Source organism: Pithys albifrons, chromosome 1, assembly GCF_047495875.1.
Source record: "Pithys albifrons albifrons isolate INPA30051 chromosome 1, PitAlb_v1, whole genome shotgun sequence".
NCBI lineage: Eukaryota > Metazoa > Chordata > Aves > Passeriformes > Thamnophilidae > Pithys > Pithys albifrons.
This window is the reverse complement of record NC_092458.1, coordinates 17,655,848-17,944,205: the sequence shown is the minus strand read 5'-3', so window position 1 is coordinate 17,944,205 and position 288,358 is coordinate 17,655,848. Positions and strand designations below refer to the sequence as shown.

Below are 288,358 nucleotides of genomic sequence, written 5' to 3'. Positions count from 1 at the left end.
TGTTAGTCATTCCTTCTTCAAAGTGTTTTTTTTCAGATCTGGGGAGTCAAAGCAAATCTCAGCTGTCTTGAAAAACTACAGCTTTTTCATTTTTAAACAGTTACATTCTCCTCCTTGAAACATTGAAATTTTTTATGAACATGACCTCTGCAAATCAGAAATAGAAAATGGACAATGTTTTAAGCAAATGAATTAGATTACATGAGATCCTTGAAGGAACGAATGCCACATTTTCTGTTTTGCAGAAACAGAAGCTCTTGGTCAACACACTATAAGCAACTAATTTATGATCGTGTTCACCTACCCTTATCTTAGATCTTGAGCAAACTAAAGACCCCTCTGAGCCTTATGACATTATTAAATTTTCTTCATTTTATACTTGAAGGAGGCTCTTCAGACACTGATATTACTGCAAACAGCCTGAGATGAGACAAACAATGATGTGTATCAAAAAAAACCTCAAAACCCCAAACCACCAAAGCACACCATAAAAACCACAAAAACAGCATAGCAAAACCCTTCTCTACACTTAAAGATAAGAAAAAAAGACAAATAAATCCCAACACACTGGTTTTTACATGAGAAACTGGATGACATCATGGCTATGGGATAATCATAAAGCTGAAAGTTGTGGATCTTCATATAAAGTGTTTCATCTTTCTGCAAGTATTTCCAATATATTATTTTGTTCCACCAGTAATATATAAACAAGCTAACTCATAATGCCTTCATGCTTAAATCATTCTCAGAAAATCCCTTTAGCCAATGAATAACAAATGCAAAGGTTGGAAGTAAGGTCTCTTCTGTTATACTGAATCCAAAGACATGCAGTATATCAGATCATGATTACGGAAAGAATAAATTTAAAACAAATTAAAACATTTCACACTGAAAAAAACCTTTCATTATCCTATAATAGTTACATTATCCTATAATAGTTACATAATCCTAAATAGAAATAAATAGTGCAGCAGTATTACACATTTGTAGGGAGGAATATTTTCATCCTTTGGGTGCATATTCTAAATATCTGTGGAAATTCAGCAACTAGTCAATGGCAAACAAGTCTCTGTGACTATCCTGTAGCACAGAAGAAATGTGTGTGTGCATATGCCAAGAACAAGACCACTCTGTGAACTGCCATAGACACTCCAGAGTTGCTACTGTTCCAAAGCACCCCTTGGAGCACTTTCTAACCAGAACAGCACAAAGGAGAGCCAAGCTCTTTCTCTTTCTTTCCAAAGGATGAAATACAAAATTGTTGAATGAAATTTAATGTAATAAAACACTATTTATTCACCAAACAATTAGTTCCAAATGTTTTCCGCATTCATGAATCTTCAAAACTCCTGTAACAGAGCCTGACTCAAACTCCCTCATATGTGTAGGCCATTGAGATTAATTTTTTAAAAAATAATTTTTGTTCTTCCCTGAAGAAGTAGCCCAAAATTTATCAGGGAAACACAGACTTGAAGTTGAAAGAAAGGAAAAACAAATATACTTGTTCTATCTTCAGCACAATGCAGGCCACGGAATTTCATCATCAGAGTCTTTATTGCTGAGGCCAAGCAGAGGTATGTGAGATACCCAGTTTTGATCTAAAGACTTACAATCCACTAACCCCCATAAATATTTCAGTACCAGGTAACTGTCACAATGAAAAAAAAATACAGTCTGTGTTTAGTTTATTTCTAGTTTAAATCTATTTAAGATGAACTTCCAGCTGCCTGAACCATGTAAGCTTTCTCCTGTTCCCTCCATCTTATATAGGCACCATATACCTGCAGTGTAAAGATCTAGACCAGTAATTCAGAAGGACAATAATTGACTACATGAATGTCAAGAGGAAGTCGATATGGGTTGGGTTATCTTGACACTACTATAAAAAAATTATCATCATTCCCTCTTTCTATTACTGCAGTGTCAAGAGGAGCCAAACAATGTTGGAGCAGTAAGTTGCAAGTTGCTGTAATAGCACACAGCAAAACACAGTTGCCAATGCCCAGTTTAAAGATGTTAAACAAGGCAGATAATATTATCCTCATTTTACAGAGTGAGAACTGAATTACAAAGATCTGCTGAAAGCCTCAGGAGCAATCTAAGTGTTCCAGGACTTCCCAAGCCTCTTAAATATTATCCTGGTTTTTTTTACACAAGTTCTTCTCAAGTTACTCTCTATTTTCTTCAACCTATCACTCTAAAATTTGTTTGCAATTCATTCTGGGTCTTCATTACAATCTGAGTAGTTTTCTGTGAAAATACTCTGTCTAAAATTCCAAATTATTTTGAAGAAGACTCTTCTACATAATGTACCTCTTAGCTGTTTCTGGGGTGACACACAGAGATTGTAGAAGCTCTGCAGCTAGACCTAATTCCAAACACTGTACTTATGAAAAAAAAGTTACTAATTTGGCTTTACAAATCACTCTTCTGTGCTACTTGTCACATCTTAACTACTAGTCTATCCTGAACATTCCATTTGCAAAATGACATTCAAACATAAATTAATTAATTCTAAATTGACTCCCTGATGTAAAGACATAGTTATTCTAGTTTCTTTGTTGATGGAGGAAACTGTGACAGAAGTTAGGATCTTCAATGCCTAGCATGTCAGAGCAGTATGAGTTATGTGGCATGATTAGTGCTAGATACAAAGAGGTTTACAATATGATGTTTCATTCACAGAGACTTTCTGAATAACACACTAACAGCGTTAGGACCATATATAACAGAAAAAGCTGTTGTTTTCAGTTTTTTCTTTTAAACAAGATAGAACTGAAAAGAATCCCCAAAATAACCAAAATGTAATAGGATACACACTGTATATATGTACAAAATATGTCTTGTAAAAAGGTGCATGCTATATTTATCTTAAAAAATCTTGTAGGTCTCATAAAGCCAAACTATATTTGCAAATAATAATCTATTCTTATTTATATATATATATTTATTGAATTTATTAAATTTATTAATGTGTATCTGTCTTACACATTAATAAACAAAAAGACTTCAGGCCATGCTCATATTAAACTACAAACATGCCATCAGTAAATGAAAATCAATTTAAATCAATTTAGCTAGGATAAAAAGTCCCCTTCCCCTGCTGCAGCTCATCTGGTGTGCTAACAGCTCCCAGTGATGAAACAGGTGCTTGTAAATTAATTAGCCTACTGAAACACACCTTAAAATGAATTTCCCAGAACACCCTGGCAGTGAGCCATCCTGGTCCCACGAGCTGATCAGTGTTCTGTAAATATTGAGATTTGATAAAGTAAACGCTACTCTGGCAGCAGATGGCTTGGAATGCTCTGTTGACATTGCCTGCGATTACTTGGATATGAAGACTTTGCTTCCCATAGACCTCCTTTGGGAGCCACTGGAGGACTTGATCCCCTCTCCAGCTATTTGCCTTCTAATTGAAAATCCTTATTCCCAGATGGAGCATAATGCTACTGCTTCAGGCGTCTAGCTCTGCACTGCTTGACTGTTGATACATGGGTAATTGCTTTCAGTAATGCAGGTTAAATGTGACATTTAGTGCTTAATAAAAATCATCAAGGCCAAAGCCGTTTATCATTCTTACACTTGGGCTGTCAGTTCTAAAGGAATTTTCAATTCATTTGAATTCTTGCTGAAGAGGCAAGCAGCTCCTCCCTGAGAGAGGGGGAGAGGCTGAGACCAAACTTGGGCATTTTCTGCTTTATTTCTAGGACTTGTTTGCTAACAAAACCCCTTTAAAATTAACCTATCAAACATGGCAACTATCTGCTTTTGTACTTAGTGTGTTGGTGAATAATATATAATCAGTAACTGTGCACACAAAGCACATAAACCAGATGCACTACACTGCACCTTCTGAGGGTGGCTGGAAGCTGAAAGTTATTCCTCTTGTAGCATAATAAAGAAATGAACCTAAGAGGAAATGGACTGTGCTGAAACAAGTAATTTCAAACTCTAAGCATTAAAAAATAAGGACGGCAAAACCTTTCATGTTATGGTAGGCATGGTAGCTCCACTTTGCTGAGAGTATTCAGGGTACTTGCTGCAGTGCTTTATCTCTTTTTTTCCTTTTTTCTTTTTTTTTTAATATGAACATTCCTATTGAGGAAAAAATAGTAATATTATCATTATGGTCTAGAGATTTGATAGGAGAGTAATCCTGCAGTCCACAAAGCTTAAAAAAGAATAGATTGAAACTGAGGGTGGGCTGAAATCTGCTGACTGAACAGTAACGGTGCAGTTACATCCCTGCTTTCCAGTCTCACCATCAGAGTTTTACAGACACGGGGAGTGTATAAAAGTCTCTTGAGTTTTAACATAATGACATATGTAGGCAGATCAGCATTTAGATTGTTCCTTCTCCCAAAAGTTCCTTCCTTTAATTTAGGGATGGAGTCTTGCTTCTTCTAAAATAAGTAGCTGGCTGACCGGCAAATTCCTTCTCCATATTCTTTGGAGGCATTTTTAAGACATTTCTTGTTAGACTTTGGGACAGTTCAGCGGGAGATAGAGGCACTCAACCAATTTGAGAGGACAGAGACATAGGAAAGATTTGAAGGAGATAGTCAGTCAGAATGGCATGCCCAGCTGCATTGTTCAGCTACCATGAACTTTCGTTAATACCTTGCAGAACCTCTTTATTCACATTACAAAATCAATTTTAACAGTAGCAGCAAGAAAACACAGTAAATTAATCCATATTTTGGTGGTATGGAACTTTATCTCTGCATTTCATGTAATTTGGAGCGTGTCTTGAAACAGTTTCTGTGTATCTGCTATAATACACTATCACTTTAAAGACTACAGCAACTCTAGGAGTAATGGTGATTTGGGTGACTGAAAGCCAGCACAGTTTAAAAAAGTGACAATAAAATAGTAATAATTAAAATTAATACCAATGAAGGAAGTTTTTCTCCAGATGGTGTTACTGATGGTATTAATTTCAAGCTCATAACCTGACCCTGAGTGAGCATTTTTCATAAGTTCCAGCTCCTTTTTTTGGGAGAAGCTTTTATTTTCCCTCTCAATTCATTTTGTAAAGCTCAGGCTCCCTTTGCTATGTCTTCATTACAATCACTAATTCTTTTAGTTTCCAGAATTCATTGTCCCTCGTATTTTGTTCATCATGTTAGATTGTTTGCCTTATCACAGAAAATATAAGAATTTTGAGCTCATCTCTGCCTTGGAACAAACCATGTGACACTGAACTTCTGCTGTTTTGAGCAACTAGATTTGAGTACCTATGAGAAAGCCCATGCAGGAGCCTGACAAGTCAGAGCAGAGAACTCATTTCACCTACATATGCCATCTACAAAAACTTACAAATTCTGGTAGACATCTGAGGATGTGAATAACCCCTTCTCCACCTACCTTTTTTATCTTTTTTCAGAAGTAACTGGAAGGATGCTCATTTGTTTTTAAGGTACATAATCTGTTGCCAGACCCTTTTATTTGTAGAAGGATTCTAGTGTAGGATTCTCCATAAGATACTGCTAAAAATATGTACAGTGCCTCTGGTCTGCCTTCTCCTGTTCTCCAGGAGTACCTACCCACTTGGCCCCATCATATACATACCTAAATCTAGAGCTGCCCATTCTAAACCAACACAGAAAAATACTTGCTATAGAAGTATTCAGGGAAAGCATAGAAATAAGTATTTTCCATTCTCATAAAAAAGGCAAAGAATCTCTGTCATGTTGCCCATACAGAGGTCCAGGACAGATCTCAGATTTAGAGAGGTACCAAATGGATCTCTTAGCACTCCTACTGCTACTTACAACACTTTCTAAATCATAAGGATTGTATTTAGCAGAAGCTTGTTTGCTGTAGACATTTTGCTCTTTTTCCTCTGTGCTGGAGTACCATATATTAGGAACTCCTCTAGGGAAAATAACTTCTAAAAAGTATCGTGGATCCTAAGTAACTTAATGGATAATAAAATGTCTTGCGCTTCTGGGACTGCTCTTTAAGGAGCAACCTGATGTTTTAGGTAAAATAAGTGTTGCAGTCTAGGGACCTCACCCCACATTTCTGTAGGATTAACTATAGGTATAGCATTTTTTTCCCTGTAAGAGCACACATATCTGGGAGTCATTAACAAGCTCCCCCAGGACAAGTGGTCTTTTCTGTTGCCATCATCCCTACATCCCACTCCCTCAACTCCCACCACCAAAAGATTGGGAATTACTAAGTAAATAACAGTAAAAGGAAAGTTAGGCTGGGGGAGGAAGGGATTGAGAGCAGCCCTGCGAACCAGGGCTTCGGGGTGCTGGTGGATGAAAAGCTGGACATGAGCCAGCAATGTGCGCTCGCAGCCCGGAAAGCCTGAGCTGCATCAAAAGCAGCAGAGCCAGCAGGTCAGGAGGAGGGAGGTGATTCTGCCCATCTACTTCACTCTCATGACACCCCATCTGGAGTATTGCATTCAGTCTGGGGTCTCAAGCAGAAGAAAGGCATGGACCTGTTGGAACAGGTCCAGAGGAAAGCCACAAAGATGATCAGAGGGCTGAGCACCTCTTCTATGAAGACAGGCTGAGAGAATTGGGTTTGTTCAGCTGGTGAAGAGAAAGCTCCAGTGAGACCTTATAGCCGCTTTCCAGTCCTTAAAGGAGGCCTATAAGAAAGATGGGGACAAAATTTTTAGAAGAACCTTGTATGTGTAGCAAAAGGAAAACGGGTCATGTTTTTAAATAAAAGGGTAGATTTAGACTAAAAATAGGGATGAAATTTATTTCAAAGATGGTGGTGAAACACCAGAACAGGTTTCTCAGAGAGGTGGTAGAAGCCCCATCCCTGGAAACATAAAGGCCAGGTTGAATGCATTTCTAAGCAACCTGATCTAGTTGAATATGTCCCTGTTCATTGCAGGGGAGTTGGAGTAGGCCTTTGAAGATCTCTTCCAAACCAAACTATCCTATGACTTTATGATTCTGTAAATGCCTCTTCACCACATAGGCAGTTGTGCTAGAGTACAGACTCAGTTAAATGTAGCAATGCCAAAAATTTTGTATGAACAAAGTACTTTTTTCCTCTCATGTAATGCATGAAATTTACAATTAACTAGTTCTAGTGCATATGTTCTATTGCATTCAAGCTCATTTTGGACTTGAGTAGGCTGTTCATCTGCAGTATTCTGCCTTGGCACAGGATATTATAAATTCCTTCTGCATTGAATGTCAGAGTGTTTTTATGGGAACTTCAACTATCCACAGAAGCAATGGAAAAAAATTGTTGTTATTATGGTTTTTAATTAAATAATTCCTATTCATACTATGTTTAAAAATATGGATGTATTTAAAATGCTGTGCAGAATTATTATGACTAGGAAGGCATCTATTGCTTTAAATAACTGCTCAGATTCTGAATTCTCATTTTAATTATGACCCACTATCCCCAGCCAAGGATATAACAGATTACATCTTAAATGTAGTTTAGGCTGAAGTTTCCAATATTGAAATAAGCCAAATCTAGGCTGTAAGAAGAACAAGATGCATGAGGTTTATGCACTGATCTCACATATCTCCATTAATAATTTATTAACAGATCAGTTTTAAAAGGGTTTGGGAATGGATACTTACCTCTACCCTACAAAAAAAAAACCCAACAACAACAACAAAAAAAAAAACAAACAAAAAACCACCACCTCCTTTTGGAAGGATGAGAGAAAATGATAGAGAAAATTTAAGTGTTGCCTCAGAACTGAAGAATGCTGACAGGCTCAAAGAAGTTTATACCAAAATAAAGGGCACAGGAAGAACATTTGTAATGTAATGCACATGTAAAGGCAAGTCCTTCCTGCCTCTAAAAAGTCTTCAGAAAATCAAAATTATATTTTAAAGAGGAATCTCATCAACATGGTGAAACTAAATAAAACTGTGCAGCCTTGTGAAAAAACCCAAAAGGTTATTAATCAAAAACTGACACTATACCAGGAGTTTAAAGACAGGACAAGGAGGCATCTCTGTCCAGCTAAGGAGATAAGTAGCTCAGGGCAGACTGGAAATATTAAAAATAATATACAAAAGGTTTCATTTTGGCATTCATCAATGCCTGTAAAAGTACCCACCTTTTCTTTGAGCCCTGACTATGTGGAGAGTCTTACAGTGTACTTAGATTCACCAAGAACAGTCTAATACCCAGCCTAACCATAAAACTTTGGTACATTTTGTTAACCAATTTCAAATGTATGTTGATTTATACATCTCATCTCTGATTCTGATCATCAGACACTAGTAAGCACACTGCAATACTAAGTACTGCTATCACAATACTGAGAACATTACTGATGTTCCAGACTTGATCAGATTAAAATGATCATGAACTACCAGAGGTCTTCCCTCAGGCAAAGCAGACCCTCAGGGAGAGCTATTCTTAGTGTGAGTTAATGCATTCAGTTGATTAAGTCTTTATGTTTTGAAATAAGGAAGACATTTGCAAAGCAAATAGTTCTTTCCTGGTGTGAAGTCATCCTGAGGAAGCCATGGGACAACAGGTGCCCAGAGTTAATGATTAGATGAGGGCTAAGAGAAGGAACACCTGAAACTGAAGCAGTTGAGAGCTGTGTTAGCCTATTTGTTCCAGCTTCTAGAAATGTGAACACTAGGATATGGTCCTCTCAGCTAATCTCCTGTATCAAGCTGCAAAGTTTCACTCTGAAGTTTCTGAGTTTGAGCTGTATTTGGTCTTCTAAAATCAATACTTTTACAGGTATATCATCTTTCTTTTGATTTTTGGTATGTGTTTGGTTTGTTGCTTTGTTTTGGGGTTTTGCTGGGTTTTTTTAACCTTATGCTCTTCTCTATCCTCATTCTGCTTGCTTTTGTTTACTGCCTGTTCTCTTCCTCACCTTACTTCATTTTTCCCAATTTTCTTGATGATCTTCAATTTTATGTGCCACATATACATAGAATAAATCATAGAATGGCTTGGGTTGGAAGGGATCTCAAAAACCATCTAGTTCCAATTTCCCCACCCTGGGCAGGGATGTCACCCACTAAGCAGGTTGCCCAAAGTCCCATCCAACCTGGCACTGAACACTTCCAGGGATGGAGCATCCACAGGTTCTCTGGGCAACATGTACCAGTGCGTCCCCACCATTACAGTAAATAATTTATTTATAACATCTAATCTAAATATCTCTTAGTTTAAAACCATGACCCCTTGTCTATCCCTATCTGCCCATGTAAAAGGTTGCTCTTTCTCTTAAAAGCCCCCTTTAGGTACTTGAAGGACACCATAAGGTCTTCCTGCAGCCTTCCCTTCTCCAGGCTGAACAATCCCAGCTGTCTCAGGAGAGGTGCTTCAGCCTTTTGATCATCTTTGTGACCCTCCTCTGGAGCTCCTCCAAAAGGTCCACATCTTTCTTATGCTGGGGACCTCAGAACTGGATGCAGTACTACAAGTGAAGTCTCATGAGAACAGAGCAGAGAGGCAGAATCACCCTCTTGACCTTCTGGCCACTCTACTTTTTGTTCAGCCCAGGATATGGTTCTAGGGTGTGAGTGCATGCTGCTGGCTCCTATCCAGCCTCTCATCCATGAGCGCCTCTAAGTCTTTCTCCACAGGGCTGCCCTCTGAGTTTATTGCCCAGTCTGTCCTCATGTCTGGTATTGCCTCAACCCAGGTGCAGAACCATGCACTTGGACTTGTTGAACCTCATGAGGTTCTTGTAGGTCCACTTCTCAAGTTTGTCCAGGTCCCTCTGGAGGGTAACCCATCCTTCTGTTTTGTCAACTGCACTGCTCAGCTTTAAGTCATCTGCAAATTTGGTGAGGATGCTCTCAATCTCACTGTCTTTGTCAATGATGAAGATACTAAAGAGCGCTGGTTCCAAGACAGAGCCTGACCTCCCCCTGGACATAGGGCCATTGACCACAACTTTCTGGCTGCCAGGTAATTCCTTATTCACTGAATAGTCCACTCTCCACATCCAGGTCTCTCCAATTTGGTTATAAGGATGTGTATGAGACCGTGCTGAATGCCTTGCAGGTCTAAGTAGATTACATTGGTTGGTCTGCCCTTATCAACTGTTGCAGGCACACTAATCTGTAGTTCCCTGGGTTTTTCTTTCTACCCTTTTTAAAAATATGAGTGTTTCTCCCTAGCATCTCCAGCAGTCAGTCTTTTTGCTGTTGGCTTTGGTGGAAAACAAGCAAAAGCCTTCCTCTGGTCTTTGCTCCCCAGTCCTTGCAATAGTGGCAGTGCCATAGCTGTAAATGTCAGCTTGTGATAGCTCCCGGGGTTCCCATTTGTCTCCAGACAAGTCTGTGTCCTGGTCTCTTGTGGGCAACCTCTGCTGCTCCAAACTGCCTTGGACCAGGAAAAACCTGAACCAAATCCTCTGCATTAACATTCCAGAAAAAGCACTTGCTTGTTCACTCTCCTTATGTGGTCTATAAGGTGACTACTATCAGATGATTCAGAGGCACCAATTTCTTACTAAAAACCACCCCTTCAAAAGTCACTGTGGAAAGCAGAAACCCAGCACAGCATTGTTTGTAATCAAGGAAAGCTGAACAATCTTGGATTTTTACCCAGGGTTTTCTGATTGATATCTTCAAAGACAAGGAAATGTCATGCATGTGGAAATTTCTGGAAGCTTCAGCTATCCCAAATATAGCTGACTTTTTAGAAATATAAATTTTTTAAATTGATTAATAATTATTTTTTGGCAAAACCCTGTCACAACCACCCAATCTAGAAGTGATATTTTGCTGCAAGCAATACACAGGTCTCTCTTACAGGTAATAAGTTAAATTATTAAGTAATTATTAAATATAAGTTAAATTTAAAACTAAGAAAAATATATGTGTTTGCTTCTCTGAAGTGCTGTGTGAGTTTCATAGAGCTATCTTAAATGTTTTTATATTGCCATACATATGATGATGTTTTAAATAAGTCCATAGTAGCTCATAACAATGCTTTCAATTGGTTTCTGTAATTTCTGTAGAATTAAAGTAAGTAATTTCATTACATGTTTCTCTTTCTCAAAGGTGCATATCTTTTAGAACACTTCAATGTTTCAATTTGTGAGAGTGAGGAATTTTATTCCTTTATGTCCTGTATTTGGACCAAGAAGGATTTTTGCAAAGTTTGAGTATTTCTCTTTTAACAGAGTTTGAGTAATCATAGCTGAGTCACTATAGAGTCCAGGTCTGTGCTGCCCCTCAAGCTACAGAATCAGTATATGTAGAGAATTTGCTTTCCAATCAGTTAAAAACTACCTTTCTTTTGGATGTGAAAACTAAAATACAGTGTATCTTTACAATTTCAAATTTTCAAAGTATTTAAGTCTTCTGTAAAGATGACTGATTTAGGAATATCTGGATACATTAATTTAGAAGTTATGTCTTTCTCAAAAATTACACTTATCATGATCTTTCACTGTCTTTAGAATGTCTTACCATGTAAAAGAATTATGCATGTGTTCATTTGCACTTCCCTTCAGTAGATTTTCAAGTATTATGGTATTCTGACATCATATGTATGATATTTAATTATTTGGAAACATTCTGTGGAAAAAATCAGAACCCTAATTTATCACACTCAGATAAGCATAGGCTTTCACTTATAATGTCATTCTCCAAAATAACTGTGTTGAAGGATTTCAGAAGAGTTTCCTTCTGTTTTTAAACAGAGTTGATCTACCAGTGGAAATGTCTCTGTATTGCTCTCTCCAAATGTTCCTTCTGCATTCTGCAGAACTGAAACTCAAGTGAAAATCTTTTTTAATCCCTGTGTGAAATGAGTGTTTTCTGCAGCAAAATTGCTAAGGAGTATGATGACTAATGAAATGTGAATCTGTTTTTGCTCTGGTCTAAAAAAAGAGTCATATTACCAAGGAAAAAATACTTCTAGGGCTGACAATATAAATAAACAATCCAGGAATTTCAGTGTTATTGTGTGTATAGGACCCTCAAAGAACATTTCATATATTTTTTGTGAGACTATAAGTAGGTAAAGATTTACAGGCAAAACTCTGATGACAAACATAATTTTAGGTAAGTCACAGAAAGCTGAGGACTTAATTTAGCACAGTTTGCTAAAGCACTGTTAACATCAGTCCAGACATCTGGGCAGTAAATGTGTTGATGATGGCCTATGAACAACACTTTTCCCCATGGCCCACCTAGACACCAAGTGGTTGCCACAAAATTCACAGGCCCCAGGACATAAGAAAATCCTGTTTGCACCAAGTAACTAGCGTCATGATACCAAATTTTTCACCATCCTTGGGCTTATTAGAATGCGAAACCACTCTAACTAAAGGACTCTGAGAACCATGTTCAAACTACAGACTCCTTGATAGTCAATGCTTCAAAATTCTTAATTTATCTCCCAAAACAATCTGAGAAGGCTTTGGGTTGGGCACAAAGTGCTGTGTTTTACTTGATCCAAGGGTGAGGAATCATGTACAGAAATACACACAGTTTAATAACATAAACATAAGGTTCTCTGGTAACTGAAGTGTTAGGTGACCCAGGAGATGTCTATGACGAAAATTAAGTGGACCACATGCTATGACAAAGCTCCCTTTTATGAGTTTAACTTTTCCTCCTCTTTTTCAGTCTCCCTTAGGAATAATTCCTAGAATGTACTATCCCCTGGCCCATGCCAGGGAGTATACTACAACTGATGGTAGGACAGAAAGCCAGTCAGTGGCTTGGCTTTGTTCCATTTCTAAACACAGCACCATCATTTAAATATCTCTCTCCCACCATACCTGGTCCTAACAAATATCATGGCATCTCTGGCATGATGGCTTTTGTACTAAAGGCAAAGTCTCACAAGGAAACAACTGCAACCAAATGCTTTGTAATTCAAACCTTCACACATAGAATTGACAAGCTTTAGTTATCCTGTTCCTAACTGCTGCACTGTATCCCTGTGTCATAGCTACAGAGAGAAGTTGGGATTTCTGTATATAACCTAGTAGCCAGAGGTGTTTCAAATATCTGTGTAGGGATTGGTGTCCAAGAAGAGGTTAACAGGTGCATTGCCACTTTAGCATTAAATGTCTGCAGTGGAGGAATCTGAAGGTTCAGGGTCAACATTAGACTAATGACACACATGGGGTAGGTAGTGTAACAGCAGGGCACGATGGATTTGTAATGAGCTAATTTTATTCAAAGAAAGTGAAATGAAAACAAGATTCCTGTTTCATCACAGTAAATCCCACATTATGGTGAAGCATGCAGCCTAACACAGATAATTAGCCTTTGGTTATTTCTCATCTGTTATCTTTAGAACAGACAGATTAATCAATTCAGTAGGTTCTTCTGAAGCCTGTAATGCAATTCACCATTTTTGCTGAAATGTTGTACCATGGATGATCCCACCTGCATAAAAATCACAATGGGTTAAAAAGTTTCCAGTCAGGTTAAATGTAAAATAACTAAGAGCATCTAATATTTAAGTGAAAGTTTTAGAATCCAAATAGTTCTAGCTGCAATATTCAAGTATTTCTAGCAAATCTCATGAGAAGTCATCAATTTAAAAATTAGCTGCCCTGAATTATTGCAAACTAATTTAAATACCCTTCACTCAAAAAAAATTTCACCTTTTAATGAGAAAGGTAGTGCCAGGGCCACTGTCAGAAATACCTAGTTTTACTAAATGTATATCTTTGGTGTTCACAGTTTCATCCCAGAGAAAAATGTTTCCTGATGTGTGTTACCCCATGTAGATGAGAAAAAAAAATCAGTTTTCCTTTAAGGAATAAAACATACATAAAGCTACAACATAAATAAGGCTGAGTTACTGTTACTGGAACCATAACTTTGAATATCCTCACTATTGTACATTTAAATTCTCTACCATAATATTGCATTAACTTTTTTCCTTTTTGCATTACATTTATATCTAATGTGATTCCATTTTCCACTCTTTACAGATGCAGATTAATGTTCCTGATGCAAAAACTGTTTTTGGTAAATCATATCAAAATGTTTCATAGAACTCACTGAGAAGTGTTGATATGTGGAAATTGGTCTTTTAAAAAATTCTTCCTAAACCCCAAATTGCATATTTTGAGAACACCCTCCCCCCCCCACCAGCACCACCTTTATACCATCACTTCCCATATATCTGGAACATAAAAGGGAATGCCGCATTTGTGACATTTCAAAAAGAAAGTTCCTATTACCACTAGCCTAATGGTTATTATAAATACACTGTAGAGCATGTTACAGTAAACTAAACAAACAAATGTTAGTAATAAAAGTTAACATCTTGCCAGATTTATCAGGCTTGCATTGATAATGAATCTTCCCAGCAAACTGTAAAGATCCTGATATGTGAAAAGGCTGAGTAGCTTTGAAGCTTATTCATAAGAAAGTAATTTCAGATTATAATTCGTGACCAATGACCTATGATCCAACAATTGACTGTAAACTTATTATGGTATTGAAAGTATGCATTTAAAACATGTCTTGCAGTATAACTTCCACTGGAAACAGTCCCTCCTTTGTTAGATAAACCCTCTGGAAATTTTCTCTTCTTTCTCTAGTAATTTCTTGTCATTTTGACTTCTTCCAGTTCAGAACAAGATAATGACAAGTTAATTCCAGCTAAGAGTCAAAATTTTTAGGTACTACATAGATTATTTTTATAATGAATATAATTGTAGTTGTTTAGATTAATGTACTTAGGGACAAATAGAGTAGGTTCCAGAGAGAGTATTGTAAGAGGGCCCATTAAAATCACAGTGGAGCATAGATCAATAGTACTTAAGAGACTGGTTGCTTTCAAACAATTCATATGAGAGAGGTTAAATTATATCAATAAATTATTTTATTTCAATGGACAGTACTAGTAAAAGTTGAGGTAACAGAACTGAATCAGCTACTGCTCAATTCATACCAAAATACTTTCCCTTTAGAAAAAAATCTTACAAAGTTATGCTGCAGTGGAAATGAGGGACAGCAGCAAAAAGCAGAGTGTTTTGTTGCTTGATGTAATCCAACAGGAACAGCTCCACACTTCCCTTTTGGTGGCATTGAATTTCCTACTGACTTCCTATGGAATTGACTGGGGCTGTGGGGTCTGGCCTGCTCATCCAAAACCTGTTTGTGGCAGGTCTTCCCAGTGATTAAGAAGTCTAATGACATGCAAAATAATATTAATCAAACCAAACCAAACCAAAAACCTTGTGGTAGAGAAGGCTTTACTTGAAACCATATATAAGGAGATGTGGGTGTGTAAACATATGTACATGTATATACATGTAAGGATACATATCTTTATACAAGCACAAGTCTGTGTTTCTACCCTGAGGACCCACATGCAGGCAAAACAACACACATGAAATTGCAGGCATTATTAAGGAAAGTATATGTAGGGAAGATATTAGTATATTACAGACTTCTGTAATTTGAAATTGATCACAAGTCATTCTTAGAAGATCCATTTATGTGTCTTGCTAGCTTAGAATTATATTTATAATCTATCAAGCACTTAATCAAAATGTTACACAGCTTTGACAGAGAACTTTCCTATACTCTACAGGATATGACTGTAAAATGTCTTCCTTTCTTTGACTGCATGATTGAAAATCAAGCTTTGAAATTTTATTTTAATAACATTATTAGAGGTCTGTGTATTTCATTTCATTGTCAAAGTCTAATAGAATAATAAACCTTGATATTTCATCAGCCTTAAGTGTTTTCTTTTTTCTCTCTCTCTCTTTTTCCCCCACATAATGGTTTTAGGATTTTTGTTACTTAGTGGATTTAAATTGTTCTCTTGGCATCTTTATTATTGATTCAGGTATCCTTAACCTCTTTGAACACGTAGAGGCATCCTTTCATACTTGTATAAGGTGGACATTTTCACTAAAGCTTCATCTAATTTATACAGATTCTCAAAAAAAAACCCCAAAACTTAATCACTTTCTGCAATTTCTTTGAGTTCTTCTGCTTTGATTATTTTGGCTATATTTTGGAAGACATTAATAAAAGAATGAGTGTCATAGATGGGGATAAATAATAAATGTTACAGTAGTATTTCTCTGAAGATGATCTCCAATTACAAGTAATTCTGAGGTAAAAAATTGCAAACAAACCACCTTTTCTATCTAGTCCTTATTTTCTTTTTGTATCTCCAATTCAAATGCTCCATTGAGTTTTGTTTTGTATGTGTAACTGGTAATAGTGATCAGGAAAAAACCCCAAAGTTTTTCATTGACAGCTTAAGATATTTTTAAATTGGTTTAATTTCCTACCACTAAATCATTTTGTGTTGGTTTGGGGGTCTTCTCTTTTTTTTGCATGTAATAGTTGAAATCAATATTTCAGTATTGCATATTAGCATTTGGCAATTTTCATCTGAAAAGTCAAAGTGTCTTGTCCCTGAGTTCTATACCTGAGTTTTGCCCTAGAGAGCCATCTTTTTTTTTAGCTGTTTTTTGGGGATTTTCCCCCCTGATATTATTCTGAAAAAGGGGGAGGAATAAGGAACTATTTTATGGCATGTGAATCTTTGTACTTGGTTGCCTATTTGAAACTGAAACCAAGGTGAATGATGGGAAATGCAAGTGAGAACAGGTATATTTTAGCATTTTGACACAGAGCAGATCTTTAAAGAGTGCATTTACACTTCTCCTAGGAAGACTTCCAAATCAGAGCCTGCTTCCTCCGTGAACTGGAAGAGCAGGAGGTTCAAAAGGACTTTAGCACAATCTTAGGCTGTAAATATTGTGTAATTGCATCAACTGTGCTTTAAGCTTTCAGTTCTCACCAATTCCTGATTTGTCTGCCTTTTTTGTGTCCTTTCACACGGCAAGGTGAAATATCTGTTCGCCATTTGTACCCTGCAGCCTGACCTCTGATCTAGATTGCTCACTCGGAATTCAGTTCTGAATGACTAGTGTTCTGTCAGGCAAAATCTACATAATCTGCTGTCAAAGACTGTCAAACAAATGGTTGACTTCATACACCCCATTTCAGTAAAATGATCAAAATAACAGAAAGGAAAAAAAAATAAAAATCCTTCCTTGGACTGAAAAATATGGCAAAAAGATTAAGAAAATACTGTGGAAATGAAAGAAAACCTTTGTAAAGGTAAAAAATAAATTATTCCTGTGAGGATGTAAATAGCTACAAAATGCTGACTGCATATTCCTAATTTTACATCAATTGTGGGGAGAATTTTTCCTGTTTCAGAATTGAATTCTGTAAATTTATTTATGCATGTATATTTAAGAAAGCTCTCAGATCCAGAGTATAGAGCAATTAAGTTTGGGAAGATGTACTAAAGAGGAAGGAACTATATGTGATCCAGCAATTGCATGGGAATAATAATTTAAAGTTCAAAGGTCTTTGTTTAGAAATGTCATAAAACCAGTCGATTGGATATAAGCCACCATGAAAAAATAAGTTTGTATATTAGTTTCCCTCAGGGGAAAAAGGGCATTTAATACATCCTATTTTAAATGTAATTACATTTTCAGTGCTGTGGGTATTTTATAGCATAACTTGTATCTTAGTAAATCATTTTCTTTTGTTCTTATAATAAAGTTCTTTGGGATGCTAAATGACGAAGCTGCAGTCATCCTCCATTTAATTCATGTGCCTTAAAAATTACATATTTTATTTGCTAAGAGCTTCATGTGCTTTTCATACCTGAGGATGTTTTCTTTTTCCTGGCTTTACATGTATAACAATTTCACTTGATTCTGTCTATGTGGGTTTGGGGTTTTTTTTAATTATTAAACCTTCAGAGACACTTTATGCTTGCCCTGAGAAGCAGTAATTCACTCTGCTAAAGGTAATGTGCTATTTTGCCTCACTCTAATAAACATCAATGTTTTTACAACTGCAACAGTTCTCCACCAGTATTAGCATATTTTGGCTGAGGTATTGTTTTACTGTGACCTGTATAATAAGTGTCACATTAGCAACACAACAAATCAAACGTTTGTTAATTTCCCTCGCTTTCCCACACAGCTGCTAGTGTTATCGTGTCACCAGATTTTAATTAATATGATAAGTAACACTTGCAAGACAACAGGCTGATTTTTCCCCCCGTGTGTATGTGTGCCTCTGTGTGCACACGTGTAGACCAGAAAAGTGGCAAATAAGAGACTTTTGTGGTAATTGCCTTGTTCGCATTTAAAGCAACTCAGTATTAAAAGATAATTCTCCTCCAGCTTGTCCTAAGAATCCAGTGCATGGGTCTGAAAATATATTACAAATGTACTTGATTTCCCCATTCTACTGTTTAATTTTTTGTATTTTTAAGCTCTCACTGCCTGAGATATACATGACAGGCTATTTGAGTCTGCCTCATTTCTTTTGCCCCTATATAAGTAATAACAAATATGTGCCTGACTTACAAAACCCCCAGCAATTGGGTTTTTTTCAGGTATTGCATCCTACTAACTGAATTGCTCTAATACAAGTCAAAAGTGCCATCTATTTGTAACAACCAGAAATGCACCAGAGGCTACTGCTGGATGGTTGTGTGGGATAACCACATGCCTCCCTTGCATGCTGCTTCCCAGCCCACTCTGGGGTAACCAAAAAGCCAAAGAACCAATAAAGACTTTGAGGGCATTGGCGTGGGTGGTTTAAACACATTATTGTTTGGAACCTGTTAATCACACTATGATCAGTGTCTAGAAGGAAATTCCCCACTTCTGCAGAAGCACCTAACCACTTTTTCAGAATCTGCCCTGGGAAGCATAGGAAAGAAGTGGCTTCAAACTGAACTGGGGAGTTTGTCACATTTTCTGGAGGGCAAATATCTGAGCAGTAATTCATTAGAACACATTTTTAATTCAGTAGCAACATTAGAGATAGATGTATATGCATAAACCCATATTTTTATCTTATTACTGTGTAATTACATAATACACAAATGCATTCTTATTAAAGATATGGTACAGCTAAAACTGCCTGTAGCAAGTTATCATTTCTAGTACAATTTCATTAGATGTAGGATAGTGTCCTGAAGATTTCACCTCGACCACTGCCAAGGCCTCTCAGTAAGTGGAAGGATTCTTTTAAACATATATGAAAAATAGGGCCACCCCTTGAAGAATTTTTCACATCAGTTGTGTTCTCTTTTCTAAGGGCAATATCGAGCTTCCTACAACCTTCAAGTGGGAAGGTTGAAGAATATAACATATATCAAAATGAAAGGAGAAAACCCAAAGCAGCAGGGATCTGAAAGCAGAAAAGTGAGATGGGAATGGGTCTTGCAGAGAAAATTCCCCTGCTGATATCAAAGGAAATAAAAGTGCACACACAGAAAAAGACACAGAACTGCCTTTTATAAGGCCCTGTTATAAACTACTGCTGATATTAGGCTGCTGAATTTTAATTCCCTCCTCCACTAAAATGCCCTTTTTCTTTTAACCTACTTCTCATTATAGCTTGCAAACCGACAAACTCCCCAGAAGGAGACTGCCAGGACAAAAAAAAAATGCCCTTATAAAGTCCCAGAATCTCTGCCCCATGCAGATCCCAAGTTGAATCACATGTGTGTACCAGAGAAAAGGAATGGTACTTGGACTTTTTATTAGAGAAAAAACAAATGTTATTGAACATTTCAGAAAATACGAAATAGGCAAAGGGAATGCATGGACCATGATTAAATATATGTAGATATTATAGGACATAAACTAGTTATATAGGACTTAAACTAGTCCTAAGGAAAAGGCATATCAGAGCTGCACAATTCCCACAGGAACACTGAAATATATATTCAACCAAGCCTGGTAGACTTAGTCTGTTCCAAATTAAGTTAATGTGATATTCCCATTCATAGCAGGAATAGGATTGCAGTAGAGTGCACAAATAGTAGCATGTCCCCCAGAGTAATGCATTTTGCTGGAGGTCTGGGCAGCACCTTGGTTAAATAGTGTTGTCTGTAAGACAAATGTAACACCAGAGGACAAATGGATATGTAATAATAATAGCCCTGTCTTAGATGTTTCAGCAGAATCAATACGAGTTTTTATTCTGTGCTTAAAGAGCTGTGAAAAGGCTTTTCCAACATGGTCTTGGGTACTAATATGTAATCCCTCTGCAGAAGAGATCAGTAAATTGATGTTTCTGTACCTATAAACTAAAACATGCATACTAAAATATGTACAAAAGAAAAAACAAAACAAAAAAAAAGAAAAAAAGCATCTGCATGGTTGAAATTTCTGAGGCTAAAACCAGTTTACATAGTTTCAAGTTTGTATTTGGGGAAAATTGTCTAACATCTTGCAAAACGATTAAAAGGAATAGTGCCCAGTCTACTGTTTAACCAGAATTACTCCTGTGACCAAAGGAACTAAAATGTATCTGTTCAAACTTTGCAACCCCTGAGCCATACCTGTAACATACTGAAAGCCAACTGTCAACATAATTTCCATAACTATTTACATAAATCTAAATACAAATCATACAACTAAACAGACATAATACTGTCATTGTTTGCATTTTTATGCCCTTTGACTGACAAACAGCAATTGCTTCTCTTTTGAGTTCTTTAGCAATTAAAAAAATCCCCAACAACAAGAACAAGCCCAGAATGGTCTAATAGTTGCCCTATCTATGGATTTGTGAAGATACAGAGAGTTTGAGGTAGATGCACTCCCAAGTCTAATGAGGGTGCCAGCAATCCCAACAGCCTCCACTCATCCACTCATGTGTCCAAGAAATTTATGTCTTGGCCATCAGTGCAAGTACTCTGAGACAAGTTAATAATGAGAAAGTCTTTTCTGCCCCAACTTACAGCTAAATAAATATTGATGGCTCTTTCAAGAATTCCTGGAGAAAAAAAAACTTAGAAACCTTGACTAAAGGACTTCCCAGGCACAAAACTCTTCCAAGCATACCAATCTTAGGGACAATTGTGTCTTTATATAGGTATCAGGTAGGTGACAGTATCTTGGCTTGAGACAAAAGTTAACAACCATCAGGGATGGGGAGCTAGCTCAACCTGCTTGGTAAACCCTTGCTTCCCTAAATAGCTACACCAGGGTTAGAATCAAAGATCACGAGTACCTCTTTAAACTCTATGGCATTCAAGAGTTACTGAAAAACAAGAGCTTCCAAACAGTATCATCAGTCTTCCAAACTTGGGTGTAACTGCAATACAACAGAGCTAAAATTTTTCCCCTGGATGTTCTACATATGGACACAAGTAGGGACACGCCCACCCCAAGGAAAACTTTAACACTTATGTTTGTGTCTAAATTGAAGTGTTTAAACTGGATTTTTATGTACAGATTTGCCATTCATCTGATAAATGTCTACAAAGAAAGACATCTATGGTTTGCATGAGCTCAGTTTTGCTCAAATAAAAACTCTCATTCAGGCAAAAATGTCAGCTTTAAAATTATGTTTCCTGAAAATGTTAATTCATACCCTCCCTCTAATTCATACATTTGCGTCAGTTGTCAGCACTGAGTTGGTAAAAATCTCTGCAAAATTATCAAGCAGATCTTTTTCCAGATTCTGTCTGTGCTTTGCAGTCAAGACAGCCTTGCAGGAGGCATTTGTAAGTGTTCAACAAAAGAAATTACCAATTCATGCACTAGTTCAGTGAGCTCTTCCCTGACGTCTATAACCTGTTCTAAGTAACTAAAATAAATAGAAGATAATATTATGAGTAATGTGGAATGGATTTTGTTTGGTAAGTTAAGGTGTTTCTGAATTTATCACAAAATTTTGGGAAATATGATTAAATTAAGAACATTTTTTCTGACTGAAAAAATATACACTGTTGAAAATAGACTGTTTCTCTTTAAGAAGGTGACTGGTCTATTCTAAAGACAATCTAAACACTGCATTACATGACATTCAAGAGGACCGAGGAATCATGTGAGACAGTAAATGGTGCAGTAAAATTGTGTTCTCCTGGGCTTTTTTTTGTTAAATTCCTACAAAATTGTACTTGTAATGCAACAATTGCTTCGTCATGAATAGGGCTCTTTGTCATTTGTTAGCAGACCCATCTCTGCTGTTGCAAAAATCAAAAGAGAATTGATTTTGATGAACTGGCATGCAGCTTTAGGTAACACAACCACCAAATGAACAAAAAGCCAGCTTCACCACCAATAGGCAGATCAATACTGTACCTATGTCAGGTATATGTGGTTATAACAAAAGAAGTAAGAAAAAAAATTCAAAACTACATTCCTCTTAAAATCCAAGACCTTCATTTTGTCTTATGTTCATCTGGAAGTTTGCTGGTCTTCTCACTGGGTAATTTTTACGTCTTCAGAAAGGAGGACTCTGACCTACAATGATGCATATAGATGCATGTGTATGTCTAGTCAAGAAATCATGAAGGCATAGTCCTCACATTTAACCTGCATATTTCAATCTTCTATAAACAACACACATGAGTAAGCAGAGAATACCATTTCTCAATTTAAACTGGCACGTGCTCATTAATAGGTAATAATGGTAATACTACTACTAATAAAAAAAACTATTATTTGTTACATTCAAGTCAGTGCAAGAAAGCAAGTGGGAAAAATAAAAGATCATCCTATCGTATGCAATTCCTGTTGTTTCTGCTAATTTTAGTGATTGCATTTAGACTGGGCATTTAATTAATACTACTATCCCTTCATCTTTTTTTTCTGCAGAGATGAAGTTCAGGAACCAATTGGCTATTTGGCTTACTCCTAAATCATCTTCCAGGCTTACCTCTCATTTGAAATGGAAGTGACAACCTTAAGTGTCAAGGGGAGGTAGATTGTATGGCAAACACTAGTTATGATGTACTGACACATGTCACATTGTAGAGCATAATTTTTGGTTATATCACAGTGATAACTATATTCTGTATCAGACACAAACCATTTTAAACATTCCTAGGAAAATGTCCCTGGTATCAGGCTAAAGGGAAAAAAGTGCTTTCAGAGTAGTATGTAAAAACAAACAGATAATTAGATGTGCTGAAAATAAACCATATATTCATTATGACACCATTAAGAGAGAGATCTCTTCCAGATGTTGTTGTCAGAGGAAAGGCAATCCTACAGTCTTTACTCACATGAAACATCTTCACTTACATTAAAGGGAGGAATCAATTGAACAAAGACTTCTGGATTGGGTTGGGAAGATTCACCATAGACCATTCATTTGTCTGCTGCACTGTCTTCCAGGAAAAAAGACAAAAAATTTAACACACTTCCCACCACTTTGTGCCCTTTGTAGATCTTAAATCATCTTTTAGGGATATTTAGGGGTAGGCATATCTCGGGGGCTGGGGTTGTTTAGCCTGGAGAAAAGGAGGCTCAGGGGTGACCTTACCGCTTCCTACATCTCCCTGAAAGGAGGAAGCAAGACAGGGGTTGCCTCTTCTCCCAGGGAACTAGTGACAGGATGAGAGGACATAGCCTCAAGCTGGGCCCGGAGAGGTTCAGGTTGGACATTGGGAAGAATTGTTTCACAGAAAGGATTGTTATGCATTGGAATGGACTGGCCAGGGAGGTGGTGTAATCACCATCCCGTGAGGTGTTCAAGAAACAACCAGATGTGGCACTCAGTGCCATGATCTAGTTGACAAAGTGGTGGTTGATCAAAGGTTGGACCCAATGATCTCAGAGGTCCCTTCCACCCTAAACAATTCTGTGATTCTGTAATATGTCTACTCAAAGTGCACATAAAAACTTTAATAAAATCATGTAGCAAGATAATACTTTCCATGTTTCATTAAGAAGATATTCCTAATTTTTATTCCACAAACACAAAAATAGACTTATTGATCCAATTTACTTTCTTTACTTTTCTATAAATTAGTTATCTATTTGTTCTTAGATAAGTTCATTTATGTCTTGTGAATGTTAATTATATATGTTTATTAGCATGCTGCTGTGAAAACCTTGATATATTGGGGTATAAGATCTTGATACCATGCATGAGAATGAGTAGCAGTTAATTTTATTCATAATTTGTAAGTAAAGCTCTCAAACATAGCACAAAAGCTCTAATACTTAAGTATTATTTCTGGTTTATAACTTAACAGGGGAAAGGATGACCTTGTTAAAGGTCTCTTCCGTTATAGTTATATCTGTTCTTACTTCTTGGGAATGCTTCACATATTTTTGTACGCAAACTAACATAATCTCATGTAAATCATATAATCTAATCATGTATTTATCTGAAAGACCAGAATTACTCTGAAGCATTTGTTTTATTCTTTCTGAGCTATGTGAAATGCCTTTAAATAATTACCTTGTTATGGAATACTTGCCAAAGAGACTGGACCCCAATTCATTTTCTTTTCATACCCAGCACTGAACTTCTTTTATGCTTCTATTAAAAATACTCTTGGGTAAATTTGATACAAAAAGGTGTGATTAAGTAACATTATAATGGTGACAGAAACAGAGAAATCAACCATTAAAGCTCCCATTAATGTATGCACCTGCTTCACAAAGGTGTTTTATTTTATATATTGATGGAATATGTGTAACAAAGCAGAATATCTTTCCCTTTAATTTTTTAACCTATGGTTGTTTGAGACATTTACACAGCTGAATGGGTCGTGTCCCTGCCACAAATCAGTTGAAGATTAAAAGTCATAAAAGTTGTATTCAGACCTGATTTTGCTCTGAACAGGTCTGCCTATAAAAAGACATTAAATGTCTGTGATGATTTTTGTGAGCCCTAAATGCTACACAGTACTTCAGATGTGGGGGAACCTCACACAAGGACATATTGAATTTCATAATATGAGTTACATGACCCCATGTCAAATCTCTCGGATCCTGCCATTTGCTGAGCAGCTAGAATTATAAATAAATTGACTTATAAATAAATAAATTAACTAGAATATTAAATGCAGCTGCAGGAAACTTTCTCAGCAGATGTCAAACTCGATGACGAATAATGCCTAAGAAGTGGCAGTCTTCAGGACCATCTTAGAGTAAGGGCGGGTAGAGATACTTCAACTATAACTTCTGTCAAAAATGTCTCATGTAAAGGAGAACAAGCGCTTCAGTGCACTCCTATACAACTCTGGAAGATAGGGGTTGATGCAGCAGCAGGACTCTTATAAATGAGTGGTACATAATATTCATATAAAGGATGTGAGAAACAGTAAAGCAAAACAAATTAAAAAAAACCTGCCCTGGACCTAGACCAGGTGAAATAAAAGAGCAATATCTCATATCTCAGGTGATTAAATTCTGAAAATAGGCAGTAGGGTTATTGAAAGGATAAGTCAATTAAATACGATAAAATTTTGATCACTGATAAACCTGTGTAAACTTACCTAAGAAACCTTCCAATCAAACCTTTACTGGATATCAGGCTTTTGAAAGAGAAATTTTATTATAGACTGAGGATATGACTGAAATATATGTGAATGCACTGAAACACTTGTTCTCCTTTACATGAGACATTTTTGATAGAAGTTATAGTTGAAGTATCTCTATCCGTCAAATTAAAGCCTAGTTGTTCTTTATGCCATGAAGAGAAATGACAAAATTTCTCATACATGCCTTATATAGGTCCATTATTAATATTCTTTCATTATTAAGTTTACAGTATTATGGGGATTACCTGAGATCAGATAAGAATGTTCTTCCTTGGCACTTTGATTTTTAAGTGTTGAATTTTCTGAACAAAACAAAATGCATAGTTGTGGGTTAAATTATAAAAGTTACCTGGATTTTAGTAGCATCATCTGCAAGTCATCTTTAGTGTGCACCACACACTTTATACTGCAACATACATATTTTGTAAACATAGGTAGGCAAGAATGTTTGAGCTGCACTTTTGGGTTGATTTCTTTTTGTCAGAGAAACTAAATTAAAACAAATGTGAGGACACAAAAGAGGTGGACCAAAAAACTAGATTTTTTTTTCTTACAAGAGTAATGCCAAAATACTGAAAATTTGCATCATTCTTATCTTTCAGGCTCAAAGTGTCTGTTTTGAAAGATGACATAAACCATGACCTAGTACTTGGGTCACTGCCTTTAATGTGCTCATGTTCCTTTTGAAGTCCTACACCTAGGAACAGGCAGGAGGGGCATATCACCCCTAGAACAGGACATGACATGACATCCAGCAGCAGTCTGCATTGTTGTACATAAGGGAATCAAGAAGTGTGGCATAGAAAGCAATGAGAACTATACTAAAACAGGAACTTGAAACCAATTCCCAAATATCGAAATGATATTCCTTCTCTGAGTTCAATGGGCAATCACTTGTTGCCCCCTTTTCACTCAGTAAAAAAGGGGGGATGGGGGGAGGAGGTGTTTGCTTGTCCTGATGTAGAATAAGGATATTTTTTAACTATTAGGGAACAAAAAGACAATATACTTGCAGAGAGGAAGTAATGAAAGTACATACAAGAGATTAATATTTTGAAGTAATTACACTTTGACTACCAGTAAATTTTCCTTAGTTTCAACAGAGTAATTTGATTGTGCTCTAATCATCTAGTAGAGAGCTACAGGATTGCAGAAGCACCCACCAGTTAATTTTCCTGTTTGCTCAGTCAAAACTGTTTTCTCAGAGAATTGTAATTTCATTCCATTCTGAATACTCCAGGAGATCAGACAGCACTCAAGTCTGAAACTCCCTTTTAAATAAATGTAAAGGATGAAAGCATATTTGCATGCCAAGGTACAGAAATAGTATATTTAACTCAACTTTTCACATTGCAAGCCATGTGGCAGAAATCATATTTTTATTCAAAAGTAGACAAAAGAGCTTATTAAAAGCAGTATAACCAAGGTAACGGAAGCCTTTGGTTCAAATATTACTCAAGATTATTGCAAAAATTATTTAAGAATTTCTAATTGAGATATTATGAATACAGTAGTCTGGGATAAGACTTAATATACTACTTCTTAAAAACTCTCAAACCCACAACTTTGGTGCCAAAGACTAGGTTTGATAAAACACAATTTAAGCCCTCACATCACAGCATGTTAATTTTGAACATGAGACCCTAGTCTTTGCAGAGAACACTGACTGGGCTACATGAGCAAGAAGACAACCCACAGGTCAAGGGAGGTGATCTGTCGCTTCTACTCAGCACAGGTAAGACCACAGCTGGAGCACTGTGTCCAGTTCGGGGCTCTTCAGTAGAAGAGTGGCATTGACATAACTAAAGCAATTCCAGCACAGAGACACCAAGGTAGTCTGTTGTCTGGAGAACATGGTGTACAAGGAGAGACGAAAGGAGTCAGCTTGCCTGACTTTAAGATGACAAAGATAAGGGAAGGCCTTATTGCTATCTATAACTCTCTAATGGGAGGCTGTAGAACCAATGGAGCCAGACTCTTCTCAGAGATGCACAGTGATAAATTAAGAGGGAATAGTTACAAGTTGAAATATGGGACTTTCTGGTTTTCTGTAGATTAGGAAATCTTTTTCTTTTTTTTTTTTTTTTTTTTTTTTTTTTACTATTAGTATTATGAGGGTGATCAAACACTGAAACAGGAATCCAGTAAGGTTATGGAAATTATTCCAGGTATCCAAAACTTTACTTGTCACTACCAGCCCCTCATACTCTGCTTTAAGTGGGTCTCTTTCAAGCTGAATTACTCTATAGTTCAGCAACAGAAAGCACAGCAGTAAGGGACAAGAGTGCAAGGTTGTGCTTCTGCCCCCAAAATATGTGTGTGTCAAAGAGGTGGCCTGATACAATAGACATCAAAGTCATAAACTTCTCACAAAAAACCCCATGATGTTTACTCTTGGTACGCAACACACAAACCATGAAGTTCTTATTATAATAGAATATACTTGTAGAACCACTGGTAAAATTTAACTGTTTGTTTGTTTATTTATTTATTTATTTATTTATTATCTTAATTCCTAGGTGAAAGGAGACAAAGGATTCTCTTAGCTACCTGAGCCTAGCAATATGAAAATCTGCCCAAACAGACTTCTGGCAATTGTCTGTTGTCAGCAGAGGGTAAAGGCCATGAAACCTAAGATGGCCAGGCAATACATGTTATTGGAAGTAAGTAGGTAAAAGATAAATTAAAAAAGGGAAAGGAAAACAAAGAGACAAGAAAGAAGCAACAAGATGACTAGAGTATAATAAAAAAAGCCATGGAAAGAGGAGGTAAATCTGGTTTTCACAAGTGAACTCTGTGCCTAAGAGTAAGATTAGTTCCAAAGGCCGGAGGGAACAGGCAAAGCTGCACACCCCACAGCACTGGGATGTTTGTGCTGTGAAGTGGAGATTCTCCTGTCCTTAGGAACAAAGCAACAAGAGCTGCACTCTGCTGCACTCCAGCATACCTTTCTTGCCATCAGTGTCCTATGGTTTCCTTTCAAGTCATCAGCATAGTCCTGAGAGTTACAAAGGATTATGACTCCTGCAGAATATAAGTGCAAATATTTTAAGACCATCTTCAAATATCACAAAAATATTTTGCCCTCCTATCATTGTGCCATACATATTTTTCTACTTAGGAAGTGCACACTAGATTTTTTTCTTGTCTTTCTCACTATAGTCACCCAGATACTAAATTTTTCTCCCTGCTGGGTGGAACAATGAGGATTTTTTTACCATTATTTCAGATGTTTTTCACAAGCTTGATTCAAAAAAGGATAATTCCCCACTATATTTTCAGTCTGATTATCAGATGATGATGGACAATAGATTGATAAGAGTCACTCAAGAAGATGCAAGCTCTTGTATGTAACAGCCACTGCAATTATCAGACACTACTAAACTATTATTGATCCTGTTCACATTGGGTGATAACTGTGCATTTTCCACTTATTTAAAGTGCTGTTAGCCAGAAATTCCCATCAATAAATGCAGTAGACGAATTTCTTCTAACCCGGTTCAATAAACAATAACACATATAGAAGGTCTATAGTTCCTTAATCTCAGTGAAACAACTAACTGAGGCATAAATATACCATCCAGTTGTTGCTAAATGGTTGATTACAATAAAAGAGTAACCTTCACAAGGCCATTTAATATGTACTCCAAGCATCACTGACAGAACAACTGCAACTCTACAGAAAAAAAAAGGCCTGTTGCCATCAATAATATCAAGAAGAAAAAAACCCCTGAATGGATTAAAAAAAAAAAAGTGGATTTCTCCCTATAAAACCATGAGGCAGATCTCATTGTCTTAGTTGCAAAAGCAAAGTTTCTTATATATAATTTCATTATTTCAAAGATATGTAAAGCTTTGCTTAATATTAGACTGGTACCTTTTGACAGAACTACAATCACAGGAAAAGTGGCCCTTATCAGTGAAATTCATATTACTTTCATTTTGTTCTCTTTAATACTGGGGACATACAGGATGTGATCTGATATTGAGTGCATTATATTTCTCAAGCAGGGCCAGTAGGAACATAGCAGTGGACTACATGTAAAACGGGCTATTAAAGATATTAACTAGTAATTGCTTAGAGTAATCTCTCCAAATAATCAGTAATTAAAAAAATAAAATGGCTGACCATTGTGATTTAAGATCAGATTAAAATTGACTAAAAAAGTCAATTGGAATAGTTTTAATTATTTATGGTGCTGTATTTTCCTTCATCAGAAATGTTTTATATTTTACAGTGAACAAAACAGATAATTTGTAGCAATAATGGCAGTTCATTTATCAGTTGAACAAGTAATGCACAGGATTTCAGGTCAAAAAGTATCCTTTCTTGATTCAAATAAACTATTAACAAGCCAGGTTCCTTTCAGTCCTCTACCATCACACCAGCAAAGCCCATCAGCAACATGTACAGAGTCTGAATGAACAGATTTGGTGAAAGACTCAGCTACCTTCTCAGCAACATTTAGAGACAAACTTTTTAAAGATCAGCTTATGTCCAAGGGGTGGGAAACAGTGTACAGATTATGTGTTTGCCAGACTACAGCTGATGATGCATACCAGCATGCGATTCAGCTTGGTCTTGATGGGATCCTGAAACATGGGAGTTAGTCTTGAAAGGCTGACTACAGGTCTTCAAAGAGTCCAGCTTCTGCTACTCTTGATCCATGGAAAGGTTCACAGCACTTTCAGCATCAGTGGGGGCTGCCTTGCTAATAACCAAAACAGATGGTTGGACCACTTCACTCCAGAAGATACAATTTTGACCTGTTTCAGATGCTGTTCAGGGAATACACCCAGCACTGTGTTAAACCTGTGCCATACTCTTTTCTAACCAGAACAGCAAGACAGAGAGCAGGAAACATCCACTAATTAAAAAACAAACAACCAAAAAACTAACAAAAACCCCCAAACCAAACAGGTAAAACCTGAATCAAACAAAACAAAGTCCTTTTGAAAGTGTTAAAGTGTTGCAGTTGTTGTGAGGTAGGCTAGAAGAATAAATAGTCTGCTTTTTCTTTCTCTGATGCAATATACTGTTTAATTTTTAAAAAAATAAACAACCTGAAGACTCATACATGTGTAGCACAGCGACAAAAAGTACTCAGTTATTATGTAAGAACACCATATGAAAAAAACACAAACAGCAACTCAATGAGCACACGCCCCTCAGCAGCACATACCACCAGTCTCTGGAAACTACAGAGAAGGTCATTAAAAATTGCAAACCATTCTCAAAGGAGACCTTACCTCTGAAGATATACTCCCAACACAAATTTTCCTAGCCTGCATGTATCCTGCTTATTTTTTTACACTACAAAAAGTCCAAAAAGCACTGTATGGATCTAAAGTCTCCTGTCTGAGGCATAAGTGGGAAACTTGCCAACACTTCTGTGCAACATCAGAATAGATAAACAAGACAATCTAAATCTTTGAATACCAACATAGCACATAGAATACTTCCTACAGAGTGCTCACAGAAACTGAGTAGGCATAATTTAATAAATGTTACAACCTAGAGTAAGCTCACACATTACACAGAAGAAAATAAGTGTATATACTTGATTTCAACCCTTTTTATTCCTGACTTAATCCCAACACATTATAAGAGATCATCTGAAAAGTTTATATTCCAAAGATAAAATCACAGCTACACTTGGGGGCAGAACTAGGAATAGCAATTGGTTTGTTGATTCATGTTTAAATGCACTGCATAAGCCATCAGGAAATAGTCCTGCAGAAGTCCTTCACAATGCAGAAATGACTGTACTCCCTGCTATCTCTCTCCAAATCCTATTATCCCTATGCTTCAAAAAGACACTAGTTCTGAATTATTGGGACCCTAACATTACTTTCTTTACTTTATTTTCTTGTTCATTTTGTTGGAGTATCACATCTAACAGGAAAGCTTGTGCACTCACATTCCACAAATACTTGTGGAATGAGTAAATGAAAAAAAAATGACATGAATCTAACTTATTCTGATGGGAGAATTTATCTGTTAATTCATGAAGACTCAAGCTCCTGAGTAAACTGTTCTCCCAAAATGAACAAAAAATTGTTTTTACACTGAGACAACCTGGATCTGAAGAATAGCTGCCTTCCTGCCTCCCACTGCATGGCTTCAAGCAGTAGAGCAGTTTACAAGTATGTTACTATCAGAGCTTGAGTTCTCCAGCAGCAGGAGGAGGACATCATGCAAAACTTGGAGACATGTTAATAATAAATGTATGTATGGCAAGGCTTTGTGAACGAAGCTTTGGGATGGGCTCTCCCCACATGGGTGTGCCCTTCAAGCCTGCAGAGTGGATTTTTAGGTGAGGCACAGCGTGAGCAGAACTGGCCCCACCCTTTCACTCCTCAGGTTCATCTGCCACAGCCGAGCGAGCTTGGACAGTGACAGTGAAGTCCTCGGGACTAGAACCTACAGCTCCCAGTATTCCCAGGAGGTCTCCCATCCAAGTACTAACCAGGGCTGACCCTGCTGAGCTTCCAAGATCTGACGGGATTGGATGTCAGGGAGGCATTAATAAATACAGGCTTGAAAGCTAATGCTATAAATACACACTTTGTTACAAAAGAAGACTATTTATACTGATGTAGTTTTAAGAAATATAACAACTGCAGCATCAGTGAATGTTTGTTACAGCACTATGAGCTGCACATGGTGAAGAACCAGAGAACAGAATTATAAGCCTAAAATGATTGAAGGTGCTTCTAATTAAATCTAAGCATACCAAGTTATTTGGGACCTTGACTCTTTCATTTCAGCATTGTGTATTTCTGCCACTGATGGGCAAAGCAGGACACTTTTCACTATTCACTAACAGCTGGAACTGAGTCATTCTTATATAAAACTGAAAACCACTTTTCAGACATAAACAAATGTTGCTATTTCCATTTTACATGTTAGAAGGCTAAAAAGCTGAGTTCTGAAGTGATTTTTCTCAATTTTAAACTAGACCTCTTAGGGAAGAGGTTTCAAAGTCTTATGCGTGAGCTCCATTATTTTGAGTCCAGAGGTGTCACACTGACATCAAATCAAACCATGCAGTACTAAATCAGGCTCTAGAACTTCAAATCTGTAAAATTCACCAACACAGCCTACAACAAGCATCCAAATAGCATAAACCAGATTTTTAAAAAAATTATAATAATGCAAACCCTAGGTTTTCTCTCCACCACATACACTTCTTGGGTTTCAAGCCTCCAAAATCCAGTTTGGTTTTTTTTTCAAAAGTCTCGATCAACCATGATAATTTTTCTTTTTCTTTCTTTCCTAGTAAATACTATTTCTTATTCTGTATTCATCTCTCTGCCTTACTTTAATACAGGCTCATATTTTCCAATATTTATTTCCTGAAGCCAGTGCTTTAGCTACAACACCACATGTCATGGGACCACCAAAATGCTCCTGAGGGCAGCAGTGCCAGAGCTGATGCTGCCCCACAGCCCTCAGTGCAGGAGAATTTGCTCCATTTCAGGCTTCTAGGGAGATCCATCATTGTCTCACTCAACTGCTAAATGTCTCTCTCAACTGCTTTCTGCTGTCAGCTGGAAAGAAAATAGGTATCTAAATATCTATTTCTACAATGCCTTGGACCTAGATAATTTTGTGTCCCTCCCAATCCAAAACATTATATGAGTCTATAAGCACTAAAATGTAATAGGACAAGACAAAAAAATATACTTATCAACAATAATGAATTCTCTTTTATAATTTCAAAGACTTAGTCCCCCTTTTTTGTGGGCTGTTTTGTTTGTTTTGGTGGTAGTGGTGATGGAGGTGGTGGGTTTTTTGCTGTTTTTCCCTTTCTCCCCTGCTCCTCGTTCTTCTTGGTAATAATTTTTTTAAAGAATAAGAAGAAGGAAATGAAAAAACAATAATGAGAGGAATACCCAATTTAATAGTAAGGATAATAAGCATTTTCATGTGTTAATCTGATCCAGTTAGGTCTCCTTGCACAAGCACTCAATCAAAGTAGAACAGTGGACAAAATGTTTCAAACGCTGACCCAGTTCAGCCACTCCAGTTTATCTTCCAAATCCTTTTGGAGGCTCACTTGGCTGGATAGCCTCTGAGATGTACACTGAAAATAAACTTCTTAAGGGGATCTCAGAATGGCAGCAACTGTAAAATTGTGGAGTTCAGAACTTCATCTGTTGAAGTTCATTGCAGATGCAGCACACACATCTCACTGCAGAGCTGCAAGAGTAAAGAAGTGATAGAATTTTACCAAAAGCACCTCATAAAAGTAATGGGCACAACTGAACAAAGTTGAGCTTGTAAACAGAATTGCAGTGTCCTTAACTTTAATTAAAAACACTGTTTCTGATGTAGCAGCAGGGCAAAAAATGTGAGATGAACTACTGAGTGAACAAAGAGAGTCTTGACATTCACTTCTTAATACAGGTGCAGGAGCATCAGCAAGAAGCTACAGTACGGTATCACACAATCATGTGCCTCATTCATTAGTACCACATCATTGACTACACCATGAAAGAAATGACAAATTAGCAATTTCACAGGACTAACATAATACTATCATTTGTATCACAAAGTCAGCAAAATCTAACCTCCAATAATTCAGCTCACCATTCTAAGCCAGGGCTGGCTATCAATACGGTTTTATGTGGCTTGTACTAATCACTAAAGTCAGATAATATGCAAGGTTAATGGTTGCAGACAGTCTGGGGAAATATCCAAGATCTGATAAGGAAACCCCACATTATTGCAGTTCTATGTGTGGATATCCCAATCAAGAATAGGCAAAGGAAGGAAATCAATGCTTAAGGCAGTTATAATACATCTCTCAGTGTAACATATAAATTGGCCCTTCATTGCCCATTCACATTTCAGTTAATAAATAGTTCAGATATAGGACACATGGATAGTGAAGAAGTGTAACCATTGTATGTTTGTCTCCCGTACTTTAGATTTATGCTGCCTTAGTACAACAGACTCTATCCAGTGTTTTTCAATTATTTCACTAGTCTTTTAAAGAAATAAGAAGTGATGTTTAATCCTGATTGGTACTTTGTTATACAGCCCACCAACTGAAAGGAATGTGATGCATTTTTCCTCATTTAAACAAAAAGATAATCAACCAGGATATTTTCATCACCACTGCTTACAGTCAACAACATATATTGCATCTCCATTGCTAATAACAAAAATTCCTTTTTATATAGCAGACTGGACATAGATTTTCTTTTATATTTAGAACTGAGATATACAAGAATACTCTATAGTCATTTGCAGAATAATAAAACTGACTTCAGTATGTTTGTGCGCATTTTTTCATGTAGCATTGCTAATAATATATAAATTCACATCATTTAAATCCATAGCTGTCCAATGTTCCTAAAATGCCAAACCCCACACTTTACCCTCTGCAAACCAAAACCAGTGTATTTAATTCATAACAGTACCTCTAAATGCAAATGTAAAATTGGCAGCTTTGATGTTGCAGCCTTAAATATAGCTTATCTCACCAGTGACAGTGAGAAACAGGCACTCTCTTAGGACTGTGAGTTATGACAGTCTTTCCAATGAGTGAAAAATCATCCCTGTACAGCTGTCACTGATGCGATTTTCCTTTTCTTTTTCTTGTGGCATATGAGTGCATCAGAATATGTGGAGCCACCATACTGGTGGCAAAGATGGAGATGGTTTTAATACAATGAAGTGTGCCCTGTTGTTCTGTACAGTTTTCTGTGCCATATTAAAAAAATATTGGGTACAGTAACTAGCTGGTATTAAACTAATATACTGTTTGAAGAAGGGATTGGAAAATTATTAGCACACAAAGCCAAGGATTAAGAGGTGTCTCCTGTGCTCACATCATGCAGAGCAAGACTTTGTTTTGCACATGTGTGTAGGTGTACCTTTAACATAAGAAATACACAGTGTTGTTCTTTAGGATGGCATCATAGTACCAAGGAGCTTCAGTGACAACTGAGCACACTGTTCTGGGCACCTTCTTTCCAGAAAAATTGCAGTCAGATGAAAAGCATTTGCAATTTACACACTGGTGCTGAGAATATAGCAGATCAGTAAGAAGTACTTCTAAATTCTTAGAAGTGAGGCTCTTTTCTTCCTGCTATTGTGAAATAGAGGCTCCTTTGTCTTTTAAAATATTCTTGGAAGTTTCAGTCATAACAATGTTAGATTAACACTGGATGATAAATACTAGCGAACAAGTGAGATGCCCAACATGTCATACATGCTTTAATTTACCTGCTTCTGTCTAACTATGTGGCATTACATGCCTATAATCCTTTTTCAGTCTTTGTATAGGCAACAGATATTGCAGGAGGACTGATGGCCAAAGGATGCAAACAGGAAGAGACAGTGCAGTCACTTCTTCCACAAGAGAAGAGTGCAAGACCCAGACTCAGTGGGCTGCACCCAGACTGAAAGGATAAGGCTGCAAAGATCTGTGTGAGCAAACTTCCTGTTGCTTTACCTATTTGCTATGCATCTTTAAATGAGCTGAATATGAGTTTATTTAATAAAACATTTTGGACCACCTTTAACCACAGATCTGCAGATCAGCCTCTCCTTCCCCACTCCAAAAATAGTTCTCTGGCAGATGCTTGGTCCCTCATGTTCACGTGGCAGGTCACAATCCAGTGATCAAGCCTCAGAAGCTTCTTTAATCAGGAAGAGGCAATCAAACTTCTCATTCCAGGTCTGCACTCTAAGGGAGACAAAAAATTCATCTCATATGCAGCCCATTTTGCAAGTGTGATACTGTTCTGTGGCTGCTCATAACCCATTTGTAATAACTGTGAAAGAACAGCCTGAACAGCTTTTGCTTCCTCCTGCTTTTACTTTCTAGCAAATGCATTTCCATAACACCAATTGCAAAGTCACCATAGCAAAGTCTTTCTTAGTCCCAGTTTTGATGTCTCCTCTCTCACAACTGCTCTTCCCCTGCTCTAACCAGCCATCATGTCCCACGCTTTGCCTTTGTTCAGTACATTTCTAAGTGAAACCCAGTGATGCCCTCAGCTTCTCTCTTACCTCGACCTAGTGCTTGTCAGGAATCCCACAGGCCCATCTACTATATCCACTATTTCGTATTTGAGGGCAAGAAGGAGAAATCTGTTCACTCTAACAGGCAATTGCCCTAAATGTATTATTTTTTTCCAAGCAATTATTACTATGTGCTTTTTATAATTTTTATGGTTGTGCTGACTACAGTGTGAATGATGACCAAGCAACCTCAGTGATCTTTTTTCAAGTTTTTCCTCAAAATGCTCATCCAAAAATAGACGGACTACCAATGGCCTATGAGTACAGATGTGTATTATGTCCAAAATACTGTTCTTGCTTTTATGCATTCTCCATGTACTCTCCATGCATAAAACACTTCTTGTGCTTCACCTAGGAGGAAAATGTTGCAGAATTTAAAATTTATTTGTTCTAAGTTATTCTAGGGTCTTGTGTAATGGCTCATTTCAAAACTGATGAGCTGGCTTGGATGTCTGGGGATTTCCATTTTAAAATACCTCATTAACTGGAGAAGAGTTCCTTGAGTTATAACTTTCTAAGAGTTCTACCTAAAGGATCAGGACAGATGAAAAATTTTTACTTAATTTCAGTAACAGAAGAGTTATACCAGGATCAAATCTAACCATTGCCAAATTTGAACAATGTGGTCTTTCTCTGGAACCTACCCATCTACTGCTATCTCTTGCATCTTCATGGCCTGGCAGAGGCAAAACTACTTCTTTCAGGAGCAGAAACTCTGCAGCAATATGCAGTAGCTCTCTGGTAAAAAAAGCTACCCTGAGAATCACTCGGTTATTAAAGGAAGGAAGTCGAAATTGAATCCTAGACCTGGGATCATACTGAAAAAGCAGCCAGCTTTCAAGGGGCAGAGAATAATTATGCAGTTAATCTTAAAAATACAAGAGAGAATTGACCATCAATTTGAATTTTTCTTCTCTCACTCAGAAAGAGGCTGCTGCAGTCCCAGATTAACACTATCTGAAGAGTAACAAATACGCAGAGCATCAGCAGTAAGGCGTGGAGACCTCAAACAAGATGAATTTGCCATCATTGTGCAAAAGATCTGTATGGGAAATGTGAGACTGCAAGGCACGAGGCAGCTGAGGTAGTGACTAGAAATATGAGCCAAACCCAGGTGACAAAATATTTTACCATTGTTTTGAGTTCCCATTAAGTATTTATCTGCACAAAATATGGAGCTTTCATGTAATTCTCAGCCATAGCTTGGTCCCAGGTGACAGTGGAGAGGGATTTCTTGTTGACCACAACACAAGATTCAACCTCAGCAAGACCCAAAATTGAAGTCTGAAGTACAAAACAAAGACCCCAAACAGCATGCAGAAAGACTATGCTTGCAGGAGTCTCCAAAGGGTAGATAATTTATCTGAATACTAATAAGAGGACCCCCCTCTCTGGTGTCAATATCTTTCAGTGATATTTATGTTTTAGCAAGGACATTTGAGGACTAAAACAAGTTCTGATTTTTTAATATAATACAGTGGTAAGTTTCACAGTGCAGCAGCACTAGAATTTTTCTGCAAATGAGCAAGCCCTCACTGTGCGAAGTACTAACACCTTTTTTAAGGACAAATGAATAATAGCTCTCTTCAAAATCCTGAAAACAAATGTTTTGCATTGTTTCTCTCACTGTAAAGAGAAAAGGATGCAAGGGTTGAAAGAACAATTAAAAGATAAGAACAGAAAATTGTCCAGCATGTTCATTGCAACAGCTAATTGCAGCAGTTTTACAGCAGCCTTTTCAATTGTACTACGTACAGTACTTCTTTTTCAACTCATATTCATGCAACAACACTTGATTGTTTTTTTTGTGGTCTGAGATACTGAATTAGGTATTTATTTGGTTCTGTTCCATCTTTATTTCATTCATACTTATAGCTCATAAATCACACTTTCACAAAGTGTGCATTTGCAACAAGAATATCATTTGATCACTAAAACTTCCACTTCATTCCCACTCTATTTAAAAATATATATAATAGCTGAGTTGCCTTTTAACACCCTTTTGGTTCATTTGCTTTGCTATGCAAGTGGTTAGATTGCAAGAACAATTTTTTAAATCCTACTTGAATAATGCATTTCTGAAGATGTCTTGCTGAATCTGAAGAGAGGCTCAAACATCAATTCTGAGATGTAAGTTACCCCATTCACTGCAAGGATTGATAACTGTGACTAAAGAGAAAGCCATATCTGTCACTGTTGTTAATTACATCAGCACTAATCAAGGCATAAAACCAGAAGAATTGTCAGAACTCGTGCACAATTCTCAGTGACACAAGAAGATAACCATGTAGGAACAATTAAAGTTCAGAGGAACAAGCTTTGGAGACCACAACACTGAGAATTATGGTGAGTTACCTGAGAAAATAACATCTCATACTAGAGCTTGACACGAATAAGATATATTTGGAGAGACAGTAAATCTGAGACTGGGAAGGGAAATCTACCATGAGAGTTCATGACAAAATATTGATGTGAACAGAACCAATGTTTCATGACATGGTCTTCTCTGGACCAAAGTACTTGCACATGGGATATGTTGGAAAGAATATGCCTCTGTTTAAAAAAGAGCTTGTACGTGGCAACTCTATATTCTCTTTCTCATTTTCCTGTCATATCTATTTTGTGTTAATTAGATTAGAAAAGTTACTGATGTGAATACAATAAAAATAGCATCTAGAAATGATTTGCTGCTTAGACATATGGTAACAACTTTCAAACTAAAGAAGGTGTTGAGCTTATTTAACTTGGTAGTTATATTGTCAGAGCTGTTTCTGATGGGAAAGAGAAATTAAATTAAATCAAATGAAATGTGCCCAACCATGAGCTTCTCCCAACAGAATTTTTCTTTCTCTCTTTTTATTTCTACCCCTTTTCTTCTTTCCTTCCCATGATCTTCTTCAATTATTAGAGTACATTTCTTCTATTTTTCTCTAATCAGCAGCTTTATACAAAGGGCAAGATGAGCAAAGATACTGACCTTGGATTGGTCAGTAGACATGACAGGAGCCAAAGATTGGTCAGAGTCCTGCAGCACAAGTCCTACATTCGTAATGTTTACTATATGCTCTAAGGAACTCTTCTGTGTTATTATCCTCATGGATGAAAGGCGTATGAGAAAGCATTGGGAGTAAACCTGGGTGTTTCCAAGTTTCAGCTTTCAATACAAGGCTTAGGACAGTTTGAGTTCTGAATAGGCATCCTGAAAATACAGTGTAAACATAAAAATGTGGTGCATAAATGTGTGGCACATTCCAGGTCTGAGTGAGTCATTTTATTAAGGAAAACTCAATTATATAATGTTAACGACTGAAGCACTGCAGACCATGCGCTGAATGAGTGGAGGAAACTGCCTAGTCAACAACTAAAGTCTCAGGCTGGAAGGGTCTTTGGCAGAAGCTTCTAAAATTTACTTCTTATACTGGTGGCTGGATAATGGTTAACCTTTCTTTTGACCTTTTTTTTTGAAAGTCTATCATCAGTACCTCCTCCACCCCAAAGTTTCTATGGAAGCAATGGGGACCAAACATAGCTGATTGTGAACTTGGAAAAATTGTGTAAAAAGGTTTTGATTGTTAGTATTAAGAGTGAAAATTATAGCTGTCTACTCCTGGAAACTGAATGCTTTGACACAGAGGAGTAGCTGAGTGAATATACAACCTCAGCTGTACCTTCCCTATTCAGGGCTGTATCATCTTTCCAGAACCTTTTGCCATAAAGTATAGAGCTTCTTGTTGGAAGGGAATATCTTGCATGAAGTTACATAGCACATGGAGTTTGCAGTTCAACCTGATAACTAACGTGAGTAAATACTACCTGTTCCTGAAAATATTATTCTTGGTGCCTTATGTGTGGTCTGTCCACCTCAAATAGCACTCCTAAAAGAGGAATTCAATTAGTAGTAAGCTTACCTATTACTTATCAGCTGACCATGTAAATAGCCTGCAAAATAGTAAAAAGGCAGGTAGTAATCCAATCGGATAATAGCTTGGGGAAAAAAAATATGCTATTAGCCCTGCTGGGCTCCACACAGCAAACAGCCCTTTCCACTCATAAAACCATGAATAGATCTGCTGCACAGCAAGAAATCAGCCGGGTAGGCAGCATGTGTCAAGGCAGAGAGGGAGTGAACCTGCTTTTGTGAGACAAAAGGCTACACTCTGTCAGATAAACAATATTAAGGCAGCATGATCAAAAAAATATTTAAAAATAAATGTAATAAGGAAATTCTGAGGGGAAGCAAATGTTCAAACAACCTGAATGGAATCTCACTGAAAAATAAAATAACATATTCCTCATGCCAAAACATTGAATTTGCTATGGTGGAGTCACACTTGTTGTTCTTTCTCCTGCTGTTTCAAGGCAGCCAATTTAGAAAACAAGGGACAGAAATGCAATCCTTGCCAGTTCACCCTATGTTGGTACTGGAAGCTGAGAAGGAGGGTGTGGGTAACCACTGCTGAGATTCACCTATCCCTAGCTCTGCAAAAGTGCCAAGGAAGAGAACAGAGCTTCCAAACAACTAAAACCTGTCAGTTATTTTGCTGATTTGAGCACCTTTCAAGTATGAAACAACAGGCTAAGGATTTAGAAAGAAAAATCTATTATTACAACCAGCATGATATTCCCTGTGCCTAGCCCCTGTTTTCCTGTTCACTGTGGAGAGTCTCATCATGAATATTTGGATCTGGAGCCAAAGCTGGCTGAACAAAAAACTTTTCCTGTGGCCTTCAGCATGTCATTCAACCCACTTTTTCTCCCATGCCCACCTCTAAAACAGAGACAGCACAACTTACTCCCTGGCTACTCCACAGCCACATTAATAGCTGAGTGGCAGTTTAGGATCCTCAGGCAGTCTGGCACAGATGTCACAGCAAGGATGATCTGAAAGCGATGGGTTGTCTGCATTTCTTGGTGTCACGAGAACTGGTGTAGGGAGACCAAAACTGCAGGCAGCAGCTCACCACACAATTAGAAAATCAATAATTGATTTCCAGTAACCCAGAATATTTACTAGTGCTAAAATCCCACTATTATGCAAGAAACTGTTTGACACATTGCACTGAACATTAAGGTATAGGACAGATTGTTTTCCTGACAGTTTCATTTTAATTATCTACATCTTAAATTTACAGTTTTTCAAAGCTTACATATGTACTTACTGTAGCAAATCTAAAATATTTGATTTTTTTCTCCTTGGCTGTGGAAGATGTTTGTATTTAAATCTACTAATTTCTAGCATCACTGAAAAATATGCACCTAGTTTTTCTGCTTATGCACAGCTTGTAGCAGTTCAGTAATAAAAGATTACTTTAAACACCTGAAAGAGGATTTTCTGAGGTGCCGAGTGTTCAAACATCCAAATGCTCAAGAGCAGCTGCAGAAGTTCAAAGCTACGGAAAACCTACCTCCTTACCCAAGGTAAAATGAGTGACTTAATGAAGGAAGGAGAAGGGAATATGGAGTCCTTAGTTTACACTTCCAGGGCAGATAATGTTCTTGTAGGCTAAACAAAGGCTGCAAAACAGGGGCTGATGAAAGAATAAGCAAGAGCAGACACCAGGAAAAAAACCTGGAAGGAAAAATGCCTCCTGTATGTCTTCTCTGTCAGGCACTGTAGCACATCTCTCTCCATACACACACGTCACTTAATAATCATGCTGACTGTGTCACCAAAGCATCTCAGGTACAGATGAGAAAGAGGGAGAGATTTTGCAATGTAGCAGAGGTTCAGGAAAGCAGCAAAGCCTTTTGACATTTCAGAAGACATTCAGGAACAAACCTGCTCACCAGACCCTGCATTTGCTACCAGGAATAAGTTCTTTGTTGCAGGAAGAAGGCGTAAGGACACTGCTTTTAGCAGTGCTGTTTCCACTCCTTCTAAAGTTTTCCTGTAGACATCTTATGATTTGTTTCAAGACAGCACAATACAGGCCACTGTATTGGTCTTTTCTATCAAATTAAATATTTATGCAAACATGTCTAATGAAGAGCAGGATTATGCTGACAGATGAATCAAAAGACAGAGCAAAGTATAGGATGAGTACATTCTGTGAATATCAAACTTGAATGAAAAATTAAGAATGATAAGTAAAACAGGAATGAATTTATCATCCTATTTTAGTCTCTGACACTCTCTACTCCACTTGTTTGCCTTGTTTTTAAAAGACAACCATAATTTAATGGAGAACTACAGTAGACACATCATTTCAAGATTTCCAAAGACAATCCTGCAAAACATTCCCAAATTTTGAAAGTTTTAATTAAAAAAAACAGTTGCAAAAAAAAGATGGCTTAAGCCTACTGATTTTTTTTACATAAGGTACTTAACTAAATATACTCAAGCAGGTCCTCAAGCTGGTGCCAGCCAGATGCAAACTACTCTGGCCCTGCTTTTGTTTGGCTAGCCCTTTCATTAAATTTAGTAGTTTAATTCCTGCTTCTTTAGACTGTAGTAGGTAAGCTTACGGACCTGAGGTTCACCTATTTCTTAAAGTGTCCTTTTCCACATCAGTCATATTTTTTTGGAACATTTTTCCTTCTCTCCTTGAAAATTTCCAGGCAAGAGAACTCGCCCAAGCAAGGCTTTATACAGAGATGCAATTACCTTCATTTGATAGCTTTCAACCATCAGGTTAATCTGAATTAATGTTTGTTACAGATAACAATATGTAACACTATGACATTGAGGGATGTACTTCTGTCCAATTACTTCACAATCATGTCTTCTCTGCTCTGTGCCCCAAAATATCATTACTCCTTTTCCTGAAGAGAACACCAGGAGAGCATTATCTTATCAATAATGATTAGCTCAGTGTTACTGACAGAAGTGTTAATTGATAGTGACACTCCCGAAAAGCTGATGTACGGGGTGAATATTCACCATATTTAGGTGTTTGCAGTCATTTAAGGCCCAGGTACTAAATGAGGAAGAAAATTTTCCTAGCTGCCTACATTCCAGTTTCTCTTCCACCAGTTATCCATTATATAGATGCAAAGCAGACCATTAACAAAAGAAGTAAGCAAAAAAAAAAGGTCCAGTCATTCATTAAAGGAGCAAACATCTGTTAAACTACTGATCCAAAAGGTAAAACACTTTTAATTTTGTGACATTCAATAAAAGAAGCTAAAATAGGTGAACGTCCTTTCAAAATGGGATTATAATATGCACATGTTCATCAATCAGTGAGGTGGCAGCACACATCAGTGTAACACTAGGTAGGTATGCACACTTCTCAACATGCAATCATACAGAGCTTTCAGTACCTAATTACCGGGCTTGAAGCTCTCAGACCTGGTTAACAAATTTCACCACTGCCTGGCCAAGGCTCTCTGTCTTGGACAAAAGCAGTTTTTTCAGCCCTGTCCTGCAGACAACTCAGTCTCTCATTTAGTTGAGAATTGTTGCCACTATCCCCCAGACATTGCCATGCATTCACCAGGACTTAACTGCTTGTATTTGAGAGTGCCGCAACTTTCCCAGTGACAGCCATCCCACACCGCCAGCCCGAGTCCTGACAGTGAAGGGTCCCAACAAGAGAGTGACTAGCTCTCCCTTCCTCACAGTGAAGGCAGCACCAGCTTGTGCAAGGAGGGACACATAACAAGCACAACAGCCATTTTGCATAAAATGAGCCATACCTGTGGCATCTGAGAAAATATTTTTGTCTGTATTGCAAGACTGGTTTATAAAGGCAGAATTGAATTATTAATGGTTCATGGTAAAACAGCACTGAAGTTCTAAGAAGTCAGAAAATATAAAATAAGGAAAAATAAGAGCTAATTTAGTAATTATTTTACACATTAAATCCAATGTATATATTAAAAATGCAAGGAACTGAAACAATAATCTGTTTCACTTAATTTAGAAACAAACATGAGATTTTGCCATAGGGAGCTTCATTGCAGACAGGTAGTGTAGGAAAAAAGACCCATTTCAAGTTAAACTGGTATTTACTGGTTTTAGAAGATATAAGACAGCAGAATGTACCAAGTCCCAAAACAATAAAAGGGGAAGGTTCCCCTTGTCTGATTTGTTCAGTGGGTAGGTTGGGCTGTTGGATCAAATCAAATAAAGCAAGTCTCTTGCATTGGCTCCACTATTAACCTAAATGTTCTGTAATTACAGTTTGCTGGGTGAGTGCTTTTCACAACAAACACATTTTACAATGTCAAAACAGGCCTTGAATCAACTGCAATGCCATCCAGAGACCAAAACCCCTTCTTGACAGGCTGCATTATGCCTGTGTACAGCTTCAGCAGTGGGAACCAGGCATTCTCTGCATAGGAGCCCCAGCCCCAGTGCCAGCAGTGAGAGCTGTGAACAAGAGGTGAAACCCACTCAGGCAGCAGCATCCATTCTGGCAACTCTGAGAGATATAAAAGGCATCCTGGCAATACCACCAGACTGCGACTGTGCATTCCTTTCTTCTAATCCTTCTTAAGGTTTGTCTATATTGCTCTCCCCTCAAAGGCTCTAGTTCTGAAAGGGGAATATGGATGTATAGCCCTCACCAGTAACATCCATGGGACTTAATATAGAGTAACTGATTTACTGTAAACTCATCTTTTGCATACCACATACAGTCTTTCCTGGGTAAATAAGTATTTTAAACATCACTGTTATTACTCCATAGAGGCATTTATTCTGGACACAATACCGTAAGCAGGAAATCAGTGCTCTGAGACTTACCGGTTAGAGTATTATACTTGTCAAAAGCAAAAATGACAGTCATTCAGATGTGGTATTCTGTGTATGTTTATCTTCACCTCCAAGTACCTGAAAAAGACACTATTTGGAGGTCTAGGACTCAGAAACCCTTTTGGAACACTTCCAGTTCTACAGAATTACAAAACGAAATTGAAAGGTTCAAAGTGTCTTCTGGTCTAACATTCCAGCTCAAGCAGGATTATCTCAGAGGACATTGCACAGGATTGCATGCAGGCGGTTCTTGAATATCTCCTGTGAGGAGACTCCATAAACTCTCTGGTCAGCCTGTTTCAGTGCAAAGTCACTCACACAGTAAAGATGTGATTCTCATTTTAGAAATGCCCATGAATAGAAGCAAGAAAGTTTTGTATGTTTTATAAAATTAGCCTTTATGATTACCTTGATTACATGATATGGCATTTTAGTATTAATGTTTACCAGTAAGAAAAAAAAAGGGTGAGAATTGTGGGAGTCAGAGATAGTGTCATTAAATACTGCAGTCAATGTCTTTTATGACAGACACCCAGCTACAAATGTGAAGCCAGAGTCCAAGGATGAACCTTTATAATAACGCAATCTTATACCAAGGTATCTACATGCCTCCACAGCTGACTGAAGGTTTCTGAGTTCCTCAAGTACTTTCCATTCTGAGAAATACTCTGCCTTAAAAGTAGTTCTGGTTATATTTAGTGAGAACTGATCTTACTTTTTAAAAAGTTATGATCACCAAAATGTAAGGTACACTCTCAGAATGTAAGTTACTTGGGAAACTGATGTAAATGACAAAAAACGTCCAAAGGGATGTAATTTTTTGCTGTTATCAAGTTTGTACCCTTGAGTATTAGTGTCATGACTTTTGGAGGACTCCAGGCAAAGAGAATTAAAAACACTTGTAACATTGTGTTAAGGAAATGTTCATATATATATGTGTATATAAATGAAAGAAGAGATATGTGTAAGATGTTATAAAAATCACAAAGCAGGCCATAAGAATAAATCAGTCCCGTTTTCAGAGACCCTGAAGTAAAAAGGGAGAGAAGAGCATTTATATCCTGGAGCCATCTCTTCTGTCCTTCAGGGGAAACGTACAAGCACAGCTCTCCACTCCATGCCCTGTTTACACCACACACTTTCACAGGGCAGCAAAAGTGAACTGACCTCATGTGACAACCATGTCAACTGTCTGGTTTAGTTTACTAAAAAAACACACATGCACTTACCACTCTTCAAAAGCTGGTGTTAATGGATAGAGAACTTCACACGCAAATTCCTCTTTGCTTATGCAGTTATGTAGGTTTTTGGCTAAGTTTCTGGAGAGGTTGTTTTGTTTTGAGGGGAATGGTTTTTTATCACGGTTGGGTTGCAGTTTTTTCTTTTTTTTTTTTTTTACCTCCAGAAGCTTGATTACAAATTCAAATTCAGACGTCATAGATTTAATCAGCATTTCATAATACCCCAACTTTGTGAGTTAGCTTGGCTGGCCATTTTTCCAGTCCCTATTATCTGTATCTGTTTAATGGCCCAGATGTCAGAACAATAGAACATGTTAAATATTGACACTGGGGAAGCATAAAGAAAATTAATATTGCTTTTGTTTATTTTTATATACTAGTAAATACTTGTTTTGGTGAGTGTTACCCTAAATACTCTGTACTGTTACGAAAGATTTTTCTAAAATTAACTGTTATTTGCAGGTTAAACCAAATTCAGATGTATCAGGAATTAGATATTTTACATTTTAACAGTTGGATTTCCTTATTAATGCCATTGATTATGGCTATTCTTGTGTCAGCTGCATTGTGTGACAGATATTTGCTCAGCTGAACAGTGTGTATCACTCCTGTTTGCAGTGATCTTACCTCCACTAGTCTGTTTTTATTTACAGATACTTATGTCATCACTTGCCTGTCTCTAATCCCATTGCTAACATCCCAGAAATCATGATACAGCATGCCTAAGTATAGCAGCTGCTGCAGTTCAACATACAGCCCAGTAACTTTGCAAGCAACTTGTCAGTGTCCTTAGAGCATATTTCATTGAACAGCTTATTTAGGGGGAAACCCTAAATTTTCACTATCTCATGCTGCCATTTAAAATCTGAAAATATATTTGAAACCTGAAAATATATTTGAAACTAAGCTGCCTCATTCAAGAGTGTGATGGAGAAAGAATATATCCTGAATAAAGTTTAAGTTATTTCAAGGTTTTTGAATATGTCCACAGTGCAGGAGACATGAGGCTATATTTTACCCTATAAAACATACCCTGTTTCTGTGGGACAAGCCACAGAGCTTTTTAGCATAATTTTCTCATAGGAGCATTATTAGATGTAGTAAATGTTTATTTAATGCTCTTAGAGCTGCAGAAGACAGAAGATGTAGGTGGCCAATGATGCCCATTGTGAAAGTGGCTGATGATATACATTCTATGAGATCTCTCCAGAAAGATAGATAACACGAAAGTAGCTCTTGGCTCATTATGGTTCACTTCAACTTATCATAAGAAGATACTTTTTACAGTGGTGTCATTGAATAGTAGAACTTTGGGGACAACTACAACCACCATTTCTGAGGTTAAAGTCTCCTTAACCACAGAATAAATCCAGCTTGACCCAGAAGGGCTGAATGAACCTGCTAGGCAGTTGTGTTTTTTGCAGAGCATGGGCATGCTCCACTCCAGGGATACTGCTGGAGAAGTAAGGGTAGCATGGAGAGAGGATGAGATGCTTTGAAGACCATCATTGCTTCAAGTCTGTGCTGCAATAAGTGCATTTCCAGTTCAGGACTGTAAAGTAACAGTTTTAGTTTCAGGCTTCACTATTGACCTGACTTTGCTTTGCTAACCTGAGATGAAATTATAAATCCAGCCCAACTACACAGCTAATCTGTGCTGAGTTAACCACTTGGAGGCAGCCACTCCCAGGAGGCTTAGAAGGACTGAGAATGTTCAAGGGTTCATGGCGACAGTCTCATTGATTCCCTGCTGCCCCTGGAGAGTGGGCTTAGGTGAGTCTGAAGGACTCCCAGCACCATAGAGGAGTAACCAAAAGTCTTGCAACCCTTGTCTGTTGGAGCTCTGCACCACAGAAAGAACTACTAACAGCAAAAACCTAAGGTCTTCAGGGGTTTTTCACATCAGCTCTTCTAAATAACTTTGCTCAAATCAACCTATGCTGTCAACCATTCCAGTTCCAATGAATAAGGCATCTTTTTCTGCCACAGAAACCCTTTTAACCAGTTATCTCTGCAACAGAATGCATAGTAAGCTCTGCATCTCAACCTCGTCTAGCCTTGAACATCTTTCCCATCTCTGAGGTCATCACTGAACAGGTTCCTGATTGTGCAACAGAAAGGAAACAAAAGGTTTGGCTATCAGACCAGTTTCTAACTCAGTGATGGGATTTGGCACATTTTGCAAGGATTGCAAACCACAGAGCACTGCTGTATGACAGTGAATATCGCCTAATTTATTTATATCTTATTTCAAACAAAGACAAGTAAACATCCACTGTACACCAGAGCACAGTGGAACTAAAGGTACAATAGATGCAGGAGTGTGTAATAAATACTTCATTAAGCATAAAAAAAAGAAGTTAAAATAATGTTCAAACAGCATATTTAAGCATTCAGAGGTGAGAAAATACATTCTGTAGTGTTGTTCATACAGTCAGCAGTGCTGTCCAGAAATTCACCAGCTCCAACTAAAACTCCATAGGTTTCCCCAAATACTTCTTCACCCAGGACACATAGGTGCTGAAGGAGAATGCTCAGATGTCCTCCAGCACAAGTGATGCTGCGCATGCAGGCACTCCAATGTTTGTGCACACCAAGGTCAGCATGGACCTCCTGTCAGCAGACTGTGATGGAGGCAGCTGCAGAAAGGGCAGTACACGGTTGTCCTGCATCTAGGTCCAAAGGAAGGTTACAGCTGAGGTTCCTAAAATAGAATCAGACAGTCTGTCCATGTGACTGAACATGAAGACTTCAAGAATCTATTGATTTTTTTCCTTTGTTTCTTTCCCACTTTTTAAAGTTAACTTTTTATATCAAAGAAATCATGTTAAGAAAAAAATATAACAGTGAACACCATTTTTTGAGGAGAAAGGAGGAGCCAGTTGGAGTGATATTCAGTTTGGGATGCTGGTTCACATGAGCTAAACAACACTAGAACTGTGAAAAATTCATCCACTGCAATTTTTCCTGCTTTCCATGTGACGGAGATGGTCATCATTCCAGCTGGAATTATTTAAACAGAAGTCATATCCTAATGCATCAAGAATTAATCATTTATCTAATTATATGTATTTATCTCTGTTCCCATCCAGTTTTGCATATTGAACAAGATACACAACAAACATAATCTATTTTTTCCTCTCATTGACACTTTAAAATATCAGTCCTTAATAGGAATTCACAGGGAAAAAAAGCGTATTATAGCAACTAAAAATGTTGAGTATAGTGCTGTTCTTTGCTATTATAAAATTTAAAAGAATATACTACTTCTTATTTGCATTCTATATCACATTGCTTCAACTTGATTTTTCTTAGAGAAAAAGTTGACTCAAAAAGCAGTGGGGCAAGGGGAGCTGGAATTAAACACAAATCCCCTCTCTCTGCTAAAGTAAAATGGTCTGTTCTAACATGAGCTCTGTGCCAAAGTTCAGATCAGAAGAATCCAAAATTAGACAGGTAAAAGTAAGACTCCTATCTAGAATTCCATCCTAACCCTGACATGGAAAACAAAAAAATGTTAGAAATTGGTGATAAAAGCAAGGGATCAGGTGGGATGAAAGGCTGGCTGAGAAAAAGGCACTAAAGAAGAAAAAGCTATAAATTGGAGGTTCAGGATACTGAATTCGATTCCAGATGAATAAGAAATAAGCAATTACAGGAATTCAGGAGATGAACAACATTGATTTAGCCACAGGACTTTGTGTCTTTAATGTCCATGACAACCTACTTTCAGAACAAAAGCAAGGAAAGCAAAAGAACATCTTTTAGGGATGCATTTTGATGCTCAGGGCCAAAGAGAAGGGCAGTGGAGGATGGAGCGGTTTGACAAAGGACCTGTGCTTAGAGGTTCCTGAGGGATGAAGTGCCTTGGGGTCAGGACCTTTGAGGCTTTCAGTTCCTTTCACTTTCCGTCGCTGTGTCTCACTCGCTGGAGCAGGGTCTTTGGCTGAGCGCAGCGTAGTCAGGCTCATGGTAACTAAAACTATTGGTATCTTCGCAAAATCTGCCATTTCTGTACTCGTTTCCTCAGTAAAGCCGACAGGTGCGGATTCGCATAAAGAAACTCGCTGGAGCCAGCGGGCACACGCTCCCCCCGCTCTGCCCCTGCGCGCCGCATCCCGCCGGCACCGAGGACGGTCCGAACCGAGGGCGGGGAGGCTTCAAAATTCACCAGAACTTCCTTATGCCCATCCCGATCTGGGATGAGCTGCAGAGCTGGTCTAGAAACGCGTCTCCCTCCGCGCTTTCCAGCCGCGCCGCCCGCCCCGCGGCTCGCTCCAACCGCCCGTCCCGGCAGGATGCTCTTCCAGAGGGACGCGGGCGACATCTGGTGGCGGCGGGAGGAACGGCCCTGCCAGCAGCTACCGGCAGGAGAGGGCTCGGGATAGCCGTGGACACTCGGGGACAGGGCAGGAGGTGGTGCCGGGATTTAACCCCAGCCGGAGCTAAGCGCCGAGCAGCCGCTCGCTCAGCCCCCTTGAGCCCTCCGCAGTGAATGGAGGGGGGAAAGTACTGAGCATCCCTTTAACCAGTTCGAGTCACCTGTGCTGGCCATGCTTCCTCACGGCTTCTTTTGGCACCTGCTCACTGGCAAACCGTGAGACTCTGAATGACAGGGTAAGCACTACTTGGCAGCAACAACCAGTGTGCCATCAACATTATGTTCATATTGAATCCAAAACTCTGCACTGTACCAGCTGCTGAGAAAAAAATTATTCACAGTATGCCAGCCAAAACCATGACAGATGATGAGATGAAAAAATATCCTTAGCCTAAATAGTAGTAGATGGCTCCAGTCAAGTTCAGCATCATAGGGAACTCTGAAAGTCAGATAGTAAGAACAATCTTACTGTCATAGTGGTTGGAACTAGATGATCTTTAAGGTCCCTGCATCCCAAATCATTATATGATTCAATAACTATCTCTTTGCAGTATTTGTGTTGTCCTTGCAATGCAGCCACAGCAAAACAGAGGACTGAACACAGGCCTGAGCTTGAAACTAGCAGGCTGTGTCTCATCAGGCCGAATGTTAAGATAAAGAAAACTATTCAATGTAGAAAGAACAGGTCTGAAAAGCACTCAGGATCTTAGTGGAAATGTAAATTGCACACAAACTAGTTGTTTAAGTATATTTCAAACATACCAAGCTTTTGAAAGTTTTTTAAGACTTTAACTTTTACTTAAGCATCATCCAGCTTCCAGAATGAAGCAAAAGAGTATGCCATTTGTAGGAGTCCTGAAGAAATGGCCAACAGTCAACTTCTCAGTCTGATTTTTCAGCTACCTTTTCACAGTTTGAAAGCTATGTCTTATTGATTCTGATGCTTCAAAGACATTCCCAGACAAAATGGTGAGTTTGACCTGTTCAAACCAATGAAATTCATAGGATTCCTGTGCCAGGCTCTAGATTACATCTAGTTTGCACAGGGAAGTTGTGGATGCCCCATCCCTGGCAGTGTTCAAGGCTAAGCTGGATGAGGCTCTGAGCAACCTGGACTAGTGTAAAGTGTCCCTGCTCACGTCAGGGGAATTGGAACTAGATGACCTTTAAGGTCCCTTCCAACCCACACCATTCTATGATTCTATGCTATCAGTAAATATTTTGCCTCCAAAATTGATAGGCACTAGAGATCACTGAGATGACATATGCATACACCTCTCAAATATAAACTACGTCCAGGGAATCCTTCCTTGTCCTGATTAATAAGGTGACCCACCTGACTTTCCATGGTCATCTTGAGGAAAATGGAAATTTTAGGTACACAAGTTTCTCAGTTCTAGTTCTGCCTCCTGTTAGGAGTCCTGCCAAAATCCCCATGACACAGCAATAAGGAGCCTTTCTACCCTAGCATTCTTAAAGAAACTTTCAGAAGAGCTCTAGTTAATAATCAGTCATATCCACACATTTCTTAGATTTGAATATCATAAACATTCAATTAAACCTCTAGCCACCTGGATGCTCTAGCTGAACTTGATGTCCACAAAACAGTTGAAAATCAATGGCATTTTGAGGTTACCCTTCCTGTCACATTCAGTGCTTCCTCTCAAAACTAGAACCATCACATGCAAATATAGAGAAGTAGAATTACTATATAACCAGAGTTTGAATTTGGCTTGAGAAATGCCCTGAGAAATGGACTATAACATGGTTAAGATCAAGGACAAATTCTTTGTCTGAATGATGTAAATGTCTCCTAGGCTGGAAAAAAAATTGGGCCCTTTGCTTCTCTGAACTATTGGAGAGGGTATTCTTGTTCAGGGTAGCTTAGAACTTACTGAAAATAGGTATTCTTAGAAAATTCTTTCCTTGTTTAAATTTCCTACATATATCAATGTACCAAATGTGCATTGCTTTTCAGGAATTGTAGACACTGCAAAGAAAGGGAAGTACATCTGGGAACTTGGGAATGACAGAATTGATGTGTTTCCACTTTTCAAAGAAGGCAATGAGTCAGCCTCAGGTAATCACTGCAGCCTTGACTCCAGCGTGCTGGGAATAATCCACAGTTAGAAATCAAGGAGTACTGCATAATTTCTCTGTAGTGGTAGGTGCATTGCTAAGAGCGGGGGGAAGGAGAGAACATGACAAGGACTCTCTTGCATCTCAGTGAGTCTTGACTGTTGGAGTGGCCTATTGACACTGCTGGCAGCTGATACACATTGAAGTACTTTGTGAGCCACTCTGTCTTGCCTGACAGAGACTTCAGCTCTCCACAGCACTGGTAAGGTAGCAGCAAGAGCATGATGGCTAATTTTGGTCACAGCACTTCAAGAAAGATGTGAGCCAAATGGAGAGAGTTCAGAGAGGTAATAAGAGGGAAGAGAAGTATAAAACACATAACCTGAGGTAACAACTTTCTCTAGAAAAGAGAAAACAGAAAAGACAGTCCATGAACTGCCTTTAAAAATGTAAGCAAATAAAGAACATGAAGTCTGGGAAAAGAAAAGCAGTAAGAGAAGTAAACTGCACCAAGAATACAGTACATTTTTCTCAGGGTACTCTGCAATTGAAGCTTCTGGTTTTAGTTAGACATGAATCATTGCATTATTTGAACATAATCTCAATATTTTATCCCTGATTATCCAACATGCATTTTTCTCTACTGCTTTGGAAAAGTAATACATGCAGTCAAAATACAAATTAAAAAATCAGCGTTTAGTAGTGTAAGGGCAACTGTAGCTTCTGTATACTTCAGTTTACAGCATTCTTATCTACTTCATACAGTTGTTGTGAGATCTACTCGAGCACCTGATAAACTTTTAAAAGTGTAAGTGTGAATAGCATAATTTTAATAATAGATAATGATATTGTGTTTATTTATTAATAGCATATAGCAATACATGTTTAATAGTGCTTTTCATATATTATTAACAGAACTGATAAAAAATGATAAAATGAGGCCCCAACCTGTGACCCTGTTTTCATCAGAAACTTTTCAGTCCGGCATTTTTTCATCATCTATAATTACACAAAGCTGACAAAAAGGTTGTTGGGATGTATTCTAATAGCTAAGAAAAGAAACAGGGTCAACAGAGTGTTAGCATGCAGGCATCTCAATGGACCAACATCAATAACCCATTTTTCCAAAAGAGAAATGTAGTCAATAAAACATAAAAGAAAAGCATTTGAAAAATTTAAAAGCTCTTTCAAATAGAGAAAGTCCATATTGTGACAGCAACTGGCCACTCCAGGATGTACATTATCAAAGCATGAAAGCACTGCTGAGGTGACTGAAGTCACTCTGCCTTTAGTCTTGTGTCTCCCAGTACACCCAAGACACACATTAATAGCTTAATGTGTTATTGCTTAATTAAATGATTGAAAACCTTGTATGTGAAACACAATCTGTTAAGTGGTAGGTTTTGGCATGCCTTACCCTGAAAACACATTAAAAGCTTTTGCCATATGAAAAGGAAAGAGATGAGGGCACAAACATTTGGCTCTACACCACACAAAATGAATCCAATAAGAAGTGCCAAAATTTAATGATAGTGACAGTGAGTGCACAAAATTATGAACTTGCTTTCAATCTCTTTTAGAAGGAAACGAAGAAACAAATAAGAAAAAAGCCTGGAATCTTATGGAAACTAGGTGACTAATGCCATCTAAACCGCTTGAATGCAGTGCCTGTGATGTCTTGTAGTAATACATACCAACACAGAGGTAAAACCCAAACTTTACACCATGTATTTCAAGGTCCATATTTTCACTAATAAAATCATTGATGTTTGTGGTTTGATTATACCTGCTACACAAAGCATTAATAATACTCTACAGCTATACCTTAGTGCAATTTTCTTCATCTTTAGGGGTGGATCAGCACCATCTAGAGAAAGGTAAAGCTAAGAAAACTCTATTAGCTCCCCTTTTAATTCCAGAGAACCTAAACTCAGTCCACACCCCAGAGGATTACTGACTAAGAGGTACTGCTTAAGACTGGGCTTAATCACAAACAAAGAGGACTAAATGGCCCAGTTTGTCTTCTGGTTCTCCTAACTTCCATAATTGTATTATAGTGATAAAACTGAAATGGGGTCATTTAAAGCAGAGGACAGCCTTTACTACTGTCAATTGTACAGAAAGCCACTCACTTGCTGTCTTTGCTCCCTTAGGAACTTCAGAAAATTACATGCAGTGCCAAAAGAGAAGTCAGAGGGACCTATGAATCTGATCCAAGTCTATCAAAAGTCACAGAAGCAGCAGAATCCCAACCAGTGGCAAATACTGGTCTCTGAAGCAAAGCTGCAAAAAGGCAGTGCCCAAGGTAAGAGTACACATTTAGACCAGACACTTAAACCATATGCAGATTCGGTTTTAAGTATTTTTTCTAAAGACAAGAACTTGGAGATGATAGCAAATTTAGACAGACAGCATAAAAGAAAAAACACCTGAGGTCTCTGATCTCCACAAGGTTGGCCCTGTATGGGTGTAAGTCCCAACAGGCAGGAGGCAGAGCAGCAGGATACCAGTCAACAGACCACTAAGAAAAGTGCATTTCTGCCAGCATGAAGCTAAGCTGCACAGCCAAAAATTACTTCCTGGTCTACTCTGCTCTTAAAGACAAGAACAGTAGGCATTTTTGCCTGTCTGGATATAGCAAACTCCTGGTTCGGCTGTAAGAGCAGGATGCCTCAGTTCAATTCCTCACTTGGGCATATTGTGTCACACCTCAAGAAAAGCTCCTGGCTGGAGATAGGGCTGGAACAGGAGATCCTTCTGTTTATCTGTGATGGATTTGATCCATGGCTTCCTCAGTAACTAGGCGTAACTAAGGAAGAGGGCATTACAAAGTATTCCACACGTGTTTTTGACGTGACAGAGGAGGAGGGGAGATAGGAAAGAATTAGTCTTCCTTCTTCCAGCGAGGCTTGAGGGGGAGCAGGAGGAGCCTGAACGGTCCCTTATTTCTGTTGGTTTTCCTAGCTCGGGATGTGGTGAGATTGTATCATTGCCTGTTCTCCTTTCTGGAAGTTTTAATCGTTATTGTCTGTTTCATTTGGTTTGGTTTGGGTTTGTTTCCCCTTATTTCTTGTTAACCATTCCCTCTCCCCTTTTTTCCCTTTTTCCCCCTGGGGTGGGGCCCCACATAGTGTGTTCAAAGTGTATATGTGGTTTCAAATGTTAGAAAATATAATTTCTTTTTAATTCAGTTCAATTTCCTTTGAGTTCTTTTCTTTTCAGTTTTTTTCTTTGCTGGGAAGACTGTGGGAGGAGGGAGGAGGCAGTTCAGGGTTGGTGAAAAAAACTAGGCCAACCTGAGACATTATCTAAGCCCACATTACCAACAAATCTAATGTTGTGGTTGATTTGTATTTTGCTTTTATTTTATAAGACAACACGTGACAGCAGATGGGTTGTTGCTCAATAAGAAGAGAGGCATTTCAAATTTCTAAGTCCCAGATTCAAACATGATGAAAATCATATAAACACAGAACCATAGAATGGGCTGGGTTAGAAGAGACCTTAAAGATCATCAAGTTCCAACCCCCTGCCATGGACAGGGACACCTTCTACTAGACCCAGTTATTCAAAGCTACATCCAATCTGGCCTTGAACACTTCCAGGAATTGGGTATCCCCAACAGTGTCTTAAACATCAGATTTGGGGTGTTTGATGTGAAGAAACATTTATATGTAAGGCTCTCTAGCTGTAGATTGTTCTTTAAAGTTCTGGGTTTAATGTATAAAAAGTCACTTTCTAAAAGTTTCAGTTATGACTGCTATGAACTACAGCCTAAAGTTTCACTCAGAGTAGTGAGGGTCAGGAAGATGTGCTGTGTTATACTCCTGAAAAGCATGTTATCATCTGAACACGACAGGAATGCCCTAACATGACTCATCTTCACTGATTATGATCATCAGTAAAAGCTGCTAAATTTGGAAAGTGTGAGTCATTTTGGAAGCTATTTATATGTAAAGAATTGATTGTCAGTCTTTGTATTCTCCTTGAGTTTAAAATACTGAAACAATGGTCTGCTGTCTTAATGAGCTGCTGAGTTTACAGGAAAGGTAAAATATATGCTCTTACCTGAGAAGGTCACATTTTCAAGACAGAAAGTATGGATGAAAGAAATTTAAAGAAAGTAGTGGGGTTTTTCCATTTCTCCCATCCCTTTCTGCAGAATCATATATCCCCAAAGCACTTATGATTTTTGTCTGGTTTATTTTCAAAACTCTAGAGTGCATCACCTTCTCCCAGAGCAGTCATATTGTGCCAGTATGTGCTTGTATTTACTATAAGAAAATATTGGGGGTGGTCTAATTTGAATTTTGGTTCAGTTTTAATTCCCTATTTCTTATCGTATCAGTACAGCACATAGTAAATAGTATCTCCTGGTTTTGCAACTTTGTCATCTATGTGAAGGCCAGATCCCCTTTCAGTTTGTTGTAGATTACATAATTTCAAATTCTTCAATATGTAGTCATAAAGCTTTATTCCATCCTTGCCAGGCTCATGCTTTTTCACTGAACGTGATGCCTCCTTAGTACAATACTAAGCTTTGCAGCAAAGACTTCCTCATACCAAGTAGAGCAAATGCACTATTTCACAGCTTACAAGTAATTCCTGTCACTTTCCTTAGATCTCTATGCCATGATGTAGCAGAACTGGTATTGTCTTCTAGTCCTTTTTTAACCTGTTTCTCATTCTTACCTAGCCTGTTGTTTCCAAATGTGGGGTTTTACCATTTTTTATCCCTGCCTCCCTCTGGTATCCTGTATTTGGTGAGACCAAGGTTTATCCTGGTTCATCCTGGTGGTTTCTTTGTTTTTGTCCCAGAGCACCCTGGCCACAAACACTACAGTATCATTTCTATAAATGTTGAAATACTGAGTAATGCCAGACCAAGGAGAAATTGTGAATCTAAAGTTTGCCAATTGGGCAGTAGCTGGACAATTAAAAGGTCTATATGCTTTCCCATAGACATTAATAAATAGAGAGCCTTTCACTTGGGTCATCCAAGGTCACAAGTGTGATTCGTTAACCCACAAGTTTCAACAATTTCCCTATTTACAATTTGATATTTTTTCAGATAACCAGATTTCGTCATTCTTGTAAGCAGCATCAGTCCTTCTGCCTATGGATAGGTTACTTTGTCACTGATCCACCCAAACAGTGGACTGTTTTTCAGTACTTGTAAAAATACTATCTCCTTAGCTGACCTCCAGCAGGAAACAAAACAGAGGTCTGTTTCTGTAAAAGAGCTCCAAGAGACTGCATCACACACGAGCCTCCCATTGACTTAGCACCATTTAGCTTTGTCCCTGGCATATTATTTAAAATAGATGGCTGGGCAATAAGCCCTTTAGAACTTCAAGTCAGCTATAATAAACTTAGACTAGTGACACAAAACAGATTGAGTTTGATTGCTGTAATGCATGCTGCTGGCAAAATTTTGTTTGGGGAAATCAGAACAAGGTCATTGATATTATTATGTTCTCTTCCTTCATGCCCCTGCTGTTGAAGAGATGTATGATGAGATAATAATCAGATTATGTATCCTGCTGACACTTTTGATTATGATAGTTCCACAGAAAGGTCATCAAATTTTGGCTTCTAGTTGGCAATCACCTTTGGAAAGGCAGCAAATTTCAGAGGCACAAGCTGCCCCTTTCTGGTAATGCAGTGACCCAGCAACAGTAGCATACATCTTTGGGGCCAGAAGCCTTGATATTGTAATTCTGTCCTAGCAGGACCTTTCCAGTGCCTGCAGCTTGCAGAGAGTTCACAAATCAGCAACTTCCCCAGGGTCTAACACACATCCTGGGACCCAGGACATGAGTATATAGCCAGCTGGGTTACGTAGCACGAGTCCTGCCACTGGCTTCAGGAGGTACGTGGTGTTATAGTTTGAAACCAAGACACGTGGTAAAAAGCTGCTGCTGCCTTTTATTGCAGCTCCTCTGAGCTACTGTGGCTGCAGCAGCACAACTCTGCCGCCTCTCTCAGCTTCAGCCATTCAGCCCCGGGGTCACAGTTAACTGTTCCCAGTAAATGCACGAGGCACAAGACACACAGTGACAAACCCCAGTGGTTCAGGATGCAGCTAGTGTGACGAGTGAGTACAGCCACAGCTGGAAAAGACGCCTCGTGTTTGGGTACCGTTTAGTTCTGAGCAACATCTTCAACATCTCATCACTAGATGGCGGCGACCTTCACAAATTTCCAATCAATGAGTGCTTTATTCTCAAAAGTGCTTGCCAAACCTTCACTTTCTCTCTTTCAAAACCACTATCACCTCTTTCTCTTCTATATTACACAGTTTTCTGCAGAATACCTTTGCAAACAACAAAGTAGGTCTCTTTTTCAATACAGGTATTCTGGAAAATAAAGGTATGCTTTACTAAAACTGCTTTATGCCTTTGAAATCAACCCTATCTGACTGAACAGAGAACAAACATCCTGTTCTGAGTTTACACCCCATTTCTGGTTTGTATTCAAGTTTGTATGGAGAGAGTGCTTGTAGACTTCATATAGATCCCTTATGGGCATTTTACCTGTGTTCTTTTCATGGGACTATTCCATCACGGAAAATTCTGTGAAGTCATCCCTTTCCTTTCACACTACCATTTATTTTTCCAGAGGTTTGCAAAAGTCATCTCACTCAATATGTAGGGGAAAAAAGGAACACAAAACACAAAGAAAGCACACTTTGATAATAGGTCTCCCACATCTCCTCAGAAGTCCTCTGGCCCTGTCTAGCATACCTGCCAAGTGCCACACTTTACATGTAATATTCACTCCCTTAGCATAGCCTCACATTCCCTCCTGCCCTCTTTTGCAACCCACAGGCAGTACTGACGTTCATCTCCAGCACTTAAAGCCTGCATTGCCACTGACATTTCACTGATCTGTCAGTCAGAAGTATGCCACACATGGGAACCCGGGGCTGAGAAAGGCAGCAGTATTGCAGAAGCCCAAATTTAAAATGTTGGAATATGTATCCATCCCTCTTGCAGGCTTGTAGCACCAGTCCTCCATCCCACCTGACCTAGTATAGAAAAGGCACATGCTTTTCATGGAGAAGCTGTCATAAGCCTCATGAACTGGGTAACAACCACTCAGTATTTTGTCTTTTTCCACCACTATGCTAAAGCTGGGGCACACTGGCACAGAACAATTCTCCACAAGCAACAAAGGGACTGAGCAGACCCTCAGATTTGACCTCAGTACTGAGATCACATCAAATCTGGAGACAATTAAAAGTTTAGTACTGGGTGTCACTTTAATGGCATCAGCCAGTGTGCAAAGGTACTTTGCTCTGGCTGTTCTGAAGATCAGAGCAGAAAGAAAACCTGACTAGAAAAAACTCCATCTAAATCTGCATGTCAGTTAGGAGCAGATCTCAGAGTGCTGAGCACAAGGCACTGTGAAAACATATATATCAGAAATATATGGTAATATCAAAATGTAAGACTAACAAACTCAAAGAAATCATGATGTTTGTTAAAATAAGTATCTGTTCTGTGGATTTTTTGGCATTAGTTATGCAAAATACACATAAGACTAAATATTTAAAAAGTAATTATTTTCACTACATATATACAGTCTTAAAACACCACAGATTCTTCATGTTTAATCAAAGATAGTAAAAAATGTAACCAATTCAAGTTCACTATTAAGTTGATCTTTATTACCACCAATAAAACCAACTTACTGTCATATTTTGTATTTTAAGAACAGACTTCTTTATTGGTGTTTATGACAAAGGGTCTATTGATTAGCTGAAGATTGAGACTTCTGAGACCTTTCCTCAAAGATTGTCACCTAAGAATCCTCTTCAACTTCAATGTCTTCATAAGATCAATTATAAGCAGTAAGAATGATCATTGCAGCTCAGGGGAGAAGCCCAGCCATGGATGGCTGATGAGCTAACATGGGCATAGCCCAGAAACACGTGCAGGAAAGAGCACAATAAAACAAGGCAAGTAAGAAGTGATCCTTCTTTCCATCCGCTGATGTGGTCAACCAATGGGTCATGGACACAGCTCATATTCGGTGAGAGGGAAAGCTTACCAATGCCTTCCTAACATTTCAGTTTCTGGAAGTTTACAATGTAGTGTAATGGTATGATATTTCATATCTCAAATCATGCAGCCTTTCTCTCTCTTGCCTTCAGTATAAGCAACCTAGCCTGGGAACACAATCACCTTGTTTGTTGGTGGAAAAAAGATCCTTCTGAGAACCCCCTTTTCATCATTTATCGACTACAGAGACTCTTCAGATAGGTAGCCTGAATTTGGAAAAACTTGTTTAACTCCATTCTAGTAGTGCACTTTGCCTTCAATCTCTGAAAAAAAACCCATGCCAAATGTATGTGCTTCCTTGGACTGTAAAGAAAAACCTAATGAATTTCAAGGGAAAATATTTACTTACACTGAGCAGGTTAAAAAAATGGGAATGTTGTCTGCAAATTTCTGTAAAATATTACTTTACTCTTCCCAGAATTGCAGCAACATAGAAGATATATTTATTAGAAACGAGCCAAAGTGAATAGATTTGAGTTTATCAGTAGTATTTCAGTTGTTCAAACTATCATTCAGTTAAGACTAAACCATATCAGATAGTTTCAGATCCTTGGAAATCCAAGGTTTTGTCCTCACATCTATGAACCAACTCCAACTGCAGAGTCACTTTGTCCCCAAATCAAAATGCTACAAGCAGTGATTATCAGAATCTGCAAGGCAATTGTCCTGCAGCTTGCTCAAGCACCTATCCAGCAATTCAGACTACAGACACACTTTCATAACTGAGAAAATCTATGATTAATATTTTAAAGCAGTTTTCCACCCTAACAACTTAATATTGCAGCAATATTTTTATCTGTTTAAACAAAAATTTCAGCATCTACATTTTACACTCTTCAGAGGGAATAGTTTAACACAAGACTTCAGCCTATATTCATACAGAATACTTCATTAAAGATGTACAGTAGAAAGTGGGATGAGAAGCCATCACCTAATCTGCTGCAGAAGACATGGTTTAAGCCACACAGCTGTTTGATCATTCAGTAAGTTGTAGATCAGACCAGAGTCCTCGTGAACCACCAACATACGTTTGGAAATATGAGTCATTAATAATTGACTTACAAGACTAAAAACCCACAATGGATCTTGATGGCTGTACCTAAACCCTAGTAAAATCTGCCCCTTGGAGGGTTGTCATCCTTCTTAGTCATGTAAAGTTCTGCTCCCAAACACAAGCAGGAAGAAGCACAGCCATGCTAAATATGCATTTCAACAGAGCTAACATCTAAGCATAACCTGATTACTTTTAAAATCCACATTGTAACATTAATCTTATGATATTATCAAGCACATATACTAAAATTGGAATGACACATGGAAGATTAGCATGTTTTCTTCCTGAAAGGACGTTGTAGCAAGGTGGAAGTTGGCCTCTTCTCCCAGGCAACTAGCAATAGGATGAGAGGACATCAGCTCAAACAGTGCCATGGGTGGTTCAAATTGGACAGCAGGAGAAATTTCTTCACAGAAGGGGTTGCTAAACATTGGAACAGACAGCCCAGGGAGGTGGTGGAATCAGCATCCCTGGAGGTGTTCAAGAAAGGACCTGATGTGGCACTCAGTGCTATGGTCTAGTCACCAAGGTGGTGATGAGCCAAAGATTGGACCCAATGATCTTAGAGGTCTTTTCCGACCTAATGATTCTGTAATTCTGTGGAATGGTTACATATGCAAAAGATAAACTACTATCTTTTTAAATCAGAGTATAGGCTTCAAAATTTCTCTTATTTCCCACACAGTTAAATTAGGAAAGCACCATCCCAAAGAAGATACTGGCATAATCCAGTTAGAAGTACTGCATAGCACAGCCCACAGGTTTACTAAGGTCCTATTGTAACACCAGCCTCAGCCAAGAAAGACAAGGGTCCAATTCCTAGTGCTGCCTCATAAATCATACATCAATGCCATGCCCACAGTGGTAAAACTGTTGACTCAAAGTCTGAGTCAAATACACAGTAATTCTCAGGCTTTTAAGAAAAGGAAGCTCTCCAGACAAATCAGCAACAAAATGCAACATGGAAGATGGAAAGCTCTTCTGCAAAAGCTAACTCCCATTGCTTTTCAAATCAGCTGGTGACCACCAAGTGACCCTCTGGTGAAACAGACTTAACCAGTTCAAATCCCCCTTTTCTTCACACATACAATGTCCCAGAAATTCCCTGGAAAAATGAAGGAAACCAAATGTAAAACTCCAAACAGTCAGTAAGCTTTTGGTAAAAGTTTCTTTCATGAGTTTCTTTCACGGCTCTTTATTTTCCCTGGGTTAATCCCAATATCTCAGATTCCAATTACTTAAATATACTTAAAACTAATTTTTTCTGAGCTTAAGCTACCGTATCACCAATATATTTGTCAGCTCTATTTCATAAGAAATTTACATTTGCTTTCAGCAATATAGTTTCACAAGTGAACATCAGTACTTTCAAGATTGAAGACTGGGAGCTGTTGAAAAAAATTCTACTTAAACTAAAGTAACTAAAAAAGCAAAACACTGAGAAACAAACAGGTTACTTAAATGAATCGTCTTTCCATGTTTTTTATAGAAAACTAAAATATTAATCTTTGTATGGATTATTCACCATCTAGTGAAAGTAGCTGTGGGTTTTAGCCTCCCATCTGTAACTGCAACTTAATAGTACATTACAACCTGTCATGATTTATGACTCTGGTCTTGAGAAGGAAAATCCATGATGTATCAGATACTATCCCTTAATTGGGAACTCAGCCTATGGGAAAAAATGAAAGTAGGATATCCAGCAGCTACAATTCTGTGAGGCATAGTAGAGAATTTTTCAACACAAATTTTCCAGCTTCCAATTGTAAGTCTTCTTATGGAAAATAGCCTCTTGCTACCTTCACTGCTGCCAAGAAATCACTGGACATAAACTTTTATTTTGCTTTGGCTAAACTGTTTTGCTGCTACTGCAAATTCAAGATGGTTATTTTCGTCTGTTGTCATCATAATAAATACTTGGAGTCACCAAGAAAAGCCAGTTTGAATCACGAAGTTAAAATAAAACCAGATAATCTGTTCTTACTGTTTCAAATCCTGGTCTGAAATCTTTAAGTCCCTCTATATAGTTATTTGCTTTGTCCAAATAGATGTTGACACCCCCTTCCTTGTAACTGACAATGACTTAGTCCAAAATTTTAACAGGTGCATGGCATGAATGGGAAAATCCTATTACTTTAACAGAAAATCAGACCTGTGCTGAAAAGCTGCTTTTGGCAGTAATAAACTGAGATGTCGGTTCATTTCTTCAGCAAAATAAAGTAGAAAATATGGGGGGGGGGGGGGGGGGGGGGAAGAGCAGGGGAGGAAGGAAATTGGAAAAAATCCATGGCAAGTTCATGGTTTCATGGTTTAAAATAAATAAATAAATAAAATAAAAGAGGGGCAGTCTCCAGCATGTCCAAATTTTGATTTATCTGAAAACTGTTAAATTCTTTCTTTCATATATATATATATGTATATGCAGAGAGAAAGCTTCTAGAAACACAGTGGCAAATGCTACACTATGTTCCCCATTATCTCTTCCGGTTACTCGTTTAATATTCAACCTTAAAACAAAGACAGCAAAGGAGTTTGAAGGCTATATAGTCAATTCCACCTATTCTTTTTTACATCTGGGTTTTTTGAAGTTTTACCTGTGCATATAGCTTTGACCATATACTTTTTTCTTGCTTTTGAAATGTCATGCTGGTCAAATGCACCAGAAATTAAAACTACACAAATTCGCCTCAGATAAAATTTTAATTGTGTCACATTCAAGCACTTAAAACTTCTGCAAGTATGTATTTATAAAACTGCTAATAGAATAATATAACTGTTATAGGTGCTCCTGTCACTCCCTGAATGCCTGCAGTGTCATATCAAGATATATCTAACCTCTAGAAATACCTGTATTGAAGTATTGGAAAAGCAAATGAAGGCTAAGTAGTAACTAAGCACACACATGATACAGGGCACTGAGCTCCTTCAGATTGTTAGGCTATGTGGGAAAACAGAAGAAGAGTCAGAAGATCATTCCACAATGCATCTCTGCCATGTTTTTTTTCAGAAACATACCCCAAATTCCTTAAAATATAATCAGTCACACCCAAGCATTTCTAGAGACAAGTAGTTTAACAGAAAAGTAATATGTTTTAGTATGTTTGAAAGCACATTTTAACCTATCTTCATCTTTTACTATTTCTGTAGTACTGGATTGCATCACTTTCATACACATGCCCATGAATTTTTGCAAACTTCTAGCACAAAAGACATGGACATCATCTTCCCCATTCCAACAAAATTGAAACCTAGGAGACTTTTTCTATATAGCTTCTGGGAATTTGGCACTAAGAATTCTAACAAGATCTCATTGGGTGGTGGGGAAGAACAGATCTCCTAGGCCTAACCATAGGATCTCCCTTCTGTGGGTGTTACAGTACACAGCCTGAATTTGAGTCCATTCCAGCATGAAGCAGGATAACTGCTGTTGCAGCAGTAGTTGTCTAGCATGAAGTTCCTGGGAAGGGTAAAGGATATCCTATTTCCTCTCTTGTCACTGTATGGCATAGCTTCACATGTACTCTAGCTCTTTTAATCACACTTAAGTTTTCACAGATCTGCCATTCAATGTATTGCGTACAGCTCCCCGAATTTGCTACTCAGATCATGGCTGTATTTCCCATTTCTCCTTCCTTGTTACTACTCTGCATAAGTCCACGTTCAGGTGTACAAAAATACTGCAACATCAAGGAAACAGGGTAAATAAAAAAACAATTAACCAGGACAAATAAAAAAACCCAATGAACTGCCGATGAAAATAAGAACAAACCTGAACCCAGCTGATATTGAGAACTACTCTGTGCTTTCCAAACTATAAAAAAATCTGATCCTAATTAGTTAAGGAGTAAAACAACCAAAAATAATTATGCTATCTTATATTAAGATATTAAAGTGGAATACCAGAGACTATTTATGCAGTTTTAGAACAGTTGTAACTACTCCAAATGCACTGACATATCATAAAATAAGTATTTTGTTCATTCATAACATAATCCATACAAGACTTCAAAATAAAAACAAATCTATTCATTAAAAACACACATAAGAGAGATTTCAGCCTAACCAATCCTTCTTGTTGCACCACTAACTTTATTAGACAATTTGAAAAACAGAGGGGCAATCCAGTCTACTTTACAGGAGGATTCCTTTGACTCCACAGCCCAGCACGAAATGGGGAAAAAAACCCCAAACCAACCAAACAACAGTATTATGTTTGATACTAGGATAATACCATTGCAATAGTTACTACTCAGACTGTTAATTCCAAGAAGTGATCTCTAACATGTCCTTGGTTCTTATCATGAAAAAAAACCCCTAGATCATTTAAAGTTCTAGATTCGGATCCTGAGGTTTTCCCATATAGGATAGCCTCTGGGACTCCGAGCAGTCATAGAACCAATCTGTGAGTATCATGACTAACTGTTTATCTTATAGTCATGAGAATCTCAGACACAGAAACTAAGGGAATGCAAACAAGCTGTATTCTCATTCTCGCAATTACTTTCCCCATCCTAATGCTCTCAGAGTGCCTGATCTACCTCCATCAATTGCCAATTATTTTCCCATTGTCTACCAATTCCATATCTAAAAATGTAGCTACTATCCATTTTCTGAGCATTTCATGGATGACCTCCTTTCACTAACAGGGATCAGTTAATCTCATTCCCATTATACCAACTCTACTGAGAGCAATGAGGAATGCTGGGAGCTTGCTCTTCTTGTTCTTCTCAGCACCTGCTGCAGTTTAAGTACATTCTCCCTTTCTGTTCCTCACCTTCAGCAGCTCAATGTAAGAAATAATCTGCCACTTGTAAAATGGATTGGAGAGAAGAAGGTGTTTCATGTAAATGTCAGGGAAAAGTATTCAGAACTAATTGCTTGAAGTGATTGGAAAAGCTGATGGAATTAAATTGCAGTAGAGATTTTTTTCTGTGGTACAACAGCGAGAACCTTGAGTGCCCAGCCTTAGTACAATATTTTACATATCAAATAGGTACTAAATTGCTAGCACTAAAACATTATGCAGTCCAGCCAAGTACATAATAGGCTGTATGACAATTATATGATCTGTCCAGGTAAGCACAGGGTAAAACTTTGATTTTCAGAGAGACTCATTATCTTTCTAATACATGAAATGAGAAAATAACCTGGGCAAAATAAAGGCTGCTCCTTCCACTTTCTAAAGTCCTCCTTAACATAAAATATTGAAAAATGTAGGGTATGCAACTTCCTCTAAACACCCCACTATGCATGTTATATGCTAGATGTCAACTTTCTATAGCACTAGAAAGTTGTCACATTATTCAGATTTTCCTGAGTGGCACAAAATGTCACCATTGTGCCTGCAATCTCATGCTGAGTGTAACCAAACAAATAGCTTTGGACTCCCATTGTTTAGTCTGATCAGAGTTGACACTTTCAGTAAGGAAAACAAAAAAGCTATATAACATTTCTGACACTTCATTGATCAATATATTTGTTTGCTGCTGTGCAGCAGACCAATTGTCTTGGTGTCTCTCTGTCGGTCTCAATACATTTCTGATGTCTCTAGCTAGTTATATCTCATTTTGTTTCTTTCCTGTTTCTGATATTATCTGCATTTGCTTACGCTATCCTTTTATACCCTCCTTTAAAAATGAGATCCAGTCTGCCTGAACTGTTTGTTCCCTTCTGTATATCAGGGCAGAGTTTTCATTGTCTGAGTTTTTAAATGAATCTCCATCTTTTTGTTTCTCTATCTCTGCCCATCACGACTGTTATTTTTTTATTCTTTTGTGTATAGCTATTAAGTTTTATTTGTGTTTTCTAGCAATTCTGACTCAGCCACCATGTTCTAACTGCTTCACTTTTACTCCAGCTTCCTCTGAGTCACAACTTTTTTCAGCTTACTTGTTTTGCATTGTACTAAAAAATATTTGGAGGAAATTTGTTTCTTCTTTGAGCTAATCTTTTAATCATCTAAGTAAATTTAACTTCTTAGGATTTAGTTTTTTTCTTACCCTATACCTAGCTCATGAGAAAATCAGAGCTGTCCATTTGCTTTACATGTAGGAAGTAATTTTTTCCCTCTAGGTTGCATCTTAGGTCACAAGATGGGATGAACAATGCTTCAAAAGCTATTTTCCCAGCCATAGCAACTTAGATATTTCTAAATGCCAAGTGTATCACTTATCATTGCTAGACAAAATACCACACAGACTGTCAGTTCTTTAAGGGCTTACCTGGTTTCTTCAAGTTTGCTGTGAAGGGGCTGTAAATGTGTACCCTTGTGGGGTGCAAGGTCAGAGGGTCCAAGTATGGCATTTTGTATGAATCATGCTACTCAGATAGGCTTCTGTCTTCTGTTTGTGATCTTTGGAGGGACCTATGTCTGCTGGACAATACCAAGAACAGCCAGGGAGAAAATCTAATGTCATCCAACAAAGACCTGCCCTTGTACCACACCTTGAGTAACTAAGTGCAATTAGATGTTTCTGGATCATACTGTCATTATCTGGTAAGGACGTGCCTCTCAGGGAACTCGGACATTCAAAGACTTCTTCAGATGTGTACCAGATACAGCATTGGGTGATTCACTGCTGGATTCATTCATCTACTTATCCTTTCCTCAGAGTGAACATGCAGCTGGAATTGTGAACTTCCCATGTCAAGCTGAGCTAACAACTTCTGAATCTGTCTGTCCAGCTCTGCCATTGCTTAGCAACCACTTTGTCATCAAGAATAGCAAAAGCTGGGAGTACACAGATAATGCCACTACTACTAGAAATTATATCCACCAATAAAGTCACTTAATGTTTCTTAACTGGTCCTCTACCAAGAATTCATATTGCCATTATTATTTCTGCTCCAGCACAGAGGCACACGTTTTAGTCCCAGGTTCTTTCCAACGCAAACTGCTGAAGTTGATTTAAATGCTGCCAATAGCATAAAGAGCATTAGTCCATGTCAAACATGTTTATTATATGACAGCTTCTTTTCCATTCAAGATGTCCCATATGGTTTTTAGTTCTGAAAGTGACTTCTTTCAATGTAAAATAATTATTAAAAGAAATTACACACACCCCCCCCTACACACAGAGACAATATATATCTTGTTTCTCCTAACAGACTTTTGGTTTTGTGAAATTTAATTGATACATCTCTCTGCTGTTTGAGATTTATTCCTGGAGTTTCCTATTCACAATATTCCAGTGTCATTATGGGGCACAGTCATAGAAATGAAGGTATGTTACGGCATAGTATAAGGAACAGTTTAACTGGGAATTTCCTCCTCTGAAATGCCATACTTTTAAACAAAGCCAGAAGAAGGACTCTGTGCAGAAACTACAAAATCTAATAGCAACATAAAACCGTATGGCTCAAGTTCTGAAGAGCAATCTTGAAAGGGATGGATTTTTGGTGGGGAAAGTAAGGAACATCTTATTTGGGACTCATATATTTCAAATATTACTTATGGTCACAAAATCTCAGTTGGTAGTTTCATACTTTGAAGATTTTCCAGCTGCTTATTTGCACTGATTTACATTTTTTTCCCTCAGTTCATTTTAATACATGCTAACCAAAAAAAAAAATCCTGTATGAGTCAGGAAATATAATCTCAATGAAAGTCTAAAAAAAAGTCATCCAAAAAAATCCCAGAGAGTGAAAGAGTGAGGATTTTGAAACACTGCTGCAGCTATCTCTACATCTATCTCTCTTGTCAAGAAAACTAGTAAAGAATGAGGGTCTTAAATGCAAAATTGTATTTTTTCCCCTGTAGCTTTTTATTTGATCAGTGAGATAAGCATCTACAATCTGTAATGGAGTTGTGAATGAAAGCGTCAAGCCTGTTAAAACAGATGGCTGATTTGCACCTGGGCAGTTTGCTATAAGGAAACAAATTTTAAAACAGATACACCTTAGATGTTTCACAGCACATGACTTTACTCAGCTCCTGTAAGAATATTGTCTTAAAGTTTTCTAGCAGAGTAAATAAAGTATTTTTCATTTTGAGCAGAAACAAAAATTCACACAAGGTTCTGTTGTATAGAAATGAGAAATTTTTGCATACCTCACAAGTTTGAAAGGAAAAAAAATTTCTGCCTTAGAAAAATTTGTACATAGTACATAGCCTGCCTAAAGTAACAGCATAATTTTAATATGAAAATACAGGAATGAATACCATGAAAAAGTAGTGATGTGAAATTTCATGGTGACCTAGAAGTAGAGATGGGAGCAGACAGACATCCCAGGCCTTTTCTCACAATGCGGTTCATGAGAAAAGCAGGCAGCAACATCACTAAATTATAAATATCTCAATAATACCATCACAACATAAATGAGGCTTTGATTACAGACTGACTTTAAGAATCTCTGTAAATGTTACATGTGGCTCAAGATATTTTTTTCAGGTGAATCCTGAGGCACTTTCCACAAACTGGTGAAATAACCGTAGTGCACAATAATGTTTAATGACCTGTTTCACAGTATTCATAGAAAGCAATACTAATTAAACTTGGCTGCATTCTTATTCCTTAATGCTAGACTTGCAACATTTTACAATGATGGGAAATATTTAACTCTTCTGTAACTCAAAGATTTTCATGTTTCCTGTATGTATTAAGCAACAGCCAAACATAATTCTGAAAACAAAGCAAATAATCAATGAAAAATTCTTCCCAAAATTCTGTGCAAGATATTTTGCACTTGAATTTCAAGCAAGTAGGTATTGAAGTATTAATGAAGTCACCTGGTTTCATTTATGCCTACCAGCCTCTGCAATGTTTCAAAGACCACTCTGTAACTTACCCTATGGTTTAGCATCTATTTGATCCCACTTTATTTGCAAATGAAGAAAAGCACTCAGCAAAGAGCATATGCAAAAAGGAGCCCAAGTGCATAAAGCTGGAGTTAAATGGGTCTATGGATATGCTCACCTCAGACCTAATTCCTTATTTTGTGAACACCTGGTCCCTAGAGGTGGCTCATTTCTTGAACAGGATGTTTCACAGCTGCCTAAAACTCCACCTCCAGAAAATCACCTGTGTAAGGGGCAGTTCTTGCACATCATCAGCCCCCATGACAAACCTGTCCACCTTTTGTATAATGGTTTTCTGGTCCAAAGCACTCAACCCTGGGGTCAGCACCTGCCTGTCACTTACTCCAGCCTCCTGAAAGTGCCATGATGGCAGGTGGGCTGCTGTCAGAGGGGCTGGCTGGAAGCTGCTCCACAGATAAAAAAGCACTAACAATACATCGGTGTGGAGAAGGAAAGACTGAGAACTAGCACAATTTGCAGCCAACTGGCAAGGACACCATGTGACAGGTCAGTGAAGGGAGGCCCAGGTTAATTTGTGAAAGGCCAATGGCAGAAACCTGGTGCTGAGGGGTACACTGGCAGTGCTGGGGAAGGTTCAAACCTTCCCATAGAGAGGGAGGGTTTGAATTAGGGTACAAAGATAGATGTAGCGCTCTGCTTTGCTTTCCATGGTGCAAACTGCATGGACACAAGAGATCTACCACTAAAAAGCCATGTAGCTGCATGAAGGATGATTTCCTGTTCTTGGGATACTCAATTCGGAAAGCACTGCAACTGCAGGGTGTTACTGTGCCTAGGCATCCAGAAATAAGAACTCTGAAGGTGATACCCTTAGCTCCTTCTACAGCTGGAGAGACAGAGACATCTTCAGAAAACATTTCTTTTCATCTCAAAACTAATAGGTGAGGTGAACTGCTTTCTTACCATGCCTGTTTCTCCACAACAGCTGAAAGAAGTTCTGAGCAACTAGCTCAGAGATAGACTTCTAAAGTGGGGTGAGGTAAACACATAATTATCTACAAAAGCAACCTTGCCTATAATTGCCAATAATCTATCATTAAAAACCATAACTATTTCCCACCTTTTGTGTTCTATAAAAAGAAATGCAGTGTATTAATTCTAAAGTGCAAAAGGCAACTAGTCAACATTTAAATCAGCAGGTCTTTCCCAAAACAGGTATTTAGTTTAGCCAGTGATGTTCATGCATTTCTCTTATGCTGCTTCTCCTGCAAAACGATTTCAGTAAAAGAGGAAAGCATTAATCTGTGCCGTACAACACCATCAGAAACCACCGACCTCACCCCTTTTCCCATGCAACTCAAAAGTCAAAGGAGAAGGAACAAAAAGCTCCCACCAAAGCTGCAGCAAAAAACATTTTCTCATGGTGTTGCTATGGCCTTTTATAGTTCCCCATAGCGACTGACACTGCCTGTGAGAGCTGTGCAGAGAAGCAAGAGGAACACTTCTAGTCCTGCGTCACCTCAGTGTCAGTGCTCTGCTAATGTGTTTTCCCTTTCAAGTAACTATCAAATAGAGAGTACAGTGCACTTGAACCCATTTCCCCTTCCAAATACAAGGTAACAAAAGGAAACCTATCCTGACTCATTTTCTGTACACACAAAATAAAAGGAAAAGATCATCTGTACCCAGAACAGTCTTCATAGAAAGGGGCAGTGGTGTCAAAGGCCTCAGTGTGCCTCCAAATACTTATTAGTGCTGCAATATCAAAATGCATGTTTCACATGCAAGTGAAAACAATTTTATTCTGTGATGTGATTAAGAGATTGATCAGATACAAACCTTTTTGCTGGTACTCCACTGAAAGACAAAATTTGACTCTAAGGTCAAATGGGGTAATTTCAGGCAATGCCTTTAGGATGAATCTTTTTCTCTCAAACAAATCAGTAGTAAATTACAGACTGTTATACTGAAAAAGTATCGCTTTGGGGTTTTTTTACACAGAAAGGCAGTTCAGATAAATACTGGAGTGTCCATTTCAGGTTTCAATGGTTTTGCATGATCTCCCATGTACATTTTTTACTAGCATAAACCAAAGCAACGTGAGAAATTTACACCCTATTATAGTTGATTAGTTAAATTTTATTTTGTGGTGCTGCCTTCCTGGTTAACATTAAACCACTTCTCCTGAAAAAAAGATTAAAGCCTCAAACTATTTAATGTACTTTAGTGATTCTGAACAAATAATTGATTCATTCTTGAGTTCATATAATCACAATTGAAGTTTATTTTGGATTCAAAAAAGGAATAGACCCATAAAGATTTCATTACTCAAAATATTTTTGACCACAAAGCACAATCAGCTGAAAGGTGAAGCAACACAAATAGAGACACCATATTTTCTGATCAGTAAGATTGCCTGGGGAAGAAAGACTATAAATGCATTTACTTTTGGGAGGATTATGAACCATGTACAGAAGACGCTCTGTCAGAAAGTTGTCCTACTACTAAAATATCATTAAATGGTATTATTTTGTAGTATTACAGTATTACATTGTTTTTTCATTATAAATTAGATACATGTATTTGTATAGAAGTATATGGTGCCCTATTTTAGATAATATACTCCAAAATAAAGTTTCATTTCCATAAAATCTGCTAGAAAATTTATTTCTTTGACATGAAAGACCAGATTAAAGACTATAGATAAGTTGAAGAAAAGTTAAGATATTTTAATTGCTAACACAGAGAACAAACAATTCCTTTGTTTATGTAATGTTCTCTAGATTTGTGGAATCAGAGCAGGAATAACATCTCCCAACAACACTTCTTCATTCAGAGTATACACAACAGCTTGAGCCGGAAACATCACCACATGCCATCTCACACTGCCCATGCTGTGAACATCAGCAATAACAGCTTTCAGTGAAGACTGCAGTATTGTCCAATCAAATATCCAAATTGTTGCCAGTGATGCTTGCTTTTTCTCATGTACAGTAACAGAGAGCTACCACACAAAACCAAATGATGACATAAATGACAGCCTTCTGGCATCCTGAAGTTAATTTTAATGAAATGATTCATTTGTCATAGTGCTTCTAAAGTTGTAAGAGGTAGCTGGGCAAGAGTGACAAGGAAAAATGTTTTTGCAAAACATGTTTTGCCTATTTTCCCATCCAAAAGAATGACCAATATGACAAGGAGAATTGTTATGAGGATGACTTGAGAAATGTCTTTTATTTGTGGGTCTGTCAGATCACTTCTCAGTCCCCAAAGAGATACCCTGGGAGACGTAAGGTTCATGTCCTAAGAGAGTGGGCTGGCAGCAAGCAAGAAACCCTAGAAAAATCTCATCCAGCCTCTGTCTCTCCCTCTCCTACAATGAAGTACTCTCCCCTCTTGCAACTTCATGAACATTTTGAGAGGGCAGATGAGGAACTCATAGAGACTGCACAAAGGCTGGGTTTGGAGGAGGTGCAGTCATGGAATAGATTATGGGACTGTTTAGGTTTGAAAAGACTCTAACATCACCAAGTCCAACTGTAAATCCTACATTGCCATGTTTACCACCAAATCATGTCACTAAGTGTCACATTCACATGCTTTTTGAACACTTTCAGGGATAGTGATTTCACCGCTATCCTGTTTCAATGTCTGACTACCCTTTCAATGAAGAAATTTTTCCTAACATCTAATCTAAACCTCCGTGTGCTGTACAGATACTTGTGTTCTTCCTGCTGGTCTGCTTTCTATGTAATTGGACACTGAGCAGATGACTCCCTAATATACTGCATCACTGTCATGGTAAGGGTGCTGACACCTTTGCAGGGATGTAAGGAATAACCCATAATCCCTGCACTCATCAGGAATGACCAGTGATGACAGGTAACCCTAATTTACAAACCTACCACTCCTTCTGGATGCACAACACATTTGCCAAGTCCTACAGAGCACTGATATTATTTATTGCAAACTATTCAGCCTTTGCTAAGTTGAGAGGTCCAAATAACAGTCACAGCTGAATGAGTTTGTTACACTTACTGAACCCAAATCAAAGCCATGTGCTCTTGTTCTCTCTCCAATATCCATGATAAAACAAAGGACTGTTCATTATGAAACATAAGCTCTACTTTAGCAAATTACTTCTCTCTCGTAAGCGCTGTTACTTTCATAAACACACCATTATAGGTTAGCAACAGCCAAAAAATGCTTGTACATCATTACAATAGAACTTACTTTCTTACTGTTTATTTTAAGAGTGGTATTTAAATGCGGATCATGTGTGAATTCTGTTATAACTGGATAAACAAAATTTGAATGACTGAAGTTCCTTTCAACCTGCAGGCTTGTCAAGAAATAGGCTGCCATAAATATACCTGGGAAATAATAAAAAACCCTTCCCCAGTCAATGTGCATTCAGCAGAAATATTGCATTCATGTGTTTTCATTTTTATTAATTTTAGTATGGAAATCAGAGCTTCATTACAGTGCAGCAAGAAACACATGATAATATAAAATTTCAAAGCACACAAATAAAATTATGCCTTACCAGCTTTCATTTCCCTACAGCCCTCTGCAAATAATACAAACAGAAGTTGTGTTTCAGGATCGGTGTGGCATAACCAATTTTGCTCAGGCAGACAGCCAAAAAGCCACAAGTTCTAATCCCTACCCTCAGGCTCTCAATTTAGTAAGGCACTTATGTCCCTATGTAACTTTGAGAAAAAGCGGCGTTGTTGCACTCAATGAGTCTGTTTCACCATTCATGTGTTTTCCAAGTACTCAGCTGAGGTGCTAAGATCCTTTCTGTCATTTTTTTTCTCAGATATAACGGGAGGAATGCTTAACTATGTCACAGTGTTACTCTGAGGTTCCTCACCTGTATTTCTGATTAATTGATGCAGCCCTAATACCATGGAACAGCAATATTTTATGGTCTTTAATACTTTTTTTTAAAGCATAAATTCCATTTTACTGAGATACTTCCTCCTCGTTTTAAACAACGCTGAGCACTTCTCTCTCTATTACTACAAGTGTACAAGTGAATTCCCCTTGCGAACCACCAATCCTTGGTTCACTCACCTCCTATAGTCCATCTACTGCTTTGTACACACCATTGCTGTCCTCTTCCTGATGTTTTGAGGGGTTGCCTATCAATGAAGATAAAGCATCATTTTAATTTTGGACCAAGTCTGCCTTTGCTGTGTTTCTACTGTTTTGCATCTTACCTTCAAGTAAGTCTCTACCTCCTTCTTTGTACTAGCTCTTGTCCTGGTTCAAGGAATTTCCTCCTTTTCATCTCTTGACATCAGTCACCTCAGCCCTCTTTAAATCTATTCACATCCCAGCCACTAGGACCAATTTCAAATTCATCATCCAGTTGCTGTCATCTACTCCTCCAACTCCCTTGCTGGCTCTCACTCTCAGGCCAGTACTACATGGAGTACCCCAGCAGACCTCTTACTTTTGCCTTACCCCTGCCAGCAATGCCAGAGTCAACACAACTTTCTTGCTTCTTACAGAAATATTTCCCCACTTTGCCAAGCTGTCCTAATTGTTCTTGATTGGCTTTTAATCTCTTACTACCTCTGACATCCTCTTAAATACCAGCCTCTCCTTTCTAACATCAACAAGGCAAAATAGGAGCTAAAAATATTGCTTTTCTGTAAAATTCATTGTTATTCTACATTCCCATTCACTTCAATTTAATTTTCCTGTTACTTCATGTCTTTCCCTTATGTGCAGTTCACTTGTTTTTTGAGGTCACATCTGTCTTCTTGCTTACTGATGACTATAGCAACATTCACAACCTATTCCCAAACAGCCATTACCCTTCCTAAAGGTCTATGAAAAGTCAACCACAATTTATTGAGTCCAAATCACATGCTCATCCCTTCTGTTCTTTTCCAAAGGGCATCTTCCATTGGGCACTCCCAGGAAGCCCACAGCTACCCATGCTGGGCTTTGAGGACTTGCTACTGTCCCACGATCTCATGGTTCCGTATTTTACACACACTGAGGAGCACCACCATGTTATTCCACAGTGTCTTTTGGACATTCTCTTGTGCCCATGCCACTGTGTGTGTTTCATTTTGATATAACAGAAAGCCTTTCAAAAACCTTCAGATCTATAACAAGATGTAAAAACCTGTAATGTTTGAGAAGCAAGGCTGGAACTGATTTAAAGCCATCATAATTGTGGCAACAGAAGAGTCCTGCTGGATTTTTTCCAAAAGCTTCTTTGTTCTGTATATTTTTAGAGCTCAGAGCAATGCAAACCTGTTTTCCAAATATTGCTGTTTATCATATGACTGTAAATTATGCTGCATATTCCAGTTTTGCACCATACGTGCCAAATGACTGTTGATGGAATCCCGACCTCTTTCCCATAAAAATACTGGACTTTTTTCACTGCTTCCCAGCAGCACAGTCTTAGCACACATCTACTTGAAGGTCCTTTTCATCCAGACATCTGGCCTCATTATGGCAGCTAGACTGCTATGTTCTGCTGAATCCAAAGCTGGCTTTGGTGACCCTCTTTTTGAGATAGTCTTACCTTTAATTACTAGTACCTAGACTTAATTTAAGAAATTAAGGTAGACCGCCTATAGCCTCTACATCCTACGATGCTGACAGCACTAGGTCTTGGAGGAACTTAGTGGGAACTAAGGGGCCTACTGAGCATTCTGCTGAGCACTCTGCTGCACTGTGATTTGTATCCATGTAACTCTATGAATTTCTTGGAAATCTCCCTAGTATAAAATGAGCACAGGAAAGCAAAAATCAAAATCATTGGCTTCTCTATCACACCAAGGAGTCTGAGATAACACAGAAGATGCAGCTGCTACACATTGACATGGCTGGCATTCATGTCCTACTGTGTATAAACAGGGAAAGATAACCAACTTCCTAATTTTAGCGCACTTTCCAGTACAAGCTCACTACATTCACTTCATTGTAGTACTTCTACCTGACACTAATAAGCATTCATACACAGGCTTGTGTGGCTGTATGCACCTGGAGCAGCAGTAAAGCATAAGAGCTTTTAAAGTATTACTTTTTGAACATATTTCAGCCATTGGCAGGTAGTGGACCAGTGCTTCAGGATAGCTACTTTTTCTAGAAATAAGAAAATATTGACATCCTGGGCTGCCTTATGGAAAATGTTGTCAGCAAGTAATGGAAGGTGATCCTTCCCCTCTCACACTGGTGAGACACATCTGGTGTGCTGGGTCCAGTGCTGGGGCCCCTGCAGAAAGAAGGACAGAGACTTACTTGAGTGAGTACAGAAAAGAGCCACAAAGATGGTGAAGGGCTTGAATCATCTGTTCTCTGAGGAGAGGCTGTGCACAGCACCATACCAGACATTTCCTCAGATACAAAGTCACAGCGTTTTCTTATATCAGACTAACCTTAGCACTGCATTGCCAAAAAAACTCCTCTCAGAAAAACACCCACAAATGAGAAAGACACTGGACCCCACTAACAGTCTAAACGATCTTTGCAACCTCACTTTTCCACTTTGAAGTTGGGCATGGATCAGAAGTGAGCCATAAATGTTTAAGTCTTACAATGTCAAGTTGCCTTTCTACTGGTTTTCACCTTCCACCATGTTGGACATTACTCCTAGTTTCCTGGGCTCTTCTAGCCTATCTCAACAATAAAGCTCTTGGCCTCATGCTCATACAGATCAGTCCAACACTCTCCCACATGTGGACTTTTACATAGCTACATATTTAGATACTGTTCTGGCTTTCTCACATTTGCATCCCCATTGTACCAACCACCTACCATTTACCTGAGTGAGTTGATAACCAAACTGCCTTTCAGAGAGTCCTCAACAGCAAACGTTTAACTCAAACGTTACTGAAGTGCACAAAGAGGGACTCATTGTGTCAAGCCATCAAAGCTTATAGAATTCTTCAAACAAGGATGACATCTCAGCATAACCCTCGATCTTTAGTTCTATCTTTGATGCCTCAGAAAGAGCACCACTTGCATGTTGTTTTTTCCTGGTTTTCCACACATTCCACCGCTGTGCAATCAATAACCTCCAAGACTGGATTCTAGTCAACCGCTCTCTCCCTGACAAGTCTATCGAGAAAGCAGAGAATAAAGAAAAAATAAAAAGCAAGGTCGCAGGTGTGTCTAAAAGGCTAAGCTTGAAAACTTAACAGTGCAGAGAACTTTTCACACATTCTGAAAGAAGAGGGCAGACAACACAATAGAGCCTTATTTCAACATAAAAACAGGTGAAACATTCTTCCAACACTATAAAGAGCTGTGAAAAGCTAAAAAGAGCAGTACTTAATGGAGATTAACCACAGTGGAACAGCTTTACAATAATATGTTCTCCATCAAATCTCCTTCTTCCTCATTACACAGGAGTTTCAAGATTCTTCTCTTACTAAAACCATCCTATGACCCCTAAACCAGTTATCTAATCACTGATATAGTACCTGCTTTAGTGCAAACAGTTGGAGACAGCTGAGGAACCTGCAGACCTCTGTCTTCTTACACATGTCATCACCTGACTGAACAGCCTCGGCAGTACGGTGGTAATGGCTTTACCAAATTGTTAAGTAAATGTCAATAAAACTTTAACTCATAGTGTTGCAGAAAAATTCTGCACTGGATACACAAGTTGCTATTCATCAACTTTCAAACTTGATCTATTAAACACAAAATGAAATACACAAGAATATGGTCATAACTGATGAAATGAGAAGTCTTGAATATTATTATTATTTTTCATTACATTAATTTAAAATCTGTCACTGAAACATTTATGATAATTTGCATTCATCAGTTTTAGTTCCAATTTTCAAGATTTCAATTTGTTGAGATAATACTGCCCAGTATCCATTTCCAGAACATGTTCACATTGCATTTTCAAATATTCGTGAAAATATCTGCTAAAACACTCAGGCATGAGAAATGAAATGTCATGTTCATTTTTATTTTGAAACTATAGCTCCTGAATCAAATGGAGGAGTCTATAAAGATAGACCAAAGAAACTAAGACAGTTTCATGTATTTATCTTTTTTTATATACTGTCATCTTTCAGATAGTGTGGATATTACCTTTTTCCAATAATAACAACAGAGTTGGGGCACTGATACTTTCCAAAGCAGTGTCTTTGCAACTAATGTATTGCAATTCCTAATTATTTTAATAAATTTGCTATCATAAATTGAAGCATTTATTAAACTATCATTGTTGGATCACATGGCTTATGTTGTTTAATCTTACACTGACTTGATGCCTATAAGAAGATTTCAGGAATATTCCTACTTTCACTTGTAATACACCTCCGTTCACAAGCTACAGGTATTTATTTCTAATTGCTGCCAGGTTTCATCATGTATATTTCATCAAGTAATGCTTGAAAAGGTAACCCCATCAGACTAATATACATGAAAACATGATGATACTACTTAGCTTTCAAGGAAAGCAATAGATGGTTAAACCTTGTTAAAGTACCCTCAGAATAAAGGTAATGGAAGTCATTTGCCCAAATCTACTTTTCTTCTGAGCAGAAGGTCACCAGAACATCCAGTCTCAATCAAGAGCAAGCAAGGAGATACATATATTTATGACCTTTAGCTGTTTGCAGCAGATAGTTTTGATTACAGAAAGATACAGGTTCACTGAAGAAAACATTTTTATTGACAAATGCACAGTAATCAATTAAGACAGATGAGCAGGTTTTTCTCCTCAATGAAGCAAAAAGAAGTTATGGCATAACATGAAACATGTCCAAAGATGTGATACTTTAGTTAGGACACTTCATTTAGACAAGGATACTTCAGTAAAGACGAATCACAAAACTGATACCTGAAAAACAATTTTAAAGATTTTTAGGTAGGCATCTTAGTTAAATTTCTTAACTCTCAACATCTACATCATGTTAGTCGCAGAGTAAAGAACCTCAGATGCTTCACAAACCCTGTGTTATCACAGTATCCCAAGGTCAGTAGATGAAGTGGCTACCAGCAACCACTAATGAGCAAGAAGGTTCTCTGACAGGCAAAAAGATATTGGAGATCATGCCTGTATCTTGATCATACCACTTATGTGTGTACAGGTGCTGGAACCCAGCAATACCCACATACTCATTCACATTCCCTCCTATGCTACTGAATTTCAAATGAGCACATTTTTCCTAGCATTATCAGCAAGCTGCCCCCTGGACACCAAGTTCATCCTCATCTATATTTAATTCTTCATGATGCTTAAGGAATAACATGGATCTGTTACTAAAAAGTAAAAATAACTATATGGGGAAAACATAACTTTCCCATTGTTTTTATGGGCCTTGTGTTGTGTCTGCTTGACAGCTCAACAGAAATCCAAAGATGATTCTGATGCTTAGATGGATCTTTTTTGTAAAATATGCTTAAAGAAAGAACTGAAGGCTAAGGATTTGCAGATGTTCCCCAACTGATCAATTTCTGATAGACATCACATGACAAAATTTCTGCAGATAGCCCATTCAGTTGCTTTGTTCACTCAAAGCTGATTTAAAGAACATGTTCCTTATCTGAACTCACTCCTTTGTGCCAGCTGTTCTAGTAGATGCATCTGCTGAAACATGCCTAGAGTTTACTTACAGTACTAAATTGCACTTCAGCCTTAATGGTGTTTTACTATGAACCCCAAGTAGGAACTCTTAACCTGTGACTGCATTGAAGCAAGTGCCTTTGTGTCAGGTCAGCAAGCTAAACATCCTGCACCTGGTAGCTCACAGACTCGTGGCTCTGTACAAGTCAGGAACCAGCTATTGCAGAGCTCCCATACTTCATGAGAGTATGAGTCAGTAGCTTGGAAAAGCTCTCTTCTTGCTATCAATGAACAGCTGAAGACACTCCAGAAACTCATGGCCAGAACTACATCAAAGAAACTCGCGTGTGACTGCAAAGCCCCAAATCACATCTTCTTTCTAGCAGGTTAAAGATCAAAGAATCACAAATTAGGCTGAGTTGGAAGGAACCCACAAGGATCATCAAGTCCAACCCTTAGCCCTGCACAGTCACACCAAGTGCCTGAGAGTATCGTCCAAACACTTCCTGAACTCTAGCAGGCTTGGTGCTATGACTACTTCCTTGGGGAGTGTGTTCCAAATGAGACAGCATGAGCTCAGACTGGTACTAGATTGTCAACAGCCCAAGGGCCTAGAAAGACCTAACGGGATTTAAAGGAGGGGAACACAGAGCAGAGGTTTGTCTCTTTCTTTGCCAAAAGCAGAGAGTGTAGAAGATCAAGAGAAGCTAATCTCTGTGGAGCTTATAGAATCCCAAAACTTTCTTGCCAGCAAATAGAATAAAGCCAGCAACAGAAGAAAGAACAAGGGAAAAGGGGGAGATTGTCCTTTCTGACCAAGTTCGGTATACGTGCTGGTTCTCCAGAGTGAAATTTAGGCAGGAAAACAGAGATACTCAGTGCCTGCCCCTCTTCTTCCTCAATATTAAAATGAAGTAAGCCCTGACAGCACTTTCTTCTCTTCCTTTAAAGATCCAGCACAGATTGAAGCAAGGAAGGCCATGTGGGACCAGGGTGCCAACACAAAGGGGAGCCCATATAGAGTGCTGCACATCCATATATGCATCATCCTCCTAGCGAATGCTGATTTCCATGCAGCCAGACAGAGTCCTGTACCCAGCCCTAGAATAAAAGATAATGAAATGTCACTGCCACACAAGGCAAACATCCATGTGATGCATTATCAGAAAGAACTGGCAAGTCTTCATCGCTGCTTTTGACAATAAGCTTCAGTGGAGCATAAGACATTCACCTCTCATCTACTGAGAGAAGGATTATTGTATAAAGCTAGTAGATATTTCACTCTCTTGCAGAATGAAAATCATGGGAAACATAATGTCCCCTGGTCATTCAGAACAGAAATGTAGTTTTCAGATAACAGAATCACTACAGCACGTGACTGCTGCTAGAGCTTAGTTACTGAACAAATATCTTTCTATCTTTAGGTTTCTATGTCATATCCAGTCTGGAATGAGAGCAGCTGTAAATTATTGCCACCTATGATTGTGCCATGGGCTATCTCTTATGAACAGTTAGTCTCAAAGCATTTCTGTTAGTCAATATTAGCCAGGAAAAGAGTCACTGGTAACTTTCTCAAGCTGTAAAAGCAAAAGAGCTCAAAGGCTTTAGGTTCACACATATTTTTAGAAAAAAAAAGATACAATTGGATCCATCCCTCCAAACAACAACCTAGTGTTCTCTTCAGAGACAAATTCAGTAATGGAAGGATTTCATAATATGTCAGTTTTGTGCAGCAATAGCCACCCTCTCCCAGTTACATGGAAAATGAATATAGTTAATCGATCACAGAGTTGATACATCCCCTCCTGTGTTATAAAGCCCAAACAGTTTTCCATGCTCTATTCAATTGTATTTTGAAATTTTCTTATCCCAGTGCTGGATCCAAGCCATAGACTCTGCGGATAAGATGTCACTGACTACCTGCTCAAGCCTGCACTACTTATCACATCTTGTTCATATGATGAATAATGTAACAAAGAGTACTTTGCCACAGCACCTCTCACCAGCTGGAGAAAGCCTTTAAAAACACACAGCACATCCATAGAGTGATATGCAATACCCATGAAAAGATATGTTCTCCAAAAATGTGACAGGAAGTTTGCAAAAGTTCACAGAGTGTATAGCTTTGCCAATCTCCACAGTGGATTCTGGATGGAACTGTCAACAGCCTTTCATCACCATGTGTCTTTTGGTTCAGGTTCTCTGTGCACAGCTACACCCCTACTTTCATATTAGGCCATTATTTTGAATCACAGATTCTTGCAACTTAAAGACTATTAGCTTCTTTGAACAGGACTTTTCTCGTTTTGCTGTGCTGCCGTGCAAGGCAGCCTTTACACACACAAAAGTTTGATTCTCGGAATAATGTGAATTCAGTGTTCCAGATAGTGAGTTCCCTTACTGCATTAAAAACTTTGGGTTTATCTTTAAAAATAACTAAAAGTTCATTTTTCTGAGCTCTGCATTCGATGTTGAGAACCATACTGAAAGAGGATCAATGTCTTCTTTCCTCTACTCGCCCAAGTCTCACTACAAATAATTAACTGGACAGAATTACTCTAAGATGATGTACTGCTGTTTTTCTGGAGTGGGTTGATAGCAAAAAGTTGACTCCAAACCAATTTTTCAGGAGGATGAAAAGTCAGACATGTACAAAGTTGGATGTTTTATCTACTTAGTACCACAAAAGTGCCGGTCTGTTCTAGATTAGTTTGGTGTTGAGATATTAAAGAAGTATCTTAAGAAAAATGTGCTCTCATAGTCAATAGAAGACAAAAATTGGTCTCCAAGAATTGAACCCTAAATGGCAAGGCTCTCACTAGAGTAGAGATCTGTATCAACTGGACCTTTTTCTATATCCATTCAAGCCAGGACTTACATACCCAAACTTCAAGACTAACAAGGATGTTGGTCATCAGTGTCTCTGATGCACATCTCAAATTTGAGTAACTCAAGTCCCACATTCTTATTTTGTTAGACTAACTAGAGCATCACATGATCGTAAGTGCTGAAATGCTTTATTAATTAACAGGCAGTAGTCTCATTCAAATTACTATTCTGGTTTGAAGACCTGTTCAAACTATTCAATTCACTTTAAAAACTCATCACAGTAAGTATTCTTACAAACTTACAATTATTTTAATGATTTCAGTAATGTCATCTTGTGAAATCAGTTTTTAATCAGTAGTCAGTTATTCATCTTTTATATTTGCAACTCACCCTAATGAAGCCACTGTAGAGTCCAATAGCATTTTATCATGTAACATTTATTGGCATGTTTGTATTGATTTTGTTAAAAATTTTTAGTTAAAGCAATGTAACGACACATTTCCAATATGGTTCAAAAGCAACATTTTCACAATTCCAATATGGTTAAAAATTTCTATGAAAGACCTTGATGAAAGATTAAGACCAGCTCCAGAAAAACACTGGAGCTGAGCTCTCAAACAGATAAATCAAGTGATGTTTTACTAGTTGCTATGAGATATGAAGTATTTGATGTACTTCATAAATGCTTTGCAGCTGGATGTTCCATTTCCTAGGGAGACTGAAATGACACTTTTATAACTCTCAGTAAGTTTTGTATCTGTGCTGATTGGTAAAAGGATAAGCTGTGCTCTTTCCTCAGTGTAAGCAGTGTAAGAAAAAAGGATGTATAAGTGTCTGAGGATGGCTGTTTAATACTTCAGATGTGCTACAAGCCTAGACCATGAAAATGAGTACCCATAACAATTAGTGATTACCCTTAAATTTTTCTTTTGCTATGGTACTACAGAGTGGATGCACCAATTACTTCTTGCTCCGATTATTCTGAGATGACTGTTATTTCTTTGGCTTCAGTGTGGCAGTAGGAACATAATTTTTATAGACTACCTTAATGGTAGGAAACATGGATGGCTTAAGGAGCAAACCAGAAAATCTATTCAACTTCTATGCTTTTACATTTGACAATTAAATAGTAATGTGAAAAACTTTTGCAAAGCATTTTACTCTCAATGCACACCTAATTTCCTAGTGTTTTCCACCATTTCCACATATGATTTCCAATTAGTTACAGACATTTGTAAGTGATGGAATGCTCCAGGGAAATCAGGACTGGTGCTTTGAGCAACAATACGCTAAAATTAAGAGAAGATTAAACTGTTTTGCAAAGAGGTCAGAAAACAAGTGAGAAAAAAATTCCATGGATGGATAAAGAAAAATAAAAAAATACTATCACAAAGGCACAAGTAAATTTAGCAAAAAAATTGACTCTTTCATGCTTTGTGGCAGCCTTCTCCAGATTCCTAATTGTCAATTTCTATTTCCATATGTATGACTACATTCAATATACCCAATAAGTTTGGTTTGAAAATTTGCAACATGTATTTTCTCTGGTGGGTGGCATCATAGATGATGCTAGAAACATGAGAGATCATTTGATCCAAAATTTACTTCCTTAAACATCTGATTCTTCACGGCTGTGCAGAGTGACTTAAAACTCCCTACAGTTGCAGTCAGTGCTTTTTTATATTTACACCACTAGTGTTGTGGGGTTGCCCGTGGTCCCAGGAACTCATCATGCTCAGCCACAACTTCCTCCTCTCTCAGTTTTATGATCTAAGCTGGAGGACACCCTGGCCTTTGAACTGCAACACAGCTGCCATGCCAGCCTCCATTTTTTTCACCTGCTTTCTGAATTTGCCAGAGAAATTGCAATGTACTAGACAGTGGAGAGTTAGGATCCTTGTTTGCCATTTGCAACAGCAAATTAAGAGGAATTTTGCTTCAGTTCACTGTTTAGTTGATTTTCCTCTGCTTATTTCCAGCCTGCTTTGAACAACTGTAGGCTGCTAAATTGGAATCCATACTTTCTTTCAACTCCTGAAGTCCCTTAAGTAACCCACCTGCCAGCAAAATATTTTACATTTATTGACTTATCTGTACTGTACCTGAGAGCCTAAAGCAGCAAGATGCTGCTTCAACCATCTTTCAGAAGAGTTTGCCTTTCACTGTACAATAACGTTATCTTCAGGCCATCATGCACACTGAGAAATGTTGAGGGGCCAGCTCACCTCATAAAACAGAAAATTCCTATTTCAAAGCAGAACACTGGTATTCAAATAGCTACATCAAGAAGGCATCACACATATTAGAGATCTGCTCTTTTTTTCTGGCCACATTTCAGAATGAGGAAATAAGAGTGTGTTTACAACAAGTGACAATGCAAAGCTGGAGCACTGGAAGGCAAAGCCTTGTTTACAGAGCTCTTTCCTGGATGTCTTAATAAAAATACTTGAAGCTTTTCATTTTATATGCATCACGTGGATTCAAGTACACTGATAAGGCAGAGTGCATTGAAAGCTGAAAACACAATAAAATTTGAAGCTTGCTAACCTTAACTTGAAAATAAAAAGTCACCTGTCAAACAAGATCTCAGTTTTCAAGGACTGAAGAAGAGAGACATGAAAGTATTGAAACTTTCTGCTGCTCTGAACTTTTATGTCTACAATTCACATAAAGTACAGTATTTTACTAAAAACTTCAAATTTTAAGCAAACATAACATTCAGAAGACTTAAAGCAGGTAGGTCTGTGAAACAACACTCTACAGATACTCATTCACAATATATGTGACCTTCATTATTGTTGATAAAAATACTGTAATTTCCTTCTTAAGTATTATTTTACACAATTTTAAGCCTATCAAATAAGTCTGGTGTCAGAGCTATTCTAACACCAGAATTCTACTATGACTAAATTATCCAGGTATGCCTTTACTGAAGAGTCTTTTTTTAAAAAAAACACCACATGCAAATCCAGCCAAGCTGACCACAAACTACTTGAAAAACAAGCCTGAAAAATTTATATATTTTTAGTACAGAGAAAGCAAACATGTAAAAATACATTTATAATGTAATTCACCTAGTTTACTTTCTTATCTTAAAGGTCAGGGGCTTTTTTCCAGTGCATTGGTTAGGTAAAGTATGCCAAACCTGAATATATAAATTTATATTTTAATGCAGGATTTTATAGCCTTAAATTACCTTATTTCTACAATGAAGGAATTTATGCCCCAGCATCAGCAGACACTTAAAATTTCAAGGCAAATGTACAGAGCATCATCCAGCCAACTTTGCCAACAGGGGACAGTTTTATGTATTGTATGTATGCATGTAATTTATGGCTGCATAGACTGCAAATGTGTTCCTTTGTAAACTTAGAAATACTAATTACAATTGAAAATATCTACTTTTCTGAGTTACAGAAGTAATAAAGTTAACACTGATAAACATATTTACTTACAGTCTAAAATAGCAAGAAATTAGTTGAAGGTCTTACAGTGTTTCAGTTAGGCAACTATTCATAATTCATAGCACTGCTAAAGAACAGAATAATACTTAGACATGAGATGCGTTAGCAGTTCTCTCATGGAAGGCTTGTACTTTCTTTAGTATACAACTGTCCCACTCTGGAGCTATCAGTATGGGGAAAACCTAATGTTAGTGAAATTTAAAGACTGTGTTTGTTTTCATGGATATTTATGCACATACCAGAGCTTCATTAGAGCATGTATTCTTAAATGAAGCATCCTTTCTGCATGAATCCCAGAACAAAGCATGCATTTCCATGACAAAGGTGAATCCAGCATCAGAAACATTAGGAAACATACTCCACTTCAAACACACTCACTAAACCTTCTTTAAATATAGAAAGGGAGGCAAAACTCTTTCTAATGCTGGAGACAATGTGGATTCTTTGGCAAACTTGTTACACCTATTTGGTTTAGGACAACAGCACTGTCCAACCACAACCAAAATGTTTCCTCCTGCAGGACTCTGATAATGCAATGCACCAGAACTCTTGCTAAGTGTGTAATTTAAAAGCTAATATCACCACCACATCTGTCAGTTCACTGGTCTCCCCATGAAACAAATGCCAAAAACACATTGCTAGATAGTTTATTTTTCACCAAAACAAAAAGGTTGTTTCTATTGAATAGACTCTCTGTTCTCACATTAGCAAATACCAACAGATGCTCTATTATATGCTAACAAACATTTCATTCAAATGCACTTGAAAATTTAGTTATATTATCATTCTTTTAAACACAAGCAATAGTATTTATCTCAATTCAACTTTGGATTCAGTATAGAGCAGTTGTGAAGAAAACTGGAACTGAGTGCATGCTACATTGTGTCTAACCAGCACATACAATTTTGATTTTAGACATTTTGCTTTAAACAGAGTTAACCCAATGAGCAACAATATAAATACTTGTAATGTGCAAAAATATTTCTCCAATTAAGCAGTAAAACACATACCATTCTTAGAACACTTTGAGAAATAAAACACTATTTCTGAGAGCCAAACACAGAGGTATGTTAAGTGAATAATAAAAACACACTTGTGTGTACTAATTGGATAATGACATATATTGCTTTGACTGTCAGTTACTACTGTGCCTTTAAAAGTTCCTTTTGTTAAGCGTGTAATTTCACTCTTCAAAATGAATAAAAACCTCTGCAACAACCTCAAGACAGCCTTGCATACAGTACAGATCTAACACCAATGTTACTTTGAAAATATTTCCCATTATAAGACTTTGTATTTTACATTCTCATTTACTTTCTATCTGCCTAGAGTATGCTGTGGTTTGGGTATTTTTTAAACTTTTCTGAAGCCTTGGGTAAGTTTACAAGGCGAACAATGCACCTGGTATTAATCCATTCCTTATTTCAGTTAAAAAGAGTGAGGTTTGCAGAGTCTGGATTGCAACCCCTTTCACTATAAAAAAGCCCTTTGCAAAGCTGCTTCTGACTTACCACCAAGACACGGTAAGTCCTCTAGTGCTCCCTGTCACTGAAATCCACAAGCAATGGCACAGTTCTGACTGGCTATGGTGTCTCACACTTCCTCTCCCTGGGCACTCTAATGCGTGGGTTTAGTATTACTTCTGTAACCGAGGCAGGAAAACTAGTCAAAATTCAAGTAAATCCTTAAGCAATCTCTCACCTCAGCATTGGTGAAGCTGATCAAGTCTGCATCTTACACGTAAACAGACTCCAAATCAGCAATTCTGCATGTCTGTGTCTGCATGCAAATTTTTCATATCGTCACTCAGAACTCAACACTATCAAAGCCATCAACAATTTAAAAGCATAAACTGATGGAGAAGAGAGGGAGGGAGGTAATTTCAGGTACTCAGACTGAAGTTTACCCTCCAATCCCCCTGAGCTGAGGCAAAGGAAAGAGTCACTACAGACAGGACATGCTCCAAGAGTTTTCTGCCAGCCTCTTGCCTTTGCTCATACAACCTATCTGGGGAACAACCCCCACATGTACCAAGACCTTCAGCATCGAGCCACCAAACACAGATGTGACAATGAGGTATACCAGCACAACAAGAACCAGTGACAGATCAAACCTCCAAAGTCTCACCTGGGTAGTTAGAAAAAAAAACACTGAACACCAAGGCAACATTTCCAAGAACACCTCACAGTGCACTTGGAAACCTTCACTGTTTGCCCCTCATGTCCTCCTCCAGCGCCTGCTTGGCTCCAGAGTGATTGAGCCCATGCCATCCTCCCAGGGGCTGGGAGCCTGTTTCCCCACCGGCGCTTGGAAAATCCCGAGCCAAGTTCACCCACCGCACCCTCGGCAGCCCCGTTGCACGCCTTTAACCTTACCCTGAGGAGAGGGCAGGCAGCCTACCTCCCTGCGCTCCGCAGTCCGGTTGTGTGCAGGGCGCAGAGTGATGGAGAGCAGGGAACTCTTCAGTGATAATCAGTGCTGAGAGGCTGCTCCTGTGAATAGTGTACATCCTGTAGCAGCAGGCTCTGTTTCTAGCAGCTGGCAGCAGCTTTCGCAGGAGCTGTGATGAGCACAGCTTGAGATCTTCCACAATTAACCAAATATTGTATAGCGGCAACAAATCAACAACTAAAACCCGGCTTGCAAATAAAAGCAAAGTACAATTTCAGATGGGAGCTGAAAGCTTAAGTCACCGAATGCTACATCTCTTCTTCAAGATTATTCCAGCAAGCTCCTTCTGCTATTTTTACTGTACCATAATGCACTAGGTCTGGCTTTTACCCTATTGAAAGAACATGAATATATTATTATCCACACAAAAGAGCAGGTTATTGTTTATGAATTACCAGCCTTCCCAGCAACAAAGGCTATTTTCATAAGAAAACTCAATTTCATTTTAGCTCCAATTTGATTACCAGCTGAAGAAAAGCAGCCCTGCGCCTAAACCTCAAAGGATTTTTATTCATACCATTGAATGGGCTTTATTGCTTCCTTTTCAAAACTGATGTAGAAAGCTTTTAGAGTAAAACATTGACAAAAAATTATTGCGCTGCTATTTTGTGCAATAACAGAGCTGAAGAGGGGCAATGATTTCTCAGTCATCCTTCACTGTACTTCAGAACAGTAAAGGCTGGAATTAATGACAGACCATAGAGAGGAGCTAAGCCAAGGTCTCACAATGCATGTCAAATCTAAATGATCACTATACATTGAAAAGACCCAAAAAAGCCTGCAGCTGATTGATTCATGGCTTTCACAAGAAAGACAGGCTTGAAGAGTTTATTGCACCACAATTTACTCTGAATTATCATAAAAATGAATGTAGAGGCTGAATGTCACCCCAGCACACTCCAAAAACACACATCCAGGGACAAAGTTCACCCAGGAATTATAGCAGTGCTGTTCATGCTTCTATAGTTAAGGGTCTGTCACTTTTCTCATATTATAGGGGGGTTTAGCTCAGCTGTAAAGCTGTGCTCCAGAATAAAACTTGGCACAAAGGTCTCATTTTGAGGGAATATAATTTTTTTAAACAAATGTAAAAAAAAAATCAACCAATACCCAACAAAACCCTTTCTGACTGTTTTTAAGTTAAACATTTCTAAAAGCTGCTGCTAATTTTTGAGGCTTTTTAACAATTGTATAACCCAATATTCAGTTTAGAATTTGAGTGCGTTTTTTCCTCAAGAAATAAAAATTAAGCTGTCAGACCATAAAGGGCACAAATTGGTTTTGCTGTATCAGACAAAAAGATTTTTAAATTACTGATTTTTAAAAATGGTTTGTAGAATATGTATGATAGAAAAGTGGAATTGAACTGTTAGTACATGGACTTTGCCAAAGACACCTGGATGCTGCACTGTGAAAACAGCCTGTGAACCACCATGATTTGAATTGGCTCAGTCACTAAATTAAGAAGTCTCCACAAATATTCACATACAGGAGATTGAAATTACTCAAATGCAGCAAATTGAGGGCTACTAATTCCAAGACAATTTCTCTCTCTTTACATAGCTACAGTAAAAGTGCATTAATTTTCATCTTTCAGTGGTTTGACACCAACTTTGGAAAAGCTAAAGCAGAAAATAAACTCTGGTTGCTACCCTAAGTCCCATTTGGAGCTCTTTGACTAACGCAGAAGGTTTGAAATCTGAAATAGTTTCACAGTCTTAGGTCATGCTATATTTCTGCCTTTTACTTCACTGTGCATGTTCTAGCACTACCTGTCCTGACACTCACATTTCAGGCATTACTCTTAATGTTATCTAGATTTCAGGGAAGAAAAAGGCTGTCCTTGTGTTTTGGTCATTCATAACTGTAGCAGAGCCCAAACCTGGAGTTGCAGAATAATCTGAACTTCCTTTCCAGTTCTCTTTCAGAAGGGGCACAGTACACATGGAAAAGCTGAAAGGGTTCAGTGCTAACTAAAGGCGGGTTCTACTCCTGAGGTTCATATCTAGGTCCTAAACCATTAAACATTGTGAATGTTTTATGCTTGTGTGGATATGCCTGACTAGAGAGAGGATGGCTACAACCACTTACAATCTGAGAAATAGTATTTTATTAGGGAAGTGTGCTGTAACTGTTGGCAAATATTTGTCCAGTTCAGCAATTCCAGTTCCCATTCACAAGGTTTGTTGTAAGAGCACCTGATACAATAGCACTGCCTGGGGACACAATTTTTAACCAAAAATTCTGATATTCTTAGCACCACTGCTGAGTGAAAAAAATACAGAAGATCAGAAAAGTACTGAATATCTGAAGAGATCTCAGACTGTTGCGTATTTAAATGTGTGCATGTGTGCACATGCAGACTATGAAAACAATCTCCATATATGTCCACACACAAAATCTAGCTGGTTTTGCAGCACTCTCACAAATTGTGGGTATCTATTACATGCAGTCACATGCACGTGCACATTTTTGTTTACAGCAGATGCTTTCTGAAAATATTTTTTGTCTCACTTCTCACTTTTTTTTTAAACACAGAGGATCTGACAGACTGGGGAAGTTTTACAAAAAGACAGTATTTTACTATATTGCCTCTCCTGGAAAGGCTGAGCTAACAGTGGGTTCAGACCCTCCTGATAATTAATTGCTGCGCCTTGCCCCTTTTCCCACTCATTAACACTTACTGTCTTCATTTGGGGCAGGCAGCACTCAGGGAAGGTGTGAAAAGTCCTACACACAAGGCACCATGCAAACAAGCAGCAAACAGCATGCTGGCACCTGTTATAAAGCTCATACTGCAGAAACGTGGCCGTGACTGACACAGGGCTAAACCGGTGGACAGCTTACATGTGCAAGAGAGAGACTGAAGGTGGAAACCTAGAATAGTTTTCAATCCCCCAATGTGCACAAGAGCCTGATGTGGAGCAGGGAGATGTCTTTGAATGTCATGAATGTGTTTAAAGCGCTCTGCCAGGACAACAGTATCTAGGGAAATAGCTCCAGGATTTGTCCACACTATTTCATTAGAACACTGCACAAGGAAAACAAGGGAAGCTGCCAAGTCCCCAGTAGTTAAGTAGAAGAGATTATTCAAAGCAAATGGACTTGCCTCTACCAGGTCCTCATCATTAATCTTTCCACAAGAATGATTATACAGAGCTATCCCTTCCATGCCTTCATCCATTGACTAAATATGCTCAGGGTACCCTTAGGTACACCGAAGAGCAATACCAACAGAGGGCTTCCAGAAGACACTACCCTGCCCCAGGTGTCCTCCATTTCAGTCTTCCCAGAAGCCTTTTCCATAGACCCTTTCAGTGTTTCATAAAATCATAGAATGGTTTGGGTTGGAAGGGACCTTAAAGATCATCTTGTTCCAACCACCGCAAGGACAGGGACACCTTCCACTAGACCAGTGTGCTCCTCATCAGGTCTAAACTTCACTAGTAGCCTTAAACCCTTTCTTATCACATCTTTCCCTGCAAGTAAAGATTGTGCTTTGACTCTCTCTGCTGATTCTGACACTCCTCTTTCCTTCACCTCTACTCACTTAAAGTGACTGCAGTTAGATTAGAGTGTGTTGACTCAGGAAAGAGAGGGAATAAAGTGCAAACATGGGATATGAAAGCTGCTCTTACCTTGACAAAAGAAAATTTAAAAAAAAATTAAAAGGAGGTGCCACAGTCCATTTTAACCAGTTTGAACCAGCTAGTACTAGGGAATCCCTGACATTTTAAAGACAGGCTTGCTATTTTATCATTGCCTTACAAGTGTGCATCAAAGCACTCTCAATCATCCATCTGCTCTCCCAGATTCCAGGTCACCCTGCCCTTCAGCACTTGGATGGTACAAAAAGAGATGATACACACAGAAGACCACAGAGACCTCTGACAGGTAAAGGGGGAGGGATGGGCACTGCACAACTTCAAATTACAAATTAAGTTAATCTTCTGATATTATCTTCCACTTCAACCAGGACCAGATAAATGTAATCAGATTAATTAATATATTGAATTTTTATTATTCCCACCTATTTTTTTTAGCTGTTCTCTAGGAAAGTCCTTACACTTATTCCTAGGAAAATAAACAAAAACAAACATTCCCTCTATTTTTTTTGTTGCTGCCATAGCTGAGCCTTCCAGCAGTCTTTCGACCAGCATGGCTGCTCCCTGTATCACCAGTCTGGAAATCTTAGCAAAGACCATGCGTCTATCCAGTCTAAATCCATGAAGAGCAAGGAAGAAGTTGATACAGACTGGCTGAAAGCATTACTACTGTGCATGTGAGGAAGCAAATAAATGTTCATCAACACCTATTTTTTCCTCCCTAGAAAAAGAGGCATTTTGATAAGATCTTTAAAAAAAGAGCCAAGAGATACCTTGTCATTGCTGTTTGCATTATTGCAGGAGGAAGGAAAACTGCTGATGGACTCAGTGCCCTTTATGTCAAACAGAAATTGCTCTCTGGTGTGGGGACTGAACAGCCCAAAACAATGTCATGGATGTTGGAACAAGTGGGGACAAGGCTTTACTGTTAGCGTTATTTGCCCTGGACACCAGGTCCTTAATTACATTCATGTTTTCAAAAGTATTCCCAGAGAGTCTGATTTTCAGGTGGAAACTGGATCAGAGTTTGCTACTGGTGGAAGATAACCAGTTTTTCAATTAAAGAGGGACAAGGAAGTGTTAACAGGGAAGTGTCAATCCACTGTGCAATTTGTTAACACGGAGATGGTCAGATCACATGAACCTAAGCAGCAGTTTAAGTATTTGTAAGGATACAGGCAATTGTCTGCTTCTTGGCAGAAATCCCTTCTCACCAGAAAAGTAAGTATTTACTTTAGAAAAAATAAACAGTATTTATTAGAAATGCTATTTAAAAGGACCAAAACTCTCTTGTGAAAGTTAGCTGGCAGAAAAACCCACGCAAAGTAAGGTAAAAAGAATGTAAAGAAAGAGTAGCTGTTGGTGGGTGGAATATTCAAAGACAGCAACGGTAAAAAGCAAGTTCAGTTCAAATGGAGGTTGTGATAAATGACTGCCTGAAGTAGATTCAACAAGAAGAAGTCAACTTAGAGACACCAAAGAGACTAACACTGAGGACAATATACCTAAGGTATATCCAGGAATCGCAGCTAGGTAGTTAAGAATAGTACCAATGACAGCAGTTCTTTAGGGCCAGTCCTGCATTTCTGACAGAAAAGGATTGCCAAAGAAAATAAAGCTCAATAACTAGTCTTATTTGTGACAAAAGGAAATTACATCTTGCTTATCTGGTTCTTCTCCTCACTGTGTATTAACATACTGAGAACAGGTTTGTTTGAAAAAAATATACTCATTGTGGCAGTAGCCCTGTCTTTTATCCATTTTTTATCTTTCTTACCTCAGAAAGAACAGAACCAGGAACACCTTTTCTACCAATATTTCAAAATAAGAGATAGTTCTGTAAACATCACCAATATGGTTTGTGACAGGATGCAGTGATATCTTGGTGCAGTGCCACTGGAAGGAATTGCTTTGTTTGCAGTGGAGGGATCTTTTTTGAAAATGAACAATAAGAATTAAAAAGAAATGGAAAGGGAAGCTGATAGCAAAGGTTGAGGAGAATACAAAGGGTCTATTGGACAGTACTTCTATTCTTCTCTGTATGGTGCATTAAGTGCATTATAGTAGAAACGAAGGAAATTTCTTTCCTTCTCTTTAAAGTCCGGTGTTATTGAACTTGAAACCTTTAACTGTGAGCAAAGCTGTGGCTTTTCTTTAATACAATTGTGCTATTGATTTCTTCATGCATTTCATTGGAATGATTCTGACAGTTTAAAAAAAATACATTACCTTGATGAAAGATACAATTTTTCTCATGGAGCAAGGCATTCAAGGAGGGATGTCCGATGTACCAGGCATGTGAATTTTAAGTGATGCTAGAAAGTGAGACAGAAAGAAAGACAGGAAAGAAAGACCGAGAGGAAGGGGAGGAAGAAAGAAAGGAGAGAGAAAGAGAGAGAGAACAAGAGAAAGAAAAAGAGAGAGAAAGAAGGGTAAGCGGGAAGGGTAAGGGGGAAGGGTAAGGGGGAAGGGGAAGGGGAAGGGGAAGGGGAAGGGGAAGGGGAAGGGGAAGGGGAAGGGGAAGGGGAAGGGGAAGGGGAAGGGGAAGGGGAAGGGGAAGGGGAAGGGGAAAGGGAAAGGGAAAGGGAAGGGGAAGGGGAAAGGGAAAGGGAAGGGGAAAGGGAAGGGGAAAGGGAAGGGGAAAGGGAAGGGGAAAGGGAAGGGGAAAGGGAAGGGGAAAGGGAAGGGGAAAGGGAAGGGGAAAGGGAAGGGGAAAGGGAAGGGGAAAGGGAAGGGGAAAGGGAATTCAAAGAATGATGATCCAGTTCTTCTCACTGAGTGGGACTCCGCACAAACATGTCCCATACTGTGTCACAGCAGCTTCATCCTTGGCAAACACAATGACCTCTTCTTCCTTTATACTGCTTTTCACTATCCTAAATCCATTTCTAGCCTGTCAAGATCTTTTCTGTTGTATTTCTCTCTTTCACTCAGCATTTGTTCATTGCAATATTGCATCAGCTTCCTCTTTAAGAAACTTGTGCAGTTTTAGCTCGGCTAATGGAGAAAGGTTTATTTTTAATGTTTCTTAATATCTCAGCACAGAAACCACCAGCTGCTGTTTTACTACTCCATAAACATTATGGGAAAACAGTCTCCCCATTGTCCATCACAGTCTTCCCATCTGCATATGTGTTTCCTTTAGAAACACTACACCTTTAGCACATACTAACAAGGCTTCTCTTTCTTGCAGACAGGAACTACATGAAAATCACAGATTTGAAGGACAAAAATAATCCTCTAGTCTAACCTCATGCATTATACCACTATAGGATTGTCTCTGTATGCTTTATGTCAAGCTCAAAAACCTTTCTTGTACTGGAACATATGCCTGAATTCATCTTGAGGTGAAAACTGTGCAATGAAGGGCATTGCTACCTTTGATAAATTATGAAAATGGTTAATTCTGTATACTGTTAGAGTTTCTTTCACCATGCTGTTACATTTAGGCTGAATTTGTCTTTCAGCCACTGTAAAGAGAGAGACTCTATTCAAGCCTCTGCAGCAAGAATGTGTCCTGATTTTGTTCTTATTCTGAGGAAAAATTCATCTGAACTAACAGTGCTGCCACCACTATTTTTTCTGTACTACACATATCCCCAGCAACTTGAATAAGTCACTTGTCCTCCCAGCCCACTGGCAGCTGGAAGGCCTCAAGCAGTCTGGTTGAAGTGTGGTGTGGCATCAGCAAGACCCAACTTTGAGAAAAGATAACTGAAATTTTGGCTTTTGCAAGGCTATCGCCATGAAAATGGCACAAGAAATGATTCCCCATGCAACCTTAGCCAGCCCATAAATCCTCTTCTGTGGAGCAGCTTAAAAAATCCTACATGTCCAAATTCCAGCGACTCTAAACTGATCATGATGCTCGTAAGAAGAATAAAGTTTGAATGTTTTCCTAAGAATATTAAATCAAGCTACTGATCTCCATATCTATTCTTGGAAAGAGACCAGCTGTTTGGATGAATAGCACTCCGTTGGGGGCCTGGAGCACAAGTTTCCATTTCCATTCTGAGTCGTTCACTTATTCCAGTGTCAACGTTCTTCATAATTGTATTTCTAGCAAAAATGTCTGTGACCTGTCTCACTACACATACAAATCATGACCTGTGGTACCTAAAGTCTGTGCAATGGCTGCATGAGGAGAAACTGGAACATGACAGCTGGAGAACAGACCAACTAGACAGCTATGTGGACCTGAAATTGCAATTTCCCTAGCCGTTGTAAGCCAGAAAGGTAAAAACCCAAGCTTTTCCATTTTTCCTGCTTCACAGAAAAGTGTTATAAGTCAGGTTTAGTGATTAAAATTCCCACAAAGGAGAACAATAATACAATACAAGGTAGGGATTCTGAGTTAAGGACTGCCAAGGAATGGACACCTTATCTGGGACATTCCCAAAGTTGGCCCAGCAGAGCCATCAACCCTAGTGCCCAGACATGGAGTCCACTGTGAGGAGTCATCAGGAACAGTCCTCCATATCACCTTTCTGACTAGGGGGAGTTGCTGCCTAGGGTTGGGACATATGAGATGCAGGGATAGAGCAGTTTGGGATTATCCCAGATTTACTAAGGAATGTGTAGGGAAGGAACCAAAGGTAGAAAAGGGTTATTTGAGGAAAGAACTAACGTGGGAAAATAAAGGGATAAGCAGATTAAAAGGGCTGGATGTGTGCAAATAGGGAGCTGGTTGGTATACTTGCATGCCCTTGTCCCTTGCCTGATAAATACAGTCTGTTTAATTCCCAGATTAAACTCCTTTCTCCTTTTCTGGGTGCAGACTGACTCTCTGTTTTCTCTGCACATGTGTGTTATGGGATCTGAGTGCAGCAACCAGCATGGGACCCCAGGTCACAGAGCCATGTATGTTCATGGCGGACAGTGAGTGTGGGTGTGCTGGTGAGTGTGTGAGCACAAGCAGAGGTACCTGAGAGTACATGAAGTAGTCTGGGAGCCAGGCACGCGTGTGTCTGTCTCTAAGGTGAGATCACAGGAGGAGCAGCTTATTGGTGGGACCAGGGGAGTCCCAGAAGCTGCCAGAGAGTTGGTGGGTTCTGGGGGTCTCTAGGACAGAGACCCACCTGTGTGTATGTGTGTCTCTAAGAGGGAGACCTTGGGTGGAGCCAGCTGTGGGATGTGTGTGGGGGATGAGTGCTGTGGTCTGTGTCAGTAACTACAGACAGGGTCCAGCCTTGTAGTCTCATACATCCAGGTGTCAGCAGCTGGGAGGACTGGGATTGAAGGACCAGCTATTGGGCAGATTAAGTGTCTGAGCTCAGTGACTGGAGAGATCCATCTTGTATAAGAGGTATACTCTCACTAGTGACCCCCTTGGGTCTGCTCTGCCAGGGAGAGAAGCAGGATGAAGCCGTTGGTGCTGCCTGTGTTTTTGTGAGTGCTCTGTGTGTCTGACCTCTGTGGCCAGCCATGTATATATAACTGTGGTTGTATGTGTGTGCTCCTCATGTCTGTGCCTAGTGGGAGGACATTTACAGCCTTGCTACTGGGTGGACCTGGGGACACATAGCCACAACATTTTCACCTTTCCTGAGCTGTCAGATCTGGCATATTTTCCTCTAACAATCTACATTACCAAACCATTCTGTATTTTCCCCTCATACAAATGTCAACTATCTATCAGGGTAGCACTATACCCCAAAGTCAGATGTCGCAGAAGGAAAGAGAAAGTTTGGCAGTAGGTTAGACCAGAGAGTGGCAAACACAGAGAGAACTACTCAAACTGTAGTAGCCAAAGTTCAGCAGATTTTTAGCCTGTAATACTGCTGTCCCACCCATTTCTATGTAAATATTTAGGAGCAAGAAAGAAAAAGAATCAAAATCTTCAGTTCATATCTTGGAATGTCCAGAACAGGATGTGTGTGACTTTGCTGCCTTTTGGCACTTCCAGTTCCAAGACAAGAAAACAAGGATTGTGCACAGAAGATAGCCCTCTTGAAGGCTCTTGTAAGTTCTATGGCGCTTGTCCCAACCAACCTGCGTATCTAGTTCAGGAACCAATACTCTGAGTGGAAACATTATCATCTCTCCTCCAGTCAGGTAAACTGAAGTTACAATCAGGTGCCAAATGTAGAATTATGTATATCTCTCTGTATTAGATTTGCATGGGCAGTTTTGGGGAGTGAAGGGCTACAGGAGTGACTTCTGTGAGAAGCTGCCAGAAGCTTCCCCCATGTCCAATGTAGCCAATGCCAATTGGGTCTAAGACAGACCTGCCACTGACCAATGTCAAGCTCATCAGTGATGGTGGTAGTGTCTTGAGGATAACAGATTTAAGAAGGTAAAAAAAGCTACTGCACACCAACAACTGCAGCCAGAGAGAGGAGTGAAAACCTGTGAGAGTAACAGCCCTGCAGACACCAAGATCAGTGAGGAAAGTGGGGGAGGAGGTGCTCCAGGCACAGGAGCTGAGGTTCCCCTGCAGCTTGTGGGGCAGACCACGGTGAGGCAGCTGTGCCCCTGCAGCCTACGGTCGCCCATAGTGGAGCAGGACAGTGTAATGAACTAAAACAGTCTCCATTTCCTGTGCTGGTCTACATGTGCTGCTGTGAGAGTGTGAGGAAAAAAATCAGGATTAAGTTAAGTCCAAGAAGGAGGAAGGAATAGGAGAAAGGTTTCTTCTTCTTTTTTTTTTTTTTAAACATTTATATTTACTTCTCATTATTCTACTCTGATTTGATTGCTAATAAGCTAAATTAATTTTTTACCCAAGTTGAGTCCATTTTGACCATGGAAGTAACTGGTGAGTGATTTCTCCCTGTCTTTATCTCAACCTATGAGCTTTTCATTGTACTTTCTCCTCCCTGCCCAGCTGAGGAAGGGAGTGATAGAGAGGCATTGTTGAGAGGCTGTCATCCAGTCAAGGTTAAAACCCTACACATACACTCGCTCCATAAGCCTAAGAAGAGCAAAAAAAGCTTAGTTCTTCCAAATCAACAGCCCGCAGACTTATCATACATATTACTAGGAGGGAATAAATAGGGCTTTTGCCCAAAAATGAAAATCAGAGCCCCCCAAGACATCTAGCACAACACACGATATTGGAGCTTTTTATGCTGTTTGACACCTGCCAAACTTTCCTTTTCTGCTCCACAAAAGCCTGTAGAATGACCCTTTCTGGGCTATATGTTCATTGACACCAATAGCAATGGCTGAAACAGCTCCTGGCCCAGTTCCATGCCATGCCTTGTCTCTGCTTGCAGAACATGAAGCCAGAAGTGTTTTTGTTTTATTGAGTTGCCAGGCAAAGAACACAGAGCCTAAAACAGGATAGACCAGGCAGTGAAATTCAAATTGCATCACAGCATACAAGCCACAAGTCTGGAAGGTCCTAGGCTGATCTACACCAGCTAAAAGAGTTTCAGTGCAGAAAGGTAACATAGAAGAACACGAAGGATAGAAAGCATAAGACACAATAGTAACAGATGCTTCAGTCTTGGCTATATATGAATACAGACCCACTGGCAACAAGCATGTAATTAGAGCTAGACAACCAGCTAGTCACAACCTGATTTTGAATTGCCAAGTTCTTCCAAGTGGAATTACTCAGAGTCTATGGAAAGGAAGACATTACTTTATTCTGGACAGAAATCCTATACTTACGGCTCTTACCAAAAAACAAGAGATGTGGCTTAAAAACTTTCTTCATGCTGCAAGTTGTTCAGCCACCCTGGAGGCATACTCCAGTAGAATTTTCCATGGAAAAGTTCAGGAGACCTTCTCCTTCAAGAAGCTCAAATCAAAACCTTAGCATTTTTCCCTTCTCCTCCACTCTTATTACACCAATAAACCCAAACCAAAGACCCAAAGCATTCCCAATGATAACACTAGATTTTTATGCACATGCTCTTAGAAACTAGAACATTTTTGGGGTTTATTACGATTTAACTCACAAAAATTGAGTATGAATATCATTATGTTTGAAGAAGTCAGCTTTCTCTCTTGCTGTCATGAGCTCCCTTGGAAAAACAAACTCAGAATTCTCTTTAAAATTATTTTGATAAATTGTTCTTGCAACATAATGCTTAAAAAATTCCTGACAATGCTGAGATTACTCAGTATTACTGCAGTGTTACTTCAGTGATTCTCTTTAGACTTATGGAGACCTGAACTTGTTGACCATGTTGACCATGTGCTGAAGAACCCAGGAGATCCAGGAAGTAGAATATAACTGGCACCCCTCATCCTATGCTCGCACCAGACCCTCTGCAGATACAGCTTGAGACATGTGAATAGCAAGACATGAATAGAACCAGCTGTTTTTAAAATATTTATTTTTTAAAAAGGCTCATGATGAGCTTTGTTACAGTCTCTCATGGATTCTGCAGATACCACCCCAACCTTTGGACTGGACTTCAGTTGCTCTCTTCCATGGTAGCTATGGAAGTACTGAATGCCCTTTAATTCCTTTGCATCTGCACTTCAACCCACATTCTTCCTAGGTAAATGGTGAAACAAGGAATGAAACTATTCACAAACCCAGTCTATCTCATAAGGGGAAGTACATATCTCATGGGGGGCACAAATCATGGAAATTATTCTTGGCTGACAAATATGCAGCTATCAAGTCCCCAATTTTGGAGGTCAGTTGCTGGGAATCTGGTAGTTATTAAGAGTATCCACATTAGATCTGCCAGCTGTTGTTAAGGTATTTAGTGGACCTGGATAGTCTACACTTGGGAGGGAATGAGGTGATTCTTGCTCATCAAGGATTGCACTCTCACTTTAATGGAGATGAAGCGCTGGGTCAGTTGGTAACGACTCCCATTGCTCTGTGGCTGTTTGCAAGCATTACATTCATAATTCCTTCTCTGCAGTTCCCCGTGAGCAACTTAAGTGTGTTTGTGTACCCAGGCTGTATTTCAGCTGAGGAGTGCTATAGGCACAGCCTAATGGGAAAATAGTCCCTGAGCCTTCAAGTATATTACCTGTGGTAAATTAATAATTTAATGTAGGTATACATTTATGTAATATTTGCCCGAGAGCTGCTCTGGAATTCTCTTTGAATAATACACAAACAAATTTAAATGTTTTCCTCAATTTTCCTTTCATGAGCATATTTTCCAAATTTTCTCTGCTAATTCATTCCATAACTGCATTTCAACTGGTTTGTAAAATTTTACTAACTCACAAAGATATAATTTGCATAGAAATGAAATACAGACAAAAACGCTGAAGAAAAGGGAAGGAGATTTAAACTAAGCATCGCAAACAATTTCTTTCATAGGTGCTTTCCAGTGCAGTTGGAAACAGTCATTTAAAAGAATACTATCAAAGAACATGCTGTACCAATTCAAACAGCCACATCTAAATTCCACATTCATATGAATTGAATGATTGACTGATTATTACTGGAATTTATTTCACAGAAAGAGGGCAGCTTAATAAATGTGTATTATTCAGTCAATGGTGTGCTATGATGGATAAAGAGGTGAAAATCACAAATATTTAAATCCAAAAAAAAAAGGGCAGAAGGCAAGGAAAGTACTGGAAAGAAGCAAATAGAATTCATTGCTAAGTGATGATCTTTTAGGCTAGTCTATTGACAGTCTACTCTAGCAACCAGACTCAGAAAACATGGAAAACCGTGCCTGAGACAGAAATTACAGACAACTCTTGGGCAAAGAAAGAGGAACTGCTCATTCTTTTTCTTTCTGCCTATTGCATACCGGCTTCCATTGGTCTTTACTTACTAGCGAGATAGGTCTTTGTTGATTAAATCTTGTGTGGGCTTCCTAAAAGCAAATAAAATTAAAACAATGTTGGTCTTACATGTCAGGGAGCTGATGTGTACATTAGCATCTTGTACTATATAAGCCAAAGGCAACCTTCAAACAGACTCTTAAAATCACTTTTTTCCACATGCAAAATTCTTTATCTCACTTCACAGATGAACCCAGAACTTGAGCTGTGCTCCTCCTGGGGTCTCAAACTACAATCCCTCATGGCTGGTCTGATGATTCACAAAGTCAGTAGGTAGATAAGCTACCGCTCTCACCCAGACCTTCATGTCACCTGGTGTTCACATAAGAAGGGGCTGACAGTCACAGCCATTCTTTTTCTCCCAGAAAGTGAGCTGAAGCCATTGGCAACCACCTTTCCCATCAATCCCTCCTTTTCCATGAGCTCAGCAGCAATCCAAATGCTGAAATTCAAATCCGTTCAGAGACCCATCACCCCTCTTCAGCTTCTACCTGTTCTCCTGCCCATGCCCCTGTGAGGCCCAGAACCAAAGCACACAAGACAATAAGGGAACAAGATTAGAAAGTAAGTCCCCTCGCAGCCACTCTGTGCTATCTCCTGTCAGTACTGTTTCACACCAGCCAAAATTGCATGCTGCAATGCCAGTACAGGGGCTTCTTCCTGAATGCCTGTTACCCTGGTATATATGCACATTTTAGATCTATTCATCACAAGTCATCCACAAGGATATATAAAAGAGACAAATCATCTTATTGACTTTAAAATACTTGCTAGTAAAAGTTGAGGGTGAGGAAATAGAAGACTTGGGTCACAAGGATGTAGTGTTCCATTATGTACCAAGGAAGAGACCTAGCTCAATTGCTGAGAAACATCTCTGTGTAGCATTCATCACACACTGCTTTAGTTCAGCCTACCCTTAAAGCACAAAGAAAACAACCTACTCCCATCTAGAAAAAAATATGTTGAATACTTCTGTAGAAGTGAATTAATTTTTAACCTGTGGTTTCCAGTTATAAAGAAATCCTGTTACACACACACAACAGTTTCTGAAGAGAAACCACTGATTTTTGCCAGACCATAAATTATACCTAAACTATGCTGACAGGTCAGAGTGATTGAATAAGCTGCAAAATGCAGTTCACATAAGTCCAGGAGTTTGCACAGTTCTCAGAATTTTTCTTAAAGAAGGATGGACAGGATTTACTCTACTTTCTGCTCATTACTCCAGTGCTTTCTCATACAATGCTCGTACAAAGGTGCTTTGGAGGCCAGTTACCTGAACAATGCTTTACAAATCCTTCCTAAAAATTGCATCTTGCAAGTGTAACATTCAGTTTCTACTCAGAAGACTTGTTTCAATGTCAAAACAAAAAGAGATGCTAGAATTAAGCAAGTGAGTTAAGTGAGCAAAAAGCAGTATTCGTCTTTGTATTTCCAGTTTCTTCTGTCTTTAGTTTTTAAATATAAACCACCTTATCAAATCTTTGGATTTTTTAATTTTTTTTTTTAAAAAAGCACCTTCAGGACATTTCCCATGGCAAATGAATAGGGCTGGGAATGGTGAGGATGGCAGAAACTGATAAAATTGGCAAACTCAGTTGCTAGATTTTTGGGCTCTAAGCATTAACAGTCCCCAGTACTAAAAAAGATTATTCTGTGTATATCTTTGTAAAGAACAAACCTAGCAAAGAAGTCCTAAAATGCATTGCCAGGTGTGTGAATCTTTGAAATAGTCCATTCTTTCAACATTTTCTGGATATAGGACAAGTATTTGGAGTTAGCAAAGAGTTTTAGTTAAGCTTTTTCCCTGTCAGCCTTTGCATTAGAACAAAAAGTTGGATCAGGTGATCTTTTGAGGTCCCTTCCAACCTGTACTATTTTATGATTCTATGAAATCGTCATAGCATATTGATTTCTTTTGCCTAATGGATACTGACATGGAAATCACTGCTCTTTGTATGCCTCATTTTGGGTGTAATTGAAAATTTGGTGCCTCTTTGGTCCTCACTGGAACAGCAGGTATACGTCTCATCTACCCATTCTCTCACTGCAAAGGGGTAGTGTTCAAACTTAGGTGTATTCTTCTGATTGCACTATTAAGCCCATGATAATGTTTTGCATTTGATTTTCATGATAGCAAGTGAGCCTACCCTTCCCTCCACCAAAAAAAAAAAAAAAACACAACAAAAAACCAAAAAACAAAACACCAAAGAAATAAACAAAAAAAAAAAAACACAAAAACCAAACAAAAAAAAAAAACCAAAACAAAACAGAAAAAGATCAAATTCCATAGGGGTACTTATTAACCATAACCAAGGGGTGAACAAGGACAAACTATTTCAGACTCTTGCAAGTTTTCCATTTAGTGTCTCATGCTTTTATTATACAGATAATTAAGGTCATAGCATGAAGTTGGAGTTCTCAAAAAATATCTGAGGAAAATATTTATCATAGTCTTTGCTCTTCATTCAGGAAGAATATAGGATCTTGGATGGACCTGAAGCACAATTAGAGAAAGGAAGATTTGATCACAGGCTGCCTGTGCACCCTCACTGGGAGAACCATTAGCAAATGCTGTAGATAAAGCACTGACTGACTATGCACAAGGTCCAAAAGGAATACTATTGCATACAGTATTTTTTTCAACCTTTATTGCCTCTTGTAGTTCACCATACTTACTCATACAACAAGTTCCTTTTTCGAGTAATGCTCCAGTAACTGTGCTATTTTCACAGGACCTAGAGAAATCATACGGTAGTTCATTCTCACAGACCCAGAAGTACAGCAGCTTCTTCACTCATTTAGATCTGTAGCAGTAAATTTAAAGGAAAATGCACAGTCAAGGCTATGACATTCCATAAAACATGCATAAATGAAAGCACACACTGGATGCATTTTTGCCTACTAGAAGTTCTTACACCATCTTAAAATTATTCAGAATCTCTAAAAGTGGTGTGCAATGTTCATGCTCTTCTCATGTGCTTCTTTCTTTATGACAACTCCATCCTATTCAATGGTAGGTAAGTAAAAACCAAGGAACACACCTGGCAGCTTCAGAATGATAAACTCATATATACACACACACACATATATACATATAAATATATACATTTTTTTCAGATTATGTAATAAGAAAATATATTTTCTTTTCTAACAGTGACCCACTGTAAAAGAGTCATTTAACATAACTGTAAAACCACTCAGCCCTATGAATTAAAAGCCACATCAGAAACAGGTCCTACAGGAATCATCAGCCAACAATATTTTAGAAAAAGCAGGAAACACTAGAATAAGAGGGAACACCTGAAGCTCTCACAGGCCAGCTGCCAACACACAAACTCCTTCAGGAGACAGTCAAGTAGGGACAAACCTGTTGTAGAGAGGCTGAAGGACACCCACAAGAATGCTTAACAATAAGGGAAAAACTTGTTCCTCTCAAAACCTGGCCTAGCACTACAGGACAGTAGAAGAAGCTGAATTCTGCTCCTGGGCAGCATTACTGGCCATTGCCTAAAGTAAACAATATTTAAAAATATGCGGAGGAATAAGGACACCACTCACCAGAACAATGTGATCAAGCGAATGCCATTTATTACACACTCAATACAGTTACTATAGGGTTAATGCTACGTACTATTGGCTAAATTGAACCTCACACCATCTAACTGCAAATCCTAATTGGTTATAGTCCATATTTCACAAGTCCAGTGTTTTGGTGAACTCATCCTGACTGTTTTCAGGTACACCTCCGGAGTCCTGTGGGAAGCTTGAAGAGTTCTCATGAGAAACTTCTGGGGAGTAGCTGAGAGCTCCCAGGGAGTGATTTCCTCCCTTCCACTCAGCAGCAGCTGTGGCCCTGTTTATTCTTAGCTGGCAACTCTTTCAGTCCCACAGGGTCCATATAGATCTGAATTGTACACATTTCGTTTCTCAGTACCAACAATTGCCATCACCCTGTGTGAGGATAAACAAGCAGAACATTGCTAACAGGTAAGGCAGGAGCATTTTTCTTCAAACTACTGTTCTTTGTTGGGCAGGAAAGAAGGTGAAATAGCTTCTTCTCAATTTGCATTACAACACATCCCATGAAAGTGAGAAATTAAATAGGAAGAAAGAAATGGAAGCACATACACATGGAAAGCAAGGATAGTTCTGGAGGTTATGGACCTGGCACTAGGAATAAAAAGGAGAATATTTGAAACCACTGAACAAGAAAAGCTGTGGGAGAATAAGAAGATGAGAACAGGAAAGCCTGTGGAGAGATGGAGAGAAGACTAGTGTAAGGAAAGATCAAAGTTGTCACAGAAAGGAATAACAGAAGAGCACATGTTGCCCCTGCACAAAGCTGAGGAATCTTACCACATCTTTGTGGCCAGTAATGCACATAAAACCCTCCTGCAATCCCCACATCCTAATCCAGTTCATCTAGAGAGCTACAGCCTGCTGCTGTTGTATAATATTGGGTTTGTTCAATGGAAGAAGTTTGGATGGTGAATGTAATTTTTCCTGATAATCTATTATTGATTGCAACTTAATGTCTCACTCTCTCACACATACATATATAGAATGAAAATATGTGCTTAGCTGTGAAGTTGCATACATTATACTAGAAGGAAGTTGAAGTTGCCTGAAGCACCTTAGTAAGGCCTCCTTTCATCTAAGCCCTTTGATCCTACCTTCCATCCTCACAATCTAAGTATCATAGGACCCAGGCATATGTTCTGCCTATTCCATGATACTCTGTCTTTCATTTCCATGTACAGCATCTTGAGATCTTCACCATATCCCACTCTCATGCCAGCCACCTACTTCTGAGACTGCCTGCTGCCCCAATACAAGTTCAAAACATATGTTTCATCTAGTAGAAGTGTCTAAGCAGCTAAACCACCACCTTTCTGATCATCTTGTTTAAGACATTGAGAAATAAAATAAAGACAAAGAAAGTTTTCTAAAAGAGAAAGAATAACAGACCAGGAGTATTCATAGTTTTAGCACAATTATCTTGGACAAACTGGTGTCTGTATGTGTGTGCATATGGAAGCAAGCCTTGTTGCTCGTGGTCTAGGAATAAGATGTTGAAGACGTATTTCCCATATTTTTGCATCTTGTTTTCATCAAAGTTGTTCCAGCTCTTTTACTGAGATGTTATGGACATTGGACTTAGCTGAGTTTTAAGGTCTGTTCCTCTCTGAGTGAAGATAGATCCTGAGAAATTATGAGCAGACTTCTCTGCACACCCAAACCATCAGGAATAAATAGAGGAATATCTGTTCCCAGATGTGAGAACAATGCATCCTGATAATGACAAAGTAAGAAGGAACAGCTACAGATTCCTGAGAGAACGGATGTTTCAGTGCATGAAATGGTCCAATTTTAAGCATGTGATCCCTTGCACAGCTAAGGGTCTCTTCAGTCCCTCACCCACCTTTTCCAGTCAGCCACATTTGGCATGTTCCACACTGGGGGTTTCTCTGTGGCATCCATTCTATAACACTCCACACCTGGGCTGCCCCTTAATTGATAATGTAATTATCAGCATAGTCATATTATTTCACACTAAGCATTTTCAACCGTTTATCACAATGTTGATCTTTATTTTAAATATAAATCAGGCAATCATTTATGTCTTTTATGTTCTTTGTATTTATTCAAGAATATTTAACTGTAGACAAAAGGTGACTTATTCATTATTCATCCTGAACAAGGCAAGTATGGCAATTTGAAAAGCCTGACATTTGAGCTTTTTGCCAACACTAGCAAAATTATATCCTTCCCATTGTAAATCAATGAAGTAGAATCATTGTGCACAAAAGAATTAAATTGCCTTGTCACTTTAATAAGGCCACCTTATATACAACCTTCAGCCAATGCCATTGTGCAGAAAAAGGGTGCATCCTTTGCCTCAGCTGTCTCAGATCTCAGTAGGCTTTCCAATTAAATGAACATCCTCTTAGTCTTTCACTCCACTCCTTCTCTTTTCTGAGAGGCAATGTCAGAATGTCATAGGCACAACTTGCTATCAGTGGCATGCACACATCAATGAGAATTAACTTCCTCCAACTCCTGCTTCCTTTTGGCAGCCTTTTAAACTTGTTTGTCAATTCCAAAATGATGGAACTCCAAGAAAGGGGATTTTTTTTAGTTGTTTACTGAGCTTGGATAAAAGCTGCAAATAGCTATCTGCAAACCAAGAAAACTATACAAACGTGAGGATCCTTTGCCGGCAATGTAGATAATGTAAAATGGCAAAGAATCAACATGTCCAATCAAGCAGAACACAAGTGGCACACACCAGAAAGAGAACAACTTCATGTGTTCTCACTTCACAAGCTAGGACTATATTATTACAATCAGGCCTGATTTTTCCCATTTAACACCCCTTGGATGCATTTTACCCTGAGAGTAGAAACCTTTAACCAGCCATTTCCAGGCTTTTAAATGACTATCCAGAACAGCTCTTTCATAATTCAACAACAGATGGCTGCCCATAATAGTCCTATGCCTGTCCCTTCCTTTCAATCCTAGCATGCAGAGGTTGAAAGAGTAACTGCAGCCTGGATTTTTCTCAGAATCAGAGAACTGCAAACAACTGAATGAAACTACAAACGCCAGCAGCCAATATGAGTGAATTTTGATATTTCAAAGCATGCTCAGAAATCTGTACTTTTACAATTGTTTTGGAGTCTCAATATTTTGTCCTATTTTGATAGTTAACTGAAAGGTGGATGCTAAAGAGAAAAACTCATGTAGGTATAGAAACAGTGACAATATTCCTGATGTTAACATTTTGAGTTTAGTCAGAAAATGTTAATAACAAATGACCTTTTTCTGAAGGGTATTTAAAGGAGAACAAGCAATTTTCTGTAATGTGGTTACCATAGTGATTGGCCCTTTAAAAAGACCAGGAAAAAAAAAAGATGTACATCTGTAATCAACCAGCTACTGCAACAACAAATGGTCTAACAAAGCAACACTTTGAGTTTAATTCCAAGCTGGAAAGATACTTGCTTTTGAATTTAAGTATAAAAGAAACTGTTTATGGTTGCAAAACAGGTCATCTAGTAAACTATTGTAGAACACTTGTGATGATTCAGAAGGGATTTTCCTTAAAAACTACATTAGTACACAACAGATCAATTTTTTTGTTAGAAACCACTTCATCATCTGTACTGTACTGAGTCATTCATGAAAAAACACTCAGCAAGCACCTGGTGATGGCAAACAGGGACTGCGGCCTCCTCCACCCACTGTCTCTTGCCATTGCCAGAGCACGCCTTGAAAATAAGAAGTTAAAAGAAGTGCTACAGTTTTAAACATTTCTGCAATTAGACCCACAAACTAACACCAGAAACATTTTCAGCCTACCTGTCTGAGCAAGGTTGGTGTATTTAAGGACAGGAACTTCAAATCACCCATTAAAGAACATACTCCTTGACATTCAGACCCAGTGTAAGAGTTTTAAAACTTCAACCACCTTCCTAATCTTCGCTGCTGCTTGTGAAACCCATGAACATGTTACTTGTCATGGGCAAAAACCATGAACATGTCACTTTCCATGCTAAAGTTCCCTGGAAGTCTAATGTGACAAGCCTGCCCTTACTCAGAGAACACTTTGCCATGGCAAGATGCTGCAGCCTGAAATCATGTAATGCCCAGAACCACACCTTCCTTTGTAACCTTCAAGGCCTGGGACATGTCTAGCAAACCTCAGCACAGCAGTGCCAAATAGTAAGTTACTTTTTGCTTTGTTTTAAGGCATTTTAAACTAAATTATAAAAGTGGAAGAGAAATTTTCTAATAGTTAACAACACAGCACAGAATAATAAACACAGCATAGCAGTTCACCTGAGTAGATGTTAGGCTAGCTCTTAGCTGGGATTTGCCAGGGCAAGGGGTAGAGTCATGTCTTACCTTGGGAAGTGAATTCAGCTCTTCACTATGATGCGGTTGGGATCTCTCAGGATACCTTTTGGTCTGAATATCTCTCCACCATCAGCCTAGAGGCAGGTTCTTCTAACTTGGTCTGGAACACCTGGAAGTACCATACCCAAACCTCTTTCTCTATTACTAAGGCAGACAGACATGTGCATAGAGCACTTTTATCTGATTAGAATTATTCTGAGATACAATCAGTTAGATTATAAAGCTTCCCTATTCACTCACAAAGGAGCAGAGCACAGAGAGACATTGGCAGTCAGAGGCAACCAAACAGTACCTTGCCTGACTCCTTCAAGGACCATCCAAGGAGCATCAGCCCACCAAAGACCTAAGTTCACAAGTTCACAGGAGGCAAAATGGTGAGGGGGAACAGAGAGACTCAGGGAAAGGAAAACCCTGTCTTAGGAATGTCCCAGGAGATCCTCAGCCGTAGTGTGCAGGGGTGAAACCCAGCAAGATAAGTCACTGCCTGAGCACCTTTTGGACTGAGTGGAACCACTCCCTAGAAGTGGGATATGTTATGGAATAAATGGGAAAAGTATCTTAGGGTTTCCCAGGTTTTACTATGGAATGTTTAAGGCAGAAAACAAAGGTGGAGAGAGGAGGCAGCTAGGTGATATAGGGTGGAACAACATGATAAAACAGAAAGATAATCAGATTAAAAGGGCTGGATGCGTGCAAATAGGGAGCTGGTTGGTACACTTGTATGTCCATGTCCCTTGCCTGACAAACAGTCTGTTTAATTTCCAAATTAAACTCCTTTCTCCTTTCCTGAGTGCAGGCTCTCTGTTTTGTCTGTACGTGTGTGTTATGGGATCTGAGTGCAGCAACCAGCATGGGACCCCAGGTCACAGAGCCATGTATGTTCATGGTGGACAGTGAGTGTGGGTGTGCTGGTGAGTGTGTGAGCACAAGCAGAGATACCTGAGAGTACACGAAGTAGTCTGGGAGCCAGGCATGCATGTGTCTGTCTCTAAGGTAAGACCACAGGAGAAACTGGTTATTGGTGGGATCAGGAGAGTTGCACCAGCTGCCAGAGAGTTGGTGGGTTCTGGGAGTCTCTAGGAGAGAGACACCCTTGTGTTTATGTACCTGTAAGAGTGGGTGGTAATGCCTGTGGGCCTAGGAGAATCCCAGACATCTTAGGGTGGGGTATGAGTGAGGTGGTCTGTGCAGAGGGGCTGTGACCTCAGAGGGTCATATGTCCAGGTGCCATCAGCTGGGACTAGAGAGGCAAGCTATGGGGCAGAATCCCAAAAATGGATGCTGAAGGGCACTCCTTGAAGACTGTCAAGACCAACCTGCTCAGAGCAAGACCATCTAAAACACATTGCTCAGAACTTTTCAGCTGTGTTTTTAAATGTCTCCAAGGATGGAGACCCCACAACCTGTGCCAAGTACTCAGTCACCCTTGCAGTAAGGTCTTTTCTTACATTTAAAAAGAATTTCCTGTGTTTCAGTTTGAGCTCACTGCCTCTTGTCCTGTCACTGATCTCCACTGAAGAGAGCCTGTGTGCATCCTCTTTCCACCCTTCCTTCAAGTATATACAGACATGAGAGACAGCCTGCTGAGCCTTCTCTCCTCCTGGCTGGACAGTCCCAGCTCTCTCAACCTGTCCTCATATGTCCCTTGGTCATCTTTATGACCTCCTCTGGACTTTCTCCTGTAGGTCCTTACCTCTGTTTTATTGGGGAGCCCAAAATTGAACATAGCACTCCAGGTGAAGCCTCACCAGTGCTGAGCAGAGGCAAAGGATCATCACTCTGCACCTTTTGGCAACACTCCTCCTAATGCAGCCCAAGATACCACTCAACACCTTTGAGACATGTGCATGTTGCTGGCTCAGGGCCTCAGATCCTTCACTGCAGAGCATCTTTGCAGCTGGGCAGCCCCCGGGATGCACTTCGGCCTGGGGCTTTTCCTCTCTAGGAACAGGACTTTGCACTTCTCCTTGTGAACTTCTTACAATTTTGAAATGGTTGGCTTAGGCTTATTTTTCTAGATAACAAATTACTTGTGATGTGACTCTACAAAAAATAATTCTATGCAAATACTGGGCAACATCTAGTATAGGAACATAAGAAATTGAAAATCCTCTCTGATTTCTAGTGATAATAAATATTTGTGACTTTGTACTTACTTATATCATCCCCTCTTTAGGGCACACAAATTTTCTAAATAAATAAAACAAGGAAACCCTGAAATTCACCAAGTAGGCAAGCAGTGTGAAAGACATGGCCGTTATCTCATGAATACAACTCAGCATTTTAACAGCAATCAATTGTTTTCTTTTCCAGCTATCATTTAAGTGACTTGAAAACCAACAATTTATTTGCATAAGTGTTCTAAGTCTCTATATGTCATTTAACCAGGCATTAATGACTTGTTTATAATGAGAATTTATCATGTTGCCAGTGGTCCCATACTAGCTTAATCTGATACTGCTTTAAGTTTTTTTCTGGATAACTTGATTAGTTCAATGTCAAGATACGTTAGGTGAAAGTGCATCATTGGAGTGATAGCTAAAAATTAAATGAATTAAATGAATTAAATGAATATTGATTATGGATTAATGATGAGCAACAAAACAATTCCCAATATCCTTTTTTAAATTTATAGAGAAAGATTTTAATAAAAAAGGCACATTTTTCATTTTCTGTGTGAGTTCTTCACACATAAACATAGCAAGGTGTCTTGGTTTGAGGGGAAAAAACCCCAAAATGTTTACCCACAAGCGGGGGGAGGGGGCCTTCTCCACAATAATCACGCCACTCTTTATCAAATTTAAGAAAAAAAAGGAATTTTAATAGAAGAAAGATAACTGTTCTTAACTGCTATATATAAACAGACTAGTGCAAACCGCTTCTACAACACCACAAGAGAAAGAAAAAAAAAACAAACAACAACAAAACCCAGCAGGTTTTCCTCCAGGAGGAAAGTTATACTTAAGCAGTGTCAAATGTCACAGTCCGGCTGGCTGTGGAGTGAGTTCCCAGTAGTTCCCAGTCCCTCTCCAGCGAGACAGACGAGTGGTGAGCTCCCAGATGAACTCTGTGTCTCTTGTCCCAGATGAAGAAAAAAGAAAGCTGAAAGTGGGGAACCACCACGTGTCCTGCAAAAGCAGCTGCAAACCTCTCTCTCTCCTGGGTCACTGCCCCAGCCGGGGCAGGCAGGCCGTGACGGTGCAGGCAGTGGTCAGTGCAGGTGGTGGTCAGGCTGGAACAGAGGCCGGGATCCCAGATGCAGGAACCGGGAGAAACAGCCACGGCGAGGAGAAAAGCAGCAGCTCAGCCAGAAGCCCCAGCAGTGCCAGCAGAGCCACTTCTCTCCTCGGCAGCCACCGCTCCTGCCTTCCACCGAGCTAAGAAAAGAAAGATGTCCCCAAAAAAACAAAAGAGACAAACCTGCCCCCATCCAAGTGATCAGTAGTTAATTACTTCTTTTGTTAACTGCTGGCATGGGCAGTTAGTGGCAGGAGAGAGAATTTACATAATTATCGCAAACTACAACACAAGGAAAGCTTTACAGGCATCTTTGGGAAGAAACTGAAAGGAAGATGACTTTAAAAACTAAAACTTCTGTCAGGAATGACAAAGTTGAAATGAATCAATCCAGGTGAAGTAATTCCTTTAGACTCCTACTGGAGAGCCAAGTAACTCTTTCAAGAAATATTTGCATTTACAATGTTTACAAAACCTTACCTTGTACCCATCCTGTAGTGACCCTCAATTCTTTCAGTCATTGTAAAAACATTAGTAATTAAATAGTTAGGACCCATGGAGCAGAGGGAGGCTGTTAGTAATGAGTGGAAGTCTAACACAAAGAAGGGAAAAAGAGGTAAATACTGCCTTTGGAAGACAGAGACCATAATAGCAGTACAGTGCAGCAAAAATTACAGGGTGGAGAAGCCCAGTATTGTTGCCTTTGGTATATGTTGTGTAATGGGAAGAATAACTTCAGCAACTGTTGGGTCCAAAGCAAACCTGAGAACACCAAGACTGTTCACAGCCCCACAACTCACAACCCCAAGTATTTCCAACATCCATAGAAGATATTATAACCAAGTTCACAACTTCTTTCCCCATCTTGGAATTCTCAAAGATGATTTTGGGAATAAATAAACTTCTCATTCCATATTTTCATAAATAATTAAAAAAACCTCAGCATATATGAGTACTAAAGGTCCATAAGGAGTTATGTCTTCCAACAGGATCAAAATCACTAACACAATTCTCTGAAAAACTCCAGAAAACTTTATGAAATAGGATCACTTGGAAGCAATGACCAGTACCTTAGAGGCAAATGCCTTTTATGAATGAATAAAGAAAAGTAGAATCTTTTCATTGGGTTTTATTGGTGTTAGGGATATTTTAGGAGCTAGGCAGATGGCAGTTAGTGTGACAATCTTAAGAAGGTTTAAAATTCTGATGCATACATTTGTGCTATATGTAGAAGTAGGATTTAGTCATCAGTGGAATTTGTAATATACTGCTTTTATTCTTCCCACACCATCTTTTGGCCTTCTGTCAAAAAAAAAAAAAAGGCAGCATTGTTAGAGGAGTGAGCCTTCTCACTTACCTTTGCTTCTATTACTTTTGTGTCTAAGGAGATCAAAGCAAGCTAGGACTGCTGTCTTCAAGCAAGAACATGGGCTGAAGACTATTTGAACCCTCAGCTTCAAGTAAAGGCCAAAACTAAACAGAAATTGCCTCCACCTCCTCAGGGAAGAAAATGGCAGGATCAAGTTCCACTAATCAGCTGAGTAATGAGATCCCAGAGCAAGGTTCATCTTACCTCCTAAACCAAACCATAAATGGTTGAATGGTTCTCTAGGCTGCACAGACTGTAAGGAGAGCTTAGACACCTAGCACACATAGAAGCGCCAACATTTAGATGTCTTGATTGCAGCTGAACTGTACAGCCAGGGCAGGATCCAGCTGCTTAGGCAGCTCAGGCCTGTCCAAAAGGGCACAAATAATTTTTCTTAAACCCTTCCTTCAGTGAGATACAGTTATAATCAGTCTTTCATCCTTTTTCCATGCCTAAAAGGAGTGAGTCACATCAAATCACCATCTAAGCTTATAGGGCATGATACTCAAAACAGCGTTGTGGCTCACCATACAGCTTATTCACATACCCCATCTTCATTTTGTATTCCCTGGGAAGGCAGCACAGACATTTTTGAGGATTAAAAAAAAAATGTCAATATCTGTGAAAGCCCCTATAAACTCAAAATCAAGTTACATACAGTATTAATTCAATTTTGGCAGTCAATAGAATTACATTTTCTTTATAGAGTAAAAGTACTCACCTGCTGTATACCTAAATACAGTAAGGATGCCCAGTATAAGTATTATCAACATGGTGAGCACTTTCACATAGGATGAAAAATAATTATACTTTGTCATCTACAACTCCTCAACATTACTTCTCCCTCTTCTTTTAAATAATGATGGCAGCAGTCTGCAGATTACATTCAGGAGTGGCACAGACAACACACATTTGTGGCAGGATTAATATTAGGTATCACTGGAAAAGCTTTCCTCTTCCAACATGTGACACTTGTTCACAAGTTAGAGACACTTATAGGACAGATATGAGCAGTTTAGACCCTTAACTGACTTTGTTTTAATTTTCCTTAAACAAAGAGTCTGATCTACATCTTTGACTTGCAAGGGAATTATCTTGAGTGTAAAATTAAGAAGGGACTGATTGCTTTGATACAGACTCAGGAAAAAACATGCAGAGAAATGATTTAGGATCTTACAAGATTTTAATTTTTTCCTGCAAGCTGAAAGATTATTCCACCTTTGAAACCCTTCACAAAGTCATACTTTATAGCCTTGCTCATCAAGAAAGAATCATTAAAAGTTTATGCTAAAAGGTAAGATGCCAAATAAAAAAGCCCACAAATGTATCTCTGGAAAGTTTTAAAAGGCTGGAGCTTGACGGATGAAACACTGGAAAGGTCACAAAGGCACTTTAACACACATTTAATTTACCATGAAGAAATCAAGTCCCGGAATATCTTTGCACTGGCACTTAATAAAATGGGAAGCATTTTAGTCTCCCATGTCTATTTACACAGCCAAGATGAAGGGTCAAAGGATTCCTATCCCTGCTTTACAGACTCACTGGCATTGGGACAAGGAAGGTTTGAACCCTGCATCCCCACTGGCCAGTAGATTCCCCTGTTGCTGGGTTATCACACAGTAAGGAAGAAAAGCACCACCACATCCTCTCTGCACACACAGGACCTGCACTGCTCTACAAACCCACCTTGAAGCACAGTAATATTTTATTATGGGTCATTTGAAACAAACATTACAAAACATCATGTATTTTCCCTTCTTTTGGCCAAAACTATTCACTCAGTTCAATCAGGATGTGAAATGCTGAGCAGCCTCAATGAAGCAGCACTTTTTGGCAAAGAGATTCGTATGAAAAACAATAGCCTTTTCTCTCTGCACAATAGTTCTTTCATCAAAGCCTTATACTGAATCTGAGTTAAAGGTGCTCTGTGCCAGAAGAAGCATTACCACACACTATCTTCTCTGCACTCAGCCTGAACCTGCCACTTCAAGAGTAAGTGAAAATAAATGGGAAAAACTAGAGAAGTAAATCTTACACAGCGTGCAATAACCCAATTCTCAGAAAAGGGTACCGAAGCAAGTACATAGACTTATGTGTGTGTTTCATGTTTGTCTGGTGTTCCTAAGGTATGTCAGAAACCTTTTTCTTCATTCTGAAATTAAAATTTGTCAAATAAAGATAAGCTCCTCATTTGTGAGACACTCCAGACTGAAGAGTTACAGTTCGGTCGAGTTTCATTTTACCCCATTACGCACTCCCACACAGATACTGACTTCAATTTAGCATACTTTAAAAGAAAAAAATCCTTTCCTATCTGTGACTTGACACCTTTTTATCTTTATTCTTCATTATTATTTGTCTAAGCTTCTCACATTGATTTGGTGAACTTGCTCCTCTTCGGTCAGTCCAGGCGGCCTTTATATAAGAAAACCAGACATTTACAGCCACAAGAGTTTTAAGAGAACAGTATTCCAAGAATCACAGAATTGCATAAATACTTATAAGTACACAACCCCCATAGGAAAAGGTATAGGAAAATCATCTATCTCGCTTCTCTCTGAAGGTGTTCCTTTGCAGATTTCTCCTTCCTTCATGGAGAAAACATGCCTGCTTATATTTTTGCAAGCCTCTTCGGTAATTTTTCTGAGAGTACTTATTTCTGCTCCTTTAGGCATAAAGATCTTGTTCTCTAACATCTCCTTCTTGCCCTGTCGCTCTATGGGAGGAAGCTGAAACCAACCCTTTACAATGCAAGTACAAGTCAACTTACAAACATCAGCTTAAGTTTTGGACAGAACTGAAACACTGGTCAATCTTTAGCTGTCTCCAAACAGGCTGATTTCTCAATAATTAACACATGTATCATGTAATAACATTTTAATAATGAACATTTAAATAATTTTAATTGGAATCTTGGTATTATTCCTGCAAATTCTCCTCCCACACTAACCACACAGTTGAGGAAAGTTCTCTTGGTTCATTTAGTAACAACAATGTGGTGTCAGTCACCAGAGAATGCAGGCACATAAGGGCACCAATAACTCAAAATGAGAACAGAAACATTGTGGCGAGCTTCCATGGGCACAGGTCCTTCTCTTTCTGCCCGAGACATGAGTACCACAAAGTTGGTCCATGAAAAGACATAAATTCTTAAACTAGAAGCCAAGTTGGACATCTAAATAATGTTATTTTTTTAAATACTCTCATGGCATAGTTTTTAGATAACCATCTTGCCCACAGAAGGAGCAGTCTGTGGTTACATACACCTCTCCTAGTACTTTTTCATCATGTATTTCATGAGCATGAAGTTCAAAAGGTACAAAGTAGAAAAAAAGAAGAGAAAAAAATGCAGTGAATTTAACATTAGCTTTTCATTTAACTTCACTACAAGTGGCTGCATTATCTTCATAATCACTGAAAGTGAAATCTGTAATATATATGTAGAATAAATTAAAGTTTGAAGCAAACAAAATAAAGGCAGAATTAACTATTCATAGCAACACAATCTTCAAGTCATAATACACTTCAGTGAAAGAGTCTTGCTGACACCAGTCTGAATAGTCCAGCAGAACACAAGACAGACTGAATACAATAGAAATGTTGAGATTCGATTTGTAATATATAATTATTCCATATTTTACTGTATTATAAGTTTAAATTATCCACATCAGAGGTTTTTAGTATTTCAAGTCCGTGTAATAGAATAGAAAATTTTACTTTCATTTTGACAGGAAAGGAGGAAGATAATGAATATGTACTGCAAAAGAAGATTAAAGAAAAAATATACCAATTCTGTGACTGACCAATTTCAATATACTTACAAGTAGTTCAACATTTTAATCAAGAAAGCTTTTTATAACATAAAGTGGAAATGGGATTGCAAAATGACTACAACTAGAAAAATAATAGCAGGGGAATGCCATATGCTGGCACATTGAAGGGTTCACATAAGACACTGCCTGCACCAGGAAGGATACACTGAACCCGCAGCAGGGGGCACTTCCCAGATGCAGAGCTAAAATTAATGGAACACAAACATTAATAAGGCAAAATTTTAAAAGCATTTTATCTCAACAGAAGCCCTTTGGAGCTGCCCCTTTGGAGGTGTCTGTGGTTCAGAACCACAGGCATGAGCTGCACACCTCCTCCCAATAACCCTTTTAATTTTTGAAGGTTTCCAAGACCTGACTGGACAAAGCCTTGAAAAAAACCAGGTCTCAACTCAGAGTTGTCCCTGCTCTGAAAAGAAAGGTGGACTAAAGACTTTCCAAGGAGCCTTGCAGCCAGAATGCATTTAATCACATACCCAGCCCACATCAAAGCCTGTGCTGCTTTAGCTCATCCTACCATCAGTGCTCAAGTGGAGATGATGATGTGGTCAAGGGCAGGTTTGTTCCTCTGCCACAGTCAGAGCCTATGAGCTCTGAAAGATTAAAAGACCAGCCTGCTCAATCTTTCTCTCGGTCAGTGGGGACATTTTTTGAAGAACCAACAGCATTTAGATACTTAAACATCCTTGGACAGAATCAGGACCCAGAGCCCAGGAAGAACTTTTTTCCTCTGCTCAGTACAGGTACAGGTTTTCTGCTGCTCACTACTAAGACCAGAAGGCGGTTGCAAATCCCAGTTCCAACTCAGAATAAAACCTTCCAGTAGTTTTCAACACCAGTTGTTGGGCTGCAGCTATCCTTGATTGATGATATCTGCAGTAAGTAATTCAGGTCCCCTTTTTGGGAAAATGACAGCTATGGTGACAGAAACCACCACATGAAACCACAGACCTGCCAAATGCTGAGGACTAACAAAATAAACTCCCACTGGAAATGGACAATGAACATGCAGGAGGCTGGATACAGCCAGATAGAGTCTCTGGAAACCTGAAAGTATCTGACAGGTGTACTTGGTTTGGCTGTAATCTATGGATTTATGACAAAAGCACTGCTAATGCACTGTTATTGCTGAGCTGGGCTTGCCCAGCATTAGGGCCTTTTCTGCCTCTCACCCCACCAGACCAGCACAGGGGCTGGGGGTGCACACGGAACTGGAAGCGGACACAGCTGGAACAGCTCACCCCAACTGGCCAAAGGGATCCCTCACGCCATATGGTGTCATCCTTGGCATATAAAGCCAGGGAAGAAACAGAGGGGGGTGGGAGAGCGGTGGGGAGAGACACCTTCTGAGAGACGGCATTTGCCTTCTGAAGTCACCATTAGGGGTTGTGCAGCTCAGCTTTCCTGGGGATGGCTGAAAACCTGCCAGCCCCTGGGAAGTGGTGAATGAATGCCATGTTCTGCTTTGCTGGCTTTTGCTTTATCTGTTAAACTGTCTTTATCTCAGTCCACGAGTTTTATGGCTTTTACCCTTCCGATTCTCTCCCCGTGCCAGCGAGGCGCAGTGAGTGAGTGCCAGCGCGGGGCTGCGCTTTCGGCGGGGGTTAAACCACGAGTAGGCAGAGAGCGATGACAAGGAAGAGGTTGTTGTGGTTTAACCCCAGCCAGCAGCCGAGAGAAAGGCTTGTTTGGAAGGATTTTAGGCAAGGTCTTGTTTAAAACCCTCTTTTCCCCTGCTTGCGGCTGCGTTCAGCGCGTGTGCCGCTCGCAGGGACCCGCAGAGCTCTCGCTGCCCAGCCCAGCCGGCAGGAGGAGCCGCTCCCCCGTCGATGTGGCTCCGGCACATCTGCCTGCGCCGGAGGGGAAAAAAAATTACGCGGTCCAAGTCCCACGGCACAGGACAGGCTGTCCTCTGCTTTCAAGGAGGGGTTAAAATACACATGTAGGAAATCGCAGTGAGAGAAGCAGAGCGCGCCGTTTCCTTAGCCCAGAGTGTTGAAGCCACTGGTGTGGCGTAGCCCGTGAGATTTTACCAGATTTGCAGGAAGATGGTGCATGGGAAGGGATCTTTCTGGAATTCAGAGTTTCTTAGTGCCATCTGCATTTAATTTGAAGGCACCAGTACGGACTTCCTACACATGATGTTGCTTTGCTGCTCCTGACTGATGTTGAGAATCCTCCAAGTACTTACTGCCCTCAAGTCAAGCACATAAAACCCTGTTAACAGCAGCTTCTTCTCCATCCCTTGGGGACTTATCCTGAGTTCCCAAGATGCTTCTTAGTTCTACTTGTACTCTGTAAGTTGTCCTTAATTTACTCCTTCTTTCCAGTCTTTTTCTCTTCCCACCACTGCTCCCATATGTCAGTGCTCCCAAATGTGTAGAGAAGAAAGACCTCGTTGCAGTTACAACTTTCTCATGAGAGGAAGAAGAGGGGCAGGGACTGATCTCTTCTCTGTGATTACCAGTGACATGACACAAGGGAATGGCCTGAAGTTGTGTCAGAGGAGGTTTAGGTTGGATATTGGAGAAAGGTTCTCCACTCAGAGGGTGGTTGGACACTGGAACAGGCTCCCCAGGGAAGTGGTCACAGCACCAAGCCTGACAGAGTTCAAGAAGCATTTGGACAATATTCTCAGGCACATGGTGTGACTGTTGGGGATGGTCCTGCACAGGGCTGGGAGTTGAACTCGATGATCCTTGTGGGTCCATCTTGGCATATTCTGTGATTCTGAGAAACTAATTCCTACACTGGTTAATGAACAGCCATGCTTAGAGTCACCTCTTCACTGCAGGCATTTACAGAGCCATAGGTTGCACTTCAGAGGATGGAGGTATCTAAAAGAAGGTATCCAGGTAGCAGACAGCATTATCCAGGAGCTCTGTTTAGAGAGTTCATCCACGTTCAGTGCTTCCAGGCATCAGAACAAAACACACAATTCGTTGTCTACTGCAGGCACAAAGAACATGATGTCAGGGTAAACATAAATGAAAGAAGAGAGGCTAGCAGACCTCCAGTTCCCCCAGCCTGTACTTCTATATCATTTTTGTTAGCATTGTGCTAGTTCCAAACTTAATACAGTATTTATGACATGATCCTCTGGATTTGGTTTTCTTTTTCTACAAATCTGTGTATATTGAAAATGCATTATATAGTAGTATTCATCAAACCACACAAACTCCTTAAAATACAATGTCCAAAATAGTGCACAAAGATAAATTAGACTTTGCTGATTTTTTTTGTGAACCTTACCTGTCCATAATGTTTCAAAATCCAGTAAATTGCACCAGACTTGAGAAGAACTCGGTCTTTGCCAAAACTCTTGCCCTTTCTGTTTTTCTGATGAGTACAGGACTGAACTGCAACATTACATGTTTGAATCCTGTTTACTGCTTTACCACAATTTGAAGTAGTGGCATGACTCATTTACAATATGTACAATTTTGTGGTGAAGTACTAAAATATTGACTGTTTACATTTCAGAATTATCTCTCATCCAGTGTGCTTTTTTCTAGCTCTGAAGACAGGTTGTGGCTTCCCCTGTGGCCTCACATAATGAAAGCAGGTAATTTGCTCTTCCTACTCTAAGCATGTAAATCCAAAGTAAGAACTTTCACCCAAAGCAGTTTGCTTTCTATACCTCAACTTATGAAGTAACATCGTGTCCTCTTTATCACTATTCAAAGACAAATACTCTGAAATAACTTATTTTGAGTAATTTCTGAAACCTGGCAGGAAATGAAGTTCATGGGATTGTCAGTCACTGTGTTTCAGGTACATTTCCCTTGGCTTCACTATTTGGAAAAGGAAATACTTACCTTTCTGACAATATCAGCTACAGCAAATGACTAGGTTCAGCCTACTAACTTCTATCCCTCAAGTATTCCCTTTTTGCAGTTTTCACCTGTATAGGTAGCACTTCCAGAGACCAATCCTCACAAAACAGGGACTGAGTAATCCAGGAGGATTTTTAAGTTTAGTTTTACACAACTTTTCATTTCTGTCTCAGCCCAATGTGAACAGTCATGTTGGTTTTGCATCCATTAAATCAAATTAATTTAAAATATTTTTCTTTAAACAACTGTAGCAACACATACAATGTCCTGCAGTTACTGCTCCAGGACAGCATCTAAGCAGCCAGTGGCAGTGCTTGGATCACACCACGGGCTTTGATGGAGAGATGAAAAAGAGCCAGGTTCTCAAAGAGCAGACCTGATTGGGGCTACCTGAGGAATGGCCCTTGCTGAGCTATGGAGCTGAATAAAAGAGATTGCCCAGGATCCCATCAGCTAGCACAAAACACATGAACTCTGCAGTCAAGAGCCAGTAATCAGCAGGGGAAAGGATTTTATGGAAGTGACAGACCCTGAGCCATGAACAGGAAGGAAAATGCAACAAAGAGACAAGAGGGTGCATCTGTGACAAGCTCACAGAGTTGGGTTTGGTGCACAAGTTTAGTTTTGCTCTAGTCACCTTTGCTCAAGTTGCAGATGGTATTTGTAAGTCAGTGGATTTCACTCAATATTTCTCAGTGTTTTATACATACATATTTTTCTCCAAATATCCATAGTACTACTTCTCACTGACTAGGGGGAAAGAAGTCCAACAACAACATCCCAAAATTGTTAGGCAGCTGTTCTTAAAATAGAACTTGGCAACTAAGCAACAAAGCATTACCAGCTTTATAAAGGGGTTTTAGGCAAAACTGCAAACATCCACATAACCTTCTGGCTGCCCACAAGCACAGCCTCCAGCAGCTGGCAGGCTTCAGCTGTGCTGAGCAGCAGCCACTGCTGCAAAGGCACTCAGATCCCAGTGCTCCATAACACCATAGAAAGGTTTGGCTTGGAAGGGATCTTAAAGATCATACAGTTTCATCCCCCCACCATGGGCAGGGACACCTTTCACTACATAAGGTTGCTCAAAGCCCCATCTAACCTGGCACTGAACACTTCCAGGGATGGGACATCCACAGCTTCTCTGGGCAACCTGTGCCAGTGATCATAGCTGCATCTGATGTAGCCCAGCTCCATCACATTATTTACAGTTATTTACGATCTGACAATAATTACATGTTTCATTAGAAATCTGTACACACTGTTTTTGCTTAACTTCCCCAAGGGACCTACAAAAACTAAAAAAGCACATGGCCTTCTCCTCTGCTTCCCATACTCCCTCCGAATCTGAACAATATCTGAACCTCCTGAGGTATGGATTCAAGCATGTTTGACAAAAGGGCAGAGTTCTTGAATTTCCCATCCCAAAACCTCTCTAAAATATTCTCCTTAAATCAATATAAAAACAAATTCTACCTTATTAAGCCTGATCATGAAGCACTTCAAAATGCTGCAAGACACAGTCAAAGGCAAGAAGAAGAACAGCCTCACAGCAGCATGTTTTTACTTAGGAACCAAGTAATAGCTTACTGAGTAGTTTAATATATGAATGTGCACAGTTGTTGCCTGCGCAATGCATGAGTTCGCAAAGTAATCTACATTCCCACTTTCTAATCTTACTTGGAAAGCTTCCCTATGGACAGTTTTTCAATCTCACCTGAACACAGGTAGTGAGTTCACAGTTAATGATGATGCATGACTTAGAGGGGAAGGTTGAGCCTAGAAACTGGAAAGAAGCTGTGAGGACTCAGCGTAATAGAAAATGCTTCTTCGTGGTACAAGTTTGCTGTCTTTGCGATGCTACGAAGAAGAGTTTCTGGAAAGCCACTGGTTCAGTTGGAAATGAAGCAGAAAAAGGCACAAGGGATTCTAACATGGTTGAGAAAACCAAAGTATTCAGTGCAGCCCAGATCAGTAGCTTCAAGTTTAGGGGAAGAAGCTTTAACAGCTGCTCAGGACCTGCCTTCCATCCTTCTTTCCCCACAGTGTGGGCTGATTCTCAGTGAGGTCACACAGTGTTCCAAATAGCATCATAATTGTCAGCAGATGGACTTGAGAGGCCTAATAAATCAGAAACAGAGTAGAAAACAACACAATGAGGAGCTTATGACCTTTGGATGAAAAACACCCCAGAATTTCCAGCTCATTGTCACAGCCTTTGAGAGGTAAGCAGGACTGAAAACACTGCAGACATCAAGTTGGGTGGGAGTGTCGATCCACTGGAGGTAGGAAGGCTCTGCAGAGGAATCTGAATAGGCTGGATTGATGGGCTGTTAATGTTGAGGTTCAACAAGGCCAAGTGCCAGATCCTGCGTTTGGGTCACAATAGCCCCATGCAGCGCTACAGGCTTGGAACGGAGTTTCTGGGCAGCTGCTTGGCAGGAAAGGACTGGAGGATGCTGGTAAATAATTGGCTGGAACAGGAGCCAGGAGTGTGCCCACGTGACTAAGAAAGCCAATGCCATCCTGGCTCGTATCAGCACTAGTGTGACCAGCAGGACCAGAGCAGTGACTGTATCCCTGTACTCGACACTGGTGAGGCTGCACCTAGGCTGAACCTGTGCTCAGTTTTGGGACCCTCACTACAAGAAACACATTGAGGTGCTGGGGCATGTCCAGAGAAAGGCAACTGTGCTGGTTAAAGGTCTAAACATATGAGAAGCAGCTGAAGGAGCTGGAGAAAAGGAGGCTCAGGGGGGTCCTGATTAAATAAAAATGGTCAGTGAAACAGCCAGCAGATATATGGAACCAGGTCTGGATGCTGAGGCAGAAGTCCTGCTGAAGATCTGATGGCAGGGCAAATTTCTTGAAGCTGTATTTGCAAATGAATCATAGAATCTACTGGATTGGAAAAGGTCTCTGAGATCATCAAGTCCAACCCTTGGTCCAAATCCAGTCCATTTACTAGATCATGGCACTCAGTGACATGTCCAATCTCAGTTTAAAAACCTCCAGGGATGGTGAATCCACCAGGTCTCTGGGCAGGTCATTCCAATGCCTGATGACTCTCTCTGGAAACAATTTTTTTCTGATATCCAACTTAAATTTCCCCTGGCAGAGCTTGAGCCCATGCCTCCTTGTCCTATTGCTGAGTGCCTGGGAGAAGAGACCAACCCCCACCTGGCGATAACTTCCCTTCAGGTAAATGCTTAGCTTCAAGTTCAAGGTAGTCACTCTGCTCTCTCAATGCATTGCTCTTTTCCTCTCCCAGCACTGTTAACAGTCCTGTAACATAAATTCTCAGTAGAAATCTCACTAGGTAAAGCAGACAGTGATGAGAGTGCAGTGGATGGAGGACCATGCATTGCATGATCCCAGTGTTTTCTCACCTCAGTCTGAGAATGGAGATTTCAAGTGGGAACCAGTAAAACCAGTCTTGTAGCACTGGATTTTTTTCAGTTCCTCTAAAATTCTGCCTGCTGTAGATTAAAGCCAGAAATTAAACAAGCTAGTGATCACAGCCCAAATCCCTTGCTTAGTTTTGCCTCATAATAAATTTAACCCTGTTTTATCTCCACACCGCATTGTGCTGAAAGAGCCCTTGTGATGCAGAATGTACAAACACTATGGTAAGTCACACGTGCCATATGGAAGTGCTAAAAGAATCCCATACAAATCCCATGCACACAGCTAGGTCAAATGCTACATGAACACTTGCAACTGTGACAGTCTACTTTTGTTGTACAGGGCAAAAGGTTAATAGACTGTATTTCCTGGAGCTTGAAAAGCAGCTCTGAAATATTACAAAAGGCTAATTCCAGTTGGTTTTAAAAGAATACAGAAGTATAAATATTAAGAAATTCAGGGGAACTGAGTAGTTTCTGACAAAGCAGAAGCTAACACGGTCCCCTGCTGGAAAAATACTGTAAAAACATGCTACTTCTGTATCGTTTATGTCTACAGCAAACACACAGCTATCACAGGCTGCTTGACTGGCAAAAGTTGGCCAGCAAAGCCTGAGTGATACACTGTCTAAGAAAAAAAATAAACTGTTTGGGGAATCTCACTAGACCTACCTATGACATCAGAATAGACATTAGGAAAAGGTTTGTTCTATTTTCAGCTGGACAGTCATTTTTCTTCTTAGTAGTTGGTACAGTGCTGTGTTTTGGATTCAGTATGAGAACAATGCTGATAACACACTGATGTTTTGATTATTGCTAAGTAGTGCTTACCCTGTGACTTTTGTCTCACATTCTGCCAGTGAACACATGCACAAGAAGCTGTGAGGGAGCATGGCCAGGACAGGTGACCCAAGCTGGCCACAGAATGTCATGCCCAGGATATAAACTGGATGAGTTACTTGGAAGGGAGCAATTGCTGCTTGGGGACAGGCTGGGCATCTGTCAGTGGTGAGCAACTGTATTGTGTATCACTTTTCTGTCTCGGATTCTGCTACTCTCTGTCCCTTTCCTTACAATTACAGTTATTATTATGAATATTAATACTACTGCTATATTTAGGATCACTATAATTATTAAAATATTTTCTGTTATTAAATTATTCTTATCTTAGTCCACAAGGCCTACATTTTGTTTCTCATTCTCCCCAATCCAGAGGGGTGGCGGTGGGGAGTGAGTGAGCATGGTACTTAGTTGCCAGCTGGGGTTAAACCACAAGGTTCTTCACCAAGAGGGTGAGTGGTCAATCACTGGAACAGGTTCCCCACAGCATCAACCCTGTCAGAGTTCAAGGAGCATGAAGATAATGCTCTTAGTCATATAATTTTAGGTGGTCCTCCAAGAAGCAGAGTTGGACTCTACTTATGGGTCTCTTCCAACTCAAGGTATTCTATGACTCTGACATCCCAAGTGTCTCCTAGGGCATGCCACACATCTGGGACAGTTGCATAGCAGTAGGTAAAAGCTTTCTCAGTGTCAGTATCCTCTGCCCTTTAGGTGTTAGCCTAAAATCAGACTCACTGCTTACCCAGAGGACAAGCAGTACACAGCAAAATGTGCCTGGGTCCTTACTTGCCCAGGCTGCTTAGCACTGCCATGTTAAGTGGAAAGCCAGCAGATATGCCTGCAGGTGTGCATGGCACAACCAAATGGGGGATAGGACAGATCCAAGTGCCGCCCAAGACAGTCCTTGAGGGAAAACCAAGAAGTGAGCTTTGTCAAGCACAAAGGATAGCCCAAGCATGTTCAACAGAGAAAGGGAACGATATCAGTGAGAACGGTGAGGAACTAGTGGGAGCACCTGAGCAAATTCTGGACTGTGAAGACCTTCACTAAGTAACTGGCACCACAGTTGTAACTGTTCACAGTAACTCACTGAACTGTAGCTTTTATTTCCTCCTAAGGACACAAGAATTAGATTTGGGCCTGGACAGTGGCTTTAAGGCAGCCACTCAAATTAATGCAGAGAGCCACAGGTTAATTTAGTTCTGAATCCAGGCTCAGCTCCCTTTCCAAGATAATATTTGATTCACATGAATTAAAGAGAAAGCTCAAGTGTCGAGCACACATGAAATATGGCAAGCCTACATCCCTTTTCCAGATGATGAAGCATGCCTTTTAGAGCAAATTCATCTCAAACTTTGTCTCAGCATTTCTCCAAGTTGCAAACTCTGCATTTTTGGGACCCTTCACCATCAGTACTGTGGGAGTCAGCGAGTACATACGGATACACACACACATTTCAAACACCCCAACCCTGACTGTTTAAGGCCTCTCGCTCCTATAATCAACAGTGTCACATGCTACTTCCTTTCCCTTCTCATGACCTATCACAAGCAAGCAAAGTTTACCCACTGCAAGTGGGTACTAGCACGCTCTGCACCTAAATTTATTAGCTTGCTCTGCATAGCAGCTCTAGCAGGATGTAAATTAGATATCCCCTGGAGAGGCAGGACATAGCTAAGCCCCTTAGACAAAATGAAAGTGCCTCGAGGAAAACGTATTTTAGAGTGCAGCAGTGAGGAAAAATTGCAAGAAACAGTCCTGTGAACACCGAGGTTGGAGAAGGAGGGGAACAAAGTGCTGCAGGTGCTGGAGAAGGCTCCCCTACAGCCCGGAGGGAAGACAATGGTGAAGCAGGATTTCCCCTGCAGCCCATGGAGGGCTCCATGATGCTGCAGCAGATGCACTGAAGAAACCTGCAGTCTATACTGAGACCACACTGGAGCAGGCTCCTGGCAGGAACTGTAGCCCAGGCTGAACCCACACAGATTTATCCTTGAAGGACGGCAAGCCATGGAGAGAAGTAACACCAGAGCAGAGAAAATCATGAAGAGGGAACAAGAAAGGAAGTGTTATGGACAGACCACAACCCACACCGCCACACCCCTGTGCTGCTGGGTGGGAGAAGAGAGCAAGAGAGGGGAATCAGAAATGAAGAAGTAAAGCTCAGCTTGGGAAGGAGGAGTCAGTAGAGGAACGGTGGCTTAGTTTTTCTATTTGTTCCTTACCATGCAACTCTTTTTAAGTAGTAAGAAATTAGTCTTTTATCTCAATGCACAAACTTTTCCATCTTATTTCCTTGCCCATCTCCTTCTGAGGGAGAGGAGTAAGAGCAGCTAAGTGAGGGTCTGGCAGCTAGCCATGGTCAACCCACAACAAAATACAAAAAGAAAAACCTCAAAATACTTCCGGTGACAAGGAAATGATGAATTCAATTTATGAAAAAGATCTGTTTTTACAGTGATGAACATAAAGAGACATTGGAAAATGAGGCTTCTGACAATAGTTATAAACCACTACACCAAGTCCTTTGTTCTTACAAAGTGTATCTCCTTGCTAAACTAAGCTGGAATAAATGTATCATTTCACACATCTAAGCTCAGGTACTAACCCATTCAAATGCCTTCTCCAAAGACTGCAACAGTCTTTTCAAAAAAATTACCATCTCCACTTTCCTTAACCCATTTCATCCAGCATAAAGCAATACCAATGATTTTCCTACCATAAAAATCATCCCATTCCCCTATTTCAGGCAGCACCAACCACAAAGCCCCTACAATGTACACTTAGCACAAATTTCAAGTCTTTTCAGATAAATCATGCATGAAGAAAGTATTTTACTCAATTTACATAGTTTCTATTGTTTCTTGCTTTCTTTGCTTTCATTATCTTCCATCTTCAGTGTGCTCCATTTCTTGCATTACCTGAGCATGTCAGGTTGCCAAAGAATGTGCATATTCCTCAGTCTAAGAGTTAAGATCATCCTCCTCAGCTCTCTAAACATGCCTGTTTTGTTTTTCAGGCATCAATTTACTATTATAAAAGGCCATGAAAAAGGTCTTTCAAGATAGTATAGCAACCATTGCAGAGACAAAAAAATTAAAGCAATTTACCTTCTTAACCTCATAGCCCACATACGAGATCAAATGTAACGCTTCAAAGGTTAGGGGAAAAGAATCATGGTTTAATTACAACAATGTAGCATAAACACCTTAGTAGTCGATACCGGGATATTATTGTGACATCTAAACTAGAGTTCTCCACAGACATCGTAAACAGACAGTCTACATTCCCTAAATGATCAGCATTAAGAAGGTTTATACAAAAGCAGTCAGTTGTTCAATCTTTAAGATGCCATGACATGATGAGACAAACACGCATACATCGGTAAGTACAGTGAAATGTTATGCTACATTTTGGACAGTTCAGAACTGAAAGTGCTTCACATCTATAGGATAAGAAATGGCTTCATCTCCTCATCCCTAAATGATGAGAGCAAACAAATAACCTTTAATAGGTTAAATAAACCGTGTCCCATTTATCCATGCTTATACAAAGCTTCAGAAGGTCCATGGTGACATTTACAACTTATATACAGTGTAAAAAATTGTCAATGAAAAAAAGTTCAGATATTCCTTGGTTCCCAAAAGCCTGAAGCTGCTCTCTGCACTAGAAGAAAAAAGCTATCTACAATATTAGGTTGGGTTTTTTCCCCCCACCCCTTTTTTTTTGTGTGTGTGTGTGTTTGTTTTTGTAAAAATTAAGTCACTCCAATCCACCTTGAATAAAATCAATCCCTGTGTCCTGGTGATATTTAACAACTGCTTAATCCCAGTGTTTAAGGCATGTTCATCAGATGTCCGTATAGGGGTACTGTCAGAAATCATAATTATCACAGGCACCAAGAGCCAGCAGATTTACATAGCAACACCACGCTTCACAATACAAGGTAAAACAAACTGTCAGGAGGGAAGATGTTCCTGAGTTCAAATTTGCTAAATACTGCTACGGTTAATGTTTTCCTTTAATATGTCTTCCTCTGGAATGTCCTTTCTCATATGCTCAATGGAAAGTTAAAATTCACTCTGTAAATTTGCCTGAATGTCAGAAAGTAAGTATGTTAGCAAAACCCTAATTATATCAACATTCCCAAACCTAAATTTGGCCAAGATACCATGAATTTGCATGGCCTGGTATCATTTAGTTTTCAGCAAGAGTATTTTCTCAATGTGAAGATAAATATAAATGCCTGTCCACATTTCTGTGCAATGCAATCAAGAAAAGATTTTGGTATCAAGAATTAACATGAGTTTAAAATTCTGTGAATATATGTAACTCTGATAATGTAGGCATTTTTCATGTTCTTCTTCAGAATTAAAGGAAAACATTTTTAAATTGCAGGAACACAAAATACCTACAAATATATTCATCTTTTTAAAACAGACAACTTGTCTATTCAGATTATCAAGCATCCATTCTCACAGAATTGTTTCTCAAATATGTAATCATTGACATAATTTCATATTTTTAAAAAGCTGTTCTTGGCTGAAAAAAGTGGTAGCTTTAAAAATAGATTTTTCATTAGATTCAAAATGTGCATGACAATTCTTACAATCCTAATCACCCTTGTTTCAACTCATTAAAGTTCATAAAAACATTTGCTCAAGTCTGAGAGCTACATTTAACAGGAGTTAAAGGACACTAGAAAATCAGGATTGCAAAAGATGCGACTCAAGTCTGTGCTGTACCTGCACTTCTGACTGTCAGCTGAAGAAAAACCCCTCGGAAAACTACACCACCTGGTGTTGAATCCAAAATTTAATGAAATCCATGAAAAAAATGAGCTTTAATGGGATTAGCATTTTAAGTGCTCCATTTGAAGCTCACTGTTTGCAGTGATGTAGCATCTCCTATTTCAAACACAAGAAACAGCAGCAATTTTACCTATCAGACTAGGGAATTAATGCTCCTTTATGTATTTTCAAATCTGTCAGCAGTCCAGAGTAAGAATTACAGTATGAGTTAAACAAAAAAAGTCTTACTTCCGTATTTCTTTCCATTCAAATCCTACTAGGACAGAAACCAGCAATATGCTGAGAATACAGGGTGGGAAAGGAATGAGTGCTTCCACAGTTTGGGAACTCCAAACAGAGTCCTGTAGTGGTATTAAAAACAAAGCTCTGAATGAAGCTTGGCCTAGCCCGTATGTCTTATGAACAAAGGTTAACTAAAATTTAATTGCTGATGACCATAAAATATAAATAGCAACAATTTATTCACAAAATTCTGGATTAGATTGGTTTTTTTCTTTAACAAACAGTATGATCCATTAAATTATCAGCCAGCTGTAAGTTTAAGCACAACAATATAAAATGTAGTACACAAACACCTAAAAATCACAGTCATAAAAAGCAGGCAAGTACATCAGTTTTTTGGTGGCCAAAGCACAACAGATTAGTCGGCCAAACAAGGGTATGTGAATGTAAATTGTGGGCATTAGTTTTGTTAAAATTGTTTCTACTGTCAATAAACAATTTTCTGTATTTTAATACTGTTCTTAAGGAATTGTAAACTGTTTAAAATGTTTGCACAGACAAGTAACAGTGAACAATTTAAATATAGTGGTCAATAGGAAAAATAGGGGTTTAAATTTGCATGTATGATGAGTGGCTAATTTGGAACTAAATCATACCTTTCTTAGGTAAGACAGTACTGCCATCATTTCTAACACTTGTGACCATTATAACAACAGGAGAAAAAAAAAACAAAGCAAACATCTCAGCCCTGATACATCAATCACATATGCATTCAAAATTACAGCTATTTACACGAAAATATATATTTAATTAAAAAGCCACTGAAAAACATGGACTTTTAGTCAGGTGCTGCACTTTTCTGCAAAATGAGGTAATTTAGATGCAAACAAATTAAGTTTAGTAGAGTTCAGGATTCACAGTCTCCACACTTAAAGTACAGATTGCTTCAGTAAATGGCTTGACTGTTTCTGTATGCTCAGAGGAAGAAATCACTAGCCAGTTAAATCCTGTTTTGTAGTGCTCTTGATGCAACACTGACTAATGTCAGAAGGCTTCCCAGCTCAGTTTTACAACTGGTCTTTCAATAGAAAGAAAAAGGGGAAAAAAAAAGAAAAAAATCAGTTATAAGTTGGTTTCATCCCAAGACGGATCATTCATGTTCTTTAGAACTTTTCTAACAAGCTTCTCCAAGTCCTTGCGAGCTCTTTGTTCCTCTTCTAATGATTTTTTCATCTTCTTGTTATCCTGTTTAACAGAGACAGAAATATTACTGATTTGTTTTGGGGGCTGTTAACAGATCTTTTCTGACTACACATACATTATCAACTGCAAACTCTGAAGGCACTTCTAGTAAAACAGGTATTAGCTGTTCAAAAGCAAAGCTTCCATTAAACCTCCCAAGTTACATGTAGTTATTTCATAGAATGCAACAAAACCCATCAAAAGGAAACTGAGCTATACTGCCTGTTTACACTTAGGGGGCCCTTATAACAACAGTGCTAGTAACAGATGGCAAATAATCTTGAATTCTTATGCTCAAATCTGATCAATGAGGAGTAGAATATATTTGTTGTTAATGAAGAAGGGAAATGGAACAATAAGACTACTAAATATCTCCTCTAAGAGCCTCCTGTGGTTTTAACTAGTTTCACAATTTCAGAAAAGCTTCTTAAAACTTAATGCAAATTGACTTGCTTCATTAGGAATGTAAATAGTTGAAAAGAGTATCCTGAAAACCATTATGTTCTCTGGAAAGCGTTTTGTGACTAAATTTTAAACTAGTGATGATTACCAGCAGTCTAAGAGAGAAGTCTGAATTTCAAGGAACACCATCACTGTGCATGTACGTTAACAAGTGAGTTCTTACTATGAACCACCATCAGGCAATGTTGAAATAAATAAACAGGACTATAAAGATGTCACTGACCGAATCCATAGGAAAGCTTACACTGTTTAATGCTGTACAGGCCCAAGTGATGCTGGCAACAGGAGGGAAACAACGAGAACATAACATTGAAATAAGGCCCCAAGACAAGTATACTGGTGTTTAACAAACACAGGGCTGCAATCCAGGGGTCCCACTCCCATTTATAGACATTTCTAGAAATAGTACGGGATCAGAGAATCAGAGTATGCTGAGTCGGAAGGGACTCATCAGGATCATCGAGTCCAACTCCTGACCCTGCACAGGACACTGCAAGCACAACACCATGTGCCTGAGAGTGTTGTCCAAATGCTTGACACTGTGACCACTTCCCTGTTCCAGTCCTTAACCACTCCCTGGGTGAAAGACCATTTCCTGCTATCCAATCTAAACCTTCCCTTATTCAGCTTCATGCCATTTTCTCAAGACCTGTCAATGGTCACAGGAGCGGAAGAGATGAGTACTTGTGTCTCAAACTCCCCTCGTGAGGATGCTGAAGACCACAATGAGGTTTCCCCTCAGTTTCCTCTTCTCCAGGCTGAACAAACCCAGTGATTTCAGCCGCTCCTCATAAGGCTTCCCCTCCAGACCCTTCACCATCCTCGCGGCCCCTCCTTTGGACACCCTCCAATAACTTAATGTCTTTATTATGTTGGGGGGCCCAGAACTGCACATGGTACTCAAGGTGAGGTCGCACCAGCGCAGTGTAAGAGAGAATCACTTCCTTTGACCAGCTGGCGATGCTTTGCCTGATGCTCCCCAGGACACGGTTGGCCCTTCTGGCTGCCAGGGCACTGCTGACTCATATTCAGCTTGGCATCGGCCAGGACCCCCAGGCTCCTCTCCAGCCTCATTTCCTAGTCTCTATAGGCACAACCAGGGTCTGTTACCCCATTAATTCCATTCCTTCCTCAAGTCTGTTGAGAAACTTGGAAATTTCACTATTTTCCTGTAGTTACAGATTTAATTTATTAAGTTTACTAATTCAGTACTGTAGTATTCAAGTGTAGAGCCTATGGAGCAATAGCTACGAATAACCTCTGGAAGCTGCTATGAGGGGGATCCCACTTTGCAGTCTGGTGTCTACACCAACCAGTGTGCTATGCACTCCCAGAGAGCCTTTATCCATGGAGTCAATACTCACTTGGGACCTTGCCAGCTCAGAGATTATTTCTACCAGTTCTCTGGTTGGCAGCATCACAGCAGTGGACCATTAAATGCTTCTAAGCCGAGATTCCTGATATACATGGAAATGAACTCAGGCTTTAATACGTCTTGCCTTTGGAAGATGTGAGATTCTTGAGACCATCTCTCGGGAAAGGTACCAGAAAAGAGAGCTGCTGCTTGAAGCTCAGGAGAAGGTGACTTTTTCTTTAAGGGTCACAGAGATGTGCAGAGCCTCGGGGAGGCTGCACATTCATTCTTTATACTAAAGCAGTCAGGCCACAGGAGTATTGGAGGGCTATTACTGCTGCTTGTATTATGTGAATGGTATTTTTAAAAAGACTGTCTAATTTGCATCCAACCTGGGATACTCATGCTTTATATGCTGAAACCAGCAGAATTTAAGTATGCAGGACATCAGCTGCCCTATTTCAAGGAACATGCATGACATCCTTAGAAATACTGGGCATGTTTATAAGATGGGCAAAGAATCTGAAGTCATGTTTATAGCCCAAAAGTTAAAGAAATTTGAATACAAATCCTTTTTAATTAACACAGGAATTTTATCCAACTTTCTGAGTCGAACTGGTTAAGGTCAGTTAGCAAATTCACACACTGGAGAGCAAGGAAAATTCAATGCTTTTCTCACCCATACATCAAGTAAAGACTACACGTGGCAGCATTAACATGGTTTAAACATGCTGTGTCCTGACAAGAAGACAGTATTTTTAAATATCTCATTTTGGACACTTCTAACAAGTGACAAAGCAGCACCCGGAGCTAACCTGAAGCCCTCATTTAAAACAAGGCTATATGATAGGTACTGAAAAGGATTCTCTTCTCTGGAAATGACAGATTTTAATAACTGATTCATAAGAGGTGTTCAGGTTGTTAGTTAAGGCCTAAATAGATCTAGATATACTACTAAAAGGATACATTCTAGGGCAAATACTATGCCTCAGTCTCCATAAGCTTCCTTTGCTGGTGATACAGCAGAACTCAATTTGCTTAAATGCTTGCACCATTTCACAATTTGCAACATCCAAGAAGAGCTTAGTAATTCACCTCTGAGAAATAATACTCAATGCTGTTCTCAAAGGACTGACAACAAATCCAACAGAAGGTGCTTTTCATCAACTGATATTTTAATTTTAAAAGTGAATCTAGTCCAAAATTTGAGTTCATCCCTGTCAAAGTGAATCAACTGACAAGCCATGTTTGTTTTTATAATAGGCCTTCCATCTTTTTGTTCTCCATGTTGCTATAAATGCAGCAAGTTACCAACCTGTCTCAACTCCTGTACTTCATCCTTTAATGCATATACTGTGTCAACAAGGCTTCTAGAACAAAAAAAGAACATGACCTGTTACAACAGTTTCCAGAAATACATGACTAGATCTATTATTAGACAAAATTGGTAAATGAAACAAAAAAATCAAAAACAAAAACAAAAAACACCTCCCCTCTCAAAAAAAACCAAAAAACCCAAACCAAAACCAGAACAACAAACACCCACAGCTAATTGCTAATTTCAAACCTGTATTAAAACCCAGCCAACCAACCAACCAACACCCCTCTTATCCCAATTTATATTCAGTAAGGCAAGGACTTGTTACCACTTTCTGCGACAAGAAACACCTCTCAAGCACTTACAGACCAACATACACCTTATCAAAAAAGTAGAATGATGCCACACACTAGCTAGAAAGATGACACCAATTTAATATTGAAATCCAACACACTTGGAAAAATTATTTGTAAGTGAAGGATATCACTTCTTAGCATAGGTGGGATAAGTTGCACAGCATATACAAAGAAACCAGATATTTAAATGAGGGTCAACTAAAGGACTGGCAGCATACTCAGCTCTGTTCCCTACTATAACCATACCACGCACACACTACACTATAATGTGAGACAGAAGGAAGAAGTGTGCAAAGTTTACTACTTTAATCCATCATTCATTAAATGTTTTCTTACTTCTCTTCTATAACAGTCTGACCATTACTTTTAGTTTCTTCTACAATAATCTTTTCTTCTTCTGGAAGCAGGACTTGAGGAGCTGATTCTTTACGGGAACCTGTTGTAAAAATAAATTACAAAATGAGCATATCACAAATATTGCTGGGGCATTTAAAGATTATTCTTTCACTCACTGCATGATACACCAGCAGGACTAAGGTATGCCACTTTCTCTTTCCCTCTCCCCTCTACACATAGAAGTTACTGGCACATTTTTTAAATTTGAAACCATAGCATTAAAACAAAACATTGCCCAACATTCCTACCCCACTGCTAACATAACTCTTGTGTCATCGAAGGGGATGCTACACCATTCAACAAACAGTACACTACTCAACCATCAGTAAAAGCTGTACAAATTCACAATGACAGACTGAGAAAGAGATAGCTGTGTTTAAGTAACCATCATTTAAGACAAAGGGAGATTCTGATTTTGCACTGGTGCAAATCCAAGAAGCTGTCCTGCTCTAAACCCAGTACTCTGCCACTAAGGAGCAGAACAGTGGTATCAAATGACACAGTAATGAGAGAAAAAGAAGTTAAAACCCCTTTCCCTGAAAGTGTAAGCACCACACTTCTGTGTGTGTGCACACACATATACACAGATACACTTACAGATAGCATTTTGGTCCTATAATAAATTCCTACCAAATGAAACACAATCTTTGTATGTAATAAATGTTTTTAAAGCACATCATAGCTTGATGATAAAAACTGAAAACATTCCAACATCTTCAAAACATTTTCCACACTCATTACAATTTATAACATCAAGGTAAAACATCCAGATTAGAAAGAATTAGTTAAGTGGAAAAATCTACAGCTCAGGTATGTGCATCCATTCATACACACATACCATATGTATTCTAGAAATTTTAATTAGGCTGCAACAAATCACAAGCTTTTTTTATTTTAAGGTCTATAACTGGTATCTAAGCATTTATTCAGAATTCAAACACTGCAGATAAAGCATTAAAGTTCTTGCATATTTTAACTAAGATAGTGGTTTTAACAAGCAAGGTACACTTGCCTACCAATTCATTATAATGAACTTTCATTAAAGCAGGAGTATCTTACATCTCATCCAGTTTGAACTGACAACTTAGTACTACAGAACACATGCCCATCCATAGAAATTAGTTGCTGAACAGCTGCTTGGTGGTATCAGTGCTTTCCTGTTATGGTTCATGGTAAAACACATAATCTAAACAAATAAAAAATGGAATAATTCACAGTCAGTATAAAATACTAACTTCACAAACAGACGCAATCTTGAGTTCTGAACAATGATCTCGTAGGGACTGTGCCTTAGCTGTACGTGTGTAAGTATTTTAGCAAACAATGACAAAAGTCTTGAATGAAGAAAAGAATTTCTTTAAGTTTACAGTAAATATCTAATGTATCAGTATGTGGTTGTCAACATCACATGGAATAAAGACAACTGCAGATTTGAAAAAGGAGCTTGTCCTTGAAAGTTGTAAGTTTGTAGGGAGTGAAGATACCTTCTAAGGGTTAATACACTTCTACTCCCACTCCAGGAAGGACCAACCTATAAAACAAACACATCCAAACTCTGCAGGGTGCTCAAGGACACTTCCCTGTTTGCACTGTCAATCTCTAATTGTAAAAAGCCATCTTATGTTTATTTCAGTTAATTTTTTATTGCTCTGCTTTACTAGCTACACAGGTAACACAGAACACAGAGATAAATGTTATGCTAGGAATTAGCTGGCAGCAGCTGCCATCACATTTTTGGGTCTCTGGACCAATGTGGAGCACCTCAGCCCAGCTTGCATCAAGAGAGACACTGACCAAAGTAAGAGAACTGTCATGCATTTCTCACCCATGACTCCCTTTAATCAAATGGAGCCTGTGTTATTCTCTTTGCACAGGGCTGCAGCCATCTGTCTGCCTGGGCAGAGTAACATGGCTCCTTGCAAAGCAGAAATAGCATGGGGTAGACAGCTTGAAAACAAAAACGTCCCAGCTGTTCAGTTATATACACACATGCTTATAAAGAGATGTTGACATCAGCATATCCTGATGTATGTAAGGCAGAACACAGTAAACACTCAATACTGTCGAGACACAGAAAGCAGTTCAGCAATATTATACACAAATGGAGACCTCACACTACACATACACACACAATGGAAAACTACTGCTGTGAACACTGACCTTCCTGTGGCACAGAACATTAACTACTATGTCATTCAAGACATCACAAGTTTCACTCTTGTCTTCATTGCTCCAATACCCTTGGACATACAACTCTTATTTGTATCTCAAAAATTGTGCTGCTCTCGTGGTTTGTACTTAAGCAAAATCCTCCACACTTTCTCCAGGATCTTGGTTTGCTGTTTGTGAGCTTTGGTGGGTTTTATTTTGTTGTTGTGCACTGTTTTTTTCTAAACCCCACAAGCACTAGCTGAGTATGTCTTTTGCTAAAGGCAAAAACACGCTATTTTACCATCCTGCTTTTCTGCACCATTTATGTCAGCAGGTTTTCTTTTTTTAAGATGCATTTTCTGGCAATTACAGATCTAAAAGTAACTTCAAGAAGTCACCTCAACACTGGCACTCAGCAATATTTCCTAAATTTCACCTTGTGCCTCCACCACATTCTTTATGCCTATTCTCTGTGTAACCATTTCTCTCCACAAAAGCTACAGCTTTAGGACACGAAGAGAGTGTTGTGTTATAGTACAGTGGGTATTTTATGCTGAGTTGTACTAAAAGCATGATCTAGGAAATTTCTGCAGCTCAGATTATCCTTAACACCTTTGAGACACCTTCCACATTTTCATGAAGTAGGGCAGAAGAATCAAGTTACTTCAGTTTGTCACATCTGCCATCCCTCAAGCCTAAACATCCAAGCTTCACACTGAATTTTATTATGAGACACTACCTGATCTCATTCAAATAGGCCAAATGATTATATTTAAACTGACTTCCAACAACTCTGTACCTAAATAACCTTGAGATGATATAAGCAAAAATACTAGTTGATTGGGTTTGGTTGTTTTGTTTTAAAGACTGATACTTGCCACACTAAGCTATACAAAACAGGGTTACATTTGGTTTTATTTTTCTTTTATTTTTTTGGGGAGACGGTATTGGAGAAAGAAAGGCGGATAGGAGAAAAAAGGATGTTTGGCAAACTCAAACAGTGACTTCAAGATTAGTAAATGAATATTAAGGCCAAGTAAGTTGCCATAACTTATCGATGAGGAACTCCTAAATCCAGGGTCTTGGAAGAATGACTCCATTGTTTAGAAATGCCTTGAATAATTAAGGTAATAACTGACCACTATGATCAAGATTCCACTAAGTTTACATCAATTAAATTCCATCACAAAAATAAAGGTATCTATTCAGTATCTTTCAGCCCTAGAATGAAGAATAAAGAATTACAATGCTTTTTGCCAACACTCTACCCTAAATTATAGGTTATATAAACTAGCAGATTTGCCTCCAGATTAAAGCCAGTAACAACATGGTCCATTCATTCAGACCAGGGCTACAGTCCTTAGCAGCACCCCCTACATAATGTGGTGCAACAGCTGAAATACAAGAATAGGCCTGTGGGTAACAGCACCCTGCTTTCAGTTTTCAATGTCTGATCTCCTTTCCAGCCTCATCAATCAGCCAAAAACAAGCAAGCAATTCTGAGCATTTATGGAAAAAAAAGGAAAGCTGAAACTTGTTTGGATATTTACATGGCTGAAAGACTTCATAATAGCAGTTCACTTTATACCTGTCTGAAATAGGTAGAATGTCACTCCCAGCCCTGGAGTAATCAACACCAGAATAGGAAGATACTACAGCAAAGGTTGAATGCCACAACTTCTCAGTGATTTGTAATCTTAACTCACAACCCTTTTATTCACTCTCATCCAAAAGGAGCTTGACATCTTACAAAACGGTTGATACAGAATCACAGAATGGTTTGAGTTGGAAGAGACCTTAAAAACCTGACAAAAGTCTGGTCCTTTGTTCTGAATCATTTAGCAGACACATGTGAAGGAAGACTAGAGGTTTTGCAGGAGGAAGGTAAGAAAAAGGGTATGAAATTCAGACACCTTTTCACTTTAACCAGATACTAAATCTCTGCCTACGTTCAAAGACCTTGTCTGTCCAAGAACCATTCAAGCCAACAGTAAAATGGAGGTGGGTATTCACATCACCTACTTAAAAAAGCAGCTAACTTCAGGGCCTCAGTTAAAAGCCAGCTCCCTCCAGTCAATCAAGAACATGGTTCCTTCCTCCAGCTGGCCAACTGAAAGGGATGGCTCATGGTCATAGAAGACTATGAGTGTCCTAATTTAGAAATGGAAATTACATGTCTGGTAATGGTGTTTAATTTCAAGAAGTGCACAGCATAATCTGAGGCCATCAGCAATGACCCTCTCACACAGCATTTAAGTATTGCTGTTTTCTTCACACCTTTACTGTGCTTAGAACAGCTAAGGAGGGGAACAAGGCAGAGATAAAGGTCAAAAATTAGAAACTGTATTTGTAAATACACAATTCTGTGTTTCACCTACATTAGTAGGCTCTCCTTGCAAGCTAAGAAGCTCTCAGAAATTAAATTTGCTTGAGCTTCAAAGACATAAGTCTGACCAGCCACTGAAAAATCCAGTGTGTGCATACAAAACTGTTTAGATCTATCATTAGCCACTGGCACATGCAACCATGTACAGTGCTCAGTGAAGCAAACGTTAGACAAAAAAAAGTACTTGTCACTTACAACATTCAGTGTTTCACTGCATTTATTATATTAAAGATGTTAAAGTGGCTAAGCAGACCTGCCAAATTAACCCTTTCTTAATGAATTTTTCATGAGGTCCTAATACAAAGAATTCTAAAAATGGTGCTCCCAGATTCTGTGTGTTGGGAATTAATGACTGGAAAAAGCAATCCTTCATGCTACAGATCTGTCAGAATCAAAAGGGTGCTCTTTAATATCTTTGTATAGAAAAAATAAATCAGAAGCCAAATATCAGAGTAAACTTTAGCACACTGTATAAAATACACCATTGCTTTGCAAATTCTTACGAATAATAAAGTTTTGGGCATGAAGTTGTTTTGTGGGGTTTTTTTTCTAACTAATAGTGATACACAAACAGGAGAAAACCTCACATGACTCAGATGACTGATCTGGGCAACTTACAGCAATATGCTTCGATAAATAAAATGCAAGTAATAAAGTGGACTGAAACACAGCTTTGTATACAAGTCTGAGTCACATAAGAACAGAATGAATACTTCAAAAAGACAAATACACCACCTGATGAAGAGGGACGTTTCTAACACAACATTTGGAAGAGAGCTATCCCACTAAACTTCCTGTATTTCACTAACCAATATAAAAACTTCCAGCCAGAGGGCTGCGGGACTAAAACCAGAATTGCTACAAGCACAGCAAAACAATGTTATGACCTTCTAACAGAAAGAGGCAATTATTTCATTTATTCTGATGAACACATTTTAGCATGTTTATTAGCTTATTGCTTTATTTAAATCCACTCATATATGAACATCTTTCTACTTAAATGATTAAAGATAACCCTTGCGTTAAAAATAGAAATGTTGTAATTTTGAATCTTGAAAACACATAAGGTTATATAAACTATTAGCATATTCATAAATTTCTGTCTGGTAGGACCTGCAGAAGGAGGTTTTTAGATTGTTCTAGTAATTCAGCCTGAGAAATACACCAATCAAAAAAAATAAAAATAAAACAAAAACAAAACAAAACAAACAAACAAACAAAAACAACAAAAACAACAAAAACTCCACAACCAAACAAAAAAAAACACCAAGAAACCCAACCCCCCCCCACACAAAAGAAAATAAAATCAATTTAAGGGGAAAGGGAGGCAACAGAGAAACATTCTACAGATGGTAACATCCCTGAAGTTATTTTAAAAAGAGAAGATAGAGAAGAATACATACTTCACATTACATTGAATTTCTTGTAGGTGTCAACTACATTAAACAAAGATTACACACTTAAGTCAAAAAAAGTCTTTCACTTCAGCATTTGATTCTTCTGGGAAGACGGAAGGAAGAGAAAGGAGTCATGGGGAGAAGAGGATGTGTCAAGTTACAAGTTATGCTGTCCTTTCCCCCTGTATAATAATTAAATATTAAAGTCACAGTCTAGCAAATGCAAAATTTATTTCAACTGTACATAACAGATGTTCTTTTTATAGAAAACAAAACACTTAATTGATATATGCAACCACAAACAATATGCATACTGTACAGTACAATGCAACATTCAGATATACATCCATTTTGCATTTTCAAAAGGCAGTCACCTACTAAAGATGGCTTCTCCCATTCACAAATGAAGTGCACAATATATATTATCTTCTCTATGTTTTACGTCACTATATACACATTACTGTGTTTTGGCAAGATTATGCAAAACACCCAATTATTATTGGTTGGTTTCAATTTATGGCAAATACTAATTTATGGAAACACTGCATAAGCCATGTGAAGAGGGGCTGGCAATGGCTTGAACCTACCTTCCAATTAAGGGTCTCCATCCTTCCAGTGTATTTGTAACTGTACACATACAATTTACAGAATTGCATAAACATAAGGTACTGTTATCACCATGACTAAAGTTCCACAAAAATAGAAACACTGAGCCTTTGGACTGAATACCACCATTTCCACATTTGCCTTTTTTGTTTGTTTGTTTTAAGCATTTTGCATTAATAGTCTTGATCAATTCACAATAGTTCACAGCCTGTAACACTGAAGACAGAATGGTTTTAAATGTGCTGTGATGCTAACATGAGAATACATAGTATGAGAGATCCTAATTATGATAATACTTACTGACTTAAATGCTACAACAATTAATGGTGGTAAACTGTCAAAGCTTTGGTGCATAGAAAGTCAATAAAATCTTCGGATCTGGATAACAAACCTTTCTGTGTGATAAGGAAATTTCAAGTGCAACAACTGTATTACAAACTCATATTTACACTATATAACATGAAACAGACATAAAGGAATTATCATTTATCCAGTGCAGAAAACATCAGTCAACTAGAACACCACAGCATAAGAAACAGGGCAAAAAACAATCCATACTTTCCATATATGTTAAAAAAACCCAAAACAAAACAAAACAAAAAAACTGACTGAAAGGAAGAGGGGAGTGAAGTGTGTTACAAATGTGCTGTGAAATGGTATGGAGCACACATACTTATGTTGTTTCTCTAAGCAACACTCCTCTATTTAAAAAAGATTCAACATACACAAGTTCCTGGTCATTACATTAATATATGACCAGTGGCAAAACATACCCCTGAAAACCCTCCTTGGTAAGCACCACTGCTTTTGTCAGTCACATTACTGAATGCCAACAATAGTGAGAGAGGATAAAACAGGTGATCAAACAAAACTGAATGCAAATCTGAAGACATGAGCTGCTTTGAAATATCTTGTCCACACTGACCACCTTCTGGAATCATGCATGGCTACCCATTACTAACTTTCTGATCATGTAACCTGCAGAAAGGTATTGATTATCTTCTTAACAGTGTGATCAAGTTCCCAGGCTGCAGTTAACTGCATCATGATTTTTCTGAACTTGTTCATGGAGTAACATCTGAACACTGGATAACATACTTATGTGAAAAGGTATAAGGGAGTTGCATTTGGGAACCCCAGTGAAACTGAGAACTGTTTCTGATCTCTCAACATTTTCATCATATTTTTCCCTAATGCTAAAAATATTTTGAAAACACGAAATTTTTGTTTTGATGCCAATTACTTTGGCAACAGGACAGAACACACACACACACTCTTCACCCCAGCAGTGCCCTAGGTGCAGGTTTGAGACCTTCAGCTGTGCTCAGCATGTCACAGTTCTCTGAAAAGCCAACACGACTTTAAGTGAAGAGCTGCTGCTGAAAACAAACCTGCTCATGAGAGAAGTTACAAGACACAATACAATCTGTCACAGACATGCTCCAAACAGTACAACCCAAAAGTCAAGCATTCTATTATTCAAAACTTCAAACAAGCCAATTTGAACACAGTTGTACCTAGAGTTTCAGATGCTGAACACTGGAGCCTCCATCAGGGGAACCATTTTCATCTTGTGTTTTCAAGAAGAATAGTTAATTGAGAGTTGGCAGCTGTGTATTTTAACAGGCAAGTAAACATCTAAACCCTGCTTTCTGCCACGCTACTGCATACAGTAAAGTGACAGTATGACCACAGGTAACATGAGATTATTGAAACACTGCATGTAATGAGCATGAACTGCCAGGTTTTCATGACAATTGCCAGACTGGGGTTGGGGGAGAGCAGTGAGGTCCTTCATATAAACGTTTTAAGCAATGAGGAAAAGACAGCAGCATAAAACCAGAATTTCTTATGGATTAGGAAATGCTCATCCAAACAAATAGGCCAGATACATGAATATCTGAATGATTTTACAGCTCTTGTACTGCTTATTTTTAAGCTGCATTTTTCTTACTCTACCAGCTTTTTATTTTGTTAATAATATGTAGAAAATCCAACCACTACCACTAAGGTATTTCCATATAGCTGGTACTCAGCTCACAAACCAGTATGGTTTCAGTACAAAATATAAAAATGTGCTGTATCCAAAATAAAAAAAATTTAAAAAAAAAAGAAAAGAAAAAAGAAAAAAAGGGCCTGTTACTACACTGACTAAGTCAAAAGGAAAAAAAAGACCATTCAAAGCTACAAATTAATATCTGTCAGTTAAAAAACCCTCAAGAAATAGCATCCTTAATAGGATACACACTTTTAAGAAAGACTTGTTTGTATGTGTATTGAACTGGCAATAGAGCCTTCCACCAGGTATAACTGAAGTTTCAGGAGCTCCCTCAGAAGTTGTTAAAATATCACATTAAAGAGACAAGGAACAGCAAGAAAACATCTAAGAAAAGCAGGCTGTGATACAACAAGCATTTGTTAAGAAAAAGCTCAGAAGTGCATTAGTTCTGGTGAGAGATATATGAGCAACAGCTCTTACGAGATGTAGACCCCATTCTGTAACTATGGGCTGTCCATATACTGTCATAGTCAGAGTCTTCTGAGAGGTCTGAAGGCTCCAAACGAGAAAGACTACTGCGACGACCCAAGGAGTCTAGACTTGATTGGTCATCATCAGCCAAGACGTGATTATGCATCAGGTCAGTGCCTTGCCATGCTAAGGATGTACAGGTGAAATGAAATGGTGGATGTGGATAGGCAGAGGTGGGATGAGGAGGAGAACGTAAGGAATAGCCACAACCAAACACATGAAATAAAAGCAAAAAGGTGATGGGAAGAGAAGGAAAAGAGAAAATATTGTTAAAAAGACACCAAAGTTGCTTTTTAAATTTTTTTTTTCAGATTTGTTTGGGGTTAGGTATGAATTACACTCAGCACATAATAATGTTTGAACTATTACAATAAAATTTTGTAGTGGTTTTTAAGCTTTTAGGCAGACTCAGTTGAGAATTTTGAGTAACAAATTTTTTTGAAGAGGAAGTTAGATTCTTTTGAAGTACAGAGTCAGTTCTGATCTGGGAAGGAACTGACTGGGCACACAGCAATAAACACATTAAGCCAGCATGATCCAGCACTGATGTGAAAAGCAACAGCCCCTTCCTCATCACACATCTGTACCTCCATCTTTCCCTCCCTTGCAATGACACAGTCTTTTGTACAGCTGCCTCATGAGTCAGGTCAGGAAACACCTTCTGAGAAAAATCTTTTTGCAGAATTAGTTTTTTCAAGCAGGTGATTTTCCCACCAGCTCACAACACAGCCACAGAAGTGCTTGTGTCACCACTGTGAAGAGGAAAATGCAGGGGGAAGAAAGCAAAGGTTCTCATGCAGAGCAAGGCTGCTGGCTTCTAAATCAGCAGCATCATCTTGCACCCACTGAAGGGGACTGCCAAAGTACAGTTTTTCTGTGCCTGTACCCCTTGCTGTTTTTAAACCATGTGGTAAATTAACCCACAGAAAAACAGGACCAAGAGGCTAACAGCAACACAGCCTAGCCTATTACAACCCCTCACACACCTCTTCCTACACACCTGTCTGAATTTATCTTGCCAATTGAATACTGTTAGATCTTGAGGGTAGTTGGTCAAACATAGCTAAGGACACTTTTTTAAAGGCCTGGCAGTATCAAAGGACTGAAACTATGTAAGTAGACATGCTATGAGCCACCATACATATGATATTGGAAGAGATTTTAAGTCTTCATTTGGAGTAGAAACACAAAATGAACTCAGTAATCAATAAGCACGACAAAGTAAAACCTCGCTCTTTCATTTCCATCTGTCTTCCCAAATTAAGCTCCAAATCCTTCCCACACAAACAACTTAAAAAATGTTGTTCTGCTACAGCTAATGCCACACCTTACTAGTGTGCACTGGTGCCATAGCTCTGCTGAACTGATGCTGCCAAAAGCAGCACTCCTTGGCCTTTGGATTAAGATGCAGGTAGGAGAATTGCCCAGTGAGTGCTGTGAGGGACAGGCAGAGTATTAACACGAAAGTAAGAATGGAGAATGTAAAAACAACAGCATACTTCACGGACAACAGGCAACCCTCATTCTATTATTCTACACTGACCACTGTTCCTAGAGAAGCAGTTCCAGGCTGACTGGTTCTCCCCCCTTTTCAGTTCCAGTCTACAAACACAATTTCTGAAACCTAAAGTCTTAGACAACACTATTCTTTCCAAACAAAACAGCTGTGTGCCTAATCAATACAAAACCCCTTGTTTCTTGCTGCAATTAAGAGCAAATAAAAGCTGTCAATTTCTGATGTATGCAATGATACCCACAGCAGTATGTATATTTCTTAAATATACATAGAAAGGAAAAAATAGGCAAGCAAAAAAAATCATATCCATTTTATATTTGCACACACACACTACTGTGAAAGTGCAAATGCTTTCTCAACCATTTCTTGTCACATTATTCTCAGAAATAAAAAGCAGATCACAGTTCAGCTGTTTAAATGGCAATCATCTCATTTAACTTTGTTTGGAACAACAGTATATTTTCAGAACTTTGAACACATTCATTCCCTTTTATCCAATTTTCCAGTTAAACACACTACTGTAATGACTGCATGGCTATAAAATAGATTAATAAAAATATGCAATAGTAGCTAATTTTATCACCTTGATTATCAAGACAGAAGAATTAAAACGAAGGCTTTTGCTGTTACTTCAAAAGTTTCTACAATCTATAGAACTGTAGAAACTGACAACAGCCATATTCCCACTTTAAGTTACACAGGAATATAAAGCATTCTTTTCAAGGTCATAATGGTAAGTGAACACATAGTAGGAAAATCCATGAACTAAGTGTGCAATTGTATTTTGAGGCTTCTCAATTGTGAGCATAAAGTGCTTTAGCTTGGAAGCAAAATGGGCCCAGAGCACTGTAGATAGTAGTGATTAATAGTGCAAATTTAAAGAGCTTTAGTGGACAAGAAGTTATGATGTTCAGTTCCTTAGTTTCTGACAAGAGCAAAACCAGCCAAGTGCTTAAAGATCACTATACTGTGTTCCAAGGATCTACAAATTAAATCTGTATTCAACAGTGCAAAAAGGAACAAAGGCAACAGCATTTTCTCCTCTCTGGTGTAAATGGAGCACATGCTGGTGGACTCCCCTGCTTTGCGCAATATTTTACTTACAATACAGAGGAACTCCACATGGCAACCTTGATTTGGATTAAATGAAGTAGGACCCCAGAGGCACGTTACAGGTTTTCAATATGCTAGGTATTGATCTGAGAAACTAAAAATGGCTTTAGGCAACACACATAGCTGAGAACAATCTCTCCTGAAATTATGAGACGGGGTTAAAATTTGTAATTAATACTAAAAACAACTAGTGGCAGTAAAATGAAGGAAATTTTTATAGGTCTAGGTTACTTTTCCATAGAGAATCTCTTTGTTAAATAGAACACAACAAAAATACAGTCCTCCAAAATTACAACTTCTTCATTATTCATCTCTACTTACCAGCTTCTTGAAATTTTTTCAAAAGCATCCTGATTAACTGTCACATTCAGTTCACACATCTCTCATTCATTGGTGAATGCTTAGTACAATTTTAAACTATTTTTAAACAATTTTAAACAAGTAGTCACTTTTGGGTTATTTTTAAATACTGAAAGAATAATAGTCTCTAACCATTGCCCTTGTCATCCAATATATAAACACTTAGCACTGATGTTAAGTCAGAAACAGGTTATTATTTCTTGCAGCTCCAGCTTGCCATTTGCAAAGGTCTGGGGACACATAGTACTCTTTTTTGCAAACTACTTAATTTGTAGTTTAGTTAGCCATTTCTGCCCATTTGACTACTTTCTAACTTACTTGAATTTAGTGTTTGACGTGTTTTGGCACTTGTGCAATATGCTTCAATGACTTTAAGAATTTGAGCATCTTCTTCTAAAGCAGCTGTACCTGGAACCAATGGGAAAAATAGAATTTTAGACATGGTCATTTTTCTTAGTACAGAAAAGCCTTTGCAAATCACTACACTTCAGTCAAGTCCAAAGTTCAGTCTAATTAATTCTTGAAAATTCTTAATCATACCATTTTAATCAAACTTCAATGAGCAAAGTAACAGTTTTAAAACACAAATATTAAATTTAAATGCTTAGAAAAAAACAAGTCTGAGTAAATTTTTTTCAAGAAACTTTCTGAGGATCTTAAGTTGCACAGAATGGGTTTTGATATATGAACACTCTAGCTCTAAAACAATCATTACACTGAAAAAATCTTGTATACCCTAGTTATTACATACACATATAATTTAATCTGCATATTACTTTATTATTTAATCAACAAAATCAAGGAACAGAACATAAATTCAAGAAGACATCTTGAAAACTTCTGGGGTTTGTGTATATATATCAGATTTACTCATTTCAACTATGCTCACTACTGAAAATGAAACAAAATTAAGAGTATAATTTCAGTACAATTTCAGTTCAGTGTGCAGTAGGAATGATGCCACTTTTATATAGAGATGGATAGATAGATAGATAGATAGATAGATAGATAGATAGATAGATAGACAGACAGACAGACAGAAAGACACACAGACATATCTGCACAAAGTAAAGTTAATAAACTTCTCAGACCTTAATGTAGAAACAGCACTGTTAAAAAAAAATCTAACTATTCAATCTTAATGGCAAAATTTTCCTAAAGGCAGAGCTCCAGACCAAATCTTCTCTTTGGGCAACTCACTAAAAATACTGTCAAATTTTTCACTTAGAGTGAAATTCCAATCAATCTGAAATCTAGAGGTACCTCCACCATTAGTTTAGATGGAACCAGAAGCTATGGGCAAGGCAAAACTTGTTTTACAAGCATTTTTCCTGTGTACTTCCTAGAAAAAAATTAGGTATGAACATTTTCTGCTACATGAATCAAAATGTAGTTGCATTCTCTGCATCCTGTTAGTTTTTGTGATTTGTTATCACCAAAACAAAGCCAACTGTCCAAACACTTGTCAGAGTCAGCTGTCAAGCTAACTTCTGAACAAGTTATCTTGATGTGATAAAATTTTCTTACAGTTTAAAAGAAGCAGATTGTCCAAAGTATAGGTTATTCCTCTTTCAAGGCAGGAAAAATAATTGGATTTTGTAGTTACAATGTAGCACCATTATTATTACTACAGTAGCAGGACAAATATTTCACTTCTGAAATCAGTATTGTGAGACAGTCAGTTGGAACAACCTACTTTTGTTTTGCCTGTTACAAGGCTAATTTGGCACAGCAGTTCTCAAAACACAGCCCATAAATCCCCCAGATTTCAGGTAATATAAGTAATAAAACCCAAACCTATCTATCAATATGCTTTAAGTTCAACAGAAGTTCCTTCAAGGAAAATTTTTACAGCTTCACAAAAAAGTTGAAAAAGTTCAATGAGGGCTAAGAGAAGCTTCTAATTGTAAAGAATCTGTATAGATTTCTCTAAGAAACACTCTTATTGAAAGTTACCTCCTACATACAAAATACTGAAAGGTATGAATTTATTCAGGAGTAGAAAAATCTATTTGCAAGCTACAGATTCCCTCCTTCCCCCAGACAAGAACCCTCAACTCCTCCCACTGTGTTCTTTAATTGCCAAACCAGCAAGTTGACAGCTTTACCCTATCATTACAACTACTGAGTCTCCATTCTGCAGCATCTGTAAAGGATATTACATTGTGTACTTATGTTTTTCCTAAACAGACACCTTCCTGTAAAGATAAAACAACCTCTTGCACATCCATGAAGATCACTGTATTCACTACCTTAATCTTTACACTATGAAATTCACAGCATATTAAGAAGGACTAACAACTTAGACAAACCAACAATGTCCTGAGGAAAAACTTTCACTTTCCAACCCTTCTCAAGCCAGTAAGAGGCAATTGTCATGATAATACACTTCATGCACTGAACACTCAAGGGACAGACACTATCTTGAAAAGCAGATGAGCAAAGGACAGACACAAAGAAGCAAAAGCTACAATAAAAATCTAGCCAACCAAATACCCAATACAAGTAATTGATTATTCAATCACACAGATTTATAAGGAAGAATTACAGTGACACTGACAACTAAGTGGATACTGTGTTTGCTTGATAAGAATAATAATAATAATCACAGAATCACAGAAAATGCTGAGTTGGAAGGGACCCACAAGGATTATCAAGTCCAGCTCCTGGCCCTGAACAGGACCATCCCAAAGAGTCACACCACGTGCCTGAGAGTATTGTCCAAATCCTTCTTGAACTCTGTCAGGTTTGGTGCTGCGACCACTTCACTGGGGAGCCTGTTCCAGTGCCCAACCACACCCTGAGTGGAGAACCTTTTTCTCATATCCAACCTAATCAGGCCATTCCCTTGGGTCCTGTCACAGGTCACTACAAAGAAGAGATCAGTGCCTGTCCCTCCTCTTCCTCTCACAAGGAAGTTGTAACTGCAATGAAGTCTCCGCTCAGTTTCCTCTTCTTCAGGCTGAACAGACCAAGTGACCTCCGCTGCTCCTTGTACGGCTTCCCCTCCAGGCCCTTCGCCATCTTTGCTGGCCTCCTTTGGATACTCTCCAGCAGCTTAATATCTTTCTGCACACAATATTCCAGGTGAGGCTGCCCCAGTGCAGAGCAGAGCGGGACAATCCCCTTCCTCGACCGGCTGGTGATGCTGTGCCTGATGCCCCCCAGGACATGGTTGGCCCTCCTGGCTGCCAGGGCACTGCTGGCACTCATATTCAACCTGCCATCCACCAGGACCCCCAGGTCCCTTTCCATGGCACTGCTTTCCAGCATCTCATTCTCCAGTCTGTACAAACATCTGGGGTTGCCCCATCCCACACAGCAGAATTTGGCACTGCCCCTTGTTGAATTCCATATGGTTGGTGATTTCCAGTCCTCTAATTTGCGGTGCCCTCTCTGCAGGACCCCTCTGCCTTTGAGGGAGTCAACATCTCCTTCCAATTTTGAGTCACTAGCAAACTTGCTTCCAGTCTTGCAATGTTCTCTCTGCTCCAAAATACCCAAATATGCAGATTTTGACCCTTCTTTTCCTGTACACTCATCAGAGTCCCTCAGTTCAGTGTTGTTCTTCAGACTTTCAGAAGTATAAAGCCCTGCACTTTATTTAGATACAGATACAAGTGAATGACTTTATTTATAGGAGGTTAAAAAAGATTCTCAGATCTTAGAAGGAGTAACTGTGGAAGCAACTCATCTTCAACTCGGCAGCAATAACCAGCTTTCCAATACCAAGCTCAGCAGCAGCTCCTACAGCTCCTACCACGATCAATTTAAGAGCATAGCTAAAAGTATTTTGCAAGAGTCGTATAGTATCTTCAAATTGTTGTTTACAGTAATAAAAGTCAAATTTACCTTACCAAACTTTACGTGGCTCTACAGTCAACCTCAATTCCTGCTAACAGACAGAAACAGGCACTTCACAAGCACACATCCACTCTATCAGTGGATCATAATCAGTAAAGCTCTAGTAAGCAACTAATGCCACTACAGCATAAGCAGCTATCATGAATAAAAACCACCCTGTGGAGATACCTACCCCTCTCCCCTGACATGAGAGAGGAAATGAGATGACCTGCTTACACCGTATATCTGACTTTCACAGAATTTGAAATGATATTAATTACAGCATTTGTGTTATGCAGATATTTGTTTAAGACTCTCTTACTTTTTCTCAGAGCAAACTCTTCATCAGATGGCTTCCGTTCTGGCTTGCGTTTGGGAAGCAGCTTTTTCATGGTTTTAGGGCTTTTACTGAGATCCTGTATCAGGAAAACAAAAAGAAATAGACTAGAGCTTCTCCACAGTATTTCCAAACTTCAACCTCTAAGATGCGTACAAAAGTTACTAACTAAAAACCTTTTAACAGCACCAAAATTCAGTATTCCAGGGCTTTCTGCCACCTTCCAAGTTGCACTGTAAAGATGATTGAAATTTTAATACATCAGAGAATTTAGTGGCCTACACATGAATGCATCAAAGGATTTTAACTTAAATTACTGAATGATCATAAAGTAGATCCAAACTAATACAGCAAAACTAACAAAGCCAAACAGAAGAACCTTATAGCCACTAAGCCTCAATACTAATTATGCACTGCAGATCACCTATCACTTTTTCCCTGCTATTTAGTGGAGTTACAAAATAAAAGTCACACACACACACGCAGCCACCACAAAAAACCCCAAACAAACAAAATCAACCAAAAAATAACCAAAAAGACCGACACTGTCAGGCCTCATTGGGACAGTGTTTAGGCTACAATTGCTGAGAGTCTGCAATTTACACATCTGCAAAATGAAATTTTGCTCTCAACATCTCATGCTTGCAGGATAAAATGTTCTTAGGCATAACTGCATGATACTTTCTGGTCCCTTTTGCTCTACACTAAATTAGTATCATGAGAACGCATGACAAAGACACAGGAGATGTCAATAGTCTAGAAAGCATGAATATTCTCCTTACATATCTCAACATAAATCTAACTTTTCTTATTCTTGACAAAATCATGCAAAATGTAGTGGAAGGACCGAACTAACCTACCACGTGGCTAAAAATACTAATTTCTTTTGGAACAGATTCCTGTCTTTTCATATATGCTATTAAAAAATAATTTGAACAGCATGTTGAAATCTAAGCTTGTTTTTCCTGCTAAGAGTAACATTAGCCATCAGATTCTTTTGAGTACAGAAACAATACTTATATTTTGACAGTTACCAATCTTCTTTTTAAGAAATTTTCTATTGTTACCTAGTAACAGTGGTAAATACGAGGAACCAAGAGTCAATTATACCACCACAGCTCTTTAGAATGATTTGATACAGCACTTGAAGCACCAAGGATCCCTTATCCCAAGTACTTTGCAGTGGGCTTAGCAAATAACTGAGACTGTGATAAGCCTGGATGATCAACATAATAAATTAACTGTTAGTTCTAAAAAACAAAACAAAACAAGCCTTCCTATCTTCTGAACTGTAAGATTACTCCTCTTTGAAACAAACAGTACTCACTGGTATATTACCACTGATTCAGCATTGGCTGTCAAACCATCTTTCTATCAAATATGAACATGCTCAAAACTGTAAAGTGAAGATGTGTGAAAAAGTTAAAACTTGCCCTTGTAGCCCTGCTACAGTCCTATTTCTTGGCTGCTGCACCTCACCTCTTTATAGCACAGAGCTGCTGAGGGGCGCAGGGGCGGCGCAGGCCGTAAGCAGCTCAGGCTCCAAGGCTTGGGCGTTTTCGGAGGTTCCAGTGGTCCCCAGTTTATCGTGGTATGTGGAGTCCCATGATGTGATGGATGAGGGAGAGTGTGGTATGCAGGAGTCAGTGGTATAGGCTTGCTGTCTGAATGCTTACTGGAGGGTGTTACTGGATGGGAAGGAAGCTGTCAAAAATGGTTGGAAAGAAAAGAAAACATTCTCAGAATGAAGACACAGTATCATCAAGGACTGGTGAAATAATCTCACTTGGTACAGAGTACTTCTGTTTATTACAGCTGACCTTTGAAAATATTTACAATAAATTATTTGAAAAAAATGGAACTTAAACAATTTTTTATTGCCTACCAGAGACAGAGCAAACACTAAAGAAAGAACAGCTACAAGCAGCTGTACACTCCCACTTCTCTCACCATTAAGGATGGAGATAAATTTAGACCCATTCACATCCAACAACTCCAATGCAGAACCCAAAAGAAAATTGTTTCTCCACAGCCTGTCAAGTACATTAACCATTAAAACTTACTATTTTAACTATACTTAAAAGATGGTAATGCCTTACTTGGTCAAAATAGAAAGAGTAATGGAAACGAATTTTTTTTACCCCAGTAAACTATTACACCAAGATCTAAGCATTTTATTTTTTGTTCACACAATTAAAATCAGAATGATCTCTTGACCCATTAAACTACAGTCACAACATTCAGTTCTTGTTACTAATGGCTAAAAAAAATAATGCTTTCCACTGTGCTATATTTGCGAGACAACTTAATTCTGCTCATTCCCTTCAATCCAAAGGCTCTTTCTTACCGTGTGAGATGGCACAGAGTGAGGCTTAATGGTGGGATTCCCAACAGTTGTGACTTTGGTTTGCCTCTGCAGGTGATCCACCCATTCATGCAAATCTTGTTGGTTGTTACAAGAAACTAGTATCCTTTCAATCATGTTTCCTAGGTGATAGATACCAGAAGACATAGGAAACGACAGAAGAACAACTTAGTCAGTGTGATATAATCATAAAAGACACTCATTTCCTAAAACATTATCTCCTCTAAGTACTGAACAAAAAATTTTAATGTGTATTTTCAGTACAGCAGGCCCCCCACATCTGTCCAGCATGTAATAAACATCCCCTCCATGCAGTTAATTCTTAGCCAAACAAAGGGGTTCTACTTTTTTCCACAGATTTAGTAATTAAGCATAGTAATTAAGCACAACCTTTAAGGTCAAGAAATAGATGTAGGAGACAGGCTCAACTAGCAGTAGCCTTATAGCTCTCCTTCTTCCCCAGGAAAGCCAGCATACATCCTAGAATGTTGTTCTTGAGTATGTACACTACAATATAGGGAAAGTTACACAACAGAGTTCACTGATCTTCTTCCAGAAGGCAGCATAAAATTGGTCTCAATCCAGTATTAAAGTTGAGACAAAAGTTACTTGGAAATGCAATCTTAATCAAAAATTATTTTCTGCAATTAACTCACATTCTTCTTGAGGTCAGCTCTACGGCATTATCTCAGAAAACCACACACCATCAGCAGTTTTTCCCCCTGTGCCTCACAGCACTGATATGATATTGTGAGCCACTTAAGAGGGTCAAAATTACTTGACTTAAATGCAACCTGCTTGGAGGCAGAACTGATCCAGGAAATAAATGAAGGTACAAAGCTCTGCCATGTGAACTCTGCTCCCACTGTCCTTTAAATGGCCTAAGGACATATGATACATGATGAAACAAATGACTTAACAGACAGAAATTACCCAAAATAAGCATAACAGCAACCACCATTAGTATCAGAGATGCTAAAGGTCTCTCAGGAAAGAGCTGGACTGCTTCTGTAAGAAAGCTCTTGCTCAAAGATTTTCCGAAGTCTCTGGAATTCCTGTTCTTCCAATGAGTAGCATACTGTGAACTGCTTCATTATAAAGGACCTTCTCCAAGGCTACTACCCCCATTCACTGAGACACAGAAATTCCTGGATGAATCCCATGCAAAGATAGCTCCTCAGCTGCCTAAGTTAAGCAGTAAAAAGCAGTCTTCAAGTGAGGCTCTGGATAGCTGCTTTACAAAATTTGTATAATCACAGGATGACTGAGGCTGTGAAGGACCTCTGTAGGTCATTCACCCCCACTGCTCAAGCACAGATGCCTAGAGCTGATTTTCTGGAATCATGGCCAGAGAGCTCAAGTACCTCCAAGGATGGATATCTTCCCAGGCACCCCGGGGTGCTTGGTCACACTCACAAGGAAAAATTTTTTTTCCTCTGCACAAACAGAGCATCTGATGTTTGAAATAGTATGTCGTAGAATAAGTAGTAAATAAAAATATTAATGGGCAATACCTGATATTTCAAATGCATTTTTATGGTTTTCACTGTCTTCTAGCTTTGTAATAGTCATTCCGGTCATGGGCAGTTTTCCCTTAAAAAAAAGGGCAGTAACACTGAAGTTAAATCCAAAACATACAAGCACGTTACCAAGTAAAGAAAATACTAACTTTAAGCTCTGAACAAACACATTCATAGTAAATTGACAAACACACACAAATTGATGGGTTTAAAAACATTTAAAACTTAACACAAACATCTCATCCGAGTTTTTCCTATGTCAAATTTCTGCAAATGACTATGCAGGCTATGAAATCCATACAAATGTTATAGTGGATCACTCCTCACAACCTCAGATTCTTGAAACTTAGACCTCCAGGGTCAAGCACATTACATGATTAGAGGCAATGGTGACTTGCTGTTGTAGTTTGGGATTATTATGTAAATTCTCTCCCCTGCCACTTAACTGCCCAGGCCAGCGGTTAACAAAAGAAGCAGTTAACTGTGATCGCTGGGGTGGGGGCAGGTTTGTCTCTTTTGGTTTTTTTTTTGGATATTCTCCTCAGTCTTGGCTCGGCGGAACGGGGGAGTGGGGGCTCCAAGGAGGCAGGCTGCCCTGCTGGTTACTGCTGGGGTTTTCCCTGGCTGTCTTGCCGCTGCCTACTTCGGACGGCTGTTTTCCTGCCGTGCTGCTGCCTGCCTTGGATTTGCTGCTGGTTGCTCGTACCTTTCTGCTTCTTGGACAGGGAACACAGGGGGAAGAGACTGAGTCCATCTGAAAGCCCACTGCTCGTCTGTTTCGCTGGAGAGGGACTGAAACTCACTCTGCAGCCAGCCGGGTTGTGACAAGGACACTTAAGTATAACCTTTTCTCCCGGAGGAAAACCTGCTGGGTTTTGTTGTTGTTTTTTTTTTCTCTCTTATGGTGTTGGGGAAGTGGGTTGCACTAGTCTGTTTACATATATATATATATATGTATAGCAGTTATCCTTCTTGTATTAAAATTCCTTTTCTTAAATTTGATAAAGAGTGGTGTGATTATTGTGGAGGAGGCCCCTCCCCTGCTTGTGGGTAAAACATTTTGGTTTTTCCCCTCAAACCGAGACACTTGCCTTTAAGCACATTTGTTTGCAAACTGATTAGCTTTCAAAATAAGGACTGTCGAACCAGTAAATTTATAAAGAAAGATTCCACTAAGCAAATGCATCAATTATTCACTGAAGATTTATTTGTCTAATAATGCCATTACTAAATTCACTCATGGAAGTATTTGGGGAAAAAAAAAGAGGTAAACATCTTCAAATTTGTAACATATCTTCAGAAGAACATATTAATTTGGCAAAAGATATCTCATTTTAAATCAAGCAGGGAAAAAAGTCAGTTTAGGATAACTTTTTAACCCTTTTAGAAACAGAGAACAATTAATAAGATTGAATGTTTTCAGGATGAAAGGCTTTACCAAAAATGCAACTTTAATAAAACTTCTTTAAGACAGATCCTGTATTCTCCTGCACAGAAACACTATTCAGCACATGCTGGCGAAAGAGCAAATACTATTGTACTGTGGAATTTTGTCTCCAACAAGAGAAAAGAATGAAAACCAACTTTATTCTTTCTTCTTTCCTAATGACTGTAGAGTGGACAAAAGTTTCTTAGAAGCTTGGAAATGACAAATCACTTGTATTCCGTATGCACAGAGCATGCTCAAGCCCAAGATACAAGAGAAAGGAAGAGTTTTCTTGCAGCAGCTGAAGGAAACATGGTGGCTACATGCACTAAAATGCAGCTAAAGTTTGCTCTTTTCCCTGTTTTTCCCTGTTTGCTGGTTCATGAATAACACAGCATACAACCACAACAGGAGAAATGTGCAAGAACTGCTGATGTGGGTGGTAAGGGAATATGAGGGTACACCAAACAAAAGACTGGTGACAAAGATCACCTGAACCACATGGCAAGAAAAAGTACAGTCAGCAAAACACAGAGAAAATGGAACTGAGCTTGTAAATCATTTATATTCCCCTTCCTTCAAAAAACAATTGTGCAGTCCCCTCCCTGTGAAGTAGGGTCTGTGCTCCTTGCAACTTCAGTTTAGCACTCCTAAAAGTTCTCTCCATTAGCTCATGGGGCAGATATCAGTACTGTCAATCAGAAAATTAGAAGCCTGCTGACAACTGGACTACTCAGAAATGCAGGGAGGGTGTAATGAAGGATGTTGCCTCTGGTGGCATAATTTCTGTGGGAACTGTTGAGGGAACCACATCATCTTCTGCACATATCCATCCTAATTCTGAAAAATAGACCTCAGAAAAACTGTCCAAGAGGCCCACATTATGCAATACAGACATGGCTCTGAGTCACTCTCTCAGATACAAACGGTGCTGAAATAATGTGGTGTGAACATGTAATCAGCAAAATGTGAGACATTCTCAGTGAATGAAAAAGCACATGAAGTTATAAGAAAATTAAAAAAATTTTATTCAACAGAGGGTTGGATGGTGAACACTAAGAAGGGGTTGTGCCCATTCTGAGTAGAAGCTGAAGAGAAATGCACAGAAAAATGCTTATTTATTTGTTTATTGAAAAATGATGTGCACCTAGGGAATAAGGAGGGAGGAGGAAGAAATAGGAGAGGCAAAGTAAAACCTGATAGATTGTTTTATTTTATACAGCTTGTTAACACACCTAATTTCCAGTCAGTTTCCTTTGTAATAAGTACATAAGAATTTACCTTCATCAGAAATTTGAATGTACCACTTGGAACCTGCCTTTCCTAGTATCTCCATCAACACTGGAATAATTAGAAGCAGTACAAAGCTAACAAACTTGACTGTCCACTTAAACCACCTAAGCCAACACTATTTCAGACAAATCCAGCTGCTACTGTGGCAGGTAAGGTGTGAATCCCAACATGAATATTGGAATTTAATTGCTCTTAATAAGAAAAAAAAAGTAACATTTTGTGACTGACTGTGGTTGATCATGTAGGAACACCAAACGACTAAGCTTCAGCATTCTTTAAAGCAGGCAAATCACTGCTCAGAAGCAAGGAACGAACAGCTCAGGTGCCTGATTGACAGAAGCATTTCTAGCAGGTGAAACCTCTGGCTCCTTTTAGAACTTTCCTGTAGTTTTTACCTTGCTTATGGTGCTTTACTGTGATGCCTCAAATCCACATGACAATACATGAAGAACATTTATAAAGATTTCAGGAAATCATGGACGGTGAATTTACCTCAGGAGTCTTGAGAACTACACAAGCAAAATGTAAGTGCATCTGCGAAACATGCCCTACAGCTACAAGGGAGCTAACCCAAATGGCACTCATCCTAGATCACAGTGGTTCCATCTCTGAAACAGGCTTGTGGCACAAAAGCCACAAGTGTTCAGCAAGGAAACTGGACAGAGAGCTCAAAGACTGAGTCTACCAGCAGTGAGCAGAGGATTTGTGAAGGGAAACACCCAGGGCTAAGGTCCCAAAGGCCACATTGTATGCATTTCAGGAACTGTTACGCTGCGCTAGCCCGAGGCTTGGGCTGGGGCCTGATGTCAGCCCATGTATTTGATCTTCTCCAGCAGTCAGTGTAGATCAAGTGCACTTTTGGAACATGCCTTTCAGTTCAGCTTCAGCCAGTGGGAATCTGGTCTGTGAGCCCCAAAACAACTTCTACACTGCAACTCAACAATCATTACACAGAAAAAAATAAAAGATTCATTTTAAAAGTGTTCTGCTGATTCAAAGATGCTTAAACAAACTGATGGTAAAAGCCTAACTCATGCCATGGAAAGCTGAAGTGGGCTCTGTAATTTTGTTAAGATTCAAGCAGCAGTCTGTCTTGGGTTGAGCTGGCAAAATGCCAAGTGCCCAATACAGTCAAAGCCTCCCTGCCCCTGCCGAGAAAAGGGATGAAAGAAAAAAAACCTTGAAACTGAAAAGAACACTAACAAATCTAAGCAACAGTACAGTTTTCCTACACAGATCTCAAAAGCTACTGATACTTCTCATTAGCTACTAGAAAAAGGTAAAAAAACCTCCCCTCCTTGATGATAGTCACAGCTGGGAAAAAAAAACCAAACCAACAAATCCTGGGCTCACAGTAACCACTTTTTATCTTTATAAAAGCAGAAGTTTAATAATCTTTCCAAGTTTCCTATGAAATGTCATTTGGAAAAAACACACCTCAGCACATTTACACATACATGTACATGTATTACTTTACCTGATAAATAAACCCACTCATTCTTGGGCTGGCAGACAACATTAGCAAAATGTTAGGGAAGAGAAGAAGATACCTTTCATTCTTTTCCTTGTAAAAAGAGAAAATAGAAAAGTAAATACACTATCACAAGTCCCTCCCTCTCCATTTTTGCATTTTATATTATTAAAAACTATCAACTTTACAATTCCATTATTACACCACAAATATTTGCTTGTTGCAACTCTTGACTGAAATCAGAAAAAAAAGGAAAGTAAGGAAAGAAGACAACAGAATTATTTACTTTCTACTTGAAAAGTCCTACTAACACATGTCTATAATTCCTGGAGAGTACAGCCTATCATTTTAAAACAAAAATTTTAGTCTGGGTGAAATATTGACCTTGTTTAATACGACAAACACTGTTTGGTCAAATACAGCCAAAAAGAAATTACATATTGGATATATTTCTAACTATAATTTAGATGGATGCTGTTACAGTATTATCATGACTGTGGTGTCTCAAATTGGAGAGATCAGATTTTTAAATACTGGATTAAGCCCCAAAGTAGAAAAAGCAAAGTAATAATTACTATAGTCACATCAAAAGAACTCATTATTTTGTTCTGGTTTTAATTTGATATTTTCATGTATGAAATTGTCCGTTGTGGTTTTGTTTGGGGTAATTCTATGGAAGGAGCAGTAAGTGTACTCAGTCTATTGCTATAGACAACAGAAGGGACAAGCATTAAACTATAATATTATGACAAAACAAATACATCCATTGACAAAGCCACTGTCTTCATTTCAAGCATCTTTGCTAAAATACAAATCCTTAGCAAGTTTTAATGTTCCTGTTCTTCAGTAAACATTTACAAACGTCTGTATAATTTTTGAAAACACAGAACCAAACCCCATTGCTGTTACACAAATGAAGCTGTTCTATATCTACTCAAAAAGGTGTAGTGCTATGCAGAAACTTCTAGTAGTCTATTACATTTGACATTTTACCTCATAATGAGAGTGGGGGGTGGTGATTTGAATTGTTTTGGTTTGAAGACTTCAAAAAGAGACATGACTGCAGAAGATGCACTATCAGCTCTACTGAATCTTATTTATTTGCTTTAACACCTAACAAAATATCTGAGAGAAAAATATCAAGTGACCCATTTTTAAATATTCAGTTACATAAACCTTTTTCTTCATATTTACGGACATCTTTGTGCTAAGGAAGGAAGCTGACTGAATAAGGCTGCAATTCAAAAGCCCCCACCAGGTTCAAAGTTTCATTGATTTTTCAGAGGAATAGCAAGCAGTAAAAACATGTCAGTAACCTGTATAACATTTCCTTTTTGCTAACACTTGCTTTTAAGGTTATTTTTAACATAGGTAAAATGTTAAGACAAGTTTTCTTCCTGTGTTTTGTTTGTTTCTTTGGTTAAAAAACAAACAAACAAAAACAAAGGAAAAAAAAAATCACTCCAGACTTTGACACTTTTAACTTTGTAATATGTCTTCATATTCTGTTTCAGAATCACAGAATAACAGAGTATTTCAAGCTTGCATTTCAAAATTCACTACTTAAGTAACATGCTCAAAACAGCAAGAAAAGATGTGCCTCAGACTCCTTACACATAAAACTTGAAAACATTTGCTCTTTAAAACACACTGTAGTATCTGTGATGCAAAATGATCCTATAACGTAACTACATACGTGAAAAATCCTGTTTAATCATGCACTTTGGAAACAGTCCTGCAAAAATCCTCTTACAATGTTTATAACTGCTGTATTCAGCCACTTTTCAGTAAATTTTACAGATGAGACCATCTATCTTCAAGGGATTTTTTTTTCAGGTTTTGTAAAAAAGGCCTTAAATCAACAGAGAAAGATTTCAGCTTAGATTAGCATCTTTGAAGCATTCTGTTTATTTGTTGCAAGATGATTATCATTAATTTTATTTAAAATGCAAAGACCAACATTAAAGATGAGAAGGATATTACCTCACTTCCAGCACACTGAATCATGACCTGGGACATGTAAATCACATTGCCTAGTGTTTTAATATCCTCTCCCTCCCAACAGCGGATTGCTTCTGTCAGTATTTGCAGTTCAAGTTCTTTTCGTTTCCGTACTTCTTGACATTGTGCCTAACAACCAAAGGGAAAAATACCACCTCTATTAATTCCATCAGTTTGGAATGGGTTAAGGATAGAAAGAAGATTACAGTTGTACTTCATGGCTAAGCTTCACAAACGCAGATTTGGGCAGGGCTCTCCCCACGTGGGTGTGCCCTTCCAGCCTGCGCAGTGGATTTTTTAGGTGAGGCTCAGCGTGCACAGAACTGGCCCCACTGTTTAACTCCTGAGGTTCATCTGCCACGGCCGAGCGAGCTTGGACAGTGACAGTGAAGTCCTCAGGACTAGAATCTACAGCCCTCAGTATTCCCAGGAGGTCTCCCATCCAAGTACTAACCCGGTCTGACCCTGCTTGGCTTCCAAGATCTGACAGGATCAGGCATCAGGGTGGCATTTAACTGCCTACAGTTTATTTACTGCTATGCTTGTAGTACAGAGAAGACAGCACCTTACTTGAAGCATTTTCATTTAGATGACTGTTACCAGTATTTTTATGAACTAGTTATGCTAACTTAAATATTATCACTTTTCCTTTCAATACGCTGACTTCAATTACCATTTCTAATTCAGTCATGGCTGTATCTCAAATTTCTCCTTTCTTTACATTGCAAATTTTGATATGTTCAAATATGCTCAGCAGAAAAGAGTAACACAGCTTTCAGAAATACATGTCAATATAACAAACCATCTTTCTTCACTAGAAAGAGATACACCACCTGTGCGAACCAAGAGTGTGTATAACTTTGTGTTCTTATTTTTAAGTATCTCTAACCTGCTTCTATTCATTTGAGAAATCAGAAAATGTGCTCATTTGTTTTAAGAAGCCCTTCTTAAGGACACGAGTTATGCTAGCAGTAGTAGAATGGGAGATGAAGCATGATAAGAGGGCTTACGAAGAGGTGCAGAATGCTTTGTGCAACTTTTACATCAATAGTCTATTTGCTGTAACTCCCCATCCTAAATTACCATCCTTAGCTTTGCCCAGAAATAGCATCAACTTCCAGGCTTTCAAAAATTTACTATACAAACATTTACATAAAAGCTTCACCTTTTTTAAGCAATAGAGGGAGTTCAAATTAGAAAACATTCCACTTAAAATATATAATCTAGTCTTTTATGACTCTTACAGAAAGATTTTTGAAGGCAGTCATGGACTTTTGAATATCTGGACGATCCGGATGATAATCCTAAAACCAACAGAGAAAACATAAACAAGTTTAGTTCAGGTAGAATTAATTAAAAAAAGGTTAGAGGCTTAACTAAAAACAAATAAACAATTCTGCAAAATTGAATTGTAGACTGATCAGCTCTCCATTCATGGCCTTCTTACATCAAACACTGGTAGGTCTTGCCTCTAGTAAAATTGCAGTTACCTATCACATTCCAGTTATACTTAAAATGGAGCCACAGAACTTTTACAAGATCTAGTGGATAATAGATTTTGAAACCCCAAGAGGAGACTATTTAAAGAGTTTTATTTGGCATGTTAGCTTTGTCACAAACATCATTCCTTACAGACTAACTAGCATGTTGTGTTCACACTGACTGACAAGCCAAGTTGTGTGACAAGACAAGACCCCTATACGCCTTCTATTTCTCTCCTTCGTTCACACTCCAAACATCTAACCTATCAAATTCGAAGCTGAAAACAGTAGCTCCTTGAACATCTTCCTGTATTGTAAAGATCACTTTTGGACAGCGCTCATTGGGAGTCAGAGGGACTATTTTGGTGATGTGCTCAACACACTGAGGCAAGAAGCAGCACTCCTTCTACAACATAGTGGCCCCTCTAGAAGTATGTAGGAGACACATTCAATGCCAAGTCAACCAAAGACCCTGATAAGACTGTTCCAGGAGTGATGATTAGCTGCTCTGGACAGTTTTACTTCAAATGTTTAGCTTATACAGGAAGTTTCACTGCACTGAGTTTTAAATAAAGCATTGCAGCCTGTACTTCAGAAGGCTGACAGAAGAGCAAACAAATGTAATTTTGGGTCCCATCATGTTTGACATGTACCTTTAAAATAATTGTTGTCAAATCATCATTAAGCTGGAACATAAATGCTGATAAGATATACCTCCATGTGCCTTTCAAGTTCTTTGAGTAACGTGGGGTATTTATCCAGACGCATAAAAGGTTTGCTGAGGCCCGTGGTCAGCACAAGGATCCCAGGGCTGTTGGCACCTTTCACCTCCATGAATTCTCCTAGCTCCTCACTGTGTACACAAGATATTTAAGCAAATTAAGATTAAATTATCAGGACAACAATTACATTGGATTCTTGACTTCAGTCTTTCATCTACAATGAAATATGCCAATAAAACAAGGGGCTAAGTAAACTGAAAAGTAATTCAAGTACAATTAAGTGCTGTGATCAGGCTGCACATTAAATAACTTACAGAACAAAGCCATTTGCAGATTTGGGGTCCATCCACAGAAATATAAATGTAGGAGCAAATCCCCCATTCTAGATAACCACTGCTCAAAGACAATTCCTAAATGCTACCCCATCCAAGAAATGATTAGAGAAGAAACACATTTGCACTATATTTTATTGCTCAGCTCTTCTAGTAAAATGACACGACTTCAGAGGTGGTTTACAGAGGTAATATACAAGTCAATGGCTTTTTATTTAATAAAAAATTGGCATTTTTTAGGAGTTATGCAGTACTGAGAAGATACAGATTGTTTCAGAACTTGTTTCCCTCCCACACTTACATGTTTACACATCCAAGATTTTACTGCAAAAAAACTAACCAACATCCATACAAATGGCAGAAGTAATTACTGTGTAATCTGTTCTCAAATTGAGTTAGAGTTTCACCAAAGGTGTACTTAGCAGCATAACATACTTGTTTTGACAGCAAAGCTGCTGTAAGAAATACATGCTCTCCAAGCATCACGGATTGCTACTTGCCCTCTCCAGATCTTTTCAAATTTTAATCACTTACAAGAACTAGCCCAGGCCCCCAACATTTTACATTAACTCAGTTAAAAAACAATGCAGCTGAGAATTTCAGCTCACTCTGCTATCTATGTAACAAAATAGCTACATCATCTCCTCTGAAATCAGAGGTTTCAGAGGACTATGGTAAAGGAGGACTAGCTTTTCAAGAGTTTAAATTACCATGAACAAAATGAGCCCCTCCTCTGGGAAAAGAAGATACGGCAGCACCTGGACTGATTGCCAGGCTTCATAAAATACAAGTTGCAGAAAAACATAGGATTCTAAAGACAAAATCTAAATAAAAGAACTTCAGAAAGTCAATTATCAAAAAGATAGCATCTTACATTCAAGTACTCTAGACATCTGCAGATGAGGTTGCTCATGTTTTGAGCCCTTATTATAGAAAACTAACTAGTTCTCAGAAAAACCACACAAGAAAAAACACTATTCTCATGAGACAATCAAATAAATTCTATTCTAAGATATTCTGAAAGTCCTTACTTTCTACTGATCTACAGCATTAAGTTCTCATAAATCAGAATTACTACCTAATTTTTTTCCTTCTCATTGGCATAGTCCAATTTTTGAACGAAGCCTTAGCCAGCTATCAGATTTAGTACTTTCAGAATGTGTAAAAAAAAAAGTGTCGAACATCAAACAGCAATAAAGGACATGTACACTTGTACATTACAGTCACATTAACAAAAGGGAAGGGCAAGGATCTCCAAACCTATAGGTAGTGTCTCTATGCAGAAGTGAAAGCAAATCCTGACCTGCTCAATTTCCCTGGGATAAAACCACCGATAAGACACTGCCATAATACATGTTCAGTTATCAGTGAGTCATGCTATACGAAAGTATAGGTTAAAACAAAACAGACCCCTGCACTTCCCCCAGCACACACATACACACACTCGTTTCAGAACGAGTGACACTGCTTATTAATGTCATTTGTCCAAATAAAGTAAGACAGCAGAACAAGAGCATGAACATGGTATTTAGGGACATGGTTTAGGGTGGACTTGGCAGTGGTTTCTTAACAGTTGAATTTGATCTTAAAGGTCTTTTCCAACCTAAATGTTTCTACAGTTCTATGAACTGTGACATTCCCACCCCAATGTAAGTGCCTTACCCACCATCCCACACTGATCATTCGCCTCCCGGATGCCAAAGCTTCCCCAAGTTCACTGAAGAGAAGGGATTTTTCTATACAGCTTACTCAAAGTTTACTTGTCTTCAGATTAGTTAATTGGTACTTACTTACACTACCTCGCTTGTGTATATCCAGCACTGTTTCTGAACTGTCAGGCCCAACATCACTTTACGCCACCTCTTTTTACAGCTCACCACCCCCATTCTAACAAGGCCCAGGCACTCCTTGGTGCATGTATTTGTGCAATTTCTGTTGCACTCGACTGCAGAGACAAGAAAGGGTGAGGGGACTTCCCAACACCTGCTGTGCATCTTAAAGATGCAAAGAGAAGGTCTGGGAACATGTAAGCAAGACCTTGCTACATGCCTCTCAAGCAAGATGTATCAGCAACTCCAGGCATTCTAAAATCAGTTTGCGACATAATCAGGTTATAATCAAAATTAAAATGCATTGAAAAACCTCCTACAACACCTTGCAGGAACAATTATAATAATGCAACACTGATAAACCTGAGTACTTTTCAAACTTAAATTTAAAATTAAGAAAAGCTGGCCAACTCTGAATACCTAGAACCTGAAGACCTACTTTGCCTAATGCTTTCTTAGTCCCAGCCCTTGCTCAGCATAAAATCACACAAACTTCAAAACTTTACAACTGATTTCAGTGGCACCCTAAACAAGACTAAGGATTTTGACTGATAACTACGTCTTGGTTTTACAGTGTTACCAGCTACTTCTTGGTCAAGTACTCAGGGGAACTCACTGAAACACTAAGGTGTATGGCTATGGTGTTGTGGCACATCCTCTCATCCTGACTCAGTTGAAAGGAAAGAAACTATTTCCAGTAAGTAATGAAGGTATGACACTCAGATTCCACAGGAAGTTTTACCAAAGTCCACCTGTGAAAGCGCTTCTGCCAGAAGACTTCTGGTAGTTTTAAATTTCAACTGACTATGTGTATGACACTGATTGTGTGTATGCCACTGATTTGTTTTATCCACTAATTCCACCTGTAAGCACTCCCACCCATGTCAGCATCATCAAGTTTGGTTATATATGGTCCTTGGTACCTCCTCATACTTCAGCTTTTTGAAGTGAAAGACATTTACTAAGAGAACCAAGAGAAAGTAGCTGTTTAAACTTACCTGTTCCATTTTGTTTGCTTCACTCAGACACACAGTCCCTGCTGTATAATTTTACCAACTCTGTCTTTTTACATTATCTACTATTCTTCCACACTTCAGGCAGCACAATTCATACAAGTATTATGCAGCTTGTCTTTTCACCCCACATAGCAGTATGTTCTACAGGACATGCCAATCTCCAATAGCACAGGCCATTCAATTTAACATTGTTCTGATCAGTGCTAATTTTTGCCCTTAGATTGCAGAGGTGAAAAGCCCATTCCTAGTTATTTTGGCCACCTCCATGCTGTCAGGTGCATACAGATGCATTATATAAATGGCATTTGCTGAGCTACCCACTAACACAATGCTTGAACTTGTTTGTTTGGGGTTTTTTTAATTTATTGCTTCTACACTAAGAACATTGGTTACCATTTCACCTACATTCACATTTCTAATTTTCATTATCGTTGTTCCACTTCTTCTTGACTTCAGCATTATGAAACAGACATATGAGGAAACAGGAAAAAACTCACTGTAGCCTGAGTTAAAATTGACTAGACAGAAACCTGAAATAAAAACCTGGTATTAACTTGGTTTTGCTATCTACTCTGCAATCTCTTTAACTGAACACATTCTTTGGTTATGCCCTTCACTGCTCAAATGACACTTGGTTGTTTATCATCGCCTTTTTACTTAATCAAAGTATAGGGAACCTATGGAGCAAGTTTAAACCTTAGCTCAGTTGAAACGTACACGAAGTCCTGAAAAACAGGCTTAGCAACGGCATCATCAGGAAGCCTTTTACACCGAGCAGTGCTAATAAGTGTAATTAAAACTGAATGACGTAGTTTTCCTCCCAACGTTCCCAGGAGGACAATGTTTTCTTTCATACAATTCTGCGCTTCCCTCTGACAAGTTCTGACATGGCGGCTTGGTCAAGCCCTAGTCCAAACACATGCACACACTCTGGTAACACAACAGTACTCAAAATTTTGTCTGAGCAGTTCCATCATGCAGACCCTGTTATCATTGTACTCATGTTATACCAACCTGCCACCTCTGCAGCTTCACTGACATAAAATAACCATCAAAATGTGGATGCTACTTTAGCTCAAAGCTTCAAGTGAGTGTCTTTCATTTAGTCACAAAGACAAATACAGTACAGAACATAATAGAAGGGTTCACTTTCAGTAACATATGACTGGGTTAAGATATCGTTCAAACACAAAAACAGTTCACAACTGGCTTTTAATTAATTGCAGCTTAAAAAAAGTCAGTGTCAGCTGCTTTGCCGAAGACAATAGCTCTTTCATGTCACAATTTCAATTGATGACTGCAAGTTCCACAGTCTCCTAGGCAGTATATGTGAAACAAAACTCCAGTCCACAGCTATGAAGTATAAAAAAAAAAAGAGAAAAAAGAGGTATCATTTAGCTGAACAGGAAAACCTTCTGAATGGTGAAATCATCAACTCAGTCACAACTGCCTGAGTAAGTTGCTTTTCAGAAATAGGCAGATGAGACTTTAATTCACTACTTACGTCACTTTACACAATAAAATGCAAAGAAGCATAAAGTGCAGTGCTTCATTTATTCTGAAATCTCAAACTGAAAAGTACTCCCTACTCCAGACCAGAGATAGTTCACACTTGAGATATTTTAAAAGTCACCATGAAAAGTGTCTTTAAGCCCTATTAATACATTTAAATCTTTTGTAGTACCAGCTGCCTCAAAAGCTGCAAATCAGACTGGGGGAGGAAAGAAAACAAGTACAGATGTGCCTACAAGTAACAGAAGGCAGAAAACTAAGAAAAAAGGCCATTAAAACTTGAGGAAAGCAGATCCAGGAAAATAATTTACTTACACTTCTGAAGTAGGTCTCTGTTTGTAATAGATGGAGCACGAGCTATCACTGCTGAGGGGTCTAAGGACTGAACACAGGCACCGCATTTTGAGAGCGTTGTGACACAGCTTGGCTCAGCAAACCCCCTAGTGCAGCTTTTAATTTCCTAGAGCTAAACTTCCCAGTCAAGCTCCTCTCCCGAGGACTGTTGCTTGCCGTATGACATCAGCCTGCACATTTGCAGGCTCAGAGATCCTCCAAAGTGGGGGAGGCACAAAGAGTTTTCTGACTCAAGCTGATCTGTATTCTGTGCTCCAGTTACTCAGAGTAATCGTGATGTTTCAGCTCCACAAGTTTTATCCAGACTGGTAGGTCTGTGATGCAAGTGCAGAATATGCTTGGGACATGTTATCTAAGAACAGAAGAATCTGGCAAAATTAATGTTTGAACAAGCAAAGATTTGTGAATAGCCCTTTTGCTGCTGAGAACTGACTTGATACTTGTCACTTAGCAAAATAAAACAGGCAGGTGTGTGTTAGTCATTTTTGGCTGCCTTTTCATCAACTTAAATTTTTTTTTGGAAACATTTTTCTTTTGTTTTAAAATAAACACAGTACTGTTTAAATAAAGTAAAAATACCCCACTGCACCCCTGCAAAAATCACACAACACCTAATGCTGGTTACATCAGGACTGTACTGTTCATATTTCTTCAGAAGAATTTTATATCCACTGATCAGTGGGGGCTGTTTTTTTATTATTATGCTATCCACACTTCAGCAAGTTCTATACTTAATTATCTTTCCTCTTGTCATTTTTGGATACAGCCCACACAAAGTGCTCATCCTAGCTTTCACCTCTTCTTTTTCTTTACTGGACTTGCTCTGCACACTGAACTTTGTGGCTTGTGATCTCTCCCAGGCAAATAACACTTCATGTTCCTGACACTCCTTACTCTGCTGTAATTAGCCAGTTCTGTACTTTGTATCCACCTGCATTTCTTCATCTCAGGGAAACTCATTCTTTTACGCCTTCAGTTGCTCATTCTGTTCCTTCCCTTACTGGAAGGCAAGCACATGTCTATGATGGGAAGCACAGCCAGGAACCACTGCTACTTGGACTAAACACTGCCCTCAAGATGGGACTGCTCTCACCAACTAGCAAAATTCTCTCCAAAAACAATACCATATATTGGATCATCTACCCTTGTACTTGAACTGGGATCTTCATGCAAAACTATGAGATACTGGAAACACCCCTGATACAACAGAGACAAAAAGGTATGACTGTTACAGCACGGTACAGTGGCACTGCAGCCACTGTGAGAAGGGAACAGTGCTGGGCACATCGAAACACTGTGCTCTGCCAGTCACCACTTGAGTGAACCTGGCCAGCTCCACCTCTTCAGCTCTAGGCAGTGGTTTAAGACAAAATTACAAGATATGATGACAGATCTGAGGAAAACATGACTTAATCCTTCAAAACTCTTGACTTATTACACAGAAAGAATTTAAATTCTAGGGGGAAAAGTATGCAAAACTATCAAAACCTGAAAGAATTTCTCAGACAAAGAGTACCTGCCAAATTTCAACAGTATAAAACTGGAGAAATTATGTTGTGTACCAACTCTTAACACCTGGATAAAACTTACAAAGCCACACCTGGAACCAAGAGAATCTGTTCCCAAACTTAATAGAAAGATTTTGTTGTTGTGATTATCAGAGGCAAATACAACCTCAGAAACACATAGCTCTGGAACCTAAACTCCTTATGGGTTGCATTAGGTTTTATTTCCATTTATCCACGATTACATACACTCAGGCCCCCGATGATACTCATTTTAATAGTCTATTAATAATTTAACTTGATGAAATGAAAGATGTCTGTGGCTTTAAAGATTTGAACACAAAAACCTCTTATTTTTTAAATAATATAATTCATTCCCTTCACGTCTGTTTTTACATAAATATGCATGTATGTGAACATACATGCATACCCATTCCTCTATTCTGTATTAATTGATTAAAAGCCCCCATGTTGCTGCTGTGTATGATCAAGAAACAAATGACAAAGAGAAAGATGAAACAGACTGCCATTCATATTGTATGACCTTTTTTAAAAAAGGGAAAAAAGACAGTTGCATTCCAACTAAATGCCCTTTCTAGATCTCCAATCCTGTCCCAAGTACTGCTATTTAGAACTGACTTCACAAAAATGCTGTTCTAAGAAAAAGTTTTTGTCTAGAAGTCCACAATAATTCTGAGTAACTTAATATCATGTTTTATCTATACATATGCTACACACAGATCCTTTACCAGGTGTCAAAAACATTTTAACAGCTTTTTCAACACTGCTCAAATAGCACTCTTGATACCTCAGCAAATGACATATAAAAATCTCATGTGTTTAATACTATATCGACCAGACAACTGCATACAATTTCAATACAACAGTGATCCTGTTGGTTAAAGAAACAACACAGTTAATGCTTCAGTTAATGACAGCCAATTTTCTTATAGTTGTTTTTAGTCAGTGACAGTAAAAAATCAACAATAAAAATAGTATATTTTATAGAATAAAAAAGCCCAAAACCAAACTAGAGGAAAAGTTTCTGAAGTTTCACCTAGGGTAACTATCTAGGAGAGTCTTTTATTTCTTTTTTGTTGGTATAGTTCCCAGCAAAAACAAATAACCCAAATAAACTGCAGAAAACATCAATTTTGAGATGTAAGAATTTGACTTAAAATTATTTACTAGGTGTTTTGTAAAAAGGCTTCCAGGGGCGCATTTAATGTGTCTATGTTCATTTTATGAAGTGGACAGAGCTCATGGCAAGAAAAAAATCTTCTGTAGACAGTAAGAATTTATGTTCCAAATCAAACTGCTCTGAATTGTTCTTTTTTCCTCTCTCTAAAATACCACTGCATAGCACAGCTGCTACAAACAGGATATTCAAATACAACTATTCCAAAACATCTATTCCTCTGCCCTAATTTTTGCTAGTATTAAAATACATGGAATGGTTTTGGACTCTCTGCTAAAACTGTACTGCAAAAACAGCCAACAAATATCTTATCTTAAAAGCCTTAAACCTTGGTCTTTTATCCAGTAGTAACTGCATTGTAGTTGTTTCATCATTATTACCATTATGACTATCCTCAAACCTCATGGCAATTTTTACAGTAAGGTTTATAACAGATGCTTTTACACACTAAAAATATCTCAGCTAAATAGACAAGGAGACAGTTCTGACTATTTTCCAATCAGTTTGTTCTTTTTCTCTTTCCCCATACTTTTAAAACAATGTAATTAAAAGTTTTCTGGCATTCTGAGAGGAAAAGGTTCAGAACTGCTTAAAGGCAGCTTCTGATTTCTTCATGGCAGCCCTCTGAAGCAGAATATTTATTCAAGCCACTTGCTACCTACAGGAACATTGAATAACAAAAATTAAGGTATTAGAGTAACAAAATAAGGGTAACTAAAAAGAACAAGATTCAATTCTGTTGACTCGCGCCTGGCAACACAACAGCATTAAACAGAAAACTGTCTATCACAACTTCTCTCCCCTTAAGCTACCTCATACGAACAACACAATTGCTCTGAACATACTTCTATATCCAAATTATTTAATGTCACTATGACACTTATATTATCTTGACCAGGACTTGATATCAAGCTGACTTTTCAGACCTGAGGCTGAATTTTTCTCAGTACAATCTATGCACCAAGAAACACGAAGGAGAAGAAATGCTTCTCTTCTCCACTTCCAGAACAAACAGGTTTCCTCCCTCGCGTTTCTATCACCATTTCTCAGAGTTCAGAAAGTTAGGATAATCCTTCACAAGTATCTCCAAATCTAAAAAAATGTAGATGACCACTTTGTTGCCACATGCCATCTTCCATCTACAGGTTAAATCCCAGACCTCTGCATGGAAAGAGCATAGAGACACGAACAAACAAAAAATCTAAAACCAAGAGTATTAAAAACCCCACAGGCACAACCATTTACTGAAAATGGTACTAGAAGAGGGCAATCTGAAAGAAAGCAAACACTAAGGGATTTCATCAGGGGGATTTTTGGATTTTAATAACAAAAACTTACCTTATTTTTGTCTATATTGTAATGCAAATTTGCAACTTGATTTTTTTAAACTGGGGTTGGAATACAGTTGCATGTATTACTAAGAAGTGATACTTAGGGTTTTTTAATCTAAAATTAGCAGGTTTATCTTCCTAATATTATGATTAAGGCTCACAAATATACCACATAATGGTGTTGTTAAAATGAAGTTTGAGCTCCTGAAAGCTACTAACACTATAGTAAAAAAATCAGTTGTGCTCCTCTACCTTCAAAAAGCATTAAGAATACTCCAAATACCTTTACTTTGCTACTTCACAAGACAAAAAAGGAGAGGGGGGTGTGAATTGATAAAGAATATATACCCTGCTACAGTCTGTCCTGTCTAACCTTCAAGAAGAAGTCGTGGTTCTGTCCTGCACCACAAGCAAACAACCAACCCCAAAGTATCAGCTGCTTCAGCACATTGGTCATCAGAATACAAATACATAGCGAAAGTGTGTGAAAGTGGATTTCTTTAATCAAATTCTGGACCCAATACATTTCCCTCAAAGTGATACAGGGCGTCTTCTATACAAATCCAAGGCCTGTCCAAAAACTGAGCAACCTACATCATGTTAGCTCAGCATCCAACCTTTTATACACACAAAATGGTAATTTGGTAAACTTGAAAAGCTACACTCCTTTCATGTCACTCAAAGGCAAAGATGAGGATATACCATTATCAAGTTAAGCACATACAGACATACAGGCTTCTACAGTGCACCAACTGTCTAGAGAGCCTATTAGTAGTCACGTCAATTAGGTCATGATTTCACAAACTTGTTTTGATCTCAACATTTTTAAAACAAAGATGACAACAGTAAAGTTTGGTTTACATATTCAGAGTCTAGCATGTGTTCTCTTAGAAAAACATTCTTTCAAATACTTGATAACACAGTGCCAAAAGTGACAAGCAGGTCCTGACCACATCAAACAACTGTGTTGTGGGGCTTTTCATACCTTTTTTTAAGTATACTTTTTTTTCTTAAATAAAATCCACCCAACCCAAAAGAGACATCACAGCTTTACACCACAAGTTTATGTTATGCATTTTTTTGTATCAGACTTAAAAGATAACAAAATAAACGTACCTGTGTTCTGTGAGAACATTTACTGCTGACGGATGGTTGGCACAGTATGTAAGGTATAAGCTTTTCATTTGTGGCATCAAATTTAGAAAACATCCTCCAACCCTCTGCTGAGCTTCAGGCAACCTAAAAACAAGAGTAATGAATATGAAAATACTGTAATACCAACCAGACTCAGAAATAAATCAAAGCCTAGAAAAGCAGTGTATATTGTGTGCTAGCTTTGGACGGGGTGCAGTTAATTTCCTTCACAGTGGCTGGTATGGGGCCGTGTTTTGGATTTGTGCAGAAGACGGGGTTGCTAATATAGAGATGTTTCTGTAATTGCTGAGCAGTGCTTGCACAGAGCCAAGGCCATTTCTGATTTTCACAGTGTTTAGCCTGGAGAAGACGAGGCTTAGAGGTGACCTCATCACTGTCTATAACTACCTGAAGGGAAGTTCTAGCCAGGTGGGGCTGGTCTCTTCTCCCAGGCACTCAGCAATAGGACAAGGGGGCACAGGCTCAACCTCTGCCAGGGGAAATTTAGAAATTTCTTATCAGAAAAAAATTGTTTCCAGAGAGGGTAATCAGGCATTGGAATGGCCTGCCCAGAGAGGGGGTGGATTCACCATCCCTGGAGGTTTTTAAACTGAGATTGGCCGTGGCACTGAGTGCCATGATCTAGTAAAGGGACTGGAGTTGGACCAAGGGTTGGACTTGGTGATCTCGGAGGTCTTTTCCAAACCAATTGATTCTATGTCAGGGAGAATGCAAGGGGGGAAAGGGAAGTTAGGAGGAGAGACAACCAGTACAGCTAACCCCACCTGACCAAAGGGATATTCCATACCACAGGACATTGTGCTCAAAATATAACACTGGGGGAAGAAGAAAGAAGCGGGGGGGACACTCGGACTTATGGCATTTGTCTCCCAAGTTCCCAAGTAACCACTGTGTGTGATGGGGCCCTGCTCCCCTGGGGACAGCCGAACAGCCTCCTGCCCATGGCAAATGGCTTCCTTGTTTTGCTTTCCTTGCATGAGTGGCTTTTCCTTTTCCTGTTAAAAACTGTCTTTATCTCAACCGATGAGTTTTCCAGCTTTTACTCCATTCTCACTGCAGGCAAGGGAGTGAGCAGGTCCACAGGACTTGGCTGCTGGCATAGAACCAGGACACAATACTGTTTGCTTTTGTTTTGTGCTTTTCATTTTGTTGTTATTTTTGTTTGGGTTTTTTGTCATAAAAACAAAAAACAGATTTCTATGGTCACTGACCAGCATCCAACAACTCCTCCTCTTGCTTATGCCACTGCATATAGGCAGAACATAATACATATCTCTGAGACTGTCATTCAGCAAAGTATTTTCAGAAATTAATGGTAATTAGCACCTTCTTTTAAGGAGTTCGATTTTCAGTCAGTATATCCATTGTTAAAACAGCTTATGATCCACTTATATATGCCATGACAAATCTTAAAAGCAGCATTTCAGCAATTAAGACTGGATGGAGTAGCAACAGGATTCTGTCCCTCTGACACCAGCAGAGATGATAGGCTTTAAATACTCATTAAAGATCCAAGTACCCTAAAATCTCTGATAACACAAACAGAAGCAGTTACAGTGTAGTAACAGGCTGTTTTTACAAAACTGTCACTCATCTTCCTTTATCAGGATCATAAAGAACTTCTGTGCTGGTTGGTAACCAGGGCAAGAGTGTTGCTTTACCATTACCAGTGGAGAAATACTTTCTAAAACTCATACTTTCTACATCTTTTATGTTCAAATTTAAAACATTTGAAACACCACATTTGCTAAGCAGTGAAGGAAAATTTCACAATTCTGTTCAGAAGAGCTTATTTTGTCTAGCACAAAATGGTGCTTAAATAACAGCAGCCTAAGTGACTTCAAAAAGAGATGACTGAGCAAGAGAAAGACGCTAAGAAGAAAAGCTTACTTACACACACATTTGGTAAACTTTAACAGTTTCCATCAGGTTTGTCAGAAAAAATATACATATATTCATATAGATAAGGGAGGATAGGATATTTTCAAAAGCATATTCAAAAGTTTTTAGCAGAAACTATCGCAAATTGAAGTAAGAAAATATCTAGAGTATAAAAATCTGAAGTTGGCTGTGTAGCACCAGCTTAGAACTGGTACCATGAGCAGAAAGCACAAGTCTGACTTTTGATTTTTGCACCAGTATAAGCTGGGGTGGGGGGGGGGCTGGGGGGCAAAAAAGAAAAGTGCAGCTCTTCCAGTCTTATTATCTCCTTAAACTTACAGATCAAATGCACAAAAAAGTGCACTCACATACTTTTTTAAAATCTAAAATAATTTTGAAGTTATACACCAACTGATGGAAAATAGCATATACTCTAACCAGCCACCAGCCATGCATCCTTACTTTTCTGAGAACCACTCAAAAACATACCTATACTGGGCTGCTTCCTATATGAGAAAGAATTAACTGAACAAACACAAGAGAAATATAGTAAGGGTGTTAGAAGGGATGAAACTCCACTTTTCTAAAGAGCAACCCCCACTTGAAGGACTAAGCCTCTTCAGCAGTAGGCTGTATGGCCAATAGCCAATTGTATAATACACACAGAAGATGGGACACTAAGCTTTCAGCAGTCCTAGACTACAAACTTGTCCTTGACACCTTGTATAAACCCACTGCACAACACGTGCAAGATGATATGTTTCAATTTCTCCATGCACTTGCTCTCCTTGCTTAAAGGCTGCATCTCCTAACATAAGTATGCAGAGTCTTCACTTCTTTGTCAGATGAGACAGTGGATTTTGTTGTTGTTATCTATTGTACTGGGAGGTCCCATGGTGTACAGGAGAGCACTCTGGACTCTGAATCCCAAGGACCTGAGTTCGAGTCTCAGTGTAGGGACCGTCCCCTGGCAGTTCAATGCCTCCCTGCCATCCCATCCCGTCACATCTCGGATGCTCAGCAGGGTCAGGCCCGGTTAGTACCGGGTGCTGTGACAGTCCCGAGGACTTCACTGTCACTGTCCAAGCTCGCTCGGCCGTGGCAAATGGACCTTAGGACTTAAACGGTGGGGCCAGTTCTGCGCACGCTGTGCCTCACCTAAAAAATCCACTGCGCAGGCTGGAAGGGCACACCCACGTGGGGAGAGCCCTTCCCAAATCTGCATTCATGAAGTCTGGCCGTACATACATCTATTTTATTACTCTTAAACCCAGTATTTTACTCTGCTCTAAAGCTAAATGAGTCCTCAGTAAGTACTCAATAGACATACTGTTAGTATGATCCAAGAGCTTCATGCTAAGATTAGTTCCTACAATTCTCCCTAGAAGAATACTGTTTTTCTGGGAAAAAAACCCCAAACTTAAAAGGCAAGATTTTCTGTAGTTATCCTGAACATGTACACTAAGTTCCTAAACAAATATTGAGTATATTCCCTCTGGAAAAAAAGTGAGAGATGCTCCAGTGAACCTCAATACAAATCATTCAGCTTTCCAGGACAACCACTCCTCCAGGTGAGGATTTTCCCACCCCACTGAAACACAGTCATCCTGTCCCACTCCTTAGGTTAGCTAATAGTAATCAAAATTCAGAGTTCATCCCAAGAAATACTCTCTTAAATTTCAAAACACTAAGTGTCTCCTACTAAGCTGTTCAGTCCCTCAGCACAGCGTGGGAAGATCTACCCCAAAGCAAGTCAAAATTGACTGTAGAGATGCTCAAACTGCAAGGCAGGGGAAAAACACTTCCTGATTTGAACGCAATGTTCATTATAGACACCTAGAAAATAACAGATGAATCCCCAGCACACACCTCACACATCCTGATCACACTATTAGTATTCCTTATACTAAAGGCTGATGCTCCTATTTTACTGTCTACGCTTCTATTTTTCTTGCAAAAAAACAAAACAAGGTTAAATTCTAAAATCAGTGCTGCTGAGTAGCATTGATTGAGTGGCTGCTTTTGCAGGTGCTTGGAGGAAAATGAGGGGCATTCCCCAGTACAGTAAGGGAATGCTATTCTTACAGCCTGCCAAGCAGCATTTCCTGCCCAGCAGCTGCCCCCCTTTAGTAAGTCTAAGCATGAGTTAATAATACGTTTTTCGAGTAACAGATGCAGCCAAAGTCTCAAACTCTGAAGACATACTCAAGGCATGTAACTCAGTATTAAATAGCAGGATGCTCCAATAAACAGTTGCTAAAAATGGTTAAATTCCCATTTTATACTGTAGTGATGGGGGTGGAGGGTGAATTACGGCTGTTGGCACCAAGCAGACATCTGTGCCTTCTCAGTCTGCTGTTCTTCTAGCAGAATCAAAGACTGATATTATTCTCTTTCATGTGTTGCACATGCACTGCCACTTTATACTGCACATTCTTTGTTGAATTAAGATAATTAACAGACTTTATAAGTGGGTGACAACTTATCCCTTTTGACTTTTCTAATCCATGCACTGTTTGCAAGTGTTCTACTATTTTTAAAAGATAAACTATCTGTACCTCCTTTAACTGCTCAAAGCCCAACAATTTAATGACTACCACCACATCACGTAAATATTTTAGCAATTAATGTGTTCAATGAAGAGCAGTTATTTTACAATTCATTCTGAAGTCATGAACCCAATATTCTTCTCATATTTGATACTTAAATTAAAAAGGAATCCCATAAAGTATTTATATATATATATATATATATATATAAAAATTATAACAACTTCAGTTATAAAAGCCAAAGGAATGTTTTAGTTCTATTTACAGATGTAAGAGAACCATAACAAAGCCTCTGCTGTTGTACACATGCTGGAGGAATCATCATATGACCATATCTAAGCTACCCAACATTATCTGCTTCTTGCATTTATATCCAACAGCTATTAGTTCTGTTTCTCCAGACTTAAAGCAGGCTCCCACTGCCTGGTAATTTAAGTAAAGAAATAAAAAGTGATTGAACAGCAAGGTTACTAGTTTTAAGACTGATTAAAACAAGCAATCACAACTGGATTAAAGCCAGACTGGCAGCTGACAAAAAAAAGTGACAATACAGAATATCTAATCTTCTCCACCTCCTCTCACAAACAGCAGAATTTCCTGCCCCCCTTTCAGCCTCTTGAAGGCTGTAAAAAATTTTTACAAGATAATTGTGATTAATGACCCCAAGGAGTGCAGTTTGTGAAGAAACATAAAATTGAATGTTATCTCCTGACATTTCACAGGTAACAAAGTTATGAAATAAGGGGCCACTTTCAACTTTCTGAACTACTGTTTGCATAAATTGAGGCACTACTCAACTCATTCACAATCCTTCAGTCTCTCTTCAAAACCACACTTTCACTAATTGTCTATTTCCCTTATCTCTCAGACATCAGTTACTGTGCATGTTTGTTTCAGGGTATCCAAAGACACTGTGTTCAAATGCACTTAATATTGGCGGTCTTGTTTCTGTTGACATTCATGTTAACCAAAAGTAAAGGATGATACTGGAATCAACTTGATTTTTATCTGCACTCCAAAACTAAACCTGAAACACTAATTAGTTTTGGATCACATTTAAACAGTCTCCCTCATACTTTGGCCTCACCCCTCTTTCCCCCCTATCCGCCCCACACCCCTTTATTTCTCATTTTTTTAAATTCCATTCCATGTGAGAAACAGAAGTATCTGCTTGCACTTAAACACAGAAACAGTTACTGGGACTGCAAGAGCAGGGAACGAGGGAGAGAGGGCAAAACCCATCTATGGCTGCTACAGGGCAAGGACATAAGTCTTTGATACTACCTGTAAGACTTCAATTTGCTAGAGAGGACATCATACCTAAGTAGTTCATGCAGGTTGGTGTGTCATGTGCTATTCCTTACTGAGAAGTACAGTCATAGACTGACAGCTTCTGTTCACAGGTGAATGAAGAATATTTTTTGGAGCAGGAAATTAAATCAGGTTCAACCTCTAGCTACAAAAATACCCACAGAGTAATAATTACAATAGCACTCATTTAGATCAGGCCAGAGACTACAAAGGTAGAAATAATCCTAACTTGGACAAGCCCAAAGAGCATAAACCTTTAACAATGAACCAGAAGAGCTTCATGACTGTGGGCAGGGCTCGGAGGTGGTACTCAACTAAATTCAAACCATATTCAAACAACTATTTCCCTGTAACACACTAAGTACCCACTACAACATAATATGTTCGAAAGAAAACCCACAACCCCATGTTTAACAACACTAGGATTAAATAAACCAAAGTGGTGCAGGCAAAAAGAGAAAGGCCAGGAAAGTTTCTGTCTCTCAAGTACACACCAGAATTTGTTAAAAAAATAATTCAAACGAAAAACTGCCTCCAGGTGGATGTGGAATTCAAAAAACGTTCAACTCTCATGCTCGAGAACACAAATTTGTCGAGCAAGGTAGGCTGGCGGCACAACAACTGGCAGGACGTTGGCATTTGTTCATTCTGACAGGTCAAATTAGGAAACACACCACACCGGATGTTGCAATATGAAGTGCCTCAATGATGGAACTGTAAGTTCTCTGCCAAAAATAAAATAAAATGATAAATCTATTTTCAGCACGGGAGCTGGTCTGAGTTTACAGAACAGGTGCACCAGCCAAAAACCACATGGCAAAATGACAAAAACAAAGCAGGCAGCAGAGCAAGCATTCTTCTACTTGATGGGAATCATGATGGGTTACTTCCAAACAGGGGGATGCTGGATGCTGAAGTCAATGCACTATGATGAGAATCAAACTGAAAATAAGACTTAGCATGACCAGCATATTTATGAAATGACAATAACACAACATATTGACAGTAACCCTTCAGTAACTCTAGGGTCATCACTTCCTCTACCCACCTATTAACAAGCAATATCTTCCTAGTTTTACTACACAGCACCATTTCACTTAGCAAAAAGAAGAAATGAAGGACATTATGAAAAGATATCTAATGAAGTTTAAATCAACTAAAGAATTTTAAATAAAGCTTTCTGAGCTTGAAGCTACATTATGGTATCACATTAGCCATCATTTCAGGTTGCATTAATATGTTCTACTCTGTTTTCAAGACCACCTTAGGAAAAAGCTTCAAAAGATGACAGTCTGTTCCATGCAAGGCATTTTATTTCCCTAATTTCTGTTTCAAAGAAACAAAACCATAATAACAAAAGAATGAGGCAACAAAGCACAGTGACAAGGAAAGAAAGGAAATACTTGAGTTCATTGACAAATGGTCACTTTCAGAGATTTAGATACTCAACTGATCAAGTCTAACTTCCTGGAATAAATACCCTTCTTTCTTACAGCATGAAAGGCCATTTTGTTTCCATTACACTGCCAAATCTGAACTACACCATCCTTGTCCCTTCCCTTCTCTCTGGTCAAAATTGTCTAGAGGACGAAGAGAGAGACAGAAGCCAGGTGGTAGGAAGGAAGACAGCAACAGTCCCAGGCACATGTTACTGCCTAATGGAGATGCAGTTTATACTTTGTCATGACAAAGCTGCTTCTTCACACCAAGAAGCTCAGAAGGGAGGAGAGAGAGGTCAAAACAAGACACACTTGAGTTAATCTGAAGATCACTGTTGCCAAAAGAGGTAATTCATCCTCCATCCAGACATTAATTCATTTTCAAAGCATACTGAAACTTGTCTAAACTCAAATTCATGCAATTCAAATTACTAACTTGGCAGAAACAAAACAAAATTGGATTAGGGAGTTGATGCAGATCACCATGTGGTCAGACAAAACCAGAATATAGGCAAGAAAAATGAGACAACACAGGTTAAGACTAGAAATTATACTTTCAGTGGAGTTTCAACACCAGAAAATTGTTAGGACAATCCAAATGCAGTATGGTCACCTTCTTTCTAACACCTTCATGTGCTGAGGTAACAAGCTGAAAAATACCCAGTCACCACTTCAGGCTCAACTATGAAAGGAGGACAAGTGTCTTCTTTCCTTTTTTTCTATGCTTCATGCTTCCTATAGCAGCACAAGCATTGAGGGGTTTTATTTAACTCTGGTTCTTTCTGCCTGTCCTGGACATCTCTCCCAGAATCTTCTGATGATCACCAGAAGAATAATAAGTACAAGAATTCTCACAGAGCATCCTTCATCCAAGTGACTTACCTCCTTCACCACTGTTCCACCATTACATATGGTTTGTTCATTCTTCCTCTTAAGAAAGTAATGGTCCCAAACAAAACCCACCACTTCCCTACTGGTAAGTAATTGCATCATGGAAATTTGTAAATTCCTTTTAAACTACATCAATATTTTTACCTCTGCAATTGTATCCTACAGCCAATATCTATCTGTACAAGCAATCAATACATTCTCCAAACATCTATTACTGTACTGCTGTGGCAACAATTTTTAAACTGAGAGGAACAAAAAATTATGCCCAACAACAAGTTATAAGTTATGCCATACACAAGTTATAAAAAATGTTTGCATGTAGAATTTCACTATATTTGGTATGCAGAGTACTTACTTGGTGCATTCTTCTAAAGACTGTACAAGCATTTGCTGGAAAGAACTTATTTCTTCCAGGTTTCCCATTAAGTATGAAGTATTTGTCAAGCTTAATCTGGAGCCAAAGTAAATAAAACATGTTTAAGTTTGCAGTTATTGACTAATTGTGCATTAATATAATCTACAGCGTTAGAAGAAAATGCTTACTCGTTCTTATATCAAGGACCAGACTGTTTCAGTCAGCAAGCAAACTGAATAAAAGCAAGCCCTGCCTCAAGAATCTCACAGCCACAGGGGAAAACCACACACTGACATTGAAATTTTGACTCTGTTAACCCTCCCCAATACATGAGAGGTCTCAAGCTTAATGTAAAACACAGAACAAACTCACATACTTTTCACTGGCTTGTAATGGTCGCAGGTAGTTTGAAAGCATTGTTTGTAGCTCCTTAGAATATTCATTTTCTGTTTCTAATATATTTTGTAGCACCTACAATAAATGACAATTGCTAATTGGTATTTTTAAGACCAGTTTCAAAGCATACCAAAATTCATTTAATGCAAGAAAAACTTAAAATAGTGTTCCTACATTAAAAATGCCAATTATGTCAACCAGAAAGCATTGAATACTATACATCTATGAAATTCACAGGGAAAAAAAAACACTACACAGATGATGAGCCATCCTTCAGCCATATATAAAGAGTGCCAAACTAACAGAAATTTCACTACTTAAAAATTTTCTTGCAAAAGTTGAGTGTTATACAGTGTTCTTCCAAAGGCAGGGGTAATTATTCCTCCTATGTTCTTCATAACAGTCACAGATCACTAGAGACTAGCAAAGCACAATAGAAGTTTTAAGAGAAACAAACAAATAATGTTTTCTCAGTCTCAATTACAACACATTACAAGTGTTTATTTATTCAGATGTGATGTTCTACATAGAACATCTGAATATTAGCAGATTTACAAATAACAAGTAATTACCAACTTGATTTAGCAGTGTGATTAGCATTATTTTTAAATGGGGATGCCTAACCTTCCACTGGGAATATACTACCATGAGAAAACCACAACAGATTCTGATACAAAGCCAAGTATTTATAAAATACAGCATACACTTGGGTTTTGGTTGAGTATAAACCAACAGCTGGAATACCCCCAAATACATACAGGAAAATATTTTACTGGGACATCTCCTTGGAGCTTGTGTTCGGACACCCTCCAACATATTCACATCAGGTTCTACTGTGCTTCTAGATGGCAAATTATTTTTTGCCTCCAAAAAGTTAATGGTTTAGCAAGAGAATCAACAGAATTAAATGTAGTTCAGTGAACAGAGCTGAACTTTGAAAACTTCTTGCTATTCACTGGTCCTAAGCCACACCACAAACCTTCTCATTTTGCTACATGCCATATTTGTCAAGCCTACAGTAATATCTCATTTCAGCATTTACAGGAATGACTGTAATTGACTACATTATTCACTGGTGTAGTCAATACCCTTTCTTAGGAAATAAAAAAAGCTATTCATTCCTAACTGTAAACCTGATGAAATAACTTTAAATAGTTCAGTATGTCAATGAAGAATTCACTGTTCCTTTCATTGGTGTCATTGATTCTGCTTATTCCTTGAATGCTTCTATTCATTTGGAGGGAGAGAGAGACCAGTTTTGAGTTCGTTCTTTTGTTGCAAAACTGAATCCTGAACTGAAGATGAAAATGTCTCCATTCTCTGCTATATACTGAGGCAGAAGAATGTCACAGGGAAAGTTATGGCTACTAGCTAGGAAATTACAGCATGCAACACAATATGAACACAAAAATTTTAAGAAAGCAAAGGGTTTTTTCGTCATTTAGACCATGGAAATAAAATATTTCCATCAACCACAGTACTAATAAAACCCCATATTCTCTCATATAAAAGAAGAAGCAAGTTGTTAAAATACTAAGATAAAAGTACTTAGCCTACACAAGGTTCAAAATTAAATGTGAGACCAATCTTTTTCAATATGGCTTTTTCTACAAAAATCTCCCAGTCCAAAGTCCTTACACAGCCATTAGTAGGAAAAAGAAGACCGAAAACCAAGGACAGATTGAGCAGTGTTAAAAGACATTTAAAGATAAAAATTAATAAATTTGCTAAAGATCTTGAAACACTGCACCACTTGTCCATTTTCTCAAAGACTATTTCCATTCTCTGCCATAAAGAGCTGCCTCAAAAGCTTGAAATAAAACTAGTTTCATGTTGGACACACTCCATTATTTTCCTGTGCTAGTTTGTGTTTTTATTTGAGGATTTACTTAGCAATACAGAGAACATGTGATTGGAGGAAAAAAACTTAAGCGGGGGGTGGGGGGCAATAACAGAAAAGCTTAAAAATTAGAATTAGTAACCTGACAACTAGTGGAAAAAAGAAAAGAAATGCAACTGTAAATAAATCTATGTCCCAAAACCATAGCAAGGTACCAGATGCATTTACACTTGTTTATGTTATTCTAGTAGATCACAGTATTACACAATACCTCAGATACACATAGATTTAAACATCTCCCAAAACAAATAGATTTAATTTCCCTTTTTATAACAAGTACAGTTTCCACTGTATATATTTTTTAATTTGAATATATTTTTTAAAGAATAACCTTGCTTACACAGATCTAAAACACTTCTGTGAAATCTCACATTCTTCTAGCTTGACTTACCTACCTCACTGAGAAGTTATGAGGATTAAACGCTTGGACTGTGCTTTGAAGTGACAAGAAGTCAGAACTGCAACTCGGTATTTTGGCATCAGAGAACCCTTACAATGCCTCATTTCCACATCTCACCCGCATGATCCAATAATCACCTTTCTTCCCTTTCCTGCTTTCTGTGCGTTCTGGCTGCTGCAAGACCCCATGAGACCTCGAGGACCTTGTTTCCACAACTGCACCACAACATTTGCACAGATAAGACTGAGTACCAAAAGAGCAGCACTGAAGTGGCAGCTTTTGCAGTCCGTAACACTGATGAATGGCAGGCACAGACAACTGAGCTCACACAGCACCAGCTCTCCCAATCACACAGCATGGAAAAATCAAGCATGGTTAACAATTCTGTCACACAAAACCTCAGTCATCTCCCTAAGGCAATAACTACCACCCAAAATGGATTTTAAATTATGTACATGAAGCTGCTCACCTTTCAAATTAAAGGGAAAAAAGGCAGAACACAGATATACTTTGGCACGATCTGTTAGCACATTCCCATTTTATCATAGTGTATGGCACTCTACCAAAATATCTTGTACTTCAGAGAAGTGGTGATCAATATCTGATTTTGCTGAATCATGAGAATTTGCAAGATGAACCCTTTAAGAAAGGCTCTTGAGAAGGGCAGTGCGAAGTAATGCACAACCCCACCATATTTCAAGGGACCTCAGAAACTCTTATGAACTTCAGTAGACACAAACTCTTGATCCGACTTTAAAAGCATGGCCTTGAAGTGCTGATGTTCCATTATTTTTCAAACACTTAAAACAAAAACCGAGGTTGTCCAAACACTCCTAACTTTGGAGAAATTTGCTCATTTCTTTATCTGCTTTTAGAACAGCTACTTAATCTCAAGGCAAGTGTGATTGGAGATAACCTAACTTTATTTTAGACACAAAGCTATAAATTCTCAAGGGATCTCAAGTGAAAATAAAACTCAGAGTAACGCCTGTTCTGTCTTCAGGGAATACCATGCAACAATACGCCCACTTCTTCAGTAACACGTTACTAAATTACTTCTACATGAAAAATGCTTGATCTGAGTCTGGTTTATATTACACAATGCTGTAGACTTGTACCTTTTTATGGAGGACAAGACCCCAGCATTCTCGACTAACTTGCATTCCTCAGCCAGGCAGAACGTACACGTGTAACAAATGTCTGTCTTCTCAGCAACACCAAGTGCAAAGTGCAACTAATTAAGCACATTGAGACTAGAAGGCATGTGGTTTGTATTACAAACTTCAGACAGAGCTCTGTGAATCCATAAAGAACATATTTATAGGGGTGAGAAGAAAAAAAGGAAGCAGTGAAAGCAGTCTCCTCTTTACATTAAGCACCTTTCCCTTAGTCTATCCCAGTCCTCCCAGAAAGGGAGACTCTCCTACCATTTCTGGACTTCCTCTGAACTACCCTTTGATTTTGTCCTCACTCCAACAAATGTGCCCAGAGGTGCTGCCTGCACCTGCACAAAACCTTTCACAAGAAAAACAGCAATCATAAATCATGAGGGTTTACAGGGTTTCAGCACATCCCCATATGATGGGAGATGGCCACAACTCAAAAATAGCAAGTAGTCCCAGAGTAAGAGCCTCAATACACACTTGGCTGTCAAGAAAGCCCTCAACACAGATTTTAACACTTACTCCTTAACTCGAGCTACACCTTTGCAGCTACCAGTTCCCAAAGGTTTATCTGGAGCTGTTCTGTTTTTACCTCAACTTTGTTATCAGTACAGACTGATAAGACTTCTAGCACAGAGAAGTCCCAGCTTACATATTAAGACAGCACAAAAACTCAACTCACAGGTTAAACCACTTTCACTTCAGAGAATGGGTTTGCTGTTTGTCTTCACTACATTTTAAAATCATACATATTTAATAACTATGAAAAATAATTATTTTATACGTACATTGCCATCAGAAGCACTTAATATTTTTCAAGAAAATCTAAAAGTCAACATGTCTAATTTAAGTTTCACACATAAGAATGGAATCTTGCTTCCCTGAAACAAAGTGCATGCTACAGCATAGCCTCTCATTTTCTAAATAAAACAAATAAAATAGTGAGCTAAGAAAAAAAAAGGTATTTGTTATGCTGTGAAAAAAACACAAGGCAATTATCAAATTCAAAGCAGACAGATTTGAGAACAGCACTCTAGGGTCAGTGCTTGAATTTACAACATTTTATATATATATGTGTCATTATTATGAACTGGTCATTTCTATCCCCTACAATTTGCCAACAGATAGTAAATATCTAGAAGTCAAACCAGCTGGAATCTTATTACATCAAGTGCACCAAGAAAGTCGCATGTGAACAAGATAAAAAAATCCCTAATTCCAATAGTGGGTGTATGATGGTCACTAGTTTTTTGGTTTGGTTTTTTGTTTTATTTTTTCAATAAATAACTTTAAAAGCCAGCTATAGCTCTATTTCCCAGAGTAAAGAGTACCTTGAGCCTTCATAATTATAATGGGTTATCCAGGGAACAATTTTGAAATTCTCAAAAGCCAAAAGTGATATTTCAAAATTGTATGGCATATTATAACTTTGCTACCTGAACAAATTCAAACACATACATCCTATTGTTTTCACTGAAGTCCATCATCACCCCCCATAATGGCTTGTATTACTCTTACAAAGTAAAATATGTAACCATAGGATTCAATTTATTTTGGACACAGTCAAGCTGAAGTTTTTGTTAAGTCCAAATTAAACAGCTGCAACTCTTACTTTTCATCATACTGGTATCTACCAGGAAAAAATATTAAATTGTAAATGAGGCATGTATTTACAACTTACTTTAAATGAATAACTAAGTTAAACCAAACCCTCCAATTCAAAGGACTCATGTTCAAGTTGCCAATTTATTTTGATTAAAAACTCAATATAATGACAATTTAAACATAAGTAAGAGCAGTTTTCTACCTAGTGAAGGAACTAAATCTTCTCCTGTCCTACATTCATTTCAGCTTACGTGCATTGAAAATCATAGGTTTCAACATCAAAACAACAGAGAAGACAAACATATTTTCTACTACACACTAAAACAAACTTAGAAAGAAAACAGGCTGTTAAGAGACATAGTGAAAACAAATACAAAGGAAAACTATTCAGGGTTTTGTCCCTGAATATACCACAGTAAGGTCTTTACATCCTGAAGAAGGAAGGGTGTGCCTGCACAGGTACTTTCCCTCAGGACTAGCAGGTGTGGGATGCAACAGCCAGAGAACTGCAGCCCTCTCTTCACCACAATGTTACAGCCACCGGCAGAAGCAGAAAGCAAGTCAGAGGGAAGAGCAGGAGGCTGCTTTGCTGCTTTCAGTTAGGGGACTATATCCCAAACACCTCTGTTCTTCCAGGTGTTATTCATGCCGCAACCACACAAGATGAAAGCATAAAACTATTCTTTTTGATCATTGCTGAAAACGTACAAATAAAATGAAAAACAATGGCATGGGCTCAATGAAAAGGGAAAGAAACACTGTGGTTGGGTTTTACACCAGCAGGGAGCAGTGCTTAACAAAACCAGCAAGATGCTTTTTGCTTCCAAATCTATCTGCTTTTAATAAATAAATGATTCTCAACATGGTTACAACACACTTGGAAAGACAGAGTTTGGTATGTCTCTTACATGTATCTAAAGGGTCTGAGTACTAGTTAAGAATTGCTGGGGATGTGTTAAGGGCTGACTCAGCTGTACTGCCTTGCTATGAAATGTATCCACCACTGTAAGCCAGAGGTTCCTAAAGTTAATAACAGACTTGACTTATACACATGAATACAAAGGAAGCAAATTGTTTCAAAATGTTCAATCTCTTATTCAACAAAAAGGACAAAAGTATTCTTAATCATATTAACACAGCAGAATTTCAGTAATTCATAGAGATTGGGGAACACTGATTGCATATTTGGGAAATGGGGAAAACAGGAAAATTAACAACAAGCAAAGCAAGTAAAATTAGCATAGTATTACATAAATGCCTATTATTCACTTAATTTAGACTACAATTTTGCATCATGTTTAAGAATCTGTATGTGTGATATTCTATTAAACTAATGATGATCCTGTTTATGACACTTCACTAACATCCCTATCTAGTTTTGGCACTTTCTGACAAGACTGCATTTTAGTTTTGTGCAGATAAGAGCATTTAGTTAAATTACATTCTACAGTATAAAACAGATCCCATGGAGGAAAAACGATCACTCACCACATTGTAATAGCTTTTGTTTATTGCAGACGTATCAAAGCCTTTAGGTGGACTCTTCAATGTACCTGATTTGGGGGAAACTGGTTTTTCTGAAACGTAAAATATGTTGGGGTCAATGGGGTGCAATTTCATAGCTCAACGCTAGAGGTCAAACAAACTGCTTTAAAATATTTATCACAAGATACAGTGAAAATGGTGTTTTGCTGAGAAACATACATAACTGCACTTGAAATTACTGGCAAAGAATCGAAATGGTTCATATGTTCATAATCAATGAAATTTCAGTCTCAACAAAGGCAAGCAGAAAAACTCCCTTTCTTTTTCCTAGAAGCAGAAAGTCCGTTAAGAATTTTTTCCAAGTTATTTTTAAAAAAACCAAATGTTGTCACAGATTGCAATTAAAAAAGCCAAATAAACAAAAAACAACAGGCATTTCCAAACTCTATATGCACTTTCAAACAAAAGTAGTATTAAGTTTAAATATCATTTTAATGAACTCTGTGAAAGCAAGTGAGCAATTAAAGGTTGAATATATGAGAGATATTACACTCACTCTGGTTGAAACGAGATTCAAAACACTATACTAGTCAAGTAGCTTACCTGATGCCTATCCCAGAAAATCATCTTTTAACTCATCTTTTGCTATTAATGAATGACAAATAAAAATGCTTATGCACTTGAGAACAGAGTTCTTCATAACAATAAAGGCAATCCCTTCCTATAATCCCATAGGGAATCTACCACTCACTAATGCATATGCTTCCTAGAAGGACATTAATGTGCAAGATCAAAACTATAGTCCTGAGTCTTACCCAGACGCTGACTCCCAGAACACAGAGGCACAGAAAACACACTCCCAAAGCCTCCTCTCCCACCACTACCACTCCTCTCAATCGATCACAGAGGAGCAAAGACGACATGAGAGAAAAATCAAGTGTCATGCCGCATCCTGGAGAAACAGCCAGTAGGATTTACAGCATCTTTTTTTCATCTGTCACATTTGACTCTGCACTCAACCAACCTGTGAGACAGTATTTATCACGACATTATGGTCCTTTGGTTTGGTTTTTTTGGGGGGTTGGTTTTTTTTTTTAAATAATCAGGCTTGTCTAATACACAATTTTCAAACACATATTTGAGTAATTTGTATCTAAACTACAAAATGGCAAGTCGTCAACCAACCCTCCCCACCACACCCTCACACCAAACAAAAAATCCATCATCAAAACATACATACCGAAGTTGCAGCTTTATTTTAAAAGCAAGCTCCTATTTCAAATGCATTTTAATAAAGATTTATGAATAATTTAACTCTAGTTTACCTGATACCTCAGGCTAAGAATAAATTATGCAAGTCTCAATACAGGTCTGCCTTTCCAGAAGCCCAGTCAGCCATGCTAAGGGCCAGCTATGGAAAATTCCCATGGACAGTAAAGCTGACCAGGGAACCACCACCATAAGCAGAACAGTCCATATGGTACAGCTTCTCCTGAGAAATTTAATGCTTCTCCAGGTTGCCCATCTGTAAGCCCATGGATGATGCCATCTCAGGTGAGCTGACTACAGATGAAGGTCACCCTTTCAACTCCCACACCAGGAGTGCCAGGCAGGCCGGCAGGACCTGAGGCTTTAGCTAATGGTCCGTAAGGTGCTGCTCATGCTCCATGAACACACAAGTGCTAATATCTTTAAGGGGCTTTTCTATGTATTGCACTGGAACTCTTCTCTAAAAAGCCAATCTTAAAATAAAACACTGTCTTAAAACTGCCAAACATGAGCAAAAAGAATTTCTCCTTACCAGGTTCAGAGATGACAGTAAAATCCTTTTGGTTAATATCCCCCGCCTACCCACCCCAAGTCAAGCTCTAAGCCGACAGACAGCACAAAAACTATTAGACCCAGCAGTTATCCAGCTGGGAACACTGATGTGCTCAGCACTAGCCCTGCAGCACATCCATGCTCTTATACAAAGTCAAGTAATTCCAAATGACAGGACTCCTCCCATCCCCTTGGCCCGAAACCGTAAACTTGAGCAGATTTGCCATCAAACACTCAGTCTGAAAGAAGAACCTGGAATCATGTCGTAGGTATGGCTACTCATTTATACATTTGTCAATAATGGGACAATTACAATTCATTTCTTTCTACTGAAAGATGAAAAATATGTCATTTACATGAACTTGGTAATTTGCTTTCCTGCTCTGTGGAAGCTTTTGACTTACTCTTCAATTTACAGTGACTTTCAGGTTCACTAAATACTGTTAATCATGTGCCAAAAAGCACGAAAGGAGAAACCAGAGTTATTTAAGGATAAAAGTAAATACTTGTCACTGAGTTTATCGTTACACAGATGTCTGACCATTGTTAATCTGGAAAAAGTTGGCTGGTCATAGAAATCTGGCTCTTTGTTAACTTAAAGGCTGTAACCATACACCTCTCCTCTTAAGCTGCTGAAGAAAGTGGGAGATTTTTTGCTGAAATGTATAATCATTTGCATTACCAGCTGCTCAGCTGATTCAGTTATCCATCAGAGACACATACACATCCAAATACAGATTTAAAAACTGGACAGAAAAAAAAAAATCACACATTCAGATCATTTTGCCTGAACAGCCATAATGCACATTTAGCTTTTAAAATGTAAAGGCCACTTCTATTGTAGAAACACACAATTAAGACATAGCAAATTAGACCAGCTGTCTATCATGTCTGGTATTCTGCCTTCAAGCATTGCCTTGCTTCATAAGGAAGAATAAGAAACAGTCTTGTTGCAATTAGCTTATTGCACAATGCATTACACAGAAGAAAATCCTGATCTTGCACATAAGAAATCACTTTCTTTGCTTATGCTAAGTTAAGTGCTATTTATTATCCTTGTAATAGAACATCAAGAGTACTTTTGCAAGCAGAGCATATTTCATCAAACATTTCAAGCAGATGCCACCCCCATTCAGCATACTGGGAATATATAGAGATCTTAGAGGCCTGTATGTCTATAAAGTCCACAGGTTTCAGAAACATTAGCAAAACCCTGGCACCTTGCCCACTCCAACAGAGAGGTTCTGTTTCTCAAAGCACTAGAAGAGAGCAACCTGAGCCAGACACCAATTTTTCCAATACAGAAGATTCCTACTTTTCTCTAAATCACAATGTGAATCTGTTACGTTAACACTGAAAGCACCACAGTGAAAACAGGCACAGCATATGATCAAATCCAAAGCAAACAGGCATCTGCTCCGCTACTGGAAGAGACAGTACCCAGCTGATGACTGAAACCAGGAGGTAAGTTACCACTATCACTTTCTTCCATGATCAAAGTATAACATTCAACTGGCCTAATCTACACTTGATAATGCTTTGAAGTGTCTAGTGGCAGTGATAAACCAGATAGAATTCACTTAACAGATCAACTCTGGGTGGAGAATGGGGGTGGCACAGGCACAGGCTTTTTAACGTTATTCTTCCAGAGATTAATTATCTTCAGTAGAACCAAAACAATTCAAAGCAGCTTTTATAACAACTCGAATGCTTTTATAACCCTGCCCTAAGTAGTACAGAAGATTCAATGAACTCCCCAAAATGAAGTTCTTATCCTTTACAAACATATAATTGACGGTAAAAAGACAATTTACCCAATTCTTCCAATGTTTAGTTTCATTCTATTTGAATTTACATGCAAGTATTTATTTTACTTGCCTTCAAATTACTTGACATTCTCACATTCTCTCTCTTCTGTCATGTCTCCAGTTTATGTCTTACTCATTTTCATGCAACACTCTATTTCATGCTCTTTCACAAAGCCTTCAGAACATATTTTAGTAAAGCATTTCAACCCTACTACTGCAAGAAGACCACCAAGTTTTTCTGTGATCACTAGGCTACAGTGTGTAATCTAGATGCAAAGATATAATTTCTGCTATTTCATCCTACATTTGTGGAGGAAAGATGTGCCAACTGGGATACCAAATGCTATGTGATCTCTATTGGTGAAGTGGTACAAGCAAAGTCTGTCTTTCTAGACTAATTTCTTCAAGTCCAACACCAGGAGGGCAGACCTAAGCCTGTTTCCAGTTCTGGAATGAGCTCCATTCTGAAATAAGGACACTACCAATGCTTCTTTCCCAACAGTATTCACTAGTCCCAGCCTCTATTCTATTCAGGCCTGTGGAATAACACTTGACAAGAGAACAAAATACACCTCCAAGTGTACATGGCTGGCGAAAGAAAAACTAACACTCTTGGTAGCGTTTTATTTATTTTTTCCTTTCCTTGTTTTTTTTTCCCCAAAGCTAAAAGCACATCTGTCCTTCCCTAATGCACCACAGGATAGAAACAGCTGATGCTCTACTCTTCCATTATATCTTCACCTCTTTCCAACACTGTTTTGTTTCTTTGTTTGTTTTTGGAGTTTTTTTAACATCCAACCAGAAGAAACATTAACACTAATTTGCACTAGTGTTGATACTGACATAACTGCCAAGAAAGCATAACAGAAGTGAGGTTAGGACAGTCATGACACAATTTCTGTGAAGAATTAAAGTTTGTGACATATCAAATGCAATTTTTACAAAGCTATATTCCCTTCTGCATAATCTCATGCCATTTAAAGGGATTATACTTGGATAAAACTCAGCAAGCAACCATGTGATTTTTTAAAAATCTGATTAACATCTGACAGTAGCTAAGCAAGTGCATCCCATTCTGGCTAACCACTATTCTTTTCATTGCAAGGGAACCCTCAAAACTGGTTCTCCAAATATTTCTACTGTGCAGGACAGAAACAGCAATGTAAGAGACAAGGCTCCATCTACACCTCCACCCCTTCCTGCTCCACTTAAGGAAAAAAACCTGAGTAAGCCCATACAAGTTTACACAGTATTTATCTTTTACCCTCTCATGTCTAACACCACAGAAGGATGAAAATAAAGTCCTCTCATTTCAAAGCACTTTCTGACTAGTGATCAAAGAACATTAAAAAAGGTAAGAAGTTACAGGGTTTGAAAACAAATGAAAACATGTGCACAGGGGAGGAGGGAGAGAGAAATGGACCGTTTTTTTTTTTGAATGGCACATACCTGAACAGAAAACTCTTTTACTTTCTTTTTTTTTTCCCCTCCTACTTATATGTTTGATCATAGCTACCACAATTTCAGACAAACTCTCCTTTTCCCCTCAGGTCAGGGAGGGGAAGAGAATAAACACACTCTCAAAAACAAAATAAAACCAGTTTTCCATCCCAACCAAATTTATTTTCGCCAAAATAGTCACTGACCAGCGTAAAAAAACTAAATGCTGTGCTTTGCTCCATAAACTCAGTATCTGTCCTACACAACCATTCATAGCTGGTCTCACACATGTATTAGCATTCTGTGCTGATATTAATCACTCTGGCATAACTAAACAACCAAGTTACAAAGTGAGCAAAACTTCTTGACATTTTAGCTGCTCTGGGATACCTTCCCACATAACATGCTCTGCTTATGTAACAGAGTTTACTTCTATAATTCTCAAGAAATCCATATGGTAAAGGCAGTCCCCATTACTCAGCTGTTTCTTCTTTTCCTTGAATATCTAACTTCAAAGACACCTTAAAGCTAAGAGTACACATACACAGTTTTCTGACATCAGAGGATATTAATTTAGAACAAAACACACAAGTAAAGAATTTCTTTCATTTCTTCTGTCACCTATTGTGCTGAAGTCAGGTTACAGCAAACTGAGGGGATTTATTTAGTCAAACTCACCATTTCCCAGCTCTTCAAATAATGCTACATCAAATATGGTAACAGTGCAACCTGTAGAGAATTTCTAACTAGTTGCAGAATTTTAAGCCACATTTGAGAGAAGAAAAAACGTAGAGTAATACTGTGTGTCAGAACATTTTCCAAGTATTCTGAAAACTGATTAGATGTCCATGATGAACAATTTGCTCATGAAGACCTTAATCAAGAGCAAGTATTTTAACAATCCTATCCTGATCTTTTTTTAAATCAAATCATTGTAACTCTGACAGAAAACACATTTTGAATTTGATCTAAGACAGCAAATTCTAACTAGTTTTAAAATACCTTAGGGAAAAAAGCACTGTCACGTTTCAACTTCATGCTTAAGTCATGAAAGCACTTAAAATATTTCTGAATTAGGAAAGTCCTGAAGTGAGGTGTATATACACTTGCTAGAAGTCAAGAAAAATGGACACTGTAAGACTATCAACTCAAGGAAGGACAACCCTCCTAACACAGACAAGTGAAAAAGAGCAGGGACACAGGATGACAACAGAGACTGTGAGCCCATACACATAACTTAGATGAAACTTCTCACCAAGTCCAACTCCTGCAGGTGGAATGACTTGGAAGAGCTGAAGGCAGGCAGGGCAGAGAGGCAGCTGCCAAGGTGGTTTTACCCAAAAAAAGAAGATAAAAGTATTAACAAAGCAATGAGTGAGAGAATTCTCATGTGTGAGAGACAAAGTGCTGAACTTGTCCAGACCTTGTGTTCTCCAGCCAAGAGGAAATGACCCCTCTGAGAGAGTACTCAGGCATTGGAATGGGCTGTCCAGAGAGGGGGTGGATTCCCCATCCCTGGAGGTTTTTAACCTGAGACTGGCTGTGGCACTGAGTGCCATGATCTGGTAAAGGGACTGGAGTTGGACCAAGGGTTGGACTTGATGAGCTCAGAGGTCTTTTCTAACCCAATCCATTCTATGAACACCCACCAGAGCAGCTCAAATAACTTCACAGCTCTGTGGTAAACAGCAGCACATTCTTGTTCCAACAAGAACAGCAGAAGAAAGGAAGTCCAGCCTCAGGAGACACATTGACAATGCATTTGGATGCAGAAGGGAGACGAGTTACAAAAAAGCCCTCTCTCTAGCACCTTCAACAATATCCATAGACCATAAATAAGTTGAGAATAAAAACATTAATTAAAAAAATGCATGGAAACAACTAATAAAATGAAGAAAGAAAAAAAAGCTCAGTAAAATTACAGCAATGAACTTCAAGAAGAATTCAGTAAACTTTAAAATATGGGTTAAAAAAAGAACTGCCACTTGTGACAACATAAAGGAATTGTGATTCCTGTGAGCCTTTTCTGCTTAAAAATTAGAGGCATCTCAAAAAATGGGAAAGGCAGATGCAAATTGAAATAAAGATTAAATATCACTAATACATACGCTGACCACAAACACACAAAAATAAGCAAGAGTAAATAGAAGAAATCAGGTCACCAGTTGAAATACAACTGCCATGAACATAAAGGTACTAGCAACAAAACTTTCCACAGCGTACATACATCAAGGAGTAAAGCTGATCTGCAACTCAACAGTTATTAACAAACGTCATGAAGCTCTTACTATGTCATGCTTCCATTTACTACCCTCCCATCTTTCTTATAAGAAAGTCAACTTCAGGCAAGTTAAACATATACCTACAAATGCATAAAAGCAGGTTAAAATTAGTATTTTGATAAATTACACAGTACCTGTTGTGCTGATCTCATAGTAAGAGAACTAACTATACCCTCTCTGAAACCAGAGAGCACAAGAGAAGCTCCATAAAGCACTGGAAAAGGGCAAACATAGTAATTTTAAAAAGGAGAAAAGAAAAGGCTAGTGAGCTATAGGTCAGTCATTTTAACTTGGTAATAATCAATGAAGTCAGCTTTCTGAGAAGAAAAAAGCATGAGCACATATTCCCTCCGACAGAAGCAACACAACATATGAAAGAACACTCCAGGAATGTGAGAAATCTCACAAAAGCCCAAAGGGATAAGCTATTGTAGCACAGAGAACACACAGGGAAAAGGGCTTGGGAGAAAACTTTTCTGAGGGCAAGAACCAAAGGCTGAAAGTCAAAGAATGGAGGTAATTCATCTCAGCCCCAGAGATGAGACACAGTTGCAAGGACTCACAAGAATCAAACTGCACTTGGTACTAACCCGAGCTCTCTACAGCTTGTTGTCTATTCCTGTTTAGAAGAGTTACTTCACCTAAGTGCAGTATTATTAATAAAACAAGAAACACCTTAATTTCAGTTACTGGCAACTTCTGGTTCTTAAATGTTCACTGCTAAAAGCTGTTTCTATTCTGGAGCCTAACTGCCTACCCAGGTTCTAGTTTCAGGCTTTGGAGGAGATCAGAACTGATGAAATCCAAACAAGATCTCTGCCACAATGATTTAAATGAGTAACAATGGGACAAGAGGGTCATCAAGACTGATGCTACAACACTACAGACGAAAAACAGGCTTCAAGAATTTTTGTCAGGATAAAGTGCATCTCTCTGAAGAACATTAATGCCAAGTCTTACTTTGTGACTAAAAGAATTATCTAAGAGAATTTATCCCAAAAGGACAATGAAGTTGCAGATCTAAGACTAGCATTTTGCAATAACAGATTGTAGATAGCAAATCAAGGAAGAAATAAGAGGATGCAACTGGAGGACAAAGAATAAGGTTAAAAACAGAGTTTCGCCCTCACAACCTCACTTTGCAGTCAGGCATCTGTATGGCTGCCTAAAATAGAAGAAAAAAGCCATGCCAATGACTTTCACACGGCCCCAGAAGATGTGTTTTCACTGGAGCTGTGACAACAGAAAGAATGATAAAGTCTTCCAGAGTCCCTGGGTAGTTTTATCCTATCAGGTTTATCCCTAATCTCTGAAAGTAAGCTGAGACAGGAAAGACACGTGAAAAAAAAAAAGGAAATAAAGGAGACAGAGAGATATTACGTTACCTACAGCAATGTTCTAGTGAATTAAAAAGCCATGTCAGTTCTGATACTCAGATAACATCTGCAGAAGGCACTTTCACTACATAAAGTTCAAAACAAAACTTCAGAGGAAGGGTGAAGCCTGGATGAAGAAAAGTGGAAGGTGCATGAGCAAGAAAGAAAAAGAAAAATACATTATCTTTCAAAAGTGGATTTTGGTAGAACTGGGTTTCCTTCCTGCAATTGTTTGCTTCTAAGTAATGGGATATGTTAAGTTTTTTGGTGTAGTTTTTTTTGGTTCATCTAAGGTTATTTTTTGGTTCACTTTTTTTGTTTCGTTGTTTTAAAGAGATTCGTAGGAAATTTCTCACTATTTAAACTCAAAGCACTAATTCAAAGTATGTCAACATCTGAGTCAAAATCCCCTATTCTAGGAATTCAGACCAAGGAAATCAGAGCAGCCCAACTGTGACAAGGACAGACAAACAGGCAAACAGAATGGGGAGTTTTCTGCATGTTCAGTGCTAACTCAGAAGCCGCAGAGCACTCTGTATAGTGAACTGGAGTGGTAAAGTATGAGTTCCTGAGCATTAATAATGGCTGTGAATGAAGTTCAGTAAATACAGTGAAGCTTAAACAAAAAGTATTATTTTTTTAATGAATCAACCAACTAGTAATCTCAATCCAAAGCAAGAATTTCTGCAAACATGCTCTTCCCTTCGAAACTCACCATTTGATTTTATTTCTCGTACGTAGTTACTTGGAAACCACCCTGTTTTTCCATTTAAAGTTCCTTCCCACCAGCCTCCTTCTTCCACTCTTGTAACATGAATAATATCTCCTTTTGAAAAAGAAAGTTCATCTTCATTTGTCTGTTGAAAATTAAATTTTGCTCTCACCACCAACTGATGATTGCCGTTATCTGTCATGTCCTAGAAGTGAGAACAAAATGATCACATTGAAGAGTTATACAATTTTTCCATGAAGAAAACAGAAATATCATGAAATGGAAACAGCCTCTCATCTCATCGACACACATTTTTACTCAAAAGTTTTTATAAGGAATGATTTGGCATTTCTAGTATTTTTCTACTTTTTAATCCATGGATTTTTATGAGCCAAGGGAATATCTTGTCTTATTACAGCCTTTCAAATCAGAAGGGCTTAGGGTTAACAGAGCTAAAATGAGAGTAAGAAGAAAAATAAAGAAAACATGTATATTTCCTATAGAGAGAATAAATTAAAACTGCCTTTGGCGACTACGAAGAACCAAGAGCTTTACATTTGACAGTCTTTTCCTAAAAAACTGGGCTGGAAGAAGAAAATGAGTTGGGTTTAATCTAGTTTTGGATATAAAGAGCAGCTTAAAACCTTTTTATTTTTTTCCTCCTGTAACAGATCAGGCTGGGAGGTCCCACAGTTGAATGTACAAATCTCCATGGGCTGCCAATGCAGAAGGACAGTGTCCTTTCACAAAATCTACAAACAATTATACAGCTTACCTTGAATAAGTACTCACAAATCATTTCTATCAAGGTTAGCAAAGCTGGAAGTCTGCAGCATGTCAGACTCGCAGCTGTCCCTACAATGACATGTATGCACACTCATCCTCAATCACAGATGTGAAGACAGATTAATGCTCTGACTTAACAACTAAATGTTAACAGACACTTCCAAGAAGTCTTTCAAATTGATGATGTTCAAATTCAGCGTTTTGTTTGTGAATGCCAATTTTTAATATCTGCACCATTCAAGCATTTCATGAAAGTCAGGGCAAACCTTCGTATTAAAAAAGCTAAATACTTGCACACATTGCACTGGAGCTAAGAGAATAGGACTACAAATCATGTCTGTATCGTAACTAAGGATTACCTGTGTAACTAAAGAAGTAACTTTGTGCCAAAAATGACTGTGTAAGCAATTCTAGTCAGCTAGCCAGGTAGAAGATTTTCACCTACATATTATCTATACAGTTGAGATGATCAAAAGATGTACTGCATGTTGTCACTCCGATCTCGTAATGTGTCAGCTGAATTCATATCCACAGCAATCTCGTTACTGTATCACAACTCAATTTAATCAGACTTAAAGAGCTGAGAAACTACAGGAAAATGAGGGCCAACAACTTCAAAAAATAGGCAGAAAGCCCCAAGATACTCTAAATCACAGTGGCTGACAATCAGATTGGCACATTTTCAAAAGAATGCATCTGCCTTAGTCCTTTGCTGGTACATCACGCACTTTCACCTACTCTGACTGCTCAAGAGAAAGTGTTTTGCCTTGGTAAATGGTGAAGTGCCATAAAAGAAGCAGCAACACTGCACAGTGAGATCAGCTACAGTTCAGAATTGCTTTTCAGTAGAGGAAATTGAGGACAAATTTGGTGAGAACAAAGTGATCATCTACAGCAACAAAACCAAACTAAGAATTTCCCGGGTTTGGCCACTAGCTCTCTTTCTCTTCTCCTTATACTCCTCAGCTCTTTCTCTTCTTCTTACACTTCTCAGCACTTTCTAACTTTTTGCAGAGCAACTCAGATCACCAAAGTGATAGAAGCACTTAAAACTCTGATCACTTCAGTGATCCCACTAACAGCTAGTCCCACAAACAGCTGCACCAGCAAAACTCAGTGGGTTGTGAACAGCAGAACAAGAGCTGGAATTGGTGGCCTAGGGCAAGAACTTGCACAGAGAAAAGACATCGAATGGCATCTAAGAAAGCTTAAGCAGAGCACTGTGTTTCAAGTTGCACATAGTAATCATCACACCATTCAAGACAGCCTCTTTCAAGCACTGAAAAAGCAGCTTTCAGGAGGGACCTGAACACTTGCAAACCTTCAATCACTAAAAGCACCTTTTATCACAGTTAGTTTCTATGAGGTACTCAACCCTGATTTTGGCTGTACTATAAACCAACTCCCCACACCGCTGAGTTACCTGAAGGCCAGTCAAAGGATTAACCTTGAAACATAACAGAAAATAGGAAAAAAAGCTACCACCACTGCCACCTTTAAAATACCACCTTCACTGAGATTTGAATATCCTTCAATCATCATCCCTAAACTCAGACAGAGAAAATAAGATTTGTGCCTTTAGAAAAGCAAGTTTTTGTACTGAAAGACACAAATCCAGTAAGATACTGTGTATGCAGACAACATGGAGTGCTAAATAAGGAAAAAAAAGTTCACAGAAAACTGCATTTATTTTAGAACATCATAAGAAGAGCTGTAAAAACATAATGTCACAGGCTACGAACACAGGGGTGAAAGTTAGGAAACAGTCTGCTACACTATATATATTTACTTATAAAAGCTGTCAAAAGGAAAAAAAAAAGAAATCACACCACAGCATGTTTTGTTCTTCCAGAACTTACCAAACTCCTATACTGTCCCTGAAAGAGTTTTGAAGTTCTACTGTGTGAAGACTGGGATCCCAAAGAATCAAAAGATTTTATCCGATGAGATGAGGGACGTGCACATACAGAGTCACTGCCCAGCCCTATGTCTGTAGGAGAATAGAAAAAAAAGTAAATATCAGAATTTGAAAAATCTGCATCTAACTTCTGCTTATCTCTGTAAAATTCACATGCTTAAACCAGATTTGATGCATTTCCAGTTGCTTTGCAATTCAAGATTCCAAAAGGTATAGCAATAAATAATTTAAAATCCTGAGACACTGATAATTTTTTCTCCACACAGACAACAAAACAGTTCGGTCTGTTTAGAAAGAGGATGGTTACGGTTCTATTTCTCTATTCCTACTCACTACCCAGCTATTTAAAGGCAATTAACCAGCATCATTTTAGCCAGTGGCCAAGTACTTTGAACGCACAAAACTTGCTTGAAGTGTCGCCAGCCACATCTGTTTCTCAGCTCTTCCCATAGCACCACAACCCCCCTCCCAACCATCTCCTTCTCAATTAAAACATTCCTTCCACTGTCTTTTATTTCTTACATTTCTTTGCCTCATCCCTTTTTCTGCCAACTAAGCTAGTTTTGCTTCTTTGAAGGGAAGCATAGGAGTAGAAAGGAGAAACAATGCTTGCCCAAATAAACAACACCCTTCCTAAACCTCTCCCGTCTTCCATTTGTCTCTACTCTGAGACTCACACCCATGTGGTATGTTTACCTGAAGGGCAGCATTACATGCCACAGAGGGACTGCTGGAGAGGCATCAAGGGAGCAGCATCATGGAATCATAGAATCGATTGGGTTGGAAAAGACCTCTGAGATCATCAAGTCCAACCCTTGGTCCAACTCCAGTCCGTTTACCAGATCATGGCACTCAGTGCCGCGTCCACTCTTAGTTTAAAAACCTCCAGGGATGGTGAATCCACCACCTCTCTGGGCAGGCCATTCCAATGCCTGATTACCCTCTCTGGAAACAATTTTTTTCTGATAAGAAATTTCTAAATTTCCCCTGGCAGAGCTTGAGCCTGTGTCCCCTTGTCCTATTGCTGAGTGCCTGGGAGAAGAGACCAACCCCCACCTGGCTATAACTTCCCTTCAGGTAGTTACGGACAGTGATGAGGTCACCTCTGAGCCTCCTCTTCTCCAGGCTCAACAACCCCAGCTCCCTCAGCCTCTCCCCATAGGACTTATGCACCAGTCCCTTCACCAGCCTTGTTGCACTTCTCTGGACCCAGCAACCCATGTTGCTAATCCCGCTGTCCCAGACAGGAGAGGGGCAGCTGGAGGCATTGGGGCAGCCCCAGCCCTGGAAACTGGGCTGGCACCTCCCTGGGATGGTATGTTGCCCACTCACAGGTGAGGTGTGCTTGTTTGGATTAGTAAGCCACAGTCAGACAGGGGCTGCAACAAAAGCAGCTCGCAAGGACCAGGGTCAGTGCTGGCTGTGGCCTCCCGCAGCTCTGCTGGGAGCCTCTCCCCACATTATGTTGGGACAGAGGTTGCTTCTGGCTGCACCAGTGGCCCCAGTGCTCACAGCCAAACCCACAGGAGGTGGATGCTCCCCATGTATTTCCACAGGACAGCAGACAAACATTGTTCCTCTAAGCAAGTATGGCAAGTCATTCCTTTTCCTTACCTTTTCCCATATATACAAGGAAATTACTCAGCAAGCATCTGAGCTTCAAGATGCCCTGAAAACCACACAGTATTTTCTGTCCCAAGCCTAGATGTTTTCACTAGACTACACAAGTTTCCCAACTGCTCTCCTGGTTTTTGTGCCTCTGTTACTCTTTCCTAGTAGTTTAGTCTTCTTCCAACACTTGACCTCTCTATCTGAGGTACGCACACAACTACAGTCTCCTAATAGTTACTTTCAGACTAAAGTAGACCACGATTATGCAAATCTAAGATATTTTTGTCCAAGGGAAATAACCCATACAGGCTCAGATCCATGAGGAGACCAGTGAATAAGGTATATCTGCTGCTCCATATCGAACCAGAAAGGACTTGATTCATCTTAACTGGAAAGCTTTCAAACTTCAGCACAGCATCCAACAGAAGCTGAGATGCAGGAGGGAAAGGGTTTGAGAATGACAACAAACACAGTACTGCTGACAAAGGATGCTCCAAGTCTGCAGTGACTGAGCAGAAAACACCTTCTTGGGTGCATTTTTTTAAACGAGTCATTGTTATCATTCAGAAATCACTATCCTTCAAAAAAACCTATAAATATACACTCCCCAGTCAAACAGTACAATATGAGAACTAAACATATGATGTTGCCTTTTTTGTATGGACAGTATCTTTAGACATTGAAGTAACAAAAGAGGTCACACTTTGTGAACCTGCTTTCTTAAAAGCATTTAAAGGCCATGATATTAAGACAAACAGTGATGATTATAGTCCATTATGGAAAGGACATAGATCTTTGTTTCCAGAGACCACCAGGAGAGCAATGGGACTAGATCATGGGCTTAATTTGTAAACCATAACTATATGAATAATTCTAATGCTCCCAGAAATTTCAAAGTTGCTGTAACCACCAGTATATAATAGAATTTAGGGATTAAAAGGAACCTCTCCATGTCCAGTTTGCTGTTTCCTAACTGCATTCAAGTAGAAGAAAAGACAAAGCAACAACTCCAGCATTACACCTTGACACAGTGCACCTCAAAAAACAGGATCAGGTTGACTTATGACAGTGTGTTCTTGTTCTGGCTTCTGGGCAACCCTAAAACACACTACCTTGCATTTGTGCAAGTGTGGCTTGATTAATGGAATTTCCGATTTTTGCAACTGCAGAGCTAATACACAAACACAAGAGCATCATTTAAGGCTTGAATTAGAAACCGTACGTGTTTGAGATGAAAACAAAGCAAACTATTACAAACAAACTACATGCAAATTAAAAGTATTTTTAGCAATAATATCTGAATACTTGCAAATCAATCTGACCTTTTAACAGATTCAAAGGGCTTGCAGACCCCATGTACCCATTAAAGTTTCTCTTAAAATACCTAATAAACATGCTCAATTAATTTCCCAATGGAATTATTGTCAGAAAGAGAAAAAAATCAACTTCACTCCTAAAAATAAAACAAATATTAAAAAAAAAGATGATTCTGGAATAGCAACAGAATGCTCAAGTTTGACAAATTTGATAATTTCTTCAAAATCTCTACTCTTCCATCCATCTAAACATTTACAGGGTTTGTAAAACCTTTTCTCCCTCTTACCATTATCTCCACTTCCTTCTATCAGTTCCTCTCCCTTCATTTTTCTATAAACAGCAACCAGTTCCTTAATAAACATGCTCATTACTCACATTCCTTATGCTGCAGGAAGGCACACCTCAGAAGAACCTGGGTATGCCTGAAATTCTTGCAAATCCATATGGGGATCTGAAAGCCACCTTTCAATACCAGAGCAGGGAGAAAAGCGTCTAAAACACCTTCTCTACACAATCACCTAGTTAATGAAAATTGTTTGGAGGAGTAGCTGAACAGGGAGATTTATGCCTGCTCCTAAGAATGAGACAACACCATAGTTGGCATGTGGTTTTGATTTTTGGTTTCCATACCACCACCACCCGCCCCCTCCATGAAAGGGATCAAACGAGTCCATTCTAAGCCAGTTACAACTGTGGCTCTTTGCTGCGGGCATTAATCTATCTATGTCTGGAAAAAACAGCTGCACTTTTTCTCCACTTTAGCAACAGCAAAGGCAGCTACGGTCAGTGTGCAGCAATTTTAAAAGCACTGGTTTGCATTTGCACTTACACTTCAGGTGGAAGGCAGTATCTCCAACTTACCTAAGCAGCTTAAAAGAAGTCAATGGTATGACTCCATGTCCATTCACTAAAACTAAGAATTTAGTTGCGAAACTCAATCTTAAGAAGTGCTTTCTAAGGCAAGGGGGGAAAAAAGAGCCACCAAAAAACCAAAACCTCCATTGAAATAGATGAGAGAAGTATTACAAAAGTGACAAGATACTTACCACGTTAGCATTACATGAAGCAACACTGATCCACCACTGACTTTTGTATCACTTTTCTTCCTCACATAAAAACTGACAAGTATGGTTCATTTTTAAATCTCTCTCACCAGATTCTGACCTGATGACCACTACTGAAACTACCTACTGACAGCAGAGCAGTAAAAAGCCAAAAGGGCCACCAACAATAACATTTCTTGACTGTTCTTGGGTCCAGTTGGCATCATTTAGCACAGCCTCACCCTGCAATGACAGATGGACATCTCTCACCTGTGTGGTACTTCTACAGCTCTCCTCTCCCACCAAAGAACTTGAGGCAAGTGGTTCATGACTTCTAGCTGCTACCTAAATGAAATGTGGGGCTTAAGGGATCAAAGACATGGGCTATCTTTTTGTTACTGGCAAGAATGTAACACTGGGGTATAGAAAGTGTGAAGGGCAAAACTTCTGAAAACTGTTCAAATATGAGAATGACAGAATGGAGCAAAAGTTAACTTTAGTATTTCAAAGTGGGATGAAAAAAACCCAACCCCAAAAAGACCCTTTTTCTAAGGCTGCTTGCCAGCTTAAAGGCTTAGCCTCAGCTCTCCCACAAGGCTTCCTTCTGCAGAAGATGTCACTGGAGAACCCAGAGAGACTACTGCCAAAGTCTTAAGAGCATGAACTCCAACAAAAATTCTTCTAAAATGCTGCACATGTTCATTTCATAAAGGGTACAGCAACATGTATAAATATACGCTGATACAAGTTGAAATTAATTGCAAACCAACACCAAGACAGAACAGTCTACTTACCTGCAGTCACCTTATTTAAAGCCACAAGAGAGCTGAGAACTTTGCTGAAATTCTGTCCCTGATACAGGTCATTTGCATCAAAAGTCTGAAAACAAAAAAAAACAAAAATGCAACAGGTCATAGAAACAAGCCTTTATTTAAATTAAGCATTTCTAATCTATCATGCAAACCATGAATGCAGAGGCCATTTCCTGATCAACATATCAGTCATTTAGTGGCTGTTATGGACCAGCAAAACTGTGGAGGGTTTTTTCTCATTAAAAAAACCACACAAACAAACCAAGTAATTTTTAAATAGAAAGATAATATAGCAACAGCTGTATTTGAAAAAAATTAAGAACATATAAAATAGAATCATAGAATCGATTGGGTTGGAAAAGACCTCCAAGATCATCGAGTCCAATCCTTGGTCCAACTCTAGTCCATTTACTAGATCATGGCACCCAGCGCCACGTCCAATCTGTGTTTAAAAATCTCTAGGGATGGTGAATCCACCACCTCTCCGGGCAGCCCATTCCAATGCCTGATTACTCTCTCTGTAAAAAATTTTCTTCTGATATCCAACTTAAATTTCCCCTGGCAGAGCTTAAGCCCGTGCCCCCTTGTTCTATTGCTGAGTGCCTGGGAAAAGAGACCAGCCCCCACCTGGCTAGAACTTCCCTTCAGGTAGTTCTAGACAGTGATGAGGTCACCTCTGAGCCTCCTCTTCTCCAGGCTAAACAACCCCAGCTCCCTCAGCCTCTCCCCACAGGGCTTGTGCTCCAGTCCCTTCACCAGCCTTGTTGCTCTTCTCTGGACCCGCTCCAGCATCTCAATATCCTTTCTGAACTGAGGGGCCCAGAACTGAACACAGTACTCAAGGTGTGGCCTCACCAATGCAGAGTACAGGGGAAGGATCACTTCCCTGGTCCTGCTGGTCACGCTATTTTTGATACAGACCAGGATCCCATTGGCCTTCTTGGCCACCTGGGCACACTGTTGACTCATGTTGAGCTTCCTGTCAATCAGTACTCCAAGGTCCCTTTCTGCTTGGCTGCTCTCCAGCCACTCTATGCCCAGCCTGTAGCGCTGCAGGGGGTTGTTGTGGCCAAAGTGCAGGACCCGGCACTTGGCCTTGTTGAACTTCATCCCATTGGAATCAGCCCATCTCTCAAGTCTATCCAGATCCCTCTGCAGAGCCCTCCTGCCTTCCAAATAAAAACATCAAGTATTGATTAATTATTAATTATTGTTAACTATTTATTCAACAAGAAAGTTGAATAACACAATTATCAGAAAATAGAAGCTTTCCTTGGACATTCTGGCCAAAAATTACTGGGTACCAGTACTGGCAAACTGTTCTTTTCTGCGGCAGTGCACAGGCATTGTACCTGATCATTCACAAAGTACTTTTAAAATTACTACAAGTACTTTAAGAAGCACTACAACAACATATGTGCTACCTCTCCACTCAGACACAAAGGGAAACTGCATTCCTGAACACTAATGAATTCTAAAAGAAATTAAGTTGCTGGATAGGTTAGATAGAGAATGAGGTTTGGGAAGGGGAGGGATGAAAGGTGAGGTTTATTTTATTTTTATTTTTTTAACTGTGGGAAAGAGATCCAAAACTCAAGCTATCTTATAGAAACTGCAGCAACTTTCAAGCAATGGATGATGACATTAAACAGCTGGATTTTGGGGGGAAAAGAGGACCATTTGAAAAATAATAAAGACAAGAAAGACCCATCATATTTGTCCAAGGTAATGGAAACACTCATCCCAAGTCTCATGGAAACAGTTCTTACAACAGATTCTGCAAAGGTTGGAAGGAGTCACAGTACTTCTTTGTGCAAGTCTAGAAAGCTAACAATAAAATACCACAACTACAGTTCTTCCAGCTGATTTATGAAACAGAAGATGATTTAGTTTTCCACAGTGCAGCAGTTTTTATCTGAAAGGTCAACTAAAACCTGTTCATTTTCCTGGGAACAGACCCACCCCGTCCAGGCACTATCAGAAAGTCCATACCCCAGAAAGCAGCCTTCTAAGACAGGAGAGGAAAAACCCCTATTCCCAAGTGAGAAGCAAGAAAGAAACAAAGGAAGGATAGCTGAACCCAAAAGAAGTGAAAAATTTAACAGAAGCTACCCAAAGTAACCACAGAAGGGGCTGCCAGACCAGTTGTGACTGGTTACGTAACATCCCAAGATTTAGGAAAAATCTAATGAAATCTCCCAATGCATCCACAGTACTTGAGGTGCTTGCACAAGTCAACACGCACATTTTTGCCCACTCAGACTGAGGATCATCTCTGGTCCCAGGAGCAGCAATTCTGCCTGGGCTGTACAGGCACTGACACCTCCCAAGCCTGCGCGGTGTGTGCACAGCTCAGAAAAGCAATGCAACAGAACAGACACAGAATCAAGCAGAGGCGCACGCCAGTATGGCCAGACTTCACAAACGCAGATTTGGGAAGGGCTCTCCCCACATGGGTGTGCCCTTCCAGCCTGCACAGTGGATTTTTTAGGTGAGGCACAGCGTGCGCAGAACTGGCCACACCATTTAAGTTCTGAGGTCCATCTGCCACGGCCGAGCGAGCTTGGACAGTGATAGTGAAGTCCTCGGGACTGTCACAGCACCCGGTACTAACCGGGGCTGACCCTGCTGAGCATCCGAGACCTGACGGGATGGGATGGCAGGGAGGCATTGAACTGCCAGGGGACGGTCCCACTGAGACTCGAACTCAGGTCCTTGGGATTCAGAGTCCGGAGTGCTTTCCTTTACACCATGGGACCACCCCTGCACACTAGTATTATACTCAAAGCAATTATCATTCACATAAAATAAGTCAAATAATTATTTCAACAAATTTCACTGGGCTACAGATAATTTAAATGACTGCTCTTAAGTTATTTAAAGCTGTAAGGAGAGGAACCAGAGAACTGCCTAGATACGAATTATTTCAGGTTTTTTTCTGAAATACAAGAAGTATTAAAGTTTACGTACACAAAAGAAGGCATTAAGGAAATAAAAAAATAATCTGACTTCACAAAAATAATAGACAGGATAGGTTTTATTAAGAACCTAATTTATAAATGTAAACCTAGACTGGGGATCAGCCTAAGTACTGCTCAAAATAAAGAAAAAAATTAAGCTGCTATGGATCTAACAAGTCTCAGGAGTGTGAGATTTTCATTGTTAGCTACATGCTTACAGCAGCAGTTTATAAACAAGGAAACCTGAAGTGTGAACAGAATCAGGAAAGACTGGCCCTGATACTAAAAAAAAAAGGAAATACACGAGACAGATGCTCTTGTAGACACCCAAAATGAATCAGAAAGGAACTACAAGGGAGAGAAAGAATCATTAAGAAAAGGAATATTTAAGAAAAACATTATGATCTATTGCTTAAACTTACAAAAATTTAAAAACAATCCAACCCTAAATCCATTTTAAGCTCACCTTCATTCTGGACTCTGACAGAGCCAAGAGCTCTCCACAGTCGGGCTCACTTGAGAACAACAGGATGCGAGGAAGCCTCATTTCCTGCTGAGCTGAGACTATAGGGGATACCAAGAACAATTTGATTGGACCATCCCCACACGTATAGAGCCACAAAAAAGCCTGTATCCAGGACGTGCATCCAGCCTGCCACTTCACAGGAAATAACACAATGGGAGGATACGAAAAGCATTTGCTTCCTTGTGATTTTACATGAAGCAATTCTGATAGGAAGCCACTCTCAGCCTTCATGACCAGTATGTTCAGCAGCAGCAAAAGATAAAGAGGGAAGGGGGACATGACACCCTCTAGAGAGATTTTCTCCTAACATAACAAATGTAAGAATAAACTAATCAAGATAGATAAAAAGCAAGGAAAAAAGTTAAGTGTCCTAAACTTTGGACAGTCAATTCATTATGAACTCAACTTCTTGATTATAATAACTTTATCTCAAAAAAAAACAAAAACAAAAAAACCAACCAACCAATCAAAAAAACCCACCAAAAAACTAAAAAAAAAAACAAAAAAAAAAAAACAAAACAAAACAAACCCAAAACCAAACAATGAAGCAAAAAAATCCAAACCAAAACAAAATAGTGGAGGCTTGCTCATTTCACAATGTATTTGAAACCTCTGACACAAGTAAAAGCATCAAGGAGCTTCCATGGGATTGCCAGAGAAAACAGTCTACTCCAGGTTTTTAAGAGAAGTCTGACTTGAATGTGGCCTGTCATCTTTACTCTGGTATTTATGGACAAATCAGCTACAGAACTGACCCTTAAATTTTATCTTGGTGTGAAAAAGACTAACTTCCCTATTCAGTGACATCATATGACAAAAGTCCTCCCTACACAGCACTCCCAATTCTGCAATTGTAAAAATCAAAGCTGAATTTTGAGATCCGAATATCAAGCAAAGTCTTTTTATATTGCAATATATTATTAAATAATAAGGTCTGCATGCTACACTATCTTCTCTAATACCAGCATAATCCACTTTTCCAATCATGTCAGATGCACATGAATTCAAACTTGCACAGGCTTACAGCTCTTTAAATCTAAAAATGCAAACATCTAAAAAGACATTATCTTAGAAATACTGAGATTTGTCTTTTAAACACTATGCAACAGACATAAATAGACATCAAACAAAGCTTTATGGAAAAAATATTTCCCATATGCCCTTACTTTCCAGGCAAACAACATTCATAACTGCAGATTCTGTCTGTGATGAAGTTCACCCTGTTACATTCATGCAATGCTTATCTTCAACCAACACAGTCAGATAAAACATTATTAAGCATACAAAACTGTCAGAAATTACATCAGATGGGGACTCAGCCAAGCCACATCTTTTGAACAAACTATTTAACTCGCACACCTGTTTTTAAATACCACAGAAAGGACCACACACAGATACACCTTCCATAAGCATTAAGATGAGAGGAGAAAGCGGGTGATGGTGTTAAGAGTGATAGTGTTTGTCTTCCCAAGTCACACCAGGAGTGATGTAGCACAGCTTTTCTGGAAAGGGCTGAACCTCTGTCTGCTCATGGGAAGTGACAGGTTAATTCCTTGTTCTGCTTTGCTGGTGTGCAAAGCTTTAGCTGTGCCCATTGAACTGCCTTTATCTCAACCCTTGGGCTTTCTCACTTTTACCCTTCCGATTCTCTCTCCCATCTCACCAGGGGAGAGTGAGCGAGTGGCTGGCAGGGCTCAGCCAACAGATGGGGTTAAACCACGGCAGTATTGCAGACCATGTTCTACCAGATCAGATCAAACAGTAACAAGAAGTCTTACATGACCTATAAACACCATCCACACACGCAAGCACATTCTGGCCCTTTTGGTCACAGGACACTGACTGCCAAAGCCAGCCAGTTGCCTACCTTAACCCACAGATTCTGACTTCCTTTTTCACAATCCGCATTAAATCCAAATATACAAGCCTGGTTTTCTGTAATTATGCACACATTTTTGCCTTTAGGATTACATACAGACTTCACTGGTAACAATTCTATGATGTTTTCCAGGTCATTAATGAACTATTTCATGACATGGTCAAGTATCAACAGCAGCAAAATCCCTTCAGTAAGGTATACATTGGATGGTCATTCCACATTTGCAACTATATTAATGCCTATTAATAAGTCAGTTTTTTAATTCAGTTCATAATAGCTGTATTCATTTTTCCATCATTAACATCTCCTTAACACCAAACAAAATGTCTGAGAGATTCATTTCATTCACAGATTGGCTGTTCAACTACCAAATCCACCCTCCCATTTTAAACAAGACTAATGCATGGATCTGCTTAAACTCCATCACACTCAACATGGCCATGATAATACATTCAGTTAACTTTAAAAGTCACCTAAATCACTAACCCTCAGTAGATGGGCACTTCTGTTCAAATAGTGGTTTTGGTCCAACAGGAATAAGGAAATAAAGTTAACATAACAATGCTCACCCCTCATATCCCTGCAGCAACCAATACCTACTGAAAGGTAAGAAAAACATTAACTCAGAAATTCATGAAAGAAAAAGGAAATGAGAATATAAAGTTGAAAATAAACCTGGTGAAAGCAGACTATAACAAACAGTAAGCCTGCAGCAGGACTCTTTTCTTCAAATCAGTAAGTTTTAAGCCCTCAGGTAACCTTTACACTATTTTATTTCCCCCTTCTAGACCTTAAAGTCAGAAGCCTGTTATGAAGTATTTTTAAAATAGGGTACTTCACCTGATAAGGCAATGTCTACAACTGGAGACAGGGCGGGTGAATCAGGGGCATTAGGGGGAATCAGGGGTAGTTAAGTCAAGCTTCCAGACACCACTTCTGCTTTTTCTTCAGTGTGTCTTCTACCAATCTTAACTTGTAAACCATGAGAGTATCAACAAGGCTGTATCTAACACTCATAGTATGGAAAGTTCACATACTAGTTAAGAGCAAAATAGAAAAGTTTTTCTTAAGTATTTCCTTGCTAGACTGCTGCCTTTAATATACCCAGGTACAGCATTCTCAGTGGGTTTAACACTTTAAGCATCTGACAGAAATAGATGACAGCTGTCTTTACAGTACTGCACCACAACCTGCAGGAGCTGAGGCGCCTGACTTAAGGGCAGCACAGGGATCTGTGCAGCACAGATAGGGCTGCTGCTCCCAACCTCACCAGCCAGCCCCAAACTAAGCCATAACCCCCAGGCTGGGTGCACTAAACCAGCAGGATGCTTTCCAGCTCAGTTTGGCGGCCTTGGGCCCCAAACACAAAAGATTACGAGACCACTGGCTCACTCCCCCGGAGGAAATGAAAGGAAATGAGCAGGATGGCTTGACAAAGCACAGCATGACACAGCCAACGTGTCGCTCCACCTGTTCCCAGTGTACACACTGTAGTGTTCTTGGCCATGGGAGCGTGAACAAAGAAGTGGTAGGGGAAAAAAAAGGCAACTCATGGCTAGAAACAAGTGATCATCTTGAAAAACACCAAGAATCCCAACATCTTGCTCTGTTGTGTCACCGTTCCCAGTGTGGCACAACTCCTGGAGCAGCTGGCAAGCGGAAGCCACTGAGGCCATCCATGGTTCAACTTCCTGTGATGCCACCGAATACACCCATGTTGGAAAAGGATGCTATAGGTAAGCCTACAAACAAATGACAGATTTCTTCATTTATTCTCACGTTAGGTCAGCCCTAAGTGGTGCTGAGTCTCCTTCAGCTATTATGCAGCAGCTGTTCCTGGAGCTTAGCATTATCATCTGAAAGCTGTGGCACTAAAAGGAGAGATAAGAAAAGCAGGGAACTATGACAACAGAGAGGAAAGGAAGGGGAGGGGGGAGAAGAGATGATTACAAATGTTCTGGAAATCTCTATGAAGCATACTGTTGCCCAAATGCAGTAACATACTGCACAAGGGAGAGCTAAAGAAATTAAGTTTTGTTTCAAAAATTAAGAGTAAGACAAAAGGAAAAGTTTGAAAAATAACAGGCCTGCAGTGCAAGATTTCTGTGCAGTTTTGTAACAGTTCACAAGAGAAAAGTCAGTGGTAATGGATAAATAAAACTTGAGATATGGAATAAATTTTGCTGCTCATATAAGCCTGTTCCTCAAAAGTAAAAACCTAACTGTACTAAAACCAGAAAAGGACCTAGAAAAGGACCTAATTCCTGCAATTAGTAACACTTTTACGATATAACATGTTATCTGCAAAAGCTAATACAGTCAGGATAGAAATGTGTATGGAAATTTGTGGAGTTTGTGTGCACACCTGTGCGTGCATCCAGGTATACATCGCTAACACTAATCCAAGGAGGACAAAGGTTAAAGAACTTGGTTTAGAGTCCTGACACTTTGCAGGTCCAAGAACTTTTGCCCAAACCAGTCACATCAAAGCACTAAGGACTCTACAGAGCATTAATTTCAAATACTAAACAACATTTTACCTAAGCCACTGCTTCAAAGTAAACATCTAAACATTGCCAAAACTAAATATACAACTTATTTTTCATCAACTCCAGTAAAAATACCATTAAAAAAAAAAGAAACAAAGAAATACATTTCTTTTTGGAGATGAACTGCACAATTTCTTAAGCTCTCCAAATCTGTTTTTAGAATGTGACACAGCAAGTTAGAATTGTCAAATGAAATCTTTTGTAAGAAGGTAGTAGAATTTAGTATTTTTAAGCATAAACTTCTAGAAGTAGGAAACAAAGATGCAATTTAAAAAACAGAAAGGTTAGCACTGCCTACACTTGTTTAAGAAAGATAATATGAGCCTGTTCCAGATTTCTACCTGCACAGCAAGACAAAAGATACATCTATCACATCTTCATCTGAAATCATTTTCAAATTGCTTTGTAGGTTTTGAGTCTTATAGATGATACCACAAAGTGATAATCTCTTGTATTAATACACAATTAAGCACTAAGGCTTAATGAAGCTCACACTCCTGGAACTACAGGCAAAAATTGAAGTTGTTAGAATTAAATTACCAAAGACGAAATTTTATCGGGACACTGAAGTTGAAATGTCTCAGTGTTGCCAATGCAACAGGTCACACCTACTGGCTTGGCTGAAACACAGCAAGTGCATAAGCACCTTCTAATGCCAGAGAGGCACCCTCAACAGGAAAACATGGCCAGAAACACGGTCTGCAAAAGACTCAGCCCAGTAAACCCCACCTTTCTTCCTGATATACATAGAGAACTATGTAAGCTACTCTGCTAAAATAAATCAGGAAACAGCTGTGGAAATCCAGGCCAAAATGCAAAGGGAATACTCTGTGTAAGCAAGAAAAACAGCCCCAAGAAAAAAAAACACAAAACAGACACTTGGAAATTTATATGGACAGTTCTGCTCTTAAGCAGAGTAAGCACTCCATGACAAAAATGGTAAAAAATAATTTTTGCTAGTAATTGCAGATGTCAGAGTCTGCCAGTGCATCTTATAACCAAGAAGATGGTGAAATAGTAATTTTCTTGGTGAAAACAACAAGCGCAAGGTGAAGGATTTTGCTGAGTAAAACAGACTGCAGAGACAGAAAGCAGCTTTGAAGTCTCACTGCCTTTCTGCTACCCCTCACCTCCCACCAGAACAAAGTTAACATCTACTCTGGCATTGTGATGTGGATTCTGAGAGTAGACACTGATACTTCATGAAACTAGTGTCTGTTTTTATGAGTAGTTCATTAAAGGTCAGTGTAGCAGGACAAAGCCTGTGAAGTCAGTTTTTAGGTCTGTCTGTGAGACAGATGCTGATAATTAATTTGAATCGGTACAAAAAAACAATATAGCAGATTTTGGTCTTCCAAATTTCCATGATGTCTCCAACACCGTCAACTGCTCACCTTCTCACGACTACAGTCCCTGTTAGACATGAACAACTGCAAGTCATGGGAGGGACAGGTTACTTGAGAGCCTGCACTTTCTTTAAATTCTTTTTTAAATCACAGCAGTAGGTTGTGCTTTTGGGACGCTACTCTTTCATTCCACGGCTTCTTCAGACCCTGTTGGGCAGCTCTCCCTTCACCAACACCATTCAACACTGACATGATGGAACAGCATGGAGAACACAACCCTTCTTCAGTTTCAGTTTAGAGGATGCCTATCACGCTCAGAAGTATCAGGTACAGTTCACAGGCAGACACCCCCCTTCTCCATAATCTATAGATAAGTGTCATAGTTGCAAGTAAAGTTACTGTGACAGAATCTGCAAACTGTTTCTCACCTTGAAGTAGAAACATACATTATGGTTCCACCATTTTCATTCATCTACAGTTTATTCCTGGCTTTTTTTTCCCCAATAGCAAGGTAAAATGAAATAAGAAAAAACCTTCATGAAAGAATAATCCGAAAAAATGGTTCCACATAAACACCAGACCAACATTTCAGGCTAACTGAAAGTATTAAAGCACTGAAAATGAAAACTGACAGTGGAAATCAAAATGACAGCACAGTAACAATGACAGTGGTTGACACTACCAAAACAGGCTGCCCAACTGGCCTGGCCAGGGTCTGAAAGCAGCTACTGAACATCAACACTCAGAACAAAATCACCTCTGTACAAGGTTTTACAAACTGATCATTCCCAATGGCTGAACTTGGTAGTGACACATGAAATATTTTAAGGCTCAGATTAAACCAGTTTCTAATTAAGAGGAAATTGATAAATTCAGGAAGCTTTCAACAACATTTCAAACATTAGGAAGAGAGATGTCTCCTTTCACGGTATTTGGATTTTAAATTTATTTTCTAAAATAAAAAAGGACACATCAGCCAAACTGTGAACATCTCCATACTCTTACCTAAAAACAGAGATAGGATGGCTTGCCACAACTGATTTCAGATGCCTTCTGTCTAGATGCATATTCTGCCAACATTTCTCCACTAACTCCTAAAGTATCAGCTTAGTTTCAACAGCCATGGAGAAACAAAAAGAGGCCTATATAATGAAGCAAAAAGCTTAATTTATATAAAAAAAATTTTGGAATAAAAAAAATAAAACTAGAAAACCTGTTTCTCTGGGTCCAAAATAGGCAGTGTTACCTGCAATCCACATCCCCATTTGCAAAAAAGGGAAAAGAGCAGATCATTACTAGTTTAAGTGATTCACCAAATCCATGTACCACAGACACACAGTATGTATGTATGGCCAGACTTCACCAACAAAGATTCAGGAAGGGCTCTCCCCACGTGGGTGTGCCTTTCCAGCCTGTGCAGTGGATTTTTTAGGTGAGGCACAGCCTGCGCAGAACTGGCCCCACTGTTTAACTCCTGAGGTCCATCTGCCACGGCCGAGCGAGCTTGGACAGTGACAGTGAAGTCCTTGGGACTGTCACAGCACCCGGTACTAACCGGGGCTGACCCTGCTGAGCATCCAAGATCTGATGGGATGGGATGGCAGGGAGGCATTGAACTACCAGGGGACGGTCCCCACTGAGACCTGAACTCATGACCTTGGGATTCAGAGTCCAGAGTGCTCTCCTTTACACCACAGGACTGCCCCTGAACAGACACACAGTAAGATTACGGAGACAGACTCGAGTCAGAACAGGAATGTTCATGGACACTGGCAAGCCCAGGGTACATCAGAGAGCAAGCGCTGGGTCAAAGGAGGCATCCTGCTGCAAAAGATTTTGTACTACATGAGGTTATCATCTGCCCTCTTAAAATAGCCTGCTGGCTGTTTTACTACACTACCACGTGCTCTAACCACAACTTAAATGCTATCACATGCTCACATTTCATCTGGAACAAATGTATGCAGCCAAGTGATCAGATGATGCACAGATTCAGCATCAATGGAGAACCAGTTACAGCCACAGCATGAGCCAGAAGCACAGCCCCACTGACCTCAAACATGCCATTTCCCCCACTGCTGGTCAGCTTCAGAGTCTTGTTTTGCTGTGGACACTTACACTTTTTAAAACAGACATATTAACAGAAGAAACAGCAAAATGATTGGAGCATTAAATAGGTCTCAGTAGTTGGAGGAAAAAGACTGAAGGGCAACTGATATTCTGGCAATGGTCAGAACCTGACTAAATGTGATTAGACATGGAAAAAAGCATGAGAGGGGAAGAAGATAACAGAAATGCAAGAATGAAAGGGGAAAAAAAAAAGAAAGAAAAAAAGAAATGTTATACCTTTGTGGTAAGAAGGGATTTAATCAGTAATCTCAATTGCTTCCTTAATATACTATGGCAAGTGCCAAAAATTAAGAATAAAGGCTAACTGAATTTTCACAGAGCCTGTTGGAACTTTCATTTAATTTAGAATCACCCACTGGAAAATAAAGTAATTCCCAAGTAGTTAGCAGAAATGAACAAGCCCCTAAAACCAACACTTCAGGTTTCAAATAGAGTAAATTCATTTCAGAAATTTCAGACTTTTAAAAAGTCACTGAAGAGCACAAAACTACAAACACATCCCTGAGCTACAGCTCTTCCCAAGCATACCCTTTTTCATCCATGGCTGCCATTTTGATTTCAGACAGTATAAATACTGTTAAAAAAGAATCTAGGGCTAGATCTCTCTTCTGGGTACCTGCAATAATATGCTGCAATATCCCTCACCATTTATAACACTCACTTTAAAAAAGCAGGCACAGGATTTTATCCAGGAAACAGGGCTGAGCCTCAGCACTGCCTGCTGTGGTGAGCAACCACTCCTCCTACGGCAGGGCTGGTGAATCTGCCTGGGCAGCCGTGGGGCAGCCAGAGGGTCCAGCGTCGTTGGTTGAGGAAGATACAAAAAATGAAGCAAATTCAATGCAACAGCCTGTAAACTGAGGGCACCCAGCAGCTTCCAGACCAGCAGACAAGTCATCTCTATGAAGGGCAAGGGGCAAGACACACAGCTCGGGTCTAGATAAACCATTTCTGCTCAGGATTTGTAAGTCCACAGAGCAGTGCAAGCTTTCAGGAGGGAAATCTCCCACGCTCCCTTGGCCCACACCACCTTACACTCTTTCCACTCAGGGGGTCATTGAACTCCCTGCCCCGTAACCCAGTTCTAGAAACTGAGCTAGCAGAAAACCAATCCAACAAGAAGTGGAAAGTTCTCTGCAAATTTCACGAGGTAAAGCAAATCAGTATCAGACAAGACCAGTGCCTGAGCCAAGGTATGGGAGAGAAACATCTGCCAAAGGTGGGGTGGGGGATGGTGGGGGAAATTAAAAAAAAAAAAAATCACTTGAGGTAGTGGGAATTGCACTGGCATTTCACAGTTGTTCAAATATTTTCCAACAGGGGGGGAAAAAACCCCCCCACACACACACCTCTCCCCAACTTAGCTACAATCCACCCATAGCCAATCATCTAGCATCATGCTCACACACAGTAGTAAGTTTCTGTAAGGTTTATGGGAATATCAGTAAAAATATCCACATTCCAAATATTAATAAAAGATGCCCTCTAGCAGGTTACAAGCAACAACAAAAATTCAATCCACACCAATTCTGCTGATTCATGGTAGTGCCTGGGGGTTCAATCGAAAGAAATAGAGATAGCTCCTTCAAGAAACTAGCTATTTCAAGAATTTTATAGTTCTGATTCATCAGCTGATATGATGGGCTTGGGTAGCCAAGCTGAGAAGGGCAGACAGAGGTGTTACTACAGCCAGGCCCAACAGTTTAATTCCTCCTAAACAGTCTCATCTCATGGTCCAGGCTTCTTCCAGCCTCCTCATGCTATCACCTTCCCCACTGCAGATGCCCTAACTTCAATGCCTGGCCAAAACACAACTGCTCAGGGTCCCAAACCCAGCCTCTCATGTTTCCATGCTCCTTGAAGCAATTAGCTAAACATAGGGTAGCCCAGTTAATAAATCATACCTTAGTTTTCATTGAAAAGACAATAAAACAAGGGTTGGTTTTGTTTTAAACAAATACAATTTGAGTTAGGAGACTCCTCTTGAAGATTCTGAAGTGCTCAAGAAGTAAGAAACAACAGCTCTATATAACTGATTGGTTTTCACTATGTATGTATGGCCAAAGTTTGCAAACGCAGATTTGGGCAGGGCTCTCCCCACATGGGTGTGCCCTTCCAGCCTGCACAGTGGATGTTTTAGGTGAGGCACAGCGTGCACAGAACTGGCCCCACCCTTTAAGTCCTAAGGTCCATCTGCCACGGCCGAGCAAGCTTGGACAGTGACAGTGAAGTCCTCAGGACTGTCACAGCACCCGGCACTAACCGGGGCTGACCCTGCTGAGCATCCGAGATGTGACGGGATGGGATGGCAGGGAGGCATTGAACTGCCAAGGGGCGGTCCTACTGAAACTCGAACTCAGGACCTTGGGATTCAGAGTTCAGAGTGCTCTCCTTTATACCACGGGCCTGCACCCTTTTCACTATGAAGAGGGTATCAAAAGTTACCCATGGAGATCCAACTTAGGATCCACACAACTCAACAGAATGTTTGTGTAATTTCGTAAGGAACATGAAGAGAGAATTTTGTTGAGAATACAAAATATTTCATAGTATTAGTCAAAACTTGAATTCATAGCGAACAGCTACCATACAAAGTTGTGGATGACCAAACGTTAAAGTCGCAGGTGTAATCAGGTGCCAACAAATGCAAAACCTACCCCAAGGCAAAATAATAAATAAACCCTCAAACTTCATGATTACACTTTCACAAAAATGAGTTCTAAGTTAGCTATTCACACTGACAAGTAAAAGACTACAATCAGCTGACAACTTCAGATCATGGATCAGCCAAGTCATGAAGTTCAAGAAAAACAATACTGGAAAACTACAAGAGACAGAAGCATAAAACAGATGTTTTTTATTATTTCTACAGCACTTCTGTAGCTTAAATACAGCTGTGGTCCACCATGATACAATAAAAAATGAAAGGGTACAGAAATGTAAGCTGTTTAAACCAACTAAATGAATGCAATGGTTTTCACATGGGGAAAGAGCAAATAAACTAAAACATTCACCATGGAAAGAGACGGGATGTAACACAGCGCACTGGTGCCATGTGAAGTCACGTACAGCGCGGAGAAGATCCATAATGTAAAAACAAAGTCACCCACTACCACCAGCTGCAGCAGCTGAACAAACAAAAGGAAGTTTGCATAAAATGCCTAATTTACACATGGAACTGATTGCCATAGGAAGTGAAGCTAAAGAGAGCCCAAAGCAGCTTTAGAAAGCTACTAAAAAACATAACATGGAAGGAGATCCACTGAACTGTTACATATACAATGATATATCCTTAATCTCTCAGGAAGCTCCTCAGTTATGGACTGTTGTAAGCTGGGAAAATTTAACAGAAGGTTTCATGCTGTATTTTCAGCAGTTTGTTTGGATTTTTTACTTTTTCTTCCAGGCAACTATTACAGACCCACATCTCAAAGCATAACAAGGTAAGCAGACCTTTGATCTGAACTTGCACAGCTATTCGTAAGTCATTGAAGACATTAAAACTACTTTTACTCCAAAAGCGAGTCAGGGAAAAAAGTTTGTTAGCTACTACAAAAAACAAAGAAAGAAAGAAAGAAACAAACAAAACAAAAAAAATCTGCAAAAAAAACAAACACCAAAACTCTGTAAAACACTGCTTGAGTAACAATAATTAGCATTCATTACAAAAACTCTGAAACACATGCATCAAACTTTGCTTCACAACTATTACAGGATTTAAAAGCCAAGCTAAGCAATTGAGTAGTCACACTGGAAGACACAAAAATACTACAGTGACAGAAGTTACCTGCAAGGAGATGGAAAGAACATTTTACCTAGTTCAGTGTAACTGCACCCTGTTACCTCAACGGGCAATGCTGACTCAACGTCTCCTACAAGTGAACCCCACAGACCTCTCCAGTGTGGGATCTGGTCACAGAGCAACCAGGGAATCAAGTAACAAGTCAGGGAAAGTAGCAGGACTGTGTCTAGGACTGTGGACTATCAGGATTTCCTGACAAGGGCAGTCCATGGCTACAGCAGAAGATATGCAACAAACCTGATTCACCACAAGAGATGCCAACCCCGCAATGCTGATATCACTAAATGCACCACCTTAAACACTTGACATAACTTTGCACCATTTCAAAATTAGCCAGCAATTATGTTTAGGTTTAAATGGTAGCAAGAAGAGTAGTCAGAAAAACAGTTCCAAATATCACTATACCAATATGTTAAGGTTATGGCACAAAACTGAAGTAACATTTCGTTTTCAAAATTTCTTGTGGTATATTAACTCGTGGGAGCTTCCTCCCCACTTAATCTTTGCTATTTAAATACCACAAAGAGTCAGCCTCAATCTAGAAGAACAAGTTAGAGATTATTACACTGACCCATCTTCACAGTTGATACTATGGAGTTGAAGCAGTGGATACTAATGGGTATTCTGTGGGAGGTTCACCATTTTCTAACACACAAAGTCAGGTTTGCTAAGTTAAAGATGAGGCTCCAAGTATATTGAAATGCCTACAGGGAAGTATTTAAAACTGAAACTATCTTTTACATAACACTTCAAGATGAAAGGCTACCAACCACATCCCATGAAGTTACAGCATCCTCAGAAACACAATTCAACATGGACATTCCTGTATTGTCATAAATGGCTGTAACACTGGCATTTAGCACAAGTCTCAGAACCAGCCAAAGTACGTATGTATGGCCAGACTTCACAAACGCAGATTTGGGCAGGGCTCTCCCCACGTGGCTGTGCCCTTCCAGCCTGCACAGTGGATTTTTTAGGTGAGGCACAGCATGTGCAGAACTGGCCCCACCATTTAAGTTCTGAGGTCCATCTGCCACGGCCAAGCGAACTTGGACAGTGATAGTGAAGTCCTTGGGATTGTCACAGCACCCGGTACTAACCGGGGCTGACCCTGCTGAGCATCTGAGATGTGATGGGATGGGATGGCAGGGAGGCATTGAACTGCCAGAGGACGGTCCCCACTGAGACTCAAACTCAGGACCCTGGGATTCAGAGTCCAGAGTGCTCTCCTTTACACCACGGGACCGTCCCACCAGCCAAAGTAAGAGCATATATAAACCCTTTTCAGATTATGACTTCCACTAACCCTCTCCAAAAACCCCATGTAAAACTCCTGCTGAGGTCACCGATGTGACTAACATCAGTTGCAAGACCTTAACCCTTCAGCTGTGAGAGCAGAGCAGATATCCTTTTATTTCCAGAGTTGTGCTGCACTGAAAATGTAACTTTTACAAGACGCAGTCAACAAAACATATCGATTTATTAACACAGAGAATGTCAATGCAGCAAAACAGAAAAGTAAGAGGTCGTGTATTAAAAGCAGTGACTTGGGCAGTGATGGCAAAGATCCGGCCTCAGAGGAGCTCAGTACACACAGAAACACCACCAAGGTGCTCTGCAAACACAGGCATCACATCATGTAGGGATAATGGAGTAAAACACATAATATTAGCAGCAAGCTAAAAAGTTAAGCAAATATTTCCAATAGGATGCGCCAGAAGCGTTTAGAAATACAAAGATGTGGTTCCAACAAAGTGGAATTGCTTAAAAATGTCCAGCGAAGTTCTCTCAAAATGTTGCCAATGCCAGCAAGTTATCTTTATGAAGGGCATCACTCAGAAGCTGACTTGTGTTAAAAAAAAAATTTATCTTCCTGTACAGATGAGAAACCTTTTCAAACACATTAGAAGAAACAATGCAAAGCTAATAAAGCAAAAGTTAGGATTATATTGAAGTTTTCCAAGAGATCACAACTCCTACAGAACAATTCCAAGTGAACACACTTTTTAACCTCTAGGTAGTAAGAACAGTAGGTCTAAAAACATACAGTTTTTTAAACAAATGTGACACAAAAGAAGAAATAAGTAGTGCTTTTCAGGAGTTACTAAGGTCAGATTGAAAATGCTTGTTTAGCACAATCAGTCTGTCAAGCAAAATTTGTTTTACCCAAGCCTTTGCAAGGCTTCGAGAGGAGCCTGCCTTGGCATATTATCCTAAACATCACACCTGATAAAGCAGTACATGTATACTCTACATGTACAGTACAAACTCCTCATATTTGTGCCCTGCAACATCACTAATTTTAGGGTATCCAGACAACAAATTCAGCCATGAAGACTGTGCTTGAAGCCTGCAAGCAGTAGTTTTCACAATGTCTATTACCAGCTAGGAAAGCAGTTTCTTCCAGACAGACATTCCATTTTAAAAGAGGTTGTGAAGCTGTAATTCAATGTCTGGATCATATCAAAGCAATTCAAGTTCTGCTTGATGGCAACTCGCCACTTTAAACTCCATGATATTTGTGCTTTCTGAACAAATTAACTTCAACAGTCCTAAAAGCTGTTGTGGCTTCCGACATAAGATAGTGTCCTTCCCAGTGCCACCCTGCCACCCCCACTAATGGCCAAGGTATTCTGTCCAAACCTCTTCCAAGCCAACAGAGCAGGTGAGCAGCTGTGCTCTCTGTTCTCTGTCAAACAAGCCAGTGCTCACTGCCTTTGAGCCGCCTGCATCTGCTTGCATAAATTCCCTGAGAGAGACTTTTTAAAAGGCAAGAAAACAAAGGAGAAGAGTTTCATGCTGTGATTTCACCGTCCTTCATTAACTCATAGGAAGGGCACCCAAGGCTTCCTCTTTTGGACTACAAAGCCTCCTTATTCTAAGCAAAAGAAATGCACACAGATGAAAAAGTTGTCTTAATATTAAAATCAGGGTTATTTCAAACGAACCTCAGCATACCTCACTTCAAGCACCACCACAGTTACCTGAGGGTAGATACTGCCATAAAGATATAATTATTTTCCTTGGATAGTGTATCTAGTGAAAGGTAGTAAGGACACTCTTTGATGAGACCTGCCTTAACTACTAAGAACAGACTCAAACATGAGAGCAATTACAGGCAGCAATTAGATAGAATTCAATCCAGCTTCAGGACTTCCAACAGCAAAGTAAAAGCATTAAGACCCTGTTTGGCTGAACACTGCAGTACACCACCCCAACACTGCAAGTCTCTTCAGAGACACTAGTAGATGTCTGACAAGCTTTGCTGCAGATCAGCAGTCTGCAGGACCATGTAAGCCCTGCCAATGTTAACACTTTCCTTTGACAGATCTTTTGCTGTCTCTTAAGCCTTCCCAAACTTCAAAATTTGGACTGGTATTTTACATGTAAAGCATGCCTCACTTGATCACAATCTGAACTTGCCTATCCTGTCACTACCAGACATGACACCAAGGAAACATTCAGTTTCGGGAAACCTCAAAATAACTAAAATCCCTTTGCCTTGAAGTAGAATTTTTAATGGTTTTCTACTCTCTTAACAAAATTTCATTCTAAATTGTACCAGAAATTGTCCCCAAGAAAAAAGTCTAACAATTTTGACCATCTTAAAACTATTTGTCTCTGTTTTGTTAATTTCCTCTTGATACTAGTCTGTATCCCGGGCAGCCCCATGGTGTAAAGGAAAGCACTCTGGATTCTGAATCCCAAGGTCCTGAGTTCGAGTCTCAGTGGGGACCGTCCCCTGGCAGTTCAATGCCTCCCTGCCATCCCATCCCGTCACATCTCGGATGCTCAGCACGATCAGCCCCAGTTAGTGCCGGGTGCTGTGACAGTCCTGAGGACTTCACTTCACTGTCCAAGCTCGCTCGGCCGTGGCAGATGGACCTTAGGACTGAAACTGTGGGGCCAGTTCTGCGCACGCTGTGCCTCACCTAAAGAATCCACTGTGCAGGCTGGAAGGGCACACCCACGTGCGGAGAGCCCTGCCCAAATCTGCATTTGCGAAGCTTGGCCATACATACCAGTCTATACACATGCTTAAGACAGGCTGAGCATGTCAGATATTCACAAAGAAGTCCGCTTGCACAGCACAGAGCAGAACATTTCCTGGAGGTCTCAACACAGAACTGGAAGAGGGTGGGAGGGAAGAATGACACTGCCAATATTAAGTTTCACCTAAATTTAGAAAACTTTTTCAGATGTCTGGGTCCATGCTGTCTCCCTTTGTAATCCTTTAGAGACATGCACCCCACCCACCACAGGTCATCCTATAGAGAGGCTTCTACTGTTGACTGTAAAAGGAAGCCTCCATAATTAACTGTAGCTGGGATCAATGAGACAGTTCTAAAAGTAAGAGAAAGAAAGCATAATGTTACAGAGACCTGAAGACCAGACCCTTGGAAAACCCACTTTCTTCAACTACACCCTCAGCTACGACATGACACTCTCTCCTTCCCCCCAGTTTTTGAGCCCATCACTTCGTCTGCTGTAACAAACTAAACTGGCTGAAGACTAAGGCAATCCAGCTTTTTGTCAGAGTAGTTCTCTGTGTCTCAGGGACCTGACCAGCACCAGAGCTGGTCTGCAGTAGAAGCCAGAACAGATAGAAGATTATCCATCCCTTCCACCAGAGACAGAACTGACATCCAAGACCTCAGCGATCAGCTGATCCTAGGCTAACAACGACAGGAGAGAGGAAAGAGAGATGCAAGTCACTTGTGAAAACATGCAGAAAGGAAGCTCAGAACTCAAAACCCAAGTGGGAAAACAGAGCCAGCAAGAAATGGAGAATGGGAGAGGAGAAACAAACAGTTGTCAAAAGCTTGGTGTAGAAGCCAAGTAATGTCATCCCTCTGCTATCAACACTTAGAAAACACAGCAGTTGAGAACACACTCATCTCTTCCCAGCTCAACACAAAGAAGAAACATGAGCTTACCACCACTGGCAGATAAGATGACAGGTGCAGAGGCTGAGCTGGAGAGTGGCAGATCCCCCATAGGCCAGCAAGCTAACACAGGGAGCTTTTTTTCCCCCCCACTTTTTTTTTAAGTCTAGGATCACCTATAGATGACCTGCATATTCACTGTTCAATAATGCATCCCTCCACTTTGTGCCAGTCCCAGCTCCCTCCTGACCACTACAAACAAGCCAATTTGGCAGGAAAGAAAGCAGGTTAGAAGAGTTACTTCTACCAGCCCACCTTCCTGCACCATCTCACCCTGGAGTCTGCCAAGCATTCATGCCAGAAGAGGGATGGGCAACAAATACACAAGCGACAGCCCGTGCTGCTGCCACTGCACAGCCATAATGGGTTTAAGCTACCCCAGGACCACAGCCTGACTCCAGAATACTCTGTGCCATGTTCTGCACTCACAGCTCCAACTGAGGAGCTCTGTCAAACCAGACACTAAAGCCTGCAGCTCAAGCACTGCGAAACAGAGGTAATACCTCCTCCTTCACAAATCAAACCAAAAATTGTGGAAAGCACCACAGAACATCCATACAGCAGCTATGGATTCTGCCTCCAAGCTAACATTTAAATCATATCCAAGAAAAGCCTGACACCATGTAATGAAGAAAGGAAGGGCCCTGAACAGCTTTCCAGCTGGAACTAGGCAAGGTTCCTACAAAAAACTGACCAATTACCTGTTACCACAATACACATACAGAGGGGGGGCCAGTAATGCTTTTTGGGGTTGGTACAGCAAATTGGTCAAAGCCTCAGTAGCATCCACAACAAAAATAGATTTGAGGAAAGCATGGTGTGCAAAAGGTAGTCCTATGGCAGTTCTGGTCTTGAAATGCTTTTACACTACAAAATAAGTATCCCACTTACTTTCACGCTAAACTAACACAAAAACTGACTTATTTACACACATGCCAAACAACTCAACTTACATGCACTTGAGCATGTCAATTAAGAAAAACAGACTGCAGCACTTTATGTTACAATAGCCTCTCATTTCTATCTCGAAGAGTACTTTCCCAAGACCTGAGAATTTCTGAAGTGCTTTAAAGGCTCATCTGCATTTTATTCTGCATTTCCTGACAACAGCAATAAAGAAAATTATACTCATTCACTTAATTTTGAATGCTATATCGATATTTGAAAATGAGATACCTCTATCAAGAAATATTAACAAAAAAAATAGGAGATAAGCCACCTTAGTAACAAGCACAGGGAGGAAAGAAACCAAGTAGCTGACCGGCATCTTCAAAACTGCTGAGCCCTTCAAGCCAACTAATTAACTTAGGCCATAAATAATACCTAGATGCGGTCAATTTAACTATCAGCAGTTTACAATATCAAAGTCAGGTAATTACAACAACTTTGAATTTTAACAATGAAGAATTGCTCTCTCAGTTTTATTGCCAAGTACAGAAAATACTTGAGATGCATTTATCCATGAAATTTATCTTTTGTAAAATGTTCATGTGACACCAGGGTGAAGAACTAGCCTAAAGCAAAGGGAGAGAAAATGCATTTTCTTGTAATTTACTTTATGCTGCTCACAAACCCACAGGGTGGAGGGATTTAAATGGCCTATTCAAATAATGATTAGATTAGTATAGATTAACATCCTATTCCATGTTTGTAGTTCACTTTCCTAAACATTCAGCATCAATTTTTAGGAAAAAAAGAGAGCAATTGCCCTATCTCCACATACTTAAATGCTTTAATAGACATGAGAACAAAGAATTTGATCAAATGAAAAAACATGAGGAACTGTATCATGATTTCTGGAGAGGTTTGATTTTAGATAAAACACAGTCAAAAGTGTACCATTTTGAAGGCACTCTATGAAGCCAATAAACATACAGAACATGGGAAAAAAGACATTTCAACATGTTTTGAATGGAAAACCTGTTAATTTAACAAGTAGGAGGAAATCTTTGAGCCTGCTCTGCTGATTTAAAACCAAATGCTTCTAGGCACTTCCTGCTAACAGACTTTAGAATTAGGAACTGTCTTTTTCTTACCTCATTTTTATTCATTAAGTAACAAGGAGGGGGGGAGGGATAAATTTCACCTCCTCCTTCCCTCTCTGCTTTGTATTGACTGAACTCAAAACACCTGAAGAATAGACTGACCCAGTTAAAGAGAAGGTAAAGGTTATTTATTTTAGGTTGGGTTGCTGCAATCAAAAGAGGAGGTCCTGGACCCCTCCTTTCTCTGTCAGGCCAGTCACTCAACTGATCCACTCTGATCCATTTCTGGGGGTCAATTACACTGGAAGGAAAATCTGACCCAGAGATTGGCAGTGAAGTGATGAGCAGTTAACTGGAAGTCTGGCAGATCACATGAAAATAAAGCCAAGAGGTGTTTCTGCTCATATTCCTCAAAAACAGTCATGAAACACAGTGCAAACTCTTCTAGATAATGCTCAGGCAGTACACATTTGCTACCAGAGTTGCAAGGAAAGTCAAACAAGGAACTGGTGGATGCTTGAATAGGGGAGTTTCCACTGCAGACACCACTAATCTAAACCCGTGTGCTGCCACAGCCTAACAACACCTCCTCCCTCTGCCCCACGAACCAAACCAACCCCTCCCTCCCTTACACAGACAGATGACGGAGCAATTGCCCATCAGTGGGACTCTAAAAAATAATTTCTTCTACTTGAAACATTGGAGCAGGAATTAGATTCCATCCAGGAGAGCAGGACTGCATATTTCAGCAGCTACCAGATATCCCTAACTCCTTCCTAGCACCAACCCTGCAGAGGCAACATGGGCTCACCATCCCATCAGCACTGGGCTTGGGAGAAGCACAGTTTTCTGTTGCCCATAGTGGAGTGGGTTTTTTACTTTCCGTTTTGCCTCTTGTGGGAGGGCTGAGAGGAAACAGGCTGGATTTCAATACATTTACTCAGACATCTGGCACTCATGAGAACCTGCACAAAATGAAACGGCCACGGAAGGGAGAGCAGAGCAAAGGTGGCAGCAGACCTCCTCTTCTGGCGTCAGCAACCAGTTAAATTGGCAGCCTTCATTACACACAAAGTCACCACCAGTTAATATTACACTAAACCACCAATAATCCCACCATCTACTTTGTTTTTGCTATTTCAGTTCAACTTCCTGGCTTCAGAGGAAGCTGCCTAGTGCACAGCTACACACAAACCCACTCAACACCCCCTGAAGCGCTGCTCTGCCATGCTCAGTCACTGCCAGGCAGGTGGGCAAGGGGAAAACATTCTAACCAGCACTCAAACCCTGCCCTGGAATACCCAGAGTACCCATCCCTCAAATTTTTCAGAGGAGAACTTGATGAAGCCAAAAATAGCAAAAAAGAAAGAAAAAAGCATGTTAGTGTTTTCAGCACAGAGACAGAGTCCTATTTAGACAAATCTCCGCACACTTAAGTCACCCTAAAAATTGAGGACTATTAATTTGTTCCAATACTAGAAATGCCATTAGAAGAAAAATGCCCCCCTCACACACTCCTTCCATTCACCTGCTGAGTGAGCTGGATGAAAGAATCAAAACAGTTAAGGCACCTTCTTGGAGAGATGGGAAAAGAGAAGAAAAAAGGGAGGAATAATTTAACTAAACAATGGCAATGGTTTGTTTTTCACAAGTATTAACTTAGGACTGCTCTTGCTAGCACTTCCAGCTAATACTCTCCTAAATCATCATGCAAAACAGCCTAGGGATTCCTGTGAAGTAAGAGTGGACACCATATGGAGAAGACTTGATCAGGCAGGAATTTTGCAAGGTATTTAACAAGTGTATGTCTCCTCCTTAAGGAAAACAAGTCACAGGTAGAGGTAGAAAACAAGACAGAGGAGAGCATGGAATAAATAAAAAAAATAAATCTATATATTAAAAATCAGCACTAGCAGAAGAAGATCTGGGAAGACACCCTCCATGACTTAGAAAGTACATCAGCTAGTAATGGCACGTGTTTGTAGAGGTGCCCCTACCTCTACTTTTTCCTTTATTATTTCACCATCTAAGGCAGCTGCACTATTGCACTCTGCCTTTGGAAGGGCTGGTGAATTAAGTAGCATCAAGGATTTCTAGCAGAGTAGGTGCTTGGCTGAGTATTTAATGTTTTTTTCTAAATTGGACTCAAAAGCAACAGCTACTCAACAGTTTCTAAATACTCTACCTCATTCAAAGAAGCACAGCCAATTGGATAACACTCTGCGTGGCACAAAACACACATACCAACAGTCAGAAAACTGGAAGAGGTCTGTAACTCCAGCTGAAGTTTGGGGGAAGAGGAATCAATCAGAATTTCCTCTGCTAAATACAAGTCTCTAGCCCCAGCCCTTCAGAAAGTGAAGACTACCTGGAGAACGTCTCACTCCCTCCCTCCTGGTCCCAAAGGCGGATCGGGCAGCTCTGCTGGGTTATCCAGACAGGCTCTTCCCACTCCCCCAGCAAAGGCTGCCAGAGGGGCAGAGCCACCTCAGGACACCACGCAGGCAGATCACCCTTGCAACAGAAGGAATATCTCTCTTTCTTCCCAGCCACCAGTGCTCAGGCTCGTGTATTTGCACTTGGCCCACAAGATGGCACTGACAGAAAGACTTTGCACCCTCTTTTTTCCCCTCCCTGCCTCTGTCTGACACCAGGCTCACTATTGGCCCTGGACTGAGTCAGAGGAGGACTGCCACCTACTGAAACATCACATCTTCCCACACAGCTGAGTTTCCCTCCTCACCTGCCTCCAAGTTACCCAACCAGACAGATCCTGCTGGCTTCATCAGACAGGTGGAATACAGAGGCACACCGTTCAAGGCAGCTTATGTTCAGTAACAAGCCTGAGGGTCCCAGCACTACAGTTGTCTCCATTGCCTAGAATTTTTCAGTATTTCTTGAAAAGCATAAATACCTGGAAAAAGCTAGCAGTGTCAGAAAACCATGCTGCTTCCCACACAGGCAGACTCTGGCTCTAGATAATACTGACAGTACCAGCACCTAACGAAACATCTAAACACAGTTAACCACAGTGAAATAGAGGGCTCAGGCTGAAACGTGCAGGTACTGGAGCTGTTTGTGTATTCAGCTGAGCACACTAAGATAACTTGCCTTAAGGACAAATCACCATATTCTAATATTCCTTTTCCTTTCAATTACAGCAAGGCACTTTTCTCCTCTCATCAACACCATCTTGCGAAACTCAGCCTGTGAAACCTCCTCTCCACCCCAGAAGGCATATCACCTTTCCCACACATGCCAAGATATTTACATGCAAGCAGAAGTCAGCAACAGTTGAAAAGCCAGAAGCACTCAAGAAATCAGAGCAAGTCACAAAAGACCTAGATTTGATACTGCATCATTTACAGATAACTAAAGTGATTTACATTGACTCAAGTTCAAAGTAAAACCAAAATATTCTGGCAGGATGACAGGAACCAAAAGCAGCAGCCTGTTTTGTGGGGCTGGACTCTCTTCTGTGGTAATCTTCAAAGCAATCAATCTGCTAGAATTCCTCCCTTGTCAAAATGATGCTACATAGTCATTGTCACAAAAGGAGAGTGTTTTCCAAGTTCCTGCAGAGCACTGCCATCTGCCCTGTAGCAGGACGGGCTTCAGCTCTGAGGACTTTCTTACTCCAAAACCACAATGCGACATCACTTGGTTTGCAGAATCTTATGTTTTCTTCACACAATATATCAACACCTACAACCTATTCTGCACAGACCTAATCTCTTGTTCTTTCTCTGCCACACACAGGCTTGGGACATTCAGCTGACAACTAATAACAAAATAACTGTGGTCAGTATACACAAGTGTAGTTGTAGAGTGCAAGCTTTAGCTACATTTCTGTTTTCAGTGTTTGCCTGCTAAGAAGTTTCTTAAAAGTCTTCAAAACTATTAAAGAAAACAGTGTGTATGTGTCTGTGTGTGTGCGCGTCTGTGTGTGCCTGCGTGTGCGTCTGAGTCTGTGTCTGTGTGTAGGGAGGAGTCCGAGACCTCTGAAGTCCAACTTCACAAGGCATTGGTAAAATCCACAACAGCAACTAACAAGACTCTAGTCTTCCTCTAGGAAGGAAAAACGCAGGCCGGTCCTGTCATGTACACAGATCTGACTTCTGAAACACATTTCACTGCATTTCAGCACTCACCTCACAGCAGGTGCAACACTGTCCTGGTGCCACCTCCATTCCTCTCTCCCCTGTACCTGCTGTTGCTCTTTTGCTGAGGAGGATGGAGCAACTCACCTGCTCTCCTCCCAAGAGCTGTCTTCACACCTGGCATCCTCACCACCCCTGCACAGCTTGCTCCTTGCTCAGAGCTAATCAGAAGTGCCTCCCTTCCCACAGCTCTCAGCCTTCAGAAAAATCAGCAGAAAAGCCTTTCCTTGCTGCGCTTCACAATAAAGAGCTGGAAAGCAGGAAAGCACTGAAGAAATCAGAGCGCAAGAACTCCTCTGACAAGTCAGGAGAACAGTGTAAGTCAGCAAGCAACCTCTTCTGCCTTTTTACGCCTCAAGGACTCTGAAAGCTCTGCTCAAAACCCTCCAGCCTTCTCTACCCACCCTTTTCTCCCAGTTTTCCTAGTTTCCACACTTTACCTCACATGATTAACTCGTCTTGTATCAAAGAAGCATCAAAATCCTCTTGTGAAAAGTTGGGTGTATTTGAGCATGAGTACAATGCAGAAATCTTCTGTGCATTCTCAACTAATAGTGCGATGCATTTTAATTGTTAGATGAAGGTTCATTTCATTCTCAAGATTGAAACGAGCACCACAAATAAAGCAGTTATGCCCAAGCCTCTCCCAAACCACAGAGAAACTCATTTGCAAAACTCCTGTGAACAGATCTATTCTGCTGTTGTGGTTTAACCAGGCAGGCAGCTGAACACCACACAGCCATTTGCTCACTCCTCCCCCAAAAGTGGGACAGGGGAGAGAATCAGATAAAAAAGGTTAAACTCACGGGTTGAGATAAAGGCAGTTCAATAAGACAAAAAAAGAAGAGAAAATAACAATGATAAAAAAATTTACATAAGAAGTGAGGGACAATGCAACTGCACACCGCTCCATGTTGCCCAATGCCCAGCCAGTCCCCGAGCAGCAGGTGGACACTCCCCAGCCAAGTCCCCCCAGTTTTACTGCTGAGCACGAAGTCACATGGTGTGGGATACCCCTTTGGGCAGTTGGGGTCAGCTATCCTGGCTGGTCCCCTTCAACTTCCTATCCCCCCAATCTTCTCTCTGTCAGGGCAGCACAAAAAACTAAAAGGTCCTTGACTTACTGTAAATATTGATCAGCAACAATCAGCCTGTTATCAACATTATTCTCCTCTTAAATACAAAATGCAGTACTATACCAGCTTCTAGGGAGAAAATCAACTCTATCACAGCCAAAAAGGAAGAACTAGTTAGTATTTACAATGTCACTGTACCTTGCCTTGCACATGTTGGCCACGCAGACATGACTTAAAAAATCTGGAGGTATTCTGACACACTAGACTCACTCTCACATATGATCCAATGCAGCAAAGAAAGGGATCTGCATCCATTGTGCCAGACTCTACATGCATAGTCTGTATTTATGTGTTCAGAGTATCACACCAACATGCAGTACAAAAGAGCTGGTAGGAATTAAAGTATTCATGGTCAAATTCAAAATTTCAAAATTATTTTTCACTCGTAAAGTACTGAACATAGACCTTAGGAAGCCAAAAATGTAGTAGCGCTCACTTCCCAGCTGGTTGTTACACTACATGATACAAAGATGCACAATTGTAATCCGCTTTTGTTACTTGGTAGCTTTTTCATCTTTTTAAAACTATTTCTTATCAGATGTTCTTGAGCATGTACCTCAATTAGAATACATTATTCATATTTAATAAAAACTATCGGAGTCATTTTAGTCAAAAGGCAATAGCAGAATACCATACCACTGGTAATGCAATAAGCTCAGTAGAACCAGAAGAAATAAATTCTCATGGAAAGAGAAAGAAGATTTAAGTGAGCAGGGAACCATGTGAGAATCTGAAAAGCTACCATGTACATCTGTGTTTTATACTGTGTTTTACTGAATAAAACTGCAACAGCTTCTGATACTGCCATTCCTCCCAGTCCAGGCTGTAAGTTCCCGCCTCTCTGCATCACCTCCTCAGTTACCATGACACCAAGCATGAATGGTGTACAAGATGAGGAACTGGCTTGACCTCAGGAAAAAAAGACTATTTTTGCACCATTCTATTTATAAGCCCCTCTTAAAGTAGTATTCAAAGGCTTCTCTTCAACTGGAATACAAAGGATTGTGCATCATATGAATCCTTCATGTCACAAGAAGCCATTCTTATGAAAGTAACATAAATAGTCAAGTAACAGCATATTCCTGTCATAGGTTCCAAGATATGGTAACATGGCATTCCAATCATGCAAGTCAGGCTGTACTTCTCTATTATACATGCTGAGCAAAACAGACCCAAGGAACAAAAACAAACGACATGAAACAATGATTTTCAGAATCATTATCCTAACACATGAGAAAAAGGACAGAAACCAGGCTGGGAGAAGCAGTCATGTCTTAGAGGTCAGTATGTACAAGACAAGCTGCAGTGACACACTGCACTTCATGTATTATCTACTATATATTGAGAGTAGTTTTGTGAAATAGAAGAAACTGGAGTGAGAGTAGGGGAAGGAATAAACACAGCAGACATATCTTAATTAAAAGATACAACTTTTCCCTTTTGAAAAATACCCCAGTGAGATCTCAGCCTACAAATAAAACTTTCCAATGTGCGGTCTGTAAGCAAAGAATGGTAACTTTAAAACACCGATATTTTGGAAAATGTCCATGACAAAGAATCCTGAAGGTGTTTGGCAGCACACCTTCTGGGATAGAAAGACATTCTGTTGGAATAAAGCCAAGAGCAAATCCAAAGAATACTGTTCTTGACAAAATAAAGATGACAGCCTGAACAAGGGCCGAAAGGAATAGGTGGATAATTTAATTTCTATAACATCATCAAAAGACTGGCATAAAACTCTTCAGTACTAGAACCTATTTATTCCTAATTCACTAATAGATATCAGCCAAGTCCATCCCTACTAGCAACTTAGCTCTACACCTTCCTTATACAAATAGATCTTTGAAAGCCAACTGGCAAAGTAAGTTCCCAAATCCACAATGGTAGCAGGATTGTATCCATAATGATTCAAAGAAGTATGCAGGGCTCAGGAAAGAAGCATCCCCTACCAGATAAAGGCAATGGTAGGGGTGGGAGTGAGGGAAGAAGACAGACAGGCATACTTGCTCCCAAAAGATTAGCTGGTCTAACAGAGGGACAGTAGCACCCCTAACAAACTTACCCCCAAGGCTGGAGATCTATTATAGGCATTTATAGGCATTTGTATATCTTGATTAAATCTTGAGAGCCATGAATTACATTTCCCAAATTTGCATGCAGTGTTCTGAACCCCAAGGGCAAATCCCTCTTGTACACGGGATTTTATAATAAGAAAACACAGGATACCTTAGACTGCACAAGGCTGCCAGGTTTACATTACTTCTTCTTTGGTTAGTTTAGTGTAAAAATAAAATCCTAGATTTGGCATTGCTGCCTCTGTATTAAAATGACCATCCTGAAAACCAGAGGCAAGCAGGTTTCCAGCAGGTAGAGAAAAGGTTCTCAGATCCATGGCTTCCCTTTCATTTTCTAGTAGCCAGTTGCCATCTTGCCCAGCAGTATAAAAGCCAGAAATGCAAAATATTTTTCTGCTCAAGAAATCTGTTAACATTAGATACTTGCAGAGAAGCAAGTATTGATCTTTTATCTGATGAAAGCCAGCAAAAAAATGCTCCAAGACACTACTTATGGAACTTGATCTTGTAGAAGTTGGTACTGTTCACAGGTTTTATCAAGCAACTTGCCTTTAAACAGTAGACACACAGTTTTCCATTAACCTATTTTTGTTTATTATTCTACATTTAACTGCTCTCCCAACCAACTTCACTGCTGTTGAACTATTCAGTGATTTCTCCAGGGCCTCTTTTTGGCCCTGCAAGCTGTCAAATAGCTCTGGTCAAAGACTAAGAAAAGACTGTATTATATTCAGGAATCTGGAACTCCTTTGAAAGGGAACAAAACTGCAGTAACATGATACAGGTACAAGATGATCGTGATGGTAAAATTTGTTAGGACTCAGATAGAAAGAAATGCTCCCTGACCATCACTTTTTCATTTTTGTCTCTTTTGCCAGACTTCCATGGAAGATATATCTGCAATGAGTGCCATCTTAACTATACATATACACCCATACTTCTTCCAGAACAGACTCCATCAGGTACCAAAAGTATCTGGGATCCTGTTTTGAAAAGCAGGTCATGCTTCACAGAGGAGCTTACAGTTAAATGTCTTCCCACCCGAGCAGAAAACTGGGGGGTGCAGAAACTGCCTTTAAATCCTAAATGGCAAGAACAGTACACAGTATGGCTAAGAAAAAGTTGCACAATAAGTTGTGAACTGACCATGTAAGCAGCTGTTCTACAGTCCTTTTCATCCATACAGACTTTCACTGTCAGCAGTGAGGCTCCAAAGTAGAATAAACTACTCAACACTGTAATTATTCTAAGCAAACACTAACAGTTTTCAGAAGGAAAAAAACAACACAGAGTTGCAAATTCAGTCCCTAGCTGAGGCCTCAGGAACATTTTTTCATTAATAAGTCTCAGATCCTTGCATCCACATATAAAAAAAAATGTGTTAAAGAATAATTTAGAAAAAAAATCAACACTTGCAGAACATTATTTTGGTTATTTCTGGAATCATATTGCTTTACCAACACAGATTTCATCTTACAGAAGACTGCCACAAGCTCCAGATAAAGTACTCTCTTTTCTTTGGAACACTTAAATACCAAAAAATACTGGGGTGTGTGGGAAGGGACCCACTGGTTTCCTTAGAGGAACAGCAATCCTTCTCATTCGAATTTGAAATATCCTTTCTGAATATCCTATTATCTTTATAATAGACCAAACTTAGTGGGAACGAAGAGGAAGAAAATAAGAACAACAACTTTCAGATGCCAGAACACTTCCATACCAACGAAGTTTCTCATCTCTGCCCCTTATTTTTCAGGTAGGAAAACAACAGTTATCACATCTTCTAATTAGACAGTGCCACAGAGAAAAGCATCTCCAAGAAGCCATCTACAGCCGTGCAACTTTCCATTAACCACTGGACCTTACCAAGTTCTCAAACATGTCCTAATGAAGTCTCCAAAACTGCAGCCATACAGAGCTTCAGCAAGGCAAGAAGCTCTGATACAGTTTTGTAAAAATACAATACCAATACTTCCAAGAGGAGTTCAAGATGTGGGAACAAAAAGTGTTTGTGAAATGCTGAACTTAGGCTAATCAACCAACTACCGTGCTTTTACCACACTCACAAAATCACGCACTGAGAAATCACCTGATCCAACCACAGAATTCAGATTCAACATAAGGCTCAAGTGCAAACCTTAGAGGGTCATGCAAAACTCCACATTGTGGAATACTTGTTAGGAAAGCATCACATGAGAACACAGAAAAATGTCATATCTCTTGACACCATTCTGGAGCTTCTTCTTGACACCTATACTGTCCAAATGTTTCTATTATTTAAGGTAGCACATACACATCCACTCATTTGTCAAATATTTACACTCACCACTAACTCCTCCTTAGCCAATCTGCTCTGTCTGAAAACATCCCCTTGACCGCTCCTCACACTCTTCACTCAGTGCAATCTCTGAACTTGATTACGACTAGCGAAGCATTATATGGACGCTGAGCAGGAGAGCTGTGGCACCTCCCCAGTTCCCACAGCGAGAAAGGCAGAGATCCATGAGGGCTGACTCACACCTTGTTAAAGGAGGGAGGAGAAAGAGCCCAGGGGTAGCGGATGGCTGAGGGGCCCCTGCCAGCTACTCACTGGTTGAGTCCAGGTTGTCATTCCTCTCATCTTTGGCCACAGCTAGGGGGTTGTAAAAATTAATGAGAAAACAACAGGGAATGGCCAACACACAAGCCATAAATACACACACAAGAGGCTCCATAAGCCTAAGCATTTGTGCCCCTTCCTGCCAGGCTCTGAACTCCTCTGGTAGCTTGGGAGTAATTCCTGTTCCAACATGTTGAGCTGGAAGCTACTGCTGCCAGTTACCTCCATGTAGGAGAAGTGTTTCCGGCAGTCTTGCTGAGAAGACCCTGAGGCCAACAATTTGACTATGCCCAAAAATATTCAGGCTCTGAGAGCAAGACCAAAATTATCTTTTTGTTAATAATTTTTCTTAATTTTCTTGTCACCCAAGGAAAAGAGCTGACAAAAGCTTTCTGTAAGTGCAAAAGAGAGACCAAACTGCAATGCTGTAACTATTCTCAGCCTGTCACAATTTCAATGACTTCAAACTTTCTGAGAGACATGATGCAGGAAATTAGTAAAGGGGAGGGGGAGATATTAATGATATTTTCCCCCTCTTTATCATTTGCAGCAATACTCAATTTATTTCTGCACTGAGATTGAAGTGCCTCCCTGCCCAGTTCCCTCTAGTTCATGCATGTCTACTACTTGAAATTTGGATCAGCTCTCACACATGAATGTTCAAAGCGTGAAAAACTGAATGCAGCCCTAGAAAAGACAAATGGAGGCACAGATGCTGCAAGGCAGAAAATAAAGAAAAAAAAAGACAAGACAAAAACTCCAACACTTGACATAATGGACAGTTCATTCCAGAACCTGGTTTGTCAGTATTTTACAACTTAATTAGGTTTTTCTCCCAACAAAATCTTGGCAATTCTCTATGTATTCAGAGGGGAGAAGGCATGTAAAAATGTAAGAACTTATTCAAAAGAACAGGGTTTTAGTAATTTCCATCCTTATCTAAGAAGAACCCTAAGATTACATACAAGTCCTATAAGTCTCATTAATTTCACTAATGATACTTCCCTATGTAGAAGCCTCAGAAAAGCAGAGTCTTTTTTAGTGACACTGAGTTACTGCATGGCAAAATCACAGGCAGGACCAGAGATACCATATGATCCTGAGAATTAATTAAGGCAACACTTCGGTAATTTAACTTCAGAAGCACCAGAAACCAATTTTTCCACCCCAAAAAAATGCCTGGGAGAACTGAAATTACCATACCTCTTACTTCACAACGCAGAGAAGCCGAAACCCATTTTTAATCGCATCAGTTCCTTCCCACACACAAACATCAAGTAAACTCGACAGCAGTATGTACTTGCTATAGCTAAATATACTGGCAATATACAAGTACCTAATTTGCAACCCTGCGAACACACGTTCGGAAAAGATGGCAGTTTGCTGGGCTTTTATGTAACGCAAATTTAAATAGAAGAAACACCACCTGCCATTTTATTCAATTAGCATTTCATTCGGCTGTTGGCAACTTAATTTCTGCAATCCAACCGCGGAGCTCGCGAAGCGATTTTACGAATGTATCGGACACAGCGCACAGGTACCAAGCATTCACTCGGATCGAACAGCAGTGGTTTCAGCCACCCCGGGTTCGGGCAAGCGCCCTCCCCACTCTCCGCAGCGACAGAGGGTGGGGGCGCGGCCGCTCCACGCGGTACCGCACACCCCGCACGCCGCGGAGGGGCGAGGGAGGCTCGGCCGGGGCGCAGCCGCCACCGCACCGCGTCCCGCACCGCCGGGGCAGCCCCGGCCAGAGGCAGCGCTCCCCCGCCGCCCCCCGGGCCCACAGCGGCTGCCCCGCCGCCCCCCGGGCCCGCAGCCAGGGGAGGGGCGGCCGCCACCATCTTGTCAGCCGCGTCCCCGGGCACAAAAGGAGGGCGAGAACCCCCCGCCGCCGGCACCCGCCGGGCGCCCCCGTCCCGACTCACCTCCAGGCGCAGGGAGGCACCGCAGCCCCGCAGGAACTCGCGGATGTTGCTCAGGCACTCGCCCTCCGTCCGCGGCTCCGGGTACACCTGCAAGAGAAGAGGCGGGCGGCTGAGCGCGGGGAGAGGAGGGGACCGCGCCGGCGTCCCCCGCCCCGCCGCGCCCCTCACCTCCCGCTCCCTCCGCAGGCGGCAGCGCCGGTCGCTCCCACTGGAGGGGTTGAACCGGGAAGTAAACACGGAGCACAGGAAATGGCGTGCGAGGGCGGGGGGCGGCGGGCAGGAGCGCGGGCAGGGGTGCCCCGGCCGGCCGGGCGCGGTCGCGGGCGGCTCTGCCCCAGCGCGGGGCGGGCGCAGGGAGGGAGGGAGGGAGGGATGGAGGGAGGTGCTCGGCCCGCCCCGGCCCCGCCCCGGGGCAGGCGGGACCCGCCGCGGGAGCGCCCCGGGCCCGGCGCCCGGCGTTTTTCTGTATGTTCAATGGTGTTACACAGCCCCCGGTGCCGTGACGGGCTCGCTGCAGGGCGAGGTGGCGGGGACAACCCCGCTCGGGACCGGGAGCGGCCCCGCACAGCGGACAAGGCTGGCGGTGCCCTCCTCGTTCTGACGCCGGTCCACCATTAAGTATCGCCTTTCTAACTAGGAAATGCATCAAAAATGCCCCGAAGACCTCTGTGGAAAAAAATACCAGCACCCGGAGTTAATAATTACCAGTTCCAGGGTCTAATGTTAACAAGCTTTGTTTATGTGTACTTTATTAAACAGCCCCTTTCTACCCCATAAGTAAAGCAATTTCACAAAGAGGAAAACTTTGAGTGAACTGAAGATGAGTTTTGGCAAGTGCAGCCAAGTGCTCTCTGCAGCCACATTCACGGTGCCTTGAGCTCAACCTCTGCCCTGACAGTCGGGTACCTCGGAAAGCAGCCGGTCCCGAGGGATCCAGGGACACGGCTGCACCTACCACAGCTGAACGCAAATTCTGTGTGCACATAAGCATAGTTTCACAATAAATTCTCGTCCAAACTGACCTGCAGTGGACCTACGGCCTTGGACACGGTTCTGTTGGAAGGGGAAAGCCCAGTGCAGAAGTGCCCTGTCAAGTTGCTGGAAGCCAAGGCATTGCAACACACCACATCATGGCCTTTGATTATGCACTACACTCAGAGGCAATTTGTTAAATGCACATGTATGTCAAGGCTACATAACTCACAGTATAATCCACCTGCACAGCACTGGGGACTTCACATAAGGTTGACTACTAACATTGCATCAAGCTGAATCCAATGTAGTGCCTTCCCATATGTTTATGTGATATCAAAGATATCTCTGACACCACAATACCCCAAAAATTAAGAAATGCAACAGCATGACAGGGTGAACCTGATATAAAGAAATTTAAAACAGAAGTCACTATAATTTTCTAAATGCAAAATTCAGATGAGTTTTAAATCATAGCCACTACTTTGTAAAACAAGGAATTTGGTAACAATACAAGTTGAAGAATTTTTATTTCCTTAAGCAAGAACATACACACACATACCCTCCAATCTCCTCAACTTGGTTGGTACTATGATAAACCACCCCTGTGGGTTAAGAATAACCCTTTTATTACACTAAAATGTAAAAGGGAATGCCAAAGAAATCCTATGCAAGTACAACAGCCTAAAGGATAAATTCAGGAAGTTTGAAGTGAGAGAATCCTGCTGAAAGCATCATTCATTTCATCTCCCTTGCTTGATATACTTATTGATTACTCAATTTACTTCTTAATTCCACTAAGAAATCTCAAGCCCAGTCTATCATCCCTACATCCCTTGTTAGAATACAATCCTGAGAATTTTTCAGTTTTCCTATGTTGATGCTTCCAGTATGCTCTCACCTACATATTCTTAAGATTTACAAAATAATTATATAGTTGCAATTTATAACTGTTTTCTTAAACTCTTAGCATAATAACTGAGGTTTGTCTCCCTTTATTGGTGTTACTTCCACATCTCTTTTTCTGCACCCACCATTTTCTTCTACTTCATTCATCAAGGGCTCTTTCATTCTGAGAAACCTTAACATTACTTCTGCTCTCCAAACATGAATAACCCCTCACAAGAACACACAATAAATCTAGATTTCTCTTAAAACCAGCAAATGTCTTGTCTCGTAATATAATCCACATTAACACAAAATGTCGCAAAGTCTCCAACACATTAAACTCTGTAATTCCAGCAAATCCAGATATATGTACTACCACCTCATAAGAGGCTGCACATAGTTCGCAAGAGATTGCACAATACCTGGAAAGAGGCCAAAAATATAAAAGGGCTGGGGGGCTGTCTAGAGAGAGATGATTACAGGATGGAAAAAAATTTCAATCACAGATTAAAGAAACAACAAAGAAAACCCAAACCCTGCAAATTGCTCTCTGTCAGGTCTGGAAGTTTAAAGTACATGTCAAATACACCTCTGAGACCTTAACCCTACCAGCACTTAAATGCATTTTTCCAGTTAAAAATCATCTTCCCTCAAAACAATAAAATAAGTTACAGTAAATCTTTAGAAATTCCATTTCTTCCCTCACAAAACAAGGGAAAAGACCTCAGGGCAATAAAAGAAGCAGGCTATGTTTTCGCAACTCTCTGGCTGCAGTAGCATTTTTATCCAAGAGCAGACAGAAGCATATGGGTAAAGATTTTTAAAATATCTTAGCATTTGCATCTTGCTAGAAATTATAAGTGCTAATGATCCCATAAAAAGAAGCAAACCCGTTATTTACCTGGGAAATCTTAATGTGAGTCTGGCAACCTTCTCCTACAGACAGTTGAGAAACACAGTAAGGAACCTGAAGAACAAACTCAGCCCCTGACAGAATGTTTAAGTGCAGTTATGCGGGCCAAGCCTGTGTTAAAATTGCACTTATGGTATATGACAACCTTCACATACAGTCACAGGAAGCTCAGGAGCGTGACCTCTCTCTCACAGATTGCATTTATGGCCTCACAGGCTGTTCAAAATGTAACAGAATATGATGCAAGCAGACCACGGGCAGGTAAGTCCTCGCCTGCTTGAAAGCTGACAAGTACATTCAGAGAATAAGGATAAACAAAATAAAAGTAGGGTCCTACACCAAAATTACTCAGCTTAAAAAGAAGTAGATTGCATGTAAAAGCAAGTGAAGCAAGTGAAATAAAGAGGGTACATATTTTCCTCTCCAGTATTTGCTTCATCCTCTTGCTTTCATAGACCAACACTGTTAGTTCATTAATGGGGGTGGTCTTCTTATAGGTGCATACAGCTCCTTGTACAAAAAAGCCTCAGTGTCCAACTGGAACCTCTACGTGCTCTAGAAATACAAATATAAAAGGTTAATAGTAATTAGAAAAGACAAGGATTCCAGAGGGGCATGACAGATTCTTAATTAGGGACCAGGGTGCCACGGTGGAATCCAATGAGACAAGTGGAAGGTAATACACAGGGCAACCACAGTTTAAACCACTTCTTTGTTGTTTGGGGACAGGCTCTGATTAAGATTTAATCTCTCGGGGAGCAGTTCTGGAAATCACAGCTAGTTCAATGAGGACACTTACGCGATGCACTGCAGCTATCAAGGAGCAAGGAACATTTTTCACCATCAAGAAAAGATGGAGAACAACACACAATGCAAATAGATGGTACCCAGCTAAAAGTTACATCCCTTTTGATCAGTTTAAATCTTTGGTTTTAATCCACAAAAACAAATTAATAAAAAAAGGGCAATGCAGAGACAGGCTGCATCAGGAAAAGGTATGACAGGGGTAGTCTTAAAGAAATGAAAAAGCCTACTGTTAGTTCATTTGGACAGGGAAATTATATTAGGAAAATATGCAAGGAATGTGTAGAATAATGAGTTTAGAAGAAAAAAACCAGTTCTTTGACTGAAATGAGTAAACATGAGAAATTAATATAAAATAGGAGGCATCTTCAGCTATATGTATGGGAAATGAGTTGTTTACTTGCTGAGCAAGTTAACAAAATGGGTCAAAGGAAGAGAGGAGTATGGAGTCTTAAAATATAAACTGGAATCTACCAGTAGGACAACAGGAAGGGACTGAATGACAGCAGGGTGACTACATATACGTTAAATCAATCATTTATCTAGTGAAACATTTAATATGTACAACATAGTTCACTATGTGAGTTAGAAAACTATCTCAGTTACTAGGAAGCAAAAACTAAGAGGGAACATAACAGCTAGCTGCAAACTAGTAGGCATGTCCAGCAGACATTTAAAATATCCTACTCGGAAGTGCAACTGCCCAAGTCTGAAGTTCAAAGACTCGACCCTCGAATAAGGATGCTGGGGGGAAATCCTGCACGGTAAAGAGCATTGCAGAAGAATGCAATCCGAAAGGGAAGAGTTGTAGAGACTGGGTGGACGAGAGTACTGTCCTTGGCCACAGCATCCTGTTCGTCCTGACTGGAGCCTTTTACACCAGATTCCACTCCCAGCATGAAACAGTTTTCTCTCCAGGTTTCAGAACACCTTGTAGGCACAGAGCATTACCACAATCTAATCTGTCAAAATACTTTAAATGAACAATGCAGCAAAGCTAAGAAAGGGTACAATTGATCACATTCAGTCCCACAGTGGTGGCATTTTGCTTCTAGCCTCTTTGACTGGTCAAGGACAACTGATCTTCCAATGGAGCGGAGTGATGAAGAGCCAAACACCTCCAGCACAAGTGCTGCAGGCTGGGGTCTGTTGACAGTTCAGGGATCAAAATGAGACTAAAAACATCATGAGGAGGATGCCAAGCTATTTCTATACTAGCCTAGCTGGTGAAGCTGCAACTGTCCAACGACTCCTGCAGGTTCCTTCCCTCCCCACTGCTTCCAGCTGTGCTACCTCCTGCTTGCACCTGCACCCATGCCCAGCAGGGCCCATCCCTTGCAGCATTTGAGTATCCTGCTCTGTCCCAGACCACCCACCCTCACAAATTGCACCCAGCAGGGATGGAAAAGAGTGGCTACATAGCTACATGAGGATGTCCCCTGCTTCTCAAGGGATCATCTATTGCTAGGGACCAATGACAGGTGCAGCACTCCCTCCATAGGGAGTGGGTTCAGATGACTTTCAGATGGAGCCCCATGCTCTCCCCAGGACAACAGGAGGCACAGCTGCACTTCAAAGGACCACATCTTCCACATCCCTATGGAGCACTCTGCAGTTATGCCCAACCACTTCAAGAACTGCACATCATGCTGATGGCACATTAGCAGGATACTATAATTAAAATAAAATCAGAGATCAGGATTCTCATAAAGCCACAGTTCTGTTTTAAAATCAAGTGTCTTGATAGAACACTAGATCTTACCATGTGACTGCTTCTTTGCTACTGTAGCTCTTTAGCACTGACTTTTCTCAACCTATAAAATCTGCTGCCCATAAACTTTTCAATAATAATCCCCACAGCAGCCACGATGGGATAGACACCTGTATTTTGGCTTGAGGGAACCCACGCTCTGAAAGCACAGAAGGAGGCAGTCAGACAGATAGCAAGAGCTGGATCCAGTAAAATACTGAAGCTCCTACAAGCCATGCACTAAAGTGCCCAAATTCTACATTCCCAGGATTCATCTCAGCTCTACATACAGTACAAAGTGGGAGGGCTGGTGCCTTAATATATGCCCTAAAATTCTTATGTGCTGAGAAGGATACCCGGCCATGAAGTTAACCAAGACACATTAGAAGGTAAAAGCAAGAGTACACCAATATTCTTGACCCCATCCAGGACTTCCAACAAAATAAGCCTTCATCTACTTAGTGTCCCAAACTCCAGTCATCTCCTGGACTTATGAGAGTCCTTTAAGTGTCCTTTGGAAGAACTCCACAGTGCATCCTCTCTGAGATGTGACAGGTGCCCATTTTTGATGAAATAATACAGCAAAGAGGTTCCCAAACCTCTTGTTCTTGGACACCATTAATGGTGAGAGCCACAGCAGCAGCTCTTAGATCCCACTGTCTTGCTCTAAAGCCATCAACACAGCTAACCCCACATCTGACACTCCCCTGCTGCATATCCTGCATCCCTAAACCAGCCCCTGTACTCCATCCTTCCATCTGTCTCACCTCAGGTCACACACCACCGCTTTCCAAACCAGCAACTCCAATTCCACATTGTAGTCCTACTCTTCTACTGCACAACCTTACTCCACCACCAGTCCTTTACTGTCCATTGGATAACAGGAACTCACTGGCCGCAGCTTTGTGCTCCCTCAACTTCCATCTTGCTACGGCATCTGAAACAAGGAGCACTTCTTGCTGACCAAAGACTCCTCCAGCTCTTCTGATTTCTTCCCCTGTACATGTTCAGAAATGCTTGTCTGCCTGACCAGCCTTCATTAACAGTGACCTACATTCAAACATACGGATGTTCTGCTTTAGATGCTTCAGTCCTTTATTGGAAATAGCTCTCAAAACTTAAGTTCAGCTAAGCTTGCAAAGGAAATGTACAGTTCGGTTAAAATGCCAGATTAGTTTGTGGCAGCCTTTATGTACTGGACCGTGGAGTCTAATGCAACAATTAGAGCCACTTTTTTTCTTTAATCTGCTCTGCGAAAATGATACTGTAATACCGATACAGTTGTTTGAGCCCATCTTTTCAGATATGCACCTTTATTCATCAAGGTTCAGGAAAACAGTACGTTCTTTGCAGGGGAAGTACAGTACTTTTGTCACTCCCCTTGGACCTTGACTAAATTCCCATTGAAGTACGTATCCAGTTGAACATCAGGAGGAATTTCTTCTCAGAATGGGCGATTAGACATTGGAATGGGCTGCCCATGGAGATGCTGGAGTCGCTGTCCCTGGAGGTGTTTAAGAAAAGACTGGACATGGCACTTAGTGCCATGGTCTGGTTGCTGTGGTGTCTAGTCAAAAGCTGGACTCGGTAATCTCAGGTTTTTTCCAAACTAATTGATTCTATAATTCTGTGAAAGACTATAAACTAACTCCCAGAAGGCAGGTATTCAATCAACCCCTAAGATACAAACAAGTAAATTAAGGGCACCAGGACAGTCTGTACAGGACTTTTGTTTTCTCAAGTTTTCAATTTATTTTTATATTTCACACAAAAAACTTATGTTAACATAGCTTAAAGAACTGAGAATGCCACATACATAAAACTTACAGGACTGGCAGCTGCCTTTGCAACTGCAATTAGGATCCACTTGCAGGCCCACCCTGTGACCTGGACTAGGCAGGAGTCTACCAGAACACACGCACAGGAGTATGCCGGATTTATACACATAAGAGGATCTAGTTCCAGCTGCAGCAGCAATCTGCTTTCCCGTGTTTCCTAAATACTGAGAATTAATAGTCCTAATTTCTGTGGTTTTACTTATTTTCTTGCTATTTTAAATAAAAGGAGGAAATCAGTTAGCGTGCAACTGTCATCAGCCCTATGCAGCATCACCAGGCTCTGGAGCTCCAGGGGTGCCAGCATTAGGTGTCTGCAGGAAGATGTGTATTTCCCTGAAGTCAGAGAGTGAAAAAAGCCCAGTGAAGTGCTGCTCCAAGTGTGGGCTTAGCAGGAACTGAACTAAAGGGATTCTCCTGTGAAGAGAGGCTTGTGGGGAGGGATTTTGCACCCCCTCTCACATAAACCCTGCAGCATTTCCTGTGGAGCACTGCTGTTTTGATGCAGCACAAGCTCAGGCTTCAGGAGTCCAATCACTCAGGGTTTGTTTACACTGGGAGAGCTCTGCTGTTAGATATGCTGGCATCGCTCCTCCGTGTGGATGTAACATATGCCAGAGAGGGAATTCCTCTGCCAGTCTAACAGTACCACTTCCCCCAGTGACATTAAGGAAGCCAATAAAAGCACTTCTGTCAGCACAGCTGCACCAGTGGAGGGGGTATATGATTTTTACTGCTTTCTCCCCACCTCTCTCTCTCTGAAAATATTCCATAGGACTACCAAAATCTTACAGTGGGGATTCTCTCCTGGGCAAGCTGCCAACATCATCCAACACTACATTGCAGAGCAGGAAAATGGAGATCTGAGTGAAATGCTCTTAAGACACAAGCAATGTTTTGCAGGCCAGAGGGGGACAGGAGTCTCTGCCCACTGGGTGCTAAAGATTCATGATGAGGAGCAGCACGATGAAAACTTCTTCCAGATGAAGCTGGACACCCCTCCTCAACTTGTCACCACGGTTAGCACTGGAACAGGTTGCCCAGAGAAGTGGTGGATGCCCCAGCCCTGCAAGTGTTCAAGGTCAGGCTGGAAGGGGCTTTGAGCAACCTGGTTGAGTGCCACGTGTCCCTGCCCATGGCAGGGATGTTGGAGCTACATAACCATTAAAGTCCCTTCCAACCAAAACCTATGACTCTATGACTCTGGTGGGGGGTGATGGCGGCAACCACATCATACAAGAGACATGGAGAGAAAATGGCCTTGTTCTACTGAAGCAAATGAGGGAGAGCACAGGAGTGTCACACTGGCTGAGAATCAGGAAGCAAAGCTCAGCCAGCCAAAGTGCAAGACTGACACTGTTTCCATGCTACCAGATCACAGTATTTTTGCAAGCTCTGTCACGGTTGAAATGTTTTAAGCTCTTCAAATTACAGACACTGTGTAACAACTAATTACAATTGTTATTTAAGTGTGATGTATATTGACTTCCCCTCAGTGGTTCACAGCCAGATTTAAAGAATATGTATGTTTATATGATATATATATGTATAAATACACTTACATATATATATATAATTTTGAAGTCAGACTTCCAGTTTTTCTAAGGCTTGAATTACAGTCTTACACTTTTTTAGCTGGATGATGTGGTGCCCTCAGCCACTAGCATGCAGTAGTAAACAGAGGAGAGCATGCTGGTGACATCCCCCAGTCCTTTCTCCACACAGACATAGCACTTGGAGGATGGTCTGGCTAGCAGTAGGGCACCTGAGGGCTAAAGAATCACCTTTTCCACAGTCCATATTATGCACAGACATACAAAGAACATATCTAGAAACTGTGGAAAGGACATTAATGACTGTAAGACCAACAAACCTACATTATTCTTCTGTATTTTCTCACAAAAACAATTTAATCACCAACAGTTTGCTTAATTGCTTCCTCTTCTCTTATGCATTGACAGGATCCAATTTTCAAGGGAAAAGACAGCAAACACAGATCCAAGTCCTCTGCTTCCGCAGTGCACACAGGCAGACCATATTTCTCTGGACAATATGCCAGTCACCAGAGTTACAGAGCCAGTGCATAGACAGGAAAACCATGGGCATTGTCCTTCAGAACATTTGTGCATCCCTGCCCTCACAAGGCAGTAAGTGTAACATGGTAAATGACAACTCCGTATCGACCAAACAATCCTAAGAAGCTCAGAGCAACACTCAAGAGAACGGCAAGTATTCAGGAAAAAGGCACTCTAACAACTCTGTTTGGGATCACTTTCCCCTGGCGCTTGGCTTGCCCTTGCAGTGCTTCCACACTGGAGCAACAGCCCTCGTACACACACCAGCGTTCCCCGACCATGCAGGCACAGCTGTCCAGCTCGGATTATTCTTGCCAGAAGCACAGTAATCCCTTTGGGAGGACTACTGCCAAGGGGAGAGAGCATATGCACATTAAAATGTGAATTTTGCTTCCTGCCTCCCAGGTCTAGTCTTGTGATGACCCTGTGCTGCTGCTGCAATACAAGTATTCACAACAGCTTCCCAACAGATTGCAGTGAGCAAAGGCAGGACAGCCTTTGGGTTCAGCCAGGCAGACCCCCAGTAGCCTCACCTCTGAACTTGCAAAATGTGAGATGGCTCAGGGCCAACTAGCACCTGGAAATTTCTATCTTAACGTCTGCACTGCTGGTGGGATGCTCACCACGGTTCCCAAACTCTGCCTGGGCTCCACAGGGAGCTCACAGCCAGCCTTGCACCCTCGGCAAAGGTACTGGGCTATAACAAATATCTCTTGTTATTAACTCTGGCTCCAAAACACCTTCCCTTTCTTCTTCCTTTGCAACTCTTGAAATACCACATTCAGGTCACACCTTGCCACAACAGAGAGAAGTACTTAGCCCCAACTCATCCGTGGGAAATCAGAGCCAAGTGAACACAAACCTCCCTTAACCCGAGCCATAGGCGCACACGCTCATTGCAAGGGCAAGGCTGGCGAGATGACTGTTGCACATGGCAGCCCAAACCCTCCATCTGGAGACTCTGATTCTCAGTGCTTGTGCTCATACACAGCAATTCGTTTGCTTTGTGAATCTCAAAGAGTTAATTTATTCCCAAATTGCAATTCAGAACGCCCCATTTAGACAAAGACCCCTATCATTAGAAAGGGAATCACACGGATATACAAATACAAGGTACTTGTAAAAAGATCTTAATCTTTGCTGCCATCAGTCTTCATACTATTTCAATTAATAAACAAATTAATGTCAACACCAGCACACAATTCTCCACAGGGAGAAAGAATGATGTTTCCTTCCAGGCATGCACCAAGTCTCATCCAGCAGCACAGCGAGCTGTCTCTGTTCTCCCGAGGACAGTTCTCCCGAGGGCAGCCCCGCGCTGTCCGTCTGTCCGCCTCCCGCCTCGGCAATGCGGGAGCAGCCAGAGGAAGCGGCTGTGTTTTGGATCAGCCTCCCACGCATGGCAGAGCAGCTTCTGGGTTGTTCAATGCTACGCTCAGTGCAATGGCTGGGGACGGTCTGTTCGACCGAGGGGGGCCAGGGCGTGTGAGCCCCAGCGGCGTACCCAGCTCAGCTCCCCGCTCCCCGCCTCCAAACCCCGATCCAGCTGCTGCCGTGCCCTCCAGGAGCCCCCAGCCGGAGGGGAGGGGGCAGTGGGGTGTCAAATGGCTGCTGCAGCGCATCCCCTGATGCATCTCCCTATTTCCCCACACAGAACAAAGCTGTCCTCGAAACGACGCTTTCTTTCGAACAGCTGACCAAAAATAAAAGTACAAACAAAACTTAATGGAGCGCGAAGCCTCATATGACAAGGAAAATTCCCGCTCCAGTTCTGATCTCTGTTTACAACGCTGAAAGTGGGTCAAACTGGTCTGTGATGGAGGAATCTGTTTGGAAAATGATCTCTGTGAGGAAAAGCATCTAAGCGGCCGACAACTGCACTGCAATACTTCCACGGGGATCCTTTCCTCTGCCATCAAAGTAACTCAATTTTACCACGCAGGGTTTAAATACCGTAACTCGAAATTACGGCTTTTCATTCAAATTCCTTGAATTCAGCAATTCCCTATCTTTTAGAGCAGATCAACTAACTAGGGTGTCTCAGTACAGATCTCCATGCTTTAAAAAACTAAGACATGGCTGGGTTTGGTTGGACAGGGTGGGGAAAGGTGTTGTGGGGTTTGTTGATTTTGAGGGGGTTGGGTTTTTCTTAATAATTGCTCTCACTTCTGTTCCTTTTCTGTGTTCAGGGTAAGGTTATTGAGCGGTACCATCACATTGTCTAACCCAACTATTTTGTTTTCCCCTGCCATGGTCTCTCTCGAAATCTCGTGAATTTAATATCTGTCTTTTGCTGCTGTTCAAGATAGATGACTGGAAAGTAAAAAAATTCAGCCAAAACTTCCTGGCAAGAAGCTCTGTAGTTGTTCTGTATATGGATGGTATACAAATACACAGCAATCTAAAGAACATACTATCCAGGCTTGAAACCCACTAATTTGTTTTTATCGACTTAAAAAATCCTGTTCTTTGACCTTCAAGTACTTGATTCCTTTTATGGTCATAAAATCTTTATTTTATTAAAAATCTTCTACTAATTACTCTCAGGGTACCCAGAGGCTTTAAAAAACACAAAATGACAAAAATATGTTACTACATTCCTGTACATATTGAATCATCTTTCTAAACTGTTCTTGAAAAAAGACAAAATGCATTTGTAGCATTTTCTAGAAAACATCTTAAAAAACCCCTAAAGTTGTAAACATTCCTTCATATTTAAAAGTTGTATTTTTTAATGTCCTCTGTGCTTTTGGTTACTATTTTGTATTTACAGAAAAATGAGCTCTGTGAGTCTTTAAAGTGTCTGCTAATGTCAGATATTTATAGAAAGTTATGATCTCAAATGATTTTAAGAACTGAAACAGTCTACATCTGTGGGACAAACCTCGTATCTTTAGACTTCAAAAATGTCCAGTTCTGCACTGGGGAATTTCAGGGCAAGGCTCATATTTTAAATGCACTTAGTATTAAAAAAAGTAACACAATGAACAGTAGTAGCAAAAAAGACTTGGAAAAAATAACATGACACAGGGGAAGATGTAAAATTTTTATGTCTTTATTAGCAAACAGAAAAAAGAATAAAGCATCATGGAAATAGCTCAGACTTACAACGGTAGGTGAGAGCATGAAAGAATAGTCACAAATGAGTTCGTGAGTCTGTCAGATGCATCTGTCAATTAGTGCAATGTGAATTGCCCAAAAATTAAGTACAGCTTTCCTCACAGAGATCCTGTCTTAGTTTAGAAGAAAACAAACAGATGCCCTTAAAAAAATATTTTAAAAGGTTTATTTCTCTCAGACTGACAACTAAGTCAAAGCCAGAGGAGACCACTGCGTCAGCAGGAGCCTCCAGGTCAGCCGCCTGTCCCAGCACCCAGCTCAGCTCAGGCGAGCTCAGGGAGGTGGGAGCCTGTGAGGCGCCAGCGTTCTTGCAGCTCTGGCTGCCATCCCAGCCCGCACACCACCCGCTGCAAACCCCGTGCTGCTGCACCACGAGGGCCATGATAAGTCCCACTGACAGCTCCTCGCATGTCAGGCTGGTGTCGGGGTTGGCTGTGTGGAGCTGTGCCCCTCTGCAAACCCTCCCTTGGGTGTGGATGCTGTGAAGGGACCCCTGCCCAAACATGAGAGGCGTTCACTCCTCTGAGGAGAGCCTATCATTCAGTAACCGAGATGTTTCCAAATATACTGTATACAGAAAAGCACCTTAAGTTGGGAAACACTGTTCTAGCACTTATTTCTGTTCTGCTTTTTTGTTTTTGTTGTTCAGTAGAGTCTGTTTCCCAAATTGAGTTCAGGACCCCATTTGACTAGGCTTGACATCTACGCAAGGGGAAAGACCTTTTCCACCCCAAAGCTCAGAGCCCAAAGTCCAAGAGGTACTCAGAGAGTATGCACAGTGGGATAGGCTGCCAAAACCCTCCTTGGGCTTCATGCCAGAAGGCAAAAGAACCTGGGGTCAAGGAGGCACAGGCAGAGCCTTCCGGAGCTGGTGGATAGCCAGGTGGAGGATCCTCACACTGAGAGGGTCCCTGACCTCAGCCCCACATCACACATGTCACCCTGGAGGGTGGAGCAGAACATTTACCTGCTTTGGAGCCACAGTTTGTAGCTCAGTGTATGGGACAGCAGTTTGTACTTCACGCACCACCTCTACAAAGCACAATGATTTGGCAGCAGGCACATCCTCTTCAGCTCTATTGTCCACACAGCCACTTCACGGAAAAAGGTGGCATGGAAAGTTGGCAGCGACAGCAACAGTGGCTTCAGCTGTCCCAGCCATCATGGTGGCTCACACTGCCACTGACACACTGCCCCCACTCTCATCACTTCCACCACCCACCACAAACACTGCCAGCTACCGTGGGGTTTCCATATCCCCATGCCACCTTCTAATTTTCTCATCAATTCAGGGGGGCAGGAATAACCTACCACATCCTACTACAGTAAATGGGATGTGGTCCAGAGCCGGGACCTCCACACTATAATGCAACACAAAACAGTAACAACCCCATTCAGTGGCAAACTGAAGAACCAAAGGGAGACAGCACAGTCCAGTGTCCCACTGAGCTCAAGGCACTGGTTTCAATTTTGTGGGTCTGCGGACTACTTGAAATAGAGCCACAAAAGGCAATAAAAGGTGAAAAACATGGTGTTATTTTCAAATAAGGAGTTATGCCATCACCATGGCAGATGACCTTCTTCAATCTTCTCTTCACCACCTCGTATCGGCTCACAAGGAAAGTTTTGTCAATATGTGGGTCTCTGCACTACGTTATTGAACATCAGGTGAGACAACGGCACCATCCCAAGTCTTGAGGCACAAATCAAAACCCTCCCCTGTAGCCAAGCTCCGACAGGAATTACGTACGCACACAGAACACATAAAAGTTACCTGACAGAGTACATTTTCTTCAAACACAACCCAGAACAGAGCTGTAACGCGTTTTTACAACCCGAAAAAAAATTATGAGATTTTTTTTCCACAGGCTACCAAACAGTAAAAGACCCAAATAACGCTAAAACAGCCTTCAAGAAAACTAAGCATCAAACGCTAAAATGTCCTTCAGAGGCTGGAAGGGATGAGCTGAATCACCTCCCAGGCGAGGTGAGGCACCGGCTATTCGAGCAGTTGCGTAGACAACTTTACAGCCGGTTCGCGGCTCGCCGGGGAGGCTCCGTGACCCACCCCCCAAAATAAAAGCATCTCCCGCGCACACCCAGGACTTCGGTTCGGGGAGGAGAGCGGTTCTGCCTGTAAAACATTTGCAGCATCGTGGCCCTAACGGGGAAAGCCCCTCCATCCATCCCGGCTGCCGCTGCCGCTCTGCCCCGGCCCTCCCGCGGGGCACCGACCCCGCTACGCCCCCCGCGCCCTGCCCGGGGCTGCCCCGGGTTCGCGGGTCCCCCCGGCGCGGCGGGGGCGGCGGGCCCGGCGCACAAAGGGCGGCGGGGCGGGGGCGCCGGGCACTTACTTTGTCTATGGTGCCCGGCAGCAGGCGGTCGAGCAGGCGGCAGAGCACCACGCCGTCCTTCAGGGAGGACTGGAGGAAGCCCTCGGGGTCGGAGATGGTCTTTTTGGGGGACTCCAGCACGCCCAGGGCGATCAGCCACGTAACGGTCTGCTCGGCCGAATTCATGGCGATGGCGGCGGCGGGGCGGGGGTCGCGGCGCCCCGCGCCTCGCGTGGGTTTTGTGTCTGCCGGGCGGGGGCTTCAGGCGGAGGCCGGCGCCGCCCCCATGTGAATGCAGATGACGACGCCCCGGCCCCGCCGCCACAGACACACATGCAGCTGCAGTGCCGCCTCCTCCCCGCCCCCCCCCCCCGCCGCCACCGCCGCCGCCGCCGCCGCCGCCGCCGCCGCCCCATGACATCACTGGCAGCGGCGGGGGGGCCGCGCCCCGAGACCCGCGCCCGCTGCCCCCGGCCCGGCCACTGCCGCCCCCTGGCGGCCGCGCGGCGCCTCCGCGGGCGCGCAGCGCGGCGGGAGCGGCGGGCGCTGGGAACGGGGGGAAAAGTTGTGAGATCCCCCGGCCCCTCATTTCCCCCTCGGACAGCGCCGTTGCTCTGGGAACAAGCCCCCAGACGCCTTTGGCACCAGACTGGGGGCGACTGGTTTCGGAACATCTACCTCTGAGAGCACCAGCAGCGAGTCCCGGCCTGAGTGGTCGCATTAACGCGATTTTTGCCTTTGCCCGTCGTTCCCCTGCGCAAGGAAAGCCGTTCGGGAGCCTCGGCGCAGTGGCCGGGTCTCGGGCTCTCCCCGGTGTGCGTCGCCCCCGCCGTGAGCCTCCCGGGATGCTCCATCCCCAGCGCGCGCCTCCCGGGATGCTCCATCCCCAGCGCGCGTCTCCCGGGATGCTGCCTCCCCAGTGCGCCTCCCGCCAGCGTCCACCCGATCGTCTGCGGCACCAACAGAAAAGCCAACGTAAATACTCAGGTCTAACCAGAAATTAATCGGTGAAAGCGCTACTGTGCTTTTTATTCTGGCAAAATCCGTTCCACAAGGCTTTGCTTGGACAGGTCTTTGTGAGCAATCAGTATTTTTTGTTAAGACCTGGCATGGGCTTCCCAGGGCCCCTCTGTTGCCATCAGCCTCCATGATGCAGCACATATGATGGAGAGGCAAAGCCACCACAGTCCGTGCTCCATCCCCTTCCCCTCACACCCCACCTGACCACTCAGGGGACAAAACTGCCTTCAAGGCAGTGTTCAAGGGGAAATTGCCAACCTCAAACTAACCTCTGCAGTTCTGTTTCCAGCCTGGCTCACTGCATCTGCCACCATCACAGCCCCTGAGCAGCACCTCTGGTAGGTTCTTCTGACCCAGAGTCCCCTTCCAAACCATAGGCCAGCCCAGAAAGACAGAGGTGCATTTGGACTTGAGACAAAATAGTCTAACTGCAACATTCCATCTCTTAATCCATAATAGAAGCAGATTTTCTTAAAATCTGACACCTGAGGTGTGATACCTCTTCCCAAATTTGTCTTTCCTTTTGCCCCTTGTTCGGTCCAGAGGACACCACCAGAATGGCCTCCGCTAGTGTTGATGCCCACCCAGACTGGACATGGTTGGATACACAAACTCAGTGTGCACTGCAATAGTCAGAAAGCATTTATTATCTCGCCATGCTTGGCAGGGGTTCCCCAATAATTTCCTAAGCAAGGTAAGCAGCAAGTGATGAGATGTCTGGTATCACTGAGCGATGGCCCATGGCAGAGAACAATGGGCATGAGTTTATGCAGCTTTTTATGTGAAAGAGCACAGGAACACTAAGTGTGATGACTATATGAATAGTTCGAAAAGTACAGGGCTGATTACAGTAGAGAGCATGACACTCAACACATTTTGGGGAAAATCCAGCTAAAGCCAATGTAAGTAACAATACATTACAATGCAGAATAGTGATCTTATCAAAGTATAAAAGGTTTCATTATAAGCATTAAGGGTTTCATTATAAGTATAAGCGGTATCTGGGTTATTGTTGTACTGACCTCCATCACCTATCTCCTGGCCATTCTTCTGAACTTAATCATATACACTTCCATATATATTTTGAGCAACAGCTTCCCATCCAATAATTGGTTAGCTATGAAGAACACAAACACAGCAATTCTTTGCCATCAGAAAGCTCTCTGAATGGCCTGCCCCAAGACCCTTGAAAGAAGCTCACTACATGTAGGGAAACCATTTCTATATCTTTAAAGAAAAATTGGAAGTGCCCTCAAGATTTAGGAGCATGCCCTTTCCTTCCCAGCTTCCTTGTCAGATTTTCCTCTACAAGGAATTTACTGCAAACCACCTGAACTCTCTGCAGAGCTCCTTTGTTTTATCCTTTCCTCCTGCATGCCCTAATACTGTCCATTTATCCTGCAAACTTGTAGGACAGACACATATTTTGCATCTGCACCATTCAGCAAGTGGAACCCATGCCATGGTGGAAGTTTTGAAGTAGCACAAACAATGAAATACATAATTATTGCCAATCTGCACTTCTTCTCTGTTTCACATTTAAAGATGTTCTGATTCTCTTCTGTCCCACCCTTGGTCCCACTTTTGCTTCTAAATCATAAACTAATTACATCCTTTTTCAAGCATCCATTCTTACAGTGTTTAAAAAAATCTAAATTCTTTCTGAAGGTACCAAGAGGAATGATTTTAGCCTGCTTTTTCTGCAAATTAATTTACAAATATGCAAAGCTGAAAAAGTAATCTTTACACAAGCAAAGAGATTTTTACATTTTGGTTTGGTGGTGGGGTTTGGTTTTTAGTTTTGCTTTTTTCAGTTTAATAGTATCTGTATCCTTTTTCAAATAAGAGAAAGCAATATTCTGTGAAATACATCAGCCAGCTTTGGCAGAGATCTAGTAGATTTAACAGCACATCATTTTCTGTAAGTAAAGATTAAACAGCTGAAAAATTATTTGGCTTCTTCAAAGCTTTTTTCATATTCTTATGAGAAGTTACTAAGGAAACCAGGTAGACATGAAGTAGAAGATAAATTTCTGCCATGGATTAGCGAGTAGTTCAAAGACAAAGCAGCTGGAATAAATTGCTGGTTTTCAATTTGACCAGAAAGTTACCAGTAGAAATACGTCCTCTATTCTGCACTGTGAATTAACTGTAAGTCTCTGAAAGACAATTATACTTCTGTGAGTTTTATTTAGTCTTGGTAGCCTGAGCAACAGGTTTTGAAGGAGGGAGAGCAGGAGAGGAAGGAAAGAACAGGTAGAGAAACCTGCTGCTTCATTTTGGATTTTCATTTATCATTTTTTCATGTTCAGCTGTTAATACCTTGTCTGCCTGCCCCCAGGGCAGCAATGAGATGCTTTGGCCAGATACACAAGTCTCTGTTTTCCCTGTGCCAAACTAAGGTCAGGATTTCAGTAAGGAGGCAACTAATTAATTATCAGTGCGGCTTGAACAGAAATGGTCCTGAAAGTCTGTAATTAGCTATTTAGGGGTCATACTGGATCAATTGCTATGCTGGGGTTACTGTGCTATACGTAATTATCTCTGTAGTTTTAGCCTAGGGAGCTTTACATCTCTCTGTAGTAAGAACCTCGCCCTAGCACAACATGCTTCTGTGTTAAACTCACAGATGTATTTCCATGTCTAGATTAACCTAGTTTTCAAAAGTATCTTGAGGCTTGTAAGAGAGCTAGTCTTTTGCAGTTTCTGAAACCAGCTATCACAAGTTGTATATCATCAGCTCTCTTTGCTGTTGATTGACTACCCATCAGCTGAAGGTGTCAGTTAAAACCCATATGCCAAAGCTTGTGTCGGTGAGCTTAGGAAGGCAGATCAATGGTACTTGCACAGATGTCAATGGAGAGAAAAAAAAACACAACAGAGAACCAACTCTTTCATTATCTTCCAAGCTGCAAAGTGTTTTAATGGGCAGATACAAAGGTTCTGGTACTGTGAGGCCTGTAAATCAAGCTTAAATAAATGAGTACCATATAGAGTGCAGCTAGTGCTGGCACAGAAACACAAATATGGTACTGTCAGAGCAGGTGTTCAACCAAGGATGACAGCAGCGTGATGCTCAGGCGTGTAGTGCTCAACTCCAGGGCAGTGTGATGGGCATCCAGCCGGGCTTGGGTCTCTCAAACAGGGATCACAGTATGCACTATGCAGTGTGCTAATGCACTGATGTCCAAGCCATCCCCCTGCTGCCAAAAAAAATTGCAAAATAAAAAGCTGCTTCTCAGCCTCTTTCTTTCATGGAGGCTGTCTGCACCTGTTGTGGGATTTAAGAGATTCTGAGCATTGTTAGAGCTTTTAGCTGGGAGAGAGATACCCCAGAGCTCAGCTCCCTGATGCATTTCCACTGATCACAGATCTCAAATCTCTCAAGCTTCTAGTTCACTTGCTCTACTGCCTCCTGTGCAAGTGCCTTTAGGGTCTATTCAAAGGCAGAAATACTGTCACCACGTCACTATTTTAAATCAGTGCAGCCTATTGACACCACACTCTGATTGAGCTCAGAGTCCAGACTTCTACCAAATCCTTAGCCATCTTAGTCCTAGCAGTCTGCTTGATTTGATGAGGCAACTGAGACAATTCTGTTACAAGCTTTATTGCAGTCACCAGTGCTTTTGTAGGTTTTACTCTGACTATGATCCTTAGATGGGAATGTACAGAGAGTCCTTTGGTAAATCTGTGGTAGCCCAAAATGTAGCTCTACTTCTGTGCTCCTGAGAGCATCAGTTCAAGAGCTACACTGCCTTTGTCTTCTAAGTGCAGGTCAGGATAATGGCATTGATCTGATATATTCTTGATACTTTCAGAAACCAATAATAGGTGTCTCTGCTTTAAGCAGAGATGAATATAATACAAAAGTTCTTGCCGTGAAGGGCTTAGTCTAAATCACAGTTGATAGAAGATGAAGGATAGACCTGAGAAAGGAAGAAATTAAGCAGGACAAGAGGCAGCTGCACAGTCACACAAAGGCTCTCTTAATGGAAAGAAATGCATTTTAATTGCCGTTTCAGAAGTTTTATACACACTTCATGAGGAATGAGAAAGAAATGAAGGACAAGAATTGAATGGCAAAAAATCAGAATTACTAAAATGGATGAAAATGTTTTAAATTTAAACAAACAAAAAAAGGAGCTGAGATTTTCTTTTTTTTTTTTTTAATAACACATGCATACTGAATGAATGTGCCAAATTTTGCCCTATATTTTGTTAGCATGAAATGGACTAAGTGCTTTTTTAACATTGCAAGCTGGGCAGAAGCAAATCAGTGGTTCCCCTAGGGAAGGTCTTGGGGGAGGGGAGTTGGCAGTGAGTCCCATCATTTCGGGCCAGGCTCAGAGAAAGCTGTGTCCTGCAAGCTGAATTATCAGATGCAGATCCCCAGCTGGTGGAAGTTGTCACAGCTCCCTTAAAGTTGAGGTATCAATGACATTTTTAAACAGCAAGCTCTAAAATTTGCAAAGAGCTCTGACCACAGTGGGCTAACATGAACACCCACAGATACATCTAAGATGTATCTGATGAAGAATTTTGGGCAGAGTAAAGGTGAGAAAGAGTGATACAGAGTCATTAGTAAAAATCCATTTGGAATATAGCACAGAGACTTGTACACTCATGTTCAGGAAAAACTAAATCACACTGAAACAGAGCTGTTAGAAGACTGACAGGGGTCTTATGGGAGCTCAGCTTGTTTGCCCTGGTGAAACAAAGCCTGTGAAAGGGTACAGGAGGGCTGTCTATAAATACATCAGTGGGTAAATATCACAGATAGGCATGCAGCTATTTAAGCTTCAGGACAATGCTAGCACAAGAGCAAATGGATATAAACAGGTCCTGAATAAATTTATGCTGGAAATCAGAAAAAGATATTTGATTCTTCTAGCTATAAAATTCTTCACTACTCATAAGAAATAGTGGGGAAATAACCCGACTGTTTTAGAGGGGAGTATAATGAGTGGGTTAAAGTGATTCTATGACTTGACTGCAGTAGCAGGGACTGGACATTGCCCAGGCTCCATTCTTCAACAGACTTTGCGTTATGCCTACCAGAATCAAAGTGGGCCAACCATTCATCATGATGGATAAGGTTTAGTGAGAGAAGTCAAATAAGCAGAACCGCAGTCAAAGCCATTCTCTCACTCTGAGTGAATGCTAATGACACTCGTTCATTGCTGCTTGGAAAACACACATAGTAAACTAGACTAATTGAAGAAAATCCTCTTCTTTCAGCTATAGACTCATAGGGTTGTAAGCTACACGTAGTAACCCTTGGATGTATTTTCTATTCAAATTTTTCAATCCTATAGAAGTTTGTGATAAATCTATGCCTCTTTTGTTTTTGAAACCACAGGGATTAGGAAAGCAAAGTAGCATCCTGCTAGTGGTGTCAGTAGCCCACTTTACTCCAAAGTCCTTGGCAGTGGATAGACAGTTTTGAAGACACTTCTGAAGTACAGCAAGGATGGAAGGGCAGCACAAGGGATGAGAGAAGGGAAGAGAACACACAGATGACAGAAGCTCTTGGTCGATGTGTAGAGCAGGAACAACAAAATGTACATCAGTGTATTTATTATAAAATTTTAACACTTTGCTTAAGTAAAGAGAATAGAGTTGAATTTGATGGGATTGATTAGTTGGTGACACTTGCAAGAGGATTCTTATTCACAGTTGTGTGAGTGGTCAACACACAGGGTACATTTGAAACATTGTAAAACTGGATTAGTCCCTTTTCAGCGGGGAAATTGCTGTCTCCCTGTAGCACAGCGTCACCATCTGCTGGGTCACCCTCACTATTTTTTGGGTGCGGGGGTTGCACTTGCTGGCATTGATATCAGGGCATGCTCAGCAGAGAGTTTTGGGAACCTGCTCCCCTTGGCACCTGGCCAGAGCCCAGCCTGGCAAACAGCAAGGCTCAATGTAACATCTATTGGCTCACTAATGCTTTAAGGGCTCTCTGAACTATTTTTGCAGCAGACCACGTGAGCTGATGAAGCTTTTATTTTTAGTCCTACCGTACGATTTGTTGACTATGGCTGTTTCCTATGCAGTAGGTACTGAAGTGCCAAGGCATAGAAGCCTTCTAATGAACCATCAATAAATGTTACAGTCAATAAATGTTACAGGCAATAAATGTCACCATCTGCCATACAGTTAGCATCTGCACCCTTCCAGACCCTACTTCTATTATGCTGTATTATATTCATTTAAGTTATAGACCTTTGTATCATCACTGGTTCACTTCAGATTTATTTCTGACACTCTCAGTCAGCAGTAAGATGTTCTCTGAGTGCTCCTTTTGAAAGAAACCAAATCCTAAATAAACACTTCTAGCACAAGCCCTTCTAAAAGCTTACTTACCTTATTGGAGCCTCACGTCTCTAGACTGTAGGGCTTGCAAGGTACCAAGGGGAGGGTGAAGGGCCAGTTGTGGGAGCTGCTCCCTGTCCTCTCAGACAGAACACACAGAGATGGCAACAGCTGAAATCCTATGCTTCACTCCAGCATTTCTGGGCACATCTGGCTACCTTCCTTTTTGCTGATTAAAACTGCAGCCACCCAACAGAGATGGATTATGGTGATAGTTATCTGGGTCAGCCCTCTGCTTTTTTCTCTTTTAGCTGCCCCTGGTTAAGGACACCAATCTTGTACATTTTGTCTTGGCTTTTACAGTCCTGTTGTCAGTGGTTATAATTTTGTGCTCTTAATTTTAGCCAAATAAAATGAATAACTATGCTTTGATAAATTAGTAGTCACTTGATAAGAATCTTACCAAATAAAGTCTTCCAGGGGCCTTGACTCCTAAAGATCTACAACATTATGAAAGCCAATGTGCACATACAAAGTCACACCAGAGCTGATTAGTAAGGAGGAATAAGTGTCACTGACATGCCAGAGTTCTCAAGCTCAGATGACATTATCATTTAGCAAACAAACTCTGTAAGGTCTCCCCTCATAAGCCATTTTCTCCCATGCCATATTCTCCTGGCAATCTTTCATATTTCAATGGGAACAGGCTCCCTGGGGAAGTCACCATCCCGTAAAGTGTTCAAAAAAGTAGACATGGCACTTTGTGATATGATTTAGTGGTTGTGGTGGTATTCAATCCAAGCCTGGACTTGATCTTGGAGGTGTTTTTCAACCTCAGTGATTCTAGGATTCCCATTGAAGTAATTACCCCATATAAAAATGCCCCTTATAAGGAGACCATCAGGCTTTCACTGCCTGGTGGCACTGTGTTAAACCTCATGTTTCCAAAAAAGTAATGGGGTATTCCTGTTTTTAAACACAGGAACTAGACTATAAACCATTGAAAGAACTCTGGGCTGAAGATTGTCTGAAATCTTTGTCTCTTTTTTCTTTGTCCATGTGTCCTATGCTCCTGATGGAGAGTTTCTGTGTTCATATAAAGCATATTTCAAAGACAGCTCTGGAGCCATTGCTTTCAGCATGGCATCTTTGAGCCAGTTTCCAGAAGGTGTATTCCACCTGCTTATCAGATATAACTGCAGAAAGAAGCAACATTGCATAGGAAAAACAAATTTTTTTCTTTTTAATTAAGTAAAGTTTTTCAGTGTTTACCTTGAATTTTCTAGGGCCCCTTCAATGCACTGCACATCTCTGCATTTTTAGCATGTTACATGTGATGACTTGATGTGATAGTACTTATAAGCCTGTATTAGATTAATCAGTAATCAATACAATGGATTGACTCTATACCAAGTTATCTTTCAATCTGGAGAGTGTTCAGTCCCATCTCTCTTAAGAATCTCTGTCTGAGCAGTGAAACAGACCATGATAAAAGCTGTGTAAGAAAGCTGCCTTCTTTACTAATTGGACTGGACTTGGAAACCAGAGGCTTTCCTGGGAGCATTGCCTATTTTCCTCATAATTATTTGTATATTCATTTCAACAAAAACAAGTCTATAATTGTTCAGTTCAGAAACGAAAAGCTTTCTATCATGTATGTTGGTCAGAATAAAATGTGCAATCACTGCATCAATACCAAATAGTACTAAATATGTAATACCTGAACTAATCTAGGATTAGGAAGTGTATTAAACGATAAGAAAGAAAGGATATTAAGGGAAGGAAATTTGCTGGAGACATTGTTTAATGTATCCTTGTTAGTGCAAGGAAGACATTTTTCCACTGCTCAACATGTAAATTACATTCACTGTCTAATTGCACCAATTGAGGCAATCTAAGGTAGTTTAACATTCAGAAATGTTTTGTAACCAATTTATATTTGATGTATAAGTCACAACAGTATTGATATTATGTTAAAATTTAATAATATGGGTGGGATCAAACCTAAATGTGAGCCTTCAGCTTTGATTTCTGATATAAATAATGTACACAGGAATGCCCAAATTCCACTTAGCTGTGCTGCTGTGGTTTGAATGTCACAGCTTAATGCCACCAGAAAGAAACAGCACCACCAAAATAACTTGATTAAGCTATTTAACCTTCCAAATATATACTAGGAAATGAGACAAATTCTGAAAAAAAATGTTAGGTGGTGGTTAAAAAAAACCAACAAACAAAAGCCTGAAATAGTCCTAACCCTAACCCTAACCCTAACCCTAACCCTAACCCTGAATAGTCCTCACAATTCAAGCCCACATTATTTTCTCATAATTTTTTTCCACCCAAACTCACAGGACTTCCTGGACCAGTAATGATTAGTTTTACACCACTACATTACAATATAAGAATTTTTGTTTAGTGGTCAAGTCCTTCTTGAAAATAGGATTTTTTAATTAACACAGAATTCAAAACAGCCAAGTTCATGCTCAAGCAAATTTGCCCAAAGTAACTAGGAGTTTTACATGAGAAAGGAGTGACAAAAAAATTCAAAGCCCACTTCTGGCTTTTTTTCTATCCTAAATTCTTCTACAAAACAAAGGAAAAGTGCTGTTCTAAATATAAAGTGTAAAATCTCATTTTATCATGTATTCACAAGCATTACTGCAGCAAATGAATTTCATCTGTGGCAACTTCTGTGGATGAGAATAAACAGTTCTATTAAACTTGTAGCTGAATAATGTTTAAAAAGTAAGATCCTATTTTCTTGGGTGCAGTTTCCCAGGCTGAGGAGTTGGTTCTAGAAACCTGTGAGAAATGAGAAGATACACAGGAGACAAACTGTCCCCAGGACTTCTCCACCATTGATTTCAAGCTCAGACAACTCAACCGATGTGGCACAGATAAAGTTGAGACACCAGAATGCAGGTCTTGCACAAATGGGCTCCTTGTGCCAGTTTCAACATCTTGCTCTTGACATGCGAGCTTGTTCAGAAGTTAACTTCAAGTGTGGTTGTTTTCTAAACCAGCTGGGAGAAAAATGCCATCAGCCACTGCCATGCCTGTACAACTGTACTACTTTTGCTCAAACAAACAGAAAAATAGTCTTTTGAACACAACTTTCACACATACACGAAATATTTCAAAGGAAAAGGCAAGCATTGCTGTTTCCTGTCATGCATAATGTTCTGAAATGGCAAATGAGAAGTTAGAGACACTGTCCACTGCTGCTATTGCCTTAAAAGAGGAAGTGGATTGTTTATCAGCTCTGGTAAGGAAACACCCCTCTGAATCTGTACTTAACATCTTTGAAGGAAGGATGCTTCTCTGTTGCTACAGGAGACTGGTCATACATCACCATACACCACTGCACTGTCCTGCAGTGTAGAGGAAGTGCATAACAATGACAGAAACAGTGATACAGGAAGACTGTATGTTTTCCAGGCTTCATAGCTCATTATGTTGAATACCAAGTTTGATCTTTGTCAAATTCAAAAGTGACAGAGAAAAGTCTGATGGGATCTTAACAGGGATTTTCCTCCTTGTCTCCTATTGTTTTCAGTGCATGAAGAAGTAATTCATGTCCAGGGAAAATGGTTTTGAGTTTCTCTGGATTTTGATATTGATGCAAGTAAAGGCTGGTCTTTATACAGAAGTTGCAAAAAATTTTTCATTTAATAAATGCAACATTGTGTTTGGATCAGAGCTAAAAGTTTTGCATACATAAAAAATAAGAAGTGCAAATAATAAAGTAATAAATTCTGCAGTTAGCTGAGATGAGGTGTTTATCTGTGCTCTTTCAGCTAGTATCTAAGTCTCTTCAAAGGAAAGGTGTAAGGTTTTGAAGACTCCAGCTGGTGAGAATTATGAATCCAGTAGTTCAACACCATATATACTTATTTAAGCATTACACAAACCCAGACTGCACTGCATTTCACATGAACAATAGGAGCTACAGGGTGACCCCATAATTTTTATTCAATCCCTGATAAACACACTGAGATCTTTGCCTAAGCAACTATAAGACAACTGTAAGAGCAGATCTTCTGTAGTAGTCATGAAACATGATTAAATATTCAGTGACAAGGTTGGGATAGTCTTATTCACATGGAAATGGGCTTTACTTCTCAAAAAGACACAGCAGGACTGTTTGAGGAGCATCTGCTATTCTGCACAATACAAAGATCAAAATTTGAGCCCAAGACACTTTTATTTAAGACTCGCTTTGTACCTTTTAATTTGCAAAGCACAGCACAGATTATTTGCTTTATTTTAAAGTACATTTTAGGGGTGTATTTACTAAACAGTGTAGGTTTATTTGAAATATACAAATATATAACCTAATGAAATTAGAAACAGTGGCACATCATGCCTGCAGGACTATGAAGCTGGATATAATTTAGCTTCCTCTTCCAAAAGGAAAATAAAAACTAAGCAAACAAACTTTGAAAGGTTTCCACTTTTTGTAGTCAAATATTGTTCTTTTACTAGGTTTGTAAACACTACAATCTCACAGGAGCAAATTTAGCTTCAACAAAGGCCTTAAATTGTTTACTGCAAATTACAGATGTGTATATTTTGATCACCATTTCAAGCCAAGAGAAATCCTGTTTCAAGTAAAGGGACCTAAAAATAAGATGCCTGTCAAGAAATATTCACTTTTAGACCACAAACTTTGGCACTGTCCTTTAGTCATAAGTCCAAGAATAAATTAAAAAATCCCTATGTGTTACAACTGTATTTCCTGTAACACAAGCTGATGATTGAGTTATTTCAGAAGATGTGCTCAGATGAAATGAAAACTGCCCCTGCTAACAGCCAGTTGAGATCCCAAAATATAGGTGAGTTTGCTGACCACAGTGCGACTGAGTATCAGCTTTCTACTCAGGCAGGGAGGTATAAATACACTGACAAAGGGAATGCTGCAAATAACCTGAATATTCAGTTAATAATATTGAAACTTATTCTAGAAGAAAATGAGATCTGCAGACAACTTCCCTTTAAAGGTTTTGGATGATGCAAGCCTGCAAACGGACCCATGTCCCATGTGGTCATTAGTTACCATTATCTGTTTAAAGACTCAGGAAGTGTGTGGCACTGACAGCAAGAAGAAGTGAAATAAACAGAGAGAGACATTCAGATTGATGCTGAAGTCTAAATACAAGTTACACGCATAAGGACTAAGCAAAAATATTGTTCTGGAGAAAACTCATATAAGCAGCCTGAAGCAAAAGACAAAAACAATTAATACAACTTAAATCCGTGCAGAAATTTTATCTTAGCTACATCAATGCCCTGGTGCCTCAAGCACTCAGACTTTGGTCAGTCAGCCAAGAGAAGTGGTTTTTTTCCTCTCTTTCTTGTAAGGTCATTTGAGGCAACATCTGAAGGAGTGCATTCTGTTATGGGCACCCCAGTACTGGAGACTTGCTGACAATATGGAGCAAGTCCAGAGCAGGGCCACAAAGGTGTTCCAGGGTCTGAAGCACACCATGTAAAAGGAGACGCTGAGAAAGCTGGGCTTGCTCCACCTGGGAAACAACTGGCTCCTTGTTATCTTATGTAGAAATTAGACCTGCCACCTGTAGTTCCTCAAAACCCAACTAGACAAAGTACTTTATAGGACTTGTTTTGAGCCAGAGGCTGGACTAGAGACCTCCAGGGGTTTCTTCTGACCAAAGTTATTCCATGATGCTTCTCTGGGATTGTGTGAAGTAAAATGACCCAGGTTCATCTTGAAGGAAGCACAGATGTTTCACCATTGGAATCTGGGCATAGAAGGCAATACCATTGCACTAGGGGGAAACTACTCAAACTTCACCAGCTGGTAGCACAGGCCATCTAGCTAATTCACAGCTGAATTTTTCTGAGGGGCAAGATATACAGCCCTGCTGCCCAAAGCTGTTTCTCTGGAAGGAATTGCACCGACACAAAATCATCCTTCTGACATCCTGAAAACAGGAGAAAATGCAAGGAATATCTTTAATTACCCGCTTTTCATTCTGGAAAGCTGAAAATGGAAGTCAGTATTAAAAAAATACCAAAACAAAACATTTAAATTTCAGTGATTTAGCAAATATCCTTGTTGTACTGATTTTAGAAATCTTTTGTCTTTATCAGTATGACTAAAATAATTTAGATTAAATATAATAGTAAGTTTTAATGTTTCACTATCAAGAGATTACTCACTGTGAAGATTCTAAGTACCTGAGGGAAAAATGAAAGAACAATAACAATAGATACATGAGTTAATGAAGCTACTGATAATAGTAAGGGGCAAGCGAGAATGCAAAGTAGGAACAACAGCACAACACACAAAATATATGACCCATAGAAAAAGATGAAGCATATCTTCAAATAAATATAATGCCTATTGCAAACTATATGGAAATAATGTGTTTTTCATGTCTGTGGTGCAGGCAACGAAACAGAACGGGTTTAAACTGCAGCAACATGAATTCAGATTGGACATGGGGAAATGTCTTTACAGCTTTTCTGGGGAGGTCCCATAACCTTTGCATTGTTAACAACCTTCAAGAAAACACTAGACAAGTATCTGTCAGAAGGGATATATCCACACATGTTCCTGCTGGCAACAGAAAGATGCACTAGAGGAACATTGATGTCCTTTCAAGTCCAATGATTTCATACAAAAGCTTCTATGTATCAAACAATAAAACTAATAAATAGATGAATAAATAAAAAATACACAAAGAACCCCCTCCCCCAAGAAATCCTAAATCTAAATTACAATCTAAATTACAATCTGAACTAGAATTACATCTACAAATAAAAGATCAGTAATCCATGAATTTTTGAGAAAAATAGCCAACCTTTCCTTGTGATAGTACTTGCTAATGGAAATTCATATTAATCACCTGGACATAAAAACTCCCAACATATAGGAATAGGCTCAAGACATTTTGTTACTCAGTATTGAATAAGCAGAGGAGACAGCAGCCACTTATCTAACAGAACCTCTGTGACAATGACTTAAAATGTGACCTGTTATGGAGAATGTCAGGCTAAATAATCATCATTCACTTCTGGTCTTAAAATGCAGGCATAAAAGAGGATTTCTCTTTGGTCACCAAAGACCGGAAAGACTGAAACAATGATGATGATTGCATATGATTTGCCAGGACAAGAAGTTGCTTTCACAAGAATGGCTCTGATTTACTCTTCAAGAATATTCAGGGAAAGAAAACAAAACAAAACAAAAAAATCCCTAATTGTTAGCATATCCTTCAAGATAAAGAAAACAACAACTCAGAATTAACCTCTTGATGTTAGCAAGAGACTATGTGATTTCTTTAGCAGGGTGATGTTAGGCAACCTGCATCTTTTCTCCTTTCTCTTCCTCTCAGCTATTTCAGGAGGTGAGCTCATCCAGATATCTAATAAAATCACAAAAGCTGAAAAGCACAGTGTGCTGAGCTCACTGATTTTCTTAGCTCTGTCCCTTAATAGTTACTTTTACAGTGCTTCCCCTTACCAGTAAGATGAGCTCAATAAATGGGAATTAATTTCATCATGTGTCTTCCAGAAGTGTCTTCTCCTTCCTGTCACATTCTGGCAATGAAAGGCTCTCCCTAACTGCAGAGTTCAGACCACTGAGTACATACAAATTTTGTCCAGGCAGTATGATTTTTGGCAGTCCACAGAGACTGATTTTACACATACATGCATGTAACAGTAGCACAAAACAATATAGTCACTGTGTGATTTTCTTAATGCTGTTGTAGTGTAATTCTCCTGAATTTTAGCAGTGAACAAAGGTCTCTGTGCAAGCAGTTAAAAACAAGTGCATTTGAGGGCTAACCTCTTGTAATTAAATAGTAAGAAATTAAAACATGTTTATATAAAGGTCTTAAATATCCAAACATAAGAAACAATTAATTAAACATGCTAATTTTGTGATTGTTAAAATACAGTTCATAAAAAGAATAATCTTTATCAAGACTTACAGTCAATGGTATATGAATAAATATTGTTTTAAAATTTCAGCTAAGAAACAAGGCCATTCCATGTTGACTTTTCCCAAGCCTTTAGCTATATTTATGGCAGTCCTGTTTGCACACATAAAGGCTGTAGCGCAAGCAGAGATTACTCAGTGCCTTTATTTGTGTGTATGAACGTGTATGAATGGTGTCTTCCCTAAGAATATCTTACCTTATATGTAGCTATTAATGACTTTTATTTAGTTGGAAAGTAACATGGTATATATAAATTATCTCAGATGTTTTACCAAGCATCAGTGCTAGACACTAAAATCAGTAAATGAAGAAAAGGCTCATGATCAAACCCCAAGAATAATCTTTCCCACTCTGACTCCAGTTGGATGGAATGTCATTTCCTACTCTCTTTCTTGATGTTCTCTCCCTCCTTCATATTTATTTTTAAAATTTTCCTTGAGGTTTTAAATGTAAATACTTTTTCTTTCTCAACTTACAAGCCAGAATCCAGGGACATTTTTTAATCAAAAATTTTACTTTTATATAGTGGTCCATACCTTTTAGGAAAAAGGACTGCTCACATACATTGTCCAGTTTACCCCTGTTCTTTTATCCCTGACTTCCAGTTGTGTGGTTTCTGTTAGAGATTGGTAACTACAGTCACAGCAATTGTGGACCTGAACAGTCATTCAGACAATTTCCAAAATGCAAAGGCTCTGTACCAACTAAAGAAAAAAAAACCCACACACCTGTTCCAAATGTAAATGTTAGCTCACAGGTTAGAGTTTGGAAATCAACACTCCAGCACGGACGTGCTGGATCAGCACATCCTTCAGTTGCCTTGGCCACATCCTCAGGTCTTGAGTACTTGCAGGGTCTTGATAGCAAGAGTGTGCCAAGAGACTCTGCCAGGCGTACTCCTCTGCCGACAGGCTGCACATGTAACCAGGAGGTCTGCTACTGGTTGCAGCCTGATTCTGCCCCAAATTCTTCAAATAAGCAGCATAGCCAATGTAGGACAGAGGGCTGGAGGGCACACTTTCTGTGTAATGAAGCGATGACCAGCCAGAGAAGTGGGAACAGAGACAGCAACTGCAGTTTAAAAAAAGAAACATCTTGTGATTACTGAATATGGGCTCCACACCCAGACAGGGATGCCTGAGTTTAATTGATCTTTGAGGCCCTGGAGTGTCAGCATGAAATAATACATGATCAACAGAATCCAAGCAGGCAACTTATATGTCTAACAAATAGCTGAAAATAATAATAAAAATTTGACAGTGTTGATAGCTGCCTATTTGACAGCTTAGAAGCATCATGAATGATTTCTCAAGTTGCTGCTCAGATATAGTGACAGCATTCAGCTGTCTAGGTCACTCAACTTAGCCCTATCTGCACCATCCTTCAAGAGAGCAACATGAACCCATTACTAAACATGATCCTAAAGTGTCAGTAGTCCAAAAAATGCACTAATCCTTGTGCTACTTTTCACAGAATCAGAATATTCTGGGTTGAAAGGGACCCACGAGGATCCAAGGAGTCCAATTCTTAAGTAAATGGCACATATAGGGATCAAAGTCACGACCTTGGTGTTAGTTGCACCAGGCTCTAATCTTCAAGAGCTTCACATTTGTTTGCAAATATTATAGAGATAAAAAAATATTTGCAAAGTGGAGATGGATAGGCACAAGGTTGAACTTGAATTATTTGAATCAACATATGAATGAGGATTTTTGTCAAGCCTGCTCTTCCTCTTCTTCATGCAAGCCTTCTGGTCATGCAACTCAATGTAAAATAGCAGAGAACACACAGTCCCAGTGTAGGGTAGTGATCATTTTTAAGTGGCATAATACATTTTATACAACCTTATTACATGCACACACCTATTTAGATTTTTTTTCATTTATGTATACTTGTGTCTCCGACTTCCAAACAAATCTATGGAGTGCAGCATTTGGCCTTTTCAGGACACAATCCTTTTATAAAACCTACCAAGATAAATTTTCCTAGTTTGCAGAACACCACAGAAATAATATCAGTATATTTATGAACTGGCAGATTGTCATCCATCTTTGACCTAGATATAAGACTTAAAGAACATACAAATCCCAGTTCCCTGTCAGCAGATTAAGAGTAATAGAAGATACTTCTCTGGAGGAACTGCAGATGAGGCTATAGCAGTCAGAAACTTTCCTTCTAATTTTCATTAGGGATAAAAAAAAAACACTAAAAAAGTCATGATACTTGCTTTAAAATCATGAAATTTGATATATGAGTAAATTTGTGTAATTTATCTGCCATTGAAATTTTGAGCCTCTAGAGTGTGCTCCAGTCATATTTTCAAGCATTTCCTTAGAAACCGAAATGTGTAGATACTTGATTTCCAATGAAGTGAGATGCATTCATAAAAGTAGTAATTCAGAACACAGAAACATGATTTTAAAAAAATCTAAAAATGTAAGAAAATATTTTTAAAAATTTCTGAGATTACATGATTAGCAACACAGTATATTAGATATATAACAGAGGAGGAAATAATCAGACTTACAGCACAAGACCTGGAAATGCACAAGCATTTCTGAAAAAAATGAAGAAAAATTTCTTCTGGTGCCAAGGAACATGAACTCCAGAATTTACAGGGTGATTTAGAAAGCCACTTGGGGTACCAGTTCCATTATCCTCTCAATAAGCATTAATAATAACCAACTGCAGCAATGAGAGACTTTTTACAATACTGAACTTTCTGTGCTTTTACAAGTTCTCAACTGATTCCTCAAACATAAAGAGGTTTGACTTGCAAAAAGTTTCAGATTTGCTTTCCAATAATTCATTCTCATCCAATAATTTATCCTCAGCTCCTCTTATTTGCCCTCCCAGGCTCTTCTCACATTTTTAACATTTCAAGACACTCCAAAATCTAGGGCTAAAAAGTTAACTTTTATTTAAAAGCTAACAGGTTTTTAAGTAATAACAGATTTACAAAACAGCTCACATTAGAAATTACCTCAAAATACTACTTTGCCCAACCTTTCATGTGGACAGGGAGCCTCAATAAGATTATCTAGGATCCTGTACAATCAAATCTTGAAAATCTCTAGGGACAGGGGTTCTGACACTGGGGAAGTTGTTTCGGTGAATGATTGTTCTCATCGTAAAAAATTTCTTTCTCATATGGAGATGGAACCTCTCCTGGTGCAACTTTTACCCATTGCCCATTGTCCTCTTCACATGGCTCCTTCTGAAAAGAGAGCCTCTGTCCTCTTTGTAGCCACCCTTTAAGTTGCAGCTGGAATACCGCAGTGACGTGGCCCCCGAGCCTTCTCTTCTCCAGGAGAAGAGACCTGACTCCTTCAATCTTTCCTCACTGGACAGGTTCTCCAGCCCTTGGATAATCTTCATGGTCATCCTTTGGACCCCTTTGGAGTCTGTCTGCCTCTTTCTGGAATTGTGTGGACCTGAAGTGGACACAGCACTTCAGGTGTGGCTGGACAAGTGCTGAATAGAGTGGAATGATCATGTCTCCATCTCTGCCAGTCACAGCCTGTGGAAGCAGCCTGGGATCCGATTTGCAGTGTGTGCTGCAGTGGCACACTGCTGGCTCCTGCTCAGCTTGTTGTCCACCAGCAGCCCCAGATCTCTTTCAGCAAGGCTGCTCCCCAGCAACACTTTGTTAAACTTCACACCATTCTTGCTTACTCACTCTTCTAGCATGGCCAGGTCCCTGTGTAAGGTGGCTCTCCCTTCTGACATACCCACCTCAACCTCCCTGTTTGGCATCATAAGCAAACTTGGTGAGGGTGCATTCAATCCCATCAGTATTGATCCCTGGGGAATCCTACTTGTGACAGGTTTTCAGCCTGAGTACAAACCATGGACCACTACCCTGAGTACAACCTGTAAGCCTGTTTCCTACCTATGTCTCAGGTCACCCATCCAGTCACTTGCCACTTTGTGCAGGAGAAGGCTGAAGAAAAGCATTTTGAATGGTTTGCTGAGGTCCAACAACAGGCTGAAGTTTTAAGGAAAATGTTAAACACTACAATAGAACTATGAAGGTTAGCAACTCTGCATATTCTAACCTACTTGAGACAAAACTGTCTTGAGGTGGCAGTGCCTGTTGGCTCTCTCAAGTCCATCCTGAGTCCCAACTATTCTGTTTACAAATAAGAAAGCAAAATTCTGTATTATGCATTAGATGTGGAACACAAATCAACCATGCCAATAATCTCATTTTTCCAGCAGTTCTGCAATAAGTATGTAGAATTAACCATGGTAACAAGCATAAGTACATTCAATTAATATTTGTTCACTGACACGAAATGTTTGCTCACTGAATGTCTGCATGATAATTTGATAAGCTGGAAGCTTCTAAGTGGAGAAAACAGGCAGGCTCCTGTGAGTGCTGTTCTTACATATTCAGACTCAGATGGCCAGTCTATTTTCTATGCAGACTTTGTGTAAATCTGAATCTACACATTTTAAATATGACCATTTTTTCTACTGTCCCCAAGATGAAGGTACAGCCCTTCAGATTCTCCTCAAGCTTCCCATGTCACACAGTGTCCAAGCTTCAACAAGAGTGATGAATGCTTTTGCCTTCAACTTGTCCTGTAGCCCAGTGGCTAAAGCACTGTGATGTGTGTACTGTAACTACTAAAAACCAATATTTTGAGATTTCTTTTACTGACCTGCCAATAGTATGATTAGCTATCAGATTAATTTTTCTGTAACTTTAAATCTGTGAATTTCTCTGTTAATGATAGCACTATTTACATTATATCAGTAAACGAAGGTGAACAGCTCTTCCTTTATAAATGAAAGAATAAAAACTTAACACCCCTTAAAAACTGCATAGATTCAGATCTGGTAGAAGGCAATTGTTGAATTGTGACATATGACTCCCCAGTCATCTGATTTAAGTCACTCATCCCTCACCCAAGTAACACATAGATTTGTTCTGGAGATTTACTGCAGCACTCACTTAGGTATTCATGTTTACACACTTCACTGTGCAAAGCCATGCTTCCAAGCAGGCTGGAACACAGACAGATTTCTTCATCCAGTATGGAGAGACAGATTTCCCAAGGGAGAAAAACTACTGTCCTGAGTCTGACAAACAGTTCCAGATGCACAGAGGAGTTTAAAAGCACGCAGGTGCGGCAGCCAGGCTGGGAGAGAATAATGAACAAAGGCTGGTGAAAATAACTTGGCAGAGACGCAGTCAGGAAACAAGCCCACGTGACAGTAGGACTTCAGGGTGCATGGCAAATCACTAACAGACTCTTGTACAGAAAAAAAATAATAGGAAATGGCATTGGCTTCCATTTTCCTATTCATACCCTGCGCAGGGCTCCATGAGAATAGCAAACACAATGCCTCAGCTATAAAACAGTACACAATAGCCCCATACCAGGCCTGTTGATCGCAGAGAGCCTTTAGCTTCTGCAGTCTCTTGATTAGGTCCTTGATGGGGCCTTTTCACAGTCCTAACACAAAGATGTACTTTTCTACCCAGAGAGTTAGGCTGTGTCCTCCCTTTTCTTAAACCCGCAGTATGTGCTTTAAATATTAGAAAGGCAAGGAGCTCGAAAACACTTCTGGAGCAAGCACCATAATTCAACATCACTGTGGATTTCATTATTTAAATAAAATGCTGTTACTAAGCAAATCTCACATTGCTCATGATATTGTGCATCAGCTAGTATTTAGTCAAAGTAATTTTTAGCTGAGCTAAAAGAACATAAACCAAGCTGGTAAATACCAGGAAGCTGGTATTGAGTTCATGGGGCACTTCATACTGGTACAATGTACAAAGAACTGAAAAGAAAACTATGTTCTTGTGAACCGAGTAATGAGGAGTGCTATTGAATGCACACTGCTAGTGAGCTCACTTGATGATTGACCTTATCATCACCAACCATAGAAACATATTTATGAAGTCAAATAACACATCCATAGAGAATCAAGTTTAAAAAAAAAAAAGCACATGATTTTGACCACTCTGAAAATGACAGAATTTAAAACATCAGAAATTATAGGAAAAAGTATAAGAGGGAATCAATGTGAAAGCAGGATGCAATTGAATCCAAAAAGTATACGTGAATGACTCTGATAGACTAATTCTTATCCCTTAGACACCTAAAACAGTCGTGATAGTGAGTGAAAATAATTACGACCTGATAGATGTTTCTATTATGACTTTTAAGTGAACCATCCTAATAGTCTCTAGCCAATCCTCCATGGGAAGGTGCACACACTACTGAATTCTTCTTGCACTTGGTCTCATTTCTGCATGAATTCCCTAAAGATGAATTTTTCCTTTTGCCACAACAAAGGCAATCTTCAGAAGTTGCCTGGATGCATTGATGGTGAGGAGTGAGGACTGACTGTTGCTTCTGTTTTGTACTGATTCATGCTCCAGGGCATGCAAGCACCTATACCATTCTTCTCAGGGCATAGCAAATAAGAAGCCAACTCCTTCAGTTTCTCATCTGTCCCTCTCTCAGTTTTTTAATAGCTGCCTTTGTTTTCCTTCAAAACTAAAGTCAAGTTCTCCCTTTCACTCATGCAAGAAACACAAATACTGTAGCTGAGTAGCTTGACTCAAGTAAATCTTCACGAATTTCACAATATTATCCAGTAAATTTCTTTTAAGTGTTTATCACAAGTTGCTATGTCTTCATCTAACATACGAGGCAACTGATTTAAATCTGCTTGATTTTTAGGTTCAGATGGATAAGAGTTCTACACATACAAGTAAAGACAGATCATGTGTAAAGTAGAGTCTGTATATTAGTGAGAGTTTCTAGCTGCAGGAAAATGTAGAGTAAAAGTTTTGACGTGGTATATATCTGTACTTGTTGCAATACACGTTTCCTGGCCCAACTACAGTAGCATAGGTCACTGCCTTTCCCCCAAAAGCTAAGAACCAGTCAGGATACCAAGCATGACTATAATTAGCCACACAAACTTCTCACTGATCCATCTGATAACATCTGTATTTTTTGAGATGGTTTTATGACAACTAAAACATCTGTGATTCTCAGAGTTGTTGACAAATGTGACAAAAAGATTAGATTTTCTATTAAAACACCTGTGAAAGTCTGCTCTAAGGCTACGTAAGTTTATTTGAGCAAATGTACTGCTGATTTGTCCAACTTCCTGAATTAATTTTGTGAAACTTAGCTGAGCCAGAAGCACTGCATTTTAGTCTTTTACTATGTATTCCCCATAGAAAGAAACCAAAAATGGAGTGACTCTTCCAATATGCTGATTACTTCATGATTTCCCTCTCCCATGCCCTCCTGTAACAACCAGCCGCTCTAAACACTGATGCAACCATATGCTGGTGCAGAATGTTCCTTTATTAGAAAACTGTCCTTTCCTCCAGAATGACTGTGGGCACAGAAGTTCAGACTAAAAAGCTCATTCAATGTTTGTGCCTAGACATACACTCTTCAACATATTCGGTGGCCATAGATGGGATTTTGGCTCTTCACATTTCTGACCATCTGTTGGAGGGCAGGATGCCCACTGATAAGTTAGCCAGAATCTGTGCCAGTTGCCAAAAGAAGGAGATATATAGTCCTGCAAGTGACATCTGTTTCACCAGAAGCCCTTTTCTCCCTGAACAATGTTTCTCTTTAATCCCAGGCATACTTATTAAGAACAGTGTTAAAAAGACAAACTAATGAAAAACCCTGGAAAGTATTGGAAGGGAAGGGGAACATAATGATGGTCAGCATTAGGGTACATTCACAGACTATGCAGAATTCTTTTAGTATTAAAATGATGGGAATATTGAAAGAAAATTGTAGGTGCTCTGGCTACATGGACAATCTCATGGCAGATGAAGTCACCAAGGATAAAATTAACTACAAAGGACTCACTGTAACTTAGCCCAAGACAACAGCTGTGCTCTTAAAGGGAACACTGGAGGGAAAGACACAACTGAATGTTTAATAAAAAAATGCCTTTTCATGTATACAAAGGACAAAAAGAAGAGCAAGTCATTATGTAGCCTTAACCAAATCTTACAGATTCAGTGAGATACTTGACAGTTTGTGTGTCATAGGAGGGACACCAATGATGCAGGTTGACTGTCTTCTGTTTCTAGTCTTACAGGCACATCTAGAAGTTGAGTCCATAACATAGAGCAAACACTGTTCTTATCTGCTAACATTCATGAGATTTCTTCAAGAGAACACAATGTCTCTGACAGTTACGTCCCAAACAGACTTGAAAAGTATTACAAACGAATGGAAAAGAGGAACAATGACAAAGGAAGAAAAGAGGGAGAGATCATCAAGGAGTCATTAGTACTTACTCAAATAGCAAGATGAGATGATTCATTGACTTTTATTCTGGGAATGGTCAATGAAAGGAGAGAATATAATCCAACAAGATACAACACTGGTCTGAGAGCACCATTGACTGCATTTCCTGAATCTTTTGTGCATTAAGCACATACCTCACATGTAGAAAGCCACACTGTAGACATCTAAACTTAGCTCTGAATTGGGAGCTGATTCACAGTCCAAGAGTTCTGATTCAAGAGCAGCGGTGACTTGTCCTGAATGTGTGCTTCATCCAAATCTGTAGCTAGGTTAAGGCTGAGGCATGTACTCACACCAAAGAGCCTGGAAATGCTCCTGAGCTTCTCAGCACAGAATACAATATGACCTTTTTTCCATCCAAAATCTTGAGTCCATTGAGGACATGGGTAAAAGTCCTCTCTCCAATTCCCTAGAGACTTTTGTTCTGTTGCAGCTGTGTCTCAGTTGGAGAACCACTGCTGAAGTACTGCTGTCGGCAGAACAGTTTAAGTTAGTTTAATTTTAAGGTAAAACAAAAATTATTTGGGGTTACCTTAATATGTTTGGCTGCAAATTATAGAAATTCAGCAGCTGCTGCACGAGCAGCTGAACCATCCTTGCACTGAGGGTGAGAAACTGAATGTCATGGGATGGAAAGGACAGCTGGGAGCAGGAAGTGTCACAGCTATTCTTAGGTGAGCCTCACTACTTGTGAGTCAGCACCCTCACTGCTCCTATTCTTGACACACTGCTCTTACAAATACATAGTTCTGAACGACAGGGTTTCCCCTTTGCATTTCCAGCAGTACGTCATCTGTATAATAGTAACTGTAGAGTCTGGGTAACACTATCACACATATATTGTGCAAGAATTACATCATATTAGAAAAAAAGTCATAAAGCATCATATGAACTCTTGACAGTTTGGATTCTTTCCCTTAATATAAGATACAGGGGAAAACTGAGTTGTTTTCAGTTAAACTGCCTGGCAGAAAAACCATGGAAAACCTGAATAAAACTGAGCTAATACTTCTAGGAAATAGCTAAGTATGTCCCAAATCTAGACTGCTGAATTAAACTCAAGTAACAGAACTTATTACACAAGACCTGCCCTGGTAAAGCTCTTTAGCATTTGGTCAGAAGAGTCCAGATAGGTGGCAAGAGGTCAGAAACATAAAGCTGGGCTGAAACAATCAAGAGCATTTTCCCTCCTGTTTTCCATTTTCAGGAGACATCCTATTTGTTTGAGACTCCAGCACTGTGCCCCTTCTCAAACTCCCTTCAGAAGCTCTGTTCCTGAATTAGTCCTGATACCTCTCCATCCTAACACTTCCCTAGTGAATTTATGGACCCATATTGCTGTTTTAGTAAGGCTTTTCCCCAAAACTGAAAAGTTTAAATATATCATCTTTTCATCCCAAGCCCTATACATTATGGAAAGCCTGAAGTTTCACAGATAAGGATCCAAATACACATGGTACATGCATAACTTTAACTTATGAGGTCACACACCTCAACGCATTTAGTCTAGAACACTTAAAAATATAAACAGTGGCATGCATCCTTTTTTTTCCTGTGATTTTTATTGAAAATTGAAGGTAGAACACTCACTGACGATGAACTGTAAAGATTTTGGTCTTTGGTTAAGGCTGAGACAGACTGGCAGGGCAATGATTCTCAATACTGTGGTCTTGCTGCTGCCTTTGCCATTTCTGTTATACAAGGGATGAACTTGATTCCTCAGTCTAGTACCATCAAAAACCTTATACACCTGCTCCACAAACTGATTTAGATGCAGCACTACAGCATCTAACCTTGGATGCTTTTATAAGCAAGCAGGTGCCTTGGTTCCTATGTAGTACAGCTTGGAATGGAGGGAAAATCCAAGTCAGAGTGAGCAGTTTAAAAAAAAACCCAGATTTTTTCCTTGCTTTCCCTCAAGAGTGGATGGGGATGCAGTATGCTGAATTTGGACTGCCTGAACTAGCCAAAGGTGATGGTAGGGTAAAGAGCACCACATACATCTTATGCCGTACATACCTCTCAAACTGATGGGCCTTACCCTGAGCTCCAGTGAGGTGAGTGCTAGTAATTGGTCATCTACATTGTTCTCTTCAAAAGGCAGCAGAAATACTTCTAGAAGATGAGAAAACACACTGATGCTGCCTGTCCTTTGGAAAATAGATATCACCTGGTGATCAAGCAGGAATCTACAAGTTCAAGGTGACACATGAAAACAAATCAGAAATTTTATTTTTAAAAGTGAAAAATACTTCTGCTTGGTTTTGACCTACAGGTGAACAAGTAATTGTCTACGTTGTGATTTATGTAACTTAAATACAAATCATCCATAGTATTAAGCTAAGAAAACACATTAATAAAAGTGCAAAATATGTGAAAAAAATTTCACACAATGATAAATATATGGAAAGCAAAGAACTATTGTTTTGTATAACCATGTATCACAACTGCCTGGAATTCTTTCAATACTAATTTGCTAATAGCACCAAATTTCAGGGTTAGTTGGGCCAAATGGCTCTTATCCACAGACAGGGCTTTATTTTCCTACCATTTCATTGAGAAAAGAAACCCAAAGCATTTCCCAAACACACAATGGTTTTATATCTTGTACTTTGGTGTTTTAGTTTGGCTTTTTAAAATATTTTTTGCAGTGGCAATAAACATTATGATATGAATATATTAGAACTTTAGTATCAAAGATGTATTAGAGAAACTTGAAAGCTTTTGTTTATGCATTTCTATTTCCCTGTGCTTTGTTGTAGCTCAGCGCTTCACATAAATTATACTTAGCCTCACAAACACTGCGGAATGATGGAGTCCCAGCAGTCCTCCCAGACTTCATTTTCCCAATGAATAGGACCTGGGCACAGACCCACAGAAGGTTTTAAGAAAGTAACTGCTATTTGAAGTGGGTTTCAGCTGTTATCAATGGGAGCAAGAAGCCTTTGTGGATCTAGACCAGTATGTCCCAGTATAGGACAACATAGGAAATCTCTAATAGGGGATGAATCAAACCTTTTCTACTGTAATGCAGGCTGGTATCCCAACTAATATGATATTCCTCAGCTTCTCAAATGCTTGAATGTCAAGGTAGATTTGTAAATTTGGTCATCCATTTCATTACTGTGATTAGTAGACAATTATTTCTCAAACAGGGACAAAATTGGGTGTTTCATAAAAGATAACATATTTTAGACACAGTACTATCCATCATTCAAGACCTGGCATGGCTAAAAATCTTCAACATTAACTTTTATGCCAACATGTGATATCAGTCTCTCATGTCCTGTCTGATTTCTTAAAATAACAATTACCCTTCCTTTGGGGTTAGACCACTACTTTATGTTGATATAAACAATGGCTGTGGTTTAAGCTTCCTTGTAAGATGCTCCATAAAATTTGCTAGGTCTAATTTCAGAAACTTATTCAGAATAGCAACACCATGACTAAACAAAACACATCTTTTCTCACTGAAATATCTGTATCTGTATCTGGTCAAGAAAAAGAGTATCTGCATGTTAGGATACAAGAATCATACAAGAATGTCACTACTACGGCTGGAGAGCACCAGCTGGAATAAAAACTACAGCATGGAGAGGCTTCCAGGCTATCACGCTGCTTTGCACTGAGTAAAGCTTTTGCTTTCAGGCCAGTGTTTACTCTGTGTACTTCCTGCTCAGAACTGTGTTATTTCAGACAGTACTCTGATATGCCTGGCAGACAGGGGGAAATGTACTGAAGTTGAACATAAGGCAAGGTCTTCATAGTATCTTTCAAAATAGCTGCACATGGGCTGCAACCATTTCTTCAGTCCAGCCAAAAAGTTATCACTGGCACAGATTTATATAGTAAAATGACCAAAGTAATTAACAAAGTTAACATTTTAGTTTAAAGCTGTTCCATTATTTTGGTAAGGTCAGTGAAAATGCATCTTATTCCAACTACATCAGAACCTGGATTTTGATATTGCAGAAGAGATTGCACTGGGATAAGCTGATGCCTGCAAGAATCACAAGTGTTTAATAGGTTTTTAGCAGCATTTAGCTGGACATGGTAAAAAATATGCTGTGTTTCTCAAGATTAAATCAAAAGTCTTAAAAAAGGAACAAATATTCACTTTTTATAATACCAAAGTAAATGACAAAAAGAGACAATACTCATCTGAAGGTGAATATCACTGATTAATTTCCATCAGACTCTCTCATTGTATATTGAGTACTGTGTACGACATCTGAAAACTTTTCAGATCACAAATACAGCTCATTTTCCTTCATAGATATATGAAATGTCTCTCTGTACAAAAAGTATTTTATTTTTAGCAAATAAAGAATTTACTATTGAAGCAACAGGTTTCAGTGAAGTAAATTAGACTTTGTCCAATATGCCAAAGTGGAAAAAGAAACAGGGAGACAAATAGTTTCTTTTCTGGATGAATTTCCAGATCATGGTATTACAACATTCTCTTCCAGATTCTGCCATTTAATTATTTCACAATACAGATTTAAAATGCTTTCCTTACTATTTTGAATAACACAATTTCTGATTGTCAACTCAGTGTAATCCTAGTAACAGCAAAAAAATTTGGACAAAGGTACCTTTAAGGCTGATCTGCTACAAGCTTCCATAAACAGTGGATGGCAGTGATTTATTCCTAGGGAAAATCTTACTCTACTTCTTGTTTATTAATATGGAAGTGCTGACCTAGGTAAAAAAAGGTATCTATGACTACAAATTCACTTAGCAACAAGAAATTTCTGGAAACGGAATCCTGGTAATTCTAATCAACTCTGTTCAGTTCTGTGAAGTGAGGATATGCTGATGCTTTTCAACAGCTTATGAGTTCAGACATTAGAGGGAATGTAATACTTAAAAATGTACTCTCTTCCAAGCAGTCCACTCTCGCGTTTGATCCTCTTTTAACTTCACTACATTCCACATTTCTTAGAATGTGTGTTTATTCCCCACTGAATATGTTACAGTTGCCAAAATTCTGCACCTTTACATGTCTTTACCTAAAAAACGTTGCACAATTACATCTGTCTGGGATCTGTGATTTCAGTTTCACCAAAGTAAATCCCTGTCTTTGTGGAAACATAAAAAATAAGCTTTTGCTTCAAGTGTCACTCAAATACATACAGACAGAGATCAGGCTGTGGTTCTGGATAACTGGGGTGGTTGCCTTCAGACTTGCGCAGAGATTCAGTTTTTTAAAGAAGACTTTGCATCCTGAGAGGTACAGAAACAAGGCAGGTTAACTATGTAACCACTACTATTTTAATTCCTGTATCTAATCCGTTCTCTTTCCGTATCCTGTACATTGAAAGACTTATATTACTATATAGCAGCAGATTGTTTCTGTGAAAAAGAGCCCCATATATGTGTTGTCTCTCTTATTGCAGCACTCAAATTAATCATCATTGTCATACCAGTGACACTTTTGGAGCGAAAATATTTGAATTCACTTGCTTAAAACATATTTCCTAGGCAAGAATCCTCTCCTACTTCTTTCATTAGAGAGACTGTCTCCTTTAGATAGAGAACAGTAATTAAAGTAGAAAGTTTTATGATTATGCCTGAAAATTATTGCTGTTTACATCAGATCAAACATAATCTTACTGAAATATTATGCCAAAATCTTGCATAGCATGATACGTTTGATTTCCCTACTTATCTTCCCTACCATGGTGCTTTGTTCAAAGAAGTAATTTTCGCAAATAGTGAGATGTCATCTGATTTTTTGATCTTATTTAAAGTGACATTGGAAATAATTTCTCCATCTCATGAAAAATATGCTTTTTTAAAGTCTTCTCTTTAATTGAGGAGAAAAAAATAAAATTATCAGTAAAATATTAAAAACATTAAAAGCAACTTCAGCTTCTTATTTAAAAATTTTAAAACACTTCATTTTTAATCTAAAGTTTGGAACCATTTAATAATTTTAAATAAATCAGATTTTCATCAAAAATGTTATACTTTCAGTTTTAAGGCAAAGAAAGCATATTCTGAAGGAGCCCACACACCTTTTCAGTCAAAAAATATTTGGTATTCTTTGACTGAAAATTTTATCAGGTCTAATTTTAATCCAATGGCTCAAATACTTTCCCAAAATACATTTTTTCCCAATGACTTCCCAAACCAGCTGTAGTAAAATCTATTGCTAATCCTGTCTCTTCTTTTCACAAAATCTATCGCTCATTCCAGCAGGAATAAGTATAGGTCTCACTTCAAACCCCAATTCCAGATTTGTATTTCCATGCATTCAACTCCGAGGAATACAACAAACATCAAACAGCACATTCTAAAGCCAGATTTTACTTATCTGTTAGTTGCAATATGTGCGTAGATTTACCAGAAACTGTAGATTCCATACATTTTTGTCTTTGAATCAATATTCCAGACAAATAGCAATCAAATAAAATTTGTAACATTTTTCTATACTGTCAGCAAATGATGGTGATTGTTGGCCTGGATGCTGCATTTAGTTACTAACAATTGCAGTAGGCAGATAACTACCCAAGCTGAATCACACATAACCTTATCCAATATTGTTAGGGAAACAACTTTAAACATTATGACTGAAGCTTTTGTTTATAAGGTTTAATTAAGGTTATTTGGTGGGGTTTATTTTTAATGTACTTAATTAAATTGGTACAACCATCAATGAGCTAATCTACATATAATAAATTTGCTGACATCTACTCAGGTTTGTGTGGATTTATCAAATTCTACAACTGGTAAGTGCCACTGTGTATCAGCAAAGAGGTGAAGAAATCAAACTGCTGTATCATCTAAATGTTGTCTCCCCAAGTCAAGTTTGAAGTCCAGGAGCAAAGGATGGGGATACCGTGTGCCTGGAATGCATGGAGTTCCCAGGGAACACATTTTAATGAAGATTAAAAAAAATAGCATCACAAGCAGTTCTACTAAGAGTCATATTTCAGAGAATATGCTGTTGATCACAGTTCAAAGCAAAAACTAGAGTGACGATTAATGCTCTGAGCAAGAGCTTAGAGGACTAGCAAATATTGGGGTGGACTAGTAGTTGGACATAGACTGAACACATCAAGTTTAATCCTTTGTGAATAGATGGATGTGCTATTTTAATTCTGAAGATCTGGAAGAATTGGAATCTCACAGAATGAAATAATTTCTC

The 288,358-nt window shown here is 39.6% G+C and overlaps 1 protein-coding gene across 6 annotated transcripts; it reads right to left on the bottom strand.

The window, feature by feature from the left end:
* Window positions 1-130,819: 130,819 nt before the first annotated feature.
* ARHGEF7 (Rho guanine nucleotide exchange factor 7) lies at window positions 130,820-257,813 on the bottom strand. Of its 6 annotated transcripts, XM_071569522.1 has the most exons (22): window positions 257,601-257,813; window positions 242,890-242,976; window positions 208,854-208,938; window positions 204,030-204,160; window positions 201,388-201,589; window positions 191,949-192,037; window positions 185,373-185,467; window positions 184,997-185,092; window positions 176,532-176,654; window positions 166,331-166,469; window positions 165,380-165,439; window positions 164,118-164,264; window positions 162,141-162,227; window positions 157,939-158,017; window positions 156,407-156,546; window positions 155,539-155,763; window positions 154,045-154,138; window positions 150,198-150,287; window positions 146,840-147,016; window positions 137,761-137,860; window positions 137,066-137,120; window positions 130,820-133,937 (listed from the first exon to the last, which is right to left on the bottom strand). In XM_071569522.1, the coding sequence occupies exons 1-22, from the start codon at window positions 257,763-257,765 to the stop codon at window positions 133,815-133,817; spliced, it is 2,589 nt and encodes an 862-aa protein (XP_071425623.1). In that variant the 5' UTR covers window positions 257,766-257,813; the 3' UTR covers window positions 130,820-133,814. The 6 variants fall into 6 exon arrangements, with proteins under 6 accessions (XP_071425623.1, XP_071425213.1, XP_071425462.1 ...); XM_071569112.1 differs by lacking the exon at window positions 146,840-147,016 and having other exon boundaries at window positions 257,601-257,812; XM_071569361.1 differs by lacking the exons at window positions 146,840-147,016; window positions 257,601-257,813 and adding an exon at window positions 243,058-243,164.
* Between the last annotated feature and the right edge of the window lie 30,545 nt (window positions 257,814-288,358).

What these genes read in the sequence shown, in the direction of transcription:
- ARHGEF7 (XM_071569522.1), bottom strand. Translation starts at nt 257,765, where the DNA reads ATGAATTCGGCCGAGCAGACCGTTACGTGGCTGATCGCCCTGGGCGTG. An exon ending in AAATGCATTTGAAATATCAG is followed by an intron (nt 156,547 to 157,938) that starts GTATTGCCCATT and finishes TCTATCACCTAG; the next exon opens with GAAACATGATTGAAAGGATA. An exon ending in CAGACTGTTATAGAAGAGAA is followed by an intron (nt 137,121 to 137,760) that starts GTAAGAAAACAT and finishes TTTTTGTTCTAG; the next exon opens with AAGCCTTGTTGACACAGTAT.